Source organism: Topomyia yanbarensis, chromosome 3, assembly GCF_030247195.1.
Source record: "Topomyia yanbarensis strain Yona2022 chromosome 3, ASM3024719v1, whole genome shotgun sequence".
NCBI classification, from domain to species: Eukaryota; Metazoa; Arthropoda; class Insecta; order Diptera; family Culicidae; genus Topomyia; species Topomyia yanbarensis.
Window position 1 is genome coordinate 262,312,951 of NC_080672.1, and position 288,358 is coordinate 262,601,308.

The window sequence follows — 288,358 nt, forward strand, 5'->3', positions numbered from 1 at the left end:
GATGTTGTTTGTACAGTCGTTACTGGATTTTCAGTAGATTATTATTAACTGGATATGTTGAAGTCTACGTATTGATGTTAATTGCAATGAAGGCTTTTCTTTTAGATTATAATTTATTGATGCGATTTGGCGATACTATTGTTAAACATAGTGCTCGAAGTTACGATACGAGAAGCACGTTTGCAAATGAATGGGGCTACCATGAACGGATCGATGGAGTTGATCGCAAAGTTTGTGCCATTTAAAAGAAATACTTGCTAGCAACTATCAACAGACAAGACATCATGGCTGATAAAGAATGCAGTACGATACGAAGTTAGCGACCGGTTCTTATATCTTAAACCACTAGTAACGATAACTATGTTATCTGCTAGGTAAAAAGGCTTGTTTCAAACAGAATTTTCTACGTTTCGTCAAATATTCGGTATTTTTGAGTGAATAATTCTAATCGCATATCTTTTATTCGTTCATTTCAAAAACGTCAATACCTCGCATATTGGAGGTGGAAGCATCGAAATTTTGCTCGCGCATCACAAAACCTTAGACTGCTCGCACACCGTGCTAGCGAAATCGTTAAAAGTTGCCAAATCAGTTGTCACCAATGTAATAAAGCTAGGGGAACGCCAGGAAGCCTGGATTGGGGGAAAATCGAAAGCCGCAGGTCGCAGAGACGACAAAAAAGTGCCCAGCGGAACCCCTGTTCGTGATGTTGCAGATAAGCTGGAAGTATCGTCTATAACAGTGTTAAAAAAGGATCCAGATTGTCTACTCATAAGATGATAGTTAGTCCACATCGCGAGCAAAACAAAAATAAAAGGCCAAAACGTGATCCAATAAACTACACGACGATGCTGATAAATACGAGCTAACAGCTTCTTGGGCAGGATACGTTTAATACGCAACCAGAAGGGGATAGGTGACATACATTTTCAAACATGTAAAACTGTTAAAGTTAGATAAGAAAGATTTGGTTTGGCAATTTGGCTGTACCTGTGGCTTAAACAGCGATATTCTCGGGCGTTTCGTGCAAACTTACATACAACGGTGATTCATGCATGTGAACCTGTAAGCGATGGTGATTTTCAAAGTATTTTCATTTGAATGTTTACACAGGTTTTTCAGGAAAGCTTGCTTATATGTCTTTTATACTTGAAAATCTGTGAACAAGTTCGTGTAGCATTCTTCCTAATAAAGCCAACACAAGCTAATTACCCTATGTAGCCGATTGCTCCGCTTTAAACCAACGAAAAGCCATAGGAGGGTAGGGCCCAATCTAAAGCGAAATAAATGTCGATAAATATTACAACTTATGTGGTTTCCGACATAAAAACATGTAAAACGCAGTGCTCATCCAGGCTACCATTTGTTCGCCATTTGGTAGTTTATTTGACTTGGCAACTTTAAATTCGCGTGCGGGATACAGCAATATGCTGTTATCCGATCACTACGAGAATAAAACAAAAATTGAATAATAATGAGTCAAAACTGACGTACTTTTCCACACTACCAGACTGTTTCCGACTCGCACCATTTAAAGATGTATCCCCCACGATGACAACAAAACGTAACTGAATATATTAATTGAGTCATCGTGTGTGCAATTACAAATACAACGCACTTCATGCTCGAGTAAATGTTAGCCTTTGTTTACAAGATGTACAGACCTAATGATCGGTTGAAAGCTCGTACCAATCAAACTATACTCGCGAATCTTGCGACAGATAGTAATTGAATCCACTAAACTAAGTTCCGGATATCTGCGCAGGCTCAACTAACCACGTTTACTTCACCAAACAGACGCTTGACCGCCTACGAAAATACACAACTTGTTAGCTCTACATGATAATATTGATTATGCAACATTGTTACGGTATTTCTTACCAGTTTTGTTTGTTTGTTTTTCGTTTTTCTTTTATTATATTGGCACAACCGCAGCGAAGTCCTCCAAACAGGGATAGCTACTCACCTACGCCACAAACCCCGCATGCTTCGCACTATTCCAGTAATCACCGCAGTTCTTATCACCAATATGACGTAAGAGCACTTATTTTATTTACTATGTTATTTTATTGTTTCTAAAGGCATACTGATTTAAAGTATATTACATCATTGGGTCATTGTCGACTCTGACCTCCCTAATCGATACACATCTACTTCATATTATATAATTCTGCTTTCTGATATAATCCTTTCTTTCGATTTTATTCAACCAGAGATCGCCAGGTTCCGAGGATAGTCCAGTATCAGGTTACAGAGAAAGAGTACCGATAGCTCCAAGCATTTCGACACATTCAATGAAAGTAAGTGCTATACAATATATAAAAATAATGAAGTCGATTTTCCGATCCGGCCTTTTTATACATTATAAACGTATCTTATTCTACTATCTGTGAGTGTCATTCCAAAATCAATCGATGTAACGTTTTTGTATCAGTATTGTAAATACTCGTTTTTATGTTATTGATTGGTTGATTTACGATGTTTTAGTACCAGTCACTGGGAATAATGAAATTACGCTAAAGATTTTTTTTTGCAAAAGGCCGGTTCGGAAAGAACAACTGTTTCACCCTAATTTATTTCCATATCGCATGACAATTATCAAAACATGACCCATCTGTTAGTTGGTGCTATTATAATATCGCCATAGTCATCTTCGAAACAATTTGCTCCACATTTTTCTCCCTTTCTGTTGATTGTTGTCTCAGGAATACTACCAATCCGACTATCAACGACAGAATCCGCCTGCCCACTATCGTCACAGCCAACTGGATCTAACAGAGTGGGACGAGAGTAGTCAGAATCCGCACCACATGAACAATAACAATGGCCATTCATCGAATAATGTGAACAATTACCACCACCAGCCACATCATGCTGTCGGTCATCAGAATCGTCGAAGTATCGGTGGAAACAGTGAACGGGATCTGTATCAATATCGCAATGGTAATGGTAAGGGTCCCGATTCCCGAGATGAATGGGAAGAAGTTGATCGGCGGAGAAATGAAAACAGGTATGGTTGAAAATAGAATTTACTATTTGCATTAACTGAACAAGTATTATTTTTATTCTAGAAGGCCAGATTCTAAATTTAACGACAGTGCCAGTGTAATATCGAATGCCGTTTTGAATCACTTTGCTGGAGTTCACAGGAGGCCGGTTAATAGGGTAAATAATAGCCATCTAGCGTGGCAAAACGAAGCCTGTATTCGTTAATATATTTCAGAATTCAAACCTGCTATCTGCCACTTTATGTTTGGTCAAGGAATTGGACTATCCCAGCCTGGAGGTAGTCGAGCATGCAGTTCGATGTCGCATCGATGAATTGGCAGAGTAGAGTGGAACTGGATGGAGATTATTATTTACACTGTTACGATATTAATGGTACTTTCAGATAATTCTTCTTTAATATTCGACAATGCAGCATGAGCAAATTTCGTTAAGAAGCTTTATTTTTATTGAGAGATTCTAATGGTCCGCTTAATCGTCTAAATACGTAATGCTAAAATCTCATCTGTTAGAATTCATACATTCGTTGGTTGTTAATATCAGTTAATTGTTATCTTTTTAATTGTATTATTTTTTGCAAACATTTTCTTACAGCGAAAACAAGTAACTTAACTGATTTGTGATTCACAAGAATTGAGTAAAGACTAAAACACATACACCAGCATGTATGAAAATGATAATGAATAACCGGATAAATTAAATCGAGATGACAACAATTAGTAGAACAACAACAATCTGCCAATTATGTTATACAATAATCAAAACCCATGTGTACATGGGTAGCTAATTTAAGACAAATTTAATGAAAGCACTAGATTATACTGAGTTCGTTGCGTTTTCAATTCTGGCATCTGCAGCGTTAGAAAAAATACATAGTGCTTTCTAGAAATAGTTTGCAAAAACAGTCCAATATCAGTACAAAAAAGCCAGAAGCAGGAAAAATGGGTCTCAAAAGGCATGTAGCTAGTTGTAGCAGCACTAAAACTTGGCTCTAGTACTTGAAAAATATGAGCGTGTTCTGCAGAGGTAAGACAAACGAGAAAAATGTATGCAAGTTTGCTTTCAAGTTAGTTTTATACGCAGACAAAGTGCTTTATAGCGACATCTGTTCCTCGAGTTGTGCAATTAAAATCTGTCATTTGCGAATTCGTCCAGAGAAGATTTTTGTTTCAGCAGCATGATCCTATTTAGTATCCGTTATCGAGATGGTTAGATGGAAGACGTTTTAAACGTTGAATAATGCAATAGGTACGCAGCATAAATGCTAAACAATGTAATACAATAATTTAATAGATAAACAACTACTTACAGCAAAGCTTTTTATTTTTGTAATATCACATTCATCATGCAGTCCACATTCGCAAGTCAGTCGCATGTGGATGAGGAATTTCATTTGACATGGATTAAACTTTCGATTATGGACAGTGCACTATCCACTGCTTCAATCTTGCATTATTACTTGTGTGGCGTTATTCTCATAGTCACATCATCCATTGACTAGAAGAAAATTTACTTCTAGTAACTAGCTGGCGTGACTACTGTGAATTATTATAGGGTCCGTGGTTTATTCGAACGAATGTGAATGCTCAATAATAATGGACATGAATACCTACTCAATAAAGAAAGGAAAATCGAACGGAATACGGATTCGTTTTAACTATATTCTGTCAAAAAATCAAACGTTTGTTCTGTAGAATAAAACTGTAGGTACTGGTAATACTTTTTTATTATTCTGGAATTTATTTCAAGATTCTCAAATCGACTCTTTTGAGCTGAAATCTAAAAAAATACTAAAAAATTGACGTATGCATCAAACCACGTATGGATTGTGAATAGACAAATCTGTAGTTTTGTTTAAAAACAGATTATTTCAACGGAAAGGTGAATATTCAAAGTCGTATAACCGTCATTCCATTTTTTTGCATTAGTACAGAAAAATGCTCGAATTTTTTCATTTTTTATATTAGAAACAAAAGCTCACGATTGTTTGTTCATTACAAAGTAATACGGCCCTTTTTAAAGTTTGAAACGATACCGATTTAAATTGAGGAAATACGACTATTTGAAATTTAACCCTTAAATGCATACTGTTGCCATTTGGCACCATACCGGATACCGTGATATAAAGCCTTAACAAGAGGTATAGATTGCATCCAACCAAAAAATGAGTACCAAGGAAAAATGAGTTCCAAGCATTTGAGGGTTAAGCATGTAAAAGTCTAAAGGGTCTGGTAGTACAAAACCGTACATCAACAATTAGCGTCACGAAGTCAGAGAAATAAGCTTCGCGAAGGTTTTAAATCATTTTTGGCAATTCTATAATCAAGATGCTTCAATAAACGCTCACATAACAAATCACATAAACCATACAGAGAAATTTATTTATTTGTTTTCGGCAATTAGTTGATCAATATTGCTCACACCTAATTAATTCCCAGAAGTACAAGTCTTTTAGCGTGGTTCAATATATCAAATATGAATATTATAACAGAATATTAGAAAATTCGAGAAATTATGTTGTGTTAATCGTTCGTGTTTTTTAAATTGCTGCTTTTTCTTGTTAGCTGTCCAATCTTCGCGGTATATCTGACTGCTTAGGTCTGCTGCAAATATTGCCACCTATTGAGATACATACCGATCCGGAAGTGTCGACCATAATGATTTACATCTCTACAACCCCCTTCGTATGGTTTCTTACCCTTCTTTGCACTACTCGTTCCGGTGTATCTGCTAGCTGAGCATAATAGTTCTGCGGCGGTATTTCTCCCGATAACCGATGCCCTTTTTCGCGAGCAATTTAGCTGTCAGCCACTTCAACAGAGAGATTAGCGTCGGTAAAATGTCTCCAGACTACGATATCCAGATTTCCTCCACTTCGTGTTCATCCTGCTTAACTCCTGCTGACCAACACTGCTGTGTAATTAGTCTACTCACAGTTGTTGCTAATATCGAAACGTGAACCAGTCCAGTGAAGCCGACCAACTTGGTTTACAACCCTTTCCAGCTACCCTCGCATGGTTTCTTCCTTGATGTCTTCAACGACTTGTTTCTAGAGTGACGGAACTCAAATGACATTTTATGTGTCAACCCAGCTCGCAGTATATTTTTTTTCTTAAACAGGAGTTAATACATTTTTAAAAATAATTCAAAACCCTTATGGGAGGTGTTTGAACCCCTAAAACTCCCCTTGTGCACGTGCCTGATACGCGCAAATATTAATCTTTGGAACCATTCATAACCCACCTAAACCGAAATTTTATATTTTTTGAAACCTTTTAGGAGGGGGGGTTATTAAGCCTACTAAGGGGGGGCTTCCCGCTAGTACACTTAAGTAGACTTTTACTAAACACCCCTCCTCCTCCCCCGACCCCCTCCAAAAGTCTGCGTAGGCTTTTAGATTTTTTTATTTGTGAAAAATGTAAAAACATCGATCAATAATGCTTTTTGCATTGGTTTTCTGGCTACGACTGCTCAAATCTATTAGTATCAATTCAAGGGAATACTATTAGTTGGACTTATGCATGGGGACACCGTGTAGTTTGATTGCTTTCAAGTATTGGTATAGCGTAATACTTCTTTTCCAAGCAAGAATATTTTAAAACATATATTGCTATAACTAATTCAAGTTTAACCGAAATGCCACCTTCACCAACATTGCAGAATTTCTGAGCTAGCAAACACTTTTTGAGGGTTGTATACCATTCCCCCAGAAAGGTATTCCCCAGACTTCCGTCCCCATTCCCTAGAAACACATTCCGCAGAATGTACCATTCCCTATCTAAAATACCCCATTCCCCAGATGCCCCATTCCCCAGAATGTCTCTCATTCCCTAGAAAGTTAATTTTTTTAATTCATTTTTTTGTGGTGAAGCCAAAGGTTTGCGCATTACCTAATTCAAGGAACTGATGCGGTGTAAAGTTGCTGAGAATGTACGGTCGACAGCGGCAGTCATTCGCAGGCTAACCTGTTATCCACTCGTATAACCGGTTTGCTCGAACATAGGGATTGGTTCCTTTTTTTCAAATTTAAGCAGTTCTTTGAATTTGCGTGACAAATAACTCTTGAGCATGAGCATGAGAATGATGACCGTACAATTCGTAGTTGCTACTGCGTGGTTGGCAAGAACAAGCGAAATTGCACAGAGAAACAATGAATGGGGTCTGGGAGTAGCTATTCATCATCAATGTGTACGTTTAGAGAGTTCTATTCCTTTAAATGGCAATAACGACGCCGGCTACGTCCTTACAGTCATCGGGGAAGGGAAGGAATGTTAGTGTAACAAACGTTGTTATAGAGACTGTGTATTAGGGTGGGACAAAAATTAGATTCCAGCTCCGAGCAACTTTTTGGGTTACATTTGGGTCCTAGAACTACTGTGCAAATTCTAAGCTCGATTGGTGAAACTATATTTTTGCGCCCATGGTTTAAAGTTTATATGGGAATATCGACTTTTACAAAATAGTTCATCCATCAGTCGCCCAGTGCTTCCTAAAAATAAATCGATGTAAAATTTCTATTGGAAATTTATCAAGAAAACAAAGTCTCGAAGACAGCAAAACGATTTGACGATTGTGGAAAAAGTTATTAAGCAAAAATCGACTGATGCTCTGACGATTGGAAAAATATTCATTTTTTCTAGCACCACTGCATTTGGCTGTCCAATTATATATAATTTTGTTTTGACTCTCTTTTACTGTTCTAAATCAACGATCTGAACTGTTTGGTCACTTCCCAAGAGTTTTGAGGGTAAATTGAGGCTTCTTTTGTACAAAATTGGAGAAAATTAAAAATTCTGTATATAATTCGACCGTCAGCAGCAGTGGTGCTATGAAAATTGAAATTTTCATCAATTTTCAGAACATTAGCTGATTTTTGTTTAATAACTTTTTCCACAATCGTCAAATCGTTTTTCAGTCTTCGAGACTTTGTTTCCTTGATAAATTTGCTATAAAAATTTTACATTGATTTATTTTTAGGAAGCACTGGGCGACTGTTGGATGAATTATTTCGTAAAAGTCGATTTCCCCATGCGAAATCCCATGTAAACTTTAAACGATGGGCGCAAAAATATAGTTTCACCAATCGAGCTTAGAATTTGCACAGTTATTCTAGGACCCAAATGGAACCCAAAAAGTTACTCGGAGCGAAATTTAATTTTTTTCATATAACCATGTCCCACTCTACTGTGTTAACCTCTGCGTCTCCATGTTTGCCACGGGAAGGAGTTTTTGTTAGTAGGATGAGGTAAGAGTTACAAAAATCTGGATTCACCTTGATGAGTGATACTTTAGCCCCGGACAGCCGAAAGTCAGGAGTGTGGCATATGTTTAATTGAATCAAACGGTATGTGAACAATTTTATTATTCTTTGCTTCATTCCGACGAAACACTGCAATCCTAATACAAAACAATATAATGAAAAACGATTACTTTTAGTGTCTTGAGACATTTGTCGCTGCGGCATCCGGTTTTCGATGTTCTCCAATCCAGACCTTTTGATTATTAACAAAATCCTTTTTGCAAATAAAAACTCACAAATAAAAACTTTCTCACAAGGTTATGCTATCACTCTGAACACTGTCAACCTAATCCCGACCAATTTTTTGACTAATATAGTGTTAGATCTAGATAAGTTTTTATACCAGCGTTTCTGCGCTGTCAAAAATCATAACACCGATAACGGTGTAGCCTATCATAAAACAACCAAATAGACGAGAGCAGGTCTCTTTTACAAACGAACTGCCTACGAGTAAAGTTGGGGTTAAAACATACCGAAAACCTTTAAAGTGTTCGCTCCGCGCTAAGTCCGCTTTATCAATTCCGCCTTGTGATATATAGTTTAGTGGCGACGAGGAAAAAGGTGCGCGTGTGAAGAAAAAAAAACGTTCCGCGAGTGTAGTGAGAATAAAAGCAATAGAAAGTTGCTGCAGGCATTCACAGGACGCTTGGCTGGACGCCATCTTCGACGCTCCCGGACGAGGGAAAATCACCCCAGGATTCATCGCAGATTGGACCGTCGGTACGCAACTGCCGGCAAAGGAATTGCTTTTTGCCAGTGGATTCGCTGGAGCGGCAGGTATTTTTCGGAAACGGAGGTTTATTTGAGGAATTTTGTTTACTCGAATTTCTGTTCGGATTTGCAAAATTCCTTGCAGCAAACGTAAGTACACTGAACGAGAAAAAGTGCAAATTAAATAAAAATCAAGTTTGGAAAAAAAAAGTTAAATTATTTCGCTAACCATTTTGGTTCGTAGCGTCGGTTTTTTTTTCTACGGTAATGCACATATTTTGAACTAAGTGTTTTTATGCAAAAAATTTAAGAAAATAAGTTATTCCAACAATGTGATATTGATTCATTGTGTGTTACTTTAGGATGTTGGATTAAATTTTCTAGGGTAGTGCGCATATTTCGGATCAAGTGTTTTTTTTTTGGGAAAATTTTTAAAGCAAAACCAAATTGTTTCAAGAGTGGTAACAAATTGTTGGTTGATTATTTCTAGGGTAGTACACGTATTTCGGACCATGTGTTTTTCATTGAAATTTTTTTAAAAAAAACAACCAATTTTTTCAAGAGTGATATTGATTCTGATTAACGAATTGTTGGTTGAATTTTTTCTAGGGTGGTGCACATATTTCGGACCAAGTGTTTTTTTCCCCTTCATGAAATATTTCAATAGTGTGATATTCATTTATGGTTACAAAATTGTAGGGTACTGGACCCATTTCTAGTAGAAATATTTTTTTGACAATTGTACTAAGAGTGTTCTTTTGTTTAATTAACAGGATTTTCGTGGCTGATTGGCTGACGAGGAAAACGTGGTACTGCTGATTGCTGGTGCTGAAAGTAAGCTGGGTCGCTATTGTTGGCGCCGTTGAAAAGTTTTATTGGTGAGTTACATTATTCCTATTTTTACTGTTGTTTGCATTGTTCACGTTTTTTTAGAATTTTCTTTGTGATAATTTTTGTGCAAATTCAAAATGGCGCAGATGAATATGGCAGCCATGATTGAACCATATCGCAGGGGTTCTTCTTTCGCTAACTGGGTTGAACGATTGGGATACTTTTTTGACATGAACAATGTGAAAGAGCACGCAAAAAAAGCTCATTTTATTACCTTGAGTGGGCCAATTGTATTTTCCGAATTGAAGCTGCTGTTTCCCACGACTAATTTGTCGGATGTATCCTATGAGACAATGATTGATAAACTTAAATCTCGCTTTGATAAGACGGAATCTGAACTGATTCAAAGGTACAAGTTTAATAATAGAAAGCAAAACCCGGGAGAATCTGCTGAAGATTTTGTTCTGGCAGTAAAGCTCCAGGCAGAATTCTGTAATTTTGGGACCTTTAAAGAGGCAGCATCCCGAGAGCGTATTGTAGCTGGGTTACGGGATGTACAATTGCAAAAAACATTACTAAATGAGTCAAAATTGACATTAGATTCCGCTGAAAAAATAATAGCGACTTGGGAATTAGCTGGGAATAATGCGAAAACTCTGGGTATTGGTGCTGGTGATGAACAAATTGCTGCACTAAAGCAATCGGAAAGCAGGAAATGTGGGTCTGCTTTAGAAAAACTTGCTGTTACATATGACAGAGCTAGAAATCTGAACCAGAGCCCTCAAGCAGGGGGAAGCAGAGGTTCCATAAAAAGCCGTTTAGGGTACAAGCCCTATAATACCCATAGTCATGCTGGGCCGAGAGAAGGCAGATATTGGGAAAAGCATGTGCGATTCCAACCAGCTGACTATAGAAGAAGTCGAGATGAGCAGCGGTATGAAACCCGTTCTTGCGATTTTTGTGGAAAAAGAGGACATCTTAAGCGCAAATGTTTTAAATTAAAAAGTCTTAGGAAAGATGCAGTAAACTCTGTGATTTCAGCGGGGCCAGAAGTGAACAGCCTGGGTGATCTTTTTCACAGGATGAGGACGGAGACAGACAGCGACGACGAGAAGGACTTTTCAGGTGAACTTCAATGCATGCATGTTTCTTCTATTAACAATATTAGCAATCCTTGTTTAATTGAAATGGAAGTGGAAGGTAAACCACTGACAATGGAAGTAGATTGTGGGTCTTCCGTTACAGTTATAGGGAAAGAACAATATTTGTCGTCTTTTAGTATTCCCTTATTAAATTCTTCCAAACAGTTGATTGTTGTCAATGGGGCCAAGCTGAAGATTGAGGGTGAAGCAAATGTTAAAGTTAAATTGAGGGAAAAAGAAGCAATTTTAAAGCTGTTAGTACTAAATTGTACTAATGCGTTCATTCCTTTGCTCGGACGCCCATGGTTGGATGTGTTTTTCCCAGACTGGAGGCAGTTTTTCTCGAGTAAATTTTCAATTAATAATGTTTTTTTCTGATGACGAACGCAAAGGAATGATAGTTCAAGAGGTCAAAAAGAAGTTCGCCAATGTTTTTAAGAAAGATTTTACTACTCCGATTATCGGTTATGAAGCCGATTTGATTTTGAAAGAGGGTATTCCTATTTTTAAAAAGACTTATGACGTTCCTTATAGATTAAGGGAAAAAGTTTTAAATTATCTTGACAAATTGGAGAAAGAAAAGGTTATTACTCCAGTGAAAACAAGTGAATGGGCCTCTCCTATAGTAATTGTAATAAAAAAAAATAATGATATAAGGCTAGTTATTGATTGCAAAGTCTCAATCAATAAATGTATCATTCCGAATACTTATCCATTACCGGTCGCACAAGATTTATTCGCTAGTTTATCAGGTTGCAAAATATTTTGCGCTTTAGATCTAGAAGGAGCTTATACACAATTATCGTTGTCAACAAGGTCTAGAAAGTTTATGGTCATTAACACCATTAAAGGGTTATATACTTACAATAGATTACCCCAAGGAGCTTCTTCTAGTGCAGCTATATTTCAGCAGGTAATGGATCAAGTTTTAGAAGGAATAGATAATGTGTTTTGCTATTTGGATGATGTTTTGATTGCTGTAACTGATATGAATGACTGTATCAGGAAACTTCATTTGGTTTTGGAAAGATTAGAAAAAGCAAACATTAAAGTAAACATAGACAAATGCAAATTTTTTGTAACAGAACTAAATTATCTTGGACACTTAATCAGTGAGAAGGGTCTTTCGCCATGCCCGGACAAAGTTTTGACAATTCAGAATGCTAAAATACCTACAAATGTTACAGAACTTAAATCATTTTTAGGGTTGATAAATTATTATAACAAATTCATTCCACATTTGTCTTCTAAGTTGTATTACTTGTACAATCTTTTGAAAGATGGAGTACAGTTTATGTGGGATGATAACTGTGACAAAGCTTTCATAGAAAGTAAAAAGGCTCTTTTGGCGACAGATTTCTTGGAGTTCTATGACCCAAGAAAACCCTTGATTGTTGTGTCTGATGCTTCTGGTTACGGTTTAGGTGGCGTAATTGCTCATACAGTGGAAGGTGTGGAAAAACCCATTTGCTTTACATCTTTTTCTTTAAACAATGCTCAAAAATCATACCCTATTCTTCATTTAGAAGCTTTAGCTTTAGTGTGCACAATCAAAAAGTTTCACAAATATCTATATGGACAAAAATTTAGTGTATTTACTGATCACAAACCACTAGTAGGGATTTTCGGAAAGGAAGGGAAAAATGCAATTTTTGTAACAAGACTTCAACGCTATATTTTGGAGTTATCTATTTATGAATTTGATATACAGTATAGGCCTTCTGCAAAAATGGGTAACGCTGATTTTTGTTCGCGATTGCCTTTGGAGCAGGCGGTACCAAATGAGCTGGACGCTGATTTGATTAAAAGTATCAATTACAGCCAAGAATTTCCAATGGATTTCGTCAAGATAGCTAATGAGACAAAGAATGATCAATTTCTACAGAATATAATTGTATTCATGCGCAATGGTTGGCCTAAAAGAATTGACAAGCGTCTTGTTGATGTTTTTTCAAATCAACAGGATTTAGAGATTGTCGACGAATGTTTGTTGTATAAAGACAGAGTAATAATACCGCAAAAATTGCAAGGAGGAACTTTTACATGCCAACCATGCAGGTATAATCAAAATGAAACAATTAGCCAGACGGACAGTATATTGGTTTGGAATAAATAAGAATATTGAACAATATGCAGCTAACTGTGATGCTTGTAATGGCATGGCTGTAGTTCCTAAACAGAACATAACTTCCAAATGGATACCTACTACTAGACCATTTAGTAGAATACATATTGATTTCTTTCATTTTTCTCATCATACCTTTCTGCTAATGGTTGACAGTTATTCTAAATGGCTAGAAGTTGAATGGATGAAAAGAGGTACTGATTGCAATAAAGTCTTAAAGAAACTGGTAGCATTTTTTGCACGATTCGGGTTACCAGATGTATTAGTATCTGATGGAGGTCCACCATTCAACTCTTATGCTTTTGTAAATTTTCTTGAAAGACAAGGAATAAAAGTTATGAAAAGCCCACCATATAATCCTGCTAGTAATGGTCAGGCTGAAAGATTGGTAAGAACAGCAAAGGATATACTAAAAAAATATTTACTGGACCAAGAAATTAAAGAGTTGGATTTAGAAGACCAAATAAGCTTATTTTTAATTAATTATAGAAATTATTGTGCGACAACAGATGGACATTTTCCGTCTGAGAGAATATTTGCATATAAACCAAAAACATTGATAGATTTGATTAATCCAAAAAAGCAATATAAAAAACAACTAATGATTCCTTCCACTAACACTCATACTACACCTACTTCAAATGAGGACACTGGGCAGCCAATTAATGTTGGTTGTCTTCCGAAGGTGTCGGTTGACCCTTTGGATAGTCTGATTGAGGGTGAGGAAGTGTGGTATAAAAATCACAACCCCCACAATCAGGCTAGATGGTTAAAAGCGACATTCACTAAAAAGTACTCTCACAATACATTTCAGATACATGTTGGAAGCGTAGAGGTCATGGCACATCGAAGCCAACTTCGAACTTCTAGGAAGGAGAGGGAGTTTGTTCGGCCTAACGTGGTTATTTCTACGGAGGTAACGAATCGGAACACGGGACTTCGTACTGAAGAAAGCGAAGATGAATTTTACGGATTTCCACCGGAGGATCAAAGGATGAATTGGAAAAGGAAACATGTCGCAGAGGGGAACTCTACTCCACCAGATTTGCGGCGATCAAAAAGAATCCGTTCAAATAATTTGAAAAGTGATTATGTTTATTTAAAAAAATAGTTATATAAAGAATTACTGTTCTTTCAGATAGTATTAAATAATGAATTTGAAATTATATAAATGTAATAATTGTAAAAAAATTGATTACTGTCGATTTTTAAATGGAATGAGCTCAAGCTCAATCGGAAGGAGAAGAGCTGTTAGATCTAGATAAGTTTTTATACCAGCGTTTCTGCGCTGTCAAAAATCATAACACCGATAACGGTGTAGCCTATCATAAAACAACCAAATAGACGAGAGCAGGTCTCTTTTACAAACGAACTGCCTACGAGTAAAGTTGTGGTTAAAACATACCGAAAACCTTTAAAGTGTTCGCTCCGCGCTAAGTCCGCTTTATCAATTCCGCCTTGTGATATATAGTTTATATAGATTTTCTGTATTTTAACAGTGGCGTAGCTAGGAATATGCGGCAAGGGGAAACACCTCTGCCCCCAACCACACATCACATACCACCCTAAACCCCCATCAAGACCACCTCCACCCTCGAATAAAATTTCACAGTTCCTCCAGAATAAACCTTCCTAGTGGGTCTGAAATTTCGATTTTAACGTAATACGAAATAGCTGCATTTAATAAAAACCAGTGAACCATTTGGTTTGAAATGTTTTTGAGTTTGAAACTACTTTAAAATTGAAACTAATTTAAAATTCAAATTTATTAACAAGTTGAATTTTTTTGGCGGGGTCCGGACACCCCGAACCCTCCTCCTGGATCCGCCGCTGGTTTAAAGTATTTCAGCGTCGATACATAGCATTTCAAGTTCGTGGCTCTCGATCTGTTATATGTATGTGAAAATCGTACTGAATATGTATTAGACATTTCCGCTATTATATTAAACGTAACCAGCCATAGAATCGTAGTTTAGACCAATGAGAAACACACAACTGCACCAGGTGGATTAAAGAGGTTTACCAAGGACTTACCAAGTTTTTACTTACGCTTTTCTAAATTCCGAACTACTCACACCCTAAGTTAGCGAGATCGTTGTACGTGTCCATTTCAACGTTCATCAACTTAATAGAAGTGTTTTAGGAATGTTGATTATAGCCAATAGGTCTGGATTGGGGAAAAGCCGAGACCCGGAAGCCGTAACAATGGTAAAAAGGATAGTCAGCGGTTTCAAGCGGAACACCAACCGCTCCCACTGGGAACAGAATTATATTTTCTTTGTAGCCGGGCCTGTCAGCCAGGAACGTCTTCATTGATATGGCCGTCATATGAATTCGATCAATGAAACGCATTAAATAAGAAACTTTGATCCTAGTCACTATCTCGAAAGACTCTAGATGAACATTGCGTAACTTCAAAAGTGCATCAAAAAAAATGTTTCAAAAAATTAAACTCAAAAGAAGGAAAGGGAAACTCTTTTAGAAAATGTATTCATATGAGAAGTAATTAGTACTAACAGTGTAACATAACACTTTAAAAATTGTCCCAACTTCTGAACAAGATTACAACATAAAGCCATTTGGCATAAGACATTAAGTCGCCATTTGGCATAACAGTCGGGAAGTATAAGTACCTTTTTAGGTCCTTTGGGTCTTCGTTCTCTACACTGTAAATATAACTGAGAAGCAGCCTATGAAAGTTCTAAAAACCGACTTCCGAGTAACTAAACTGGGGCGACATTATGGAACCATTTCGAATCGATTTTTTCATACAAGCTTGCATACATTAAATCTTTCGTTTCGAGATGCGCAATGTCACCCCTGGATCAAGCGATATATTATCACTGAGAACTGACATACAAGTAAAGTTTTCAACTTGTGTAAGAAATAAAACTGTCGCTTTGAAATGACAACAGCAAGTAGCAACTTGCCACTTGGCGGCGCTTCGATCGGCCAGCAATCGCTATACGGGACTTGTGTGCAAACTTGGATACAATGGTGACTCATGCATGCGAACCTCTATGCGATGCATTGCATTCAAGTCGTCGTTACAGTTCGGTCGCGTTTCCATTTGCGTCGTTTAAAGCTTAACCGTGCGTGTTTTAATTTGTATTGTTTTCATTTATCATTGCTGCGTAAGTAAAACATGCCGTGCGCGATTAATAATTGTACAGTGAGTGACGACAAACATGTGTGGTACTGCCATGGATCATGCGGGAAAAAATCCCACGCTGCATGCGTTGGTGCTCAGAGGAATCATGAGCAAAGAATACTAACATACATGCTGCCAATATGCTACGAGTGCCAGAAGCGTCTCGTGATGGAGTTAAATTTCGATAAACTGTACAGACAACAACAAGAAGCCATCAACCTCAACAAGCTAGTTATGGAGTCGAATCACAAACTCACATCCACATTTAGCAACTTCAATGTCCGAGATGGATTTGAATGTATCGAAATGCTCTAAAACGAGTTGAAAGGCGAAATTAAAACAACTGCAGCTAATCATAATAACGCGGTTGCACACATAGCCAAAACCTCGGAGTTGTGGAATGAGCTTGCTGCTTCCAACAAAACTGGCAAAACTGATGTCGTTGCCACAAAAAATCACTTAACATCATTATTCGACATATCGATGAAAGCTACGAAAAACAACATCGCAGCCTATGTCAATAAACTGACCACCGATATGACACGCGAGTTGAAACAAATTTGTTCAGAAATTGAAAAGGTCAGCAGCGTGATAACTGACATGGCTAACAACTGTTCGGCTTAGAATATGAGTTATGTAAACCCAATATTTACGGATGATATTATCGATGAGTTAAAGCAAATTTCTAGTGCAGTAAACTCACTGGAACAAAAGACTGCTGCTTCACCCGCAACAGATTCCTCCCCTAGTTTAGAGGCTGAGATGTCCGTCGAGGCAGCCAGTAACCCAGGCTGGCGTTTCCTTGGCAACTCTAAGGTATGGAAGGCTGATTGGTCCGAATACGACGCACGTAAATTGCGTCGTCTCAATCAACAAAAAGTCGTCTCAATCAAGAATAAAGAAGAAACGTAATAAACAGAGGCCCGCTAATGCACTTGACACCACCCGTAATAATAATACTAAGCGTCGCAAGAATCACAGTTACAAGCACCACACAATTTTCGACAAAAATAACGGATGTAATTACAACCACAGCAGATTTGCGTACCACGATAACAAACGCCGCGACATCGACAATCTTCCGTTGGATAGAGAGCTACTGGCTGAGGCAAAGAAACGTTTTTCGAGGCCACCTTCAACTTCGTTCAGACCTACCATTGCATTCCAGAGAGGCGATGTTTTAAACCCGTGCCCTACCGACCAACCTAGCACCTCACATCGAACAGCTGCTGCCACACGTATGTACCCCTCCGGAATTGGCGCCTGTCAGTGTTTTTGCCGCTATCGACGCGCTCATTAGAGCAAGATAATAATGAATTGACAAATCATATTGCGATTCAAGATTTAGAAGAGGTAGAGCTAGGTCTAATTAATTCCCATTCAACTAACACTTCTCCAAGAGAATCTCAGTCAAGAACAGAAATCTTGGTCTATTGCCAAAACTTTAACCGCATGAAAAGTGCAGCTAAGATGAATGTGATTCAAAACAAAATATTAGGTTGTCATTATTCCGTAATTTTAGCAACTGAGACTAGTTGGGACGAAACAGTGAGAAGTGAAGAAGCTTTCGGGAGCAATTACAATGTATTTAGGGATGACCGTGATTGTCATGTATCTGGTAAGAAGTCAGGAGGGGGCGCTTTGATTGCGATTTCAGCAAAACTAAATGCAGAAGTTATCAAAACTATAAAATCAAAAGAATTCGAGCATGTGTGGGTGAAGTACATGTTAAAGACGAAACTCACGTTTTCGCTTCGGTGTATTTTCCTCCAAATTTTGCTCGAAAAACGACTTACGAAAAGTTTTATCATGCTGCTGAATGCATTATTAATAGTCTTTCCCCGCACGTAAAAGTTCACATATATGGCGATTTCAATCAACGCGGTATTGATTTCATACCAGATGCTGATAATGAGAGCATCCTACTTCCTGTTGTAGGGGAAAATGAAACTTTGCAGTTCATTTGCGATAAATCTGCCAGTTTAGGACTTAATCAAATAAATCACATAAGAAATCAGCGACATTGCTATTTAGATTTATTAATGACGAATATAGACGAAGACTTCTGTGTAACGGAATCACTTACTCCCTTATGGAAGAATGAAGCTTATCATACAGCCATTGAGTTTTCTATATTCTTGCATGTTAACGACAGACCTGGTGATAGTGAATTTGAGGAGGTATTTGATTACGAGTCCGCTAACTATGAAAGCTTGAGGCAAAAAATTAATGCAATAAACTGGCAAATGATTTTAAGAAATGAAGAAAATGTTGAAGCTGCCGTAGACATCTTCTACAAAATATTATTTGAAGTCATTCACGAAGATATACCATTGAAAAGAAGAAGGCGTCACTATAACTCAAAACATCCCATCTGGTTTAATAGAGAAATCAAAAATTTAAAAAATCGTAAGCAGAAAGCACACAATATCTACAAAAAATACAACAGCGAAGATAACTTAACAAACTATTTAAATCGATGCGATCAATTGAACCTTGCCATTGATATCGCGTTTGAAGAGTACAATGCAAGAACAGAACGCAATATAAAAACTTGCCCAAAAAACTTCTTTAATTACGTAAAAACTAAAATAAAATCGGATTATTTCCCAACAGAAATGCATCTTGATGGAAAGGTAGGCGATAACTCAGAGGAAATCTGCAATCTTTTTGCAACATTCTTCCAGGAAGTTTACACTACATTTTCAGAGAAGGATCGAGAGCGTGAATACTTTTTATTCCTCCCAGAACTTTCAAGAGATATTAACATTAAACAGATAAAAGTACATACAATCATGGATGCCTTAGAAAACTTGTATAGCTCTAAAAGCCCTGGACCTGATGGCGTTCCACCGGTGTTTTTAAAAACTTTGTCAATAGAACTAACCGCTCCTTTATTTTGGCTTTTTAACATGTCTCTAGAATCAGGTTGTTTTCCTAAAACATGGAAAAGCTCTTTCCTAGTTCCAATTTTTAAAAATGGTAAAAAATCCGATGTGCGTAACTATCGTGGAATAGCTATGATCTCATGCATTCCCAAGTTTTTCGAGGCGATTGTAAATGAAAATTTATTCCACCAAATCAAGAACAGAATTACCCATGTGCAACATGGTTTTTTCAAAGGGCGTTCTACAAGTACAAATCTACTCGAATTCATTAACTACACATTAACAGCAATGGATAACGGAAACCACGTTAAAGTCTTTATACAGATTTTAGCAAAGCATTTGATCGCATCGACATACCCATGCTACTTTTTAAATTAGAAAAAATGGGGTTTGAGCCAGAACTTCTTACATGGGTACAATCATATCTTACAAATCGTGAACAAGCTGTTAGATTTAAAGGGATAAAATCAATCCCAATTCAAGTTACATCAGGAGTCCCTCAAGGGTCTCATTTGGGCCCGCTATTCTTTATTTTATTTGTTAACGACATTTCCTTCATTCTAAAAAATGTAAAAGTTCTTATATATGCTGATGATATGAAATTAATTCTAGAAATAAGAAATGGTGAAGACTTTCAGACATTTCAAAACGAAGTAAATATATTTTATACATGGTGTAATAAAAGCCTGCTGAAACTGAATGTAAAAAAAATGTAATTCCATAACATTGAGTAGAAAGAATAATATACAGAACAATAGAATCTTATTGGGAAATCAACAAGTAGAAAAGTGTGACAGAATAAGAGATCTAGGAGTTATTATAGATTCCAAAATAACATTCATAGATCATTATAACACAATAATTAACAAAGCAAACAGCACACTAGGTTTTATTAAACGCTTCAGCTATAATTTCCAAGATCCCTACACAATAAAAACATTATATGTAGCCTATGTGCGTTCAACACTAGAATATTGTAGTATAGTTTGGTCGCCTTTTTCAGCAACACATGCAAACCGGATAGAATCAGTACAAAAGCAGTTTTTGATGTTCGCTCTTCGTAGACTAGGTTGGACTGGACTACATTTGCCATCTTATGAAGCACGGTGCATACTAATTGACATTCAAACCTTGAAAAATTGTCGTGAATTTTCTATGGTATCATTTGTAAACGACATTGTATCACATCGTATTGATTCAATCGAACTTGTATCGAAACTAAATTTTTATGCTCCTTCTCGACAACTACGTAACCGCAGCATCTTTTGTACAATTCGCCATCGCACCAATTATGCCAAATGATGAATATTTACAACAAACATTGCGAAAGCATTGACTTCACTATGTCGAAAACAAAACTTAAGCAGCAGTTTAAAGTAAACCAAAATTTTAACTAGTGTTAAGTTAGTTTAATAATTATTGTAAGAAACCGGTCTACATCTGATTGACGACTTGAAATAAATAGATGGTGATTTTCAACGTATTTTCATTTAAATGTTTACACAGGTTTTTCGGGAAAGTTTGTTCCAGCTTATATGTCTGTTCTCTGTGATATTATGTATCAAAACGGCTGGCAATATTCATATTTTCTCGGAACAGGAAGTTTTTAAAATGACTTCAAAATCTTTTTGAGGGGTTTATGATTTCTGGAGGCGCAATTGAGTTTGGTGTTTAATTTGTACTTGAATGTAGGTTGAAACTGCATTTTTCAATTGTATCTATTGCATACGGAAATCAGGAATTTTTCAATATTATTTTCTAAAATAATAATTTTGCTGTAAAAATCTAGGTCCAAACAAGCAGTTTATTTCTATGTTATTATTACCCAATAGTATGGTTAGACATTATGCCGTTTATTGTCTCAATGTCATTGCATTTCAGCGTTGTATTTGCTAGTGTACATTTTCAATCTCTACATAACAGATATCTGATAATAGAAGGATTATTATAATTTACCTTACCGACGTGTTAAATAGTTGCATAAACATACAGTACACGAAAGTTTATTAATCTGTTACATTTTTAGGTTGTCTGATGAGAACAATCGAAATTACGGCGAAATTCGTTTATCACCTTGGTTGTTGTAGGTCGTCATTTGGCATTTGCTGTTAATCAGCTCGCAGCTTTTTATTTGTGTTAGAGACTGTGAAATTCAACTCTGTTCGGCTTAACAACATACAAATTTATTATTTCAATTCTTTCTTACTTTCGAACTATTCGTACTTTTCTTTATAGCTTGCTTTATTATTATTTATTGTCTTTTGCAGCAGCTTATTCATTCTTTGAATTTGATGATTCAATAGGTGGTATTTTCTACCAAATTGATTTTGTGGTTGATGTTACTGGCTCAAATGTATAAGAATGCACCTATGTACAGATATATGTAGTTATTTAGATTTTTCGAACTAAAACACTACTTCCTGTCGATTTTTGAAAACAACTCAAACAGTCTCATCATAGAATTTATACTAAAAAATTGACTTTTGATAGAGATGTCTCTATTCGAATGGAGTTCATTTCGTTCAATTTTCGACCGGAAATTGAAAGATAATTAATAATCAACCAATACTGTGAGGACACATTGTAACTAACCAATTCTAGTTGAATGAAGTCATGAATGAAGGATATCTTCATACTTTATACACTACTGCGAAAGATTTCCCTTGAAATGACATTTGTTTGGAAGCCCTTTGTTTTTTGTGTTGTAATTTTGTATTTTATTAAAATAAACCATAAATGATTGTAACTTTCAAATCAAATGGAACAACACATTAATAAACAATGATAAGAAAACATGCAGTGTTGTTTCCTTTCGATATGTTTTGATTTAAATTTACTACTCCTGATCTTCATCGTCAATAACGAGAACAAATTTATAACTTACCGATTATGTTAATTAAAATAGTGTTATCGTAATCCTAAACAATTATTCAGAATAGCATTTATCCACAATCCTAAACAAAAGGAGGTAAATCACAATTGCATAATGTCCCGCCTTCACCCATTTTACACCAAATCGTGCACAGATCATCCCAATTCGGCGTTGTTGTTTTGATGTCGGGATCTGTGGTCGAATTTGAAAAATGTTCTCCAGTGCATTGACTGCATCCGTTCAGTTGAATTTTAGCAGTCGCACAAAATGCATTGCACACACCATCATGATCGTGGGCGATATGTGGGGGCAGCTTTGGCGCACAGCCACATTTTCGCAAACCTATGGTAAAAAATGAGTTATTAGAGCTTTTTGTTTAGTAAGTAGTTTGGTACTACGTCTATATCAATTAAAACGAATTGGATGACACATGATGCCGACATAACTTAAGGTTGGACAGAGAATGCGCAAAATTCGCAAGCGAAAAAAGCAGTTTTTTCCACACCGATCTTCATAAAAATTAATCAGCAGTACTGTAACAACATTCTACATACGCTGATTGATTTTTATGAAGATCTGACATAAGGTGTGGAAAAAACTGCTTTTTTCGTTTGCGAATTTTGCGCATTCTCTGTCCAACCTTAAAGAGCTGTCAAGTGTCCAGATGAGATCTTTAAAAATATCTATATAAAAATAATTATTCTATTTTAAAGATACACTTACCGAGCCCATTTACACAAAGTGTTGAACAAACTTCGTTCCGTGCTACTGTTGTTAGTTTGATTCTGTTGGCTCCGTTGGTAGCATTCTGTTGCAGGCAGGACAGCCCACAGGCTGGTCCTCCGTAGCCTTCACTGAAAATGGAAGAAAAAGCTAGCAAATCAGTATCGTCGGCAAATATTTGGTTTGGAGAAGTCGTGAGTGAATTCAACATAAAAAAATTAAGAACAATATTCCAACAGTAATTCAATAGTCAACTTAGAACAAGAATATTTTGTAAACTCAAAGCATTTATCTAGATTAGCCATTAGGCCCTTTTAAGAGAAAATGCAGTTTTAAAATTTTCTGCTCCAATTAAGAAAGAAAAATACAAAAAAAACATAATATTATGTATTTTAAATAAAAATATAGTCTTGAATATGTTACACTCCAAAAGATTATTTTACAGAAAAAACATCGCTTATCTATAGTTTTTCGAAGAGACTTTAGAAAGCTGTTACAAGGCTTCTTGGTTACTTGGGCTTCTTCAAAGTATAATATGAATCACAAAAGTTTAAATTTTGACATATTGTAGATACAAACAAATTTATTAAACGAGGCACCTTTAAACCCAAGCAAAAATCAATTATTTATTATATTACTTTGTATATTACAAAGTATATTTATAATATTATTGTGAAATATTATATATTACTTTGTGAAACTGTACCGCCATTTTTGTGTATGCAATTTTAAGCATACAAGGCAATTACCAGTCTAATATTACGATGCTACTGACCACTTACTATCCTTCCTAGTTGGGGCTTAAGCTACAATTAAAATCATTATACTTGCGAAGGGTAAATCTCAAGGCAAACGTAAGTTTCTGCCGCTGCCAAAAACAGTGGCTATTGGTTGAATGTAGGGGAACATGGGGAGACTTGACCAAGCGCAAAATTCTATCATTAGCTATGACGTGTTCTCAGAGGCGACGCGTCGGTACGTTCAACCTGTTCATTGAACAGGTAAGCAAAATCTGACGACCCGAAACCCATTTTCAGTTAAAATAAATATACAGCAGCACCACACAAATTAATTTAACCGTTATGTATCCGACGCGGTACCCGGGTACCTTTTTAGGTTTCAATTGATTAAATTCCTATGCTGTATCCATAGTTGGAAATTGAAACTTTATGACATCTTAGAACTTCACTAAGTCAAGCTTTTGGGTTAATAATATTGTTGATATAGTAAGGAGGGAGATAGGAGGGATTCCTGAATTTTTTTACTACGTAACAGGCTGACGTGGATACCCGGGTACCCACCAAACTGAAATGGGTATCAAAATTCTTGGAATTGCATCAGTAGGCTGTATCTCGTGGTTTTGGAACCATTTAGTGATTTGACCCCGGAACGGACATTCCGGAGCAGGTTCCCGTGGGGCCGTGAGTGGCCATTTCATTCCAATTCCATTTTTTAAATTGCCATAGGGTCCGGTAACAATAAATAACTGACTTCCCAGACAATTTGAAGAGTTTTGATACTCATATTACTAGGATATTATTAAAATTTACAAGTAATACCCTAGTACAGGAACATTACCCCGGAAAATACGGATTACCAAGCACCAGATACATTCATCCGGTTCAATTTTACAAATCAAAAAGTGGTCGAGCTCCTGAATCCAAAAAATCTAAAAGTGTCCAAATCGGATAAAGGAAGCCGTAGTTATGAGCATTTCAGTTTGTGGGTACCCGGGTACCCACGTTGGCTTGTTAAAAGTGTTTTTTGTTGGACACATAACATTTAAATGAAAGTACTAATCTTCAAACCTTGAAGTTTGATAATTTGATCCGAACGATAAACTAACCTAGCATACCAAGCGGGTGAATTTCAAAAAATTTCCGTCTTCCCATGACCGGTTCAAAATCAAACATGCAGGCATCTCGTTCTCTCACCGCATGCTCTGGATAGAGCAACTGTATGAGCGACGGCTTGAACAGCAGCGTGAGTGTCATGAGCAACGACTTTTTCTATTTCATTTTGCACCGGTTGAAGTCAATCACGGGAAACTCACGGGCTGTCAACTATGCTAAGCTTCTTTTTGCACCGGTTCAAGTCAAATATTGGACCAGTGTGCCTCGGTGCGATATCCATATGGGCGTTAGAGTTTTGTGCAAACGAGAGTGATTTATAATTTTTGAGCGCTTGTCGCCGTACGTTCATAATAGTCGGTCGAACGCTTGTTTTTTTGGCTGCCTGAACAAATGTTACTGTACTTTGGGCAGATTGGTTTTAGGTGCGTATGTTGGTTCAATGATAATAATGAACCGTCTACTTTTGCTTCAAAGAAATTGTTTGCTCTTTGCATTAACATGTTGAAAACTTGTCTACTGATAGTGTAAAATGGACATCAATTCAAATCAGGGGTTGTTCGAATGATCTCCCGTTCTATTGTAATAATGAACGGGTTGATGTTGTATTGAGATACTATGCTTATATGAAAAAATAAAATTTTGCCGAGCAATTTTTTGGGTACCATTCAGGCTCTATAACAACTGTGCAATTTCTAGGTCGATCGGTGAAACTATATTTTTGCGCCCACCGTTTAAAGTTTGCATGGGATTTCGTATGGGGAAACTGACTTTCACAAAGTAATTGCTCCGGGAGTCGCCCATAACCTCTAAAAATAAATCGATATGTTGTTTTCATAGCAAATTTTTCAAGGAAACAAAGTCTCGAAGATCGTAAAACGATCTGACGCTTGTGGAAAAAGATATTAATCAAAACCCAATTGATGCTCTGACTGAAGATTGATGAAAATTTCAATTATCATAGCATCACTGCTGCTGACGATCGAATTATATACAACATTTTTTAACTCTCTCTTATTGTGTACCAAAAACCTCATTTTATACCTCAAAACTCTTGTGGTGGGACCAAACAACTCAGATTATTGTATTTGAACCCAATAAGAGCAAGCAAAAAAAGTTTCATTTAAATTGAGATCCACCAGCAGTGTTGCTAGAAAAATGAATATTTTATCAATCGTCAGAACATCAATCGGTTTCTGCCTTATAACTTTTTCCACAAGCATCAGATTGTTTCGTGGTCTTCGAAAATTTGTTTCTTTATTAAATTTGCTATGAAAACCACATATCGGTTTATGTGTGTGCATGTGCAAATATATTATCAAAATGTCCACATCGGTTTCTCGGAGATGTCTTAACCGATTTTCACAAACTTTGTTGCAAATGAAAGGTATAGCGTTCCAGTCGCCTGCTAATTTCTCCGATTTCCGGTTCCGAATAACTCAACAAATCAACGACCAATTATCAGGATTGCTGCAGAGAGGAATTCATCTGGTGGCGCTCTGTAGCTCAACACTATGACGGAAAAACTCGTCTTTCTAACTTTATTTTCCATACCTGACGAATCGGAGACTCCTTCTGTGTCAGGTAAAGCCAAGGAGGGGATATGTCCTTCCGAAGCAATTATAGATTCTGCCCACCCTCAAAACAAATCTCAATTGCAGTCTGTCGACAAACACAATTCGTTTGATTCTACCATCATTGCAAACCATTAACCAACTAAATGAAGGTGCACTTTGTTCATCGCTGCCATCACCCGGATGCCCGTTATACAGTACTACGGAAGCTCCCGAGCGCTCCAATGCAGTCGCGCTACCAGCCAGCGATCAGCTTAGTCGTCCCGGTCCTGCGTTTGAAGGTCATGAGGAGGTCTTCCGAACTCCCTTCTCAGGCGAGTATTTTGCTTTACATGACAGCTCGCTTTCTGAAAACCTCTTGGTTTATAGCATGCCGTTGGGTACAACACCTGATTTCCTGTTCGTCTACTACCAGAACGTTCGTGTAATGAGAACAAAAACGCAGGCTTTCTTGCTTGCGCTCACTTCCTGCGACTACGACATTATCGTTCTCATCGAAACCTGGTTACGTGATGATATATTAAACAGCGAGCTAACAACGAACTACGCAATCTACCGATGCGATCGCAACTTTTCTACCAGTCATCTATGTCGCGGAGGTGGTGTTCTCATAGCGATAAAGAAACATCCAACTGTGACTATACTAAAAATGCCTGGATGTGAATGTTTGGAGCAAGTTGTCGTATACGTTTCACCACAGAGAACAGACTTATAAGCAAGAACAAACTTTCCCGAAAACCCTGTGTAAATATTCAAATGAAAATACGTTGAAAGTCACCATCGCATACAGGTTTGCACGCGTGAGTCACCTTTGTTTCCATGTTTGCACACAAGTCCCGTATAGCGATTGCTGGACGATCGAAGCGCCGGCCAGTGGCAAGTTGCTACTTGCTGTTGTCATTTCAAAGCGACAGTTTTATTTCTTACACAAGTTGAAAACTTTACTTGTATGTCAGTTCTCAGTGGTTTCACTGCCAGGTCGATCGTTATATATTTGTTGTATTTATCTAAGACCGAACAGTGATCGTGACTTGTACAACGTTGACTCCTCTGTAGTTCAAAGCATCCTGGGCAAATGTAATAGGTGCGACAATGTACTTGTTGTAGGTGATTATAAATTATAATCTTCCTAATCTTCGGTGGATTTTTGATGACGATTATAAGTGCTACCTTCCTGAAAATGCAATCGCGGAACAAAAGACGGCCATCACAGAAACGTTGGTCGCTGGAGGCTTGTATCAAATCTGCTCTCTTAGCAACGTGAATGGACGGACCCTCGATTTAGCTTTCGTTAATGACACGGACGTGTTCGAACTGATTGAGCCTCCCATCTATACTGAAGGTTGACCCTCACCATAAACCCTTCGTTTTAAGATTTGATATGCGTTCTGATGACGGTGAAGCTTTTGATACAATTAACGACGACTTCAACTTTTACTTTACTTTACGTTCTATGATGCCATATATGAGATTCTTCGCCGTAATGTCCCTAAAAACGTGTCAGCAGAAAAGCAGAATATAAATTTCCGTGGTGGAACGCTGAGCTTGGTCGCCTACGCAACTTACTCCGGAAACAACGAAAGCAATAATTACATCATAGGACCGACGACAACAAAACTATTCTTCGGCAAACTGAACTGCAATATGAAACAGCCCGGAACAGTGCATTCGGTGAATATCTGAACCAAGTTCAGCGCAGCCTTCGAAATAATCCTTCGACAATCTGGACATTTATAAACAGCACGATACGTTCCGTGGGTATACCAGAAAATGTATATCTTCGCGACAAAAATTAACAGTCCGCTGCCGAGTCGGTTAACCTTTTTGCAGATCACTTCCGAGATGTATTTATAAGCCCTCCTGTCTATCCATCACAACAGTACCTTAAAACCTTGCCAACGCATAATATCAACCTTCCTCTTCCTAACGTAAATTATTCTGATGTAGCGAGAGCTCTGTTCAGCGTTGATCCTTTGAAAGGGCCTGGTCCGGATTGCCTGCCTACTGTGTTTATAAAGCATTGTGCCCGAGCACTTTCTGCACCAATAAGTATTATTTTTCAGCGTTCAATCTCGAAAAATATTTTCCCAATTGCACGGAAAGAAGCTGCTATAGTTTCTATTCATGAGACTGGAGATAGGCACAATGTTGAAAACTACAGAGGGATCTCGCTGCTGAACTGCCAAGCCAAAGTTCTGGAAAAGTTTGTGTACAATGCGATGTACGCTGCTTCTTCCAACATAATCGACGAACGACAACACGGATTTATGAAAAAACGCTCCGCCACTTCGAACTTGATGACGTACACGAGCTTTCTAGTTCCAGCTGTAGAGAAGCGTCAACAAGTGGACGCTATATATTTTGGTTTCGCAAAAGCATTCGACAAGGTGCCCCACAACATTGCTGTTTTGAAGCTGGAGCGACTAGGTTTTCCTGAGTAGGTTACCAGATGGCTGCATTTTTACCTCTCACAACGATCCGCCTTCGTTAGAATTGGCCCTACACGCTAGAGATGATCGGGTTTCAATTTGTTCGAACCCGAATGCTTTTTGTTTCAATTCACCCGAGCTGGACCTTTGACTCATCTAAGAATAGTAGAATCACTCGAATCTGAAGTAGCACCATACGCATTGAGTTATATCTGCATATTGCAAAACAAATCACTGCCGAGTACAATCCGCATTTATATTTACTATTATTGAACGTCAAATTTGTAACGTTCTGAGAAACTTATAAATCGTTGATATCTTAACCGGAAATTAAGTTAAATCGGCGGCAAACTCATTGGGAAACAGAAAGCTTAATGGTCACAGTTTCCAACAACCTTGCCCGTCGTACTTAACCAAAATTTCTGATTTTTTATCAGAAACCATTCCTGCAAGGCAGTTCAGTATAATTTATTATATGTATTAAATTAAGCTATGGCAATTGGCAATTCGTATTCGACAGTTTACATGACGTCACCCACGTTACTAGTTGGAACGATCAAACCTGTATCGAAGGGTATCAATCATTTTCTGACGTGTTCTTGATGTCCCATCATTAGCGTTAGGACGATCTATGATTGGGTATCTAAGTTATTTTATTCTTCAGATTATACGGTAAGCGCACCAATAGAGATGCTTCGTCATCTCCAATGGAGCTCTCGGAACGACTCCAACATTTTAAAAATCCGTTAATGGCTTCAACAGAACACACCAAATTTTTGCGATCAATTCGTTAAGTTCATGGAAATTCATGTATTTTCATGAAGGAATCCGGATCATGCAACAGCTCAGCCCGGGAACAATCTGACAGAAAGTGTACCACTCATTTGATAGTGGTGCTATTATCCCATCACCATATGAGTGTCATGAACAACGAAACCTGGCGGAAGTGAAGCTAGGTTTAGGTTAAATGGAACAAAGGTAGGCTCTAGAAAGTAAATTTGGCCTAAACTATCTGCTTTTATAAAAATAATGTACCCTTTTTAAATTTGAACCACCATAATGACATCAAAGTTCCACCAAATTTATGAAGGCAGGTACAACCTATTTGTTTAATTTGACCAATTTAACAGTGCTTGTTTAAAGTTTGTTTGTGGTACAAATGTACCCCACAAAACCGTTTGCGTTATTGTTTTGTCATGTGTGCATAATTCAAAAAAATTATTATATCATTATTTAAAAGTAAAATATCGATACATAGTAAGCCAGAAACTTGTGTAAAATTGTATAAGTTGTTTCATCTCTGTTACTGCATATTGCTGTATTTTTAACGTTTGTATTGGCGTTTGGTTTTCAAAAAAGCATCAGAATAAATATACTTTTTGACCGGTTTTTTGGAAAAATTGTTCAAAAGGAAATTTAATAAACTTTACAACGTCGTATAAATGGCCAAAATCGATTTGAAACTACCGGAGTTATAGCAATATGAAGAAAAAAGGGAACTTTGACGTATTTTCAAAACTTGTTCTATACAAAATGAAATATTACATAATTAAATAGCCAAAACATATATTTTAAACAGGTTTTTTTTGCGAATGATTTTAGAATAAAACTATCCAATTTAATAAAAATTAGACATACCATAGCGATTTTAGTTCTGGGGTACGAATGTACCCCACAAAACCGTTTACGTAGAGAAAAGATCGCCGCGGCCTGAGTATCGGTTTTAAAGTACCTGTCGAAATTTATATTCCATTATAGAAAGTTGAACCGATATTTTCCGATAAATTCCTGTTGACTTGGTTTATTACTAATTATCATGAAAAATAAATCGCAAAGAGATTTTAGATGTGAAACACGTATTGTTGAATGCTCTTTCGTGAATGTTCGTTTAAAAAAATTATATAATTCAGGGAGTTTGCGAATCCGAAGAGACGGAATTTTATGCAAGAATGAAGAAATACAATATTGGAGCACCAGAAAATACGACGAATTCTAGCGATTCAGAGGTGCTAACATTTGGTATGGTTATATGTGTCATCCATTCGTATTACGAAGTATAATTCACTATTGCAAAAAGACTGCGTTTTGTGTGTGTACATATGAAATATTGAACTATTGAATTTGTTTTATCCAGTGTTTCAAAAACAACTCCCATCAGGGACTATGCAAATGACCTTGAGCATTGGGGGAAGCTTGTCTATATGACACTCGATCTAAATCCCATCGAGCTTCTTTGGAATTCATTGGATTGTGATGTAGGAAAATTTCGACCACGCAACCACAAGTCATGTAGTGACAGAATTCCAAACTAATATGTTCACTATATTTAAAGAACAACATTACCGAAGAGAGCAAATATGTAGATAGTAAAGATTTCGAGATACAGAATCATTAATTACCCTTTACTAGACTAAACTTTTCGTAGAGTGTTGCACTATTCAATATGGGTGTTGCAATACTTAACGATGCGATTCCAAACTTTTGATGGGTAGCGTAAAAGAGGGGGAACGAGCTTTTAATAAAAAAAATCACAGCTATCTTATAACTAAGAATACAATTTGGTATAGAATATGGGGAACAAATTAAACTAGGAATACATAATACAATTTTGATTTTTGTGACGGAGGTTTATGGTTGGTCAAGATATTCAGAGGGGGTAGATGTCAATGTTAGTTTAGATGCCAAATTCCACATCATGTAATCAATTTTTGTCCCCGGCCCTCTTCGATTAAAGTTTTGCCATTGCCATTGCAATGCATCGCCGGATATAGGAAAAGTATATTAAAAAATACGACAAATGCATTATTTAATAAATATAATGGAAAAATACTTTAAAAAATGTATACCTTTTTTAAAAAAAACAACCATACTTCTTGATTGGATATATGTTCATTTGTTGAAAATTACAGGAAGTAGGGGTTCTTGATATTTTGTCCCCTAACCTTTTAATATAAATTCTATACTAATCAGTCGAAAAAATGTTCACCGATTTATTTATTTAAACCTAAAACTAGTTCGCAGTCCATAACTATCAACGGGGTAGAAAAGCAATGTGAATAAATAATAGTTATTTCATTAACAGTGCGCTACTGATCAATGAAAGTATTGAACAGGTCAATGAACCTGTAGAAATAATACAGTCGATTGCAAATTACTGTAAATTTGATGAATTAGACTCAATCACTTATCAACAGTTGAAGGATATTTGTTTTCATAAGGAAACTCGGGTGGTATCGATAATGTCAACGAAAAAGTAATACCAGCTCTGGCTGTTGTTCTCGGCGAAAGTTTAAAAACTTAAATCGGATTGAGCCGAATTAGTCTTTATTCTCGTGAGAGTGAGGAATACTTTCGTATTGTCTATATTCTCTGTGTTGTTATGTTAGTTATCACTAACTTGCCACTTTCCCAATCCATTCCATCAGGGAAATGATAAAAAAATGATGTTGGTCAAAATAACAGCAAGAATTAGAATTTATTTAAACCTAAAACTAGTTCGCAGTCCATAACTTTTAACGGGGTAGAAGATCAACATGTATAAATAATAGTTAAAAAATTGTTCAGTTATTTCATTAACAGTGCTAGTGATCAATCAAAGTATTGAACATGACAGTTGTAGAAATAACATAGTCGATTAAAAATTACTGTAAATTTCAAAAATTACACTGAATCACTTATGAACAGTTGAAGGATTATTGTTTTCTGCTGGACCTTGTAAATGAATCGCCGACATTGTGGAAGGAATCACTTATGGTTTATATTCCCAAGGTTACTGGGACGGATAAAGTTGAAGGGCATCAGCTTATTTACATGTTGCAAACATTAGAGGAAAATTAGTGCTTGTTGTTACCGAGTAACCGAGATACCAAGAGAGTCACTGTTGCGAAACCGCTTTTGTTCTAGATCTAGAATGAAAAGAGAAAATCGAACTTGAGGAGAGAGTTTAGCTGTATTTTTTTTTTTATCTAAAGCGCATTTTTGAAAAAGATCTAGACTCTTACTGAAGCAAACTTTAGAACAATTTGGTATCAAAGCGATATCATTTGTATGATAGAACCTAGAAAGCTGATTTTAACGATTTGTAGCTAGTTCTCACAACAATCCACTTGGTGTGCCGCAAGGCAGTGTGTTAGGTTCTATTGTATTCACTACGTATATAAATGACATGAGCTGGTTTTACGATTTTATGAGCATGATTACCGTACAATTCGTAGTTGCTACTCCGTGATTGACTAGAACAAGCGAAATTGCACAAAGAATCAACGAATGGGGCCTTAGAGCAGCTATCCAGTTCTATACGTTCAAATGCATATAACGGCGCCGGCTACGTCCTTACAGTCATCGGGGAAGGAAAGGAATGTTAGTGTAGCAAACGTTGTTATGGAGACCGTGTATACCTCTGCATCTCCACGTTTGTCACGGGAAGGAGTTTTGCTAGTATGATGGGGTAAAGAGTTACGTAAACCTGGGTTCATTTTGATAAGTGATACGATCAATGCAACTCTCAGAAGTGTTATCATGTGTTTATTGCTCTGGGCAGCCGGCTGCCGAGAATTTGATGGAGTTATCGTTTGTTGAATTAATTTGTAAACGCCAGGTTTGCCAAAAAGCTAGTTAAACTCCGGACTGCCGACAGTCGGGAGTGTTGCTTATGTTTAATAGAATCAGACGGTATGTGAACAATGTTATTATTCCTTGTTTCTTTATTCCGGCGAAACACGATCTTCCAAAAAGAATTCAATATTATAAAGAGTGATTACCTTCAGCGTCTCAAGGAATCTGTCGAAATAAATGCGATAATACCTATGTAATTGAAGACTTCACAAAACAAGAACTATTTCTCGTATATAATATATGGTGTAGACATATAAAATGACAATTTCATTCTCCGCGAATAATTAAATAAGATACCGAATGTTATTCGCGCGCGTTGTTTTTCCTCCGGAGATCGCGTAAACGGCTCACTGAACTAAAGGCTGATAGTACTTAAAGACGGTATAAAATAAGCACTACCGAAATACCTGTAACGACCAGTTTTTTATGTCGAATATATAATTGATGACGCTAATTTTTACAATAAATACTAGAACAAGATTGAAAACAATAATAACAAAAAGAAACTAACCTGTTACCGTTTATGTCAATAGAATATTTCTATACTCATGAAGAAATATGGTTAACATGAGAATCAATAATATATGCACTACTTCAAAGCAAATGAAAGTATTCAATATAACGAGAACAATTAATTTGACTTAACTTAATTGATTTATTGGACTAAAAGTAAGCCAATGAATATGACAATGAAGCATATATTCTTCGTGCTGATATGACTGCAAATTGGTAACTGGCTTCTGATTCACTGTCAATTCTCAACCCTCATATATGATTCAACAGTCATCATTTCACTCAGGCAAGATCATGCGTATTCCTCACGCACAATGCCCAGTAGAATAGTTTCCTGGTTGGTCAAATAAACACTGAACAAACAAAGAAATTAGTTTGATCAGTCCAAAGAAATGTCGGCTCGATTGGCATCAACCGGCGGATACGTGTTCCCTTACAATGCCATCAAATCAAAGAACATTTAAAATTACATACGACAGAATATGAGCAATTCTGAATATAATAAAATAAAGACTACTTAATTATTTGCAATAAAATTAGATCGGAAAAATTAGTTGCATAACCAAGGTGGTTCATTTTCAAAGATTGCACTGTTGATGAACCACCTTATAAAATAGGCGACAAGGGCCGCGGACGAAAATAGCTGACCACTGCCTTGACATGAGCTGGTTTTACGATTTTATGACAAAAATCCCATTGCTGACCACAGGCTCCCTGGGGTAAACGTTACTGATCTAGCTAGCGTCAATGAATTGAAATATTTAGGAATAAATGATGACAATATGGCCCAAAAATTTTGGTAAGCTGATGAGCCTATTTTCGCTCTGTTTTGAGCATAAAAATACGTTGGATGAGTTGCTTTCGGTATGCGGTGTCCCCGCGGACGGGGTGATCAAAGCAGACGTCACACCTTGCTTCTGTCGTTGTGCAGAATAAGTGCTCTGACATACTAAACGCTATGACCAGGGCCGCCGAGAGGGGGGGGGGGACCGGGGTGTTTCCCCCCGGGCCCGGAGTTTTGAAGGGGGCCCGGATTTTTAATAGAAAATAAAATTTTGACAAATACTTTTTCGACAAAAAATTATTTGAGAATACAATTAAAAATCCAATATCTTGTGTATGAGGTAACTAGAATAGCGAAAATTCTAAACTACTGCATATTTTATATCAACTATGTTTATACAAACCTAATTCTCGTATCTAAACAAGATCAGACTCGAGCGGGCATAGCGGAATTTGTACATTGAATGTCATGTACACACCTGGGTTCGAATCCCAACCCCGCACACAGGAATAGAGATTTGTTATAGGAAAATTCTTAACCTGAATGAAGAAGCGAATGACCTTAAGGTTAAAATGTCTATAATCGAAACAAAAATATGATCAGACTTGTAAGGGTTAAACAATTAAATGGTTTGATTAGAAGTCATGAGGTTGTCTTCAAATTTCGCCAATCTAAAATCGATTTTTTTGATTTATTAAATTTCCAATCTTCGAAAGCGCTGGATTAGTATCGAAAGTAATTATTGAGAGAAAAAAACCCTGCTTAGGGTTGCCACGCCGGTTTTCGGAGGCGAATTCCTTCGTTCAGGTAAATCCGAATTCGCCCGGAAGAATCCATTGGATTATTTTGCAATTTTGCGTGCAGGCCCTAATTGTTAAGGAGGGCCCCTCTTGGCGTTGACAAATATTTTAAAAGAGCCATTTGGGTTTACTTTACCCCATTGAACTTTCGCTTCAATGGATTAGTGTTCCTCACAAAGATTCTCGAAAGAAACTGAAGTGTGATTTCACACCCCGTGTTTGTTTATTGAGGAACAGAGCAAAGCTCGGGTTATCCTTCACAGCGAGAGTGGATGGTGCTTTTGGATTCTTTGTGAATATCCGAGAAAGCCAATCACTACATCCAACTAAATCAAAAAAAAATATAAACAAATGCAAAAACATACAACTAAATGTGAACAGCACAGAAAGGTGGAGTGCTTTATCAAAACATTACACTCTACGGTGAATGTGAAGAAAATAAGATATTTTTCCTCCTAGTGCTACGAGCTACATAAGAAATAAAACAGTGCATATTTATTTGTTTTTAAGCGTTTCATACAATAAAAAGCAATAGAAGCGCTCCAAAATTCTGTCGAGTGATCACTTTAATTCGAAATTCTAATTGATTTCAACGCATACCCATGTGTCTTTTGAAGTCTATCCCCTGCTCAGTAAAATTCCGCTGGTCAAAGTACCACTAGAGGCGGTAACCCTGCCTTTATTTGAGAGCTCAATTGGCGAAATGAGTCATCGAAAACTCTTGATATACCAAAAGAATTCGAAATTAATCCAAACATTTAAATTTAAAATTTAATATATTTGGTTTGCCATTCATTGATACACAATCTATAAAAAATCATATTCAGATACGAGATGATACCGAAACATTTTTGTAAAAGGGTCATACTCAAATGACGTAGCTTTTTTCGGCTATTTTCGACTACTAACTCCCCCTAGCAAAGAGGCCAGGGATGGAAAAAATAAATACGTTTTGCAATTCTTTCAAATACGGCCTTTTATCAACATTTTCATTATAACAGCAAATTGCGTACACAACAAGCCCCTTTCGTGACGAGTATAGTGTTAATAGTTTTGTTTTAAATTTTATATGTCATGGAGCATGAAGAGAAGATCTCTTAGTTCACAATCCTGCAGCTGCCAATGATTCTAAGAAGCATACCTTCAACTAAATTGCTAAATTGTGTTTGATTGATTTCGAAGAGATAATTTAACTCTGTTATCAAACGAAATCTACTAGTTAGCAGGATTACTGTAGCAAGTTAAATCCGCATACAAAATCTTTTCGTTTCGGAGGAGTGAGCGTGAGATTTTGAACGTCGCTTCCTGAACGTAACGATTTTATTTTTATTTTTGAACTATTTTCTAGAAAACATTCTTGTAAAATATTTTATGGAGTGCTAACACACCAACACAAATAAAAGAACAATTCATGTTTTTGTAGGATTATGAATGTTTTCGAAACCAGCATAGCGTAAAATCCAACCACAACCCTTATTTGAAATTTGATCCATGTTACTGATTTTTTTCATTTTTTTATTCCTACATTTATATTTTTATTTTGTTAAAATTTCATTGATCTATTTTTTCAAGTTGTGGATTTTATTTGTATTTCTACAATTGTAAGATTCTGCCTTTTTTATCTATTTGCATACTTTTATTTTATCCATCTTTTAACGTTCCTTACTTTTACTTTTTTTCTATTGCTATCACTATCGCTTACTTTAATTTAAAGTTTTTTCTCTGTTATTTAATTTTATTCGCAATTTTTCGAGAAAATTCTGCATTCTTTATTCTTTTACTTATTGTTTCATATTTTAATACCCTGCTTTTTTATTTGTTTCTCTTGTCATTTCATTTAATTTTTAGAATTTGTGTATTTACTATATTTATTCTTGCCATAGCCTTTTTCTATTTCCTATTTTTTTCATATTTTTTGCATTTCCAAAAGTAATTTTACTTATTCAAATTCATTCCAATTGTACTTATTGTTTAATTTTTTGCCTTTTTCTTCTATTTTCCTTCTCATTTTATAGTTTTTAGCTTTCCGTTTATCGCAGTTTTATTTTTTCCCATTGTTCATTTAATATAATTTTATTTATTTTTATACCTTTTTCTTAAGATTTAATTCGTTATTGTTATTTCTTCATGTTTTCCATTTAACCTACTTGGAAAGTACTTCTTCTATTGACCATCTTCCTATACGTTAACATTGGATTTTTTCTTTATTTTCCTAAAAAAAACCATTTGATTTATTTTCTTATCACTATGCGCACTTTTTCTTAATTTTACATTTAGTTGGTTGTTTGAATTTATTTCAAATTTCATTTCCAGTGGTTTTTTCTATTCTTTAAATAATATCCATTTTATTAACTTTTTTCGTGTTAATATCTTCATTTTTGTGTTTCTATAGTATACCACGTTGGCTTCTTCTACTATTTTTTGTTTTCCATTTTGTCTGTTTGCTCCGTTTTTGTTCAATACCTCCAATTTCCTTTACTTTTTCGTCTTTTTATCATTTCAATTTTCCAGTTTTTCAAAATTTTCTAGTTCGACCATTTTTTTTTAAATTTCTCTATAGTTATTTTATTCTTGTCTTTTATTTATAGGGGGACCCGGGGTTATTAAGACAGTGGGGGTAATTCGGACCCTCTCAGAAAATAGCAAGACTATCAGACTGTCGTACAAATAAAAGTGAAAAAATAAAAGATAAGTGTTTTGGAAAGCTTGAGGCCCCTATTTTATGGAATAACTTTTGTTTGAGTGAAAACACAAAAATTTTCGAGCCGCTCACCACTTTTGTGCGATATGAACGTACGGGGCTATTCGGACCCTTTATTCCGTCAACCACAGCGGCTTGCGGCTGCGTATACCATTGCACACGCCACAGCAAAGAAAATACATGGGCTGCCAATCGACAGTTGTGACATACCAGATTAAGTTTTTGTAAAGCATTTTTTTTGCTTCTTAAGGAGTGTCTCTTGTATCTAATTCACAGGTAAAATTAATTCCATTGTAAAAAAAATAAAGAAAAATGATGGTCTGAATTGCCCCGTAGGGAGGTCCGAATTACCCCTACATTGTAAAAGGATGAAAAAACGTAGAGGTTTGCAAATCGTCGACTAGCGCTGACATTGAGTGGTGAAAATGAACCTTTTATGGCACCAAAATGTAGCTGAGGTTTCAAACTAACAATTAGAACTTTTGACCGGTAACTTTTTTCACATCTATCCACCTAAAAGGGCGATTTGCTTAAGTAGGTCCGAATAGCCCCGGGTTCCCCTACTCCTCTAGTTTTATGCATTCTTAGCGTTTTATTTATTTTTTATATTCCATATGTTTTGTTTTTAATGTTAAATAAATTGTATTATTTTTTATTTATCGAGTTTTCAGTTTTATGCATTTTTTAATGTTTTTTATATTATTATTCTTTTTAGTAGTTTTTATTCATTTTCATTGATTCTAAAAAAATTTTCTACATTCTTATCGATTTTTTACTATTTTCACCATTTGTTCAATAATGTTTGACTTTTTTAATTTTCGCCATTTGTTTTTCTAGTTTCCTGCTTTCCTTTATCAATTTTTTATAGTTTGTTTTGGTTTTTCTCGATTAAACATTTTTTGACAATTGACATTAATTTGTTTATTTGGATGATTTTGTTGTTTTTAGCTCTTTTGTACATTCTTTTAATATTTAGTTTTCCTATTGTTTTTTACCTTTTGTCGTTGATCGCCGCTTAGATATTTTTAATTTTTTTGATTACTACATCTTTAATCTTGCCATTTCCTTACTTTTATAATCACTATTAACAAAAATGGCGCTTTTCAAAGTCACCAAAACTGTCGAAGAGGCATTAAAAACTCCCAAAGTATAAAAAACTCTACGTTTTTTTCCTTCATTGGCACTACAAACAACTAGAGCAAAAAAATGGTATATAAATATAAAATTTCAGTGTACTATACATAATATCAGTGAACTCCAATGGATTTCAAACATTGACTTTTTTGTAGGCCATGGAAAATCACACTGCTGAGAGTGTTGTTTCCAGACTTAAAAACTTTAAACTGAGTCACTTTCAGGCTGATAGTGGATTGGCCGACGGCTACAGTTACAGCGTGATATCGGGGATATCGCGAAATCTGAAGTAAAAACGAACTAGTTTACCCACAAATGATTTAACAGCCAATAAAAGACGTCTTCTTGGAGACCATACAAATGTAGTGATAGTGGTGGATTGCTACGGTCAGGTCGATATCGCACAGCCAAAACTCATACTCATTTTGGTCAAACAAAATTCAACCCAAAGTGCCGAAATAACTGAACGCGGCATACGAATGGAATTCGCCCCGGTACGGTTAGCAGTAAAAGAAGTGTTCTTCAAGGAAAACGGATATGCGATTATACGATGTGACACGTAATCGGTGGCTCAAAAGCTTCTCAAGCTGACAAAGTCTTCTCTTCATGACAACTAGAGGGTTTACTCCAATTGCATCACGGAAAAAAACGCTGTAGAAAATAACCCATTGGGTATTTTCTATTGAAAATTTGGGTGGAAATAGTTTAGAGTGTATTGTTTACCCTCTGTATTTTTATCGCTGTCAGTTTTTGGAAAATTGTAAAAAAATGATGTCACCCGAAAAGCAAAGTTGCGAATTGATTTTGCGCAAGCACCTGAAATTTCCTCAACTCTCTCATCGGGACATCGGAAAACAACTCGGAATCATGCTGTCAACGGTGGGTCGTGTGATTAACCGTTACTACCAAACTCTGAGCATCGAACGGAAGGAGAAATGTGGTCACAATGGATGTTCTATTAGTGATCAGGATCACAAGCGTGTAGTGAAAGCGTTTAAGCGGGCTCTCACGGCTTCCATTCAGGGATGTGACCGAAAAGTTGAATTTGTTCATGTCTTTCGTTCAGAGAGCCGCGGAACGAGAGGGACTACATATGGTCAAGGCTCCGAAAATGGCAACCACAGGCGAAATTATTTTTTATCAAATTTCGCGTCAAACTGTTTGTTTTCCGTATGTATATAACCTCTAATATTAAAAAATATGAATGGTGATTCCAGAAAAAAATTTCATGTCTGTCATGTATGAAAGTTTGTTGATGCTACTTGCATGACCTGAAAGTGACTAAAAGATCGTAAGGAGATACAAAGGTAAACAAAATCCATATTTTCAACTTTTTGTTTGCAACCACATTTTTCTATCGTAGTCTAATTTAAATTTGATGATATTGCTTGAAAAATTTTGATGAATGTGGATTATTGCTTATTTTCAATTGGGAAGTAATGGAAACCAAATAACTTGTAACGTGACAGATCAAAAATTCATAAAAGTTTTGTGAACCACAACAACAGCATGCATACAATGTCTAACCTGCATTTTTTCTTACTACTTTGAGTCTACTTTTTGAAACTGTATTGTGAAAACTTTTAAGTTTTATTAATTTTTAAGAAAACACAGTTTATATTATGTAACGTGACAGATTTTTTCTGCTGTAAAGCAATTCTATCAAGTTTGATTCAATTGCGTCAATATTGGTGACCATCTTTGATTCCGATGAAACCTTTTACGTTTCATGTATATGGGAAACTAAGTATTTTTCAATATTAAACAAACAATTTTTATTCAAGAGTAATATTTTTCGAAAATCGCCATTTGTGCAGCAAAACTATTTGATAGCGAATTCTAGGGAAATAATTGTTCTGTGTGAATATTTTTTGGTGAAATTTTTCAAAAAAAAAACAAAAAATGTGTTAAAAATAGAAATATATTGTTAAAAAAACAAAAAAAAATGAAAATACAATTACAGAAAAACAATTTTTTTGTTTACGAAAGCCTGTAAACTGATGAAACTATAATTGCACTATTAGGAAGTTATTAGTAAGAAAACATTTTTAACTTCAAATATTCTTCTAAATTTCTTAGTATTTGCCAGTCATAAATATAATTTTCTTATACAATATTAATACTAACTATTATTTCGAAGCAAAATGCTCTTAAGAAAAAAATTTCGAAGCATTCTGATTTTTTTCAACAAAAATATCTAGTAGTGAAAATACACCCTTTTAAAAAATTACTCACAAACACCAAGCGCAAAAAACATAACACGTTTAACATTTAATTGCAAATAAAAAAGCTTTAAAATATAATTGCATCGTAGAGAAAATAACAATAAAAAGTTTTTCATTCGTTTTCGAGCTCTCCATCGAGACAGAGGTTGTTTTTTCTAGTCCGTAGTGCTGTGTGAGGCGATAAAGAATAGTTTTAATCCGCATTCAAGGTTATTTTGCCAGTTCGGTTCGGTCCTCAGTCTTTTGTTCGCGTGTGAGGATTAAACAATAGCCAGCTGTATAAGCTGGATCGGTTCGTCGTTGGACACCAGTTCAAAGCTAAGTGGTTTTTGTCTTTTGTAACACATTTATTGCTTTCTTCCGTCTGCGCGGGCGCTGACCCCGTGCGTTGACGTTTTCTATGGTTCCCTCTCCGGATGGTCAAATGGAAGTTGAATCGGGTTCAACTTCTAAGGCTCCCCCCCGGCCCAAATGCTATCCAGAACTCTCAACTGGTCCATTTGTGGTCTTCTTTCGGCCCAAGACTAAATCACTGAATCTTCTTCAGATTTCTAGAGACCTGACGGAACGGTTCTCGGCTGTGACCGAAATTTCAAAGGTCCGCTCGGACAAGATAAGGGTGTTGCTAGCCAACTCAAAGCAGGCAAACGATATTGCTTGCTGTGAGCACTTTACGCGGGATTATAACGTGTATATTCCGGCTGTAAGAGTACAATCCGAAGGCGTCGTAACCGATGAGAGTTTGACGTGCGAGGATCTGCTGAAGTACGGGGTTGGCCGATTCAGAGACCGCTTACTTCAGCCAGTTAAAATACTTGAGTGCAAACGTTTGCACTCAGTAGTAGTTGCGGGGGATGGTTCAAAAACGTACCCCCAATCAAACTCTTATCGGGTGACCTTCGCTGGTACCGCTTTGCCAAATTTCGTCCTTTTGCACAAGGTTCGTTTGCCTGTGCGTCTGTTTGTGCCGCGGGTCATGAATTGCACAAAGTGTAAACAACTGGGTCACACAGCCACCCATTGTAGCAACAAGGCCCGCTGTGGAAAATGCGGGGAGAATCATCTAGATGATTCGTGCAGTAAGCAAGCCGAAAAGTGTCCTTACTGTGCGGAGAGTCTGCATGATATCTCGGCATGTCCCGCGTACAAACTACGCGGGGATAAACTGAAACGTTCCCTTGCGGGACGATCCAAACATTCTTTCGCAGAAATGTTAAAGAATGCTACGCCACCATCCTCAGCAAACATCTATACTCACTTGCCTCCTGACGAGGGCGAGGCTGGTAACCCACAAGAGGGAACATCTACTAGGGTGCCTAGAATTTATAGGAAGAGGAGGAACACTTCCTCTCGTAAAGTTCCTTGTAAAGGCCAGAAGGTGTCCCTTGAGGGGGCTCCGAAAGTCACATCTATTGGAAGTGTTGCAACCAAACCGAAGCAATTAGCTCCTGGTCTCGGAGGATTAAGCTCAGAGAAGGAGTTCCCAGCACTTCCAGGAACATCAAAAATCCCAAGTGTTCCTTTGTTTCAGTTCGAGAGTAATCACAGCACTGGAATTATAAAACTCTCGGACATAGTGGACTGGATAATAAAAACTTTCAATATTACTGATCCTATTAAAAGTCTTATGTTAGCTTTTCTCCCTACAGTGAGAACATTTTTGAAGCAGTTGACTGCTAAATGGCCCCTCCTCTCAGCGATTGTATCCTTCGATGGCTAACTCATCGAACGAGGTCACGGATTTGATCACTGTTCTACAGTGGAATTGCAGAAGTATCATCCCGAAAATCGATTCCTTCAAAATTTTAATAAATAATTTGAGTTGCGATGCATTTGCATTATGTGAAACTTGGTTAACTTCCGACATAGAACTCAACTTCCACGACTTTAATATTATTCGCCTGGATCGAGACACCCCCTATGGAGGAGTGCTTTTGGGGATCAAAAAGTGCTATTCCTTCTACAGAATTAACCTTCCCTCGATAACAGGTATTGAAGTTGTCGCTTGTCAAGTAACAACCAAAGGCAAAAGCCTTTGCATAGCTTCCATATATATTCCCCCCAACACCGCGGTTGGGCACCGACGGCTACAAGACATCTTAGAATACCTGCCAGCACCGCGACTAGTTTTAGGAGACTTTAACTCTCACGGTACAGCATGGGGTTGCCTCTATGATGATAACCGGTCTTCCTTAATTCAGGATCTTTGCGATAACTTCAATTTGACAATTTTAAACACGGGTGAAATGACACGGATTCCTGCTCCTCCAGCGCGCCCGAGCGCCTTAGACTTGTCCCTTTGCTCAACATCGCTGCGGTTAAATTGCACGTGGAAGGTAATTCCTGATCCCCACGGCAGCGACCATCTGCCGATTGTAGTCTCAATCAATAACGGTTCAAGGCCATTGAAATCAATCAATATTTCGTATGACCTCACACGAAATATCGATTGGAAGAGCTATGCTGCCGCGATATCCGACAACATCGAATCTACCCAAGAACTTCCTCCGGAGGAAGAGTACAGCTTTTTGGCTGGCTTGATTCTCGACAGCGCGAATCAAGCTCAGACTAGGCCAGTACCCGGCGCGAACATACAAAAACGTTCTCCCAATCCCTGGTGGGATAAAGAGTGCTCAGACGTGTACGCAGAGAAGGCCGCCGCGTTTAAGACCTTCCGGAACGACGGGTTACCCGCCAGTTTTCGACAGTACGCGACGTTAGAAAAGCGAATGAAGAGTTTGATAAAAGCCAAAAAACGCGATTATTGGCGCCGGTTCGTCGACGGATTAACGAGAGAAACATCGATGAGCACTCTTTGGGGAACAGCCCGACGTATGCGAAATCGAAACAGTACTAATGAGAGCGTGGAATATTCAAACCGTTGGATATTCGATTTCGCCAAGAAGGTTTGTCCGGATTCCGCCCCGGCACAGAAGATTTACCGCGCCGCGTCTCCTCACGATAGCGCGAACGAAACACCTTTTTCGATGGTGGAGTTCTCACTTGCTCTCTTGTCGTGTAACAATAAAGCTCCGGGGCCAGACAGAATCAAATTCAACTTGTTGAAGAATCTGCCTGACTCTGCCAAGAGACGCTTGTTGAACTTATTTAATAAGTTTTTCGAGGCTAACATTGTCCCACTCGATTGGAGACAAGTGAAGGTCATCGCCATCCAAAAACCAGGAAAACCAGCCTCCGACCACAATTCGTACCGTCCGATCGCAATGCTATCCTGTATCCGGAAGTTGTTCGAGAAAATGATCCTATCCCGCCTCGACAATTGGGTCGAAGCAAATGGCTTACTGTCAGATACACAATTTGGCTTTCGCAAAGGCAAAGGGACGAACGATTGTCTTGCGTTGCTCTCAACTGAAATTCAAATGGCCTATGCTAGCAAAGAGCAGATGGCATCAGTGTTCCTAGATATTAAGGGGGCTTTTGATTCAGTTTCGATCAACATTCTTTCAGAGAAGCTGCACCAGCATGGTCTTTCAGCGACTTTAAACAACTTTTTACTAAACTTGTTGTCGGAAAAGCACATGCATTTTTCGCATGGTGACTTATCGACATCACGATTTAGCTACATGGGCCTTCCCCAGGGCTCATGTCTAAGCCCCCTGTTATACAATTTCTACGTCAACGACATTGATGAATGTCTTGACAATTCCTGCACGTTAAGACAACTTGCAGACGATGGCGTGGTGTCTGTTACGGGACCCAAAGCTGTCGATCTACAAGGACCATTACAGAATACCATGGACAATTTGTCTGCATGGGCTATTAAGCTGGGTATCGAATTCTCCACGGAGAAAACTGAGCTAGTTGTATTTTCTAGGAAGCGTGAACCAGCACAACTACAGCTTCTATTAATGGGTCAAACTATAGCTCAGGTCTTCACAGTAAAATATCTAGGGGTCTGGTTCGACTCGAAAGGTACTTGGGGATGCCATATTCGGTATCTGAAACAGAAATGCCAGCAAAGGATCAACTTTCTTCGTACAATAACCGGAACGTGGTGGGGTGCCCACCCAGGAGACCTAATTAGGTTGTATCAAACAACGATACTGTCGGTAATGGAATACGGATGCTTCTGCTTTCGCTCCGCCGCGAACATACATTTCATCAAACTCGAAAGAATTCAGTATCGTTGTTTGCGTATCGCCTTAGGGTGCATGCAGTCGACCCATACGATGAGTCTCGAAGTGCTGTCGGGCGTTCTCCCGTTGAAAAATCGATTTTGGGAACTCTCATATCGATTGCTCATTCGATGCGATATCTTGAACCCGGTCGTGATTGAAAATTTCGAAAGGCTTGTTGAGCTCAATTCTCAGACCCGTTTCATGTCCCTGTACTTTGACTACATGGCGCAGAATATTAACCCTTCTTCTTACAATCCCAACCGTGTGCATTTCATAAATACTTCTGAATCTACTGTTTTCTTCGACACATCCATGAAAGACGAGATTAGTGGAATTCCGGACCACATACGCCCACAAGTGGTTCCAAACATTTTTTATAATAAATTCCGAGAAGTCGACTGTTCTAAAATGTTTTATACTGACGGATCAAACCTCGAAGGATCCACTGGCTTCGGTATTTTCAATCAAAACTTCACCGCCTCCTACAAACTCAGTGACCCTGCTTCAGTTTACGCCGCAGAACTAGCTGCCATTCAGTATACCCTTGGAGTCATTGAAACATTACCCGCAGACCATTACTTCATCGTTTCGGATAGCCTCAGTTCCATTAACGCTATTCGCTCGATTAAACAAGGCAAGCACTCCTCGTATTTTTTGGGGAAAATACGGGAGCTACTGAGTGCTTTATCTGACAACTCTTTCCAGATTACCTTGGTATGGGTCCCTTCTCATTGCTCCATTCCGGGCAATGAGAAGGCAGACTCCTTAGCTAAGGTGGGTGCCTTAGAAGGAGACGTTTACGAAAGACCAATTTGCTTCAGCGAATTTTTCAGTATTACTCATCAGAGAACCCTCGAAAGTTGGCAAACTTCGTGGAGCAGTGGAGAGCTGGGAAGGTGGCTACATTCGATAATCCCTAAGGTATCGACGAAACCTTGGTTCAAGGGGATGGATGTGGGTCGTGACTTCATTCGTGTGATGTCCCGACTCATGGCAAACCATTACACGCTGGATGCACATCTCCGGCGTATTGGGCTCGTGGATAGTGGTATCTGCGCTTGTGGCGACGGCTATCACGACATCGAGCACATTGTCTGGGCGTGCACCGAGTACAGTTCCGCTAGGTCTCGGCTAATGGATACCCTCCGGGCCCGAGGAAGACCAACCAACGTCCCGGTTCGAGATGTGCTGGCAAGCCGCGATGTTCTCTATATGTCCCTTATATACACCTTTGTGAAAACCATCAATATACAAGTCTAACTGCCCCTTGTTATCTCCTTATCATTCTCAGAACGCTCTTCCACCTGTATCAAACCATCTGTATCGAATGAGCCAACAAACACGGGACCTACGGCACGAACATAACACGCTTAACTCGAAATGTAGCCGATCCACATCTGAGCCGTACTACGAAATCGTCTGGAAAAACCCCTGCCATCTTGAGGAGGACCACCCGGTGTCCCAGTACATGATTCCCCTGATGAAGGCCACCCGAGTTTGTAATCCATCCGTTGATCTCACGATGCCTGAAACTGAAATAATTTTCTCTCCCTGCCATCTTTGTCTACCCTCCCTCCCCTGACTCTTATACCCAGAAGTAACAGCCCTACCCCCCCCCCCCCCCCCCCCCAATATCATCACGAAGCATTTAGCTCTTCTTGTCTCTTCTAGTTTTAACTATTATATTATATAATCTCGTTGAAATTGCCCAACTCTACTACCCACAAAAATAACTATAATTACGAATCTTTACAAAATTCAATCATGCCCTCTAGTTATTCCTAGTTTTAAGTTAGTCGTAAAAAAATGTCCCCCTTAATTAAACATTATTTGCTCCGATAATCTCACTGATAAAAATGTCAAACCATATTGCCACAAAAACTAAATGACCCCCCTAATCTTACGAAAACAATATTATCCCCTTGTGTAGATATATAAGATAGCAATAAAATCGCATTAGTTTCATTTTAAAAAAATCAATATGTAATCCCCTAGTTTTAAGCAATTTAAAATGTAAAACAAAACAAAATTGGCACCTTTAAGCTAACGCAACGTGCCTTATCAAATAAACGATTTGAATAAAAAAAAAAAAATAAAAAGTTTTAACACATTTCAATAGTTCTTTTAATTTTTATTTAATTTTTTTCTCTTTAAATAATTTAGTTATAGAATGTATTTCAAAATGGGTTTTCAATTCAATCTGCCCACGAAAAATTATCCTTCAAAATGCAGATGTTTTCAAGTTATTTTGGATTTTCTTTGGACATAATATGTTACTTCGTGAAATTACGACTTTTTCAAAAGTTTTTCACGTTTGTTCATCAAAACCAATATGTTTTTCGAAATAAACATGAAATTTCCCGTTAATACTCAGTTCCTAGATTAAGGATGATTTGTGTACGATTGTCTTGATATCCTTGCTTCAATGAAAATGCAGAACTGTAACGTGACAGATTCTGGTTGTAACGTGACAGATCATTGAGAATACTCCATAAAATCGAAAACAAAGTTTTTCTTCAGGAAAACTATATTTCAAACTCTTCCTTGCTTTCTAAGCTTCAACTTAAAACTGTTTTCATGCAAATTTGGGGGTCAACGGAACAGACTTTTTCTATTTAGTCGGGCAACCTCCAAACTAACTGCGAAAATTGTGTAACGTGACAGACGTATCAAAATGACAATAAAGTGAAAACGGTTCATGATAGAAAAACACTTTCTGTAGAAAGAATGTGCGGTTTAGTGACCACACTTTTGTTTTTGGCTCAAAACATTACTCCAATTGAACATTATATGGAAATAAGCATACCAATGGAAAGCTAGAACCTTAGCTAATAACTTTTGAAAGAATTTAATATATTCTGTCAACTTGAAAAAATTTATTAACAATTTAGTAAAATGCTATTTTTTTACCATTTTGAAAAATGCGATCGGTTGTCGGCACCCTAAGAAAATTGACTAAAAATGGAAAAATATGAATAATAATCATCAAGTTTCAAAGGGAAAAGGAAATTAATTCATTTCATCAACCATCAAAGGCATTATGAACATCATTCTTCACCAGAACCACAATATGTGTATGTGAAAAACTAGTGCGAATATTACGCACTGGTAATGTACTGACGAATCGTATTTACTGCAATGGAGTTAGTTTCAGGCAGTCCATTTTTTTACCAAAGCTTCAGATAGATCAGATAAAAGTCAGCCAAAGGGAGAGGAGGGTACTGGGTAACCCCCCCAACAAGTTGTCTGGCCGTGACAATTTGGTGTATACAGTACTACCTAGCGGTGAAAACACGACCAGGTGAGCTTTCTTCATGTAAATGTAAAACGCTAAACCGGAAGTCGCCTTCCTTGTTTTCAGAATGGTGCCAAAGATCGATCTCTGGTATCTATTTGTAAAGCCCGTTACAAAATACCCATATTGATTAGGTTATTGAGAGCATTTGCCACAAAAAATGGGGTGGCAACAACCGACCATGTTTGAGTGCCGACAACCGAATTTAACATCCTTTTTGAAAACAGATCAAAAAAATTTGTAGCGAACATTTCAGTGCCATTCAATGTTGAATCACAAAATAGAATAAATTCACATCGTAAATATTCAATGCGCATACGTTTTTGATCGATTTACTTCTTTGTATAACACTAAGCAAATCATCAAAAAAAACTTTTAAGTAGAGTTTCACTTGTCTGGTTTCTGTCAAAAGCTACATAGGGGTACCGACAACCGACCAGTGCCGGCAACCGAACACTTTCCCCTATACCAAAAGCTTACTAATGGGTTATATTTTACTGTCTGAAAGTTTGTACACTGGCTAATTTTCTTAAGCGTTTTTTCCATGATGCAAACTGATGTAGGACACTCTTTACGACGTCGAAATTCAGACTGCGCAGAACTCCAGGTCAAATATATTTTTTCTAGCGATATTAATGAGGAAAACTTAATTCAAACACTCAGAATGCAAAATAACTTACTTGAGACTGCTGAGCTAAAAATTATTCGATTGCTAGAACATCAGAAGCGGGACGAAACTTTAAGGGCGGTGATTGTTGAACCGACGCCAGAACATGTGAGATACTGATGAGAGTACAGCGTGTTAATCTTGACTGGGAAATATGCAGAGTGTACGAGCATATAAACGTGCTCGACTATGATCGTTGTTGCGAGTACGGCCACATTGTAGCTACTTGCACGAAACCATTACATTGTTCTTCATATGCGGAAAAACATGATGGAAGTGAATGTACTTGGGAATCCGCACAAAATGTGTGAACTGCTGTAACGCGAACATCGACAGGAACACATCTAAAAACAATCAGATCGCCAGTAACCGTTCTTCGTGGAGTTTAGACTGTCCGATTTATCTGAAAAGGCTGAAGAAATATCGACAACTAATCGACTATACTGCACAGCAATCAGCCCATCATGTAATGGCTACCAATTTTTGGACTGGAAGAGCTGGTCGATACTCCTCCTCCGTTAAGTATATATTAACAGTATATGTCCTCCTAAAGCTAGGATTGGTATGTACCGTACTGTAGTCAAATCGAATTACAGATTAATGATGAATTATATAACATCGCAGACTTGGATGACTTCACAGGAATAAAAAAGCTGCCTGCTCCGCCAGGTAAAATTAAAGACAGTATATGGTCGGTGATAAATCAGACCGGACTAAGTGACAAAATATTGATTTCCAGAAAAACGGGTTTAAAGTTTGAATCGCAGCATCCTCTGCGTTATAATTGGAAATTATTTTTTGCCATAATTCTTGTTTATGGTTACATATTTCAAATCTGGCAAAAGTTGAATGTAGCTGAAGAAATTCTTTATCCAGTGTTGGCATTATCTCATTTTTTATGTTTTGCGACTTAGTCCGGTATAACTTACTGACCATATGCCATTCTGAAGCTAGGACTGATTCCACACCGCACTACAGTTGAATTGTATCTCAGACCCGGAATATAGCACAATAGGCTTGGATAACTGCACCAGATTAAAGGAGTTGGCACATTTTCTGCTTTGTCAGGTAAAGCCAGGGAGGGTATATGTCTCACCGATGATACGCAAGGTACTGTACCCCATAAAAATGAACTCCACTAGCGGACAATCGATGGATACAATATGCTTGATTCCTCCAACATTTATGTAAATAGTCAACCCGAAGAATGTGGTAGTTCAATTTCGGTTTACTCAGATAAAAATAAAGAGTGTTATACATGTTGATGCTTCACCCATTAAAACGCCATCTCCCCCGCAAGTTTATACCACCATTGCCAGCAATCACCCTCAACGTACACGTCAGATATGTGTGATCAATGAAACGTGGTTGAATGATCAAATCAGTTCGATTCAGTTGTTGGGACTAAGTAACACCATCTACCGCACCGATCGTAACCCATCAAATACTGGAGAAACGCGAGGTAGTGGTGTTCTAACCGGCTATCGTCAAAACGAAACACAACTAATAACAACGGTATTGAGCAACTGTGGGTAAATATATGCATCCAAGATGCTATGTATAGGTGTTGTGTATCTTTATCCGATCTCTGCTGATGACGCTAATGTTATTCAAGTGCATTCCACACAGCGCCTAATATCACTAATTCCCTGGCACTGAACGTACTTAATTTACTGTTCAGTGTTTGGTGATTGTAGTCAGCCTGGGCTTATCCGGAACATCGTTTATTCTGAGATGTTTATACGAGAAATGTCACAAATGTGAACAGTTACTAGCCAATGGCATCGATCCGTAGCTGTGCTATTTTGAAATGAGGAAACTTAAAACAACTGCTATATCTCTGACGCAGACGATCTGCTGGTCGATATTGATTTACCCCCCCCCCCCCCCCCCACACACACACGCAGTAACACAGGTCTGCTCTTAGCGGATTTCTTGTGATGAAATTTTTGAATACCGGAGGTTAAATTTTTCAAAAGCCGATTTTCTTGATTTTAGCAACTCACTACAGACTGGTGGACCCCACTAAATCACTAAATAGACGTTGCCCTTAGATAGATTTATACTGACCTTAAACGATTTGTTCAGAATACATACATGCACGTAGTCCTCGCAATGAATCGCCCTATTCAAATCAGCGCCTTCAACAGCTTGAACGTTGAAAGGAGCAGCACCGGCATTATACAAGTCGACAAAACTCATTCACGAAGCAAGAGTTATATAACGCCAGCAGCAATTAAAAATCATACACCACCGGTGTTTTTCACTCCCAGACATGTATAGAAAACTTTATCTAATCTTAAAAGAAATCCAAAAAGCTTTTGGTCTCTTGTAAATGGAAAGCGTAAGGAGAATGGACTTCCTTCCAGTATGCTTCTGGCAGACTAATCTGTAAATACACCTCGAGGCATTTGTGATCTGTATGCGAAGCATTTTTCTAGTGTATTTCAAATAGCTTCGGCTTGTCAAATCGAAATTGAAAGCTGTCTTTGTGATGTGCCCTGTGTGTGGTAGCGAAGATTGAGCAGCTTGATGCGTCTCGAAACTTCACTAAGTGGTTCAAGTCATATCGCGTTAATCGATCAATCAGGTAACCGTGAGCCATATAGCTTTATCGACATGTCGGGAGTCCCCCAAGGAAGCAATCTCGACCATTATTTTTTCTTGCACTTCAATTATTTTGCTTTATCTTACCACCGGGATCAAAATTAATCTACGCTGACGATCTCAAACTATTTCTCATCACACGTTTCATAGAAGATTGCATCGTACCACAGCGACACTTAAATGTTTTCTATTATTGGTGTACCCATAACCTTTAACTCTCAATGTGTCCAAATGCCCTGTGATTTCATTCACCTGCAGAAAAATCCAATCTCTTTGAGTTGCACGATTTCAGAACAATCATTCGAAATAGTGTCAATTGTAAGGGACCATGGCACATTGCTGGATTCACAGTTGACTTTCAAAGATCATTATTCGAATATCATATCTCCAGCATACAGAAACCTTGGATTCATCATTAGAATCGCAAATGATATAGACATATTATCATAGGTTAATGTTAATGTGCCCCCTAGATATTTGAGATTGCGGGACGTTTTAAAACTTGACTTTCAGCGTACTCAATTTGGCCAGAATGTGCAACTTTGAGTATACCAAAAGATAGTAAGGTTTTTACGCGCATTTGAAGATCCATCTTCAACTGGGCTGTTCCTACTCCAAAATTTCATTAAAATCACTCCACCCATTTGAATTAATTAATGAAATAGTGCAACACCTTCCCTAATAGGGTCAAAATAGGTACTTTACCCTATATTATGTCATTTAGAAAGTTTTACTGATTAATTAGCAAGTAGTAGTAAAATTTTGTTAAATAAATCTATTATTTCATTTGCATTCTGTTATAATCTTGTTATTTCATTCTGGTCGGCATGCGACTAACTTTAGCTGTAACAAGAGATTTTCTCTTATAGATAGATTATGCAATCAGTCTTCTGAATCATTCTCTTTGATGAAGTAAGTTTGAACGAAGATTGTTGGCTTGTGACGTAGTTTTGAATTCCTGAACCATGTTTTTTGTTTCAAAGGCCAATATTGTCGATATCCTGCATTATAAAAAGAAATTCTCCGCCATTGACGCAGGTTCTGGTCAAGTCTGAAATAATTCAATGTTGTGGGGACATCACTAAGGACCAACTATACGAACTAGTTAAAAAGTTTCAATAAGCTCTCATTCAAGTCAGTAGCAGTCGTATTGAAAAAACTTTCCATCTGATCCCATAACTCATTTATTTAAAATAAATCTACATTGCGTTATCACAAAAAACGTATCACATCCTGTATCGTCTGGCACGAACAAAAAGTCCCATTAATCACCAACATCATATTCAAACGTCATTATCACACATGCTAAAAAGCCAAACGAAAGCTACGCTTCAGAGAATCCAACTTTTCTAATTAAGATTGCATGAGCTTCGTGGCACCATTTGTCACTCACAGCCACTAAAACAAATGTCCCAGCTAACCATTGTTCTAATTTCCAACGAGTAGATGCTAAATTGCTGGAGCCCAAAAACACACAACTTGCACACAGATATTCCATAAAGCGTTGTTTCACCAAAGGACGGAACTTACCTGCAGAGTTGTTGGCAGGTCAGCTTCCAGTTCACTACTACGCTTTTTCCAGTGAGATCATCACTTTTACTAGCTGAAACCGTCGATGACGGTGATGATGCTATCAATTGCCCTAGTATAGGTGCTACATCCGAATCCTGCGCCGGAACATCTCGACCCAAGGCATGCGCAGTTATTATCAGCATAAGGATTTCCCACAGCATTCCGATTGGCGACGAGGTGACCTAGGAGATGGAATGAGAATATCACCGAGGTAAATAGTGCTAGCTGCTGTGAATGAGAGGGCGTGGATAATTTAATTTAATTAGGCCACGTGGGATGGGAAATAGAAGAATTCAAGATTTCTGGCAACAATATGTAAAATAAAGAAGTTTTATCGATCAAAATATTCTATAGTTTTCAAAGCATATAATAAAAATTGTGTCGTAAAAATTGCAGGATATCGATTATATTATCTCCGAATATGTACACTTAATGCAATATTTCTAGCCATTTTTCTAAAATGTATACTCATAGTGCACCATTTTTTACAGTTAAGGGGTTACACCACTGTAGAACACGAAAAAATAGGCATATTACGGGATTTTTCTAGATGCAAAAAGAGGTGAATCGGAATCTTGTAAAATTGGATTTATACCACTAGTTGTGAAGTACAACACATATGTTTTTCAAATGATTTTGTCACAAGATGACGGCTGTGCAGCATTTTTCCGCAGGCATCTCTTTTTGGAAAGGGTCCTCGGCCGGAAATCTATCTTCCGTAATTTTTAACCTAGAGCTTAAAGCTAAAGCTTTTGCGATTAACTATTCGACAATATGATCTGGTTACAGTGTAATATGCCCCACAACAAGAAGATGGTATCCCCCACAGCAATCGGTGAGTATGCCCCACAACAATGGGTGGGGCGTTTTAGCCGGTGATGAACTGTTGTGAATGCTCAAAGTTACCCATAATGATAGGATACACATACAATACAATTGAAGTTTTAATGTTATATCCCTAAAATAACCATGTGTCCCCTCCTGTCCGTCTTACCCACAGTTCCCCTATATCGATCAAATTAGCATGGGACAACGTCTTTGCGAGAAATGTCGAAAGTTAAATCAAAATAAAAGTAAAACGAAAAAAAATCCCTTTAAAATAGGCTGACAATCCACTCTATCGATCTTTTCGGAAAGTGACCTCATAGTGAGCAACATATTTCGACTCACAATGGTTAAAAAAATGATTTTGATTTGAGCTATCATCACTAATCCTAATGCCTAAGTCTTTGATAATATTTACACAAGTGCTTTGTAATATTCACAACCTTATCAATAAAAGTGGAATTTATAAAAGAATCTATTTTTTATTCATTTGCCTAAAATATGCATTAGGGGCCTAAAAGTAATATGTCCAAATATGGAAGGCAGCAATAGCATATGAACATTCAAATTTTAAATTTTGCTGCACTGCTTGTTCTGTATACGCTGAGTGTTCTAATAACTTTGTGTTTTTCTCTAAACCACATTTTTTTCGGTGGCCGACAACATAACTCAATCAAATATTTTTTATCGTTCTGGAATTTTCACAGTGTTTTGGAAATTGCTTTCTCCAGCGACGTACGTAGGATTTCATTTTTTATTGTAATTTTTGTAAATAAGCAGTTTTGTATCCATTTTTATGACATGTTCAGTAGACTGGTTCAATTTTTGACTTTTAACTCCACCAGGCTCTATTGATTCCTTTTATGGCCCTTAGTAATTGTGCAAATTTTAGTACCGATCGGTTGTGTCTACGGACCTTCAAAAATTTCAAAGTTTTTATGGAAATTAGTATGGAAAATCGGTTAGAATTGAAAATAAATTCTTAAAAAATTACATCATCAATCAATTCATGAGAACACTATATATTTCTAAAGGTATTCTTCTACTGAACACATTCGTGGAACATTGTAAGTTTGTGAAAATTCGCTGAGAAAAGTTATTAACTAAAGAAGCAGCATGAGTTCAAAACAAGTGGTTTTTATTATAAATCATAGCAACCCTGTTTGAATAGCTGGTCATAAAAGGAATCAGTAGAGCCAGGTGGAGCTAAAAGTCAAAAATTGAACCAGTCTAATGTTCAGTGTTGCCATTTTGCGAAAAATCAAAATATGGTCGCTTTCTATCGTTCTTACGAATCGAAAAAACTTTTGTTTTTGGCTCTAGGTCAAAAATTACGGAAGATAGATTTCCGGCAGTGGACTTTTTCCAAAAGAACTCTCGACAAACATATGATTACGGCCTAAAAGCCAACCAATTCCGGACAAACCGTTACTAGCTGAACACATTTCACGACAGTTTATGAAAGAGAAAACTTTTCTCTTTCGTTTGCTACCAACATCTGTGATTGGCATGTAACGGTTTGTCCGGAATTTCCATTCAAAGTGGATTTTGACAGTTGGCTTTTAGGCCATAATCATATGTTTGTCGAGAACTAGTCTGTGGAAAAATGTTGTCCAGCTGCAATCTTGTGTTGAAAACACTTGACACTTTTAGTTTTTTTTTATCAAAACTAGTATTATAACTCGGATCTCGATTCATCTTTATACTGCATCAAGTAAAATTTGTGAAATATTCCTATGTTTTCGTGCTCTACAGTGGTGTAACCCCCTAATTCATTCATGGCCATGTTGTTTGTGGACAACAACGTTTTTAAGCAGCTATAACTTTTAGTTTAGGCAAGAATTGCTCCTAAAAACAAGTAAGGCTAATAAATATGACTGTTACCTTTCATTTGAGCACTAAAAAAAATACAAGTATTAGCTCTAAAACTGAAGTTATTACGATTATCCTGATTGGATTTCGATGGAGCAGTGCCGCCAGGGACAGTTTACGTTGACGATGAAAAATGAAATTTTGATATATCTTCGTTATTTTGCAATACCATTGAAAACTGATAAAACCTTTCAATTTAGACCGTCTTTTTCCAAGCAATTGGACTATTGTAAAAATTCTAGGAAAATTGTAAGAAGCATTGGAAGGTAAAACTTGAGCAGCTTCTAGCACTGCGATGGAAGCATCTATCTATATGTAAAAAGGTTTTTCGTGTTTCTTGTCCCGACAATTTTCAAGGAAAAATAGTTTTGGATCCATGCACAAGAAAAATGTTGGGCATGAAAGGATTAATAAAATTTTGCAATCTTGTTTCGAGACAATAATACAATTTTCTAATCTTTGTCGATCCTCTACATATATAAACCTTTAACGAGGTGACCTGCTATACAAGATCGAAAAATCGAGTTTTTTTACTTATGGCGATAGATAAAACGAAGAATATATCATAATAATATATGTATTTTTTTTTTTAAGATTCTAACAAACATTTTAATCATTTGTGTGGCACGTTAGTATCAAAAATTCATGTCAATGAATGTAATTTCTAGAAGAATGCGGAAAAAACGGGTACATAAAATCAAACAGAAGGTATACTTATATAAATTGGAAATTTTGCTGTTTCATTGATTTCATCCATAACTACCTGCTACTTTTCCAGTCAGAAAATATTCCTTTACTTCGCCATATTGTGAAGTTTTCCAAGGATAATTTTTATTTTAACTTCACAAATGTGTGTACGAGTATACATGAATTTTCAAAAGGCTGGAAAGTTTCTTTCTCTTTCAAAAATTACGAAAACAAGCCTCTTTTTGTCTCCCAAAGCAGTCCACCCCCTTAATTGTACCCATTAATTTAGGACACTTTTTAAACGTAATCTACCTAAACAAATGAACGAATGGGAGAAGGTTCGCCTAATTTTGAAACAAACTGTGATATTATTCGTTTAACAAACTACCAAAAATGGTGTAGTTGGTGTAGTTCGATGCAATAGAAAAAAGGTATCCTCTAATAGACAGTTTTCGAAGAAGTTTTTTGTGGATGAGTTTATAATGACTTTGTTACTATGTTTCAATTGCCATAGGGTTCCACTGTATCGATTTTGTTGGCTATTTTCGGCAAATTTAAAACTAAGAGACAACGAAAGCAATGAAATTGAAAGACGGATAGGTATTCTAGAGTGAATCAGTTATAAACTTAGAACGGAAAACTAGGACTAGGCAGGCTCTAATGTCTTCTGATAAGTAGGAGTTGGGCGTTGAACCCAAGTCTACCGCATGGTCAATGGTAGAACAACCATGCGATCATTATTTTCTTCTTCTGCTGGCATCAAGCCGTGCCGTATGCATTCAATCGACACCAAGCTATCGGTGTCGCACCGATCCTATTGTGATTAAACTACTTTTTGATTTTTTCGTTCTGCATTTCACGACAACTTAAAATTGTTTGGTGCACAATCCAAGCGGTGATAGGTAGAAAATGTAGTACAAAAATCTTTTTCCGTTTCATCGAAATAAAATTCGGCGGATCATTATTATATTGAACGATAAATGACATGCTATAACTTTTAAAGCATACAAGACAGATATTTGGTGTCTTCAGCAAAGTTGTTCGCAAAAGAAAGAGCTATAAATTTGCAGAAGACATCATCTAATTATAATCACTTAAAAGAAAATAAGTGAAAATATCTCACTTATAGGGGGATTAATTAGTGAAAACATAATGTCAAACGAAAGAGCATATTAAATGCAATAACTGCTATGAATACACTATTGGCCTTAACTTAGCCGTTTTGGCGGTAACAGTCAATTTCATGTTTTTGGTCTCATTTCTGGATATTGGGAAATGGCAAGAATCAGTTATCCGAATTTAATGATAAATATTTCCTTAGCTAATAGCCCGATTTCAACAAATTATAGGTCGTTCGAAAGGTATTCGTATAAGCTGTCTGAAGATGTGTAAAGTGTTCATTTATGTTGTTAATTTCGACAGTAATTTCAAAAAAAACTGCAAAATGTGGCTTTTTGGACATTCAAACATCCATATCATAGGAACTAAACATCAGAATCAAAAAAAAATTAATAGCTGTGAGGCCTTTCATTTGCAATTGGTTTGGATAAGATCGGTTCAGCCATTGTTGAGAAACACGAATGAGAGTTTCTCCGTTACATACACACACAGACACACACACGTACACACAGACATTGTGCCAAATCGTCGAGCTGAGTCGATTGATATAGGAGCACTTGAAGCTTATTTTGAAAAAAGTTCTTACTTGCAGCCTTGCAACATTCCATTAGCGCGGCATGAAACAATTGTAAAATTTATTCCCAAAGAGGACCGTGGTTCCTATCCCAAGTAACAATTTAAGTTTTATAGCACACTAGAAGTGCAGTCTAAGTTTTAAGAGAGACTTCAAGAGTACCGCAAAACCACAATTGTTACTAGGGATAGCACTAAAAAAAATACAAGTATTAGCTCTAAAACTGAAGTTATTACGATTATCCTGATTGGATTTCGATGGAGCAGTGCCGCCAGGGACAGTTTACGTTGACGATGAAAAATGAAATTTTGATATATCTTCGTTATTTTGCAATACCATTGAAAACTGATAAAACCTTTCAATTTAGACCGTCTTTTTCCAAGCAATTGGACTATTGTAAAAATTCTAGGAAAATTGTAAGAAGCATTGGAAGGTAAAACTTGAGCAGCTTCTAGCACTGCGATGGAAGCATCTATCTATATGTAAAAAGGTTTTTCGTGTTTCTTGTCCCGACAATTTTCAAGGAAAAATAGTTTTGGATCCATGCACAAGAAAAATGTTGGGCATGAAAGGATTAATAAAATTTTGCAATCTTGTTTCGAGACAATAATACAATTTTCTAATCTTTGTCGATCCTCTACATATATAAACCTTTAACGAGGTGACCTGCTATACAAGATCGAAAAATCGAGTTTTTTTACTTATGGCGATAGATAAAACGAAGAATATATCATAATAATATATGTATTTTTTTTTTTAAGATTCTAACAAACATTTTAATCATTTGTGTGGCACGTTAGTATCAAAAATTCATGTCAATGAATGTAATTTCTAGAAGAATGCGGAAAAAACGGGTACATAAAATCAAACAGAAGGTATACTTATATAAATTGGAAATTTTGCTGTTTCATTGATTTCATCCATAACTACCTGCTACTTTTCCAGTCAGAAAATATTCCTTTACTTCGCCATATTGTGAAGTTTTCCAAGGATAATTTTTATTTTAACTTCACAAATGTGTGTACGAGTATACATGAATTTTCAAAAGGCTGGAAAGTTTCTTTCTCTTTCAAAAATTACGAAAACAAGCCTCTTTTTGTCTCCCAAAGCAGTCCACCCCCTTAATTGTACCCATTAATTTAGGACACTTTTTAAACGTAATCTACCTAAACAAATGAACGAATGGGAGAAGGTTCGCCTAATTTTGAAACAAACTGTGATATTATTCGTTTAACAAACTACCAAAAATGGTGTAGTTGGTGTAGTTCGATGCAATAGAAAAAAGGTATCCTCTAATAGACAGTTTTCGAAGAAGTTTTTTGTGGATGAGTTTATAATGACTTTGTTACTATGTTTCAATTGCCATAGGGTTCCACTGTATCGATTTTGTTGGCTATTTTCGGCAAATTTAAAACTAAGAGACAACGAAAGCAATGAAATTGAAAGACGGATAGGTATTCTAGAGTGAATCAGTTATAAACTTAGAACGGAAAACTAGGACTAGGCAGGCTCTAATGTCTTCTGATAAGTAGGAGTTGGGCGTTGAACCCAAGTCTACCGCATGGTCAATGGTAGAACAACCATGCGATCATTATTTTCTTCTTCTGCTGGCATCAAGCCGTGCCGTATGCATTCAATCGACACCAAGCTATCGGTGTCGCACCGATCCTATTGTGATTAAACTACTTTTTGATTTTTTCGTTCTGCATTTCACGACAACTTAAAATTGTTTGGTGCACAATCCAAGCGGTGATAGGTAGAAAATGTAGTACAAAAATCTTTTTCCGTTTCATCGAAATAAAATTCGGCGGATCATTATTATATTGAACGATAAATGACATGCTATAACTTTTAAAGCATACAAGACAGATATTTGGTGTCTTCAGCAAAGTTGTTCGCAAAAGAAAGAGCTATAAATTTGCAGAAGACATCATCTAATTATAATCACTTAAAAGAAAATAAGTGAAAATATCTCACTTATAGGGGGATTAATTAGTGAAAACATAATGTCAAACGAAAGAGCATATTAAATGCAATAACTGCTATGAATACACTATTGGCCTTAACTTAGCCGTTTTGGCGGTAACAGTCAATTTCATGTTTTTGGTCTCATTTCTGGATATTGGGAAATGGCAAGAATCAGTTATCCGAATTTAATGATAAATATTTCCTTAGCTAATAGCCCGATTTCAACAAATTATAGGTCGTTCGAAAGGTATTCGTATAAGCTGTCTGAAGATGTGTAAAGTGTTCATTTATGTTGTTAATTTCGACAGTAATTTCAAAAAAAACTGCAAAATGTGGCTTTTTGGACATTCAAACATCCATATCATAGGAACTAAACATCAGAATCAAAAAAAAATTAATAGCTGTGAGGCCTTTCATTTGCAATTGGTTTGGATAAGATCGGTTCAGCCATTGTTGAGAAACACGAATGAGAGTTTCTCCGTTACATACACACACAGACACACACACGTACACACAGACATTGTGCCAAATCGTCGAGCTGAGTCGATTGATATAGGAGCACTTGAAGCTTATTTTGAAAAAAGTTCTTACTTGCAGCCTTGCAACATTCCATTAGCGCGGCATGAAACAATTGTAAAATTTATTCCCAAAGAGGACCGTGGTTCCTATCCCAAGTAACAATTTAAGTTTTATAGCACACTAGAAGTGCAGTCTAAGTTTTAAGAGAGACTTCAAGAGTACCGCAAAACCACAATTGTTACTAGGGATGTGGAGGCAAAGAGCCTTAGAGTGATAATTCTGACTTCCTTCATTCTTAAATTAGTGGAACCTTTAATCTACCACTACATTCGTAATGTTAGCTTGGGTGAGCACTCGTTTCATTCAATGCAACTTGCATGATATTATCATCGGGGAATTCTATTACCGCTCTGTCTACAACATTGGAAAAGTTGTTTGACAACGTTTCATTCGAATCCATTTTGGAAACCGCATGAAATCATGGAATAGCTTTTTACATCATGAGCTGGATATAGACAAGGCTTATTAACCGATGTTTGTGTTCATTGTTAAGATAAACAGATATTAAGAAGCTGAGTGTCTGCGGATGGCCTTAAGGTTGTGTGCTGTTATTATACTTATGGAACCTTGTCGCCGATGACTTATAGAGGAAACTTAACGGGCTTCTGATACTGCTGGAGAAGCACATTAAAACAGGTCCATGTGTTTGACCCCAATAGTCTTAAGGATGAATAGTTTTGGAATCCTATATGGGCAAGAAAAAACAGGGGCATAAAAGGGTTAACAAGAATAAAGTTGATAATTTTAAAAATATTAGAAAAGGCGCGCTTTCTGTTACACGTGCGGGTAAAGTAGGAATGGGGCAGTATTCAGAATCTGACCCAGTGTCGTAGAGATCAAGGCATTAAACAAACAGGCAAAAAGTTCGAAAATTTGTTCAGCGGTTTGAGAGTGTCCGTAATTTCAGCCTTATTCAGCCGTAATCTTATGAGATTATAAACATATCTCGATACGAAACTTTTGAAACAAACATTGATAAAATCAAACCCATCATAAAAAGTTAAAAAATATAAAGGTGATGGTTGAATTTTGAACATTTCGAATTCACTTTAAAAATATTCAACAAATGTTTTGAATTTGCATTCCCAGTAACGATTGAAGTTTTATGGCACTCTCGAAGCCCCTCCTAAAACTTAGAATGCACTTGCAGTGTGCCTTAAAACTAAATTTGCTACCTGGAATACATTTCCGAAAGATGCAAAAATAGATATGTTATTTCTATTTCTAAGTCAAATAAAACTCTAATAGAAGCACCGAGTTATTGATCATGTAATTTACAATCTTCTACTAGTAAATTATTTGAAAATATAATTCTAATTATAATGGTGTCTCTTATCAATAAAAGTTCTATATTATCTGAGCAATTTGGATTATGTATTGGACATCCAACTACTCATCAACTTGTTACAGCGATTAATATGACATGGCCATTCATATACCATGTGGACAATTTAGGAGAGGGTAGTGGTCACCAGAAAGTCCATGCTTGTCCATGGTGAAGGGGTGGGGGCGTGCGAAATGTCCACTTGGACTTTTTGTTAAATTGTTGTCTTTAAAAAAATGAAACAAATTTGTATCGTCATTGATGTGATTGATTTCTTCAAGGTTTAAAAATAGTCAAAGTGCTTATAACAGCATAGTGTATGAGTGTGCATCTGTGAAAATTGAAAACATCAAAGCAAATCAGAGGGAATCGTACGAAATAATATCCGAGAAAAAAATTCTGCCTGAATCACTTGATTCGGTCCTCTGTACGATGGTCAAATTCCACTAATTTTGGAATTGAAAGCTTCTGATTGAAATAAAGAGTCAATTCAAGAATCCATAGATTACTTCAATTTTGTGTTATTATGATGAATCTTTAAAACGTCAATATAAACGATCATAATGTCGTTCAGAAATGATATGTTTCAATGGAAATTTCACAAGAGACTAAAGAAGTGTATTACATTCTGTGGTTAAAATTTGAACGATTTTCATCTTAAACATCACAGTAGTCTAACACATTGGAAAGTTTTCTAGCTTCGATGTAGCTAGATCTTGCAAAATAGAACACGCGGCATGAAAGAGCAGATTGTTGGCAACATCTCTATTTTTTTTAATTGTATTTGATGCATTGTCTCCATTTTTAAAGACAAACATATGAGACGCGGAAACCCGCCAACTCACCCCGGCCCCGGGGTAAGTTGGCGGTGTGTAAGGATTGGCCAAAAACTAAGCAATCAAACGGAGATGCAATTACTTCAAGGGTCCTTTTGGAACGTGCTGAATGTGTTTTCGAGAAAACTGCATATTAATCGTCATTTGCTATTACATTTCAGTTTCAATACCACTTCATTTTGACTTTGACGCGTACTACCTATTCAAAAGCAAATTTTTAAAATTCTTCGTGCAATTGGCCGTAATGAATGTCTCCTACATTCCCGAGATACACAAGAAAAAGATTTTCTTACTTTGGAGTGAATTGCAGAAATAAAAAAATTTGATGACATTTTTGCATTGTAAATTGTACCGCCAACTTGCCCCGCGTGCAGCACCGCCAATTTACACCAACTGCATATTTTATTAAAAACTATTTTAAAAAAAAACTTTTGTTTGTGGATAGATGTAATATCTATACGGATACTGAAAGCTTTTTTCACGCGCTATCGAAAAATATAATCATTCGGGAAATAGATTGAAAATCACGCCAAATAACGCAAAGTATTTAAAATTAAGAAAATTTGCTTGGTATGCTCAAAACACAATATCACCCACAACTTCCACCAAACAAATCAATTTGCAACAAAAACGCATTGGATAACGGGTTTCATATAGCTTGAGGTACACAAGAAGAGGCAGCACTATATGTCTAATAGAAACAGAGAAAAAGGGATTCCGCCAACTTACCTCAACCGCCAACTAGCCCCGGGCTCCCCTATTCCACATTACATTTGAAATTTGTGTGGATATTAGTACGAGAAATCCTATTTTTTACATTTTCATTTCCATAAATCAATGTGTTTCTTTAACTATACAACTTATTGATTAAAGTCCATTAAGCAACTAAGAAATTTGCCGACTGTGCTAGAAAGTGGAAGCTGTTTAAAATTCGATGGTTCGAATTAGATGACGAATCGTTTTTTTTCTGTCACCACTCAACAAGATAAATATAATAAATAGTTTTTAACTTTTCTTCAAGCAATAAAATTAATCAATGCTTTTGAATCATTATTCTGAACATAGCAAATCAAAAGTACTACAAGGAAGTGTACAACTAAAATGGCGAGTGAAATATTTCATTCGCTTAAGTGAATATAATCTAATTGATTTCAAATATACCATGGATTGAGATTAAAACTAAGGACCTTTGAAGTAAAATTAAGGACGTTTTCCCAAATCATCAAAATTCAGGACATGCCCTTTAAAATAAGGACGGTTGGTAACCCTAAGAAACAACCTGAAAAAATTAGAAAGCCCACGTGGACGTCGTAGGGAGGGGGATAGAGGTGCAGGAAATGTCCACGCTTGTCCACGGAAAAGAAGGATGGGGTCCAAAACGAAGGTTTTTTGTCCACATGGTATATGAACGGCCCGTGAAGTCAAATATCTCTGAAGGCCATTCCACTAGATTTCCTCTTAGAGTAGTCTTACATGATATCTTTTTCTTACTGCTCTATCTCGATGTCCAGTTCAAACACAGCTTAATCGAGCAGCATCGATTGAGGATACAGAAAAGAAATGCTTGATTTATATTATTCAACTATATGTATATAACTTCACCCTATTTGATTGAATACGTTAGTTAGATGCCCCATATTGGCGACTTTGCCAGAGATAGTTGGACTTTTGAATAAAGTTTCACACTCTCCGCAATCTTTTCATTTTAACCTATTTTTCAATAGTATGCTATCGAATCTAAAACAATATAGCAATAAATCTTAATATTCGATTCGCTCCGAATTGTTTGGTGGTAAGATGACGCACAACCATCGATAAATAACAGAGCTAAAAGCGTTCAAAATCGTGACGCCAAATCGTGACATCGATAGATTTTCGATTTTAGAATGACGTGTGGCCCCAGAGAATGTTGAGTGACATTTTTAATGTCAAACATAATTAGATTCGATCCTCGAAATATGATACCTAACTAATGTCTCTCGATCCTTTTTTCAAAAAGACATCCAACAATGAGAGACTCTCATTGTTTATTTTCTTTTCTACTAGTAAATCGTTTTATAACTGGCGTCTTTCGATCTGTTCTGTAAAATTAGTGAAAAGTTCTATAGTGACACCGTAAGAATCGAAAGAAAATGTAAACAAAGAAAGTTTCTCATTGTTAGATATGACGGTTTGAATCAAAGCTCTAGATTTATCGTTACCTCTAAAACTGTCCTTAGCCTTTATTCTAGTTGGCCTTAAATTAGTTTTCCTTGTCCTGTTACGAATGTATGTTTACGGCTCTACCTTGTCTAGGAATTCTACATATACTCATATCAAGCATCAAATTTTAAGAATTCTCAGTGCTATCCTCGCAGTCTAATGCTTGGTATGATTATGTGTAGAATGCGTTGTATGGCCATAAACATATATTCAATTAGGATAAGAATTTTGATTATCCTGCCTGAGCCCAACACACTTTTTTTAAATAAAGTTCCAAATTTTAACTTACCCCCTGCAGTGTTGGTAATGAATGGGTATCCCAAATCAATAATCAACTAGACAAGTATCACAGTTGTTTTTAATGATCAACCAAGTATGTTCGTTTCTCTTATAATACACATGCACTATGCGGTAGCATAAGATCAGCGAATATTCCACTACTTTTCTGCTATCTTCAATACTCCCAAACCACACTCAAATTCAATTTTTTCCGAAATCTTTCGATCTTATATCTCCCGTTCTTGTTACGCTGATGTCAACTGAACTAGGCTTACCGTTCTCATCGTGATTTTGTACAGTGACTGGATTATCGCAGTACTATTCCACCTAAGATACGATACGAGCTCATATCTGGTCCACAGCAGAGTCATACATTCGTACCAGACCGTGATATGTGTTTGATAATGCCCATAGTGGGTACGAATACAATACTCCCAACGATTGAGATAGCAGAAGAAAAAGAGCGAAAAAAGCGAAAAGGCTTATTCGCGTGCAGTAAAATAACCAATCGCCTGATTTTTACTACAGATCGATATACTTATTACCCGCAATTAAAGCACCATCTGTCGTGAGCTGAGTGCTTGCATTTCCGAAAGTGATAATGATAAAGCTATTACCATACAATCATAGTAGTATATTGCTCTGAGAACAACAAAACGTATGGCAGCTGTCTTTCGCGTTCTCGCTTCCAGAATTATATTAATCAATCTGAGATTAAAAACCGTTTGTTTTGTTCATAATTCTGAAACATTTGAACTTGAGCAAAATTGTTAGTATCGATTTAGGGGAATTATGGTTAAAACCGACACCTTAAGCTTAACACTTTTTCTAAGTTGCCACAAAACCAATAAAATTATAATTTTTATGCAGAATTCTTCTTCAGAAAATTCTTAACAAGACTTAATTTTTTAAGCGCTTCAAAAAATTAATTTCATTAAAAAATATTGGTTGTAAAACTTGGAAAACAAAGTGACTTTTTGTAAGCACTGCGGGTAAAACCGACACCCCATAGGGGTAAGATCGACACCACCTTTAATTTATTTTCTCTCCACTTTATTAAAATCTTTATCTTTATTAAAAATGAGATATATGCGTGATTAATAAAGTGTGAGTATGTATGATGCAAATATGTGCTTTTTATTGCTTCATCATGTAGTGAGGGGAAGAAAGTTCGAAAGCGTAGTACTATAAATAAGAGTATTTTATGCTATAGCATTATTTATTGATATGAGTATTTCCAAATAATCCTTGCGCACATCATTGCAACCTCCAGTGTTATTTTATTTCATAAGAGAAGATTTTCAAGCGTTCTACGTTCTGCTAATTGGATTCATTCACTTATAAGTGACACACACACTTCTTAGTAAAACTATCTTTTTCAGATTTGATTTTTCGGACTCTGATTATCAACGATCTATTGGGGTATACATAATATCATTGTCTCATTGTGATAAAATTCGTCTCTGACAAACCAAGAGAACATTAGAAATTCGGTTTGATGACCTTTTTGCAGAAATAGCAAAAGCTTCGTTAGAATCAGATAAGCAAAAATTCCAATTTTTGATTTTTAAAGACACAGACAGAAATAAACACAATAAAAGTATTTCTGTGTATTTCTGCTAATACTATAGTGTTCTAATAGGCTAATTGAAGTGTCACAAAGATCCCCAGTATTTTGAAATGAATCGCAACTATACACAACCATCTTAACAGGGCGTCGGTTTTACCCTAACCATAGGGTGTCGGTTTTACCCCAACAGCGCACATTTTTTTATAAAAGCAATTAAAAATATTGAATTTTTCAAACTCGTCTTCAATGCACCTAGTTGATCATAGGACAGGCCGATAATAATAGGTACTGAAAAATGGGGTGATTTGAAAAGCTTTCGTTCGGTTAAAACCTTAAAATCTACCAACGAAATTTTACATCCAGACGAGTATGAACGCTGCTGTCGAATGTTTTGTTAATTTTTATGACATTCGGCGCACTAACGTAAAGCCAATTTTTCTTCAAATGCTCAAAATAAACGTACTAATAATATTGTATCATTATGAAATGTATAAAAATTTGATTTCTAGGAAAAGTTGTGGGGTGTCGGTTTTACCCACAGTGTCGGTTTTTCCCACAATTCCCCTACTTCTTATGAAATGGAATGGATGGATTTTGTGTGTTTGTCTAAAGTGTTGTAAATAGGCAGCAATATAAAATGCTCGGTTTTATCCCTTTCCATGGAATGGTGGTGTTATGTATATAACTTGAACGCGTGGGTGGCTTTTCCACTTCATTGGCCCTTTATATATTGAGCGTCTGCACTGAATGAGCTAGGATATGAAGCCTATGTGCAATCATGTTTTGTATTTAAGCATTCTCACAGCCAACAATTTATTTGCGTCACACAATTGCTGGCATTTTCCAGTTTTTAGGAATTACAACAAGCTCTTAGAATTTAGTTATATTTTTTGCTTAGAATTTAATTATTTCAAAATGATTATGTTTTGTAAAGTAATTTGTTGTGTCGAAATATATCCAAAAGATTTTCTAAGCGTAATGTAGAACAAATTATGTAACATTGAAATATAATAAAAAGTTTTGTTTTGTGCACTGATATCAATCAAATGTATTGTAGAGCGCCAGTAGATATAGTGACAAAGGTAATAGACATTAAATTTACACTATACATAAAATATGAAAGCAGCATACAGAATCAATTTTTTATATTACTGTTTTAAAACCATATTTGCGTTCACACAATTAAACATTGATGGAAACGCATGGTGCAGTCAATCTGCGTATTATAAAAATCTATTGCAATAGGCGAGAAGAATGAAATACCGACGGAGCGTGTATGCTTCTGGATGGGTTTGCCATGCAAGATTATTGGATGCGATTCTTTATAACATGTGTTGTAAACACGATTACGCGAACGTTCCATTTTTGTAGATATGAGGGACCGAAAATAAACCCGCTTCAAAAATAATTGAATATCAAAAACCGGATATAAACTTCAAGTAGAAAAATCAGACTGGACTGGAATCCTTTGCAAGAGTTGGATAAAAAAGTTTTCTGTGTAAAATCCGGAAAAAGCCAATTCTTACAGTGTAGTTTTTAGCCGACTTTTAATCTTGAACATCACGATATACGTATGCCATTGCGCACAATTAATTTGTTTTTGACCGGTTTTTATACTGGAGATTCAACCTTACCGAGTTTTACTGTTGAGAACTTTTTAAGCGATTCTTATGCTGAAGGATATGTCCGATTTTTACGCTTGATGTTTATTTCCGATGTTTATATTCTAATTTATTGGAAAAGGGTATTACGAAGCATGTTCTGTCCTTGCGATTTTAATTTTCAGTCACCCCTATTTGTTTTACTTAATATTGGAGCCTGATGTTCGAGTAAAAAGTAGGTGGCTTCAACGTGAATGACAGAAAAGTATTGGTAAAATACGCCTAAACTCCGATTATTGCCCGTTATTTCGTATGATTGCCTCATATATGTAGGAAATCCCATGGAGCATGGGACAAATATACGTATAACGGATGTGAATCCATATGCATACACCCACGGTTAAGTTTTGTTACATTTTATTCAAGTTCTTTGTCATCCCGAACACCTAGTTTCCTTTTTCCCACAGCTTTTTGTACAACAGCCATACCGATTTGTTTAACCACCTTCATTTTTTTTTTAATTTAAAGTTCGTTTTGAATTTTTGCCAAGGGCTACTTGTATATTTAGTTTGTTTATTTAACACGGCACGTCGCATTAGCTTGCTGATACCAATTTATATAGAATACAAAGCTTTTAAATTCTTAGGATTTATTTATCGTGTTTCATTCGTTCGATTCACACCTCGTAATCTCCCATGGAAGGACCTACCAAGGCTCTCAACATACTCTAATCGCTGCAAGTTCATCGTTCTCGATATTCTACCCGTTCGCTGGGATGTTTCCAAAGCAACTTTCATCGCCGATCTACGTCAATCACGAATTGACTGCTCTGATCTTCTGTGGTCCATTTTTCCATCTTCCTATTTCCAGAATAAGTTACGTCCAAAACGAGCCCTTTCCCAGCATTTGACGTTTATTTTATCGTTGCTCCGACGCTCTTGAATATTATTTTTACCATAATCATTATTAAGAGATTGTTAATTTCTTGTCAAGTTAGCTTTTGTTCCAATGTTATTAATAATGTACCATTACTCTGCCCATAAAAGCATAAGAATCCCGTATTGAAAACCAGCAAGTCGAGATAAACGCTGTTCATTTCCATTGAGCCTTATGGATGGGACAACCATGTTTTGATATTTTTTCAATATTCACTAAACGAACTTGGTAATCTTATTTGTGCATTGTGGTTCAATGGTGGAACAGAATACAATCCAACAGAAAACTCATTTTCGACAAAAATCCATATGGGACTCTTATGCTTTTATGGGCAGTTAACTATAGTTGTAGTGTTTAGGTTAGTTGTAGGAATAGGCTGAGAAATGTATCATTTTGATGTTTGTAATCTGTTGGTACAAAAGATAGCTCCGGTTTTCCATGATCTTCAATAAAACAAATAAAGCAATCTTTAATCTAGGGGATTACAATTTGAAACTATTTTAAAATCTAAAATTATTACCTTTATCCCCTTAAGGTAAGGGTAAGGGTTTCAGTGTAATAAACAACATTTTTTTGCGATTTTTTTAGAACTTTGCGTAAAGCGAATCGATCAAAACTTTTGTACATTATAGTGTATCATTTCAATAACATTCTGTAATTTTTCTATACCAAAATAACGACAACGTCAGAACGTCTCTGAAAAAACCTGGTTTGCGGTGTAACCTGCCATTCAAAAACTACTTAACCAATTTGTTTAAAACTTTGCATACACAATACACAGTCTATATAAAGAATACCTAACCCCTACGATGAGTTTTCGAGATAATTTTTCAATTGACTGTTGGTGTGACTCTGAGCATCAAAAAGAAGGAGAAATGCGGTCAGCATGGATGTTCTATAAATGGTCAAGATCACAAACGTGTAGTGAAATCGGTTAAGCCGAATTCCAATGCTTCGGTGAGAGGTTTGTACAACACGTTGTATCTGTACAAGTATTTCGTTCAGAGAGCGAAGGACCGGGAGGGTCCGCATACGGACAAAGTGCAGAAGGCCCCAAATCGTGACGAACTGTCTAAAACGGTGGGAAAGTCACGGACTCGGAAATTGTACACCCAGATGCTGACGAAGTTTCACTGTCTCATTATGGATGATGATACTTACGTCAAGGGGACCTTTCAGCAGCTTCCGTGGCTACTGTTGTTCACCGACCAGCACAAGTTTTATATTCCAAATAAAAGATACAGTAATGCCATTGACTGCTGCTAAATTTCATTCGGTTCTGACTCTTGGTTCCGGAATTACAGGTTGGGTAGTAAGTTTTTGGAATTTCCGATATAACCTCGTAGCCTCTGAGGTGCTAAAAACTATTGAAATGGTCATAAAATTACTTCGATTCGCACGTCTAGATCACTGATTGCCAATCAAACGTTCTTTGAATATATTGCCCATTATCGACGATTGTGGAAGTCCCGGATTCCGGGAATATTTCACAATTAAAGTCACATCGGTTCTTCGGTGATGACTGAACCGATTTTCTCAAACCAAGTCTCAAATGGAATGCCAACTATGCAGTTCAATATTGCGTCACCACCCCCTCCCCTTGCCCTTGCACCACCATCTTTTATCACCCCCCCCCCCCCCCCCTGGACCACTATCACACCCGCATTCCCTTCATCATTCCCGTATACCGAAATAAAATGAAGGATTTCTTACGCATCCTGCTTTCTCACTGTGCTAACCCTCCGCACCCTCGCTTTCCAAATCAATTCCCACACCATTTCAAAATATGATAACATAAAAATAACATTAAAAATAACGTTAAACTAATGCTGATTAAGCTAATTAAATATTATATCTTTTTGTTTAAAGTGTGTCAGCGTCGACTACTACGAAAGTTGACACTGACACACTTTGAATGTAATAGACATTTCCACAATTATATTGAATATAACCAGCAAATGAATCCTACTTTGGAAAAATGAGAAAAATACAATCGCGCTACTAGATGGACTAAAACAGGTTTTTCAATTTAATATTACCGTGGCTGTTTCGAAAAATTTTCGCAAACAATTTTTGATGTCAAAACCATTTGAGCATAAAGTATACTTCCTACACATGGTGCGAACATTACTCTTCCTCTTCCAGCAGCTGATCAAGACGACCAAACTAAGTCTAAAACCGATTACTGGTTCTGATGGTTCAATTTTTCAATTAGACTCTTTTTCTATTACAAAGTTTTAGAACTGGAATATTGATTTCTTTTCTTGTATATAGTTGTCTTGTCATGTATATTAACCATCAAAAAGGCAAGCTAAAATTGTATTTTCAAGAAGCATCGCTCCTAAGACTCAATTTAATTAAAAGCCTCTTTTTTGTCATTTTATGAATAATAATCGAAAGCCCGAAAACGCTAGATCAGTCGTATTTCAAATTACAAGTTCATTGAAACTAGAGACCTGTAACTAGCTGGGCCTCTGAGACTCCTTGCGTTTTGAGGGTTAAAAATGTAACATTTGAAAGTTTACAATGAATATGAACAAAGACACAATCCTAGTGTTCATGATTGAGAAAGGCACAATTACACCACTAAGTGGATTAAAACAAGTTTTTTGTTTTGCTTTAATTTTTTACGAAAAAATAATTTTTGATATTTTCAGAATCTAATTGACTAATTTCAAGGTAATCGCGATAAGCTAAGAAAAAAGGTTTTTTCTACATTAATTTTGAGTCGCTGCATACGAAAACAAGCACCATTTTTTCCAAGAAGCATTTTCGAGGTTTCTTTGAAAAAGTTTTTTTTTGACACTTTGTTAGTTATTTGTCAATATCTTGTTCAAAAAGGAACAAACAACTCACAGCTCGTATTTATGTGCCCTTGCGAAAATGTATAATATGCGTAGATCAAATGCACATTTATTATGATTACAAGCGACCAACATAAAAAAGTCTAATTTTCGACCTTTTCTAAAAAATGCACATTTCTAGTTAATTTTTTATAACAAATCAAGGACAGAAGAAAATTCTTTTAGACTTTTAATGAGATGCAAAATCTTTTTACATACATTTTAGGCCAATAGTTACAAAAATCGGATGAAAAATGTAGATGGTATGAAGCACTGAATGAAAATTGTAACTTTGCATTTTTCACACAATTATACTTTGGGCTTAAATAATCTTCTATACTTGATAGTCATCGTTTGTGTTGGGTACAGTCCTCTCGAGCTTGCATCACCTACCATGTCCACATCCCAAAAACTCTGATGCATTTCATTAACTGCTGGACCCTAATGGAAATTAGCTTTTACAATATTTAGGAATTCCACGAAGATTCCGATAAAACTTTACAGGTTCAACTGGCATGGAGGACTCAACATTTTCCACAGTCAATAAGATTATTTTGACTCAAGCGTAATTTTTTAAAAGGGTGTAAACGTTTCTGCGTGCAACAATTTCAATTTTTTTTGTTCGAATGCACTATTTTATACAGTAAAACTAGCTGAGAAAGAGTTACAGGTAATGAATACTTCTGCACGAAAAAATATACACTGAAAAAAATGTGTAATTTTTCACAAAAACAAAAATTTATGATAAAAATTTAAATCACAAAAAAACCATTTTTTCTATTTTTTTATATTTTGTGAACAAAAATCTAAAGAGAAAGGAAATATTTTGAATGTGGTTTCATGATGGAGAAATTATCAGCGAAAAAGTTTTTCTAACAATAACTTTATACATGTTTTTAAATATCATACTAATTGACACACAAAACTGTAATTTTATTACAGAATATAATTCTAAGTATCATTTTAAATCAAAATGCATTTAACAAATAGCTTCCAATATGCGACAGTTTTCGAAATATTTGGAATTTTGCTCCAACAAAAACAATTAATTCATGTTATTGTGTCCTTTTTAAAAGTTATTCGCGTTACCCCCATCACAAATTGTCAAAAGTCTAATGTTTATCGTTTTAAAGACATAAAAAGCATTTTCAGTGTATTTGGATCTTGGAGAAACTTTTAATAAAAAAAAGTTTTCCTTACAACAACTTGACAATTTTTTTTAATTCATATTATTTGCAATCAGAAGTACGATTTTATTTTTGAATATGGTTCTAAACGCCATTTTAAATCAAAATGCTTATAACAAAAAATTTCTGAAATGTAGTAGTTCTCGAGATATTTTAAATTTTGTTTTAACAACACAATTATTTTGTCTTTTACGACCTTTTCAGAAGTTATTCGCGTTTCGCCATCGACAACATTTAATTTTTCGTAAGGCCCATAACATTTCCTATAACTTTCCCATTGACATCAAGGCGATATTATAGACATTCTATTACATTCTTAATATACTTTTCACCTACACACGCTTTCCAGCCACGGATCTGATGTCCACCTAGCGGTGCAATTGTGCCTTTCTCATTTCTTGAAACTATGACTCCATGACCGATTATGTTCAATATAATTGTGGAAATGTCTATTACATACTTAATACACTTTTCATCTACACACCAGGCACGTAGCCAGAGGGGGGGCTAAGGGGCTAAAGCCCCTCCCCCGAAATTTTTCAAAAATAAATTTAAGAAGCAACATGTTTTTCGGTAACTTGTAAAAAATTGTATCTCGTTTGGTTTCAACAAATTAATGGGAGAATGGTCAGGAAGATTGCTATTTCGAACTACCGAAGACATCGGTCACGATGTCTACTCAGTATGCCGAGTCTGATAACACACTTCCTTTCATATTGTGTGACTCGTCGGAAGAACAAAAGAAACTGTTACTTTAATTCTTGCTGGGGTGATCCGTCGGATGATTGAATCGCAGAAGCAAGAAGTGGTGCTCCAACCAAACCTGGAGGCTATTTACTTCCGGAATTTTTGCATAAGACCGAATATTCATGCTGGGAACTATTTGCTGAAGGTGAAAATAGAGCTTATGCTTACGAACTTCGCCTTTAACGTGTTCTACCTTGTCAGGCATTCAGTACTTATGTTATTTAACAAATTAGCCCAGGCGAAACCAGTCAGTGTGCATTACAACATGTAACACGTGGTTGATTCTCATCTATATGGATGATGAGAAAATCAATGTTCGGCTACAAGATCCACTTACTTGAACCGCGGGCGAACGACCAAGAGGTTAAAGCCCCAATAAACAAACTTAGCTTACTTGAACCGTGGCCATTAAAAGATTCCTGTCACATTTGGAAAAAAATGGAATTTATTATAAAGGACACATCTAGGAATAAGACGGGCAGGGTCAGCTAGGATTTCGTCCTAGCTGACCCTGCACGTACAAAACGCAATGCGATAGTATCATTATACACGTTACATCTTTGCACATCCATAGTCTCCAATACTATTACCTGAAAAACAAACAATTGCCAAATTTGTGGCTGCTGTTCATATAATATTGACGGCAAAAACTGCGCCTAGTATATCAAAATTAACAGTTAGCATCATCATTGAGGAAGTCGACACTGGTGGCCCGTAAGGGGACAAAACAAAGGTGAAATCAGATATTTGCGAACATGGACATGGCAGTTACCACGATAATAATACGGAAGTGTACGAGATGAAATGAACGACCACCAAGACGCGTTTGGTTATGAAAAATATTTCTCACCAGTAAACAGGTCAATCGCACGAGATCTGTTGGACAACCATTAACGTTTTATCATTTTCATTGTTTACATCGTGGAATATATTAAAGACTCAAGGCTTCATTTAGCTAATGCATTGAGCCGACTCGAATAAACGAATTATATAATAAAAATTTAGAAGTTTCATAGAAAACTGAGTACAAAAACTGTCCCAAAATTAACATTTATCGCTAGTGATTGCATCTAACAAAACTCATGTTATGCTAGATATTGGCCTGAATAAAGAAAGTTAGTTAAATCATACGGAAATTGGATTTCTGTAATAGATTAGAGCACTCTACGCTTAATATAAACGTCAGGCATCTCACTCAAGCGCGCTAAACAAAAATAATTCAGTTAGCTGATGACATAGTTGTAGCCGAGACGACAGTTTTTTTTTATTTTCGCATCATTTTAATGCAATAGTATTTCTATTGACACTCAATTTCATTTTATGTGGGGAATGCGGTCCGTATTAAAACACTGTTAGTCTGGAAAATCGAACAATAAGCAAGAAAAACGTGAAAAAGTAAACAAGCCAAAAAGTGGTAAACCGGCGGTTTTCCGGAGGTGTTCATCAACCCACGAATCGTATATTACTAATTTTGTTGATATACAGAAACGTACACAGTAGCGGTAGGACTACCTGACGTGATTTTACACTTACTTTCCTTCGGATGTCAATTGATCAATTGATGCTAAACCACATAATGTTGCAACCACCAGCAGCATTTCAATCGCTTTCGATGGTTTCTAATTAATGCCTATGTAAGTTTGAAAACGACGTGTCGATAGATTGATCAGACATCAGTAGGTTATCACGGAGAGCGACTAAAACGTTGTAACTAGTTGAGTCTATAAGTCAATAAGGTGGGATTATTGTATCGATTTCATGTTTTCAGTATATGACAGTCTTTCGTTTTATTTTTGGTCTTTATGGAATAAGATGATAAGACATCATGCAGAAAAAAAGCAAAAAGGGATCAATAAATTGAAATCGAGGGGAAGTAAGTGCGATGTATTCCCTTTCATGTGTCGAAATTAAGAGATGCTGAAATTATTGAGCTTGTTCACATTTATAGTTTCTAGTTATGTTGTTGGTGTCAGCAATGAAGCATTTAGTAAAATTTTACGTAAATTAGATGATAGTAGTAATCAGTGTTAAGTGATTTTCATTCGATTTGTGGATAATTTTCTTGAATAGATTAAATTCCGGGCAGTTACCTTTAGTTGATTAAATCATTGAAATACATAAGTCATTGCACGTCAGATTTACAACCAAAATTTCAATACCTTCCAAAATGTTTTCTTACATTCTTTAGCTAATAATAATTGACGCGTATTTTTTGTTTTGACTAAATATTATATTTTTTTTTTTCAAGTTATTAGCTTTTGAACTTTTGAAGTCAATAAAATTGAACATTTTTCAATCACTGATAACTCGGAAACGACTAGCTATATGAAAAAAATATTAAATAAAAAAAGTTACGTTTTCAAATAAGCTTAACAAAAAAAATCACATCACATCACCAAAGATCCTCCTCCATTTTTTGTTATATAACTTATGAAATTTGCAATTACTTGAAACAAATTGAATTTTTTAAAAGTTGGATCATATTTTTTATTTATTATTTTCTTTAAGTATTAAAAATCATGTTAAAAAGATTGTGTAAAAATTTGGCAGTGAAATTCTTTGCGAGATATTACAATTGTAAACATAAAACAAGGCAATTTTACACTAAACGCCCAGTGATAGGTCTGTTACAACTGAAATATCTCGAGAAACACTTCGAGTTCCATTCTGAAATTTTCACATAATCTTCTTAATATAGTTATGTAATCAAAATAAATTTGTTTTTGGGGGACTTTAAAAAAATATTTGCTTTTAACATTTGAATACCCCCAAAAAAGTCTTAAATTTGCAGAATGCGAGTCTTTCCACGATTTACAACTATAATTTTAGTTCCCTCAAATGTTTTTTGCATTTTTAGCTGAAAATTATAGACACGATTTTTTTAGTTTGGCTGAATTTGATATTTTTTTCAAGTTATGAGTTTTTTAACTCTATAAAATACTAGCTAGTACCCATCGCGCGTTTTGTTCCGAAGCGCCATCTTGTAGGCAGATAATCCCCAACCAATAGCACAAAAAACACGCTCCATAACAAATTCCAACTATGTATAAATTTATACGGCAATTGGTTAAGCCGTTTGGGAGTCCATAAATCATATGCATGCAACTATCGACTTTTAATAATATTTTTAAAAGTTTTATAACTTTAATAAAATTGGACATTAAATTAAGACATTAAGCATTAAATAATAAAAGCTGCGTTTTCGGATGATCTCGCCGGATTTTTTTTGTAATATTTGTTTTTGTTATATAATTGATGAATTATGCAAATATTAGTAACAAATAATTTTTTTCAGGATAGAACCAAAAAAATATTTTTAGCATTTTCAAATAATTTATAATTATATCGAGAAGATTGTGTACAAATTTCAGAAGGAATTCGAAGTATTTTACGAGATATTTCATTTACAATAGACCTATCACTGTAAAATTGCTTTGTTTTAAGTTTATAATTGTAATATCTCGCAAAGTATTTTGATATGCACTCCCAAAGTTTTGCACAATTATTTTAACATGATACTTAATAATAAGTAAAAAAATTGGCACAACTTTAAAAAAATTCAATTTGTTTCAAACAATTGCAAATTTCATAAGTTATATAACAAAAAGAAATTGCAATTTTTTTCAGTTAGCTCGTTAGAGAACACAACTTTTTTATTTGATATTTTTTTCCATATATCCAATCGTTTCCGAGTGATTGAAAAATGATCAATGTTATAAACTTCAAAAGTTTAAAAACTAATAACTTGAAAATAAATCATATTCAGCCAAAATAAAAAAATACGTGTCAATTATTTATAGCTAATGAATGCAAGAAAAAAAATTGGAAGGAATTAATATTTTGGTTGTAAATCTGACGTGGAATGACCCATATATTTTGATCCTATTGATCAAAATCCTCCTTCCTAACTGGGGTTCTGACTAGGGGCAGATCACTCTAGAAATGTATAACAAACTTGCATCAAAAAATTCATTTAATTTCCATTTTTGCATCAACTTTGCACTTCCTCGCAGAAAAGTTTGTTTAACAAACGTCCTACGTTGATTCACTTTGTTCGACGTTTTGTTGAATGTAGGGCTAGTTTGTGTAGGGCTTTGACGTCTTACACGCAACGCAAAATACATTATGAATTTCTATTTTGATGGAAAGAAATGCATTTAATTTAGGCGATTTTTAAAAATGCATCACAAGTGATCTGCCCCTAGGGTTCTGATCTGCTAGGCCAAGGCCAGTCTCAAAAATAGTTTCATTTAAATAGAATATGCCAAAAAATTATGTTGGCATGATGCATTAGAACTGGTAATAGTTACAGGACGCCAGATCAAGAAAATTGAAGTTGAACCATCTACAATTCGCTTGCTAAATCAGAAGATTTTGTGCAAATTTCGACATTCTCTTCGATCGAACATTTTATGGATATATTTCTACTCATTTCGATTTAGCGTCTTCTACAACTTTTAAACGTGCAGCTTAAAACACCTTGCGTTTTCCAGCACCGTCAAGGATTGTCATATTCGGTTAGCGCATAAATACTGAGAACTCTAGAATATCCATTGTTGCAACGAGAGTAAATTGTAACTTGTAAATAAATGATAAATATCATATTAAACATCAATAATTCGTTGTAAGAACATGGATTGTCTTAGATTTGGCATTGTTTTCAATAAGAACTTTTCAAAATTTCATTTAGCTTCTAGTGACAATATCAAGTCATTAGAACTAAAAGCTTTATGCAGGGGGCGGGTAAAGCGTAGTTGGTAAATCAATTGCCTTGTACGCAGCTCATCAGGGTTCGTTTATCAACCCCGCACATATAGGGTTAGAAATTTTTCTAAAGAAATTTTCTAACACGAAAAAAGGCGAATAACCATAAGGTTAAAACCTCTATAATCGAAATAAAAAAGCTTTATGCAATAATTTTTTAAGCCCCTCCCGAAATAAACTCCTGGCTACGGGCCTGCTACACACGCTCGCCAGCCACGGACCTGATGTCCTCCTTACTTCTCTAGCTACGCTCCTGTAAAATCCATAAATCCTATGTCAGTCGAATGAAAATTAGGTTGACGATTTTCTGAGTGATTGCATAACCTTTCTATATGAGAAAAGCAAAGGCAAAAATTTGCCAAAGTACAAAAAATCAATCTTAGTCATTTTTTTTCGAGATTTCATCAAATTTCGACGTTTCATGCATTTTAAAGACATTTAGCATCAAAAATATAAATTCGACTTTTAAATTTTCCTATTAAGTTCCTACTTCTATGGCGCACACCAAAAAAGTTTATCGTTGACGTAATTGCAAGCATGACAGAATTTAACAAACCGTATTTCACGAAATGACAAAATATAACCGTGCTCCGTTTAATTTTATATGAAACATATACATTACATGCGCAATGACATAAAATTACACTTACTGCCATTCAGAACAAACGCTATATGTGGAGTAAAATTACGTGATTTACGTAATTCAGCGTCATGTAGAATTGAAATCAAACTTTAAGTAAGTCATTTTTGATGCTCGTATATGTCAAGGTCAGGAGACGTAAATTTACACGATTTTTTCTAGGTGTGTGGCCAATGTCAAAGCGACCCCTCAAAAACAGTAATTAGCCGGGCTTCTGAGATCCATTGCCTTTTTGAGGGTTAAAGCCATAACTCCAGAAACAGATTCAGATCGACATAAAATTCAATAGTAGCCGAAAATGTTTTCGACATAACATAAAAACCAGTAGTTTCATGCATTTTGGAGATTTTTGGCATCGAATGTACGAATTCGATTTCTGAAATTTCATGTGGTCCCCTTAAGAAAAAAATGTTCCGGCTTATGTGGGAATTTCATATGTGACCGGAAGGTTTGGTCTATATTTCCGGAACCATATAACCGATCCGTACGGGCCACCGGATCCGACGATGGTGGCCAATGTGGCCTAGGAGACTTTGAATGACTGTTAGTGACCTAGAACAATAAATCCAAGCAGTTGTGGTCGCATTTTTAAAAACATCACCTTTATACATTCATCACAGTATCCGTTGAAATCGGGATTTTCTGTGAAACTGAATTCATTTTCCAAACAGGTAAGCTCAACGGGTATCCAGAGCAAACCATCCAATCAATAATTAATAAAAAATCTAGATTACTTCATAAGCAAAACCTCACAACCTTAACTCCAACAACTGAAAATTTAAAAACGATAGCAGTAGATTTCAACCCGAATACGGCTTATCTACTTAGGAAAAAATAAAGAAAGTTTGGTGTAGATCTAGTTTTCAGTAGTAAAAATTACCAGTTAAAATCAATTTTAGGATCCACAAAGGATTCGATAGAAACACTGAGCAAATCGGGGATATACAAAATATCATGTTCACATTGTGATAAAGTTTATATTGGACAAACCAGGAGAACATTACAAATTCGATTCAAAGATCATATTGCGGAAATAGCAAAAGCTTCTAGAGAATCTGATAAAGATTTGCCATTCCACTTCAAATCCAAGGTAGCGGAACACGCTTTTTCAGAAAAACATAACTTAACTATAGAAGATATTAAAATTCAGCGTCAAGTCTCTAATCCTTGGAAATTAGACGTAGCTGAAAGCCTGGAAATTTTCAAACATTCGTCTCCTTCCTTATTAAATCGAGTCCAAGGTAACGGATATTCATGGCTCTTCGAAATTTTACCTACATGCAAAAAACGGTCAGCTTCATGCATCTAGGTACCCACCGACCCCAGCCTACCCGGCTCCCTAGATAAAACCTTACAATCCCGTAATTTCCTATATACTGCTACAAACACTGAAGAAGATTACAAGTAGTAATCGAAATACCGATATATGTTAAATAGTGAAGTGCAAGTGCATTTAACTATAAAAACATAGCGGAATTAAATGGAAGAAAACCTGTGAAACATTACGTACATTCCACTAAGATTTCCGTTCGCGTATATATCGTTCTAGAAAATACGTTTTTCTCGCAGCTTCATTTTTCTTGTAAACTTGTGTAATCCAACCAAGCTGTTCACGGATGCGTTCAACTGATCGTTACTGGACTGTAAACGAACAATCTCCTCATCGCGTTTCTTTCACGTTATGGTTGAAATGATTCTAAAGATGAAATAGTACTACGAAATCTTGGATTTTTCAACACGTCGCGGAACCTATCGCATATCCAGAAAACCTTTGAGTTAATGCATGCTTCAATTTCGTCTTTAGATAAATCAGTACATTTCTTGTGGAACACGCGCCAACCATCGCAAAAACACTTCCCAAAATTAATTTCCATCTTTCAATGCTATATTACTCCATAATGAGAAAATTGATTTATATATTATAAAAAAACGCGAATTTCAGTAAAATTTTATATAAACTTAGCTAACTTCGACAACTTGTCGTAGTTTTGAACGTTCTAAAACTTTGCTGAAGACACCAAATCTCTAGGATGCGAAATAAAAAGTTAATATAGCAGCATCACCTATGCGGTGAAAATCCAAACTAATTTACATCACCAAAATAATGCGCATATAAAACCAAGATACTTCGACATAGATCTTTCATTAGGGCTTAAATCGCAAATGTAAACAAACTGCGTTTTCGCTATTATGACATTATGCGACAAAAATACTACAAGATTGAGATGAAAATTAGTTAAAACGGTGTTCGATTTTGTAACCGCTCGGTTACAAATAATACATATTTCTAAGTTAAGATGCAATTTTGTTTAATCTGGTGGAAGGTTTAATACCGATGTAAATAATAATGTATAAAAAAAATAAAACCAAACCCTATCAGCCTTGTGGGTACAACTTCAGTGGGCGGAATTTGGGAAATCTGGCAGGAGTCAGCTACGAGGGTGGTTGGCTGCATTGGGATGGGTTGGTACAAGAAGGAACAGAAGGAAATTGGAATGAGGAGGTTCGTAGTAGCTGCACGACGGGAAGCCGGTCTCTTGGGTTTCAACCACGGAAGCGAGTGGATCAAAAAAAAAAGTTATTCAAGTGATTGTTGTTAACCAGAAGTGGTGAAACCGGCTTGCTTAGCCCTGGTCGCTGGTCTGACTGAAGTCGCCGGCTAATTATCAAGGACCAGCGAAGAGTTTGCCTGTCTCGCCCTGATCAGTGCTACTGCTGATACGGCTAACCGTAAAAGAGATAGCAGGCCGTCGTCGCGGGTTTCATCGACCGTGTATATTTAATCGCTCCTCCCGCTAAACGTCAAGGACGACCGCGTGGCTCGAGGGCCCGCCGCAGCAGAAAGATTGACGCCAGGGACGATCTGCCCTATCGCCATCACCAGAGATTACCGCCAGTGCACCACCACGCCCTACCCTGCCCATCCGCCCGCCGCCACAAATTTGGAAGCTGAACAAATTGATAGAGTAAGTTAATAAATCTAGAAAAAATTAAATTCAATTCACACCCGTCGACCAGATCCGAAAACCCTCCCACAACAATATACGACCCTGGGGCCCGAGGACCAAAAAGAGGCCTTCCGTGCCCACCCCGGAACGTCCATACCAGGCGTTGGGGCTTAAGCGGGTTCCCTTCAGGAACAGCAACGTCCATCCTCGGGGGCTGAGAGCAGCCGCGATCCCGTAAACGGTTACATTTGGCGCCCAACGTGGGGCCTTCGTGATGCGAACGAAGTGGAAAACCTCATCCCGATTAAGTCGGTGGAGTTTAACGCTCCAGCAATATGACTTGACGGAAGCATTTTTGCAAATCCCCCTGGCTCAAACCTCGCGAAAATACTGTGCGTTCAGTGTGCAAGGAAAGGGTATGTTTCAATTCACCCGTCTTCCCTTCGGTCTCATCAACAGCCCAGCAACTCTGGCCAGGTTGATGAATCGAGTTCTGGGACAGGGTGTTTTGGAACCAAACGTCTTTGTGTACTTGGACGATATTGTCATAGTCACAGAGACGTTTGAAGAACACGTTCGTCTGCTCAAAGAGGTCGCGAGACGTCTACGAGAGGCTAACCTATCCATCAAATTGGAGAAGTCACATTTCTGTCTCTCAGAAATCCCATTTTTAGGTTATATTCTGTCTTTTCGCGGATTGCACACCAACCCGGAAAAGATCAGACCTATTGTGGAGTATGAGCCGCCCACAACTGTCACAAAGTTACGCCGTTTCATGGGTATGGCCAATTATTATCGGAGATTTATTTCTGATTTTAGTAATATCACCGCCCCCCTTTCAGAGCTTTTGAAAACCCAATCAAAAACTCTGAAATGGACTCTAGCTGCGGAAGAATCATTCCAAGCAATTAAATCCAGGCTCATTACTGCTCCCATTTTAAATTCGCCTAATTTTGATTTCGAGTTCATTATTCACACCGATGCCAGCGACCATGCAATTGCAGGAGTCCTAACTCAGAAAATTGATGGCCGCGAGCAGGTAATAGAATACTACTCAAAAAAATTAACAACACCCGAACGTAACTATCACGCCACCGAGAAAGAAGGTTTAGCTGCCCTTCTTTCGATCGAACACTTTCGTGGTTACGTGGAAGGTAGCCACTTTACGCTGGTAACCGATTCGTCCGCGTTAACCTTCGTGATGCGAACGAAGTGGAAAACCTCATCCCGATTAAGTCGGTGGAGTTTAACGCTCCAGCAATATGACTTGACCTTGCAGCATCGACGGGGGAAGGACAATGTGGTTCCGGACGCGCTTTCCCGAAGTGTGGCAACCATAGACGCAAAAACGGAGTCGGCTTGGTACAATGACCTAATAAAAAAAATTGAAGATACACCGGAAAGTTATCCCGACTTTCGAATTAAAGATAATCGTCTAATGAAATTCGTCTTTTCAAACGATCCTACGGACCCCCGGTTCGATTGGAAAACGGTTCCAAGTCCAGAAGCCCGTAAACTAATCATTTCCGCTGCACATGATGATTCAATGCACATAGGCACTGATAAAACCATTGCCAAGGTGCGCCAACAATATTTCTGGCCTAAAATGACTAGCGAAATACGGTCCTATGTGCAGAAATGTCAGGTATGCAAAGAAATTAAACCAGCAAACATACCAACCACCCCCTTGATGGGTGATATGCGAGTGGCTAGCCAACCGTGGCAAATCATTGCGCTCGATTATATCGGGCCATTACCAAGAACCAGATCTGGAAAACAGTATGTCTTGGTAATTATGGACTTATTCAGTAAATGGACACAGCTGCATGCATTCCCTGCTATATCGGTTGGATCCCTTAAGACAGTACTGCGAGATCAATGGTTCTTCAGGAACTCTGTTCCATCCATTCTTCTCACTGATAATGCTAGCACATTCCTATCCAAAGACTTCGGCACATTATTGGAAATGTATGGAGTAAAGCACTGGCTCACATCCAGATATCACTCGCAGGCTAATCCAGTCGAGCGCGTGAATCGGTCAATAAACACGGCTATCAGATCGTACGCTAGAAACGATCAACGGTCCTGGGACACACGACTGTCCGAAATAGAACTGGTGATCAACTCCACCGTTCACAGTTCTACCGGTTTTAGTCCGTTTTTCGTTACCCGTTGCGAAGAAGTAGTCTTAAAAGGTACGGACTATAATCTTATTCAGGATGAAGACGAAATGTCAGTCGAGTCACGGGTAGCCCGCATAAAAGAGAACTCACCTAAAATTTTCGAAATTGTGACTAACAACCTAATTAAAGCACATAAAACATCCTCCCATAATTATAATCTGCGCCACCGCCGTGTAGCCAAACAGTTTGAGGTGGGAGAGACTGTCTACAAGCGCAATACCAGGTTGTCAAACGCGAATGATCATTATAACGCTAAATTAGGCCCACAATATGTACAGTGATCGCCCGACACGGTTCATCCTCATATGAACTGACTGACTCGGCTGACCGAAACTTGGGCATATGGCCTGCCAATCTATCAAAGCCTGCATAGTTTGCGTTCCCAGTCTCTGGAGGCTAAAGCTAAAAGAAAAACATAAATTAAAGATAAGACAATAGACTCATGATCGTTGCTCACATAAAACTATAGCTATCGAGAAACTCACCGTCAGATCTGATCCTCAGCTGCCAGGTCCTGTAAGCACAACCGCGGAGTTTGGGATAGGGTAGATATGTTGGAAAGTGTAATAGACACGTGCAGGTCTCATAGTAGACGCGTTAACTTGTGAGGAACAAAACCGCGTTACCGTAATATTGCTTAGTCAATCAAGCTCACGCGGACTCGCATCCATAATGACCAAATGGTAATTTGGAACTATTCTCGGTTAAAACTCCGATCTAAATCGAATGATTCGCGAATCAAAATTTGACCCGATGTAAGAAAACATCGCAGACCCGAATAAAGGGGAAATAATACGATTGTACTACCAATAGAACAAATCTTAGTTGCTTTGTTGTAGGCGAACTACCACAACAACGACTTTCGGTTCAGTGTAAGGCTGAATGTATGCGCTTCGTTGGTTGATCGGTCGCTGCCAAACACGAATAGATCACGCGTAGGATAGGATAAGAGAAGATTGATTAGCTCCGACAGTCGTCGTATGACTCTTCGCTGGAGTGTTTCTGCCAGTTTATGGCAATTTTACTCGCGACGCGCGCGATTAGGGTGTCGGGCAAGGAAAAGCCATGGTGTGAAAGAAGGTCGATATTTATTTAATATTAGTGTTCATTATAAGTGTCTCAAGTTTTTGTTATTTCTCATTATAAGTGCATGGAATTTTGATTAGATTCGGTGTAAATCCGCTGTTGTTGGAGTTTGAGGTTGTCGTGATGAGTGTTCATAGGAGAATTCACTGTCGTCGTTGTTAAACCATTTAATGTTCTTTAATGAACCAGTTAGAAGAATGGTTGCACCAGTTATATTACTAACTAAGAGTAAGTGTAAATTTTAAAAAAAATCGTTCAATTTTTTTCAACCAACCACGGGCGGATTGTAACCGCTCGGTTACAAATAATACATATTTCTAAGTTAAGATGCAATTTTGTTTAATCTGGTGGAAGGTTTAATACCGATGTAAATAATAATATATAAAAAAAATTAAAGGGTTGTGTACAGGACACGACCACGGTGACATTAAAAATATAGCTTTTTTATCTATCACACATATCGACACACGTTCTTGTTCACTCGCCTGTTTTCATATGTTACAATTTGCTATATACCCTCCCCATTAAAACATAATTTATTGAAGGTCTTTTAACGGTAATCTATTAATTAATCAAGTATCTCACTAGGTGATTGGCAATATTTGGCTGATCCATCTAGTAAAAATAGGCTGGTCTGTCCAGAAAATATATTCAAAAGAAAAGTTCCATATTGAGAGCTGTGATGAGGAAACCCACGCCCGCCAACGGAAATATACAGATTCTCCATAAAATATGAAATTTCATTTTCCATTTAAATTTTCAATAATGTACTAATGAACTTAAGTAAACAATCTTAAGTGTAAGTATTTCTTGATCGATTAGTGGTGGAAAAATGAAATTATTTCATAAATTACATTGTTATGCAACGTTCGCACTACCAGTTAAAACGGGTTTTTATGCTATCTTGGTGACATTTTTCTTGTTGCTAATTATTAAAACGTGTTATAACTCTGTAGTGTAAACATTGTATTATTAAACCAATTCTGCAGCGTTTTATGTTATATAGGTGTTTTATGTGGTAATAGGACTGACATAATTATATCTTCAGTACAGCGGTTTGTTTCATAATTTAAAACAGATTTATTTTAAAATTTAAATTAGTATACCCAACCGTATTTGTTGTATACCTTAAAACGCAATTAGAACTGTGTTTTAAATACATAGGGTAGGACAGATATTCTGACTGGTTAAACTGGGAAAACAATTTTAAGTCCAGTAACGCTTAAGACATGGCTTGAATTTGAATCGAAAAAGAACACCCGCTTCAACTGCTGCTGGGACGGTAAGTTCTGTTTTAAAATTTTCCGTTGTGTGCAGTACGAAACAAAAGTGTTTGAAATTAGAAAACAAAAAGTTCTGCTGGGAATGTGATTGTTTCCGATGCAATTACACTCAGATTTTTCACGCAGGGGATACAGGCCGTGTAAATGAAAACCGCGTAAATTTAAAAAAAAACGCGTTAATGAAAACCGCGTAAATTTCAAAATCCGCGTAAAAAACCTGAGTGTACTCTCCTATATAAAATACTACGCTGCTGAACAGTGCAATAACTACAGAAGCACGTTGTCAGATGCCTTACTGATAAAAAACATATAACCGAAATATGAAACATGAAAACCAATAGGCTCTTTACCCTACGCAGCTACAAAGCACCGTAAACATGGATTAACAAGTTACAACGCAAACGCATGCATAAAAATAAATATATTTTTTTCAAACGCAACACTCTTAAGCAGCACACACCGTATTGAAATCCAAACCACCCCGCCCACCCACTTTGCAAATCATTCTGTGACACCATGCTGGTACCCGACAAATCCGCACACGGCCACCGCTGCCGAAAATGCATAGCGTCTACCGCTTATTGTAGTGCCCAGACGCTGCAGCCATGATCTTACCCGTTCGACATAAGAACAAAAACTGATTCAAACGGGTACGCGTCACCTCTATTTATAAACTAACCGTATATGGTTTAGTCACTTAGGTGGGAGTGTGTGCAAATGCCAACGTTACCGAAAATCGATAGCGCTTATTGCATCGCCCAGAGACGACGATGCTCGTGTGGGATAAGAGCAACGACTGATTTAAACGGACATGCGTTGCTTCTATTTATGACTTTTCGTGTTTCATTGAGCCACTAACCTACCCTCTAATGACGGCTGTGTCTGAGAAATCTGCCTCACGAATGGTAATTTTCCCGTTTTTCGTGAACTTCTTAATTTTACCAATTTCCAAAAGTCTACTTTTATTGGGGAGATATTAAATTATTATCAATATTTAAGTTAGGTGTTTCTGAATCGGTTGGTGTATGAATGATTAAAATCCATCTAGTAATATCGGAGTTATAAGCGTGCAAACCTTACATAGTTTCGTTACATGGGAGATAGTTTAGATTTTAGAATGACACCTAGCCCCAGATAGTGGAGTAAGACATTTTTAATGTCAAAAATAAAACCAAACCCTATCAGCCTTGTGGGTACAACTTCAGTGGGCGGAATTTGGGAAATCTGGCAGGAGTCAGCTACGAGGGTGGTTGGCTGCATTGGGATGGGTTGGTACAAGAAGGAACAGAAGGAAATTGGAATGAGGAGGTTCGTAGTAGCTGCACGACGGGAAGCCGGTCTCTTGGGTTTCAACCACGGAAGCGAGTGGATCAAAAAAAAAAGTTATTCAAGTGATTGTTGTTAACCAGAAGTGGTGAAACCGGCTTGCTTAGCCCTGGTCGCCGGTCTGACTGAAGTCGCCGGCTAATTATCAAGGACCAGCGAAGAGTTTGCCTGTCTCGCCCTGATCAGTGCTACTGCTGATACGGCTAACCGTAAAAGAGATAGCAGGCCGTCGTCGCGGGTTTCATCGACCGTGTATCGTTAATCGCTCCTCCCGCTAAACGCCAAGGACGACCGCGTGGCTCGAGGGCCCGCCGCAGCAGAAAGATTGACGCCAGGGACGATCTGCCCTATCGCCATCACCAGAGATTACCGCCAGTGCACCACCACGCCCTACCCTGCCCATCCGCCCGCCGCCACAAATTTGGAAGCTGAACAAATTGATAGAGTAAGTTAATAAATCTAGAAAAAATTAAATTCAATTCACACCCGTCGACCAGATCCGAAAACCCTCCCACAACAATATACGACCCTGGGACCCGAGGACCAAAAAGAGGCCTTCCGAGCCCACCCCGGAACGTCCATACCAGGCGTTGGGGCTTAAGCGGGTTCCCTTCAGGAACAGCAACGTCCATCCTCGGGGGCTGAGAGCAGCCGCGATCCCGTAAACGGTAACAATTTATAATTAATTATAATTAAAGAAATCAAAACAGCGAAACATGCATTTTCTTCGAGATTTCGACTTAGGCTAAACTTACATTTTTAGACAGAACCGGGGCGTACGGTTATTATTCACAAAATGATTCTTGAAACGGCTGTTCTATTATATAGATGATAAGCAATATCTACTATGATCATGTCTACTCGATAGTTGTTGCACATACACATTCGAATATTTCGATATTTTCATGAAATTTGAAGAAAAGATGCACGCGCCCTTTCATTTACTTTGGGTTTCTATGGGCGTACCATTTGCTGAGCCCTATTAAAAAGTATACTGTCAAGCTCACCCATTTACCCAGCCCTACCCAGCAAGACAGAGTCAGTTTAGCCCATTTAGCGCCCTTCTGAAAATTAAGTTTACGGTTTAGCCCTTTCGCAAATGGTGGTTGCTGAAGGGCGAAATCACGACTGGAATGCAAATTGGGCGTAAGCATTTTTTTAGTTTCTACCCACGAAAAGCACATAGGAATTAAATTCTTTGTTATATTGTCATAAGGTTCAACCAAATATGCTTTAGGAAAAACATGGTCATAAAGTAATTTATACCTACAATAAAAACTACATTTAGAAAAGCATCGCCGAATATTGAAACTGATATTTCTCCATTTGAGTACATTGCGACTTAGGCCCTAATGAAAGATCTGTGTCGACTTTGCTGTACACGCAGAAAAAAATTAGTAAAAATAAACAAATTTTGGTTTTAAATAACAATTTTCCCGTTTGATATAGTGACAAACAAGATTCAGGTTTGCTTCAATCAATACTGTTGGTTGAAATTACAAACTAATTTATTTGTTGGCTTTTCAGTAGTTTCAACAAATATTTCGTTTGAAACAACAAAATCATGATAAGTTTAACCGAACAAACAAGTTTGAAGAAACGAAAATAAATCGTTTGTATTAACCAAAGGAGAGAACAACTCAAATTTAGTTGAAATTAAACAAAGATTCTGTTGGTTTTTAAAAAAAGGATCAGTTAGATCTAACAAATTTTATTTTGATTTAACAATGTTTCTATTTAAAATGTAAACAGAAGTATTTGTTGAACTAAACCAAATACATGCTTTCGAAAAACGCCCATTTCAGTTTGAAACAGTCATTCGCCACGTTTTCAATTCAACTAAACGTTTTGTTGATTCAAAAAGGCCTGATTCTTCTACGTGTACATAGCAACTAAAAAAATGCACTCCCACAGTGCTAGAGGTTTTGTCTTGATAATTTTCAGTCCTACCCACTGAATTGGCTCTCACTATGATCATAGGAGAAATATCAATACGCATAGGATCATTCCTTTGCGAATTGATATTTTCTTAGAACTATTGGTTAATTGGTTAACGATCACACAAGCATAAACAACAATCAATAGCATCATGAACAGTATTAACAAAAATTCCACCTTGGAAAAGTATCATACTTTCATATTGCAAATTAATAGTGATGTTCCATGAGATCATAGTGGTGTAAAAAAAATCTCGTCTTACACAGAATAGGCTGAAACGTAAAACTTCACCAATTTAATTTATACTGTTTGCAACCATGTAACCCACTCATCGTTTAATCAAATCCCCCGAGAAGCCTCCACAATCCGCCCACACAAAGTAAACACCTAAGTTAGGATGTACATAAAATATTCAGCAACTTTCCCCTCAAAATATACAATCGCATAAGCCCCGCCTATGCATGATGGCGCCTTTCGTTAACGTTATTTCCTGCTTGTATTCGCTATCTGACACCAACCACCCACTGTTATCCTTGCTCTACGTTTCATCCTGCAGCTGTTGCGCCTTCTACGGTGAAAATTCAAACGATGACGTAACAACTCGCGTATCATGTGGCTTTCAGTACATGGTAACACACACAAGTGTGTATTCGTTTTGATGCTGGAAGCTGCTGAATTCTCCTACAGTGTGCTGGTTCGATTTTTCTCATGATCTGGAAACGAAAGCTTCCCTGTCGTGAAATCCTCAGCTTTTTCGCATAGCTTGTGAGAACGTCAGACAGCACGGTTTGAATCGAAAGATCTTTGTTTGCACTGTCCGTCCGAGATCAGTGTGGTGGACTGGTGAAAATTCTAAGATTGAAGAAAATTAAAAAGTTGTTACCAAAAAGACGGGATCTAATCTCGCAAACACATATTATACAATACGGAATTGTTCAGTTAATTGCATTGTGATACATAGAAAATTTTAAGTAGAATAAGTGTGTTAGAGCTGTTACGTAACTATCAGAGTTTCAAATTTTCCTTCGTGGTGTAGCAATAGTGAAAACGCCTTTCACTCGCTGGAAAACTTCTATTAAGAAAAATAAGTGAGATAATAGAAAGGAAAGTGAATTTTAGCTGATCGCGCCTAATTTAGTTGCAGATAAAGATGACTTCGATCAACGTAGACAAATATAAACTGTCTGACAAAACAGCCAGGCTCACAGCAAAAGGTAAGTGTTACGTAATGTCCTTATGTAATCAAAATGGCGCCTTCGGAAAATTTTTAAATCAATGAAGCAATAATATATTATCTATTTGAAATTACACATATTTGATTTAAAATTCAAAAACAAGTTTGAAACTTCCAATCTATAAGAAATTATAATTATGCATAGTCTCTTATAAATAGAAATTTCTCACTTGAATTCTAATAACCAGTTTACTCAAGCCATTGATTTTACTAATCTGTTAACGAGCGAAATAGGATTATTGTACAACTTTCACAGCAACTACATAGATTCAGATTAAGCTTTTTGTGCTTATTATTGAATGTATTAATTGAACTCATAAAGACATAAATATAGGCAGTTGGAACAGTTGATCGATTTTTCCGAGATAGGAGTTTGCAAAATACAACTTCTTGTTTCAACGAACTGCGCAAGCGCAATGTATCAATATACACTCTAGGTATATAATGGGGAGAATTTCTTACTAGGTCTATCACATGATCAGCTGTGACGTCACCATTTTCGAAAATGTAAACCGAATTTACGGATTGTCTGAAAAGCCTTTGTGATTTCATATAAGCTCAGCTTAGATGAAGCAACATAAAATCATCTCAAAACAGGTATATTCCCTGATTTAAAAACGATTATGCCATCAATGGCTCAATACGTTAGTTTAACGGATCCGTATACTTCTATTTATCCGTTGTATCCTGCGCACGCAATGTGCCAATGCCATTATGGTCGGTTTTTGTACATGTCGCCCAAAAATATTTTCTCTTCTTTCGTACTTTTTAGGTCTTTCTAATTATTTTGATCGTATTAAATAACTTAAAATAAATCAACATCATTTATAGACCTAAATGTGAATATTACAATAATGATTAAATCAGTATAATTTTATCATTTCGTAATTTTTACAGCTTTAGGTTATATTTAGAAAAAATCAAGACCATTTATGACAAGGGCTTGAATTTACATACTAAAATATTTTCCTGATGTTCAATGGAAATATTATTCTAATCGATCAATAAATAAAAAATCTGTGCGGGACTTATCGAAACACACGTTCCAAAATAAATTTTAATCTAGGGCAAACTGGGGTTTAAAAGATTCAATTTTAAATTCTACATTTTTTCACCAAGCATAACAAAATTCCAAATATCTCGAAAACTATCGCATTTTGAAAGATTTTTATTAAATACATTAAAATTACAGTTTTGTATGTCAATTAGCATGTAATTTTAAAACTTGTATAAAGTTATTGTTAGAAAAACTTTTTTACCGATAAGTTCTCCATCAATCACATTCAAAATATTTCTTTTCTCTTTAGGCTTTTGTTTCTAACCTAGAAAAAATTAGAAAAAAATGGTTTTTTTGCAATTTATATTTTTAACTTTTTCTAAATTTTTGTTTTTGTGAAAAATGACACATTTTTTTCAGTGTATATTTTTTTCGCACATAAATATTCATTCCCTGAAACTCGTCCCCAGAAAGTTTTGCTGTATCAAATACAGTAATCGAACAAAAAAAATTAAATTAATGCACGTACAAATGTTTACGCTCCTTTGAAAAATTGCTCTTGTATCAAAATATTGCAATTGTCAGAGAAAATATTGGAGATTCATAAACCGAACACAACTTCAAAGTTTCGTTCGAATCGACGATGGCCATATTTTGTGGTCGGCCGGTTTCTCATGGAATCCCTCTTGTGCAACTGTATCGAAGACACCGTCCTTCTAACAAATCACTCACTACCCAAGTAACAATTTTAGCACAGACAAACAGACGTAACACGAGATGAATTTTCATCGCCCACAGAAAAAACGGTCGATTTGAATTATGAAAAATGCGCCACCTCACCGAGCGTGGCGCTTGTGAAGCGATTTTGACACATAGCCATAATGCGTCACTTCGTTACCGCAAGCACCCGAAAACCAAGATGAAGGGAAAGAAAGGTGGGAGCATTCGTCACTTTTGAATGTATTAGCACAGAGAACAGACATCCATGATCGAACAAAAATATTTAAAAAACGTGTGTAAACATTTGAATTAATATACGAAAAACACTAGCGCCGCCACACCAACCTATCCCAACTATCCGTCAAATCGATTCCGGAACCGGTTCGAAATCCTGAATGAATTCAGCATGGTTCCGGACTAGTTTGACTGGGTAGAGAAATAACCGCTGTCAATACTGTCGCAAATAAATAAACATAAAGATCCGAACAAGCATCCTGATTCTTTTGCGCACGTTGAAAAGAAAGAATAGACTGAACTTCACCACGGATCTTCCGATTCGAACGCTTAGTGATACTTTTTTATCTCTTTTATCTACCGATAAAAATAATGATGACTGAACCGAATTAAAACCTCTGGCCACAGAAAAGCCCAACACGTTATTTGTTTAAGTTTTTCTCCTTCAATTTCGTTTGTTTTATCGGAGAAAAATGACAACAATTATCCAGAAATGTGAAATGTATTCCTGTCGAAGTGTCCAATGCAAGAATTGTTCAAAAACATCTCGTAGTTTCCTGCACGATGTCGATCGGTGAGCAGATACATTTTAAGATCTTGCAAATTCAACTGGTTCGGTGAGTAGATACAGAACACTAGATTAGGATTGTCGCTGGCATCAGTAGTAGGAACATCATTGTTTTGATTCCGGGATATACCTGTCAAATGGGCCAAATAAGAAAAGCAAAAAAATAATCCTCTATCGTCGTTTCATAGCGACTAATCATTTTTGTTTCTTTTAGCCAGCAAATCAATGGCCATTCTTGGCTAATGTATTTTCACTAATTAGAATACACAAATTGTCTAAACTTGTACTGAATTTTGATAAATTTTAATTTCCTTGTGCGGTATACACAAACTCTTTCATTTCATATCAATAACAGTCGAAAATTTACACCGAGAAAATTCGTTATATTGAATATATTGATTTCACACATATTTTTTGCAATTTGTAGTAGCAGATAAAAATTACCTGTCACGCATAGATATCATGGGAAAAGTAATTAAATTATAATAGTATGCCACATAGAAATTTGTTACATAGCACATATCACATCATTTTTCTGTTTGCCTCTCGTTTATTCTGTTGCATTGGACGTTTCGGTCTTGAATGCATAAACATCACAGCAGAATAAACGAGACTGAAATGAAAAATAGGCAAACTCAATTTGAAGTTCAACTAAACGGTTTGTGGTTAAAGGCAGGCCATATTTTTCTGCGTGTACCAAAAGCGCGGACCAAAGACTTTTACTAGAGAGACTTTCGATACCTTGACAGATATATATATATATATATATATATATATATATATATATATATATATATATATATATATATATATATATATATATATATATATATATATATATATATATATATATATATATATATATATATATATATATATATATATATATATATATATATATATATATATATATATCGAAAGCAAAACAAACATGTTCCGAGACGAAAACAATGGGAACACCAGCGACAATCCTAATCTAGTGTTCTGTATCTACTGTTCGGTGTAACGAAACTACCCGGATGTATGCGAAATATTCGAATTTGTCGGTCCCCGGAACTAACGGAGAATTTCAACGTTGGCGGGGTGCAGGAGCTATAGAAACTAATGATACGCTGAGACCATATTCAATCTAGATATATTTAATGATCAGTCGCAACCCAACAAGTGATAAAACATCAAGTCATGGGATTATTATGAATGATAATAACTACATATTTAGGTTCCGTACAAGACCAACACATCGAGCATAGTTTGCACTTAATAGAAAGATCAAAGATTTCGTTGAAAGGGAAAGTAGTGTCATGTACTCATATGCAGAATCATCGTGGCGAACCATCAGTTTAGAATTTTATAAAATTAAATTCTCCCATAGCCTACATAGTGAGTTTTCATTTACGGAAAACTAAAAATAAAATCGTTGATGCGAATTGATCTTGATATTGGCAAGGAAAGTTTAGGGATAGTGTTTGCGATCTTGATCCAATGACCTCGATAACATAGTTTTTAAAAATAGGCTACATAGCCTTGCTTTTATAGTAAAAGTAAACGCCAGTTTGAAAAATAAAAATAAAGAGTTCCTTATGTCTCCGGGATTCCAAAAGAGCGACGGCAAAGAAAAGTAAATAGAGACAAAAATCAATCATACGACTAATTAACGGTAAGAATTGATTTCTTCACACGAAAAGAAAAACAATTTTGGTGTTGCCTAATTTCCCGTAACAATAAATGGTTGAGTTGGATTTTAAAAATGCAGACGTAGCTCTGCATTCTTTAAATTTGTCAATTGTAATTATTATGCTATGGAAATTAAGTACGTGACATAGGCGATTTGTCTCTTTCGCTCTTCAAATTTAACAACTGCAACAATGTTCCTACCATTCATCTACTATCTTGCAGTTGACAAGCGGTGTAAGCATTGTTGCCAGGACTTCGGTTGAAAAAAATTATTTCCCATGGTTGCCAGAATCACATTTTGTGTAATGTGTTCAACAGATGTCGCTAGTATAACATGGGCGATGATTTTTTTAGAATTTTCTTCGAGCTGTTACGTCTGTTTGTCTGTGATTTTAGTTTTATCATAAACTTAACGCAGTTATTAAAGCTTTAACAATAAAGCCATTAACAAGACTAGAATGTTCAGAATACCTCTTCAGGAGTCTGTTAAAACCATTACTAGTGCAGGTGGGCCCATTCTATAAACGCGTTTCAGTCTATTTTTATAAATGCCTATTGGTTTTAATGCACAATAGCGTACGATGTCCTAGAGATTTGGATAAAACCATTTTTAAAACCCTGGAGCAACCCGAAATGTGTTGTACCCGCCATAAAACAGTTTTATATGAATATCTAGTAGGTTAAATAAGTTATATCTTTATTCTTTTTCCTCTGCAAAATTGCCGGTTCGCTTTATAAAATAACTTGACAAAACTCAATACGTACCAATGTTATAAATATTTATCGAGTGGAAAACTAAAATCGAAAATGAAAAATTATGGATTCAATGCTCCTGTTAACATGCGGATCAATATTTATGGTAAATATCAATTGGATAGGTCGAAAAAATATAACGCGCTGTTGAATTAATTGAAAATATTAATATAAATAAAATATATAAAAAAATGTATGTTAGTACTATATATCACCCCGAACCCCAAAACACATGGATCAGTTAAAAAATGCTCTGAGCATCTTAAAACATTTTTCTAGCAATGTTTTGTAAAATAATCTAAGGAATTTCTACATTTGAATTGTGAAAAAAAATGCAATTCAAACATGGTCTCTACGATTTCATTGCATTTTGGAACACATAAAGCATTTAAAACCTTTAACTCCGCAAAAGTGCTTTCTAAAGATGATATCACTTTAATACTACCCGTTAAAAACATACCCACAGTCCATTAGGCTCAATAGAAAGCCTATAACTCTGACTGATAGCTAACTAGTTTTATGACAGCACTGTCTCAGAGTAACAACCATTTTGTGTGAGCGATAGTTTGACAGATCGTAACAAACTCAAAAAAACAGTACTCTCTAGCAAGGTATATTTCACCTAGAATCTTACGGTTGTAGTTTGATTAACGACTGTTTAATATCCCTAAGAATTTGCTATAAATTAAGTGAAATTGCCTACGGTCAAAGATCAGTAATAAACTATATATTTTAAGTGTGTTGTATACTATTTCCAGAGAGTAATCTCCCACTGAAAAATCAATTTATCGGACACTTTCATTTTCAGTTTTGGTAGAAATTTGATTGCATTATTTCCATGAGATGCTGTGTAGATTTCATTGGGCAGCGGACGGCGGAAAATGTTCAATGTTAGGAATTTTGAGCAGGTTCGTTTTAACCATACTTTTAAAACCACCAAATTTATTAACGTCTCAATATAGCAATTTAAAAGCACTAAAGGTTTGGCATAAAACCATGCAGTTTTTTCTAACACAAAATGATTATATCGTACACTACTTGTACTGCTTAATAAATACCTTCTTATTGCTGTCTTGTATTGAGGTTTTACTATGATCTCAAAGGCTCTCTTAAAATTTGTTTAGAACCTTGCAGCACAGATAAAATATCAACTTTATTTTTAGGCTGAAGAAAGTACTGAAAACTGCTTCAAAACACCTGGTAAACTTAATCTTATCGGGTATATTCAGCACCCAAATAAAGCCATATGGTACATGTGCTGCGGTTATAAAACTTCTATAAAACTTAAATAAGATTTAGAGGCCTTGAAAATGTTACTTGGGTAGCGCCACTTAGTGGCAGGATGTCCAACTATTTTGCATATTACCTTGTAGGTTTTGATCTCCAGAGCAACATTGTTGAAGACCAAAGGCGTTCGCAGCCTTTTCCATTAAGGGGGCTAACGGTTTAAAAACATTCAGTTATGTTAAGCCTTCATTATCAGTTAGATTTCTGGTAAAGCTTCAATTGTAAAACAGTTATTTTATTTTGTTATTAGAACTCACGTTGTTTCATTTATTTCTTAAATGTAGAAACTGGTTTCTCAAAAACGATAACCAAAGTATTTCTGTATCTTATTACCATCTCATTTTAAATAGACTTTAAAATTAACATTAATCATTTTCAACTTCCTCGAAAACAATTTCTCGTGGTCTTTGACGCAATACAATTCTCACGTTTTTTGCAATGTGATTTTTTGAAGTTAATAAAATTGACCATGTTTCAGTCCAACATAACTCTTGTAAACTATTGATGCATGGAATTTTTTTTACGAATAATTAAAGTTGTGATTTCGTATGAGTTGACTGGATTTTTTTTTAAATATTTTTTATAACATTTGCCTTATGTATCCTGCAATAAGCAAAGCCAATTTGACGCTTTCAATTGAAAGTATGCTTTAGCATAAAACGTTATTAGAAGAAAATAATGCGTATTTTTTGTAGTTTAAAGATACATTGCACAGTCCCCCCATAGTACAATAACACAAAAAAAACCAGCAAAAGCGTGTTTTATCTCGCGATTATATGATTATGGATATATGTTTCATAGTTTCAAACTTAATTTTGCAAATAATGAACTTATTTTTTAGTATATAGATGAATTCATAGAATGGTTCGTTATTTACCGATAAGTTAAATATTATTGATAATTGATTGCTCGTCTGATTTTTTTGTCGAATTATCAGGCAACGCTACTAATAGCTGTGTATTGATCGATAATTATCAGATTTTGGTGAATATGGAGTGCAGAAAGATGAGTATTAGAGTGGCTCGAATATGGCATTTTTCAGCACAGCACTTTTTGAGTTCCTTTTGTGGTCCCAAATGCCTGTGCAAAGCTCGGTTGCTTCCCGGGTTTGCGCATTGCGTTCAAAGTTTGTATGGGATTTTATATATAAAAATTAATTATATAGCATTTACGTTAATAAAGATCGCTATTTCATTCACCATAAAAAACCAGATTTATAAAACTACAGTTCAAATCTTGGTTAAAAACTTTGTCGAAGACGGTAACTAGCTACGAGTTTTCAAAAAATAATCATAACGATTTTAAAACTTATGGTTCAAACCAAATGCAGAAATTCATTATTTCTTCCAACACTGTCAGTACACCACGACACCGATTCTTTAAACTTAAATAAATGAGAATATAGGCATCGCAGAGACTTGGTACCTTTGAATGAAATATTCAGAATGAACTGCTGAATAACATAGACGTAGTCAGAAAATTAAAAGAAGAGGCGGTGTGGCTTGTGTACTCCCCAGTTCCCTTTTTAGATAGTTTAGTATAACGTAAGGAGTACATCTTCAACGCAGGTTTATACCACCGAATTAAAAATTATTCTTACATGTTTGAGTGCTACTATTTAAGGGCTCTACTGTTATCTCATTTAAAGTGGTACAATAGTTTTTAAGTTTTGCATATTTTAAAACACTATTTCTTAGCCGTTCAGAGTCAGATTTAAAAAAAATGCATATCCTTAGATTCCTTGAAATCTCGGAATTGTTTCTATTGAAGTTTTCGTTTGAGAATCTAGGAACGAAAGCAGGATAGTTACTTCAAACAAGCGTTTTTTGATGAAATTGAGTTAGGTTCACGCAAAACAGAGGTGATGTTGGTGAACCAAAAATATACTTCAGGTTAGAACCCAACGCGATTTCCAGACCTGAACTAGTTTTTGCCTCAAGCCAAAACAACACATAAATTTGTAAGTGTAAATCCTAATTATTGTAAATGTTATTTCCCACAACAAATATTGTAGTATGATTCATATTTGAGTCTATCAAAATATTAAGGAAGTTTGCAAAATAATTGATTTCCCCATAAAAAATCCCATGCAAACTTTGATCGCAATGCGCAAACCCGGGAAGCAACCAACCGCTACCAAATTTTGCACAGGCATTTGGGACCACAAAAGGAACTCTAAAAGTGCTGTGCCCGCTAGTTTAAATCATTTTGAAGTTTTCCCATGCAACCGCAAGCCACTCTAATGAGTATGTTTGTATATGTATTCGAACAATTTAACTAAAAACTTTGAATTTGGGTTTTCCCTCGATATCCCTCACGAATTTTTCTTTAACTCTTTGATGCCCAACTTTTGAAAACGGTGGGGTCAAGAGACACGAAAAACTTTTTTCATAAAGATAGGTGCTGCCCTCGCAGAGCTAGAAGCTGCGTTTGTTAGCCTTACTTGTTTTTGTGAGCAAATCTTGCCCCAATCAAAAGTTATAGCTGTTTAAATACGTTGTTGTCCACAAACAACATGGGCATGAATGGGTTAAAATGGTCTTTAGACTATTTAGTTCCACTTAAACTAGGCTTCAGCTGCGCAAGTCTGCGCTAAGAATGCCTGGAGATTCTAAGATGTTGTACATGTTTGACGAGTTAATGCAAGACGAAAAAATTTCACATTTTAAAATTATATTATTTATTTATTGAAATTATATAACTTAATTATTATTATTGTCGGAATGGAATATTCGATGTACAGCTCACTCTACTTCGTACCACAACGATGTTCTCGAATACGGATTTTTTGAGAAAGCCCGTTGCGATTCATACCATATCCGTAGTTCCAATTCACAAATAAACTTGAAGTCATGAACTGTTGCTCTGTTTTAAAATTATTGGTACCATACTGAGTGTATTTTTATTTATGCGAAAACGTTATGCTTACGGAGGCTAAAACACTGTATTCTTAAAAAAAATTAGGGAGCATTCATTATAATCACGAACATCATTCCAAAATTTAAGGTTGGTCTGTAATTTGGTTCACGAAATATCATGCTCACTGGAAACGATATCAAAATATTGGTATTCAAGCACAAAAGCTGCAGTTTCGAGAATTTTGAATGAAAAATCAAGGGTTTTTGCAAGCACATCAAAACATGTACTATATGATACTCTAAAAAATGTTAGAGCAAAAAATAATTGTAATTAAATATGAACGATTAGTGTAATAAGAAATGTCATATCACACTGTTAGGTGGCTACAATCAAATTTTCAATGTGAAATTCGGATTCAGCGACCCAAAATTTACTAAAGAAACAAGTTTAGTAACGATATTTGCATTGCACATATTTATGACGACTGTGCATTGTGGGTTTTGCGGTTTTTATTCGTCTCGAATGAAAATTTGAACTTTGGGCTTGATACCTGTCTTTAATTTTTGCACAAGCTACTGGTCAACACCTCTGGCTGCTTTTTTCCAGTATCTGGTCATTGAAATAGCATCCTTAGCCATGTTTCCATTTTATATATTTATATTCGATATGGATTGGTTGGAATTCCGGGCAGTTTGGGGAGCTTCTATTCTCAATGACGTTGACATAATTATCCCGGTACTGCTATTGCGCATTCTTACTGTAGTGGCTACTAACCAAATCTGGAAAAAATTTTGGAGGGCCCCGGGGAGACCTAATTTTGAACTAGACGATTTAAAGACAATCGTAGATGTATAACTAGGTTCATATTGTAAGCAGGGTTCGCAGTACCGACCCTTTTTGCCGAGAACCGATACTACGGTACTGAAGTGGTAAAGTGCCGGTACTCGAATATTTAAAAAAAATCGAAAAATGCTTCAAAGTAAAATTGAATGCTCAAACTGATGACCTTATTCTCAGATGATTGATTTTTGCTGATCAAAAAAACATGTTTATTGTTTTGAATTGCTTCGGAATGGAATGACTCATTTCACAGAAGATATTTTCGTATGCAGCACCTTCTTTTATTTCGAAATCTAGGCCACTTTGAAATCAATTACTGCTAAGCATAAGTTAATCAAAGCGGGGATGACAGTAAATCCGAGCAGGTTGCTCGCATTTCCTCTCTTGCTTTTCTGTAAATTTTCGACCTTTATGTCGTTTGCCTACTATTCTCTAATACATACCAAGGCTCCTTGCTGTCCTGTACACTAGAGAGTTTTGATGAATTTTCCTATCACCAATAATTACAAATCGCCCCATTTGAAGCAGTTCACCAAGTCTAGAATTGTTAGCTACTAAATCGCTGTTCGTTCTTTTATAGATAAAGGTTCAAGACCAAACCAAATACAGACATGACTTAGACCATAGTCTTGTGACTCACCACCCAGTGAATAATGGAAACCAATCAGAATGTCGCTAATAAAAAAATCATAGCAAATTTTTACGTCTCTTACGCTAGACGTGAATATTTTGAAATTTAGTGCAAGATCGTTAAAATTTAATTTTGACAAAATAGTAAACATACCGTTCAGTAATGTTTAACTTCTAGAATCATTATGATGATAGCCCCACCTCATTCCGCCACAAAGGTGTTGGCTCAACGATTTATGTAGAAGGTAAATAATATAATTAAAACTCATCTTGCAGACCGATATTTTGAAACAGTTCCCCTAGAGAGTTCCAATATTTTTCGTTAAAAAATTGTATGGTACCGAAAATACCGGTACTGGATTTTGTTCAGTACCGGTATTACGGTACGGTATTCCCGGGATTTTCGGTACTGGTATTACCCTAACTGTAGGTTGAAATGAAAATCGGAGTTTTGTGGCGATAACTGCAAATTTACTGCTAGATCATACACTTTTTCCGGCAAACTTGTCTGCAACAAAAATTTTATACTTCTTGGAAACATGTGATATTTGGCAACATAAAACTTTTGTTCCGGAAGCTATTTAAAGTCAAGTTTTCATTACCCTTTCAGATGCATTTTTTTGAATTTGTTAAGATCCTGATCATACATCTCTCTGACCCGCGATTTTGACCATAACGTTTTGCTTTTTTACGACCAGCTCGATTGCTTGATAGCCCTATATTTGAAGAAAACGACGACACAATGGCACCTTCAGGACAGCAGACAAACATTACGTGAAATCTGTTGTACTGCACATATAAATGTTTGGTCATCGTTTATCATCATACTCGAGTTTTAATCTTTTGTGCAGAATAAATTCTCTCTTTTTTCAATCGCGTGAGAATTTATGACTGTTTTCAAAATTTTTGCACATTATAAGCAAATTGCACTCAAAACTTTCCAGAACCGACCGCAAAGAGCTCATAACGATTCTACATTCATAGAGTTTCAAATGTTTCCAACTTGTATTTTTTTTAAATTTTTTTGAATGTACACACCTAGAAAAAATCGTGTAAATTTACGTCTCCTGACCCTGACATATACGAGTATCAAAAATGGTTTAGTTTTAAGTTTGATTTTAATTTGACATGACATAGAATTTCGTAAATCATGTAATTTTACTCCACATATGGCGTTTGTTTTGAATGGCAGTACGAGTAATTTTATGCCATTGCGCATGTAAAGTATATGTTTCAGATGGTTCGGCCGATTTTCAAAAACTTATTTTCAAACGTAAAGAATATTATACCTATAGACTGCTATGAAATTTCTTACGGATCGGTTGTAAGGTTCCGGAAATATAGAGTTTTTGATGCCAAATGTCCTTAAAATCATGAAACGTCGAGATTTTGTTTTTCAAAAAAAATGAGAAAAATAGACTTTTTGGGAGTTCTGACTTCGCACATTTTTGCTATTCTCATAGAGAAAGGCTAAGCAATTGAGCGAGAATTTCGACCTTTTAAACGAGGCCCGCAAGGTCGAGTTTCTTACACCATTCGATTCAGTTGATCGAGGTCGAAAAGTGGCTGGCTGAACCAACTTGCACAAACTTAGTTTCAAATGAACGGTATAACGCTCCCAGAAGCTGCTATTAAATTTAGTTGATCCGACTTCCGGTTCCGGAGTTACGGGTTGAAGAGTACAGTCACACAGCAAATTCCCTTATAAACTGGTAACACCATGGTGTCCGAACGATACACATTCTGATAGGTTCAACATTATTTGAATCTACGGGTCTAGATCACTAATGACTAATCAAAGTAGCTTTGACCACATTGACCTTCTATGACGGTTCTTGAGGCCCCCGAGAAACTCGCCAAGTTCCTAAGCTAATGTCACACCTATTTTCCAGCGAACTCTTAACCGATTTTTACAAATTTAATTTCAAATGAAAGATATAATACTTCCAATGACTGCTATTGAACTTTATTCAGTACTGACTTTTGGTTTCAGAGTTACAGGGAGGTTATTACGGTCACTTGGGAATTTTTCATATAAGCAGGTACAATTGAATTACCTCATAGATTAAAAATCTATTGATATGAACATCAAATTACTTCTCTGACCTAGATCACTGATGGTAAATCAAAGATTCTTGAAATAAATTGTCCCCTACCCCGCATGTCCAAATATGCTAACATGAAGATAATATTGAACTCACGCTGATTAAGCTAATTAAATATTATGTATTTGTTTGTTTCAAGTGTGTCAGCGTCGAAATGTTTCTCATCAGGTTCGTGGCAGACGTACACCCATATATACTTACCAAGTATAATAAGAATGCGAAAGATATTTCCACAATGTTATTTTGAACGTAACCAGCTATGAAACCATAGCTTTGATAAAAGAGAAAGGCACAATTGCAGGTTTTACTATTTTAATTCGACTAATATGTAGTCAAATTTTCAGTTTTACATTTTAAAGATGTTTGTTTTATTAGAAAACTATAACTAATTTATGCTCAGACCATACTTTCCCCTAAAGAGGAAGGGAATTCCTTCAAAACGTTGGACTATGGGGAGAAATGTAACAAAAGTCGAAAACTACAACAACTCCAATTTGATTCAATTCTATACTGAAAGTTTGTTATAATTTGGTATCTTAAATATCCTAAATAGATATTCTGGTAGTTTCTTTTCATGGTAATGCTTTGTATAGGATTCATTAACACATATCTCCGGAACGAGAAATCCGAACGAAAGAGTTCACAAGCTATAACGATGACTGGAAAGACTGTAATCGACTGAATGCACGGCTTTTGTGCTATCGACAATGAATTAATCGCCAACATAGCCTAGACACTTCACACTCCCTTTTATTTACTTCAATATAAATTAATACTACCTGTCCCATTCACGAATCGCATGCTCTCTCCGTCGCTTTCTGTTTAAGGCGCTTGAAAGCACAGTTGACTTTATATCAATGTTCTATTTCCAATTACAAATTAAAATTCTGGGCCTGAAAAATTCTATTCTATTGTAATCCAAGACTACCTTAAGGGGTTATTGGTGAACGCTCTCCAAGCCGAACCGCTCAATTGAAATCAAAAAAATAAAAAGATTATTGAAGAAAAATGTATTCTGGTGTACTTGAACGAAACGCTTTCCCAAAAAAAAATTCCTGCAAAAATCATGTTAACCAAAAAATTGACTATGCTATATTTCACCCTAAGGAGGAAAATTTGGTAAAAACCAAAATTTCTCACTAGGGTGAAAATTTGTTGGTAAAACCAGTCTTTGTACAAGAGGGCACAAATCCTTATTTCATACTCAGTTGCTCGAACGGGACATCACGTTTGATCAGTCGTTCGATTGAAACACAAAGTGTGTTTTGTTTTAAGGGATTTGCGTCAAGCCGGCGCTAATCTATTCCGACAATAAGTTAGTGTCGGTTTCTGATGAGGCGAAGCCGAAGCGCAACTGAGTATGAACAAAAAATTGAGTTTTGTGGTGTTCAAAATTTTAAACAAAAATTCATGGCAAAGAATCAAAAAATTTTGGATAAAAAGAACTGTTCAAGTACACAAGAATGTAAATTCAAACAAATCATAAAAAAATATGAAAATCGGATGAATAGTTTTTGCGATATCACGTTCACCGCAACGATGCTTTTCAAACAACTAAGTCCGAGATAATTGCGTTTAAAGTTTTGTGTTAACTATATACGCGGAAGAACCAGCGCGCTGCAAACGGCTGTAGTTTGAAATGTAATGCTCCTATCGGGATGAAATTTCGCACAGACATTTTCAAAAGTATGTACTTTCAGATTATTCAATAAATTTTTTATCGATTTTTTGAGTTCCAACTTTGTATATAACCCCTTAATACCTTTACGGCAATAAGAAATAATATGCGTTAATAGCAAGACGTTTAATATTAAAAAAGTCCTAAGAAAACACTCCCTAAACGGCAATATTAACACATTCAAACCTTCTATGTGTTCCACTCATGTGGAATATGATATCATTCGGGTTTCATCAACTCTTATATTATACATATAAACACTTCGGATTTTCTTAAAGTATGTAGCTTTTCGCTTGTCAGTGTATTGCGCATTATTCAAAGCGAACATAATGTGGAGAAATATGGGTTTCGTTTTTTCACTACACGACGCGTTTTCGTATTTGCTCACACTTAAACAGCTTTAAAACACAATCAAACGAAAAACCAAGTCAAAATAGTGGTGGGGTACTTTGTGCCGTGTTTAGTTGAAATCGCTTGTGACACATTCCAGCGTTAGGGGACAACGTTTGACGCATCATGCAACTGTTAACAGCTCGTCGTTTGAAAAATCCTACGATGTACGCTCAAAAAACTTAATTGAATACTTTAATAGCGGTAAGCTTGAAGCTAGTTGGTACCGCCGCACGGTACTATCTTTGATTTTAGGCCTCAGTTTAGTCCGGTCTAAGACGTTAGTACCTGTCATCGCAGAAATGGCTGCATCCTGAAGCCAAATGAAAACAGTGTAAAGGGGCGCCATATTCCTCTTGCATACATCTCAATAATTTGAATCAACTTTTCGACCTTTATGTGCAATATTATGGCCCATGTTGCACACAAACCATATGAGGGCAAGTAAGCAAGGTTTATCCCGTACGAAAAACAGGTATAATCGAGTTTTAAATGTCATTTTTTTGATATTCTTTATCGTCCTATCCATAAGGTGCTGCACGCTCATTTGAAAATGCCATGTCGAAGAGTTATATTGCAGGTTAGCAGAAGTCGAATCATTTTGAAACAAACCGTAGAACGAAAATTTAAAATTGGATGCAAAGCTGCATTAAATAAAAATTGTTTTCGTTTGTTAGTTTACTTATGGCTATCAAAATGAGTGAAGCTGTTTAATATACCCACAATTTTTTAGTTAGTTTATCTAGAGGAAAAGAAAAGAATATATAATCAATAACACAATAAGCAAGTGGAAGTTTTCTTATAATTTACTGCTTCCGAAAGAATCCAAACTAAGATTAAATAAAAGATTGTAAATAAAGCCATGCCATACAACATAAGTAACACTATGACGGCAAACAATCTGCTACAAATATTCTCATTTTGATCGTTATTTAAATAACATCGAAGATTGCTTATATTGTTTCACTATTTATAATTTTCCATCAGATCTTGGACGATTTGCATTTCCACTGTAGAACAATTTGTCGTTTAATTCTTAGTGATAGAACAGAAATGCAAAGGGTTTGAAATTAGTTGTGAAAGCTGAGACTGGACAAATGACTTGGAAAAATGACACAAAAAGTTGAATGCGGAAGAATCGCCTAAATCGTGTCGAAGCTTAAGGGGGTTGTGTAAAGTATTATCGGCAAAAAATTGGATTCCTTAATTTTTTTTCGATGCAAAGATTGTCTATTCAGTCAGGTGGCACGTCGAAAACTGGTTTTGCGGTGTACACCATAACTCAAAATCTGCAGGACCAATCGTTGATACATTTGCATAGTTGTTTTTAACATCACTCCACAAGTAACTAATTTCTTGGTCGATTTTCGAACTTTTCGTAGCACTTTGAAGCCAAAGTCCGATTATTGCTAAAACACGATGAAAATGCTAATGGAAAAATAATAATATCAAGCATTTTGCAAAAAGCTTTTGTAGTTACCTGGGCAATGATGTGAAGAATAAAAACTGTGCAAAATTCAGTACGATTTGTCCAGGAAATTTTGAGTTACGGTTTACACCGCATTTTGTCGAGGTGCCTCCTGAAAATTCACTGTCTGCATCAAGTATCAGGTTCAATTTGTTAAGTTATATCTGTCAATTGATTATCAGACAGATTGTAGGCTATAGGAAGTAATTAATTGTAATTTATTATACAAGATGTTGAAAGCTCAGCAATTTGGATTTAACCCATTTGACAGATTTACGTCGTTGAAAATCAGCTTTTGAAGTTGTCAAATTCTCAGCTCAATTACTGAACTTTTGGTATTTCAGGATTGATTAGGTAATCGTGCTAATAATTTGAATTACTTCATTTTCAGCAAAGTAGGTCTGCCAAATTCTATATGCATAGTTAGTGGAGTAGTTGGGTAGGATGGTATAATAAACCCCACCAGTATAAAATGTCAGATTTCTTTTCCAATGACCACATAATTATCAAATTATGTGCAAATAAATAATTGTTTTTGGCTTTTTCATGTGCTGCAGAACAGCAACTAATACAAACGATTCTAAAAAAGGCAAGCTTCCATTATTGTTCTATAAGCATTTGATTTAATTTGAAATAGTCAGATTTGGCTGAACTGTCTGACTACTAAATTTAATGTTAGAGAAGCTTTTTCAATCCTTGGAGTGGCTAGAGACTACCAATACAATTCTGTAACGTTAACGATAGTATACACCATTATTAGCGAAATAACGTTGTATACCATGTTCACACTACAGAGTTAAAACATGTTTTAATAATTAGCAACAATAAAAATGTCATCGAGATAGCGTTAAAACACGTTTTTACTTGTTGTGTGAACGTAGTATTAGCCATTTGAATCTTAAATAATTCTAATGTTACTTTGTTTAAGCTAAATTGAGGATTCCAAAATTATTTTAAAAATATAAATACATCAGACTATTAAATAGCATAAACAGTGAATTTTCTATTAACCTCATTGTACGGTTTTTAACATTGCCGTGTATTGCCGACCAGAACGCAGTAATGCAAATGGCAGCATCATGTTACCGGAAAAAGACAAAAATATGACATGCTTCTCTTGCGCATACTTCGTTATTTTCAATCCTCTCTTCGGCTTTCTTCTGGATCAATATGGCTCTCTTTGCTCGCAATAAAACCAGTTTTAACAGGTAGGAAAGACAAGCACCGTCGAACTATATTTACCTAGAACACTCTATTCAGAGTGTGGCCAAGAGGCCATGACGTATCCAAACGAACATGAAATTTGACGTATTCACAATAGAAATACGTCAGATTTCTGCTCGTTTGGATACGTCAAACGCGTCTTGGGCGCACTCTAACTAGAGTGCTCTATATTTACCTGTATTTTTTATTTCTCTCCTCTTTCCTTCTCTCTACACGCTTGATTCCAATTGCTCATCGAAGAGTTACAGGAGAGTATTTGGATAAATCGAATCCATTATTGCATATTCAGATCAAAGTTGTTTTTGCGAATTAGAATCAAAACTGCAATAAGAATTGCTTTGATTATTTTCTTTTACATATCGCTGTGAAAATAAGTGGGATCATTTTATTCCGTAATATAAATCAATAACATGTTATCACGAATTATTGCACATATATCTGACGTTCACACATCAAAGAAAGTGAATAACGAAAAAAATAGTTTTTCTTTATTGGATAGATCCAAATAAATGACAATCGGATGTAGATCGTAAAATGCACTATTTTATAAATTTTCTTATTTTCACTACCAGTTCTCAAATTGAATCAGAATGTCAATTTGCTTACAAAGTAACTCCATAAATACCCTAAGCAAAGATTAAATAAAAGATTTTAATTATACGCATTTTTCCTATATGAATAAACTCACATAAAACATCCAAATAAAAATATTTTAAAATTGATTGCGAACGCAACGGCGACCAATATATTTGTTCGTAAAAATATATTGCTAGGATGCTCAAAACTTTCATTACTGTTTATTTATAAAATCGTAGAAATTTTTTTAGCAAATAAAATCGTTCCAATCTGCATTGGTGCATTATAGAAATAGGCAATCAACAATATGAAATATAACACTTGTGAATTTAAAATGATCATTCTGTCAATTTTTTGTTTGACCTTTGTTTACTTTTTATTTAAGCTTCGCTGAAAAAAACGTGTACAATTTTAATTCGCAGAGTGTGATCTAACCTTTATTTATAATTAATATTTATTCCAAACTTGTGGAAATTAGCTCGAAGTGAATATAAATATTCTCCCCCCCGTGTCGACAGGTATCGTGTTCAATTAGAATGATATTCACAGTTCATTTTGAATTCAAATTGAAATATTTCACGATGGTTCAACCACTTCAAACTTATTTTCTTTTGTGCATTAAATATTATGTCACTACAAAATGCTGTACATCATCGGCCAACTATAAACTATCCACCAAGTTAAAGTTCTAAGTTCAGAAACATATCAGTTACATGTTGACAAAATTGTTCTCACACGCTATGGAACGAGACATATGACGAAGAAAAGCTATTTTACTGCAAGAAAATGTCGGCATGAAAAACAATTCTCCATGTTGTCTAATTTACTCATTTTCTTTAACATGAATTTGTTGTTTTTTAACATTGTCGTGTATCGCAGATCAGAACGCAGCCATATAAATGACAGCATTGTTGGGTTAAAGCTTACCAAATAGTTTAGGCCGGTTTAAAAGTTAGTCCAGTTTAAAAATAGTTAGTACGCGTTTGAGCTTACGGCTATAAAAGTCCTAACACATTTGAGTCAGTCTGTTTCCAGCCACCAACGACACTGGTCACGTTCAAAGCAGCTCCCCGTCGCGTTCGGTTCGTGCACGCTAAGCTATTGAAACCCTATAGAAATAAAGGACCGTTATTGTTAAAGTTAGTATTGTACGCATTTTGTCGATCGAAATGTCTCAGCCTGAGTACGATGAGTTCACATTGAAGCGTTGTTTCACAGCGGTCATTGACTTCAAGGCATGTGGTTTTCGCCTGCCCGTGCGGGAAGTGGAACGTTTGTTACAAGAAAAAATGTGCATCGGCAGATATGATGCTAGACTCGTTCAATTCCATCATGTTCGTAATGTGGTACAGGTGCAGTTCAGTGCTCGTGTCTCACTAGATCAATTTGTCTATAGCAACAACATGTGTCACTTCATAGAACATGATAACGTTAAGGTCAAGGTCCCCGTCTATAAGAAGGACAATGCAGTCGACGTTAAACTGCATGATTTGTCTCCTGGCACACCTGATAGTGCAATTCGCAGATTCGTGTAGAAATATGGCGAAGTGGTTTCTATTAAGACTGACGTTTAGAGGAATTTCTTCCCCGGCATTCCCAATGGTGTTCGGGTGGTAAGAATGCGACTAAAACGCCCCATACCTTCCTTTGTGACCCTGGAACATGGCATCCTCTATGCACAGTCCACCCTGTGCACCTATGACCATCAAACTGCCACGTGTCAGTTTTGTGAACAATCTGCACATTGTGGGAAACCCATAAGAAGAAAACATCACCTACAACCAACAAAACCATCCAGACTTCAACGCCCACAACTAAAACACAATCAATTGTCCAACCAGTAGTGACGGTTGAACAACAAACAAATATTCCATCCACAACGACTACATCTAGTACTCCAGTACCAACAAACATCACCGCCAATCAAAAAGCAATCAACAAGGATGAAATCTCCACGACCGCAGCCAGCAATGCGAAGAAGCATAACAAAACTATCGACCGAAACCTTCAAGACAGCAGCAACGATGATACTATGGACGAAAGCGACGATCAAGGTAGCACAATGAATGACCCTCAGGTGTTGTCAGGCGACATACTCCACCGCCTAGGAAACGAATTTCCGCTCGCAAAGGGGAATAGCGTGCGAAGGATTCAGTGGAATCACATTAAAATGTTATTTTTTATTATTTATTTTATTGTAAATATATAAAAGACCCACGGCTCCTTTAAGCTCACGTAACGAGCCTTGTCAAATAAACGAATTAAAAAAAGTCCTAATACAACAGTAATGTTATGGGTTTGATGTTTTTCAGGTTGTCCTTTCATTCTGAGAGGTGAAAATGTCGCGTTAGGAGACAACCGAGCAAAATATTGGTTTTCCAACCTACACTTGTATTCATCAAAAAACCTGCTCTATCTTAAACTTTAGAACATCCATGTGTATTAGGAATTTGATCATCGATAGTCATAAAATAATACTGTATACTTAGATTTTCGAGTTTTCATGAAATTTTTTTTACGACCGTTGCAAGCGCTGCGTTAGGGGACAACACCAAAATGAACTCAAACGGTCGCATATGAAGTGTTGTCCCCTAACGCGACTGAAGTGTTTGTTGAAGCTCAAACAAAGCGATGTATATTACCTCTAAAACTGTAAATAACTCAAAATAAAGATTTGAAATGCCAAACTAGATGTATTTCTAGTTTCACCTTCATGTATATTTGACAAATGATATTTAGAAATCAAATTAATATGGATTGAGAACAGAACACACTGCATACCACAGTGTGGCCCGGTATAGAAGAGATTGCAGACCACAATGCCACTTTCTGCTGGTTCGAAAAAGGTGGTTTCAAGTGGTTTTGGTAAGTTGAATACATTATTGACATCGGAAAAAATATGAAATAAAATTAACTATTTGTTAGGGTGACTCAAAAAATTTTAATATTGTTAACCAAATAAAATTTTTTCAAGTAATTTTGGTGCACTGACTTTGTTTTTTGACATCTACAAGTTACTTTACGCTTGTCCGGACATGCCGTAGACTCAGGTGATTCGCATTTCTAATGCCAAAAGACCCTGACTCCTACGGTAGCAGACAAAAAGTTAAGTCGCCGGTGAGCTCTAAGCTTGCATATATGATCCTTTCACGCTTTTCTTAACTTTCTCCCTTCAACACCTTGCTCTTCCTTGAGTACTATGGCTCTAAATATTGAAAAATATACTTCACCTTTCAGTCCCTTGCTAATTAAATGCCGTAAAAACTGAAAGAATGTTTGATTCTTCCGTGCGCTCTCATACTTATTTGGTATTCTAAAGCTTTCCATTCTATATTTTTGAAATCACTTCGAATTCTGTTCTGAAATTGTTGATTTATCCTTAGATAGTTTGTCTACTGATAGATGCAATAAAAAACTTGATTGTTTTTCGATATTATAAGGTAGGCTCTTCCTTAATGGTAACCCCCCCCCCCCCTTTGCAGCCCCTAAGGCCCCTCATACCATATATCTTTTATGTCTATATACTGTTTTGTAGGTTCTCAAAGTAAATCTGCAGAAGGATTTATCGTACTGTAACGGAAAGCGTTAGGTGGCAACACTTCAGTGCACCCCTGTGGAAGAACGATTTCAAAGTTTGTTATATACAAATAGCACATTTTTAGAAAGGTTTTGATGAGTACTAATAGGTTCTGAAAAGATTTCATAGAAAGCGTGCTTTGTTGTCGGGAAAGATTAAAAAAAAACATGATTTTTGCGTTAGGGGACAACGCAAAAATGGCCAATTTTTGCCCCCCCCCCCCTTTATCCGAAGATCCATTCACTCAAAAAATCTGCGTCCAGAGATGAAATCTTTGTACAATATGTGAAAAATAAAATAACATTTATAATTACTCCAAATTAATTTTATCACAAACCTGTCGGTCTGGTACGGAAAAATCAATTCAATTATTAAAACGAGTCATAAATGTAATACTTGTTTTTATCGACGACCGTCATAAAATTCTTTTAAAAAATGCCCATATATCTATGATTTGGGAGCCTTAAACCTATACCAACATATTTCAGAACAACTTTTACTTATATTAGCAGTTTTATTTTCATGATACAAGTGCGTCGAATGTGTCTTTTACACGCGGACCAGGTAGCGAATACACAAAATATAAACAGTGCTTCCCGTCCTGTACGGGAAGCAAGACCTATGGTTTGGATCCACGTATCCGAAGCGAGGGTTCGGATTCAGACACTTGTCTGGATCTAAACCCAGATCTAGGTCATGCTCAGGGGCGGACCTGGTACGGTGAAATGGATGGGTTAGGTCCGGAAACTAGAATAGAGTAGAATGTTTATTAAGTAGGGAGAATTTTTGGGAAAAAAGGCCCCAACACTCCAGCTTCCCCTACTACTTTAGTTGAAATACTAAGATGTTTTTCTTTACAGAAAGGTATGAACGTAATTTTCCGAGTGCTACTTTAAAAGTTATGGCGTTTAATATATTTTTGCTCATTTTTCCCATAGTTCCAATGTTAAAAACTTCAAATGAAACGAGATTTAAAAAATGAGTGTTTTTGCAATGCCATCACTGCTAGGTGCATTAAGTCGGTTTTTACATTCAGTTTCAGGATGTTTTTATTACATAATGTTTAAAATATATTTACTTCATTTTAAAATGTTTGAAAGGTTTCACCATTTCTCATTTTCTTTATTCATCTGTTAAGACGAAAAATAGCACAGATTGTCATTTAGAATTCTCAAATAAATATCTTTTTGGGCTATTAAATAGATCGTTAGGCACATAGAATTATTTTGCACACATTTTAAGATAACAAGAGCATAGGAGTTGAAAAGGATAGGCTTGTGTGAGATGCACATTAACGAAAAAATAGGAAAATAATCCAAGTAGTATGTATGCCAGTGATGGGCCATAAATTTACGAAAGCTGAATATATATAATGTTCAAAATTCCGACAGCCAAGAAAGCGAATTAGCCCCAGCCACCTTCATCAAAAACTGGATGTCCGTTGTTCATTCCAGTAGCGAAGATAATCCATACCTAAGCTCAAACGGAGGGGAAAAACCAATTTTCTTTGAGATGAATGCCAGATACAATGCGGAAAAATCAAAAACATGTCACCGGTGTCGCACGACTGACTTCAATTCAGACTGCAGTTAACGATCCGTTAAAGTGTAGATAATCGGGTTATGCGTGACTAGATGTACAAACAGCATATGTCAGGAGCGCGGGATTTCTGAATCAAACTAAAACTCAATCTTTGCAACGATGTTAATGTTAGCATAAAATCTTTTCAGTGAAATATAGTTTTGTTCAGTTTGCAACAATTCTTAAAAAAGATTCTTCAACTCCAACCTAATAATGCGTGTTTGTACTTTTAGTAAAATTTAATAACGAACCACATTCTTAGAATACTTTTGAAGCATTCTTCCCCGTCCGTTAAGGAACGGAATGATAAATGCAATGTTAAATTAAAAATTACCCTCACTGGGTTGTTTCTCCTGCTGCTGTACACAACATTGTGTTAAGTTAGGCTAGCATATTTGTGCACAATCATACCAAATAGGGGCAGTTTTGATCATGTTTGGCAGACACCCACTCTTAAGGAGAACCAGACGCAGCATCCGTCATATGCCACTGAAGAGAGCAACCCTCCTTTTCTCCATCGTTTTGTGCAGGCAGCTAAACGAGTGAAGAGTAAATATTTCAATATCAGAAACATGCTGTTGTTTGTCAGCGGTACACAATCTGGTAACGATTGGCGACACTTGTTACAGACATTTGGATATTCATTAAACTATGGACAAACAAAAATAATTTGCCGTAATAGGGAGAAGGTAAAGAACAGCTTGTGAAGGCCATGGCCGTGGTGTTTTACATTGTAGTTCAATGTTTGACTCAAATAAATATTATATATTCACTTACTATTTTTTATTTTAAAAAACCAAAATCTTCGAAAGAAAAAAGCTTTTTTTAGTTGAAAACAATTCTTTGCCAAAATCGGGTGGGTTGAAAACGACCTTTTATAACGTTTGAGAGTTAATTTTAAGCATTTTGTTTTATTTATGGTGTGTTATAATCAATTCCACGAATTTTTTTGTCGATGGTACCTGAAAAGTTCTAAAAAAGTTAACTAATCCCGGGCAAACAAACTCTCCTACAAACGAAAACAAGAAATATAAGCTGTTTCTTCTATTAAAATTCCAAACTTAACCACTAACACAAGTCATTTGAAAATATTGCGATTTTGACAGTTTCACCGATTTAACAATGTTTTATTTCAGTATAATATTTGTTGTAATTGCTGTTAATTGCATTGAGTATTATTTATTAAAACTTTTTTCGTGCTAACTTAGTTTGTAATAATCAGCACAATGGTCAAAAACACCGAAATGGCAATTTATTAACATTTTTGTATTTCTAACAAAAGAAAATTTATGTGTTAAAACAGTAAAAAAACGACTTTTTGATCAATATTCATCGATATGCGTCATTCCGGAGGTAAAATTTCTTCAAGGATGGATTATTAATACACCCAAAAAATAATAATATTCAGCAAAAACACATTCAACTTTATACTCTCACTGTTGGTAATTTATTTGTTAGAAAACAAAAATGTGCTCACCCAAATAAAGATTTTTCTCCCTAAGGAAAAAATAGGTAAAAACTGATTTTCTCCACTATGAAGGATTAAGGGCACAAAACCCGTAGCTAAATTAGTTAGGGAAGTTGCATTTCGATTTTATCTCATCAGAACTTAGCGTCAGGACTATGCTAGCATCGCACAGAGGAGTAACTAGAACAAAATCATGGCCAAAAACCAAAATAATTTTTTTCGATTTTTTTGTTTCGTTACATTTTTTTACATACCTAAGAACTTACTGCATAACGTGGCAAAATTAGGAGTATATCAAAAATTGTTAAAGAATTTTTGCATGTATGCCCAATGGTGATATTTTAAGAGATGTTTTAATCGTTTTCGTAATATATTCAGCAAAATCGCTTTCTAGTGATGATGACTGTATTAAATAAGACAATATTATTACAAACGTAGTTCAACACAGCCGTTTGTTTAACTTCAGCTTAAAACTAACTAAAAAAGTAGACTTGCTGTGTATTGCACCAATTTTAAAAAATACCTTTTTTAAACATTTTATTCCAAATTTTAACGATAAAAAAGTTACATTATACGGCTAGATCCGGCAAAGTTGCTGGAGCAGTATTACAAAACAAGATTTCAGCTATACAAAAAATATTCGAACTCTTCCGATCTTGTCCGATCCACCAATCCCAAGCGATTTGAAAATATTGAATTTTTTACTAATTTGAGGTACACCGAAATGCTGTAAGGCCAAATATTATGTTTGCCAAAATGTATCTCTATGAAAATATGCACAGGCGTCCCTTTTCTTCTCCCTTTCCCACTGATCAAATGTCTATGCAACTGGAAAAACAAATGTATTCACAAAGATCACCTAGAAATTACTAGTATTCGAAAGGATTAGATTTTTAGTTCATATTAAGGCATAATAACAACAATTGCAGCAGCAATTAATTTTGGCCAGGATTCGACCCCAATTACTCCTCTGTGCACCGGATTTACGCAAGCTTTAAAAACAGAGACACAACTTGTGCTTCTGAGCAAATTCCATAATTGATTTTGTTATAGGTTTTGTGCTCTTAACGCGCAAAAGCGGCTTAATCAAATTTTTTTCATAGTGGAAAAAATTGGTTTCTACCTAAATTTTTCTTCTTATTCCATAACTGATTTAGGTTTTGTGTCCTTAACGTACAAAAGTGGTTTTACCTAATATTCTGTTCAGTAGAGAAAAAATGGGTTTACCTAAATTCTCTTTCTTAGGGAGACTGCTGTGCATCATGCATAAGCCGAACTATGTTTCAGTTTCATTAGTTCTCACCAGCTGAACAGCAGGACTTTTTTTTGCGGGAAATCACGATTAATTTGGAGTTTGCTCAGGTACACAAATTGTGTCATCGTTTTCGGAGCTGGCGTTAATCCGACGATAGCTTAGTCCTGGCACTAAGTTAGTGTCGGATTCTGAAGAGAAGAAATCGAAGCGCAAATTTCATAACTAATTTTGTTATAGGCTTTGTGCCCTTAACGTGCAAAAGTGGCTTAACCCAATTTTATCCATAGTGTACAAAAATTGTGTTTTGCGTAAAATTTTCTCCTTAGGGAGAAATATAGCATAGTGTCTCTTGCATGGGCTTGCTAAGACGTACCAAGTTTTTTCTCGCGGGACATCACGCTTGATTAAAGTTTTGCTCAGGATACTAGGATACACTAATTGTGTCTCCGTTTTCGGAGCCAGCGACAATTTGGCACTAGCTTAGTCCTGGCGCCAAGTTAGTGTCGGATGTTGATAAGACGAAGTCGAACGTTGGTTGCTGTTGTTGTAATCTGGCGACTTACCTGATATACATGATCTGTAGGTTGTGTGGCTTATATGTCTCGTCACGAGTAGCCACATGCACGATAAAATTCGTTTGATATCCGTAACTTCTGGGTTCTTAACACTACACACCTAGAAAAAATAGTGTAAATTTACGTCTCCTGACCATGACATATACGAGCATCAAAAATGAATTAGTTTTACGTTTGATTTTAATTTTACATGACGTTTAATTTCGTAAATCATGTAATTTTACTCCACATACAGCGTTTTTTTTGAATGGTAGGAAGTGTAATTTTAAGTCATTGCGCATGTAAAGTATATGTTTCATGTAAAATTAAATGGAACACGGTAATGTTCTGTCATTTCGTAAATTACGGTTTGTTGAATTGTGTCATGTTTGCAATTACGTCAACGATAAAATTCAGATTTTTTTAGTGTGTAGTTCTTTGTTCCGAAGTCTATTCAGTACCTGGGCTCTTACGAATCATTCGTGCGCCATTTAGCTCCCCACTTCGTCCCGAGCTCGATCTAGTCCCCGGCGGTAGCCTACTGAAAGGGTCAGCCAATGGATGCCGAAATCTGTTCAGGGTGGAGCGTAACTTCAGGTTTACTGGCACCCCAACGACTGCTGGCTGTTCGACGCGGTGTGCTCGATCTAGTCCCCGGCGGTGGACTAGCCTACTCACGAGCTACCCGTTAAGATATCGAGGTCGGTGCGGCAATTCTGGTGGATCCTGGGGTCCAGTTCGCTGGCGCCCCGATGACCTGAACCCATTGCTGCGTCGCATACCACTCAACTAGTCCCCGACGGTGGATCTAGTCATCTCCGGCGGAGGGTTCCTCTGCGGCGGAATTTTGTCCGAATCCGATTTGTAGAAAATGTCATAATTGAGCGCAATATAACTTTGTAAGAACGTGGACTAACTTACCCAGCACATAACCGCTTTCGCCTCGCAAACATAAATGAGAATGTGTGTGTGACATCCGCTCAAAGCAAGCCACTACCGTCGATGCCTCCATTATCCTTCCGCAATCAATTTGAAGCGTTTGAGAAGGTAAGACGTTCTTCCATGTAATCACCGAACATTCACAGTTATGTTCCAAACATTACCCAATACCGCCCCAGCCTTTTAGGCATTCTCCCCGAAAAGCCATGAGCCACATTAAAAATATACGAAAATCATAACAGTTTTTGCAACCGACCGAGACGGTTGTGCCTCCAGGTGGAAGGATTTGTTCTCGAGAGAGTGACGGAGTGCGAGACGCTGTATGCGTTATTGTGGGAGAGAGAGAGAGACCAGTTTGTTAAGTGTGAGTCGACAGTTGATACGTCGGAGGCGTGGTCAACGGCATCCTCGACAAGTGGTGTTTTGACAGCAAACCGCGGGTAGACGAATTTGCCTACCGCGGTGGCAGAGATCGACAGTGATCGTGCCTGTACACACAGAAAAAAATATAGTGTATTGGTGTCGTCGGGCAATTCTAATCGACGAGAGGGAAGCGTCACAGGTAGACCCATTTGCTCTATTTGTCTACCGCAGAAGTGGTACGACGAATAAGGAAAACAAGTGGCACTGAAAAGTGCCGCATCGACAGTGGGATTTTCGCAGCAAGCCACAGGTAGCCACATTTGTCTACCGAGGTGGTGGAAACGGAGAGAGCGCGCTTGTGGTGGTGATACCGACGAGCAGCTTAATCGAAGAGAGTTTTGAAGTGTTGCAGGTAGGACTATTTCTCTACTGAAGAAGCAACGCGACGAAGAAGAACAGCAGGTGTCACATTGTCAAACAACGGGCACCGAGTTTACAACGTAACACATGAGGTGTGTTCTACAGGTATAACAGGTATATTTTTCATTCCTTTTTGTGATAGTTTTTCTTGCTAGGTAAAATGGATGAAGAGATGGGAGAACGAGTAACAGACCCTCCCCCTAAGCCTTATGCTGAAAATGTAAATCCGACTAGAATTAAAATTTACCCAGAGTCGTCAACGGGACCATGGATTGTATTTATTAGGCGTAAAGTAAAGGCGCTAAATATTATTCAAATTTCTAAAGATTTGACTTCGCGATTCTCGGATGTAAAAGAGATCGTCAAAGTCAATAAAGATAAAATACGCATTGTCGTTGGTAGTTTCAAACAAGCCAATGCAATTGCTTCTTGCGAGCTTTTTACGCGTGAGTATAGAGCGTATATTCCTTCAAAGGAAATTGAAATTGATGGGGTCATCACAGAATCGAGTTTGACTGTTGATGACTTAGTTAAGCATGGGGTTGGTCGTTTCAAAGACACCATACTTAAAGACGTAAAAATACTTGAATGCAAGCAATTGCATTCAGTATCACACGAAGGAGATAAAAAAGTTTATCGACTGTCTGACTCATTTCGAGTGACTTTCGCTGGGTCTGCGCTGCCCAACTATGTCATTATCGATAAGATTCGTCTCCCTGTTCGCCTTTTTATCCCTCGTGTAATGAATTGCCTTAATTGCAAACAGCTTGGCCACACAGCCACTTACTGTTCCAATAAGGCACGGTGTGGCAAATGTGGGGGTTCTCATCAAGAGGATACATGTAATGAAAATTCAGAAAAATGTTTAATGTGCGGAGAAAACTCACATGAGGTCCCTGCATGCCCCATTTATAAATTGCGTGAGGATAAAATTAAACGATCCTTGAAGGAGAGGTCTAAGCGCTCCTATGCAGAAATGTTGAAAAATGCTACCCCTAAACCCATCTTCTTAGAAAACACTTACACATCTCTATTTTCGGAACAGTCTGACTCTGACGGAGCGTGCGAAGGTACATCATTTGTTTTACCCGGAAATTCCAGAAAAAGAAAACAGTCTTCTTTTCCCAAGCTGCCAAGCAAGGGCCTTAAAATTTCTCCACCAATAGATAAACTGCGCCCAAAACCGAAAAATTCCGATTCAAAACCGAAATCAATTCCGCCCGGTTTTGGGAACGTACAATCCAAACAGAACACCATTACTGGAAATAATAAAATTTCGACTTCCTCTGAGCCTCAGCCGGGGGTAGGATTATTGAAATTTTCTGAAATTGTTGATTGGATTTTTAAAGCATTCAATATTTCTGAACCACTAAAGAGTATACTTTCAGCTTTCCTCCCAACAATTAGAACATTTTTAGAGCAGCTGATTGCTCAATGGCCCATCCTTGCAGCGATTGTATCTTTCAATGGGTAATTCACCTCCTCCAATGAAAGATTCCATCACTGTTTTACAGTGGAATTGCAGAAGTATCATACCTAAAATTGATTCCTTAAAAATTTTACTGCATAATTTAAAATGCGATGCTTTTGCTCTATGTGAAACATGGCTTACCTCAAACATTAATTTCAACTTAAATGATTTCAACATTATTCGCCTAGACCGAGACACCCCGTATGGAGGAGTGCTTCTAGGAATTAAAAAGTGCTATTCTTTCTATAGAATTAACATCCCCTTGTTTGCGGGCATTGAGGCTGTAGCTGTCCAAACGAACATTAAAGGCAAAGACATGTCTATCGCTTCTATATATATACCTCCCAAAGTTCAAATTGGACAACGTCAAATTTTTGAGGTAGTGGAATCCATGGCTGCTCCGCGTCTGATACTGGGAGACTTCAACTCGCACGGAGTATTGTGGGGTTCCCTCTACAATGATAATCGATCCTCTTTGATTTACAATGTTTGTGACGAATTTAATATGACAGTTTTAAATACTGGTGAAACAACACGCATCCCCAGACCTCCTGCACGTCCAAGTGCATTAGATCTATCTCTGTGCTCGACATCACTTCGGTTAGACTGCACGTGGAAGGTTGTACCTGATCCTCACGGTAGCGATCATTTGCCAATCGTTGTTTCAATTAACAGTGAATTAGGCCTTACGAATTCAATCAATGTTCCTTATGACTTAACACGAAATATTGATTGGAAAACATACGAAACATTAATTTCCACTTCTCTTGCTTCGACAGAAGAGCTACCCCCTACCGAAGAATATGAATTCCTAGCGGGTTTAATTATTGAAGCAGCAGAACAAGCCCAAACGAAATGCAATCCTGGAATGACAATAAATAGACGGCCCCCTAATCCTTGGTGGGACAAAGAGTGCTCTGATGCATATGAAGCTAAACAAGTTGCCTACAAAGAAATTATGAAACAGAAAGGGGGTATACGTGAGAACTTTGAAAATTATTTCATTTTGCAAAACAAATTTGACAGTATACGTCGTGCCAAAAAATCTAGTTATTGGAGACACTTCGTTAATGGCTTGTCAAGAGAAACATCAATGAGTACTCTTTGGAACACAGCCAGAAGAATGAGGAATCGAAACGTGACTAATGAAAGCGAAGATTTTTCGAATCGTTGGATATTTAATTTTGCCAAGAAAATTTGTCCCGATTCTGCTCCTGCGCAGAAAATCACTCGCGATGCTCCCACAAGTAACGATTTCATAGATTCGCCTTTGACAATGATGGAATTCTCAATTGCACTCCTCTCATGCAACAATAATGCTCCGGGACTAGACAGAATTAAATTCAACTTGGTGAAGAATCTGCCTGACCTAGCAAAAAGACGCTTGTTGAATTTATTCAATAAGCTTCTTGAGCAGAACATTGTCCCGCACGACTGGAGACAAGTGAGAGTTATCGCTATTCCAAAACCGGGAAAACCAGCCTCCGATCATAACTCGTATCGACCGATTGCAATGTTATCCTGCATCAGGAAATTGTTGGAAAAAATTATCCTACGACGTCTCGACAATTGGGTTGAGGCGAACGGCTTGCTATCAGATACCCAGTTTGGTTTTCGGAGGGGAAAGGGAACGAATGATTGTCTGGCGCTACTTTCGTCAGAAATCCAACTAGCTTATGCAAAAAAAGAACAAATGGCGTCTGTGTTCTTAGACATAAAAGGAGCATTCGACTCTGTTTCCATTGATGTTCTCTCAGAGAAACTACATCAATGTGGTCTTTCACCAATATTAAATAATTATTTATACAACTTATTGTCAGAAAAGCACATGCATTTTTCATATGGCGATTTGGCAACATTCAGAATAAGTTACATGGGCCTCCCACAAGGTTCTTGTTTAAGCCCCCTTCTCTACAATTTTTACGTGAATGATATTGATAATTGTATTGTCAGCCCATGCACTCTAAGACAACTTGCAGATGATGGCGTGGTTTCTGTTACAGGACCAAAAGCCTTAAATTTACAACAACCACTGCAAGATAGTTTGGATAATTTATCAAGTTGGGCTTTGAAGTTAGGCATCGATTTCTCTACGGAGAAAACAGAGTTGGTTGTTTTTTCAAGGAAGCGTGATCCAGCTCAGCTTCAGCTTCAGTTGGTTGGTAGAACGATAGCCCAAGTCCTGACTTTTAAATACCTTGGAATTTGGTTCGATTCTAAAGGCACATGGGGAGGCCACATTAGGTATCTAATAACGAAATGCCAACAAAGGATAAATTTTCTGCGAACAATAACTGGATCATGGTGGGGTTCTCATCCAAGTGACATGATAAGATTGTATCAAACAACAATACTTTCAGTAATGGAATATGGGTGCATCTGTTTCCGTTCAGCTGCGAACACTCACATTATTAAACTGGAACGGATACAGTATCGCTGTTTACGAATTGCCTTAGGTTGCATGCAGTCGACCCATACGATGAGTCTTGAAGTACTAGCGGGAGTTCTTCCTTTAAAAGACCGATTCTGGGATCTTTCTTCTCGTTTACTTATTCGATGTGAGGTTATGAACCCACTGGTAATTGAAAATTTTGAAAGACTTGTCGAGCTTCAACCCCAAACCAGATTCATGACAGTGTATTTCAATCACATGTCACAAGAAATAACGCCTGCTAGGTATGTTCCCACATACGTCAATATACTAGATATTCCTGAATCCACTTTATTCTTCGACACGTCCATGCAAGCAGAGATTCGTGGAATTCCGGATCATCTACGCTCGCGGGAGATCCCTAAAATATTCACAAGTAAATATCAACACATAGACTGCCTTAAAATGTTTTACACTGATGGGTCACGAATCAGTGAGGCCACTGGTTTCGGTATTTTCAACAATAATTTTTCAATTTCTCTCAAACTTGCAGAACCCGCCTCTGTTTATATAGCGGAACTAGCAGCAGTTCACTATAGTTTGCAAATAATTAATACTTTACCCCCGAACCATTACTTTATCCTCACTGATAGTCTCAGCACAATTGCAGCTCTACGCTCAAAGAGGATTGATAATCACGATCCATTCTTTTTGGGGAAGATACGAGAATCTCTGAGTAACCTGACAAGAAAATGTTATAAATTTACCCTAGTGTGGCTCCCCGCCCATTGCTCTATTGCGGGCAATGAGAAAGCTGATAATTTAGCCAAGATTGGTGCACTAGATGGTGAAATATATGAAAGACCTATCGCTTACAATGAATTTTATAGCGCTTCTCGACAGAGGACACTTGCTAGTTGGCAAACATCTTGGGACAATGGAGATATGGGACGATGGCTACACTCAATTACCCCTAAAGTATCAACGAAGGCATGGTTCAAAGGATTGGATGTAAGTCGGGACTTCATCCGTGTGATGTCTAGGCTCATGTCCAATCATTATACTTTAGATGCGCATCTCCGTCGTATTGGGCTCGCTGAGGGTAATCATTGTGCTTGTGGAGAAGGTTACCATGACATTGAGCATGTTGTTTGGTCCTGCACTGAATATCGTGAAGCCAGATCACAATTAGTAGATTCTTTACAAGTCCGAGGAAGACCAATCCATGTTCCTGTTAGAGACATCCTGGCGTATCGCGATCCTCTATACATGGAACTTATCTATCATTTTCTAAAAACAGCATCTGTCAAAATTTAATTAAATTCATCTCCTCATACTCTCATCCAAGGCTAATCATTCACCAATTAAAGGAACCTAGAATATTTAGTTTTTAAATTTAGACAATAACAGAAAAAAAAGTAAATAAATACACCCGAAAATACTAGATCAGTATGAAATACAACAATGTAAGGAAAAAAGCAAACAATAAAGTGATTTCAGTGTTAGTTTTAGACAAAGTACTAGTATAGTTAAAATTAGTCTTAAGGATTTTTGTAACGTGCTATGTAAAAAAAGAAACTGGCGTAAAAAGCTATTGCAAATGCCGTGTCAAATAAACGTATGAAAAAAAAAAAAAAAAAAAAATATACGAAAATGATTACACCACTAAAAAGTTATATGGTTTATAGCAAAACATTTGACGTCTTTTCCGAACGTGATGCTGGAGGAATATGTAGAATTTCACGGATTATGCCACTGTACCAATTCACAAACGTGAATGTGAAGTTCTAGTAGCATAATATTGGTCACAAATGCGTCACAGTGGTTTTAGAGCAACGCTGATGCCTCCAGTTGATGATAGTATACGATCACACTAATCCTATACACTTTAAATAGCCCAGTGTTCTGCTGGGACAAGGTTGAATGGGAACCTGGAATTCTTAATGCAATATTCATTTCCTGCATCTGCCACCGTTGATATTGAAGCTTATTTTGCAATATGCTCGAAAACAATTTTTAAAGATTAGGCTATGATTTATCGACAAATAAAACGCAACGCATTTTTCCAGTTGCTACCCATTGAACAGAATAATAGTCTTATCTTCTCAATGATGTTCATTCTCATTGAAAGGCTTTTTCATATCGGAGGTAGAAAAAACATTTCCTTAGTTTCCTTAGGGAGTATGGGATTATACTTTGGCATTATTATAGAGTGGTGTTATTTATGAGTTTTCGATATACTGTCTAAGCTTGCGTTGTGCGACCTTGTTCCATTCATATATTTCAACGAACTGTGCGTAATGTACTGGATTTATAATGAATGATGAAGGCAGTGTGCGACGTGACCATTTTAACCACAAAAGCTCTTCTATCGAACGAGATTTTAAACTTCCCATTTTCACTACTGTCAAACTTATTCCTGTTCTAACAATAAAAATATTAGAAACAAATCTAAATTACCAATAATTAATTACTATTTACCAGGCAAATTACGCATGAAGAAAGTGCTTATACCACAGGTTCCCTATTTCGTCATGTGACCCTCACCATTTCAGAATGAATTCCCACTGCGTTATTTAACGTTTATAGCCGAAAATAGCAAAATAAATAGCATACTCCAGAGCTCAGAGGGTGGCTTCCATCAGTAAATCCCTTCAAAAACGAGCTGTTTTATTAAATCTATACACACGTCAAACTGGAGGGGAAGTTTAATTCGACTGGCGACCCTTCGAAGTGGAAGATACGCTCTATCTGCAAAGGAATTTTCTCGTTCATTGGAACGAATGACGGCAGCTTAAAAAACGGAGAGCTGAATGCCAAAATTGATTCTACCCTGGATGAGGTGTTACTTCAATTCGTCATATCCTAGGAACCTTTTCTTGAAGCAGAACATGATTTGCTCATAATATATATTACGTATTAAATTATACTTCGTTTCTATAACCAGTACTATTTCGTTTCGTGACTTCCGCTTTAAAGTTGTATGATGTTCATCAATAAAAATAATACGGGTGCCCGAAGGTTGAATCGTATCCACTGAACCACGGGTGTTTCTATAGCAGTGAAAAGGGTCACCCGCTGTGCTACTCACTACTCTTCGCAATATTTTGCCTGAACTTGGTGTATGCTATTTCGATGCTAGAATAATTGCTAATTGAGGATTTAGAGATAGCTTAAGTTGTCTCATCCTTAGGACGACTTAATATTTTCTCGTTTTGTGGAATCATTTTCAACAGAGATGTTCTGAAGCTGCTGATGTTAGAAACTAGAATTGTTGCAATAAGTTAGCTTTTGGGAAAAGGGTCATTCTAAAAAGATAATCATATTTGAACGTGTAGCAGGGCTAGGGACATTGTGGAGAAGAACTGGATGCGGTTAGGTGTTTTTTTAGTGAATCTAGGAAAATATCAGACACAGTAAATGTTTTTTTTATACTGCTACGACCATATAAAAATTTCATTATCTTAAAATTGTGCAAAACAAAAAACTAGCTTTCCGCTTACACGGTACTACAAAAAATCATTGAAAGAACTTTTCAAGTTACATAATATAAGATGTAGGTAATATACCCTTTAAATCTTGACTAATAACGTTGTCATTTTTCAGTCCATTTTCGATTTGTGACAGTTCTGGATAGAAGAATGCTGTTGTGTAAGAAATAGTAAGACAACTAAATGAAAATTGCTATTTTTGTGATTTTTTCATGCAAAATATGCCAATAGTTCAACATTTTTCCGAAGGCATGTCCTTGTTCGAATGATAATTCGAAAGAACATTTAATTTCGCGTTCACCGATATTTAAATCATCAAAATCAGTCGAATTAGGAATTGACTCCCATGGCGTTAAGTAGTTTATGTGGGATGCTACTATGATCAGAATTGCACTGGAGCGGTTATTTCCAAAATGAATTTTTCGCCTTTAAGAGTCAATGCGCGAGAATTCCTACTTTGGGAAGAATTGAAATACTCCTGTATTTTGACCGATTTCTATGATCAAAATGTCATTGGACCCTAAATTGGACGGATTTAAGTACTGTTTCGAGTTATCATTAGAGCAAAAACGAGCCATCGTAAAAATTTGCTGCATATTTTGCAAAACAAAATCTCAAAAAAATGGAACAGTGCTGATTTTTTGGTGCCGAAGCTCCGAGAAAGTGTTTTTGTTCCTCAAATCAAAATTTTGACGGTATACAACATTTTTCAAACGTGGTTTTGTGTTGCATTTAATGAGACCTACATCCTATCCTAGTTCACTTGAAAAGTTCAAAATAATGGTAGCACCGTGTTTTTTATAGCTGAAAAAGTGACTCGATCAGGGCTGAATAGCGGGACTATAGCAAGTGCCAAACTTGAAAAATTTCTTTTGTTGGCTTCTTCACCTGAAAATTAGGAGATTTCATTGTTTATTTGAATCATCAGTTAAATAAGATATTTATCGTGAAAACTATGGCTAGGCTCTCGGTCATCTATTGAAGCTGTCCTTTAATATCAGCTTTCTCTTTCTCTGAGCAACCAATATAATTCGTGTTGTATCGCTAATGATTGTTTCAACAGACACTAACACTACGGATAAATATAACCAGTAAACTCCAGTTGGACACAGTCTACACAGATCTTAAAGCCGCTTTCGACGCTGTTAACCACTGAATACGATTAGCAAATCTTAATAAACTAGGATTTACCGTGAAGTTCTATAACTGACTTTGATCCTATCGTGTCCACCGCGAGGTCGTTATTCGAATTGGTGACAACGTGTAAGAACCCTTTTCTAATAATTTCGGAGTTCCTCAAAGTATTACACTAGGTTCGCTACTGTTTTCATTATTCGTGAATGATGCGGTCTTCGTTCTAATGCGTTGAGGGAAACTGTTTTTCGCCAATGACTTGAGGGAAACTGTTTTTCGCCAATGACTTGAAAATATTTCGTTATAAGGTATGAAGCCGATTGTCGTGAGCTACAGTGTCTCATTGATACATTTTACAACTGATGTCAAAAAATGTCGATCCTTAGTGTTGCGAAATGTTTTATCATCAGTTTTCATCGTACAAGGCACATGTTTAATTTCTACTGCAACATTGCTGGATCTCAGCTGCAGCGCGTTGACCACATAAAAGATCTAAGCGTTATTCTTGATAAATAGCTAATTTATACCAATCACTTATCCCAACCAGGAGAAAATAACTGGCCAATAATCCCAGCATACTACTTTCTGGTATCATACCAAATCCTGGTATTAATTGATTATTAATACCTCATTGAGGTATTAGCAGGTATTGAAGAAACATTTTTCAATACCTGCTTAATACCTCAATGAGGTATAATACTTTATTTTGGTATTATTGCTATATTCCAGTGATTTTCGCAATTACCAAATCAATACCTTAGTGAATACCTCCATACAGTGAATTTTGTTATTGGAAGGTTGAAAAGGTTCTGTTATTATTCAGGTATTACAATAACTCGTTTCATTATCAACTAGCTATTCCTAGTACATGTCTCAGTTATTATTTCAGGTATTTTACATCTTATGCAAGGCTCCTTAATACCTTATTGTGGTGTTCAAGTATTGGGTACAGTATAACCGAATTTAGTATTGTGAAGTTATTTTCTTCTGCTCGGGATCAGCGATTATTGACAAATCAAATCGACTGCTGGGTTTTATATTCAAAATTTCCTATAAATTACGGGATCCTTTTTGCTTTAAGGCTTTATATTGCAGTTGGAATTCGTCTGGTGCCCTTATCATGCAAAGGAAAGTGAACAATGGAGCTGTCCAGTGTCCAGCGCAAATTCATGCAATTTGCATTACCTCAATTGCCTTGGAATGATCCGTTGAACCTGCAACCAAATGAGGACCATTATAGGTTATTAGGACTTCATACTTTGCAAGAACGTACACATGCTTCACAGGTTATTTTTATATCTAAGCTTATGTTGGCTGAGTACAATGTACCTGATCTCCTTGGACAAATCAACCTCTACACTCTATCCCGAATTCTTTGTCCGCGGTAATTGCTACACATCGAAATGCGTAACACTATCTACGCTGCCAGTAGTACGATTCTAGCGATGGTTCTTAGCTTCAACGATTTTATCGAGCGATTTCGTTATTAATTCACCACAGTTTCGTCACCGTTCGCTGTTATGTTAGGTTAATTATCTTTAATTTGGTACTTATGGTCAGATGGACACAAAGTTTCGAATATAAATTAATATAATAAATTAAGAAATTTAAAATGTAAAATACAAAAATTGGCACCTTCAAGCTGCCTTATCAAATAAACAGACTGAATAAAAAAAGTATATTCAGAAAACTGTGATAGATTTATATGTAATTCTGGCTGCTACTCCTTAAGAAACAATCCGATTGGCAATACTTTCCGAGTATGTTTGTCTCAACATTACCTCAACTTATAGACACTTGGGAATAAAGTTTTCACTGTCATTAGGAAGTTGAGGTCACATTAATATTGCTAAAGTTCTCCACTATGTTCAATTATTTGATAGTTGCTAATAAATACTAATCCTTTGAGTCTTAAACAATAACCTATTATATTATGTATTTTCTTTAATTATTTTCAGATATTATTCCGGTAGTTCAATCGTCGGATTCCGCCGAAACGCGCGAGTTTTTGCAAAAAGTAGCAGAACTCTTGATCGATTACGTTAATATCCAAAACGATAGAAATGAGAAAATTCTCGACTTCCATCACCCAGAGGATATGAAAAAGCTCCTTAAACTAGACGTGTCTGATGATCCAGTTACGCTACAACAGCTGATAAGAGATTGTGCCATTACACTCAAATATCAGGTGAAAACGGGTAAGTTACAAACATCCTTCAAACTCTCGGTGAAATGATAACGTCCGGCAACGGTCTGTGATGCTAATTGAAGTGTGATGATCTCGATGAGTAGGAAGACACTCCATGACTCGTTAGGGTGAGAAAATCCTCTTCACATAAACAGTCCTTGAAAACTGCATCGGGTTAGATGAATCAATCTCCCCTTCAATTTTGTGCCAACGGAAACAAAACAAAATGTTTCCTACTGCCTTACCTGCTCCACAAGACTGACGCTAAACGATATGGTACATGCGAAAAAGAGGGATTACATTGAAATAGCACAACAGACGTATATCCGGATCAGCTCGCACTTTTCATCTCAGTCTGTTCCGTGTAACAGAAGGTAATCCAAGGGTTGGCAAACAGCGGAAAAGCATTTCCCCGCTGTATGATATTGCAAACATTCGCCCTGCAGATTGTTCTTTTCTTTACTATAATCTAAGCGCACGTTTGCTGCTATTTTGTCACATCCCAATGGTTCAGTCCGTTTTGAGTAGGGTCGGCTGAAGAGCATTCTTCGATGTACTCCGGTGCGGTATATACAAGTATTCTCATTTGTGAAAGGTTGACTTAAAGCTGCTGGCATCTATCTTGGTTTTATCATTTTGATTAAGTGTCATTTATCACATGCGTCGGTAGCAGATTTCGATGGGGAAAGTCGAACAATTAAAAACGTATTAGAGAAACTATGGTTCAGATTTAAAGATTGCTTCAATGAAAGATGCATCAAGGCAGTGGTAAGCACAAACATATGCTCGATATCAATCATTATCTGGTCATCCAGCACAAAGTGCAAAAATTACACCAATACACAATAAGGAAAATTAAGGAAATGGAGACAAACATTTTTTTATTGAAACAAACCATTAGGAAACAAACGAATTAATTGATTTTACCGCGTTTATTTCTCCAATCTGCACACTACTATGTACTACAGTTGATCTGCTGCTGTTAGGCGGTAAGCTGGTGGCTTCTTCTCCTTCCGACCGGCTAATACCGATTCTGACCCAAAAGAGTCGGTAGCGGAATTACGGGTAAAACCGACACCCCACGACTTTTCCTATTAAACGTTAGTGCCGAACCCATGATGACTCCGAGATCCTTGGCGTGAGAGTGCCTTGGAATGCTTGAGTCGAAGAAATGGTAGTTAAACTGAATCGGATGGAATTTCCGCGTAAAACGAGACGATTGAGCATTTACTCGGTTTTAAAACCATTCTGTTTAGATTACACCATGTACTAAAGCTCTCCAGTTCACTCTAAAGAAACTCGGAACCGGTTTAATCCCGTTACCGAAAAATTTTCATGTCGTCGGCGAAAGAAAGGCGGGATTCTTGCAATTTAATATTGTACACGGTGTCTTTGTCGAACAACTTTATTCAAAAAAATTCAGCATCTGTAAAACTTCGGGATATTAAAGAATGGACTTTTCCCTTTTATTTGAAAATAAAATTAAAATATTTTGTGGGGGGTCTAGAACAACTTTGATTTTAAAGTTTTTTGATTGAAAACAGAAGTTTTTTTTTAATGAAATTAAATCGCATTTTTGCTACTAATTGGTACTATAGACATTCAAAAAATACTAAAAGTGAGAATCTGATGAACAATCCCATTGTGTACAACTTCGTAGAATGCTAGAAATCGATATAAAATCACCCGAGAAAGTTATTAAAATTTTATCAGTTTTTAGGTGTGCGCGGGGCCCATGGTTTAAGAAGTCGATAAACAAGGACTTACAAAAAAATGTTTGGTTTAAATGAACAGTAAATTCAGATAAATTTCAATGTATACAAAGTCCCATTCTCAGCAGAAAAAATATATTTTTTTCGATTTCTCCGGGTCTTGGGCGAAAATGACACTATATGAATAAGGAGGTGTGGAAAGGTGTTGACCAAATTATATCTTACATCTTGTTGATTAATGTAGTAACGGATTTTATCATGCCTTTTTCATTTCTTTTCTAGCTCTAGGAGATAGCTAATGTAAACTAGAATGACCCTTCTTCCTGATCCTATCCTGCCTGGTAAAATACAATTGACTTAAATTCAAAGCTCTATATTTGAATGAACTAAAGTAGACAGTTCGAGTCATTGTAATAAACGACGGATTTTATTGCAATTTTGGATTGAGAATCATGTTTGTCTTTATCAACATCAAAAGAAAGATGATTAAAAAAGAAAAAAGCTCTTCGAGTTTAGGATCCATGTTTGTTATCTTTTGGGGTAAATTTATTTCATCAGAATTTATAGATGCACATTTTTACTTGTACTCAAATTTTATTTCCAAATCGAACACACTTCACATAATCTAAGAAAAAAGAACAAAACCAAGTTTCATAATTTCCTTTAAGAAGAAATTTCGGAGTCGTTACTCGTTGAACACGGATCAGAACAGAAAACGAACAAGAAAATATAAGGCTGGACCATACATTCAGTAAATTCTAAAAGTAATACAAGTCTGTTTATTGAAGATTTCCCTCATAATATGGGATAAGAGCAAAGACAACATATCAAGAGGACAAAGTTGCCAGTTCAGTTCAGAATCTGGAGACCGTAACAACAACACGCCTTTCGGGTAAAGGTGATACTTTCTATATCTACTTTTATATTGAGATCGCTATCTTCGCACAATAGACAAAACCTTTATTTTGAAGGATTCCCCGCGGGTCCGAAGAACACCATCCGCCAATCCGACCTACTAGACTGAAGCGCTAATTTGTTTCGCTGATCTCCCGTTTGTCCGAAAGTTGCAAGTCACCATCTACGCCTTCTCTCCCCTGTCCTTGATACAACTGATTCTACACCGATTTTGGAAATAAGCCCACCTCTGAATTTCTTGACCAAGCATAAGCCTCCGATAACAAAACAAATTTGTATTCCATATTCCTAGTTTTAAGATAGTGTAATTTTACCTCTTTGTTAAAACTATTGTCCCCCATCTTGTAAATAGAATTGTATCCCTAGTTTTAAAACACCGGTGAAATTTTTCATAAATATTTGTTCCCCCTTTTGTGTACTAAACTGTATTGTTAGTTTTAAGATAACTGTAAATATTTCCTAAAAAACTATTACTATTGAATTCCTTGTTTTCAAATTTTTCATAAAAAAAATCTTTTGCCCCCTCTCTTGTATATAGAATCTTATTTCTAATCTTAAGATAGCTGTAAAATTTTTCTTTTATAAAAAAATATTTCAACATTGTAACCTCCTAGTTTTAAAATATCCAAAATGTAAAAACAAAAGAATTTGGCACCGCCAAGCTAACGCATTTGTGCCTATCAAATAAACGAAATGAATAAAAAAAACCTTTATTTCTCATTTACTATTGCGAGTTCTGTTCAATGTACAGCCATTTCCAAAAGTTAACAAACTTGAACATAAATCTCATCAAATTATTTTTCTATCCTTCATGAAACTGTCAATCCGGATTCTCAATCGAAATCAAATCAAATGACTAAATATCTAATCGAGTTTGATCAAATATAAAGTTAAAATTTAGGCCAAATATATCCCACAAGATGGTAACGAGCAAAAAGGTTGATTCACGATTACATCAAGCATACTCCAGAATGAGTGAATAAGAAAAACGAAGAAACAAATATATCTGTGACAGAAAAAAAACTGTTGCATTCTGCTGCATTACCCAGTTTCTTTCAAAAGAGTGTTAATTTCGTTCAAATTTTATCTACTCTTCTCTATATCTCCATGATCCTAAAATATCATAGGTGCGCATAAAACGGTGGAATCTGGAATTATGCTTTTTACGCTTAAAGGTGGGACTTTGCTAGCATTCAGGTTCTTCTGAGAACACTGTTAAAATAAGGCACATGTTGAAGTTTTAGCGATGCCGATTTTTTTCGAATAAAATTGTTCTACCAAACACACCGTGTGTAGTCATTAAAGTAGAGGAGTAATATTACTGGGCCGAGATAGCTTCCTTATGGGATGAGGGATGTAGCGGAGAATGGTGCAGACAGACAATTCTTAACCTTCTTTAGGTGTTGGGGTCAATAACCGAAAATGAATTTTCAAAATGCGAAAACTTTTTAAGTTTAGCACTTAAAAGTTTGGAATTTCTTGACTTTTCCTCTTTCACGGAGAGCAATATTCAATACAGTTCAAAATTTCCAGACATTCCTGAAGGCAATTCTATGCAGAAGCTATAATTTTATTAGTTTTGTGGTAGCTCAGAGAAAGGGTTAAGCTTAACGTGTCGGTTTTAACCATAATTCCCCTACTAGGAAACCTCATTTCCAGTACTAAATAGACTATTGTAACGGAATTTAATTGGCAAGGGACTGGAAGGTGAAGTATATTTTTCAATATTACAACAGTACTAAAATTACTTCACGTATTTTAAGTAAGAATGTGCTGAACTTAAAATCTCTACTGTAATTAAATTGCTGTAGAGAAATTTTCAAATAATGGCGGTACGTAATGGACTTAATAGTACTTAAAGTAACTAATTAAGTACCACTTTTGGCATTGCGTCGTTTAATTTCACAAAACATTGTATCGCGAGATCGGATAGAATAACAGTGTGAGGCACTCGAAGGGTTCCCAACTTCAGGCTGTTCGGGCAGCTATTATTACATTATTATTATCGCATTTGAAGGACATCTTCATTTGGGCTTTTTATCTTTCTAACAACACTTTAAGGAGACCAATACAGATGAAAAATTAAACTTCGTTTTATTCACCTAGTGGTGCTATTGTGCCTTTCTTATTTCTACCAACCACGATTGTATGGCTGGTTATGTTCATGATATTGAAGTGTGGAAATGTCTATTACATTGTTAGTACACTTTGCACCTATACACAATAGCGAGGGGCGGATACAGAAAAAAATCGAAGGGGGCCAAAATTTTAATTTTGAAATGTTCGTTTTACAATACGTAATATGTAATAACCTCATTTATCATAGATATATGGAACAATGGCAATACTCCTATATTTGTTAATGCAATTAGGAAAGATGTTCTTGATCTGACTTTATGTAGTCCATTGATATAACAAAGAATAAAGAACTTTTATCTATCGGAAGAAATCTCTCTTCTCGATCATATGCATATTTTATTTGAGTACGAAGCAAATGATATGCTAATAGAATCTTTCAGAGATTAGAGGAAAACTAATTGGGAGTTATATAACAAAAATTTAAATGTAGATATTGAAGGTACTATAATAACTAAACAGGGTCTCGAAGCAGCCTCAGCAGAATTGACTAGTAGAATTCAACATGCATTTGATTTTAGCTGTCCTTAAAACGGTTAACGCCCCACAAATGGAGATGTATCTTGGTAGAACAAAAGACTAGAACAACTTAGAAAGAAGACTCGTAAATTGTTTAACAGGGCAAAGCAAACATCAAAGTGGGAACAATATAGAGAATCTCTCACCGAATACAATAGAGAGATAAGGCGATCTAAACGTAAAGACTGGAGACGAACTTGTGAAAACATTGAACATACTCCAGAAGTTGCGAGATTACAGAAAGCTTTTCAAAGAAACACTCAAATGGACTCCAAACTCTAAAAATAGAAAATGGACGCTATACATCCACTGCTTCAGAAACATTGGAAGTTATGATTAAAGTTAATTTTCCAGACTTCGTGTCTCTTTTAAGTGAGGCAACTAACAAAACAAATATTAAATGTAGCCTCCCCAACAACACTAGTGAAAAGGAAATTTGGCTAATCAGATATTTGCAGAATCTAGGGTAGAATGGAGCATTAATTCGTTTGATCCATTAAAATCACCTGATAGAGACAGGGTATTTCCAGCACTTCTTCAAAGAAGTAAAGGAATTCTTTACGCTCCACTTATGAAACTGTTCAGAGCTAGCTTAACACTCGGATGCATCCCAACCAGTTGGCGATAGGTTAAAGTAGTATTTATTTCTAAGGCCAATAGAAGAGACATAAGCTCACCTAAATCATTTAGGCCTATAAGTCTCATCCATTATGCTGTAAACAATGGAGAAACTAACCAACGAATATATAAAATCAGCCACTTGTCTTTAGAATTGAAAAATCAATCAAAACAAAAGAAATTGCAATAGGTGCGTTGTATCATATGATTCAATGAAAACGTCCATGGTAAGACGTGACTTCAACAGATGCATCATCGAGTGGATTGGTTCGATGCTAGCTGATCGAGATTATCAGCAAATCTTGGAAGTTCGACGATTACAGTGAAGATCACAAAAGGGTGTCCATAAAGAGGAGCACTGTCACCCCTTCTGTGGTCTCTAGTGGTTGATGAACTTCTTACAAATCTGGAAGCATAAGGCTGCGAAGTTATTGGATTGGCGGATGATGTGGTAATACTTGTTTTAAGAACATTCGATAATGTTATAACTAACCGCATGCAAAGTGCTCTAAATTAAACGTTAGAATGGTGCTAACGAAAAGGGCTAAATATATATGCTTAACCCTTTCATGCCCAACTTTTTGCCTTTCTCAATAGAAAGGTATTGCAATTGCTCTGAAAACCGACTTTTTAACGGAGGCCCGGAGGGCCGAGTGACATATACCATTCGATTCAGTTCGTCGAGTTCGGCAAATGTCTGTGTGTGTGTATGTATGTGTGTATGTATGTATGTGTGTGTATGTGTGTGTGTATGTGACCAAAAATGTCACTCATTTTTCTCAGAGATGGCTGAACCGATTTTGACAAACTTAGTCTCAAATGAAAGATGCAACGTTCCCATAGGCTGCTATTGAATTTCTAATGGATCCGACTTCCGGTTCCGGAATTACAGGGTGATAAGTACGAACACGCAGAAAATGTCGATTTTAATAAATTCTGCAATGAATGTATAAAGGTGAAAAATTTTCCAAAATATGTCCACTACTGCTTCGATTTGTAGTATTAGGTCACTAACATCCATTCAAAGTCTATTTGGCCACATTGGCCACCATCCTCGGTTCCGGAAGCCCCGGCGGAAGTATCTAAATTCAGAATAACAGTCACATCGGTTTCTCGGAGATGGCTAGACCGATTCGACTAAACTTGGCCTCAAATGAAAGGTATTGCGTCCCCGTAAATGGCTATTTAATTTCATCCCGATCCGACTTCCGGTTCCGGAGTTACAGGTTGTGGCGTGCGATCACATAGCAAATTGTGATTCAAACCGATACTCCGATGAAAGCAAAAAAGGTAAAAATTTCGCTAAAATGTCTCTCAAACAACTTAAATTTGCTGTTCTAGGTCACCGACGGCCAACCAAACTTTCGTTGACTACATTGACCACCATAGACGGTTCCGGAAGTGCCCGGGAAAAGCGGCCATCTTTCAAAATTTACGAACTCACATCAGTTTTCCGGAAATGGCTGGGCCAATTTTCACAAACTTAGTCCCAAATGATAGCTATAATATCCCCATAGATATCTATAAAATTTCGTACGGATCGCTTATATGGTTCCGGAAATATAGACTAAACCGTCCGGTCACATATGAAATTCCCATATAAGCCGGAACTCAATTTTTTTTTTCAAAGGGGGGACCCCATGAAATTTCAGAAATCGAATTCGTATTTTTGATGCCAAACATCTTTAAAATGCATGAAACGTCGAGATTTTATGTTATCTCGAAAATTTTTTTTTTATAAAAATCGACTTTTTGGGACTTTGCCGATTTTGCACCTTTTTGCCTTTCTCAATAGAAAGGTATTGCAATTGCTCTGAAAACCGACTTTTTAACGGAGGCCCGGAGGGCCGAGTGACATATACCATTCGATTCAGTTCGTCGAGTTCGGCAAATGTCTGTGTGTGTATGTATGTGTGTATGTATGTATGTGTGTGTATGTGTGTGTGTATGTGACCAAAAATGTCACTCATTTTTCTCAGAGATGGCTGAACCGATTTTGACAAACTTAGTCTCAAATGAAAGGTGCAACGTTCCCATAGGCTGCTATTGAATTTCTAATGGATCCGACTTCCGATTCCGGAATTACAGGGTGATAAGTACGAACACGCAGAAAATGTCGATTTTAATAAATTCTGCAATGAATGTATAAAGGTGAAAAATTTTCCAAAATATGACCACTACTGCTTTGATTTGTAGTATTAGGTCACTAACATCCATTCAAAGTCTATTTGGCCACATTGGCCACCATCCTCGGTTCCGGAAGCCCCGGCGGAAGTATCTAAATTCAGAATAACAGTCACATCGGTTTCTCGGAGATGGCTAGACCGACTAAACTTGGCCTCAAATGAAAGGTATTGCGTCCCCGTAAATGGCTATTTAATTTCATCCCGATCCGACTTCCGGTTCCGGAGTTACAGGTTGTGGCGTGCGATCACATAGCAAATTGTGATTCAAACCGATACTCCGATGAAAGCAAAAAAGGTAAAAATTTCGCTAAAATGTCTCTCAAACAACTTAAATTTGCTGTTCTAGGTCACCGACGGCCAACCAAACTTTCGTTGACTACATTGACCACCATAGATGGTTCCGGAAGTGCCCGGGAAAAGCGGCCATCTTTCAAAATTTACGAACTCGCATCAGTTTCCCGGAAATGGTTAGGCCGATTTTCACAAACTTAGTCCCAAATGATAGCTATAATATCCCCACAGATGTCTATAAAATTTCGTACGGATCGCTTATATGGGTCCGGAAATATAGACTAAATCGTCCGGTCACATATGAAATTCCCATATAAGCCGGAACTCAAATTTTTTTTCAAAGGGGGGACCTCATGAAATTTCAGAAATCGAATTCGTATTTTTGATGGCAAACATCTTTAAAATGCATGAAACGTCGAGATTTTATGTTATCTCGAAAAAATTTTTTTTATAAAAATCGACTTTTGGGACTGCCGATTTTGCACCTTTTTGCCTTTCTCAATAGAAAGGTATTGCAATTGCTCTGAAAACCGACTTTTTAACGGAGGCCCGGAGGGCCGAGTGACATATACCATTCGATTCAGTTCGTCGAGTTCGGCAAATGTCTGTGTGTGTGTATGTATGTGTGTATGTATGTATGTGTGTGTGTATGTGTGTGTGTATGTGACCAAAAATGTCACTCATTTTTCTCAGAGATGGCTGAACCGATTTTGACAAACTTAGTCTCAAATGAAAGATGCAACGTTCCCATAGGCTGCTATTGAATTTCTAATGGATCCGACTTCCGGTTCCGGAATTACAGGGTGATAAGTACGAACACGCAGAAAATGTCGATTTTAATAAATTCTGCAATGAATGTATAAAGGTGAAAAATTTTCCAAAATATGTCCACTACTGCTTCGATTTGTAGTATTAGGTCACTAACATCCATTCAAAGTCTATTTGGCCACATTGGCCACCATCCTCGGTTCCGGAAGCCCCGGCGGAAGTATCTAAATTCAGAATAACAGTCACATCGGTTTCTCGGAGATGGCTAGACCGATTCGACTAAACTTGGCCTCAAATGAAAGGTATTGCGTCCCCGTAAATGGCTATTTAATTTCATCCCGATCCGACTTCCGGTTCCGGAGTTACAGGTTGTGGCGTGCGATCACATAGCAAATTGTGATTCAAACCGATACTCCGATGAAAGCAAAAAAGGTAAAAATTTCGCTAAAATGTCTCTCAAACAACTTAAATTTGCTGTTCTAGGTCACCGACGGCCAACCAAACTTTCGTTGACTACATTAACCACCATAGACGGTTCCGGAAGTGCCCGGGAAAAGCGGCCATCTTTCAAAATTTACGAACTCACATCAGTTTTCCGGAAATGGCTGGGCCAATTTTCACAAACTTAGTCCCAAATGATAGCTATAATATCCCCATAGATATCTATAAAATTTCGTACGGATCGCTTATATGGTTCCGGAAATATAGACTAAACCGTCCGGTCACATATGAAATTCCCATATAAGCCGGAACTCAATTTTTTTTTTCAAAGGGGGGACCCCATGAAATTTCAGAAATCGAATTCGTATTTTTGATGCCAAACATCTTTAAAATGCATGAAACGTCGAGATTTTATGTTATCTCGAAAAATTTTTTTTATAAAAATCGACTTTTTGGGACTTTGCCGATTTTGCACCTTTTTGCCTTTCTCAATAGAAAGGTATTGCAATTGCTCTGAAAACCGACTTTTTAACGGAGGCCCGGAGGGCCGAGTGACATATACCATTCGATTCAGTTCGTCGAGTTCGGCAAATGTCTGTGTGTGTATGTATGTGTGTATGTATGTATGTGTGTGTATGTGTGTGTGTATGTGACCAAAAATGTCACTCATTTTTCTCAGAGATGGCTGAACCGATTTTTACAAACTTAGTCTCAAATGAAAGATGCAACGTTCCCATAGGCTGCTATTGAATTTCTAATGGATCCGACTTCCGGTTCCGGAATTACAGGGTGATAAGTACGAACACGCAGAAAATGTCGATTTTAATAAATTCTGCAATGAATGTATAAAGGTGAAAAATTTTCCAAAATATGTCCACTACTGCTTCGATTTGTAGTATTAGGTCACTAACATCCATTCAAAGTCTATTTGGCCACATTGGCCACCATCCTCGGTTCCGGAAGCCCCGGCGGAAGTATCTAAATTCAGAATAACAGTCACATCGGTTTCTCGGAGATGGCTAGACCGATTCGACTAAACTTGGCCTCAAATGAAAGGTATTGCGTCCCCGTAAATGGCTATTTAATTTCATCCCGATCCGACTTCCGGTTCCGGAGTTACAGGTTGTGGCGTGCGATCACATAGCAAATTGTGATTCAAACCGATACTCCGATGAAAGCAAAAAAGGTAAAAATTTCGCTAAAATGTCTCTCAAACAACTTAAATTTGCTGTTCTAGGTCACCGACGGCCAACCAAACTTTCGTTGACTACATTAACCACCATAGACGGTTCCGGAAGTGCCCGGGAAAAGCGGCCATCTTTCAAAATTTACGAACTCACATCAGTTTTCCGGAAATGGCTGGGCCAATTTTCACAAACTTAGTCCCAAATGATAGCTATAATATCCCCATAGATATCTATAAAATTTCGTACGGATCGCTTATATGGTTCCGGAAATATAGACTAAACCGTCCGGTCACATATGAAATTCCCATATAAGCCGGAACTCAATTTTTTTTTTCAAAGGGGGGACCCCATGAAATTTCAGAAATCGAATTCGTATTTTTGATGCCAAACATCTTTAAAATGCATGAAACGTCGAGATTTTATGTTATCTCGAAAAATTTTTTTTATAAAAATCGACTTTTTGGGACTTTGCCGATTTTGCACCTTTTTGCCTTTCTCAATAGAAAGGTATTGCAATTGCTCTGAAAACCGACTTTTTAACGGAGGCCCGGAGGGCCGAGTGACATATACCATTCGATTCAGTTCGTCGAGTTCGGCAAATGTCTGTGTGTGTATGTATGTGTGTATGTATGTATGTGTGTGTATGTGTGTGTGTATGTGACCAAAAATGTCACTCATTTTTCTCAGAGATGGCTGAACCGATTTTTACAAACTTAGTCTCAAATGAAAGATGCAACGTTCCCATAGGCTGCTATTGAATTTCTAATGGATCCGACTTCCGGTTCCGGAATTACAGGGTGATAAGTACGAACACGCAGAAAATGTCGATTTTAATAAATTCTGCAATGAATGTATAAAGGTGAAAAATTTTCCAAAATATGTCCACTACTGCTTCGATTTGTAGTATTAGGTCACTAACATCCATTCAAAGTCTATTTGGCCACATTGGCCACCATCCTCGGTTCCGGAAGCCCCGGCGGAAGTATCTAAATTCAGAATAACAGTCACATCGGTTTCTCGGAGATGGCTAGACCGATTCGACTAAACTTGGCCTCAAATGAAAGGTATTGCGTCCCCGTAAATGGCTATTTAATTTCATCCCGATCCGACTTCCGGTTCCGGAGTTACAGGTTGTGGCGTGCGATCACATAGCAAATTGTGATTCAAACCGATACTCCGATGAAAGCAAAAAAGGTAAAAATTTCGCTAAAATGTCTCTCAAACAACTTAAATTTGCTGTTCTAGGTCACCGACGGCCAACCAAACTTTCGTTGACTACATTAACCACCATAGACGGTTCCGGAAGTGCCCGGGAAAAGCGGCCATCTTTCAAAATTTACGAACTCACATCAGTTTTCCGGAAATGGCTGGGCCAATTTTCACAAACTTAGTCCCAAATGATAGCTATAATATCCCCATAGATATCTATAAAATTTCGTACGGATCGCTTATATGGTTCCGGAAATATAGACTAAACCGTCCGGTCACATATGAAATTCCCATATAAGCCGGAACTCAATTTTTTTTTCAAAGGGGGGACCCCATGAAATTTCAGAAATCGAATTCGTATTTTTGATGCCAAACATCTTTAAAATGCATGAAACGTCGAGATTTTATGTTATCTCGAAAATTTTTTTTTTATAAAAATCGACTTTTTGGGACTTTGCCGATTTTGCACCTTTTTGCCTTTCTCAATAGAAAGGTATTGCAATTGCTCTGAAAACCGACTTTTTAACGGAGGCCCGGATGGCCGAGTGACATATACCATTCGATTCAGTTCGTCGAGTTCGGCAAATGTCTGTGTGTGTGTATGTATGTGTGTATGTATGTATGTGTGTGTGTATGTGTGTGTGTATGTGACCAAAAATGTCACTCATTTTTCTCAGAGATGGCTGAACCGATTTTGACAAACTTAGTCTCAAATGAAAGATGCAACGTTCCCATAGGCTGCTATTGAATTTCTAATGGATCCGACTTCCGGTTCCGGAATTACAGGGTGATAAGTACGAACACGCAGAAAATGTCGATTTTAATAAATTCTGCAATGAATGTATAAAGGTGAAAAATTTTCCAAAATATGTCCACTACTGCTTCGATTTGTAGTATTAGGTCACTAACATCCATTCAAAGTCTATTTGGCCACATTGGCCACCATCCTCGGTTCCGGAAGCCCCGGCGGAAGTATCTAAATTCAGAATAACAGTCACATCGGTTTCTCGGAGATGGCTAGACCGATTCGACTAAACTTGGCCTCAAATGAAAGGTATTGCGTCCCCGTAAATGGCTATTTAATTTCATCCCGATCCGACTTCCGGTTCCGGAGTTACAGGTTGTGGCGTGCGATCACATAGCAAATTGTGATTCAAACCGATACTCCGATGAAAGCAAAAAAGGTAAAAATTTCGCTAAAATGTCTCTCAAACAACTTAAATTTGCTGTTCTAGGTCACCGACGGCCAACCAAACTTTCGTTGACTACATTGACCACCATAGACGGTTCCGGAAGTGCCCGGGAAAAGCGGCCATCTTTCAAAATTTACGAACTCACATCAGTTTTCCGGAAATGGCTGGGCCAATTTTCACAAACTTAGTCCCAAATGATAGCTATAATATCCCCATAGATATCTATAAAATTTCGTACGGATCGCTTATATGGTTCCGGAAATATAGACTAAACCGTCCGGTCACATATGAAATTCCCATATAAGCCGGAACTCAATTTTTTTTTTCATGAAATTTCAGAAATCGAATTCGTATTTTTGATGCCAAACATCTTTAAAATGCATGAAACGTCGAGATTTTATGTTATCTCGAAAAAATTTTTTTTATAAAAATCGACTTTTTGGGACTTTGCCGATTTTGCACCTTTTTGCCTTTCTCAATAGAAAGGTATTGCAATTGCTCTGAAAACCGACTTTTTAACGGAGGCCCGGAGGGCCGAGTGACATATACCATTCGATTCAGTTCGTCGAGTTCGGCAAATGTCTGTGTGTGTATGTATGTGTGTATGTATGTATGTGTGTGTATGTGTGTGTGTATGTGACCAAAAATGTCACTCATTTTTCTCAGAGATGGCTGAACCGATTTTGACAAACTTAGTCTCAAATGAAAGGTGAAACGTTCCCATAGGCTGCTTTTGAATTTCTAATGGATCCGACTTCCGGTTCCGGAATTACAGGGTGATAAGTACGAACACGCAGAAAATGTCGATTTTAATAAATTCTGCAATGAATGTATAAAGGTGAAAAATTTTCCAAAATATGACCACTACTGCTTCGATTTGTAGTATTAGGTCACTAACATCCATTCAAAGTCTATTTGGCCACATTGGCCACCATCCTCGGTTCCGGAAGCCCCGGCGGAAGTATCTAAATTCAGAATAACAGTCACATCGGTTTCTCGGAGATGGCTAGACCGATTCGACTAAACTTGGCCTCAAATGAAAGGTATTGCGTCCCCGTAAATGGCTATTTAATTTCATCCCGATCCGACTTCCGGTTCCGGAGTTACAGGTTGTGGCGTGCGATCACATAGCAAATTGTGATTCAAACCGATACTCCGATGAAAGCAAAAAAGGTAAAAATTTCGCTAAAATGTCTCTCAAACAACTTAAATTTGCTGTTCTAGGTCACCGACGGCCAACCAAACTTTCGTTGACTACATTGACCACCATAGACGGTTCCGGAAGTGCCCGGGAAAAGCGGCCATCTTTCAAAATTTACGAACTCGCATCAGTTTCCCGGAAATGGTTAGGCCGATTTTCACAAACTTAGTCCCAAATGATAGCTATAATATCCCCACAGATGTCTATAAAATTTCGTACGGATCGCTTATATGGGTCCGGAAATATAGACTAAATCGTCCGGTCACATATGAAATTCCCATATAAGCCGGAACTCAAATTTTTTTTCAAAGGGGGGACCTCATGAAATTTCAGAAATCGAATTCGTATTTTTGATGGCAAACATCTTTAAAATGCATGAAACGTCGAGATTTTATGTTATCTCGAAAATTTTTTTTTTATAAAAATCGACTTTTTGGGACTGCCGATTTTGCACCTTTTTGCCTTTCTCAATAGAAAGGTATTGCAATTGCTCTGAAAACCGACTTTTTAACGGAGGCCCGGAGGGCCGAGTGACATATACCATTCGATTCAGTTCGTCGAGTTCGGCAAATGTCTGTGTGTGTATGTATGTGTGTATGTATGTATGTGTGTGTGTATGTGTGTGTGTATGTGACCAAAAATGTCACTCATTTTTCTCAGAGATGGCTGAACCGATTTTGACAAACTTAGTCTCAAATGAAAGATGCAACGTTCCCATAGGCTGCTATTGAATTTCTAATGGATCCGACTTCCGGTTCCGGAATTACAGGGTGATAAGTACGAACACGCAGAAAATGTCGATTTTAATAAATTCTGCAATGAATGTATAAAGGTGAAAAATTTTCCAAAATATGTCCACTACTGCTTCGATTTGTAGTATTAGGTCACTAACATCCATTCAAAGTCTATTTGGCCACATTGGCCACCATCCTCGGTTCCGGAAGCCCCGGCGGAAGTATCTAAATTCAGAATAACAGTCACATCGGTTTCTCGGAGATGGCTAGACCGATTCGACTAAACTTGGCCTCAAATGAAAGGTATTGCGTCCCCGTAAATGGCTATTTAATTTCATCCCGATCCGACTTCCGGTTCCGGAGTTACAGGTTGTGGCGTGCGATCACATAGCAAATTGTGATTCAAACCGATACTCCGATGAAAGCAAAAAAGGTAAAAATTTCGCTAAAATGTCTCTCAAACAACTTAAATTTGCTGTTCTAGGTCACCGACGGCCAACCAAACTTTCGTTGACTACATTAACCACCATAGACGGTTCCGGAAGTGCCCGGGAAAAGCGGCCATCTTTCAAAATTTACGAACTCACATCAGTTTTCCGGAAATGGCTGGGCCAATTTTCACAAACTTAGTCCCAAATGATAGCTATAATATCCCCATAGATATCTATAAAATTTCGTACGGATCGCTTATATGGTTCCGGAAATATAGACTAAACCGTCCGGTCACATATGAAATTCCCATATAAGCCGGAACTCAATTTTTTTTTCAAAGGGGGGACCCCATGAAATTTCAGAAATCGAATTCGTATTTTTGATGCCAAACATCTTTAAAATGCATGAAACGTCGAGATTTTATGTTATCTCGAAAAAAAATTTTTTATAAAAATCGACTTTTTGGGACTTTGCCGATTTTGCACCTTTTTTCAGTTCAATATTACCGTGGCTGTTTTTTTCTTTTTCAAAATTTTAGAACTCGAATAATGATTTATTTTCCTGTATATAGTTGTCATGTGATGTATAATAATAAAATGTAATATATGCATTTAAAAGCTTTCAATGAATATAAACAACGCACACATTCTCGTGATTCATGATTGAGAAAGGCACAATTGCACCGCTAGGTGGATTAAAATAGGTTTTTCTAGTTCATTTAGGGTTTCAAAACTATTTTTGGTTGGGTCAAGAAACGCGAAAAGCCTATTTTCATAAAGATAGGTGCTTTCATGGTAATGCTAGAAGCTGATCAATTTTTACCTTCTAATGCTCAATATAATTCTCCTAGAATAAGCGTCTTGAAAATTTCTGTGTTTTCATCCAAACAAAAATAATTCCATAAAAAAAGAGCCTCAAGCTTTCCAAAATACTAACTTGTTGTTTCTTTCAGTTTTATTTGTTACTTTAATCACGGTTTTACCATTATAGTGATTTTTGTTTTGAGGATGGCAAAAAAATTAAACAGGTTGTAACTTCTTTCTAAAAGAACCAAAAAATTAGATTCAGCTGTCAAAATTAATGTTCCACGAATATCTACAACAGTGAGAAAGTGCTACGATTTTCTGAGAAATCGAGTGGTACGGATTACCTCATTGTCTTAATAGCCCCGGGTCCCCCTAATATTTGAATATTACTGTAATTGATAAATCTCTTCTGCTGTGTATAAATAATAAAATTCACATTCTATTCAAGGTAGCTTCATTTATGTAACCTTCAACGAAGTTGATTAAAATGATTTTATCAACAACTTTTCTGAAGACACCAAGTCTCTTACTATTTTTGAAGAGTTTCTTCTCCAAAATTATTATATCAAAAGATGCGCTTTTTTGTGTTGCAAAGCTTATTTGAGGTTGTTAAACCTTCAAATGTGATAGTTTCCAAATTATCTTATCTTGACCGTTAGAAAAGTTTTGGAACATTTTTAATACTTTGTATTTGCATTCTTTGACTTCATCGACATATTATATAAGAAATTATAAAACACATCTGTGAGACTAATTTTTTTCTGAACTTTCACTAATTTATCAAACTTACATTAAATTAAAGCATTTTCAAAAAAATCGACGATTTTCATCAATCCAAGCCCCCCCCCCCCACAAACCAAATTTCTGGCTACAGCACTGCCTAACACCGACCAGTTATTCGCGTTACCCTATCATAAAATCTAATGTTTATCGTTTAAAAGACGTAAAAGAAACTTTTTCAGTGTATTTGGATTATGCAGAAGTTTTCAAAAAAAAAAGTTTTCCTAACAACAACTTTTGACATATTTTTGTAATTCATGTTTAATCGATACAAAAGTGTAGTTTTTTATTAACCCCACGCGCCCAAAATTGGTTCAAACTCGCGAAGGTCGATTACACGTAGCTAAGCGTGAACTGACCCATTGGAAATCACGAATTTATTTTTTAGCAGAAGTATGTATTGATTATTTTCATAGTCAACAAGATTTATCTCACAGCAGGATAACTCAAAACTAAGAACGGAAGAAAGCCCACCAAAATGCATTATTTCTACTCAGCCAACCAGAAAATAGTATCGGAAATTATCGTCCTTATCTACTTTATGTATGCCTTCGCCCTCTACATGTCATCATCACTATCATTATGCCGAGATAAATACATCAAATCTCGACGGGTACGGCGAAATATTTTTTTGAAGCGGATTCCTGTGAAAAGACACCAAAAACTCTAGACTGTTGCCTTATCTTCCCATAAAAGTCACATCCTGCCTTTGATGAATGACTGCAAAACGGGTGAAAGAATCTGTGCTGGAAATTGTTTTCCACCGCCCACCCCACATAGAACGGATACGATGCGCAACGAACATCACAAGTTAGGCGGGACACGTGACCGAGATTAGATCAATAAGTGGCAATAAATAGAAGGAAAAACCAACATTTCCTTCCCCTTGGAATTCAATCAAGCACACTTATTCTTTCGTCCCCACCAACTGCTCATCTGTATATGGGGAAGTTGGACAATTGCAAACTCCGAGCACCGCAAAACTGCCTGCTTGCTTACTATGAGCAGGTTAGGATTCCTAAGCAGCGATGCGTGTCGGGGAAACGTCACTGGCAGTCAGTGCAAAATGCTAATGTATTATGAATTAGGCTTAAATTTCAATGAAAATTTTACCCCTCCGCTTACGACGGGAATCTGGCCTGAGGGCTGCATTTTATTACCTCTAATTCTATTATATGCGGTGCGTAGTGATGCCACGTGACCTTTTCATCCCAATACTCACAGTGAGCAAAAAATTAGGATACTCTGACGAAGTCTAAAATATGCTAAAATAGGTTAGAAATTCCCCTTCCGATTTTTACCTATAGTATCACAAGATTATTACAGTGTGCTCCCGATTAAAACCAAAACCCCTTGAAAGGCGCTACTTTTTTAAGAACGTGCTGTTTAAATTAATGGTTTTGTTTATTGTGATCAAGTGATTGATTGTTTATTATTGTTTCCATGTTCACAGCATGAGATCATATAACGTGAAGAAACCACCAAATTAGAGATTTCACGAAATCGACTCAACTTTTTTTTTGAAAGCGTCTGAGATGAGAATGATCGAAAGAAAAATGTTTTTGTGTGAAATTAGTATTTTGGATATAGGTATATACTAACTAAATTAAAAAAAGAACCACAGACCTACCTGATATGACACTGACAACAATTCACTGAATAAAACATGATCGTTATTTCAAATTTAAATCCCCCACCATCTAGCAGAAATTCTTTGGATATCATTTGTTTGACACCATCAATTTGACATGGCGATAAATAGTTGTACGAAAGTGGTTGTTATGGAGAAATATGCTAACAACAAACAATAATTAAGCGGAAGAGACGGCCTAGACCATTTTTACTACACTTCTGAATACTATCTTCTAAAACATACCGTCACTGTTGTGCTATCTTATGACAAGTGTCATTTAGAACTTTTGATAGAAAATCGCTTTTTAAAGTTTAAGATTGAATATCTTGAAGTTTACAAATGGAAGAAAGAAAATTAAAGAAGAGAATTGATGCATCTATCTATTCTGTATTTACCTCTCTTATATTACGTAGATATAAATATAAACAAAAGTGACACTCACACGTATCATAAATGTGTATTGATGACAAATTATGTACGACGTGTCATAATTGTGCATGGAATTTTTTTTATGCAGCTGAAGCGTCACTTACTATCTTTTAGTCACATCTTCGACTTGATTTGGGTTAAAAACAATTGTAGAGATGCATTTAAGATTTTTTTTTTAGAAAAATAGCATTTTTTTCATACATTTTGAAGCTTCAGAATAACTTTAGCCCATCCCAAAATACAGTGATTTGAAGCAAAAAACGCACAATTTCTCATTACGTTTCTCGTTAGTATCTCAGTAGCCAAAAAGAATTTTAAAATTCTGAAAACATCTGACAAGTAAGAGAGAAGAGATTTTTCAGACAAGTAACGTTGCATATCTATCTCAGTTAACCCCAAAAGGGCGTTTGTCATAAGATAATACGACAGCGATGATATGCCATTTTGTATTGAAAAAACCTGTTTTAATCCACCTAGCGGTGCAATTGTGCCTTTCTCATTTCTCTAAACTATGGCACGGAGGCTTTTTATGTTCAACATAATTGTGGAAATGTCCTACGGTGTCGACGGTGAAACACTTGAAACAAAAAAATATCATACTCCATTAGCCTAATCAGCATTAGATCAATGTTATCTGCTTGCTAACTCATTTTGTCATGCGGGGATGGGTATGTGAGGAGGGCGAAAGTCCCATTAACGAACGACTCCCCAGCATAAATTGGTATGCTTGGTAATATAGTGGTGGTTTAAAGGTGATGGGGTTGAAAGGGAGGGGTATGAGGTGGTGGTCTGAGGGGTGATTTAAGGAGATTTTTAAAGGAGGGGAGTGAACAGTAGAGGGGGGGGGTGTAACCCCTCTCCGTAAACCATCAACTACGCCCTGTTAAAATCCAGAAACCTTATGCAAGTCGAAAAAAAAATTAGGTTGACGTTTTAGGTTGACGTTTTTCAGAGTGATTGCATAACCTTTCTATATGAGAAAGGCAAAAATGTGCAAAATCCAAAAAAGTGAATCTTCGTCAAATTTTTTTCGTGTTTGCATCAAATCTCGACGTTTTATGCACCTTGAATACATTTAGCATCAAAAATAAAAATTCTATTTTTAATTTTTCCTATAGTTTTTATGAGAAATTTCTGTGTGGTCGCACTCTGAAACCCGTAATTCCGGAACCAGAATTCCGATCGATCCAAAATTCAATAGCAGCCGATGGAAAGGTTACACCTTTCATTTGAGACTAAGTTTGGGCAAATCGGTCCAGCCATCTCTGAGAAAAATGAGTGACATTAGTTGACACATACGCACATACATACACACACATACACACACATACACACACATACATACACACATACACACACACACACACACATACAGACTTTTTCCGATCTCGACGAACTGAGTCGAATGGGACATGACACTCGGCCCTCCGGGCCGGGATTAGGTTGACGTTTTTCAGAGTGATTGCATAACCTTTCTATATGAGAAAGGCAAAACACCGAGGTCGTGAGTTGGACTTAGTTAGAACTTTCTAGATTCGTTATTTTTCCAGAAACTGCTCCGAAGACCTATAATTCCGAAGGCTTAATATAGAACATATTTTGTGTCCTCCAAAAAGAATTTTCCGTCAATATTTCTCCTATATGAGTATCAACAACTAGGGAGATTTCGAAATATTCGAAGTGTAAGCTTAACAGAGTCATGGATATCTTCGATTAACAGTGAACAAATAAAGAAAAAGCGACTTTTGTTTGTTTGTGCACTGTTCATCGAAGATATTAGTGGACTCTGTGATTTAGGCAGTTTTCCAGTTCGAAGATCTCTGTTCTTAGCATTGAACCAGAACGACGTTTCCAGTGCTGTCTAATAACAGCTGTGACTTTTCAACCAACGCTGAAGTTTGATAAACAGAATACGGAAGAGTATCCTATTGTCGGCATTGAGAATCGTGAAGCATCGATATTTATTAAGCTCGAATTTATGAACCTTCCTGTAGATGGGAGATATATCGATAACGATCAGAGTGGATGGACCCACGATTTCTCCATAATTATCAATTCTTATTCTGTTTGTGTACTCTCTATTTATTTGTCCGTGTTGTTGTCCGTGGTCTCGTGATTCAAAATCATACAGCCTCTTGAAAAGTCCATAAATATGGTCCAAACCAAATAAAATTCTGGGTGAAAACTTCACTCAGCTTGGAATTGAATTAATAAGGAAAGCTTTCAAACTGAATGCTGGTTGCGAAAATTTCGCATGAAATATGCATTTGAATTTGATGTTAGTCAATGTTCAAGCGTAATGAAAACGCCACTTCATGTTTGGCATGAACACTAGAGTGGGACATAGTTATATGAAAAAAATAAAATTTCGCTCCGAGTAACTTTTTGGGTCCCATTTAGACCCCAGAACAACTCTGCAAATTTTTAGCTCGATCGGTGAAACTATATTTTTGCGCCCACGGTTTAAAGTTTACATGGGATTTTATATGGGAAAATTGTCTTTTGCAAATTAATTCTTCCAAGAGTCGCCCGTTATCTCATAAAAATAAACAGATGTCTGATTTTTATAGAAAATTTGTCAAGGAAACAAAGTCTAGAAGACTGCAAAACGATCTGATGCTTGTAGAAAATGTTATTAAGCAAAAACCGATTGATGCCCTGTAGATTGATGAAAATTTCACTTTTCATAGAATCACTGCTTCTGACGGTATTATTATATACAAAAATTTTAACCTTCTCTTATTATGTACTCAATTTATCGCTCAAAACCTTGCGAAGTGGCCAAATAGTATAGTTTATCTATTTAGATACGTTAAGAGAGGATTAAAACAAAAGTGCGTATAATTGGACAACCAACAGCAGTGGTGCTAGAAAAAATGAATATTTTATCAATCGTCAGAGCATCAATGGGTTTCTGCTTAATAACTTTTTTCTCAAGCATCAGATCGTTTCGTGGTTTTCGAGACTGTTTTTCTTTGTTAAATTTCCTATACAAACCACATAAAGATTTATTTTTAGGAAGTAATGGGCGACTCCTGGAGGAATTATTTTGTAAAAGTTAACTTTCCCATACAAAATCCCATGTAAACTTTAAACAGTGAGCGCAAAAATATAGTTTCACCGATCGAGCTAAGAATTGGCACAGTTGTTCTGGGACCCAAATGCTACCTAAAAAGTTGCTCGGAGCTGGAATCTATTTTTTGTCCCACCCTAATGAACACATGCTTGTTGCTCAAAATTGACTAGTACCCCTTACGTTCTGACTTGCTCCTTTTTCACCATTTATTAGAAAAAGTAACATTTTGTCAATCCACATCCTCCACCTCGCAAAAGATCTTGTGATTTATGAATGGACCATATGCTAAGAATCTGCTTTGAAGTGTATCGAAATTTAAGGTAAGCTTCGAAACGGAATGTAGCATCCTAATGTATAACTTTTTGGTAGATTCAATACACAACGACAAAAATTCGTATTCTAAACGAATAAAGATATCTAAATCGATGAATAGAGCAGCACATAATTCGATTTCCAGTAACTTGGTCTGCGGGCGATAATATTATGTATATCCCTTAGAGATCACGTGTATTTGGTCATATTGGTATTTCAATAGAATCTAATCAAACACGTATTTTGGCTTTTTCTGTGGTAGGAATCCGGCGATAACAAAACATAAACCAAGTTCTCCCTGTCATGATGGTACATGGAACACAGTCGATAAAATTGAATCAAAATTTGCTCACACTTTCAACACGAAGCCTTTGAAAAAGAATGATAGATCGTCGAGGGGTGTCAGATGCAATATCAACACAAGGGTGGAAAATGTTTCCCTTGGTTGACCAAAGCCGAGAGATTCAAATACCTACTGATATATTTATCAATTCAATAGCTGGGTAGGGTTAAAACACTCACCCAAAGTTAAATCTCTTGTACAAACGGATGCTTACGTGGGAATGAACTTATAATAGATTTCTGGGATCGAAGGCATATGCTTAGCTATGATTGAGTGTTGATTGGATTTGCATAATTATACTGCGCAATGTGGTTAGTTTGTATCCTATATGTATTGCTTGCTTGAAACATAAATACAGTTGCTCATTTCTGCATAAACCCCTCAAATCTCTCGTGATGTTTCAATTTGCAGCAGCCAATATGTAGGTGCACTCAAACTCGAGTCCACCACTAGTATTTTACTGGATTATTACGCTACATTTCGTTCAATAAATGATTGTCTCATTGTCTCCCATAAGAGCGCACGTCAGGAGCTATCGAGTAAATCCCCTATATCCCCCCACTTCGAGATACGCAGTTTCACGTTGGTTTTCCTTCTCTTGCAATTTGCTAGCATAGTCAGCCGACAGCACGCCAAACCGTTTAGGTATATAAAACATGGAAAATAGGGGCCAAATGAGAGGATTTTCTCCAATAATTAATGATCAAGATTATGCTTAGTTATCTCAACCAAATGGTGCCTTCGTAAAGCCTTTCGATCCTTGTATTATGATGGATCGATAGCTCTCTCACAAAACCGCTTTGTTCACTTTTTATTTCAGGTCATCCGCACTTCTTCAACCAGCTCTCTTGTGGCTTAGACGTAGTCTCGATGGCAGGAGAGTGGCTTACGGCAACTGCCAACACCAACATGTTCACGTATGAGATTGCACCGGTGTTCATTCTGATGGAAAATGTGGTTTTGACCAAAATGCGGGAAATCATTGGATGGCAGGGTGGTGATTCGATTCTTGCTCCTGGAGGTTCCATTTCAAATTTGTACGCCTTCCTGGCCGCCCGGCATAAGATGTTTCCTCGATACAAAGAACATGGATCCCGTGGCCTACCCGGCGATTTGGTGATGTTTACGTCAGACCAGTGCCACTATTCCATAAAATCGTGTGCATCAGTTTGTGGCCTTGGAACGGAGAACTGTGTAATGGTACCGTCGGACGATCATGGAAGGATTATTCCAACTGAGCTGGAACGACTGATTCTGGAACGGAAGGCACGCGGCCAAATTCCATTCTTTGTCAATGCCACAGCAGGAACAACTGTGCTAGGTGCATTTGACCCAATCAACGCTATAGCCGACATATGTGAAAAGTACAACTGCTGGTTCCACATTGATGTAAGTCGAAAATTAAACCTGCGTTTGCATACGGTTGATTGATTTTTACTACCCTCTATTCATCATTCACAGGCTGCATGGGGTGGTGGCTTATTGTTGTCCAAGAAGTACCGCCATCCAAGATTATCCGGAGTTGAACGGTAAGTTTTTTATTCGCAATGATTAAACTCTTGAAACATAAAGAAGATTGATTCCCGGGTCGTCAAACGAGCATTCTGCCGACAAAACGAAAGTAACAGTGCTATTCAAATTCCAATCCGGGAAAACGCATGGCTGCGTCAAAACAATCTCAGCTGTTCCTTTAACCTTCGGGGATGGAACTTTAATCATTCATCTATTGTCGTCCCCCACCGGTTTGTGTTGCAAAGGGGGAACGGTCGGATAGGCGATATTTCAATTCGTCCGACTGACGCTGAGTTACAGGTTCTTTGCATGAGGGACTTTCTTCATACCGAGGATCACACGCTTTAAATTTGCCCAGCTGCGATTTGGAAACAATTTTTCATCTGGTTGTCAAATTTGTTGATGAAGATACTGATGGGGGTATCTTGTGTATCGTCAGCCTCAAGGCAAATTTTAAACAGCTAGTAAATTCGAACAATTTTTAAAGTAGTATGAGACGCGATACTTTGATATTTCACTTTTCATCTTTGAGTAGATATGAGGCAAATTTATGTTTTATCATCCTAAATAGTAGTACTTAATCTCAGAATTGAAAACGAAAGTCTGAAAATTAAGTTCAAATATCAGTGCAGCCCAACGGCAGGGGGACACTGTCCAACATGTACTTCGTAACCAACACCACCTGGACCGTATCCGATTATTAGTAATAAATAATGCAAGTATTGCCAACGTCCAGTACACGAGATATGTGCAACTGCTTACCCTATATTTTTTTTTGGAATGATTAGAAAACAGAGTTCAAAATGTTGGGTGCGCACAAAATGTATGTCGTTGGCAACTACAGTCCTATCCAATAGTGAAGAAGGGGTTTGGGTACAAAAACGCTTGTCAAAGAAAAATTACTTCCAATGAAAAAAATATATGCTCTGACGGTTATTACGTTGGGTCGGTCGCGCGGATTGCGCTGTTTTCGAGGATTTCGCGATTTTTTCGGATTTAGCGCGTTTTAGGTTCTCAATTTGAGGCATCGCGAAGATTTGGCACGAGTTCAATTTTCAACCATGTTTCATTTCAACAAAATATCTGCTAACATCAACAATCAATCCAATCACTGGGAATAAAAATCCCTTAAAATTATAAAAAATATTTTGAGACTCCGTTATGCCCATTTGGAACTATTTATGGTGATTACGAATAATATGAACAAGGTTCGAAATTAAAATTAATTTAAAGATGTGTAATGTTCTGAAACATTTCAAGAAACGTTTGTCTGTTTTCCGGAAGGTGCAATCATGGCGTCTTCATCTAGCGCACACTTTTTTCAGCCACGGTCTTGTTCCGCAGATTCCACCAATTCGTCAACCGACCATGTCGCCAGAGACTGTTCTCTTCATTTTCAGTTTCTGCTTCATATTGCGCACTTCCCACCAACCTGGACTCAGCACTTTCAAAGTGTGAGTGATCAAACTGCTACTGAAAAATGCGAGTTGTCAAAACACATGTATTTCAAGTGATAGAGATGGTACTTTCATAGACAGACCAGTCGAACTAACCAGTCTATGAGAAGAATTTAATAGAGGAATAGTAAGTGCGCAGTGCGGTTAGAATCCAGTTTTTAGTGCCACAAGCAATGATCGCCAAATACTTTGCTATCAAGTGGGGCTGGTGACAGTTTGGTGAGTTTTGCTCTTTTTGAAATAACTGGACTTCATTGTCTACCCAAAAGGGGACCGTTATCAAACTTAATGAAGTGTAATATCCGTTTGTTGAGTAATTTTCTTTACTTCCGAATTCATAGCGTTATCTGTCACGTAAACATATTTCTGTGACAGGAATTGCCAAATCATGATTTTTTTTCGCGGACTTATCAGCGAAAAATTTGAACCACGGAACTCTTATGAAAGCGATTATGGTATAAGTTTCATCGTCAATCAAACCACATCCATCGAGTTTCATCAGCACCTGGTCGAACAGCTTACGGACCTTGAATCTTGCCATTTTTTGTTACTTGATGCTTCGTGTGGGTTGTTTACTTGCTCGATGATATTTGTAACCTTTTCGAAGACGGTTTCGCCACAGAGTACAGCGATTAGCATTCTTTTTTAGCCTAATTATATCCGAACGACCTTGAACCGCAATTGACGATATCTATTCCGAGGCTTGGTTTGCACTTTGCTACATACATACTTTTACAAAATTACAAAAGTTAGTGGAGACCGTGGCTGGTTGGCTGAGTTTTGCTTTCGGAATTTCTGTACTCATTCTGGTTAGACTTTTTGAAAACCGGTTTGCACTGTCATGAAGATACAACCCTTGAGCACATATGTAATTTTTTCATTCATGAAAAAAAAAATTAGGGAAAAAGTTATTAGCAAACAAATGCGGAAAGAAAAATCGGCCAACCAACCCCAGGGCTGGGGTAGGTTGGCCGAGTTTGGTAAAATAAGTTAAACACGTCAAATGTAGCAGTGGAGAATTTTTAATAAAAAAATCGTTTTTTTCATATACAAGTAAGGAAAATAAAATTCACTCTTCACTTTTTAGTCTTTTTAACCTTTTTGGACTTATCTTTGGCTGCTTTAGTGAAATTTTTACCAGCTCTCGTTGATTTTTTTCCTCCGCCAACGAACACGTTTAATTCTCGACAAACATATGATTACGGCCTAAAAGCCAACTGTCAAAATCCACTTTGAATGGAAATTCCGGACAAAGCGTTATGCGCCAATCAGAGATGTTTATAGTAACCGAAAGAAAAATATTTTTTCTTTCATAAACTGTTGTGAACTGTGTTCGGCTAGTAACGGTTTGTCCGGAATTTCCATTCAAAGTGGATTTTGACAGTTGGCTTTTAGGCCGTAATCATATGTTTGTCGAGAATTCAATTTTTCTGCACCTCCAATACTGCTTTTATTGGGGAATCGGTCAAAATTTGAGACGATCGGTGTTTACGAACTTGCCACTTCTTCGAATCAGATCGAACACTGGCCTTGGAAAGAGTACGTCTTCAGAGAGGGTTACATCCAAGGATGCAAAATGCCTATCTTTTCTGCGGCTATTACTTTTCTGCCTACATTCTAATTTCTCTTTCGACGCTGCTGTCGTTCGCTAGTGCAGGACGCCCAGCGCTGTACGGCAGTCTGTAAGCAAAGCAGTAACATGACAAAAAATACTGCCCCCAGTACAGTCACCAGACGCGAGCGGTACAGCTTCTCTTTCCTTATTTTACACTTTTTAATATTTTTAATCTATTCAATATTTCTAATCACAAACGACGACAATGAATGCGGTTCGTTTACGCCACGACCGGCATTAACGCTTTCGTGTGCGGGTCTCTCCCTTTGACTATGCAGAGAAAAGTGTACACAGCAGGAGAAAAAACTTTACCACGCCACACTCTCACCGAGCAGTCGGAGTACAGCAGCATAACAAAAATGTATTCAACTGCTGTACGGGAAAATGTACTCGGTTTGGCTACCGTTCTGGCAAGAGCTGTAGTGATGCGTCGCTGTAGCGGGCTGTACGGCTTGCGCAAATGTAAATATACCGAAAAAATGTACTTTATCGGTACCGTTGGCATCCCTGGTTACATCTGTAGCAGATTCTATGCTAATGGACGAGTTTTGTTCGGGGTTGGGTCGAGCTGTGACAAATCCTGCCAGAAACTCCTCAGGAGGAAAAATTTCAGGATTGAAGCGGCACACGCCAGAGACTCTGAAACCTGCTTTAATTCATAAAATATCGGAATCAACTTTTTTATAAACAATTTCCGACTTTTTTTGGTAATTATTTTAAATAATTTTTATTACTTATTTCTCGTGTATATTTTTCCTTATAATCATCAATATTAGCATAATATCAAATTTTGCTTTGAAAAGGTTGGCATTTCACAAATATCAAAATGCACATTACTCTACACTAAATTTACAACTCGGCCAATCAGCCCCGCACAGAACTCGGCCAACCTACCCCAATGTATATTTTCGAGAACAATCACGATTTACACAAACAAATATAAGGGCATGTTCAGGAGCGTTTTATTTTGTATAGGAGTTTCAAAGTAGAACTGGAACTGAAACATTCACATCATAATTTCGAACAGTTTTGTTTTAAAGTTTAAAACTGTTATACGACGCCGTGCTGATTTTAAAACACGTTTAGAACTGTGTTTTAAATACATTCAAAGTTTTCAGCACAGACACTTAGACCCGATAGACTGGGGGAAAATAAATTTGAATGCAGTAATTCTGAAGACATTACGAGACATGAATTTTAAACTGAATAGAACACCCTATAAAACTGCTGCTGGGGACAGCAAGTTCTAGTTTTAAAATTTTCAGTTTTATATTATAGAATTGTCAAAATTATGAATCTAGAACTGAAACACTCCTGAACATACCCTAAGGTTACACTGGTAACCGTTATACCATTTTGTTGGGTTTTGAATACCCTTTTCAGCAGTACAAAGTTATTGGAAATCGGTTGTAAATTAATTCGCGTTACACATATTATTTTTCAGAAACAGAAATTTTCTCACCAGTGTCGAAAAAAGAACGACCGTGCTCCTGTACAAACGACACCACCAAAACACCTGAAATTAGATCGGTACATTGGTGATCTAACACCCCACAAAAATCACTATAGATGTCGCTACTGCGCATAATAGCCTTTTCATAAACGGCACTCGACCAACCTGCCCCTTCGGCCAACCAGCCTCGGTCACCCCTACAGCTATTCGTAACCTATAAAGCATTCATAGGCAGAAGTTAGCTAAAGTTGAATGTATGTTCTAGATGTATGTTATTATGTTTTTAATTGCCTCAAGGTTCTACTGTATCGATTTTGTTGGCTATTTTCGGCAAATTTGTGACTAAGAGAAACGAAAGCAATGAAATTGAAAGACGGATAGGTATTCTAGAGCGAATCAGTTATAAACTTAGAATGGAAAACTAGAACTAGGCAGGCTGATATGGATATGATCGAAAGGAAATGTGAAGAATTCTTTGCCTTCTGCAGAGTAGGAGTTGGGCGTTGCACCCAAGTCTACCGCCTGGTCTATGGTAGAACATAACTCATCATCATGTTTTACCGCCGACGCTCACAAAAAACGACAAGATTTTGTAAGTGGATTTAATTTGCTTCATTAGTTAGCTAGTCTTGCTAACTAGTAGACTTATTTTGCAACTGAATTAAACTGTCTTCGGATTTAACAAAAATAGTAATCTAGATGAAAGTATGTTTCTTGGCAGCTGCAGGGTTGTGAACTGAGAGAACTTTTCTCCATGCTCCACGACAAGCATGGAAAAAATCGCATTGAGAACCGTTCGTTCGCACTTCACAAGTAAGCTTTCTTTAGTTGTGATGCATTCTGTTAGCTTCGAAAATGATATCTAGCAACTACGGACACACACGAGCCAAAGCTATAACAATCAACAAAGAAGCACATCAGTTGCGTCTTTATTCTATCCTTCCCCAACATAGAGTCCATAACATATAAAATTCAAAACAAAACTATCAACACTATATTTGTAATGAAATGGGCTTATTTTGTCCGATATTTGCTGTTATAAGGAAAATGTTGATAAAAGTCTTCAAACATTTTGTAAGGATATGTATTTAAAAGAATTGTAAAACATGTCTAATTTTTTATTCCCCGATTCAGAGCTTTAAATTTTCAACGGGTAACTCTTCACATTTCCTTTCGATCATGTAAATATGAGTCTAGTCTTCGTTTTCCGTTCTAAGTTTATAGCTGATTCACTCTAGAATACCTATCCGTCTTTCAATTTCATTGCTTTCGTTTCGCTTAGTCTTAAATTTGCTGAAAATAGCCATCAAAATCGATACAGAAAAATGTAATTTATACAGGTGAGTTAAAACAGGTTTTTTTAAACATTTCACCACAAATTATTCACACAGGAGAATTATTTCCCTAGAACTTGCTAACATATAGTTTTGCTGTACGAATGGCAATTTTCGAACAATATATTTCGAAAGATCTCATACGCCCTTTTTAAATATTACTCTTAAATAAAAATTGGTTGTTAAACAATGCAAAATACTTAGTCTCCCATAAAGATAAAATGTTTCATCAAAATCGAACATGGTGTCCCATTTTTGACGTAATTCAATCAAACTTGATGGAATTGCTTTATAGCAGAAAACATCTGTCACGTTACATAAGATCCACTGTGTTTTCTCAAAAATGAATAAAACTTAAAGCTTTTTACAATCCAGTTTCAAAAAGTAGAGTCAAAGTAGTAAGAAAAACCTATTTTAATCCACCTAGCGGTGCAATTGTGCCTTTCGCAATCATGAATCACGAGAATTTGTGCGTTGTTTATATTCATTAAAAGCTTTTAAATGCATATATTACATTTTATTATTGTACATCACATGACAATTATATACAGGAAAATAAATCATTATTCGAGTTCTAAAATTTTGAAAAAGAAAAAACAGCCACGGTAATATTGAACTGAAAAAAGGTGCGAAATCGGCAAAGTCCCAAAAAGTCGATTTTTATAAAAATAAATTTTTCGAGATAACATAAAATCTCGACGTTTCATGCATTTTAAAGATGTTTGGCATCAAAAATACGAATTCGATTTCTGAAATTTCATGGGGTCCCCCTTTGAAAAAAAATTTGAGTTCCGGCTTATATGGGAATTTCATGTGTGACCGGACCGTTTAGTCTATATTTCCGGAATCATACAAGCGATCCGTGCGAAATTTTACAGACATCTGTGGGGATAATATAGCTATCATTTGCATAACTCTCCGAGCTCTCGATCGAAGCAGTTCGTTTTCTGGTGCTGTGCATAAAGTGAACAAGAATATATATTGTCAGTGAAGGTCAACCATTGTTTGAGGCAGTCTTTGTTCGCCGGTGCCCAGGCTAGTGAAGTGAATACCAGAATAGCCGGACACGCCGCTATATAAGCTAAGTATTATTTCTCTTTCTTTCATTTCCCTTTCCCCGATCGGTCTCTACTTTTCCCTTTCCCTGAATACAAGTTTCATCTCTCGTTTACACCACGTGCTATCCTCGTGCCTGGCCGAGGGCGAAGGAACAGGAGAATGATATTCCCATGGATTTACCGGATAAACCCGATATTACTCCCTCCCCTGATTCCCCCAGTCCTCCCCGTATTAAAACATACCCAGCCAGTTCAAATGGACCCTGGGTGGTGTATTTCCGGCCCAACACGAAATCGCCCAATATTCTAGAAATATCACGGGAGCTGACTGCTAACTACCCGGTCGTAGCTCAGATAACACGTGTTCGAGCTAATAAGATACGCGTTATAGTAAATGACCTCGATCAGGCAAACCAGATTGCTCGCAGCGAGCGTTTTACGAAACAATTCAGAGTGTATGTGCCTTGTAGGGCAGTGGAGATCGATGGAATAGTCGCCGAACCGGGTCTAAAGTGCGAAGACCTGTTGAAGTACGGGGTTGGCTGCTTTAAGGACCCTTCACTTCAAAAGGTGAAGATTCTGGAATGCAAGCAATTGTATTCCGCAAAAACAGAAAATGATAAGACAACGTATTCTCCGTCAGACTCGATTCGGGTGACTTTCTCCGGGTCTGCTCTTCCCAACTATGTCCTCCTGGATAGGGTTCGCTTACCCGTTCGCCTGTTTGTACCGCGGGTAATGAACTGCAGCAATTGCAAGCAACTGGGCCACACAGCCACTTATTGTGGCAATAAAAAACGGTGCGGCAAATGCGAGGGAGAGCATGAGGATGACGCTTGCGGTGGAGAAACTGAGAAGTGTATTTACTGCGGGGGCCCTCCGCATGCGCTTAAGTCATGCCCGGCGTACAAGCAGCGCGGGGATAAAATTAAGCGCTCCCTTAAGGATCGCTCGAGGCACTCTTATGCAGAAATGCTAAAGAATGCTTCGCCATCTGTCCCTTCCGAAAATTCCTTTGCTCTTTTGGCTGGCGTTGAGCAAGAATCTGACTACCCACAAGAGGGAACATCATTGGTTAACCCAGGGGAATCCAGGAAGAGGAGAAATCTAGCCTCACCTAAATTGCCTCGTAAGGGTGCCAAGGTGTCGTCCACTCAGAGTGCGCCATCTACAACCAATAAATCCAACGGAAGTGATGCACAGAAGCCGAAGCAATTTGCTCCAGGACTTGGAAATATTAATTCTAACAAGTAGTACCCACCACTTCCAGGGACACCAAAAACCCCAAGTGTCCCCGTTTTTCAAACAGATACTCAGTCCAGTAACGGACTAATGAAATTTTCTGACATAGTGGACTTAATTTTCACAGCTTTCAATGTTACTGATCCTCTTAAAAGCCTTCTGATACGTTTTCTTCCTATAGTGCAAACATTTTTGAAGCAGTTGACTACTAAATGGCCCCTCCTTGCAGCGATCGTATCCTTCGATGGCTAAGTCATCGAACGAGGTCACCGATTCGATTACTGTAGGAACAGCAGAAGTATCCTCCCGAAAATCGATTCCTTTAAATTTTTACGAAATAGTTTAAAATGTGATGCTTTCGCATTATGTGAAACTTGGTTAACTTCCGATATAAATCTCAACTTCCACGACTTTAATATAATTCGTCTGGATCGAGAAAACCCCTATGGAGGAGTACTTTTGGGGATCAAAAAGTGCTATTCTTTCAACCGAATTAACCTCCCTTCAACACCAGGCATTGAAATTGTCGCTTGTCAAGTTTTAATCAAAGGTAAAGACCTTTGCATTGCTTCCATCTACATTCCTCCTAGAGCCTCGGTAGGGCACCGAACGCTTTGTAATATCACGGAATCCTTACCGGCACCGCGGCTAGTTCTGGGAGACTTTAACTCGCACAGTATGGTATGGGGTTGTCTTCATGATGATAATAGATCAACATTAATCCAAGATCTTTGCGACAATTTCAACATGACCATCTTAAACACGGGAGAAATGACGCGGATTCCTACACCACCAGCACGCGCAAGCGCGTTGGATTTATCGCTTTGCTCGACATCGCTACAGTTAGATTGCATGTGGAAGGTGATCCCTGATCCCCACGGAAGCGATCATTTGCCTATCGTGATTTCAATTGCTAACGGTTCAAGCCCATCGAAAACAATCAATGCCTCGTATGACCTCACACGGAACATTGATTGGAAGAGTTACGCGACCGCGATATCCGTTAAAATCGAATCCACTCAAGAACTTCCTCCGGAAGCGCAGGTTTTTGGCTGGCTTGATTCTCGACAGTGCGAATCAAGCTCAGACTAAACCAGTACCCAGCGCGAATACCCATGGACGGTCTCCCACCCTGTGGTGGGATAAAGAGTGCTCAGAGCTGTACGCGGAGAAGTCTATTGCATATAAGGCCTTCCGGGAAGATGGGTTACCCGCTACCTATCAACAGTACGCGTCGTTAGAAAAGCGAATGAAGAGTCTAATGAAAGCCAAAAAACGCAGTTATTGGCGCCGGTTCGTCGACGGGTTAACGAGAGAAACAGTGATGAGCACTCTTTGGGGTACGGCTCGACGTATGCGTAACCGTAATAGTACCAACGAGAACGTGGAATATTCAAACCGTTGGATATTCGCTTTCGCCAAGAAGATCTGTCCGGACTCTGTCCCGGTACAGAAAACGTGCCGCGCCGCGTCTCCTCCCGATACCGCGAACGAAACACCGTTTTCGATGGTGGAGTTTTCACTTGCTCTCTTATCATGCAACAATAACGCCCCAGGGTTAGACTGAATCAAATTCAACTTGCTGAAGAATCTGCCTGACACTGCAAAAAGGCGCTTGCTGAACTTATTTAACAAGTTTCTTGAGGGTAACATTGTCCCTCATGACTGGAGGCAAGTGAAGGTCATCGCCATCCAAAAACCAGGAAAACCAGCCTCCGACCACAACTCGTATCGGCCGATTGCAATGCTGTCCTGTATTCGGAAGTTGTTCGAGAAAATGATCTTGTTTCGCCTCGACAATTGGGTTGAAGCAAATGGCTTACTGTCAGATACACAATTTGGCTTCCGCAAAGGCAAAGGGACGAACGATTGCCTTGCGTTGCTTTCTACAGAAATCCAAATGGCCTATGCTAACAAAGAGCAGATGGCATCAGTCTTCTTGGATATTAAGGGGGCTTTTGACTCAGTTTCTATCAACATTCTGTCAGAGAAGCTGCACCAGCATGGTCTTTCACCAATTTTAAATAACTTTTTGCTAAACCTGTTGTCTGAAAAGCACATGCACTTTTCGCATGGCGATTTAACAACATCGCGATTTAGCTACATGGGTCTTCCCCAGGGCTCATGTCTAAGTCCCCTGCTCTACAATTTTTACGTGAATGACATTGACGATTGTCTTGCCAATTCATGCACGCTAAGGCAACTTGCAGACGACGGGGTGGTCTCTGTTACAGGGCCCAAAGCTGCCGACTTGCAAGGACCATTACAAAATACCTTGGACAATTTGTCTGCTTGGGCTCTTCAGCTGGGTATTGAGTTCTCCACGGAGAAAACTGAGTTGGTTGTTTTTTCTAGGAAGCGTAAGCCGGCGCAACTCCAGCTTCTATTAATGGGTGCAACGATCAACCAGGTTTTCACATTTAAATATCTCGGGGTCTGGTTCGACTCTAAAGGTACCTGCGGATGTCACATTAGGTATCTGAAACAGAAATGCCAACAAAGGATCAATTTTCTCCGAACAATAACTGGAACATGGTGGGGTGCTCACCCAGGAGACCTGATCAGGTTGTACAAAACAACGATATTGTCGGTGATGGAGTACGGGTGTTTCTGTTTCCGCTCCGCTGCGAACATACACTTCATCAAACTGGAGAGAATCCAGTATCGTTGCTTGCGCATTGCCTTGGGTTGCGTGCATTCGACCCATACGATGAGTCTCGAAGTGCTGGCGGGCGTTCTTCCGCTAAAAAATCGATTTTGGGAACTCTCATATCGATTGCTCATCCGATGCGACATTCTGAACCCGTTGGTGATTGAAAACTTCGAGAGGCTCGTCGAGCTTAATTCTCAAACCAGATTTATGTCCTTGTACTTCGACTACATGGCACAGAGCATTAATCCTTCTACGTATACTCCCAACCGTATTCGTTTCCTAGATACTTCTGATTCTACTGTATTCTTCGACACATCCATGAAGGAAGAGATTCGTGGAATCCCGGACCATATACGCCCTCAAGTGATCCCCAATATATTTTATAATAAATTCCGAGAAGTCGACTGTGATAAAATGTTCTACACTGACGGATCAAATCTCGATGGGTCCACTGGCTTCGGTATCTTCAACAATACTATCACCGCTTCATTCAAGCTCAATGATCCCGCTTCAGTTTACGTCGCAGAGTTAGCTGCAATTCAGTACACCCTTGGGATCATCGACATTCTGCCCACAGATCACTACTTCATCATTTCGGACAGCCTCAGCTCTATCGAGGCTCTTCGTGCGGTGAAGCCTAAAAAGCAATTCCCGTATTTTCTGGGGAAGATACAGGAGTCCTTGTGTACGTTATCTGAAAAATCTTATCAGATTACCTTTGTTTGGGTCCCCTCTCATTGTTCTATCCCGGGCAATGTAAAGGCCGACTCATTAGCAAAGGTGGGCGCATTAAATGGTGACATATACGAAAGACCAATCTGCTTCAACGAATTTTTTAGTATTTGTCGTCAGAGGACACTCAACAGTTGGCAAACCTCGTGGAGCAATGGTGAACTTGGACGATGGCTACATTCGATTATCCCAAAGGTATCAACGAAGCCTTGGTTCAGGGGGATGGATGTGGGTCGGGATTTTATTCGTGTAATGTGCCGACTTATGTCCAACCACTACACCTTAGATGCACATTTGCGGCGTATTGGGCTTGCGGAGAGTAGTCTGTGCGCTTGTGACGAGGGCTATCACGACATCGAGCACGTTGTCTGGGTATGCGCCGGGTATTTGGACGCCAGGTCTCTGTTAAAGGATTCCCTTCGGGCCCGAGGTAGACCACCCAATGTCCCAGTCCGAGATATGCTGGCAAATCGTGATTTCCCCTATATGTCCCTTATTTATACTTTCATAAAAACGATAAATATCCCAATTTAGCCCCTCTCTTTTTATTTCTCGTTTTTAGAAGTTTCCTCTTGCCGTGTGGAACCGATAAGCTTCAGATTGCCACTATGTAACCGCCGTCGCCCTTATCACTACGGAATCTGAAGCGAGAGCGACTCGAGGTTCGAAGGATTCCCTTTGAAGGATTCCCCGCGGGTCCGAAGAATACCATCCGCCAATCCGACCTACTAGACTGAGGCGCAAATTTGTTTCGCTGATCTCCCGTTTGCCCGAAAGTTGCAAGTTTTGCTCTTCTCTACCGGTCACCATCTACGCCTTCTCTCCCCTGTCCTTGATACAACTACTTCTACACCGATTTTGGAAATGACCAAGCATAAGTCTCCGGTAAAAAAGTTTAAATTTGTATTCCGTATTCCTAGTTTTAAGATAGTTGTAATTTTACCTTTTTGTTAAAATTATTGTCCCCCATCTTGTAAATAGAATTGTATCCCTAGTTTTAAAACATCTGTGAAATTTTTCATAAATATTTGTTCCCCCTTTTGTGTACCAAACTATATTGTTAGTTTTAAGATAACTGTAAATATTTCCTAAAAAACTATTACTATTGAATTCCTTGTTTTAAAATTTTTCATAAAAAAAAATCTTTTGCCCCCACTCTTATATATAGAATTTTTTTTTTCTAGTCTTAAGATAGCTGTAAATTTTTTCTCTTTAATAAAAAAATATTTCAACATAGTAACCTCCTAGTTTTAAGATATTCAAAATGTAAAAACAAAAGAATTCGGCACCGCCAAGCTAACGCATTTGTGCCTATCAAATAAACGAAATGAATAAAAAAAATAGCTATCATTTGGGACTAAGTTTGTGAAAATCGGCCCAACCATTTCCGAAAACTGATATGAGTTTGCTAGTTATGAAAGATAGCCGCTTTTCCCGGGCACTTCCGGAACCGTCTATGGTGGTCAATGTAGTCAACGAAAGTTTGTTTGGCCGTCGGTGACCTAGAACTGCAAAGTTAAGTTATTTGAGAGACATTTTAGCGAAATTTTTCTTCCATTGGAGTATCGGTTTGAATTACAATTTGCTATGTGATCGCACGCCACAACCCGTAACTCCGGAACCGGAAGTCGGTTGGGGATGAAATTTAATAGCCATTTACGGGGACGCAACATCTTTCATTTGAGACTAAGTTTGGTTGATTCGGTCTAGCCATATCCGAGAAACCGATGTGACTGTTAGTCTGAATTTGGATACTTCCGCCGGGGCTTCCGGAACCGATGATGGTGGCCAATGTGACCAAAGAGACTTTGAATGGCTGTTAATGACTTAGTACTACAAATCGAAGCAGTTGTGGTCACATTTTGGAAAAATTTTCACCATTATACATTCATTGCAGAATTTCTTAAAATCGACATTTTCTGCGTGATCGTACTCATCACCCTGTAATTCCGGAACCGGAAGTCGGATCCATTAGAAATTCAATAGCAGCCTATGGGAACGTTGCACCTTTCATTTGGGACTAAGTTTGTAAAAATCGGTTCATCCATCTCTGAGAAAAGTGAGTGAGATTGTGTTCGCGTACACACACAGACGCACATACACACACATACATACACACACAGACATTTGCCGAACTCGACGAACTGAATCAAATGGTATATGTCACTCGGCCCTCCGGGCCTCCGTTAAAAAGTCGGTTTTCAGAGCAATTGCAATACCTTTCTATTGAGAAAGGCAAAAATGTAGGTTAGACACTGTATGCAAGCTGTTGGTGTGGTCCAAGTTCTGCTCTGTCACGTTACAAGTTTGTGTTTCATTTCTTCACAATTAAAAATAAGCATTAATCCATGTTTATCTCAAATTTTCAAGCAATATCATCAAATTTAAATTAGACTCTGATGGAAAAATGTGGATCCAGGCAAAAAGTTGAAAACATGGTCTTTCAGTCATTGCTAGGTCATGCAAGAAGTATCAAAAAAACTTTTATAACTGACAGACATGGATTTTTTTCCTGGGCTCACCATTCATTTTGTTTAATATTAGAGGTTGCATACATACGGAAAAACAACAGTTTGATGCAAAATTTGACAAAAAAAATTTCGCCTGTGGTTGCCATTTTTGGAGCCTTGACCATAGGTACGTATCTATATATGCATGAGTATGAGTATATGAGTATGCATATATTTAAATGAGTATGTTTACATGTGCAGATAAATTGCTATACACGTATACACATCCACCCTATATCATATACATATCTAGGCGTGATTAAATCGAAACATTACTGTATTTGCTAAAAGCTTATAATGTGCTCAGTTGTTGTGCTACAGCAATATGTATATCCCGTTCACGTGTTAAGATTATCCTTTACCACAGAGTCATCCACAGCTAATACATAATTAATCAAGCCGCGTAGGTAATGCGGCACGACAAAGTGCCGAAAATTGACGATTCACTTAAAACTGGCTTTAAACAGTTTCGTTACCACAATGCTATTATGCTAAAAGCATTTCCATTATCCGATAGCGCCCCGTCCAAAGCTATTTTGTGTTTAAATTTTGGGTGAGAGAGCCAATGAATTTGAATCTCACTATAATCCCAGCAACATGCCACAATCAATTTAGGAAATTGTTGACGATAGAAAAAAATTCAAATCAATTTCCCCAATGGGAAATTAACGTTTGTAATTAATTACATTGCCAGTAAAATTTCACATATTATTCTGTAGGTGCAATTTGTGTTAAACAAAAACACTGCTGTGACTGTGTATGATATTTTTTAATTGTGATTAATAAATCTCGGCAAATGAACGGTGCACAGCTGCAAAGTAGCTTCACTTAATCCCAGTGACCCTTGTTTATACCAACACCAAATCCCTACGTTCCTCACCCTGTTTGCTTGCGTATTACGTGTTCTTTACAACAGACGATACACAGTAAATGCATTACGATTGCTCAATCTAGTTGTTTTGAGGGACGATGTATCAGCTCACTCAACATAGGAAACATGCACTCTATTACGGTAGGGAACTGACTTTGTAATCCGTGAAAGTGAATGTGAACACCTGTGCTTTGACAAAACAGATAAAAGTATTTTAAAGATATAAAAATGCACTCAAGCTAAAACCAACCTAAACTTTTGCAATCAATAGTGTCCAGTACAGATAAAATATCGATTGTGCTTAGATAATTATATCCTATGTTAAATAATTGGAACACACTTGTTTCTTTTTGCTTGCAACCTCAAATGCTTAAGGATAGAATATTGATACAAATTGAATAGAAATTGTAAACCCTTACAAAGGAAAAGGAAAAACAGGCAGTCCTTTCAGTTCTATTGTATTTTATTTATTCTTATTTTTATTTACACTGACAAGTTTACTTTGTATTGCTTTGAAGTATTTCCTCGACCCTTAGCGAGATCAATTATGTGCTAACTTCTTTTAACAAAGCCGGATTGCAGTCTTCAACAAAGTTGTAGACAATTAAATTTTCTTTCTTACTTTCCCTTACAGTGATAATACGATGCATACAGTGCCATCTAGCGGGGAAAATGCGAGCTAGTGGTTTTTCTCCATGTAAATTGTCTAAAAATCCCGTACAAACTTTAGGCACGTTGGGCCTGTAGCTAGACTTGTCCGATTTGCTTCAAATTTAGTGCAAGTACTCCTGGTGGGACTAGGAATCGACTCAGGGGTGGGCCGACAGTGGTCATGTTTTTCTTGTCACTCTAATGTGCAGCGAATTAAATTCGTTTTTATTAACATTGCACTGTCGCCTATTTCAGAATGAGCGAATAATTCGGGGCCCGGCCGGTCTGTTTATGGCTCTTCTAGAAGTCGCGCTAGTGCACTGAATGCACGCTGCTCTGAAAATCTAGCGAAATCGTCTTAGTACACCAGCGGTTCCTCGTTCAGTGAGCCATTGACACGACTTCCGAAGGGTTAAGAAAATAGAAAACGAAAAATATATCTGCTTTTTTCCGACTGCAAGTAAAATGGACAGATGGGGCGGGGGTCGATATAACTGTAGGTTGGGGATATGATTATCAGAACATAAAATATCACAATTTACTTTTGCTATCGAATGTTTTTGAATAGGATGTGAGTTTACTTAATATATGTCCATTCAAAAGGCGGAAAATGGTGTTTCGGGGTCAAATTCATAGTTAAAACATGTTATGTATTGTCTAATATCGTTTTTGCCGTTGTCATGAAGATAGCTACAATCACTTCCAACGATGTATTGGTAACATCAGTTTGTCATAGGCTCGATTTATCATCTCTTTTGAATAATCTTCGTCATTATTGTGGCCGTGACCGAATAATCCGAGTGTTCTAAATCATGAACGAATATTCTGCAGGTCGGTTCCTCGATTGCACACAGTCAGAGTGCGAGACCTGACCGAAGTGATTTTTTTGCGTTTCAACTTCGTCTCATCAGAATCTGACACTAACTTAGTGACAGGACTAAGCTAGCGCTGGAACACAAATTCCATAACTAATTTAGTTATAAATTTTGCGCCCTTTACGCGCAAATGTGGTTTTAAACAATTTTCTCATAAATGGAGAAACATAAGTATTTACCCAGATTTTTCTCCACGAAGGAAAAATATAACATAGTGCATTTTGCATTAGCTTGCTAAGCCAAACCAAATGTTTAGATTGCATTAGTTCTCATGAGCTTAAAAATGAACTCCTTTTCTTGCGGGACATCACGCTTGACTAGGGATTTGCTCAGGAACACAATTAGAGTCTTCGTTTTTGAAGCTAACGTCAATCTGGTTGGCGCTGGCCAAGTCCGTTAGTGTAAGTTAGTGTTGGATTCTGAAGAGACGCAACTTCGGAACGTCAAGATTAGTTACACGCAGTTAAATGGAAGCATTCACATACAACATCACCGGCACGGAACGTTTAGAGGTACGGCACGATTAAAGGGGTACAAGAGAATAGTATTAAACTTATCCTGACGGAACGGTGACATTCCGTTGACGTTGACGGAAGCTTATGTATCGTCTGAATCGTCCTTAATTCGAGGACGGCTCAATATTTACATTCTTATCGAAGTAATACTCATCTATAATTGAATTTTCCCAGTTTTTAACAGTGGTCATATGAGTGTTTATGGATAATCTGTCACCTTTGCACCACACTGCAGTTAAATTGAAAGTATATTGCAATCTATCTCTGATTACTTTTTAATAATTCCCACGAACAATAATAATTAATATGCCGTGTGCAAAACCATACATATTTTAAATCCGTTTGCCTCCAGCTGTGGTAATAGTCCATCAACTACTACTCTACTATCGACTTACTCTTGCTATGATTGTTGAACTTTCATGACTAATTTCTATGTTCAGAAACTACATACTATTTCCAATGTGATTTCGAAAATTGTGCAAGTTCAGCGAGACCAACAAGGAAATTATTCAATATCTGATGGACCAATTCGAACAACAAAAACTTAAAACCCATCATGTGCAGTTTCCCTTTCACTACGAAGTCAAATATTTAAATTATTTTCAATCCAGTCCCACTGAACAAACAGAGATAAGCGGATTTGCATTGCCACAATACTCATCTTTTTCTCACTTTACACAACAGACTGACTGTCACTTCCTGCATAGAGAAGTCCCCGTTTTTTGTACAGTAAGTGTCCCTGTTGCTAGCACCGTGTCCTGATCCTACAAATAACGGAGGGGTGAAATAATAAAATGTGTGTTCAAAATTAATTCTCAAACACTCCTCCGGGTATCACTATGCGGGAAAATTTGCTGCCACATCAAACAATCGGCCATGGGGTGGTTGTTCCCGAGGATGACACGTGACAGCCTAGCATAGAAGGGGAGGAAAGAGAAGGAAAACCCTTCTGGTTTTGGACCGGCAGTCGACTGCTGCCGTAACAGATTGTTTATATGACACAACACAAGAACGGACCAGATTCCGCAACGTGATGCATCTCATGAAACTCTCTAGTAACGACCTTTTACTTCTGTGCATTTTCAGGGCGGACTCTGTAACGTGGAATCCTCACAAACTGATGGGTGCATTACTTCAGTGTTCATCGATCCATTTCAAGGAGGATGTAAGTATTGAATCTAACAAAATTGTTTTTTTTTAACAGGAGAATGTTAGCTTCGCCAATATTTGGCATATTTGGATGTAGATCTACTACAAATATTTTTGAACGATAATACACCTTCCCGCTCAATAGAATTTTGAAGATATAAGCTATTTTTAAATTAAAAATTCAAACGGAACCACTTCCACAAGCCACTTGAAAATATTTCGTGTTTCAAAGTTTCAGTGAATTAAAAAAGGTTTGCCTTAATCGAACATATCAAACCATATAGTTATTGTTAATAGCATTGAATATGTCGTATTTTTACTTTTTTCATATGCGTCAAAAGTCAAACAGACCAGTTTATGGGCTTTCACTAAAAAAAAATCTGAATAAAACCCTCATTATTTTACTTAATAACATAAATACAACGAAGACCCGTTTTTACTAGCCTCTTTGTTTATATTAGGCTTACAGAATGGGGCTATTGACAAAATCGTTTCTTGTAATTAACCGAAACTATAAAAATATTCTTCCTATAGTCCCTAGATGTAGCCCCATAACCCTTTCTGGTTATTTTGTATAATATTCCCTTAAGGGGGTATTCCAATGCAAAATATGAAATAAATGAGTTTTTTTTTTATTTTTGCATATTTTGCATCTTTAGGACAAGAAAAGTATGCTCCAGAAAGGGTTTACATGAATTTTACTACGTTCATCGGCTAGAACTCATAAATTATTTTTTTTCATGGGAAACTTACAAAATCGGATCAAAAAGCAAATAAAATCGGGGGTAGACAAAATCACGTCAATATCTATTAAGAGACACAAACAATGACAATTTTGGAGGTTAGACTTCCTCGAAAATAGATCCTTTATAAACCCAAAAAATATCTATTCAACTCCAAATAAAGAATGTTGAACAATTTCTTCCCAAGAATTGCATTGGTTTATAATTTGTTTATGACCAAATCGGATTTACAACCAAAATTTCACTCACCTCCAAAAACTTTTCTTCCATTCTTTAGCTATAAATAAAAAAAATCTATTTTTTGTTTTGGCTGAATATGATATAACATTTGATATAACATATAATTTTAACAATTTGATCATTTTTCAATTAATGTATAAGTTATGTATGCTGTATTTATTATAAACACATTGTTTTTCTTTAAATTGGTCCAATCTTTTTACTTTTGACGATGAAAATATTTAACTCCACCATCTGGAGGTAGGTGTCATTTTAAAATCTAAAATATCTCCTATGTAACGAAACTATATAAGATTTGCACGCCTAAAATGTTGCTATTACTAGATGAATATTGATTTATACAACAGCCGATTCAGAAATGCCTATCTTGGTAATAATTTAATATCTGTGCAATAAAAGTAGTCTATTGAAAATCGGTAAAATTGAAAAGTTCACGCAAAAAGGGAAAAAATCAGCCAAAGCCGCAAATAGAAAGCATCTTGGTTCAATCAAACGCGAAAAGTTATAAATAGAGGTTCGGCAGCGGTGGCATCACACACAGTTAAACCGTGTACGAATTTTTCGGGTGCTAGCACACAGTGGCACGACTTAGAACAAAAGGTGGACTAAAGTCCAAACTTTACCGTATCGGTTCAAATAGGACGTTTTTATGTAATTTAGGTACGCTGAATTCGTTTTTGATATTAAAACCTTTTAAAAATAAACATTTACCATTCATTAGGGTGTCTCAAAAATATTATTTTTTTCGAAATCGTTCTTAAAATTTGTGTATATTAATTTTCGTGTGCTAAATCATTTTTTATATTAAAACTTGTAAAAAAATTCATTATAAATTAGGGTGGCTCAAAAATTGTTATCTTGTTGTGAAGGTTTAAAAAAATTTTAAAGAAATTTTTGTGCGCTATTTTGTTTATAAAAATAGAAATTAACTTTACTACTTATTAAGGTGGCTCAAAAGTAAGTATTTTGTCTTTTATAATGTTAATTTTGGAATTTAGTTTCCATATTGAAGCGAATTGATTGAAATTTCATTATGGGGTTTCAGAAATGACTATTTTGTTTTTAAGAATCAAATAAGATGTGTTAGATTAATTTTGGAACGTTTAATTCATTATTGGGTTACTTGACATGAAAACTACATTTTCTTTCATTTTCGAAACAAACAGCGTCTTAGTGGAATGTTGATTTACATTCACTAATCAACAAGATTTTTCTTTTGCACGTGTGTTTTACTTAGATTGCTTATTTCATATCTTAAATAAAAATAAATCCAAATCCCTTTTTTCGCGTACATTTAAAAATGGTCTTATTTTATATGGATAATATCACATACGTTTAATCTATATCAGTGCTATGCAAACTCGGATTAAAATAGTCTCACCAAATGATTAGAACTCAACTGTGTTCACTCAATTTCACAGTTATTGCATAAGTTAGCAAAAATAGTTCCAGAAATATTTTATGACATATTTCAGATGGTTGAAAATATTTACTGATTTTTAAACATTCTTTACCACCTACAAAACCATACTTCCCACTCGGTTTCTTATTCTTGATCACTAGTAAAACCCTTGTAGATCATGCTCTCAATGCTATTTGAAAGTTGTGCATATATTAATGTCATTATTCTAGCTATAAAGTGATTATTCAAATTCAATATCACGAATAACCATGCGTCTCCATTGACAGTTTTTATAAATTTTGATTGCTTATCGCAAGTTTTCGCAAAACTAGCATAGACTCATTTTAAAGAGAAAATTAAAAGCTTTCGAATGATAGTGTGATCGCGGGCATTCACGGGCGTCGTTGTTGTTATCGCATTAGAAGTTCGAATTCAATAAAAACTAATGACAAACAGTTATCTAAACACTAAATAAACCTAGTGACTTATTTTTGGCGATTTTACGATGTAATTTTATCACACGGATAATTTTGGTGAAGTAATGCAATGCATAAAATCAACCGTTTCTTTGAAAAACGAAAATAATCGTATGTAGTTTCTATGGTCAAATAATGCAAAAAAACACCTTCAAAAAGCTGTCAAAAATTCATTTTGCGTTCAAATCACCTAAAATCTCGTGCAAATGTCTCTGATGGTTCAGCTGATACGAGAAAAATACTAGTAAGAATATCGCATAACCTTCACATATGGACTTAAGTCCGGGCTCGTCCCACTGTGTAGCAGGGTGACATTATGAATTTCAAAGTGGATGGGTGAAGTGGTTTTGGATTGAGTTCAATACTGCCGTGTGCGACGCGCGTGTGCTGCTTGAGAGTTTGTGTTTGAAAAACTATTTATTTTGATGCTTGTTTGTGTGTGACGTCAATCCATGCTTTCGGCGGTTTGTAGGTACTTAGGGTAATGAGCATATTGGCGTACACGTTTCATATTTCGCATATAAGTCATACGTTTTTTATCACTAAGGCGTTTGACAACATGCTTCTGTAGTTATTTCTAAAGAACGGGTGAATTAAACTGGTTTTACGTCTACAGAAAGGCGGGGGTTAGTTGGGGGTTTTATCGGAGCGAGGAGACTGCGTTATGTTAGAGCAGTTTTACTTTTTATTTGTTTTCAGAAAGTTGCGAGATAATCTTTAGCGATTCTTGGTAGTCAACCCAAAAGTAATGGCATCTGACCAAGAGAAAGCACTGATTGGTTTTTATAATAGGTTTGCATTGTTATTTAATATCGATCGAATTCCTTAGGACATGTTTAGCAGCGAAGTATTTCATATAGGATTTTCAAAGGGCACTTGCAACGGAAACAATTATATTCCCAGCAGAGCTTTTAGATTTATTTTTTCGAACAGTTTTGTTTCGAAGTGTATAACTATATACGCTGCCGTTCTCTTTGTTGCTTCATTTAAAATACGTTTGGAACTGTTTTGAATATATAAAGAGTATTCAGTACATACACTCATGTTTGATAGATTGGGGAAAGTAATTTCGAGTCAAGTAACGTTCTAAGGAGTGTTTCAGTTCTTGCATAACCACTAAAACACACACATTACACTTTTGTCATTCTTCTTCCTCGCGGAAGTACATAAAAGTATTACTTTGTGGGGGGGCTGTCGGTGTCTCATTGTGCTTTCATTGCACCACTTTCTTTTACTCGCGAATTTTATCGGAGCCCCACTTGATCCATGCAATGGCTCTATCTTTGATCCACTTAGATCTCGACTCATCTCTTGCTTTTCGTCTCCATGTATTACGTGGCTATTTACCTCTCGTCTCAGTTAGCCGTTTAGCTGTTGATTCCATCAGTCATTTGGCTCCTGTTTCTATGAGTCCTTCAGCTCCCAACCTTATCACAATATACTTGGATAGTCTCCGGAGGTGAACTCACCCCACCCCGACTAAGAGTTCCCTGACGGAGGAATTTCTCCAGACACTGATATCCACTTTCTTGAGCCATGTAATTATTCCCAGCTATATCAAGATCTTACTCGACGGTAAAACTACCCTACTCAACGGACAGGTGCCAAAGTCTATCCAGCGACTCCGTGTGGAGCGTAGCATCTGGTTTACTGGCACCCCAAGTATCCGCTGATGGCTGTTCGATGCGACATACTCGATCTAGTCCCCGATGGGTGAGCTAACCTACTCAGGAGCTACCCGATAGGATGCCGAGGTCGGTCCGGCAATTTCGGTGGAGCCTGGCATCTGAAACAACAACGCCACCGACAAAAAAGCCGCCGTGAAACAACAAATCGAAGCACTGGGTTCGGATCATCGGGACGCCAGCGAACCAGATGACAGGCTCCACCGAAATTGCCCTGAGAAACCTTGGAAATCGAAAAAAAAACATTTTTTTCTCACACCGTTGAAAAAAACTTTACGAAACTGAATCAATGTATTCGGGGCATTGATACAGTACTATTGATTGATTTTCATGAGGTTTTTCCAACGGTGTGAGAAAAAACTGCTTATTTCGTTTACCAAGATGGCCGCTTTTCCATTTTTTCTCAGTTCAACCTTAAGCTAATTTTATTATATATTTTTCTGTTTTGCCAAGTGTTTTTCCAATTTATCAATTAAGCAAGCTTTAGAAAGGCACAATTTCACTCCTAGGTAGATTAAAACAGTTTTTTTTTTGTTCCGACACGTAGTCGTCAATACTAGTTTTACTAAAGCATTGCAATGCAATTGCCATGGGGAAGCACATCGATTACACTTGTTCAAGTGTAAAAGAGTGAATGAAACCCCGAGAAAAAAATCCTGCGCTACTGGCATCCTGGTATCCTTCGACGCTATCGCACATCTGCTACAGCGCATGGAATAGAACTGGTACTGAACATTTTAAATTTTGATTGCCGAATATCAGCAAAATTTTGCCTTGCTGAAATATCAGCAATACTTCCAGCAAAAAATATTTCGCTGAAATTACAGCAATTCAAAACTGTCAAAACTCGCTTAACTGCCAGCAAAATTGCCATTCTTTCACTGATTGTTTCAGCAATCAAATTCTGATTTTCGTTAAAATAATGGGCTTTACTAAAAATCAGTGAAACAAAAATTGCAAAGCTGAACTCTTAGCAAATCCAGTATACAAAAAATTGGTGTGTGGAACCTCTCAGATGTCCAAATCTAATTTGCGTACTATGGATCTTACTAATAAAAATATTTCATATATTCCAGTCCTTTGCTAATTAAATATCATTAAAACATAAAAAAGGAAAAAAATGACTCAGTCATAGTTGTTAAAAGGGAAAAAAATCATACCATCGGTTTTAAGTTGCATAGCACTTTTGAAACGTATCTAGAAACCACAAAAATTGTCAATGTTTCTAATTTTCTTTCATCAAAATTTTCGGATAAATAAGTTTAATATTTGATTCATAAATTTTTCGACAGGGACTTTTGATCAGCTGTAATCAAATGTCGGCCGAATATCTGTTCATGACCGACAAACTGTACGACATCAGCTACGACACTGGAGACAAAGTTATTCAATGCGGGCGACACAACGACATCTTCAAACTGTGGCTTCAGTGGAGATCAAAGGGAACCGATGGCTTCGAGAAGCAAATGGATCACCTAATGGAACTGACGGAGTACGAAGTTAGACGGATCAAGGAACAATCAGATAAGTTCTATCTGATCATGGAACCGGAGTGTGTAAACGTGTCCTTCTGGTATATTCCGAAGCGACTACGCGGTGTTCCTCACAACGCCAAAAGAGAGCAAGAATTGGGGAAAATCTGCCCCATTATCAAATCTCGCATGATGCAGTCTGGCACGCTGATGGTCGGCTATCAGCCTGACGATCGACGTCCAAATTTTTTCCGATCAATAATTTCTTCGATAGCGGTTACCAAAGCCGATGTCGATTTCATGCTTAACGAAATTGACCGTCTGGGTCAGGATCTGTAAATTGTTGGATACGTAAATTAGAGAAAAAAACAACGCAAAGATAATTTTAACTGCCTAGGCAATCCGTTTGGCCGGAAGTTTGTTGGGAGAGCATTTAACAACCAAGGAGTATCAGTTGTAATGACATATCAATGAATATTACAGTATTTAAAAAAATATCATTTGCTAAACTAAGTATAACTTTTGCCATGTTACCATCAAATCTTATTGTTTCCACTCAAAGAGAGAAGTATATTTGTGAACAATTAAATGCTGTTAAGTTTAAATCACCTTGAAAAAAGATGTGGAAGATGTAATATTTGCAATTCAAATACTACCTGTTATATTTGTGCAATAGTTATGTTATCTATTAACTTAAATTCCGAATTGCCATCAATCTTCATCAAATTCAAAGCAGTAGTTTTAAACATTTGTTCAAAATAAAAAAAAAACATGGGAAACGAAATTCACGAAACAGATTACAATTAAATATAATAAAAGATATTTACTGAAATGGATTGTTTCAAATCGTTGATTGCAGAAAGGATTATATATACAAAATATGTATACATATACAAAATATGCATTCTCCCATCATATATATACATGTTCATCCTGTTTCACAATTGAGTACTGGTGACAGAAATAAATGTACCTTACAAATACCTATTACGTTAATTTAATAAGATTCGCAACGTATAACTTCAGTTACCAATAGTTTCCACACTAGTCCATTTAGGAAAATTAGCAAATGAACATTTTGTCAATGTGTAGTGTGCAATAAAATACCATTAGAAACCGATGATTACCATAGTCATTAGTTGACGTGAGTATAGCTGTATCATAAGATAGTTTAATATATTTTTGTTCAATGTTACTTTGCCTATGCTCAAGGTTACGTTGTGAGATATGTATATATACGCACCTTAAAAATACACGAACAGATTGCTTTAATCCATTGTCTTCCAATATCCGAGAAGATTTGGAAAACAAACGCGACTGACTGAATGACTAAAATTACGTCAGCAACTCCCAAGATAGGCTCAAGCATTAAGTTTCAAACAATGAAACAAATACTAATGAGCTTGTTTTAAACGAGTTTTACCAAAGTTCCCTTGCTTTCTAGTTACTATTCGGAAATTACTACTTAGTTTAGATTAAATTTTGTTATCCTTAGAGAAAAGAGCCTAGTGACTGACACAAAGTGTGATTCATTCTAGATTTAATAAAGCAAAAGTGCTTGAATATTTACATTTTCCACAGTTATGTTGGATCTTGCAGAGGATCTATTGGACAGCTGGTACTTTATTTTCCTATGCGCTTACATCGATACACATGAGCTAGTAAAGTTAAAAATAACAAGAACATAAAAGAAAGCGACAAATTCACAAAGTCTTCCTTCGAACAAAATGTTAATTAATACATGATTCGCGATCACTCTCAGATACCGTTGATCTTGGTGGATTAGAGTCATGTTAATCAATCCGCCCGATAGTTTCGTCAAGTGCTATTGAAATAGTTCTGGTTCACCATTATGTATATTTCATCTGGAGAGTGACGGGAATCCGCATAAATCACGTATTTTACGAACACAGTAAGAGAAAATCACATACATTAGTTGCTTGATTTGTTGACTAGACAAAATAATTTTCTTGGTAACGGAACCACTGAGATCGATTATCAATTATACTTAAAGACAAAGATGTAATCTAATCATTAATCATAATCCTAACGAAAGCGTCTCCCAAACATATGTAAACTGCATGGCGAAAGCATACGCTAATTTTAGCAACTTGAAGACACATCATGAAAACAAACGAGAAATCAAACGTAAATTATGTATATGAAACCTTTGTCATGATGCAGAAGTCGAAAACTAACATGAAACTATTGGAAGACTCAATAATATAGACTATTATATAAACTGAACACAATGTATGTTATGTGTTGTTACAGTGACCGAAAATTATAGAAAGCAAATTTAAATCTGAAAAAATAAAAATATATATGTAATCAAAATAAATGCTTTTTCATTTGCAAGATAAAAGAAACTTCTCGAAAAATACAATGAGAGCACGCCAAAATTGGTAAGAAATTATTCAGTTTTCAGAAGAGTTTTTGAAAGCTTACTGTTCACTAGACTGGTTCAATTTTTGACTTTTAGCTCCACCAGACTCTACTGATTCCTTTTATGGCCCTTAGTAATTGTGCAAATTTTGGTACCGATCGGTTGTGTCTACTGACCCTCCAAAAATTTCAAAGTTTATATGGAAATTAGTATGAACAACCGGTTAAAATTGAAAATAAATTCTTAAAAAATCATCCCCTCAATCAATTCATGAGAACATTATATATTTCTAAAGGTATTCTTCTGCTGAACACATTCGTGCAACATTGTAAGTTCGTGAAAATTCGCTGAAAAAAGTTCTTAACTAAAGAAGCAACATAACTTCAAAACATGCGGATTTTATTATTAATCATAGCAACCCTGTTTGAATAGCTCCATCCTTATACAAATGTAAACCAGGCTTACCACCCACCGCTTCCGTATGGCAGATGCAGCCATTCAAACAGGGTTGCTATGATTAATTTATTATTAATCCACTTGTTTTGAAGTCATGCTGCTTCTTTAGTTAATAACTTTTTTCAGCTAATTTTCACAAACTTACAATGTTCCACGAATGTGTTCAGCAGAAAAATACCTTTAAAAATATATAGTGTTCTCATGAATTGATTGATGAGGTGATTTTGAACGAATTTATTTTTAATTTTAACCTATTTTTCATGCCAATTTCCATATAAACTTTGGAATTTTTGGAGGGTCCGTAGACACAACCAATCGGTACCAAAATTTGCACAATTGCTAAGGGCTATAAAAGAAATCAGTAGAGCCTGGTGGAGCTAAAAGTCAAAAATTGAACCAGTCTACTGTTCACGTTTCGTTAAGTTTGATTTGAGCCACTTAAGGCCTTTGTTTTCTATGTCATATACTTTCAATTTGAAGAGTAATAAAGGTATATCAATACGGTCGAATGCTTCACTAGAGTCTGTATAAAGGATTTCCGCATGGTTGCTATTGTCCATTGCATTTACGGTAAACATTACAAATTCTAAAAGGCTTGGTGTTGTTAAGCAGTCTTTATGAATGCTGCTTATTTATCATTTGATTTGCTGAAATGTTTTTTTCATTTAGAAGTTTTTCGAATATTTTGGAATGCATGAGGTAATGGCAATCTCACTATAATTTCAGTTGTCCGATGTAGCGCCTAATTAAAAAATTAGTACTAAAAAGGATGATTCCCACATTTCTGAGAATGTTCCATTTTTCAGTGATATGTTAAAAATACGTAATGATAGTAGAGTGAATTCTACTAGTGCATTTAAAAAAAACTGGTGCATTTCCGACAGGTCCTTGTCCGCTTGATGTGTTTAGGCTTTTAAATGCAGTAGTAATTTCGAGTTCTGATAGTTCGCGGACGAAAATGTCTTTTGAAACTTCAGGTATAAATGAAAAATAGTCGCGGTCGTGGTATGCTTCGGAATATTATTTGCCACATGTCCACCAAAATGAATTTGGGATGGAAAATCACTACTATTCAAATTAGTTTTCACGTAATTGAAAAAGTTCTTTGGACATGTTTTGATTTAATTTTCGATTTTCCATTTATATTTTTCATGTGCAATGTTAATGGCCATGTCGAGTTGGAAGCGAATGTCCAAATAGTTTTGCCGATGTGTAATGCTGTATTCTTTCTGGTACATTATATGTTCATTTTGTTTTTTTTTTTTTTTTTTCTGATTTTTTCAGTTGTTGAAGCACACAGGCAGTTTTTGGTCTTTCATTTCAGTTTTTCTTCAAAACTGGGTATCTATAATCAAGAGTATAAGTATAAGAGGTTGAGCATAATATTGGAGCGTAATTCTGTTGCAGAAAATATATAGCTACGGCTAACGGAGTACGAGTTATTGAAGTTTTTGTTAAACAACAATAGCACATTTAGCTATTCACCAAATATAATAGTGTTTCACAAAACAAAACACCTTGAGTCTGCTAAGACTGTATATTGTCGGATAATAGAAGAAAAAGTATAAAAAAAACCTGTTTTAATCCACCTAGTGGTGTAATTGTGCCTTTCTCATTTATCCAAACTATGATTCCTTAGCTTTTTTTTCTTTTTTTTATTAACGACTTATAGTGAGTCAATATTTTTCCTTATTTATATTGTAACGATATTTAAATAGCAAGGGACTGGAAGGTGTGAAATATTTTTTCAATATTAGGAGCCATAGTACTCATGGAAGAGCGAGGAGTTGTAGGAAGAAAGTTTATAAAAGCGTGGAATATGGTCATATGAGCAAGCTTAGAGTTTCCCGGTTCTGACAGCATAAGTCATTAAGTGACTTTACGCTTGTCTGGGCATGCCGCAGACTCAAGTGATTCGCATTTAATGGCAAAATATCCTTACCCCTGCGTTGCAGAAGACAAAAGGTTAAATCGCCGGAAAATTCTAAGCTTACCCATACGACCCTATTCCACGCTTTTCTAAACTTTCTTCCTTCAACTCATTGCTCTTCCTTGAGTACTATAGCTCTTAATATTGAAAAATATTTCACACCTTCCAGTCCCTTGCTAATTCCAGCTGGGATTGTTCAATATAATTGTGAAATTGTCTATTACATTCTTATTATACGTAGCATGTATCCCGCTACTACCACGACAGTTGACGCCAAATCACTTTAAACAAAAAAGTATAATATTTAATTGTCTTTATCAGCCTGAGTTCAATGTTGTATTCATGCAATCAGATTTTGAAATGTTGGGTGAATGGGTTTGGAAGTGGAGGGGGCGGGGTTTAGTGGCTTAAGAATGGAGGATGCCTCAGAAACCCTTCATCTTATTTCAGTATACGGGGTGGATGAAGGGAATGCAGGTGTGAGGGTGGTCTAGGGAGAGAGGATGATCAAGGGGGAAGGTGTAAGCAACGAGGTTGGTGTAAGGGTAAGGGGAAGGGGACGATGCTACATCCAACTGCATATTATATCTTCCATTTGAGACTTGGTTTGAGAAAATCGGTTCAGTCATCATCTAAGAATCGATGTGACTGTGTGGAATGTGCTTGGAATCCGGAACTTCCAGAATTGTCGATAATGGACAATATGTTTAAAGAATATTTGACTGACAATCAGTGATGTAGACCTGCGAGTCTAAGTAATTTGGTGACCGTTTCAATAAATTTTTAGCCTCTGCGGTGTTACGATTGTACCGATTTATATGGGAAATTCCAGAGTAACCTTAGTAACCAACCTGTAACTCCAAAACCAAGAGTCAGAACCGAATGAAATTCAACAGCAGTCAATCAATGGCATTACTACATCTTTCATTTGAAATCAAGTTTGTAAAAATCGGTAGAGAATTCGCTGGGTAATATGTGTGATATTAGCTTAGGAACTTGGCGAGTTCCCCGGAGGCATCGTGAACCGTCATAGGTGGCCAATGTGGTCAAAGCTGCTGTGATTTATCATTAGTCATCCAGACTCGCAAAATAGAGTAATGTTGAACCCTTTTTAATATATTTTACGTCATTTGGACATCATGGTTGTACCAGTTTATATGGGAATTTGCTGTGTGACCACACTCTTTAACCTAACTTTAACGTAACTCCAGAACCAGAAGTCGGATTAACTAAAAATTCAATAGCAGCGTTATACCTTTCAGATGAAACTAAGTTTGTGAAAATCGATTCAGCCATCTCTGAGAAAATTGTGTGAGTTTAAATGACACACACATGTACATACACACTAGACTAGTTCAATTTTTGACTTTTAGCTCCACCAGGCTTTACTGATTCCTTTTATGGCCCTTAGTAATTGTGCAAATTTTGGTACCGATCGGTTGTGTCTACGGACTGTCCAAAAATTCCAAAGTTTATATGGAAATTAGTATGGAAAATCGGTGAAAATTAAAAATAAATTCTTAAAAAATCACCTCATCAATCAATTCATGAGAAAACAATATATTTCTAAAGGTATTCTTCTACTGAACACATTCGTGGAACGTTGTAAGTTTGTGAAAATTCGCTGAGAAAAGTTATTAACCCATTATAACCCAGGGGTTTCAAAAAGTGAGCCAAATGCAGTGATATCTTCAATTCCACCAAAAAATGTATCAAAGATTATGGGAAAAATAAAATCACCGCTTAAAATGGTTTTGAGAATGAAAATATCTCGTGCAAAAAAATTCGTACACTTAAATAAAAACGACAAATTTTAAGTTGTGTGACATATTTCTTCGGATTTTCTGATAGACAACACTTCTTTTACATCTGTAGGAACGTTTTGTCACATAATGGATTTTTTTTTTTTATTCATTTCGTTTATTTGATAGGCAGACAAATGCGTTAGCTTGGCGGTGCCAAATGCTTATGTTTTTACATTTTGGATATCTTAAAACTAGGAGGTTACAATGTTGAAATATTTTTTTACAAAGGAAAAAAAAATTTACAGCTATCTTAAGACTAGAAATAAGATTCAATATACAAGAGAGAGCCAAAAGATTTTTTTATGAAAAAATTTAAAACAAGGGATTCACTTTGATATACAAGAGGGGGAGTAATAGTATTTTACGAAATATTTTACGGTTATCTTAAAACTAACAATTTAGTTTAGTACACAAAAGGGGGAACAAATATTTATGAGAAACTTCACAGAAATCTTAAAACTAGGGATTCAATTCTATTTACAAGATGGAGGACAAGAGTTTCAACAAAGAGTAAAAATTATAGCTATCTTAAAACTAGGAATACAGAATACTAATTTGAATTTTTTAACTAAAACTTATGCTTGGTCAAGATATTCAGAGGGTGGCTTATTTCCGCATCAGTGTAGCAGCAGTTGTATCAAGAACAGGGGAGAGACAGGGAAAGAAGAGCAAAACTTGCAACTTTCGCTCGAACGGGGTGGGGGGGGGGGGGGAGAAGGGGGATCAGCGAAACAAATTTGCGCCTCAGCCTAGTAAGTCGTCGAGTACCGGATTGGCGGATGGTATTCTTCGGACCCGCGGGGAATCCTTCAAAAGTCATCGGACCTCGAGACGCTCTCGCTTCAGTTTCCTTCTATGCAGGCGTAGTGATAAGGGCGACGGCGGTTACATAGTGGCACTCTGGAGCTGATCGGTTCCACAAGGCAGGAGGAAACTCTAAAAACGAGAAATAAAAGAGAGAGGCTAAATTGGGATATTTATCGTTTTTATGAAAGTATAAATAAGGGACATATAGGGGAAATCACGAGTTGCCAGCATATCTCGGACTGGGACATTGGGTGGTCTACCTCGGGCTCGAAGGGATTCCTTTAACTGAGACCTGGCGTCACAATACCCGGCGCATACCCAGACAACGTGTTCGATGTCGTGATAGCCCTCGTCACAAGCGCACAGACTACTCTCCGCAAGCCCAATACGCCGCAAATGCGCATCCATGGTGTAGTGATTGGACATAAGTCGGGACATTACACGAATAAAATCCCGACCCACATCCATCCCCCCGAACCAAGGCTTCGTTGATACCTTTGGGATAATCGAATGTAGCCATCGTCCAAGTTCCCCGTTACTCCACGAGGTTTGCCAACTGTTAAGCGTCCTCTGACGACAAATACTAAAAAATTCGTTGAAGCAGATTGGTCTTTCGTATATGTCACCATTTAATGCGCCCGCCTTTGCTAATGAGTCGGCCTTTTCATTGCCCGGGATAGAACAATGAGAGGGGACCCAAACAAAGGTAATCTGATAAGATTTTTCAGATAACGTACACAAGGACTCCTGTATCATCCCCAGAAAATACGGGAGTTGCTTTTTAGGCTTCACCGCACGAAGTAGTGATCTGTGGGCAGAGTGTCGATGATCCCAAGGGTGTACTGAATTGCAGCTAACTCTGCGACGTAAACTGAAGCGGGATCATTGAGCTTGAATGAAGCGGTGATAGTATTGTTGAAGATACCGAAGCCAGTGGACCCATCGAGATTTGATCCGTCAGTGTAAAACATTTTGTCGCAGTCGACTTCTCGGAATTTATTATAAAATATATTGGGGATCACTTGCGGGCGTATATGGTCCGGGATTCCACGAATCTCTTCCTTCATGGATGTGTCGAAGAATACAGTAGAATCAGAAGTATCTAGGAAACGAATACGGTTAGGAGTATACGTAGAAGGATTAATGCTCTGTGCCATGTAGTCGAAGTACAAGGACATAAATCTGGTTTGAGAATTAAGCTCGACGAGCCTCTCGAAGTTTTCAATCACCAACGGGTTCAGAATGTCGCATCGGATGAGCAATCGATATGAGAGTTCCCAAAATCGATTTTTTAGCGGAAGAACGCCCGCCAGCACTTCGAGACTCATCGTATGGGTCGAGTGCATGCAACCCAAGGCAATGCGCAAGCAACGATACTGGATTCTCTCCAGTTTGATGAAGTGTATGTTCGCAGCGGAGCGGAAACAGAAACACCCGTACTCCATCACTGACAATATCGTTGTTTGGTACAACCTGATCAGGTCTCCTGGGTGAGCACCTTACCATGTTCCAGTTATTGTTCGGAGAAAATTGATCCTTTGTTGGCATTTCTGTTTCAGATACCTAATGTGACATCCCCAGGTACCTTTAGAGTCGAACCAGACCCCGAGATATTTAAATGTGAAAACCTGGTTGATCGTTGCACCCATTAATAAAAGCTGGAGTTGCGCCGGCTCACGCTTCCTAGAAAAAACAACCAACTCAGTTTTCTCCGTGGAGAACTCAATACCCAGCTGAAGAGCCCAAGCAGACAAATTGTCCAAGGTATTTTGTAATGGTCCTTGCAAGTCGGCAGCTTTGGGCCCTGTAACAGAGACCACCCCGTCGTCTGCAAGTTGCCTTAGCGTGCATGAATTGGCAAGACAATCGTCAATGTCATTCACGTAGAAATTGTAGAGCAGGGGACTTAGACATGAGCCCTGGGGAAGACCCATGTAGCTAAATCGCGATGTTGTTAAATCGCCATGCGAAAAGTGCATGTGCTTTTCAGACAACAGGTTTAGCAAAAAGTTATTTAAAATTGGCGAAAGACCATGCTGGTGCAGCTTCTCTGACAGAATGTTGATAGAAACTGAGTCAAAAGCCCCCTTAATATCCAAGAAGACTGATGCCATCTGCTCTTTGTTAGCATAGGCCATTTGGATTTCTGTAGAAAGCAAAGCAAGGCAATCGTTCGTCCCTTTGCCTTTGCGGAAGCCAAATTGTGTATCTGACAGTAAGCCATTTGCTTCAACCCAATTGTCGAGGCGAAACAAGATCATTTTCTCGAATAACTTCCGAATACAGGACAGCATTGCAATCGGCCGATACGAGTTGTGGTCGGAGGCTGGTTTTCCTGGTTTTTGGATGGCGATGACCTTCACTTGCCTCCATTCATAAGGGACAATGTTACCCTCAAGAAACTTGTTAAATAAATTCAACAAGCGCCTTTTTGCTGTGTCAGGCAGATTCTTCAGCAAGTTGAATTTGATTCTGTCTAACCCTGGGGCGTTATTGTTGCACGATAAGAGAGCAAGTGAGAACTCCACCATCGAAAACGGTGTTTCGTTCGCGGTATCGTGAGGAGACGCGGCGCGGCACGTTTTCTGTACCGGGACAGAGTCCGGACAGATCTTCTTGGCGAAAGCGAATATCCAACGGTTTGAATATTCCACGTTCTCGTTGGTACTATTACGGTTACGCATACGTCGAGCCGTACCCCAAAGAGTGCTCATCGCTGTTTCTCTCGTTAACCCGTCGACGAACCGGCGCCAATAACTGCGTTTTTTGGCTTTCATTAGACTCTTCATTCGCCTTTCTAACGACGCGTACTGTTGATAGCTAGCGGGTAACCCGTCTTCCCGGAAGGCCTTATATGCACTGGACTTTTCCGCGTACAGCTCTGAGCACTCTTTATCCCACCACAGGGTGGGAGACCGTCCATGGGTATTCGAGCTGGGTACTGGTTTAGTCTGAGCTTGATTCGCACTGTCGAGAATCAAGCCAGCCAAAAACCTGTACTCTTCCTCCGGAGGAAGTTCTTGAGTGGATTCGATTTTAACGGATATCGCGGTCGCGTAACTCTTCCAATCAATGTTCCGTGTGAGGTCATATGAGACATTGATTGTTTCCGATGGTCTTGAACCGTTAGCAATTGAAATCACGATAGGCAAATGATCGCTACCGTGGGGATCAGGGATCACCTTCCACATGCAATCTAACTGTAGCGATGTCGAGCAAAGCGACAAATCCAACGCGCTTGCGCGTGCTGGTGGTGTAGGAATCCGCGTCATTTCTCCCGTGTTTAAGATGGTCATGTTGAAATTATCGCAAAGATCTTGGATTAATGTTGATCTATTATCATCATGAAGACAGCCCCATACCGTACCGTGCGAGTTAAAGTCTCCCAGAACTAGCCGCGGTGCCGGTAAGGATTCCGTGATATTACAAAGCGTTCGGTGCCCTACCGAGGCTCTAGGAGGAATGTAGATGGAAGCAATGCAAAGGTCTTTACCTTTGATTAAAACTTGACAAGCGACAATTTCAATGCCTGGTGTCGAAGGGAGGTTAATTCGGTTGAAAGAATAGCACTTTTTGATCCCCAAAAGTACTCCTCCATAGGGGTTTTCTCGATCCAGACGAATTATATTAAAGTCGTGGAAGTTGAGTTTTATATCGGAAGTTAACCAAGTTTCACATAATGCGAAAGCATCACATTTTAAACTATTTAGTAAAAATTTAAAGGAATCGATTTTCGGGAGGATACTTCTGCTGTTCCACTGTAGAACAGTGATCGAATCGGTGACCTCGTTCGATGACTTAGCCATCGAAGGATACGATCGCTGCAAGGAGGGGCCATTTAGTAGTCAACTGCTTCAAAAATGTTTGCACTATAGGGAGAAAACGTATCAGAAGGCTTTTAAGAGGATCAGTAACATTGAAAGCTGTGAAAATTAAGTCCACTATGTCAGAAAATTTCATTAGTCCGCTACTGGACTGAGTATCTGTTTGAAAAAAGGGGACACTTGGGGTTTTGGATGTCCCTGGAAGTGGTGGGTACTCCTTGTTAGAATTAATATTTCCAAGTCCTGGAGCAAATTGCTTCGGCTTTTGTACATCACTTCCGTTGGATTTATTGGTTGTAGATGGCGCACTCTGAGTGGACGACACCTTGGCACCCTTACGAGGCAATGTAGGGGAGGCTGGATTTCTCCTCTTCCTGGATTCCCCTGGGTTAACCAAAGATGTTCCCTCTCGTGGGTCGTCAGATTCTTGCTCAACGTTAGCCAAACCAGCATAGGGATTTTCGGACAGGACAGATGGCGAAGCATTCTTTAGCATTTCTGCATAAGAACGCCTTGAGCGTTCCTTAAGGGAGCGCTTTATTTTATCCCCGCGCTGCTTGTACGCAGGACATGATTTAAGAGCATGTGAAGGGCCCCCGCAGCAAATACACTTTTCAGTTTCTTTGTCGCAAGAGTCATCCTCATGCTCTCCTTCGCATTTGCCGCATCGTTTCTTATTTCCACAATATGTGGCTGTGTGGCCCAACTGCTTGCAATTGCTGCAGTTCATGACCCGCGGTACGAACAGGCGAACTGGTAGGCGAACCCTGTCAAGGAGGATGTAGTTGGGAAGAGAGGACCCGGCGAATCTCACCCGAATCGAGCCTGATAGAGAGTAGGTAGTCTTACCTCCCTCGGTGTTTGCGGTATACAATTGTTTGCATTCCAAGATCTTAATCTGTTCAAGTGAGGGGTCCTTAAAGCAGCCAACCCCGTGCTCCAACAGTTCTTCGCATTTCAGGCCCGGTTCGGACACTACCCCATCGATTTCACAGGCCACACAAGGCACGTACGCTTTAAATTCCCGCGTAAAGCGCTCACAGCAAGCAATCGCGTTTGCCTGGCCGAGATCACTCACTAGAACACGTATCTTGTTTGCCCGAACACGTGTTATCTGAGTTACGGCCGGGTAATTAGCAGTCAGATCTCGAGAAAGTTTTAATATATTAACCGGTTTCTCTCCGGTCCGAAAATATACCACCCATGGCCCAGAGGAACCTTCTGGGTACTGCTTTATACGGGGAGCAATGCGAGTATTAGGGGGATCAGGGACTTCCATGATTACATCAGATGGTATTTCGCCCTCGGCCATTTAAGCACGAGGGCAGAGCGTTATATAAACGGGAATGTGTCTTATTATTTGATTATAAGGTAGAGTAAAAGTAGGGAAAAGGAAAGAAAGCAAACGAGGAAAAAAAATAAAGCAAAACTTATCTGCAAACAACGTCGATTGTTCCGCACCAGCGAAAACAATGTACTGGATTTACTGCCGGCACCAGCAGAATGGTAGCTAACGAACGAACAAAGGATGACCTTGAATCACTGAAATTTACACACCGAACACTACTGTGAAATATAACGATCCGTTCCGTTCAAAGGTTGGGAGACGTATGTCACATAATGGAATTATTAGCACGAATTCCAACAATAAAATTGAATTAAATGTATTGCTTACTTTTCAGCCGCCATTTGCCCCAACTATACACGGTTCAAAAATGTAAACAAAATTATAAAAATGGCAGTTGTCTTGTTTCACAATGAAATATGAGGTGCAATGATCCCATTAGTGCAATAATAAAGCAGTTAGATGCCAAAATTCTGCAGTAAATACGCGTTAAACGATTGATAGTTCTGCGTATGAAATTTCATACGCTAGGATATAATGGGTCAACTAAAGAAGCAGCATGGCTTCAAAACAAGTGGATTTTATTATTAATCATAGCAACCCTGTTTGAATAACTTCATCGTTATACAAGTGGAAACTAGGCTCCCGTATGGCAGATGCAGCCATTCAAACAGGGTTGCTATGATTAATAATAAAATCCACTTATTTTGAAGTCATGCTGCTTCTTTAGTTAATAACTTTTCTCAGCGAATTTTCACAAACTTACAATGTTCCACGAATGTGTTCAATAGAAGAATACGTTTAGAAATATATAGTGTTCTCATGAATTGATTGATGAGATGATTTTTTAAGAATTTATTTTCAATTTTAACCGATTTTCCATACTAATTTCCATACAAACTTTTAAATTTTTGCAGGGTTCGTAGACACAACCGATCGGTACCAGAATTTGCACAATTACTAAGGGCCATAAAAGGAATCAGTAAAGCCTGGTGGATCCAAAAGTCAAAAATTGAACCAGTCTAATACACACACAGACATTTGCCGATCTCGACGAACTGAATCGAATGGTATATGACACTCGGCCCTCCGGGCCTCGGTTGAAAAGTCGATTTTTTCAGTGATTGCTTTATATGAGAAAGGCAAAATGTCGTTTTCTGTGAATCTCTAGTACGTTAAGTTTGGTTTTAACCCTCTAGTGCCCAAATTTTTGATTGGCTTTAAAAAGCTTTTGGTGGGCCTCGTGATGAGAAAAACGAAAATAATGTTGAAAATTCTTGGAAGTAATGGATTTTTCATTGAGGCCTTAAAATAAGTAGGCCGCCTAGAGGCGGTATTGGGCACCTGGGCGAATAAAAAACAAAAACTTTTTTTTCTTCTAGTTACTTCGACATAAGCGAATACAGTTGGTTTCTTATATTTTGGACTCCATCAAAACGCAAAATACCTAAACTGTAAGGAGTATTTCTCTAGTGCTTTGGTTGTTTAATTATTGACTTCTAATTTATAGTAGGGGAATCCAGGGTCTGCTGGCGATGGTTTCACTTATCATATTTTATGTTTTTAATTTAAGAAGATCGTGTAAAAGTGAATGCGTTGCATTAAAGAGCGGACTGTTGGATGCATTACAGAATTTTAAATATGTGACGTGGAATTCTCGCCAATTTACGACTATACGCACAATGATGCCACCTGGCAACTTGTGATGATAAAGTTTGGATCGCGTGAGATGTTTTTTGAATAAAACTCAAAATCAATGATACTTGTTATTACTTTTCAGCCTCAATGCTCCTGCATTTTAATTTCGGCGCACACTTTGTATTCAAAAGCTAAATTTTCGAAATTCCGAAGTAAACAAACAAAAAAACATTTTACTTGTGGTTAAGTATAATACATATACGGCCAAGGAAAGTTCTGTTCGCGCGCTATCGAAAAATCTAGTCATTCGTGGAATAGCTTTGAACTCGCCCTAAATAACAAAAATGCTGAAATTTAAAAACTTTACTTAGGGTAATTAGCCTATTTTCGTCCTAACCATGTAAAACCGTTGGTTAGAGTGGCGTTAGCCATCTTTGTTCAACGTATTGGTTCAAACGGCGATTTTTGATATCATAATGGTTCATAAGAAGAAAGAAAAGATATTGATGCCAATTCATACGCATTGCATCAATTGTATTCCGAGTAATTAATAAAATGGTGAGGCACCCTTCCTAATACGAATAAAATAGGCTCTTCACTCTAATACGCTCGAAAACTCAATATCCTTAAAACGTGTACGAAACAGAATTTAATGCAACATAAACACATTGGAGAATGGATTAAACAGTACTTGAAGTGCAGAACTAGAGAAAGCGCCATATGTCTAATTCAAAAGGACTCCCCTAAATATTATTAAATGATAAGAATATCGAAATTCTAACTGCAACATTCACCCAAAGATTTTAAAACATACTTTTTTCAGCTAAAATTGCACATAATGCTAGTTTCGGTACGATAAGTAATCACTAAAGACTGAAATTTTGTTTCGCTCTAGGCGGGCAAAGTATTTCACCAAAAAAAACATAAACTTCCGAATTATTCCACTAAACCAATTCACATCTACAGTAAAATGCTAGTAATAGGCTACTCAAAAATATTTTTTTTAGTTATTGAAATTTTCAAAAACAGTTAAAATTTGTTTAATGAAGATTACCACTAAACACAAAATAGTTTTTTTCCACGTTTTCCTCGAATTTTCAACTTTGAGCTTCAAATGCCTTTGACAGAAAGCTACGAATATTCAAATAATGTGTGTGTATGAAGGGTGTGAACGTTGGGAAGAAATGCTAGTGCGGATGACAACATACAATCATGTTTTAGTAGTTTTATTTAGATTTTTATAGAGACCGCCTAGAGGCGGTGTTGGAAACTAGAGGGTTAATAAGCTTTTAATGTTTTTTTTAAATATCAAATATAAAAATAGCGCCCACTTTGTTAATGACACCAAGTTTCTAATTATTTTTTGATGAGTTAAGTCTTCATTATTACTTCTAGGAAGATTATTCACCAAAATTATTGTGCGCTCTATTCCGTTGTAAAACTGATTTTAACCGTAATTAACAGTTTTTCAACATTAACTTCATTCTGCTTTACTTTTCTTCACTTTAGATGTTCATAACATGAAAATGATAATATTTTTGCGCAAATAATTCACCAGTCAAATGTAGGCCATATATTGCCATAAACTTGACATATTTTTTTTAATATTACTACTTTTCAATCTAGGGGTGTTACTTTTAGAATCTATCATTTTGAATAAAGTTGATGTTATGTTGATTAAAGTCGCCAAAAATGGGCAGTTCAGGTTTCCTGTTTGACATGATAGATTTTACGGTTTACAAAATAGCTCCAATGTTTTATGTGAGGAGATTCAGGTGGAAAATACACATAGGTGAAAATGTGCACTTCTCCATATATAACTGCTTCCTTCTGAAATAAAGTCTACGTTTATGGCTATGAGAACTTCACTTCTAGACTTTATCTTACAAAGAGACAAATTGCGGTCGTGTCAAAATATGTGAAATTGATTTCCAAACATTGTTTCCATTCCATTGTTTCCAAACATTTCTTCGCTTCTTACGCTTTCATCCCAGTTAATTTCTGTTTCAAAAAGTATATCAAACGAAGATGATACAATTTTTCGTTAGTTTGCTTTCATTTTGGGCCATTTTTGGGTGGGTTTTTCATTCGATTAAAATTTTGGCAACAGATTGACGTATTCTTAGTTGGTCATATTTCTTCAACGCAAATAGATGGTAGTTAGTCCTTCATATATGCCAGCTATAGACGTAAAATGCTCATCATTTTTGATTCGCGTCTGGCTGTGTTTGAATGTTGAAATTGGAGGTGTGCACCGCGCCGCCGATTTTAGGGTAAAAATTGTTGGCAACGTGTTTACATTATTTTCATCGACGGTTGGTGCCCTTCTAATTCTGTAAGGGAAAATTGTGTATCCTTTTTGAAAATGTATGAATGCAGGTGGAAGTTCACAAAATTGAATACGTGCTGCTACCAATAGGTTCTTTTCTGAAAGTTATTTGGCGATTTGGCTGTTATTCTGACAATTGTTGTACGTAATTCATGTTACTGTTGTTTGCGTTGTTGTTACTGTTGTTGTTATGCTGTCATTCCAATTATATCTCTCCCCTCTAAATGATTCAGCCGAGAAAAATGCGATTAAAGTTTAAAATCTATTGTCTAAGACAAAACTATACTGAAAAAGTATAATTCTTTCTCCAGAAGGTGGGCTGCCGTTAAAAGTAGAGAGAATTTGTTAATTATTTCGTCACTATGTGACTTGTTGATACCTTAACTGTATATTATGATAGTTAATATAACAAAGTGATGATGTTTGTTATCAATATTCACAATTGCCCATCGATTCGAGTGTGTATCTTCGTCGCGAGCGGTTGACTCTTGTAGAGCTCCCTTCGAGTCGGTTAATTTTCATTATTTTCGGCGCAGTTTACTGCCTCCCGGTTATCGAAAATGTCAATAAGGGTGCAATTTAACGATTATACAAGGTGAAGTGGCTTATAAAAGCATTTTCGGCATATTTTTGAGTGACGCGAGTGGTGACAGTTTGTGAAAATCGAATTCTGGCAAATGAAAAAATATCTTTTCCTCGCATTACGGGCCGTCGATTCCCGATGCAAGGACAATAAAAGTGCACAGAAAACATCTAGAAACACAGTGTATATTCGAAAAATAGTGCAAAATGGTTTTTCAGAGAAAAAAATTCAATCCGAAAAGTGAAAAAAGATACGGCAATAAGAAAAACTAGCATATTCAAATAATTGGCGTTTCACCAGCGACTAGTGACTACCAGGTGTCGCCCCAAAATTCTTCGCCCGAAAAATAGGTGGCAAACCAGCCAGTCGGTGCTCAGCTAATTTCGTCTGCGTCCCTTGTCACCTATTTTTTTTATTTATTGGGTGTTTCATAGGCGTCATTCATCTTTGGAGCCGCCTTGGATATTCAACTGTTTTTTTTACTTTCTTATTTTTTTGCGAATGAGTAGAGGTTTTGATTCTTTAATATTCGGGATTGAAGATGTTTTGTCGCATGTAAATTTTGGGTGTTCGTTGATGTGATGGCACTGGTTTGTTTTACCAACGGGGAACTAATCCAATGCATTCAGTGCATTGGGAGAACACATGGCCTTGTTTGAGTGGAATGATGACTTCGATCATGTATGAGGTTTGAGAATTGACAATTCACGAGAGGAATCGGCGACCGGTAAGCAATTACCTTCAGTTATGTCAGCACGAAGAATAAGTGTTTTGCTGTCATATTCATTGGTTAGCTTTCAATTCTATCTCATGCCTCCACGCGAGTCTATGTTTATTAATGGCATTTGGTCGTTAGACCGGCGACGACTGAGTTCTATCAGCCTTCTGCCAATAGTGAGCAGAATGCAGCAGAATGAGAGGGTGCGAACAGATCTAGCGGAGAAAACAATACCGTAAAAATGAATAGTTGTTAGGAAATCAGCCCCAATAAGACTTTAATTTGACTAGTATCGATGATCGCGGGTCAATACGTACTGAAAATTCGCCGCGTCGGTTTTAATCTAATTTCAAGTTCCGTTATTGGTGGCAAGCCCGTGCATCAGGTTAACGATCCTCTGTATTTCCCTTTAATGTTCGATAAAATTGTTCGTATACGTGTATTTCGCAAACAATCCGATATTAGAAATAGGAAATACTTTCGTTGATTTATAACATCGCGAGCTATCATAACTCTTTGTGTGTATAACGTGTTATCACTCGGTAGTTTGCAACCCAAAAAATATATTGAGGAGAAGGTATAGCGAAATTAGTCTAAATAATGTCGCAATAAATAGTGATCCGGCCTATTATGCAGATAAGATTAGCTTTTCTAGGCAATACTCCCACGATCGGCTGTGTGGAGTTGAAATTGCTTTTGTTTAGAAAACAGGATACTCTCGGTAGCCGGCTACCCAGAGTTTAAAAAGAACCAAAAACTAAACAAGATCTTCTTTTTCGAGCGATCGTGTTCTCGAAAACTTACTAAACTACTACCTAATAAACTATGTACAGGTCGCATCGCTTGCATGGAGCGAATCCTAGTCTGATGAACCTTCTGTATAAGATTCCTCATTTTATTCAAACGATCGCCGGGTAAAATCAGCACCGACACGATAGAAACCACGAAAAAATTCGTCGCGTTATTGAATATTATTAAGAAATATAAGCAGTGCTCCCTATCTCCGGCTTTCCGGAGTTCAAGTTGCTTATTTTGCTAATCGTATTAATACAACAAATGATAAATTTCCCAAATTCTCGGCAGCCGGCTGCCCAGAGCAATTATTACATGATAACGCTATTGGCACACTTACTAACAACTTTCCCATTCCCGTGATACATGTGGAGATGCAGAGGATTCCTCGGTCTCTAGTAGCAACATGTATCGGACTAACATTCCTTCCTTTCCCAGAAGATCTGCATTCGGACGTGGCCGGCGTCGGTATTGATCAGCATGCAAGGATCAGAATAGATTGTACAATGTGGCTCATCATGTTATTCCCAAACATGTTGTTCCAATGAACATTTTGCAACCTAATTTGGTTCTGGTCAATAACGGAGTAGCAACTACGGGCGATCTCTTATGCTTATGCTTATGCTATGCTTATTGTCTAAGACAAAACTATACTATCAGCATCCAGTTTGTCATTGTATTTCAATTATTGGGACTTGTTGCTGATGCCTAATCATCGTGAACGACACTTTTTGTCATTGTGATATCCCTTTTTACGTTGAAATTGTTCATGGGGACAATTTTGCTTGGATTTATTAAATTATTATTATTATGTAACCGTAAAGAGCACTCGTAAGAAGGACAATAGGATAAAAGGAATAAAAAAATGATAAATAATCTGGTGAGATCCACCCAATACAACATCTTAATTTATAAAAATCAAATAAATACACTAAACACATCTCGATTTCTTACCTTCCGTAAGGAATCGAAAGTCTTTTATGATGTTTAAATGTTTAAATGTTTGATGGAACGATGACTTTGGAACACGGTTTTCCCTGTATACGAAATGGGTCATCGGAATTCAATCGAACTAACACCTACCCAAATTCTGCAACTTATATATTTGAATTATTAAATACATGGAAATATCTTTGTTCTGTTAACCGCTTCTAGCCAGTGGGAGCACACACACTCAAATTTAGTCAAATCAAAGCATGCTTGTCCCTGTGTGGTATGCGCATCTGTCTATAGGTCGGTGGACATGCGTCCGATGATTCAGATGTAGCATATAACACTTGTTGATTTTGAAAACATTTGAAATGAATTTATTAAAAAATATAACATCATTATTTTATTTTAAACCACGCTCTTTTCGATTTCTTCTTTTCGCTCAAGTACTAAATAATACTTGTTTTTGACCAATCCATAATCCTTTATACTTGGCTTCGGCTGCTGATGAAGATTGTAGGGCACCTGGTTCTAGAAAATAGTCGTCATATGTTCGGGACACTATCTGATATGATTCATATGACGTTATCATTTGACAACCCAGAAACGAAAACAGGTTATTACTTCAGACAAACGATTTCAGTAGAATTAAGTTGGGTTCACGCAAATCAGCGTTGGTAAAACCAAACCTGATTTACTTTTCGGGTTAGAACCCAACCCGGCTTTCAGGTCAAGGTTCGAAATTAGCTTTGAACAATCCATTTGATAGCACTTAATTTTAAAACTTCAATTGCTGTTGATGTTGGTTTTGGTTGGTCTAGAGCAGTGGTTTTAAACCGGGGGTGAATTCACCCCCAGGGGTAAATTGGACGACAAATTTTAACTTGTTAACCAAACATTCCCGCCGGGTATTTGCCTTTATATATTGTTTCAGTATGTCAAGAATTGAGATGCTTACTGAGAGTGCCCTGGAACGGTTTTCTTATTGTAAAATTGTGGCATTCATCCAATTGAAAAACTTTTTTACAGGGTAATAGGGTAAGGTTTTCACCCGGAAATTTTTACTTACCTGGGATAGGTTTTTATAGAATCACTTTGAACCTATCTGAGTTTAAATTAGATAAGTATAAACTTTTTCATTCTTTTTGTAACTCGTCGAAGTATCAATCACCAAAATTTACTCACATTGATCGTTTGTTGTTTTGTTTTGGCAAACCATGATGCACATCACTACTTTGAGCTTTTCTTATTAGCTGTAAATTTATCGCGTTCGTAAACCGTATTGTCCACTTAGATCGGTGTGAAATTTCACTTCCCTGGCTAACGACAAAAATCCAAAAGCGCCGGCCACTCACGCTGTGGAGGAGTAGTCGAACAACCATTACTCTCTACCACAGGTAAGTACCGTGAAACAGGCAGGAAAGCGGTAGCATCTGTGAAGCACACTGCGGTGTCTTCCGAAATTTTTGCTGGGTACAAAATATTCGGTTATTCGTCATCACAGTCGCTAGGAAGGTTCCAACGAAGTAGCAAATCTTTTCTACCTGGCCAACAGTTAAGGTCCGCTTCTGGAGCAGTCAACATTAACACCGGAGGAACTCATTTGAACATATTGAGTTGAAATTATTCATCGTATTACTATACTCGGAGAAATAGATGCAAAACCCGGAGGCAATGAGATCCTCTCCAAAAACTGGAGGGGTAGCAACCCTACAGGGTAATGATGCTAAACAATTTTTAGAAAGGGGTACATCATGGTGATCAATATTCGGAAAGGGGTACATGGAACGAAAAAGGTTGAAAACCACTTGTCTAGAGTCATTCACGAGCATGATTACTACGTAATGGCATTTCTGGAATTGTATGAGAATTCCTTTATTACTGGTCCTAAACGATCATTAAAAGTAGCATTACTGCTCCGTAATGACATTACTAACACCTCGTGTAAATGACCCATTTGGCTCCAGTCGCATTTGCATATTTGTTTGGTTCCAATGAAACGCCAGCCAAACGCAGGTTTTTAGCAGGGTTGCTACTATTTTCAAAGAAAATCTGACAGCTATCTCGCAAAATCTATCTCTTGACAACGATCTCAAAGACATCGAAATTTGAGAACATTTTAGACTTCATAAGTTAATATTACCAAAATATACAAAATTTTGATGCAGCCACTTCCATAATTTAAAAATCTGACAGAATGAAAAATTCGTCTTTTTTGCCTGGAAGCTACAAAAAAAACTCTGGCTGTTCCAGATAAATCTGGCATAATAGTATCCCTGGTTCTGAATTGATTTTGGTAGATTATTGCTTCATCTCGTTTAAAAATTCTATCACTGCGATGCTACATGACGATTGGGTACTTCTCATTTCTTCTATAAGTCCGATCCATTATGTCATTTTTTAACTGCAGGTACCTTAAGGCTCAAGTTACCTCAAGGCTTGGTAGTATGCGTAAGAAAAATTGTGTTCAGCTTTGCCACCAGATTATCCATTTAAACCTTTTCAAAACTCTAAAATAAGAATATCAGTCGAGCTTAGCTGAATGGTCCTTTGAAAAAGTGGCTGTGGTTTTTTCATTGCGCAGTTGTGTTGCGTATCCCAGCACGGTGTGGTAGTGTGACAAAAAATCACAGCCACTTTTTCAAAAGCACCATTCAGCTAAGCCGATGGTTTTTCCAGCAGGTAATTGGCATTAATTGAATCGTGATGATCTAATAAATCGACTGATATTCTTATTTTAGAGTTTTGAAAAGGTTTAAATGAATAATCCGGTGGCAAAGCTGAACACAATTTTTCCTACCCATACTACCCAGCGTTCAAATCTAAGGGTGCTTACAGAGTGGCGGCGAGAAGCTGAGCTGGCGCTGGAACTGACATTAGAATGCGAGATGCGAGAAACCTGCTTGCTGCAAACCAAATGGGTGATGTCAGAGTGAAAGCCGAGCGGATCGGCGCCGACTGCCCGCTTTCACTCTGACAGGCTTTATTTAATATGCTGCAAGCAGGTTTCTCGCATCTCGCACTCTAATGTCAGTACCAGCCCCAGCTCAGCTTCTTGCCGCCACTCTGTAAGCACCCTAACAGATGCTCAAAAAAGGTAACTTGAACCTTAAAGTTTTTTAAAGGCGTCAATCAGCGCTTTTTGCCAATTGCCGATTCGCCTTGTTGATGTCCGCCTAGAGAGAGTCATTGTCATGCTCGTTTAAAAGTGATGACATGTGAGTGATTATTTTAGTAGCAGAGTTGCAGATCGTAATGTTGGAGCTTTTCATGTCAGCCTTCGGTCCAGCAAGCAAAGATGTAAGAAGGCACAGTTTTAAGTGAAATCACTGAAAACGCCCAAAACGTAAAAAATATAAATACACACTAGTTCAAAATCTACAGATCTGACTTTATGCCAAAGCGGCTACATTCACGCAGAAAAAAGATTTGTAGGTTCAATAAACATATAGATTGAAATCAATAAATAAAATTATTGATCGGGAGACAATAAATTTATTTAGTGAATTCAATAAAAAAAATTTATCGTTTCAACAAAAAAAATATTGTTCCCTTTTTTTAATAATTATTTTATTGAAATTAAAAGAAAAATTATTGAAATTAAAACTGTTTTTATTGAAAGCAAAAGTTTATTGTTGTTCTATTGAAAAGATTTTTCAGACTAATACGTCTGTTGGTTAAAGTAATAAACAATAAATGATTGGATTCAATAACACATATTTTTGGTTTAAATATGCTTAATTTTTCTGCGTGTTGCTATAGAGGCCATTTCTGTGCCTAGTGTATACTCCATGCTTTCGGCATATACCTAACTATCTGTTCAAATAATTGTCGATTGTTTCAAATGCTTGTATTAGTTTGAACCTAGCTTTAAATATTGCGACAAATAAATTCATTTCAATAAAATCAAATATCTTTGAAATACGCGGGATTATTTTAAGGGGTTACAGCTCTGTAGAATACGAAATATAAACATATTTCGAAAAATTTTCTTCACGCAATAAAGAAGTAAACCGAGACCTTGTGAAAAAGGTTTTATAATACTAGTTGAGAAGCACAAAAAAAAATCCGTGTAATTTTGTCAAAAGATGGCGGCTGTACTGCATGCTCCCATAGGCGCGTTTTTTAGAAAGCGTCCGCGGCCGGAAATCTATCTCCCGCAATTTTTAGCTTAGATTGCTGAGAGATGAGCTTAATTTTTTTTCGATATCTTATTACCATAGCAAGCGACGTACGTAGGATATTTTTGATAGCAAGATTCTTCGCGAAATGGCGCTCTTTTTGGTACACACGCTGAAAATATCATAAAAAAACGACACAAAATTGATTACAAATATTATCAACAACAACAAACAACAAAAAATATTCTGCGTACGTCGCTGGAGAAATCAATTTTGAATATGCTGTGAAAATTTCAAAACGATCAAATATCATTTGTTTGAGTTATGTTTTCGACCAGCTAAAATGTGGTTTCGAGAAAAACCCGGGTAAATTTTAGAATTGAAAATTGGAACATTTAACAATTAAAGTCGCCTTCGATTTTTGGTACATTATTATCAAGTCTCAAGTCACATCTTAGACCAATAAAAATATATCGATTTATTTAAAATTCTAGTGGTGTAACCCCTTAACGTAGAAATATTCGAATAACATTGCTTGTGGTTGAGTTTTACGTCATTTATGAAACGATTATGGATCTTCCAGCATTAATTAGATTATAAACAAAAGTTTAGCTTTTTCAGAAAGTCTCGAACTGTACAGTAACTAGAAACAAACAATATGTTTAACATATTTTAAAATTGGTGTTTCGCAAAAAAGCATTTTTTGACCTACTTTGCGCCACAATATAATTGTAAACACTGATGTTGTTAATTTAGCGTTGAAATGACACTGTTCAATAACTCTTTACAATGGTATGGCTGGCAATACAACTCCACTGCATGTTCCAAAACCGATTCTAATATCATCGTTGCAGCAAAAACCACGTACAACGACTTCATCATTATCCTGCAGAAATTTCCTAGATTCTCCACCAAGAAGACTGATCGCCTTGGTGCCCTTCCAACTCAGTTCCAGCATGGATCCAAACGAGTCTGCCGTGTCTCCACTAATCGTTCCCGATGCCATAAGGTCGCCCGGATTCAGATTGCATCCGGTTACAGTGTGATGAGCAATTTGCTGCAACGCTGTCCAATATAGGTTGCGATAGTTGGAGCGACATACCGTCGTAGCGACGCCTTTAGCAGCTTTGAAATAATATTGAAAGCGAGAAATGAAGAAATTTAAAATACTTGTCCCACACCGCCCGGCTGTAAACCGGTTTGTCGCCAAGCTTTAAAACCAGATAAATAAAATGCTTACGTTTAATATCTACTTCTAGTTTGATGTCGAAGTTAAAGTTCTGCTCATGGTTCAGATAGGGAAAAGGTTTCGGTTCCTGTGGGAAATTATCCACTTTGAATGGCTCCAAGGCAGCGACGGGAACAACCCATGGAGAAATTGTTGTTCCGAGATTCTTTGCAGTAAACGGTCCCAGTGGAACGTATTCCCATTTTTGAATATCTCGAGCACTCCAATCATTCATCAGAACAAACCCAAATACGCGTTTGGCAGCGTCATTGACGGTCACTCGATCTCCAAGTTGGGTTGGTGGTCCACCGATAAAAAATGCCATCTCAAGTTCGAAATCAAATAAACGACATGGGCCGAACACCGGATCAGCTCCATCTACGGGCAGTGTCTGGCCTAGTGGGCGTCGGATAGGAGTTCCGGATACGACCACCGAGCTAGCTCTACCGTGATAACCAACCGGGAGATGCCTCCAGTTGGGCATTAATGCATTGTCTTTACCTCGAAACATGACTCCAACGTTGGTTGCGTGGTGAATAGATGAGTAAAAGTCGGTATAGTCACCAATGTTGGCTGGAAGATGCATCTGAACTGTCCTCAGCGGTATCAACGCCATTTGCTGAAGGATCGTGTCACCATGCAGTGCAGAACCTTCCAAAAGAAGATTCTGTGTAATTCGTCGAACTTCTTCCCAGGCATCGTAACCAAGGCTCATCAGTGGATTGAGGACGTTTGAAATGAGTGCATCCTTGAAAGAAATATTAATTTTACAAAAATTCCATATTGCGGTGAACCTCATTGTTAATAAGTTTCAATAACAAATCACATTCATTTGCATATTGTACAATAATCTTTCATACGCGTAGCAACAGATCATGCAAATTTCAAATTATAGAATAATGAGCAGCAAGTCATTACGGCAAATATTGATTTTTGACAAATCTTGTCCTGATATGAATATCAATACTGTACAAGACACATATGTTAACACTTACGTGATACTTTTCCGGGTAGAATTGTTTGACGGCACTAAGGTCGAGAACGTGTTCCCCGATGGCCACTCCTAGGCGATGTTCAGACTAAAACGATATTGGCTACTATTAAAGTATGTACATATCAACATTTTTACTGTTCGATTCTACCTTTTCCTTTGTGAAAAAAACTCCGTAGGGTAGATTCTGGATAGGAAAGTCACTATTTTCAGGAACAACTACAAACGATTTCATGTTGGAACAATTGATAATCAATTTAATTGTATGATAGAAGAAACCCGCGGCGTTTTCGGTAGCACAATTGCAGCCGAGCAGAATAGCAACGAAACAAACGAGATAAGTTAAAACGATATGATGTTGCGCGCTACGAGTTCTGCGGGGGACTGAAATGATTCGAATATTTAACTTGGCTTATCGCTAGCAACAGGTTGTTTTCGCAGTGGTTTCTTTCGACGGGTCTTCGTTTGTTTAAACCGGCTGCCATTTGCAGTGGTATACGTACGAATGTATTCTGGTAGGTGTTGGTGGGCATGCAAATTTACATGCAGTAATTACGATGTTGAAGAAAGTATTTAATAATTTATATTAAAAAGTCATTCCATCATTATTCCAATAATCATATCGACGTAGTAAATATTTGATGCCATCTTTCATTTGGATTTTCAATATTTAAAAGTTCGTCTACAACAATTTAACTGTTATACACTTGAATTCACAATTCTTTGCCTCGGATTGGAATCTGTTGCTAATTTGAGCGACAAAAAGAGTCGCAGGATCAGAAATCCTACGGAAGAGGATTTTTGAGTAACGCACCTCAGTGTGATTTTTACATTTGAAGCTTATTATCGATGTTTACATTCGAATATCTTTCAATCGGGTTTTACGAAACATGTTCATTATCCCCATCATTAACTCTCATTTTTAACCTTTTTGCCTTTCTCATATAAAGAAAGGCTATGCAATGACTGTAAAAATCGACTTTTCAACCGAGGCCCGGAGGGCCGAGCGTCATACACCATTCGATTCAGTTCGTCAAGATCGGCAAATGTCTGTGTGTGTATGTATGTGTGTGTCATTTAAACTCACACAATTTTCTCTGATATGGCTGAACCGATATTCGCAAACTTAATTTCATCTGAAAGGTATAACGCTCCCATAAGCTGCTATTGAGTTTTTAGTTGATCCGACTTCCGGTTCCGGAGTTACGGGTTGAAGAGTGCGGTCACACAGTAAATTCCCATATAAACTGGTACCACCATGATGTTCAAATGATGTAAAACATATTAAAATTGATGTAACATTACACTAGTTTGCGGGTCTGGATCACTTATGATCAATCAAAGCAGCTTTGTCCACATTGGCCACCTATGACGGTTCATGACGCCCCCGGGGAACCCGCCAAGTTCCTAAGCTAATATCACACTCATTCCCCAACGAATTCTCTACCGATTTTTACAAACTTGATTTCAAATGAAAGATACAGTAATACCATTGACTTTTGCTGAATTTCATTCGGTTTTGACTCTTGCTTGCGGAGTTACAGGGGTGTTAGTAAGCATACACTGGAATTTCCCAGATAAATCGGTCCAATCGTAATACCTCAGAGGCTAAAAACTATTGAAATGGTCACCAAATTACTTCTAATTGCAGATCTAGATCACTGATTGCCAATCAAACATTCTTTGAATATATTGTCCACTATCGACGATTCCGGAAGTCCGGAGTTCCGGGCATATTCCACAATTAAAGTCACATCGGTTGTTCGGTGATGACTGAATCGATTTTCTCAAACCAAGTCTCAAATAGAAGGCAAAATATGCAGTTGAGCATTGCGTCGCCGCAATGTGATGTAGTTTTCGGTTTTTGGTCATATAACTCTCCTTACGTTTCGAATGAATAGCCCCGCATCTTAAGAGGAAAGCAGGGAAAACTATTCATAGGGAAATAGAAGACAAAAATAGGTTTGTTTTCTTTACCCTGAATAAATACATCGCAAGATTAAATTAGCTTGGATGCTAACAAATATTTCAGATTAGTTGAAGATCTTATGACACATCTTAGAAATGGATTTGAAAATATCAGGATAGATCTGAGTCGTGACAGCTGCCCCGAATATGATTGATGAGAGATCGTGGCTGGGCAGGGGCGACAAGTGAGGAATGGTAAATGATGGTTAGTGCTGACATTATTTTTGTATAGAGGGTGAAATTTTGATACCTTACATCTTTATTATACCTAATGCATAATTTTACGCCATAATAGACCTTTCTCGTCCGACCTAACCCCCTTTTTTCTTATTTTTATTCAAAAGACTACACATTTTTAAGAATATTTCCGCTGAAATGAGACTTTTTAGAGCTATCGTGATTTTTTAATGATTTTTTTAAATTTGAAAAATGCAAGAATGTTGAGTATTTTTTTCACCTTTGCAAGAATGGTGGGACTCAAAATATGTGTTTGGGCAGCACTGTTTTGTATATTTTTGCTTGGCTTCCTGGCAACGCGGCAAATGAAGTGGTGAGTCGCGGTACAAAGTTCATTGGATATGTAAACAAACTAAAGTGAACCTCTCGGTGGAGAACGTTGCATGGTAATGTTTAACCTCACTTTTTTGACAGTTCAAAGAGATTGTTTACATGATCTTGGAATTTTTGTTGATTCGATCATAGTATGAGAAACTTGGTTTGGTTCGCTGCCAAATGTTAACACTTTCCCAATAAGGTCGCTCAGCTGATGTATGATGTCGGCATCATACATTGTTCCGTTAAATTTAACATTTTTACTTTTCTTGTACATGATTCATTGAAGAAGCAAGGAATTTCCAGCTAAACATTTGAAAAAGGCCTATAAAATGATTATAAAGGATTATTGTAACTGATTCCAAAAGGATTATAAAGGCAGTGAAATACGTACTCAATGAATTAAGGGGTGTGTCTGATGTAAACAAGATGCGCAATCAAACTAAATAAAACAGTATTCAATTTTTAAATAGAATTATAATGAATTCGACCAAAACTTCTTTTGCCTTTTTCTCATTTTCAAATGTTTGGGTAGAATTTAGATTATTTTATCGTTGTTGCGATCAATTTCGTTTGGTTTGTTTTGTTCACAATGTTCACGCAGAGCATTTTGGTGATCTATGGCAATTGATGACCTTTACACCCCATACTAGGTCCGCTCCTGTTGCAGCTGTTTCGCCCTGTCCGGCACCGAGTCAACCGATGGTCCAACTTGCGCCGCACTCGTCTGTCGCTATGTCAATGGCAGGGACTTGGATTAAAGGCCAAAATTTCAGCTACGGTTGGTGCAATCGGTTTGCCTTCGGCCACGTTGGACATTCGGCTAACGGGAATATTCAGCGATTCCGATTCGAAGGAAGCAGCGCCAGTAGCAGACTGCTTCGGTTCAGCAATACGCTCCGGTATCGGACGAAGCTAACACTCCGACAGGACGAAGGTTTCAACGAGGGGCTCAGGCATAAGTAGCAGAGTCCTTGCACTTCCTGCTTGTCGAGTGAAGAATTCCGACGAAACCACTGCCGCTCTCGCCAAGTTAGATCACCGTAATAAGTGCGACGTCAGCGGTATAGTGCCAGGATTAGTCGAGAACAGTGCCAGGACTGACTTGCCAAGAGCTACAAGATTAAATAGCAATGCGTTTTTAAAGTGACCATAGTATAAGGTAGAGGCTTTGGCCAGATGATTTATTCAGCAGAATAAGATACCAAAATTACCCAAAACATAAGACCTGGCTGCCGAAGTGAATCCACACACATCATCACCTACAGAGGCAAGCAATATTGGAACGCAGCGAAATTCCTCACAATGAATTGATCTCGTTAGGTGAAATTCCAGGAAGTACAATTTTCATAGCACAATTTAGTCGACCGAAATTGTAGTCCTCAGTCGAGAGAGAGAGACTGATAGAGTAGCAGCACCTAGGAATTTTCTTACGAAAGCTAGCAGCGGTTTCGCGTATCCTACGCTAAGTAGAGAGCGTTAAGACAGATCTCCGAAACATGTCAAGTGCTATCAGATGAGAAAAAACGTCGCATTTATGACCAGTGCGACAAGGACGGTCTGCTGACCAACGGTTCCGTCCGGTACCACCATAACACACGGCACCGGCGACACATATATATTCACAACATACTAATTACTTATCCTTCCGAAAAAGTAAATAAATTGACTATGCAATTTATCATTCGCTGCCTAGTTATTTCCTGCCAATTTGAACAAGACAGCAGTTGCAGAAAGCTTTATTGCGGTGCAAAAATGATGGCAACTCGTGATATAATATAAATTTACATATAATTTCTCCTCCCTCCAGAATGTATAATGCTCTGCATTCTTATCACTCCTATCAAATCCTTCTTACTCCTTAATGTCAATGCCGAGCACTGTTTTGCATTTGCCGGCTAAATCAACGACAATGCGATAATCGTCAATCGACGAAACTTTTGCTGCAATGGAACTTGAACACGAATAATAAATAATTGTTCCATTCGAAAGCGATAACCTTGTTGTCCTCATGTTTGCAGCTATCATACGCTGGTAGGCATTCTGACCAATGGAAACTTTTTTCGGTATGGGTATTGAACGATCATTTCAACAACTTATCATCGACCGAATTCGTTACCTATAAAGTTCAGGTAAACTTCACCACCTAAAAATGAGTAATAAATCGGATCATCTTGTTAGGACTTAACCCACGAGCAAACAAACAAATGTGTACAAATCCTTATCCATCATCCAGAAAGCAATCGTTTTATAGCCCAATGCTTGATCTTACGATTCAGCATATGCCACCGGGTTTTGCATCCAGCGCCGATTGGTCAATGTATGAACCAGGGGTGACATTACTCATCTCGAAACGAAAGGTTTATTGTATTCAAGCTTGTGTGAAAAGGTCGATTCGAATTGGTTGCATAATGTGGCACCAGGTTCCCATTGCTCCAATCCTCATCCCTCTTGAGTTGATAGGCTTTCAAAGAGCATCGAAAGTATTCAAGTAATGTAAATTTTAAAAGTCCATGTAAACAAGTCTTAGGTAAACAAGCACACTGAACTGTCAGAAAAGTGAGGTTATACATTTTCATGCAATGCTCTATGTTTTTGACAGGTATATGAATGAATCATTTTAGCATCAGTGATGCCAGGTCTATTTAAACAATAGCCTGCAGTGAAAATATAAAAGTCTGCAGATTGCTACAAAAATCTTCAATAAATTTGACATAGAAATGTAGTATGTATATATTTTAAATGATCAAAAATGTTGAAGGCTTGTGTATAAATTGGCTGGCATAGGCTTTGCTCTGCTAAATATTTGTAATCTGCAAAACATCTGCAGTGAAAATGCAAAATCTGCAGATTTACTAATATATATGCAGATCTGGCATCCTTTTAGTATTCCCCACAGGAAATTCATCCAAATGGTGTAAAAATACGGGGAAACAAGGCAAGATAGGTATTCAGAATATGGGGTTAAATGAGCAGCTTGCACTATTTTTGATTTTTTCAATAGTTAGAGGTACCAAATCAACGCGGCAATCGGCAGTAACGAATTGGGGAATAAAAAGGAAGCATCCTATCATATAAAATTTTTTGACGAGAAAGGTCTATTAGTATAAACTTTCACTAGAATTTTCTTATTCAAAAACACAGTTGCTCTCGGTGATGCAACGAGTGTAATATGAATATGAATTGTGTTGGAAATCTATTTTCTCACTTATAGGTTGATTACTTGGTGATCTATGCATTCATATTCCATCCAACGTCTATCTCACGACTGGACGCAATGCTTAATCCAACGGATGAATGCATCAACTCTTGGCAAATTTTCACTTTGAACTGAATTTACACATTGTTTTGTCTTAGAAGTAAACTTGCGTATTAATTTTTGAGAAATAGTTAATTAATTATTAAGTACATTCACAAAATTTTTTAGAATCGAATTCCTTGGATCACGTTTCCATATTTCACCCGATATTCAAAATCGGTTTAGTTTAGCCCCTAAAGCATCAGTAAAGCAATACTACAAATTGGTAAGCGAGGAACAAAAATGCAAAATGTTTAATATCTCCGCCGTTTGTGAACAGATTTTGACAACCTATAGCTTGTTCGAAAGGTATTTTTACAAGCTTCCTAATTATGTGCGCACTGCATTGATTTGTTTGAGAGTTATTTGCATTAAATACTTTGTATTTTGACAAAATCATTCATATCTCAGTAAGATAGCAATATATCGAAAAACATTGGGCCTTTCATTTGAAACTAGTTTCGTGAAGATCGATTCAGCGGTTGCTGAGATAATTACATGACCTTAGTGAACACACACACAGGGGGCAGCAGGGACAGGAAGGCCAGGAGTCTAGTCTAGGGGCTTAACGAAGCCCCACCCCCACCCCGCTGCGAGTTGCGGGGTTTTGCTAGGATATGGTGGGGTTTGGATTGGGTTCTACTAAAAAAGCCATAATACCGAAAGCCCTCTAAAAAAGCCATAATACCGAAAGCAGCTCCGACGAAGCGAGTCTGTGCCGCTTCTGCTAAGATCCTAAGATTCCAATAATCGAAGATCTTAGCAATAAAAGCACCCTAGCCCAACCGGAATGCCAACCGGCCCATCAGGATCGACGCCAGTAACATCCTGATTATTGCATACTGGCCATGGCGAACGACAACGGACAGGACACGGATTTCGAATAGGACGGCGACTTTGGGTTGACAGGCGTGCTGTTCTACTCCCTGAGTAAGGAAGGTCATCCGACCTGAAATGGGGATTGGGCTAACAGCATGACTGCCTCCGTCCCAATAAAACCCTGGCAGGTCTTCGAGTACGTTCGAAAGTCGCTATCATTTGGTTGGTGGTACTAGGTTCGGTTGGAGCATTCCCGATTTACGCCGATCTGGCTCTGAACACTACTCCCCATGAAGGATAATGTCAACCCTTGCAGGACCTCCCTGCTGCCTTTTGGCAGTATAGATAATCATGGGATCACGAGAGGCGACTATGTGCAGCGAGTGGAGATAGTGGCCCGGAGTTGGGAGAATAAAATGGAGAATAAACAAGTAACTAACATAAACGGAGCAGGCACGGCGAATCCGTTCGCCAGAGGCAGGTTAGTGAGGTCACCTCACTGCCACTCAACTGAACTCATTCAGCAAGAGCAGAAGGTGGAGAAGCAGCAGCCGCAACAACAGCCAGAGCAGAGCGGGATGAACTACACTCCACAGAAGCCAAAAGTAGTGGCAGCGAAGCACTTGGTGGAAGAGCTCCACAAGTTTGTGGATGCGAGAAAAAATGTCCATAAGGACATTAAAGAAATGATCATCAGAATCCGAAAGGTACTACTGTCTGCCGCAGGGGTTCCAACAGTACAGCCTTGCGACAGTATTTCAGAGGCTGTCGTCTTCTTTTCGCTTCGACAGTTTGATGACCGATTCAAGCACGACAGCTCTCAGTAAAACTGTTATGCGACTTGCAACGTTGCCATCTTGTACCGCACAAGACAGTTTGCGTATACGTCTACAACTATAGTTAATGTGCGATGACAGCCTCAGTTGGTTTTGCGTAACATTTCTATCGTTCTTGGTGGTAGAACCGACACGTCGATGCAATCAAAGAACTTTTTTTTCTGTGAAAGTCGTGCTCTGTACATTAGTGAAGGCCAGTACGGTGCGGAATATAGAATGAGTTAGAATGAATGCTGCAAGGTTTTCGTATTTTTTAGAATGAATGCTGCATGCAAGGTTTTCGGGTCTAGATGAGATAACGACCATCGAAGAACAGAAGCATGCACTGATCGAGCAATGCAAACTGGATGTACCAGCGACGATCCGGATTTGGAAATCGTATGGAGGAACGCAAACGGCGGCGATTCGACTACCGGTGGCCGCTGCCGGCGGAGACCGGCAAGATAAAAGTAGGATGGTCGGTGTGTTCGCTGAGTCACTCCGCGAGTTTTCAAGCAGATGGAGCGATGCTTTGACCTCGGACACCTGGCGAGGAACTGCAAGGGCCAGGACAGGTCTGCATTGTGCAGAAAATGCGGAGAAAAGTGGCACGTTACTAGAGAGTGCACGAAGCAACCAAGGTGCTTGATCTGCAAACCGGAAGACGGAATCGACCACATGACGGGAGGCTTCAAATGCCCTGCGTACTTAAAGGCGAAGGCAGGCCAACGATGATGATGATGGAGATAACCCAGTTTAATCTCAATCATTGCGACATTGCATAGCAACTGTTGCAATTATTGCAGAGCCGTATCGTGTTCCCCACGATAGCCTGTACGCTGGACGCGGTCAGAGAAGAGTGTAAAGTAACATTCCGGGAGGCCAGGGCTGATTTTAAACGCGATATAGCGCTAAGCAAGTCCACCTGCTACAAGGAACTGTGCAGAGAAGTAGACGCTAACCCCTGGGGCAATGCATATCGTGTCGTTATGGCCAGGATCAAGGGTCCAATGACGCCAGCCGAAATGTGCGCTGACAAACTAAAAATTATCCTGGAGGGTCTTTTCCCGAAGCACGACCCAACCGTATGGCCGCCTACACCGTACGTTGATGCAGACGGTGGAAATACTGGTGGCAATGAAGTTGACGAGCTACTTATTGCGGCAAAAGGGCTGAAAGCGAAGAAAGCTCCCGGACCGGATGGTATTCCCAACGTGGCACTGAAGACTGCGATCCTGGCGTTTCCGGACATGTTCAGGATAGTCCTACAGAAATGCCTGGACGAAGGCTGCTTCCCAGATAGATGGAAGATCCAGAAGCTGGTGTTGCTGTCAAAACCGGGAAACCACCAGGAGACCCAGCATCGTATCGGCCTATATGCCCGCTGGATACTCTTGGTAAACTTCTGGAAAGGGTCATCCTCAACAGGCTGACGACCTACGCTGAAAGTGAGAACGGACTATCGCAGAGGCAGTTCGGGTTCCGGAAAGGGATATCGACGGTGGACGCCATCCGCACAGTCATCGAGAGCGCGGAGCAAGCGTTGGAGCATAGCAAAAGAGAAGGGGAAACCGCTACTGCGCCGTGGTCACGATCGACGTAAAGAACGCGTTCAACAGTGCTAGCGGGGGGCCATCGCCGCAGCGCTGCACAGAATGCGGGTTCCGGACTATCTGTGCAAGATTCTGGAAAGTTACTTCCAGAACCGAGTACTGGTCTACGAAACAAACATCGGAAAGAGGTCGATTAGGGTCACGGCGGAAGTACCTCAGGGCTCCATACTCGGCCCAACGCTCTGGAATATAATGTACAACGGAGTGTTACCACTGGAACCGGCGGCGTGATAACTGCTGAATAGGGGTTGAGAACACTTTGAAGCAATATCTGATGTTGCTCCAAATGTATGTGAACCAAGACTGACTTGGATAGTTCCACCGAGCCTAGCTTGCACAACTTACATAACTAGACTATTTATGTTTCTGAATCGGCTGGTGTATAAATGATTATAATCCATCTAGCAATAACGGAGATATAAGCATGCAAACCTTACATAGTTTCGTTACATAGACATTTTTAGATTCTCGAATGGCACCTAGCCCCAGATAGTGGAGTAAAACATTGTCAATGTCTAAAAGGACTTATCTTTTCAACATAATTACTCAGTTCTTCGAGTAGATACAGAACACAAGATTTAGATCACGTTTTGGTCCATTTCGCTCTCACAGCGCCATATAATTTGACATCAATGCTCCCGCCAGTGATAGAAGCGACAGTCCTAGTCTAGTGTTATGAGTCTACTGCATTTCGCTCTTTAATACGAGAAACTTTATTATTAATTAAAATTAACATTAATGAAACGTGGACTTAGTTACTATCAGCCTTATTCCGCATTACGGCGGATCACTTCTTCGAACCATGGTGATTTGCCTTCATAGCACCAAAATTAAATCATTATCAACGTAATCGCATTCAAAAAAACAAAATCAACCGATTGCAATGCAAAATAAGTATGCATTTCCTTCAGCTTGGTGATACTCTTGTACCATTTTATACATATTCTTCCTGACAATTAGGAAGAATTATCAGATTTTGTTTTTTTGCTTCCAAACAATTTGATTGCTGCATCTGCGTAAACTTGATGAATTATTTTAGGCATACCAGGTTGAAGTACTTCACGTTTAATAGCATACAATTTTGATTTTATTCCTGGTAGTGATAGATGCTGTAGATTGGTACATCGAAGTGCAGCATGCAAACGATAATAATTAACAAAACCATCTGGATGTTGAAAGTTTATTGCTAATGTTAGTAGCTTTTTTACCGTCGCCGGAGGATAAGCTGGACCTCTCTTGTGATTTGAAGAATGTTTTGGACGTTGTATATCAGTTTCATATTCAGTTTCATACACATCCTCATTTTTACATGGGACCTCTAAAAAGACAGGTTCTTGTACTTCAGCGAGTTTATCTTCCATTTCATCCTCATTTGCCTCAGCATCATCTTCATTTGCATGAGCAAATAAACTTAAAGCGGCATTAATGAAAATTTTATCTTTTATTTTTGGCATTCCTGGTTCTTGAACTCTTTGTTTTATTGCAAACAATTTTGACTTTACGGCAGACGGCGAATAGTGCGATAGTTCTGGTATTTTTGCTAGTGCTTTCTGTAATTCAGAATAGTTGAATTTCCCATTGGGTCCCATATAATTTTTAGCGATTAAGAGGAATGTGTTCAAATGTGATTCATTCCAGCTTGGTCCACGACCCGATCGTCTTTTTCTGATTTCTGAATTGTTGGCTTTATTAGAACAAGGAACTTGTTCATCTTCAGATTCACCATGGTCACCATTTTCACAGTTCAAGTCCAAATAAACCAAACTCTGATCTTTCACATTAGTTTTAATAGTATCTGCCAATGAAGTAGAATCCATATTTTGATCATCAGGATCTGTTTTGAAATCATTGCTATCAAAAATCGTATCTTTTGATTCAAAACAAATACTATCCTCAAATTCAGGTTCAGAATCTTCATTTGCGTTACCAAACAAACTTAAAGCGGCTCTAGTGAAAATTCTATCTTTTATCTTTGGCATTCCTGGTTCATGAACTCTTTGTTTTATTGCAAACAATTTTGACTTTACAGCGGACGTTGAATAATGTGATAGTTCTGGTATTTCTGCTAGAGCTTTCTGTAATTCAGAATAGTTGAATTTCCCATTGGGTCCCATATAATTTTTAGCGATTAAAAGGAACGTGTTCAAATGTGATTCATTCCAGCTTGGTCCACGACCCGATCGTCCTTTTCTGATTTCTGAATTGTTGGCTTTATTAGAACAAGGAACTTGTTCATCTTCAGATTCAACATGGTCATCATTTTCACAATCAAAATTCTGACTTTTCACGTTGGTTTCAGTAGTATCTGCCAATGAATTGGAATCCATATTTGGATCATCAGGTTCTGTTTTGAAATCATTGCTGTCTAAAATTGTTTCTTTTGATTCAACGCAAATACTTTCTTCTGTTTCTGATTCTGAATCGGTTTCTATTTGTGGAACAAAATCATCTTCCATAGAATTTGATGCTTTCCCATCAGCAGCAGATTCCATTACCGTAAACCTTGATCGAAACATTTCGTTCGATTCTTGACACTGATGACTAAACACCTTAATGTTTTCTATAAACTTAGCGCATCTAGCACAAACTTTTGTACTAACGTTGTCCAGTTTAGGAAGCTAGATTGAAAGATACAAAAATAAAACAAAAAAGCGTTTGCAGTACAAAATATCAATAATATTATTACCTCCAGAAATAATAAGCTCATCAGGATCGCAGCATAATTTTGACCCTCGTAACAATCATCAAACAAATCTACTCCACCTACTATTTGTGGAGACCGGCAGCAGCGACATAACCCATTCTCTCGGACCTTTGATTGTTTAGAATGCTTCAGATTTTTTTCAACTACCATATTCCGTTGACAGTTAACTTTCTGTCCTTTACCGTAGATCTCCAGAGCCAAATCAAAATAGATACGTTTTGTGATCATCCCAGACGGTGCACCGCTCAAATATCGTCTTATCGCCCGTTTTATTTGAAACAGTTTCATTTTCAAACACATTTGACTGTATACCGATAGAACTGGATCTGAACGCAACGACCGATACAGGTTGGACACCATACTCGATGGTTGATGTAGAGTGCCCACGTAAGACTGCTTGATGTACTGCAAGATCTGTAGGACATGAGTCTCGTTCCATCTGACCCGCTGGCAGGATCTAGATACGTGTTTATGCATTTTCCCACAACTATCTACTTGTATTTACCAATGTAATGAAACTTTACTAACTTTAATAAAATCTGAAAATTGTTTTCCGGTGAAATCCGTACAATTGCAATGCAGTGACTGCGATATGGACCTTGAACGGTCTTAGCCGTCAAACTCAGTCAGCTGCAGCTCACTTGACACAGCAAAGGAAAAAAAGGGACTAAGACCAATGTTTGGATTGAAACTCGTCGAAAACTGGAATATTAAAAGCGCGGCTGGATCAGCGATGCCAGATTTATGGCGATTTCGCTTGAACCTGAAAGAGTCAGGTTCTAACCCCAACCGCTGTCAGTTCATACATTTTGACAGCAGTTGGGGTTAGGAACTGACTCAGTTTCGCCTCAAACGAAAACCACATTAGAGACATATCTGTATTTTACAGACTTTTGGTGTCTCCTACAGACGTAGCCAGAGATCTACAGACTTTTAAAAGGGTAATAGTGTTTAGTAAAATTGCACTAGAATAACTGTTTTCGAATACGAGAGATTCCTTCACAATAGAATTCTCGACAAACATATGATTACGGCCTAAAAGCCAACTGTCAAAATCCACTTTGAATGGAAATTCCGGACAAATTCTACTTTCACTAAAAATCTGGGACGGGACCTGCGGAAAGGAAAAAAACGCGTGTCAAATTGATCCAGCACGCAAATGTCAGATTGAACCGGCTGTCCTCAGAGTGATTAATATGGGGAGTATTCTATTTGAAATGAAGTAAATGCTAACTTTTTTTACAAATATTTCAATAAATTAATCATTAGATCAATAATGATAGTGGAGATGATAGTGCTTTCATTAATTTCGAGATCGTCAATTCTTGTGAACTTCTCCCACTGTTCTCACAAATCGGGATTCACCGGAAAATGGTGAAAGGTCATCTCCGGATTTTTCGCTTTACTACGACCGCAATTTTTGACCTTGCACTTCATGATAATGGATTCACAAAAAAATTTGAAAGTTCAATTCTTGTTTGTTCTTTAAAAAAGTCATGTCATTTCTTGAACTACACCAAGTATTAGTGTGTGTGAATCGAAGAAGTAAGATATAACAAACACAAAGAAAGAATAAGAAAACACGAATGCGCAGGTCCCGTCCCAGATAAAAATCAGGGGTAGGCTGTGGTTGTCAAATCACATATATTTTGCGCGTACCCAACATCTCGCCTCCAGATCAGCACTTTGGACCCGGTTTTTGGTTACTTCACCCCAAAAAGAGGATATAGGGTAAGCGGTTTTGCATATCTCGTGTACTAGTCGTTGACATATTTGTAAAAGGTATTATTTATTGCTGTTTAACCATGATAATCAGGTCCGGTCCAGCTGATGTTGGGTACGAAATACTTGCTAGATAGCGTCCCCCTGATAAAAATGTAGAAAAAAAAAGGTGACCACTTTTGTTTATTTGAATTTTCTAGTATTTTACTTCTAAAATGAAATAATTTTTTTCTAACAAACCCGCCCATAATGAAGACTTGCACAACACCATGATCGCCATTTTATTTTTTAATAGGTTACCTTTATCTTTTCACATTTGTGACAGCTATAAAAATCATAAGGCGCTGCAATGAAAATTATTTTTACTTCATTAATAAATCCTGTTGTTCGATTACGAAAACCGTAAAAATCGTATGAAAAGTATAAGCACAGATAACAGACGTTTAGGCTAGAACGAAATTTCTTCAAAAACCTGTGTAAACTTTCAAATTGGTAAACGTTGGAAATCCGTGTTTGACTATTGCCATCTGCACAACTGTTTGCTACACGTGTTTGACCGCTGCATGCAGCATTTTATTTATGCATCGATAGCATACTTTTCTATCTGCCTCTCGTTTCTTCTGCTGTAAATTTTGTGGATTGGACATATTCGGTCTATCCACTCATTGAATGCTTGTTAGAAGCAAATACAAATTTGTATTTGTTAGAAGTTTATGCATGAAAATGCATAAAAATCACAGCAGAAGAAAAGAGACGGGAATAGAAAGTATGCTAGCTAGGCATATTTTTGTTTCTCAGTGTGCACTCTAACTGCAGTATATCGATCACTGTGCCACCTACAAACGTTTGCTAATCGTGTTTCGTGGCCTAGAGACCATGACGTATCCAAACGAACATGAAATTTGACGTATTTCTATTGTGTATACGTCAAATTCCATGTTCGTTTGGATACGTCATGGCCTCTTGGCTACACTCTAACTAGAGTGCTCTATTCAAATTCAAAACTTATGAAATCGTGCTTTTGTATTTTTTTATGGTTTCATAAGGCAAATATAATGGATTTTGCTAGTCAATTTGCCTGAGTTTATAGCGCATCTCGAATAATAGGGCCCATGTTGTCAATTGATAGTTCGACGAGTTTTGATTCGAGCAAATAATAAGAGCCTTGATGTCACTACATTCGACGAGTTTTGATTCGAGTATACAACATCAAGCTCGGCAACCCCGCTGTTCCCCACACAAGTGTAATATTTACGTTGCATTGAAAAATCACGACAGATTGTTTTGTTCTTCGGAAAAATTGCAGCGATTTAGTATTTACAAAAACTAATTTAAAGATTAATAATTAATTAATCTTTTCACTATGGGTAAAAAGAAAGACAATTATTCGGAACGTGGAGGTAAGGGAAGAAGCAATTGATTGAATATATTTTTTCTGTTCTAGACACAGTTTATACTACTAAAAATCTTCGCGAGAATTTTTTTAGTGATAAACGTCTCAATCAAAGTGAAAACTATTAATGAATTTGTGGTTACTAATTCTATTTCCACAGAAGACTCTTCACAAGGATTTTCACACAAAAAGCATAAAAAACATAAGAAGCACAAAAAAAGTAAATCTCAGCTGCAAAAATACGACACATACGACTTTGTGACAGATGAGGTCGAGCAAACTGTTGAAGTTATGGAAGAGGTTGAATATATGGAAGCTGACCCGGAGCCGGAAATCATTACCGAGCTGGGAGCACAAGAACCTACTTCGCCCAGCACATCGCTGACCGTTCCTACTATTGCTAGTACCCCTTCATCCGGGCTTACGGGATCAAAAACAACGTCACAAGGGAAAAGCGCTTCGGTTGGAAAATCCGCAAAGAAAAAGAAAGGTAATAGAAGAGATAGTGGCACATCTAGCGAAGAAGAACGATGGCTAGATGCAATCGAATCAGGCAAACTAGAAGAGGTTGATGATGAGTTGAAAAAAATCAAGCCAAAAGATCCCAAACTAATGACCGCTCGTCAAAGGGCTATGTACGAAAGAAATACCGACAAAGATACTGTCACTCCAGGAGGTGAAATGTTAATGGCATTGCCGACTGGCTACAAGGAGAAAGTCTTGACTGCAGAAGCCATACAGAAGGCGCAGTTAAAATCCCAGAAACGCAAACAAATGGCAGATGAGAAGAGAGAAAAAGATAAAAGAAAAACAATGGAACGTTTGTTAAAAAAACAAGATTCTAAATCGGTAAAGGCAATCAAGAATCGACCGGTAAAGGTTCAGCTGCCAATGATAACTTACATCAATACCGTTCACGGTGCAACAATTTCACTGCCACCAAATGTGGATTTTCCCTTGCAGCCGCTAACAGAAAAGGAACCCCCCAAACCTATATTGTGCGGAATTCCAAACTGTACCAACGTAAAACGCTACAACTGTTCAAAGACGAACATCCCTCTCTGCAGCTATCGATGCTATAAAACGAATGTTGATTCAATAAAGCAAATCATTTGCTAGAGTTCCAAAGAGTATTTTGTTTATATAATTATGTTCAGATATAAGAAAAGCATCAGCGATACGTTTTCCAAACTCATTCCATGGATTGGTATTTAATGTTTTTAAAGGTTCCATGTTGTCAAACGAGTAATTCTGAAGCCAGTTTAAACTTTTCTTTATCAGATATATAAGAGAGAACAAATTGAAAATTACCCGGGATAATTCTGATCGTTCAAGCCTTACGTTAAACACCCAACCAACTCGAAAATAACACAAATTTATCGATGTAGCAGAAACAAGATACTACAAATACCTTCAATTATCCTCGTTTTTAACACCTCATGAAAACTAGAACTATTATTTCTGGAGAAGATTTGGAATAGGACATAAATAGCATTGAGAGCCTCTTTGTTTTCTTTCTCTTTCGATTATTACGACGACACTATAACACTTTGCATTAATTTTTCAGTACATATCGAAAGCCGACAGTTTTTACTAGAATATTATGCAAATGTTAAATGTTGAAACGATAGAGTAATGAACTGAAGAGAAAGACCCCAAAGAAAATCTCATTGCTACATACGTCCTATTGTAAATTTTCTCTAGATTTATTAGATATATTAGGAGGATATTAAAGCAATCTGTATTTTTTTGTAAACTTAGAACTTTCAATATAAACACAAATACTGCTCAATTGATAAAATAACAAGAATCTACGAAGAATGTTAATCAGTCCTGCCTAAAAAATAACAATCAGCAGTATGTAGTCATTTATTATAAAATTACATTGCGTTTTGCATTTTCGCAATGAATCTAGAACAGTTTAATAAACGTAGCATCCATACACTTTGAACACACGTAATCATCTGGGTCATCCACACCCGCACATCGCATATGCATGGTTTCTCCACCGCATGCTTTACATCCCACTAAATTTGTGAGTTTTGCACTTATCTTCACACCATTCTTAACCATACAATCCTTTTCAGCGGTACACCGTGATCCTTGAATATCCTTATACGCATTTGGTTCTAATTCCCAGGTTGCATCTCTCATGGGTACAAAGATACCATGCAATTTTGCATGTTCACTAAAATTTTTTGATTCGTAACAGTTAGGACATTTGAAGTAGTACCCGGATTCCGACGCATACCGTTGCATACACTTTCGGTGATACCAAGTATATTCTAGAGATTGTTTCTTAGATGACTCTTGTGGTGGACAACTCGAACAGAAGCTTGAAACTGGATTATACGGTGACATGTTTTCCCAACATATCCAGCATAGCGTATCTTCACCGTGGAGCTTCTCGTGACGAATTGGAAGATGCTCATGGCAGTATGAAGAATATTCATTGATGAACTGAGTCAAACAGTTGTTGTTGTAGCCGCAAATGTAATGAAATCTACGCTCACATTTCTCTGCATTGCATTTAATGGGAGCTGAAGAGCAATTGCAGTAATTACATATCTTATCCCGGTACTTTGGAAATGACGCGTAAATATCATTAACAAGGAAACCTAAAATACCAGCTTTGTCTGTCTGCCCTCCCTGGTAGATGTAAGTTCCTGATAGAAGGCAGAAGTAATGACAACGTAATACTTTTCCTTTTAGTTGTTTCTCAATAAAATCGCCGAATTTTAAATGGTGTTTGGCGGTCAGCAAGCAAATGTCGCATGGAAAATCTGAGTCTGCGCTAAGAAGTTTGAGTTTGAAGCGAGGGTCTGCTGCGATGCATAAGTTATCGTTGGGTTCGTAAGTAGACATGTTCGCCTGAGCATCCAAATGAGCTGAAAATTTTAATGAATCAATTTTAATTACAAATTGGAATAACTTAGAAAAAAAAAATGTTTGTACCATCACAATCTATTTCGTTGCCTTCCGAAACATTGCTGTCCGTCTGCATATCCTCATCTACTAAAGCCAGTTCATAGTACAAACGAATTTCTGCTACCTTAGCTTTAATCGTTTCAGCAATTTCTTGCTGACCCCAATATCTTCTATTGGTTAGACGATGAACGATTGGAAATAAATTCTGCAGCGTTTCCACATCAACCAGCATTTGTGAACGCAGCAAATTAGCAACAGTGACTGTGTCCACGGTTGTTTCCATTGTTATCAGCAATCGATCGAGGCGGGCAAACTTCCGATAAAAAGGGTTTGAATATTTGAAACCTTTAAAAAGCTCCAGTAGATCCACATTGCAATAAACTCTGTTTTTAACGAATGGGTAACATTTTCGTAACTGCTCTAATGGAAGGCACTCGACGCAGGATTTGACCTAGTTAACATTTTAATCAGTTGGGCGACTCACGAATCAGAAATTTTACTCATTGAGCAGTTATCCCAAGTGACTTACCGTTTCGGAAACAAGCTGAATATCTTCAACGGTCTGAGGTAAGTGGAATAGAAATGCCGAAAATCCAGTACAGCTATCACATGAAATAAACCTTAAACGATCGAAACCAACGTACAAATAGTCATGTTCGTCTAGAATGTCTTCACTGAGGTCCATTTTATGTATTTTTGATAAATTTCTTGAAACAGCCCAACGAATAAGAACCCTTACACTGTAAGTTCACTCTAATGTTTACCAAGGACATAGAGGATAAAGTCTCGCCAATTCTATCGTTTATGTTTACCATGTATCTGTCAGTGGATGAGGCCGACTGGAGGGCGTCTATTATTGGCTCGATACAAAACTCGTCGAAATATCAATTGACGAAAGGTTTATGGCTGGATGTTGTTAGAACGAATCAAATTTCGTCGAAAGTAAACAAAGTTGATTCCGTAGCGTCAAACTGGCGCTCAGGTGGCGAAATCGTTAGAGTTCAACTGAGATATCTGACGTTCAAAATACGCACACAGAGATCTCGCATTTTTATACTACAGCCAAATACAAATATTTGCTACAGCCCTCCTTGTAAGCCCAGATTTGTTTTCCTTCCAATTCAAACGTCAAAACGGCTGGCTTAGCTGAACTAGTGCGAGCTCGGTTTCGCGGTAGCTTTCAGCTGAGAAAATCGAGTAGGACGAGTAGAAGCAGATTTGAATTTAATTCAGGAACTTAGCCACTTTCCCGAAGCTTCCGGTTCCAAAGCGGTCAATGTGGATTCAGTGAGCTGAAACTAGAAATCCAAGTAATTTACACATTTATGAAGTTTTGCTTGTTTAGATAATATGCTGATACCGATTTTTATGGAAATTTCATGCGCGACCGCACTCTTCAACCCGTAACTCCGGAACCATAAGTCAAATCAGAATGAAATTCAAGAGTATCCTATGGGAATATTGTACCTTATTTGTAACGTTATTTGAGACTAAGTTTGATTACAGATAATACGTTTAAGCTCCAGCTACAGAAATTCCGAATAAATTAGACGTCTGAAACACGTTTGCAGATGGCGCAGTGATCGATACAATGCAGTTAGAGTGTAGCTGTCAAACACGTGTAGCAAACAGTTGCGCAGATGGCAATAGCGAAACACGGATTTCCAACGTTTATCAATTTGAAAGTTTACACAGGTTTTTGAAGAAATTTTGTTCTTACCTAAACGTCTGTTATCTGTGGTTTGATAAAATAGATTCAGCCATCACCGAGTAACCAATATGCATCTGTTGGTCATATACATACATGCACACATACGCATACACAAACATTCGGTGGGGCAGCAGGAACTGGAAGACAGAAGACCAGGGGCTTAACGTTTCCTCCCGGACCTACTGCGAGTTGGGGAGTCTTGCTAGGATATGGTGGGGCAAGGCAATGTTGGGCGCTGCTAAACCATATAAATCCGAAATCCGTCGAAGCGAGTCGGTGCTGTTTTCGCTAAGGTTTTATCAAATACAAATTATTTAAATATTTGTATTTGGGTTTTATCCAAGGCTTTAGCACAAAGCCCCCTCACCCAACTGGAGTGCCAACCGAAACATTAGGATCGACGGCATACTGGCGACAGATCACAGATGTGAATGAGGATCTCATCGAAATTATCCACGGACCGACAGCCACGCCATTCCACTACTCTAGTAGTCCCAATAAAGCTTTGATAGGTCTCCAAGTACGTCCGAAACCCAGCGCATTAGCCGATGGAAGTAGACTCAGTTGAAAGCTCCTGACTAGCGCCGTTCCGGCTCTGAACGCGGTAACCTATGAAGGACCGCATCAACTCTTGCATAAAATTATATGAGGCGACTACTTATTAAGGGCGTAGATAGCGACTTGGAGTTGGGTCCCAAAAAGTATGGAAGAAGACAAGAATTAAAAAAATTGTGGTGAACTCGTTCGCCGAAGGTGGTGAACTCGTTCACCGGAGGTGGTGAACTCGATCGCCGAAGATGGACTAGCGAGGTCGCCGACCCAGTATAACGAACAAATGCAACAGCAAGTTCAACCGGCAGCAGCAGCGAGAGCAGCCCAGGGAGGCTATACCGAGGATGAGCGGCGACAAACCAACTGGACGCCAAGAAAAGGTAGGGTTTCAGGTGCGAACGCCGAAACCAAGCATTACATAAGCAAATCAGCAGTCTGGGTTACCTAAGGTGACGAAGTTGAGGCAAAAAATCGAAGAACTCTATGAATACGTTAAAAACAAGGGTAACGTGCACGGACAGATCAAGGATCTAGTGATTAGCATCAAATCCGCCGTAGCAACAGCCGAATGTGAACAAATGGCGTTACTAGAGCGAGCTGAAATGCCGAAGACCGCGGAGATAGCGAAAGCAGAAGCCTATGAGACGCAGAAGGTTGGCCGGTCTTCTCGTTCAGTGAAACGAGTAAGGGAACACCAGAAGAGGAGGAGGAACCGAAGAAGCCCAAGAACGTCGGTAAAAGACAGCGAAACAATCGACAATTGCAGAGTGAAACCGCAGAAGAGAGGAGGAAAAACAGAAAGAAAAAAGGATAAGAAGAAAACCTTCAGCTGCGCCAGGAGAAGCATAGGGGAGTCGGTCTAGTCGTCAAAGCAAAAGACCGAGTGACGTACGCTGCAATTCTTAAAAGGATGAGAGAGGATCCCAAGCTGAAGGAGCTGGGGGAAAACGTTATTAGAACCAGGCGTACTCAGAAAGGCGAAATGCTTTTTCGAGCTGATGAGAGATCCAATGACCAAGAGCTCAGTCTATCGGGAACTCGCGACAGAAGCGGTGGGCCCAAAAGCGAATGTGAGAGCTTTAGTTCAGGAAGCAGTAGTCGAGTGCAGGAATCTGGACGAAATCACAACGGAAGACGAAGTGAGTAGCGCGCTAATAGAGCAATGTAAGCTGGAGAAAGAGCAGATATCAATCGGATTGAGGAAACCATACAGTGGCACACAGACAGCAGTGATATGCTTGTCGCCAACCACCAATAATCTTCGACCGGTAAGATCAAAATCGGATGGTCGGTGTACTCGTTACGATTGATCCTTAGAGCCACTAAATAAATGGAGAGGTGTTTCAGGTGCCTGGGTTTCGGCCATCAGGCAAGAAATTGTAGAGGCCCAGAGAGATGTGATCTGTGCAGCAAATGTGAGGTGAAGGGAAAGGGACACATTGCTAGAGACTGCACAAAGCATCTGAAGTGCTTGCTCTGCCCAAATGAGGGCGGAAAAGACCACATGGCGGGAGGCTTCTTATGCCCAGAGCATAAAAAGGCGAAGGCAAGCAAATGATGATGGGGATAATCCAGCTTAAACTCTTGAGACATTTCACAGCATCTGTTGTGGCAATCAATAACAGGAACGAAGTGAGACGTGGCAATTATTGCAGAGCCTTATCGTGTTCCTCCCGGTAACAGTAGCCGGGAGGTGGATAGTGCAGGGATAGCGGCAATCTAAGTGATGGGCGGTTTCCCTGTTCAAGAGCTGGTGGATGGCACCAGGCTTGCGAAATGTACCGGAGAACGACACGAATGAGCAGACAATCATACAACGCAACTGGCGGCAGCTGCCGACTGCCCAGTACTGCAACAGCAGCGACTGGAAATGTCATGGATCTCATAACATTTCCATTCGGGAATGTTATGTTCGTTCTGTTCTGTAAGCTGTCTTTTTCTCCCGAGTCCGAGATAGACCCGTTGTGGTAAACAGCTACTCTTTTCCCATGCTGTCACCAATGAGCCCGACAGTTTAGTTTACGCTATGCTTTGGGATTAGTTTTGCCTATCGGCGCTCACCAAATAATAACACACACATGCTACATCATCGCTTCGCTGTGCTGCGGAAATTTTCGTTTCTTTTATTTTCGCTTTCTGTCTCTGGAGCTCATGTAAGCAAAACAGTACTTTAGTAACCTGTTCACTTGGCTTATCAGTGTTACTTTGGATGTTGCTAAGACCAGATTACCGAATGTTTATGGGTGTTCAATCATGTGATTACTGATATATTAAAAGGGGGAGGGAGAGAAAATTTGATTTTAAAACTTTACGATTTATTTGCAAGTGCACCTACCAAGAACCGCTTTATTGTATCTAATAGTGAGATGGGATCTTTCAATTATCTTCGAATGGATTAAAATGCCGAAAGTAACGTTAAATTTCACCACGAATTTTTCCGAAAATGTTCAATCAGTAAAATTTTCAAAATAACTTTTAAACATCAGCAAGGACTGTTACATCACACGGTAGTTAGTTTCGACTTGTAACTTGCACGACATTACATAAATAAACTAACCCAGTGGTGAAAGAGTTCGGAACTATGTTACATATCTTTTTTATATTGATTGAATTGAAAAAAAAAATCAATTTGAAAGTACACCGAGAATATATTTTAAAAATTTCATGGAGGTCCGACAAAAGATTTTCGCATTTCGCTTACCATGAGCAGCGATTACTTGAAACATTAAACTGGATTTTCTCGAAATGTTTTTTCTCCTAAATATTTTTTACATGATTACGATTGCCATAAAATTAGGTAACCGATCTTCATTTTTCCACAATTGTTCGTAATTAGTTATTCTCGTACTTTAGCGAATCTTTTTAATGCATAAGTTTTTATTTTGAGAATAATAATTTTTTGAATCAAATTTTACAGCTCAAACATTTAGGAAAAAGTTCCCTAATGCAGAAATTTTGATTGAAAATATCAAAATATTTATTTATTTAAGCGCTAAGGTACTCCTATACTAATAAGTTTTTTGAGTTTTAGAATTTTAGTTCATATGGTTGATTTTCATCGTGATCATAGCAAATCTGTTAAAAAATGTTTTGAGGAAAAAGGCATAGCTCTACCACAGATAACAGACGTTTAGGCTCGATTTGAATCGTGTGTAAATACCCGCTACTGAAATTCCGAATAAATCAGACGTCTGAAACACGTTTGGCAAACGTTTACAGATGGTGCAGTGATCGATACAATACAGTTAGAGTGCAGCTGTCAAACATGTGAAGCAAACAGTTGCGCAGATGGCAATAGTGAAACACGGATTTCAAACGTTTATCAATTTGAAAGTTTACACAGGTTTTTGAAGAAATTTTATTCTAGCCTAAACGTCTGTTATCTGTGGCTCTACCAATTACCAATAAGTTTTATAAACCTTCCTTTGTTTTTTTACTACGAAAAATGTACTATCAAAAAACTATACCTTAGATATAATAAAATCATTGCTTTATCAATCTTTATCACCTTTGGAATTCAAATTTTTCTCGCTTTTTCATCGTAAAAAAGGTTACATCCTTATTGGATTACTAAAAACATCTTGCGTTTAAAATGAACACTCCGTGATCTCTCATGATTTTATCATGTTTTGAATAATAAAAAAATAATATTCTAGTACTGAAATGAATTTCAGTCTTCTCCAGATATCGATATGCATGAAATTGGGAGATTTTATCTATTAGAAACACGTTTTTCACTGCTGGTCTCAACGCAATAATATTTTTGTATCTCTAAAGATGGGATCAACGTCTTTTGTCAATGATTTTTTATCTTTGTGGTAATGGTACCCAAATTTCCAAGAGAAGATACCAGTATTCAAATATTTGCAATTTCTCAGATAGTCAAGCAGCACTAAATGCCCTAAGGGCTCCTACATGTCGCTCAAAACTAATATGGGAGTGCATCCTTGCACTCCGACAACTGGCGGAGAAAAATCATGTCAATCTATACTGGGTTCCAGGAAATTGTGGAGTTGCAGGGAATGAAAAAGCCGAGGAGTTAGTAAGAAGAGGGTCTTCCACTAATTTTATCGGACCAGAACAATTCTGTGGATTCTCATCGAGTGCCCTCAAAATGGAGCTGAAGAAGTGGGAGATCACAGCTATAAACAACAATTGGGGTACCGTAACTGGACTGCTACAATTAAAGAAATTGATTTCACCTAACGATAAAAAAGCCTGGAGTTAATTATGATTAAGGGGTAAGGGTTTCAGCGTGAAAAAACACTTTTTGCGATTTTTTTAGAACTTTGCGTGAAGCGAATTGATCAAAACTTTTTTTTTTAGAACTTTGCGTGAAGCGAATTGATCAAAACTTTTGTACATTATAATGTATCATTTCAATAGCAATAACAAGCGCCATAAAAAATCATACATAGGCATTTGTTGTGGAGCGTGTTTGTGTGCTATTGAATGGGGATTGTCTGCGCGCCAGATGACGCTTCGGAACAAATTGTGTTTTCCTCCTATTTCGTTGAAAGTTGCAGCAACGCGCGATGGGTATTAGCTAGTTTTAAATAAAAATTTCTATTTTTGACGAAAAATTCCGCCTTTTTATGATTAAACACCCCCTTAATCAAAAAATAGCTTAAAAACTCAACGTAGGGTTTAGGTATTTTTTACCTAGAATGTGTTTGAAAGAAATCGCTTAAGTAGTTTTTGAATGGAAAGTAAAAACGCAAATCATGTTTTTTCAAGAGACGTTCTACAAAAAGCTTCATCACCGCGTCGTTTGTCGATATTACAAAAGTTTTGATCAATTCGCTTCACGAAAAGTTCTAAAAAACTTTTGCAAAAAGTGTTTTTTCTTCATGCTGAACCCCTTACCCCAACATACAATGGCAATGTTTGTGGAAATTGAATAGAAATAACATAGCACGTAACATAATGCTAGCCAATCTAGTCAACTTACACGAAACAATTTTCGTATCAATTAACGATCAGGAATTCGTATAGATTGGTATTCATCCCTTTACTTATTTCATAAGAAAGATATAAGTAACAAAAGTGGCTTGTTAATTATCGAATGAATGTGTTTAAGCGAAATGGTAACTTGAACGCGCACCCCATTTGAGATAATAAGGGAAACAAAGATGATAAGCAACGGTTTCAAATGGGTAAAGTTTAGATGAGAATATACTGAGAATGGGTTCACCACTCCATGTGTATAACTGATTTAACTCTCATCTCAATATAAGAAACAGAGCAATCATACGATAGAAAAATAAATAGAAACCCTTAACTGTAATTTATACAAAATAGTGCGAAAAGATTACAGCAACATTGCTCAGCTGTGAACAAAGTAGATGAAAATTTAAATCATTCCTCAAATTCACACGACTTGGAGACGATTCATAAATTACAAAAGGCAAAAATTGCCCAAAATTGACGCCCCCTCTCTCCCCCCGGAAGCATGTTCCAGTTCTGGGATACTATTTGTGAATTTCAATGGAATGCTGGCAATATGGGTATCAAAATTCATGGAATGTATGCTGTATCCCGTGGATTTGGAACCATTTGGTGATTTGACCCTGGAACGGACATTCCGCAGCAGGTTCCCGTGGAGCAGTGTGTGGCGATTCTGAGGTCAAATTGCTATATGGTCCTCTAACAATAAATAACAGACTTCCGAGACAATTTGAAGAGTTTTGATACTCCTATTGCTAGGACATTATCAAAATTTACAAATCATACTCTAGCACTAGAACATTACTCCGGAAAATCCGGATTACCAAGAACCAGGTTCATTCATCCGGTTAAATTTTACTGAATAAAAAAGTGGACGAGTTCCTCAATCCAAAACATCTAAAAGTGTCCAAATCGGTTAAAGAAAGCCATAGTTATGAGCATTTCAATTTGTGGGTACCCGGGTACCCTCGTCGGCCTGTTGAAGGAGTTTTTTGTTGGACACATATCGGTTAAGAAAATAATCTTAGATTATTTTCAATCTTCTTAAACAATCAAATTGTGCATCGTCAACAAAAAATAAATAATAGCTGACCATTCTCCCACTCTATTTTGGCACACTTCCTCTTTCTATATTGCCCAATACATTCCCTCCCAGCTGTCGGGAGAAAAATGTTATGACATCACGGTAATGGATAGCAAAACAGTTCAGATATGCTGCTGTCACAACATATCGAACTCGTAACATTCCCGAAGCACCTAACTTTACCCTCTGAGCATATTACTGTACATCGCCACTCAGAAACAACCAAACCTTCGGCTTCTGTACATGAGTGCTACGAAATGACTGTACCCTAATTCGCTTGCGTGTGTCATACCTCTCACGGTAACACACAGCACTCATTCAGACACTGAACGGCTATAGCAGCGCTCGGCAGCTGGGCTCGCCGCTGGCTGTGACTGTGTTGTCTTAGGTGCCAGCCAAAATAAATGTTAGCAGTTCGCAAGCCTGGATGGCACACACGAAGGCTTCCTGGTCGCCAGGATGAACGACGTATTCGTATGTAACTGTTATGCTACTCCACGGTGGGAACCAGAGGAGTACAACCGGATGCTGGACCCACTAACTGACTCGCTGGTCGGGCGAACGTCGGTTGTTATAGGAGGTAATTTTAACGCTTGGGCTGTGGAGTGGGGTAACAGGCTGGTCAACAGAAGCTGTTACAATCTATTGGAAGCACTGACGAAGCTGGACGTAAGGCTGTGTAACGAAGGTTTCCCTAACACATTCCGTAAAGACGGCCGGGAACCCATCATAGACTTAACATTCTGCAGTGCGTCGTTGATGGATAACATGAATTGTGCGAGTTAGTGAACAGTATACCAGTTAGTGAACCAAGCAATCCACTACTGCATTGGTCGGCGAAATTGTGCGGTTACGCCGAGAGTAATGACTGGTGAGCGGAAGAGGAAAACAGGACTTCGAGAAGGATCTTTTTGTGGAAGCACTTCGTGCTGACATCGTCACTCCCATTCCGAGTGCCGATGAGCTGTCGGAAGCAGTAGCTAGGGCATGTGATGTAATAATGTCTAGGAAAATGGAGCCGATGAACTACCGGCGTCCGGCGTAATTGTGGAACGAAAGGCCCGGCATCTCCCGGGCTGCCTACCTAAAAACCAGAAGAATTAAACGCGAGATAATGCTAAGCAAGTCCACTAACTACAAGGAGCTGTGCAGAGAAGCAGACGCTAACCCCTGGGGCAATGCTTACCGTGTCATTATGGCCAGGATCAAGGGTCCAATGAAGCTAGTCGAAATGTGCGCCGACAAACTGAAAATGATCGTGGAGGACCATTTCCCGAAGCACGACCCAACCGCAAGGCCGCCTACACCGCACATTGATGCAGGCGGTAGAAATGCAGGTGACAATTGAGTTTCCAACGACAAGCTCCTTATAGCGGCAAAAGGGCTGCAAGCGAAGAAAGCTCCCGGACCGGATGGTATCCCCAACGGCACTGGCACCGAAGACTGCGATCCTGGCCTTTCCGGACATGTACAGGATAGACCTACAGAAATGCCTGGACGATGGCTACTTCCCGGATAGATGAAAAATCCAGAAGGTGGTGTTGCTGCCAAAACCATGGAAACCACTAGAAGATCCAGCATCTTATCGACCTATATGCCTGCTGGATACTCTTGGCAAGATCCTGGAAAGGGTCATTCTCAACAGGCTACGCTACACTGAAAGTGAGAACGGACTATCCCAGAGACAGTACGGGTTCCGCAAATGCAAATCGATGGTGGACACCATCCGCACAGTCATCGCAAGCGCGGAGAAAGCATTGAAGCAAAAGAGGAGTAATCGCTACTGCGCCATGATAACGGTAGACGTGAAGAACGCATTGAACAGTGCTAGCTGGAGCGCGACATACGTGCGCTAGGATTTAACTCAGCGCTGGTAGACAAAAATCGAGCGAACACCACCTGAGCACAGGAAACTTGATGCATTCATCTTGAGATTTGCTACAAGAAAGGCAGCGTTATCGACGCAAGTTCGATTGATGCTTCGTCTTAGAGAAGAAGTGAGATTGGCAACAGCAGTTTCTTGTTGTGTAAGATGCTCATCGAAAAATTTGTCGGAGAACAGTTGACAGATTTCCTTAGTGTCGGTGCCTAAAACTCCATTTAAAGACATACAAGTTGGTAAACCGGATTCTTTTCGCTATTCATTCACATACTTTCAGATCGATTTGGGCTTAGCAGTTTTTAGTCGTCTAAAGACTAGGGAGGGTGCTGATTGTTGCTAATTGTTCGTTTTGCAACATGACGATCGATTTAATTAAAAAAAACAATCTCTGCATCGCTCACGCCCTCGTTGTTAAGATTTCCGTCCTAGTCCTACGATGCTGTCGTAGTGAGCGTTGGTCATTCACCCACAACGAAAGTAAATTTTAATTTTTTTTATTATCAATATTTTATTTCGTGAACATTTAATAGCTCCTATATTACCTGTTTTATCGTTAAAGGTTAGTTTCATGGATAAAACCAGTCTCACATCAATTTAAATAATTAATAAATTGTAATTTTTAAACGAAAAACTATTTGCCAGAACAATCAATTTTGTTTCTTGCAACACACAATACAGTATAGAACACAATATGAATACGTTTTACATTTTTATTGGACCTATTTTTGAGACAGCAGCCAGTTGTATTCTATTTAATGTCTAATTTGAGTGGTTGAAAAATTCTTCACTTGAAACCACAATTCTATTGTATGCTTTATGTCTCATCCATCAGATATATGTTGTCCGAAACAATAGTGAATTTTCATGTTTATTGTTCACATTTTTTTAAATTGTGAACTTAAAAAATGAAAAAAGTGGAACTTACTGATGACTGCGATTTGTCAGCAAAATAACAAAAAATTCTCATCTGTTGCACTCAACTAATTGCATACACCGCTTCAGTTTCTCTTTGGCAACAACTTCTCTCTTAGTGCTAGTTGATGTGTAAATCATGTAGGATTATTCTGCTTGTTGGAACGCAATCTGGCCAGCCCGGTACGTTCTTCTTCTTCGTCACTAGTGTAGGAGGAAATGCCACCAACGGCCCCTCGCAGCGATGTTGCCTGCATAAGTTCTTGATCCGGTGCGTTTTTATTCTCGTACAACAGAATGTTCAATGTTTCTTCGAAAATGCGTGCCTCGGGAAATTCAACCTTGGTATGTTTCTTGTCAGTAGCGTACACTATCGAAGTGCAACATACCTCTGCCACCTTCTTGCCATTGCCATAAAATGACCAGCAGCATATTTCGCTGGACCCGATCACATCCTTAATGAAGAAAACGCGACCACTGAACCGCAATGAAAGCTTATCAAATAATTCAATATTCTTTAAGAGATTATCATCCGAAGTATTTGTGTAGCTGTATTTGTTATTGTGGCGATTGATCAACAACTTTACAACTGGTTTAGTAGCAGTGGTAATTAAATATTGCTCCTCTTTTTGGGACGTAATCAGCGGAACCCGACAGATCGGCTCCGACTCACGTGAATCGCGTTCCTTCTTTGCAAGAATCTTTTCACATGCCTCGACTAGTTCTTCAATGCAGTAATACTTGGATTCGGCAAGCAGCTCGGCAATACCTTTGGTGGTCTCCGGAAGCGCTACACTACCATCACGCAGAAAGTTCAGAATCGTTCCAAAGTGGCCGCCACATCGGTCTATAAGAATCCAACCTGTCACATACAAAGATCATGTTAATATCAGGCTATTTAAAAAAAAATTGAATAAATTTAGTTAAGGTGATAGTTAAAGTGAAAACTGGGTACTTAAACTGATTACGGGAAATATGGATGAATTCAATTGGAACGACATTCGCTGTTCATAAATTTATGTTGAATAACTGTAGGTATTTTCTGGTAAAATTTCTAGACGTTTTGTATGCTTTCACAGAGCAGTCTACCAACTTTGAACAAATGGACCCATATTTACAGTTTGGTATGTTTATTTGGAACAACCTGTTGGCATAAGCTTAAGGAAATATTACTTGATGAGAAATGTATTTAGAATATGAAATAAATGAAATCGCGGATGATTCATATACAAGTTGAAAAAAAAATAAAATTGTGCTAGTTATTTATCAGTATTGATTCATACGATTTCTGCAAATTATATCCCGTAAGTGTACAACTACCGTTCAGTTAAACAAATGTTATGTGAACTGAACAAGTGGAACTGAAAACGGCGATAACCGCTCCTCAGCTTTATCAAGCGTCGTTTTATTAGATGAAAAGCAGATTGCAAAAAATGGACATAAAATCTCTGAATGAAATGAAGTGGAATTAGAAAAAAAAAGTGGTGAACGTCACGGGGGAAACGAAATTGAAAACACCTTACCTTCGGAATCGGTGAGCACTTCCATGCGGCCACTGAACATAGCACGAAGCATAGTATCCTGTTTACAAAGCGTTCCGATTGTAGTATAATGAAGCGATCCACCCACATTTAACTTCACGTACTGCGAAGGATTGCCCTTGATGAGGGTTTTCTGATCACCAGACATCCTGGCAGTTTCTCCCTGGGTCTCAATTTTGAATGCAGTTAGGAAAACTTTGCAGCTCAAATTGATTTCGAAATATAACAAATGACAAGCTTGTGGTTTCTAAACTGATTTCGGATTGCTAAATTTTCATTACTTTTTGTCTGCCTTTGCACCATCACCTCCCCAAGGAAAAAGAAGATTGAAAAACAACGAATCGACATGCACCATAGTACTGTCAACACTAATGTCAGAACTTAATTTTACAGTAGATTCCATGGATTAAGGTACTCTATATGAAATTGTACAAATTGCATATAAACTGGGGGTTTAAACCGAGAAGTTGAACTTATATGAACATACTATGAAATATGAATGTCGACTAATACGTTGCTTAGTTACAAAATTAACAAACTATTGAATAATTATTTTTGTGTAAAGCTGGAAGTGTTCAAATGAATGACGAATTTGGTAAATCTGGGCTTTATATTGATGATCTTTACACCCTACGAGTTATCGATCCGGAAGTGGCGCATGAAACCAACGATCTGAAAGACGAATGTGGAATATTCACAAATAGTAAGTGGTCACATGTGTCGGATACCTGCAGATACTTTACCCACAGCTTGCAATGTGTTGTTTAATTCAGCCAAAGAAATTGATAAAAAGTTCTGACGTGCTCCGGTGGCTTCATATTAATTTATAAGTTATTTCTTTGGTTATTTCATACTCAAACACAATAACCCAACACCAAAGAATTCAGCCTTAGCGCCATCCTATACAAACAGAGTGCAGTCTTGCCCAGCTGCTAGCGGCCCGTCGTAGGTTGCAGAGGGTTGGAGCAGCAGATATAAGAAAACTATTAAGATCTCGAACGTCGTAATTTATTTGATAGTGTTCAGTGTGATGTACGGAAAGAAAGCAAAACTGCGCTGGGTCAAAACACCTTACGAATTGCAGCGTAGTTTAGATCAGTGTATTTAAATAGATAGTACGTAAATTCAAAAAGTCTTACGTGTTTTGTGAACGCCTAAACAAATAGCGGATCCTGGATAATGTTTCGGGAAGCAATAGGTTTGTTCCTGGATAGGTGAGAAACTTGAAGTACTCCGGAGCAAGTCTTCCCTTTTGACTTCTTTTGGTAGCAAACCGGAGTGAAAAGGAGCAAGAATTTTTGCTCCGGAGCAACAGGGAGTAACTTCCATGTACTGGAACAAACTTAATAACAGACGCTTTGGTTTGCCGATAAGAAAGCAAAATCGGAATCTTGTTTTTGACATGCGAATTAAACAACTGGCACAATGTAAAAATCCTCACTTAAAGAATTCGGATGAAACTAAATTTGTACATGTAGCGCGCTATTGGGGGACCCGGGCCTTTTTGACTGTCGTAAAAAAATTCGAGGAAGCGCCATTATAAAACATGAATTTTGACAGATGAATTACATTCTGCAGGTTTTTTAGAAATGAAATACAACGTGTTTCATTTTTTTTGCCATCAAAATAAAAAACAATGGCAAAATCATAATTAAAGTAGCAAATAAAGGAGAAAAAAATAACAGGTAAGTATTTTGGAAAGCTTGAGATTTCTATTTTATGGAACACAGCTGTCACCAGATTATTTTTTACATTTTTTCGCTTCTTAAGGAGTTTCTGCAATAAAGATTTCATAGATAAACATAATTCCATGGCACAAAAAATAAAAAAACGGTCTGAATTGCCCCGTAGAGAGGTCCGAATTATCCCTATGTTGTAAATGGGCCAACCGGTGGAAAAATGTAGCTTTGCAAATCGTCGCCTAGCGCTGCCATGGAATGGCGCAAATGAATTTTTATGGCTCCAAAGTGTAGCTGAGCCAGAGCTGCAAATTTTCAACATGTTGTTTTGAACTTGAAGGAAAAACAAATCTCAAATCATGCCCTACTATGTTCAATTCGCAGTTCATGGTTTGCATCATTCATTAAAACAGCCGACTTGCTCAATCATTTTCCATTCATTTTTCATTTCATTGACCCTGTGAATATCTTTCTACTGGGGTATTGACTAGGTTTTTCAAGCAAAACTACTCTGAACATACTTCTTACTATTTATGTAAGCTTGAAAACGCAACACATGTCAACATTTAACTTAAACTGGCCTCTACAGAGTAGATGACAGCTTTTGTTGATGAATGAAAAAGCATCAATTTGAAATGAAGACGTACGATTAAGTCATGAAAATTCTGCCAACTTGAAAGTGAATGATTGAGGAAGGCTTTGAATTTGAATCATGGTTGGGTTTGATTGAACCGAAAGTTGGCATTTGAAAATGAAAATTTGCACCACTGAGCTGAGCTATCAAACTAACAATTGGGACCTTGACCGAAAAATTATTTCGCATCTATCCTCCTAAGAAGGCGATATGCTTAGATAGGTCCGATTGGCCCCGGGTTCCCCTAGCTAACTTAAATCAGTCTCCGTCTTGGCAACAAGATAGACGATAACTCCTAAAAATTGCATCTTGTGTGAAGGCCCAAACAGCTTGCTGTGGTGATTTATCATTTCGTTTAATATTTGTTTCCTTTAGCTAGAAACTTTGCATAGTTTTTTTCTTGCTGGGATGGCCCACCTCACACCCATACACATTAGACTGGTTCAATTTTTGACTTTTAGCTCCACCAGGCTCTACTGATTCCTTTTATGGCCCTTAGTAATTGTGCAAATTTTGGTACCGTGCGGTTGTGTCTACGGACCCTCCAAAAATTTCAAAGTTTATATGGTAATTAGTATCGGTTAAAATTGAAAATAAATTCTTAAAAAAATCACCTCATCAATCAATTCATGACAACACTATATATTACTAGAGGTATTCTTCTACTGAATACATTCGTAGAACATTGTAAGTTTGTGAAAATTCGCTGAGAAAAGTTATAAACTGAAGAAGTAGCATGACTTCAAAACAGTGGAGTGTATTTTATTATTAATCATAGCAACCCTGTTTGAAAAGCTGCATCTACGATACGCAAGCGGTGGGTGGCAAGTCTAGTTTACACTTGTACTTGTATAACGATGGAGCTGTTCAAACAGGGTTGCTATGATTAATAATAAAATCCACTTGTTTTGAAGACATGCTGCTTCTTTAGTTAATAACTTTTCTCAGCGATTTTTCATAAACTTACAATGTTCCCCGAATGTGTTCAGTAGATGAATACCTTTAAAAATAAATATTGTTCTGATTAATTGATTGATGGGGTGATTTTTTGAGAATTTATTTTCAATGTTAACCGATTTTCCATACAAACTTCCATGCAAACTTTGAAATTTTTGGAAGGTCCGTAGACACAACCGATCGGTACCAAAATTTGCACAATTACTAAGGGCCATAAAAGGATTCAGTAGAGCCTGGTGGAGCTAAAAGTCAAAAATTGAACCAGTCTAATACACATCTTTTGTAGTGTGGAAGGTTTACGAGCAGATATCTTTCTATAATAGTTTTCACTCATGAGAGATTCCTTTAATCTTACTTTACTTCCGTGTATGCCCATCCTTCTCTCTTATAAATGCAATGGCCTCTGCTTCACGAATATCTTGCAGGCCTGCTTAAATTCTCTTATGTTATTAGTCCGCTTGGCGTATTTTGGTAATGCGTTGAACAAATTATAGCCTTTATAAAATAAAGAGTTCTGCGTACAAGATTTCTTGGTGCTCTCTTCCGGACACAATAGTGCTACACAGGTACTGCGGCGTCATTCCATTTAAAACTACGAAGATGAAAACAATTGTGTTATATACAATACGTTGCTGAACTGACATCCATTGTAAACAATAGGGATCTTTAATTTGGAAAAATTGTGCCAGTTTTTCATATGTTTTGGTAGCGGGTGTCCTTACGAGTACACTCATATCATTCTTAAACCTTAATTATTCTTTTATGATTTTTAAATTTATAAAAACCAAATTAAACTCAACCAGCAAACTGACAGTTGTCCTACTAAATGACGTATCTGCAAATATCTCGTTCGCCTCATTGTTAACCGGGACAGCACCCCACACAGCATGATCTGGTACTTTGTCAATCCGCTAGCAACCTGCCATCCCAAGTTTCATCTGCAAACTATGGTAGATCTGATAAGGCAACCTATAGGGTCGTGCAAGTCGCATGGGTTTGGATGTGTTATTGTCCTAAAAGGAAACAAACTAAAAAATGTTTTTTTCAATAGTTTCGGGCCAAAAAATTGAAAAAGGACTGAGATATTAACTCACGGTACTAATCTGCATCAGAATATGCCTTAACCCGCACACCCCTAAAGATCCCTATTGAGCATCAAATGTCGCGGAGTTAGTCTGTCATATCGTAGTAACAGTTGCATCACCTTGAGGCACAGTAATCAAAATGGGGAGCTATTATGGTCTTGTAAACAGTTATCTTCGAGTCAAATGTGAGAAACCTATTAATCCTACAAAGAACGCCAAACTTTCTGGCAGCCTTCCGGATTGTATAGTTCACGTGCTCATTAAAATTTAGTTTTTCGTCCAATGTGACCCCAAGATATTTGATAGTTGCAAGTCGTTCAACTATCTTTCCATCTATTTCAACTGTTTCAGTACTTTCATTCATCTGTCGCGTAGTTACAATCATATATTTGGTCTTGGAAATGTTCAGTTTGAGTTTTTTTCCACTTCAACCAATCATTAAACTTCATCAGCTCAAGGTTCATTAGCCTGATGCACTCATCGAAACTATTACCGATGACAAACAAAACTGTGTCATCGGCAAACAAGTTTATTTCCGCATTTTCCAAAATGTTTCTCATGTCGTTAATGTATAGGATAAACAAAAGTGGTCCTAGTACGCTACCCTGTAGTACACCAAGGTTAATTTCGGCTTCCGATGATGTAGCGCGGTTGTACCTTGTAACTTGCGTACGTCTTTCAGTAACTGCGAAACCACTCAAGAGCATTTCCTTTTACACCATATTTCTCCAAAACGCTAATCAGTTTACGGCGATCAATTGTTTCAAATACTCGTTTCAAGTCAACAAAATCTGCCAAGACAATTTTTCCATTCTCAATGGCCTGCTTCCATTTCAACAATAAAAGATTAAGCGCTGTTTCACACGAATGATTTTTCCGAAATCCTGATTGTTCACACAACAGTATACCAGCGCTATCTACATAGCCCATCAATTGTTCTTTGACGACCGTTTCTAAAACTTTCTCATAGATCGGTAGCATATTTATTGGCCTGTGATCCTCTGCTCGTGATGTATTTGGAACTTTTGGAACTGGAATTACGACCGTCTTCTTCCACGCTTCCGGAAAAACACCTTGCCGGAGTGACTCATTAACAACTGTTAACAGTCTCAGCAATTATGTCAAACGCATCCACCAGCACCCGCTTAGTAACATTGTCCGTTCCCGAACAATTTTTATGGTCCAAGACAATTTCTTTAAGTTTAAGCATATTGATAGGCTTGAAAACACAAAACTGATCTTCGGTTACCTCGCTTTCTTCCACTAGTCGTCCTGTAGGTGGTGGAATGGCTTCGTGAATCTCTTCAACGCTTTTGATAAAAAACTTATTAAGTTTTTCTGTCGTAACTTCGTCAGAATACACCTCGGCCGAACCATCAAAAATAACCTTTGAATTTTTACCATCTCCAGGTTTGATAAGGGACCATTCATAAATTACGTAACGCTTTTAGGGGGGGAGGGGGTGCAACAAGTTGTGACATGTTGTGACATAGGGGGGAGGGGGAGTTAGCTAGATCGTTACGTAACATGTTTTCACCGAAGAAAAAAATATTTTTTCTTGGAATTTGTTACGTAATAGGGGAGGGGGGGATGGAGAAATGTGTGACAATTTGTTACATGGGGGGAGGGGGGAGTCAATTTTGGGCAATTTTTGCGTTACGTAATTTATGAATGGTCCCTAAGAGCTTTTAAACATTTCCAGAGCCTTTTGGAGTCGCCAGCACATTCATTTATTTCATGCTGAACTGATAGGTTTTTTGCTAAACGAAGTTCACGCACATAGTTGTTGCGGAGGATTTTATAAGCCTGCCAGCTTTCTGAGGTTTTTGTTTCTTTAAATAATCTATACGCACTATCTCTTTGGGATTTTATCGATGCCAAACGAGGTCCAAACCATTTATTTGGTCTGGAGGTATTATTTACACGAACTTCGGTTAATTGAGCTACTGCACTTGTCAGAGCGGAACTAAGAACTTGGGCTTTTCCCTCCACTGATGCTGTCATTCAAAAGCGTTCTGTCGCTACTGAGAATGCTTTGTAGCTTTTGTCTAGAGTACATTTTCCATGAAACATGTGTGCTATTACGATCTGGCAAGTACAACTTTAGAGAACCAATAAAAGCTACTCCGATTGTCTCATGGTCAGTGATTTTCCACTTCTCAAAAAAATTTTGCTTCGCACTTCTCAATATTGGAGAAAACCAAGACAATCAAACTGCTGCTCCTGAGGCAAACACGGGTATCTTCCGAAACTTTTTGCTTCATTCCTACGGCATCTACTATTGTTTCAGTTCTCGAGAATAACCACGTTCACCCCACTGAATATTTAAATCTCCACCAACGATATTTATCTTCTCCTCCGAAATAATTTCCTGTAACCAATCTTCAAACGCTTCCAGGAAATCTCGGTGGCTTCCACTTGGTGAATGGTGAACTCTTCCATAGATACCCGGAAAACTAGAAAGCTTAATTTCTACTGCCAAAAACCAGTTATCGCCGACCGTTTTGTTGGAAATTGTTTCAAATTCTAGACAATCAACTATGTACATCAAAACCCCTCCAGTATGCACCGATCTGGAAAAACAACTCACCATTTTATACCCTGAGATAGAAAACTCATCCATATCTCGGGTTTGAGTCAAATGGGTCTCTGTCAAAACGACTAGCTTTGGTTTCACACGGCCAATAAGAAGCTTTAGCTCATCAAAGTGTGAGGGAACCCCAGCAATGTTCAAAAATAAAAATTTCATAGTGCTGCTCTAATTGCTATGTAGAAAAATCAACTCGCTCAGTTCGTCGCTGGCGCTGCCGGAGATACACTGGGCATTGGTTGCTCCATGCGGTGTGGTTTATATCAATATTTAATTTCTGCTCGCTTCTAACTTTCTGGCAGTTTGCACATTTATGTTCTCCAGATTTACAGTTTTTCACCGGATGATTGCCACTACAAATTGGACATGTCATACATTCGGCTTTACATTCAGCAATTTTATGATTAAACCCACAACACGTATAACATCGTGTATCAAGATCTCATTTTCACGCTCACATAAATTGCAACAATCGGATGACTTTTTGTATTTAGTGTCTAACTGGTTGTCAAGCGGCGACCGTTACTGATAAGATTAATTCGAAACACAAACTTATTTGTTTAAAGGTTATGTGTTCGACAAGGATACTCTTCTCATGCTTCAATCGATGAAAATCTTATGTTCCTTCTATAGCTGGAAATCGATAGTCACACCTTAAAGCACCACTACGCATTTCTTTTGGTAGGATAAAATTGACAAAACAGTAATGAGGGGTTCCTGGATATTTTTATCCTCTGACAGACAGAGTAGCCGAGTACCCGCCAAGCTGAAATGCATATAACTGACAATTTTTAACCGAAGTAACTACGGCATATTCCAGTACTGCGATACTTTTTGAAAATTTCAATCCAGCTGTTTACGTGCCATAATGGCGGTTAAATGATTTAGTTTGTAATACGTTTAATTGCCCTTTTTTGACAATAATCGTTTACGCCAGCTTGACAGCAACGCCCAGTTAAGGCTGTCGGGCGTTCATTGAATAAACATCCAACGCATTGGACTAACGTAGGATGACTTCCTCTTGTTGGGCGCTTGACGTAAACGATTATTGTCAAAAAGGGCAATAAAACGTATTACGAACTAAACAATTTAACCGCCATTGTGGCGCGTAAAAAGCTGGATAGTATTCTATGTCTGAGCCTCAATTAGGGCAGATTCATAGTAGACAGTGGCATCGTAGCACTAATTATGTAATTGTTCTGTGCACTACGAATCGACCGTGATATCTGTCAAATCAGAAAGCCGAGTTCCGCAACGGAATGTAGTACACAAAACTTTAAGCGTGTTAGAATTCTAATAAAATTCAATTACATTTATTATGCTTTCAGACAATCAGATTTATGGGAGCTAGTTGTACTCTATCGCTTCTTTCTATTGAATGTGACGTGTCTGAATCCTAAACAAATCGTTAAATTTGTTAAACATTGCCATAGTTATGAGCATTGCGATTTCGCGGGTACCTTGTTGGTCTACCTGCAATGTATTTTTGTTGGACGCATAACCACAGAGAGCAGACGCCCATCACTATTTTTAGAAAGTTGTCGTACTGGAGCTGTAGAGCTATGGTCTCGGAGACACCCCGTCAGAATCATTCACTACAATTGCATACGAGACTGGAAATGTCACCATCTAAATACTGCTTAAGGCCAATTGCAGCGGGCCGTGAATGTGATATTCATTGTATCGCCTGTGCGTTTATATGTCGCGTGTGCTAGAGTATATGTAACTTCGCGTCTATAAATTCGATTTTATAGTTGTGTCCATTCTTGTGTTATTGGATGATCGCTCTCTGACCGTGAATATGATATGATATTTTCGGTGTATCGCTCAGATGCTAGAAGAGAGGGTTCATCCATATCATCATAGTTCTCGATCATGTAACCATGAAACGTGTTCTCTAGTGGATATGAGCACCATTTTTCATTGGTCCGACTAAAGGCATGAACCTAGGCTACTAGGGCCGAGAGTAGGAACTTCCAGACGTAATCGGTTCATGATCACGTGAACATTGGCGTTTGTAGGTTTACTCTTGAGACTCAGTAGAGATTTTCGGACAAGAGGACCTAGATCTAGGGGCAGATCACTCTAGAAGTGTATAACAAATATGTATCAAATTGGAAAAAAATGCAGGTGGTGGATTTTGAGTGGAACGAGACAGAAATTGGAATCAAGCACTTTAATCGCTTTTTATTACCACGTTAAAATAAAACTGTAAATTTTTCACGCTTGAGAACAGTTTTATCGGTTTAATATGGTGTAGTATTTCACTTCCCCGACTAAGTGCCAAGAATACAAAAGCACCAGCTACTCTCACTGTGGAGGTCGAACGAGCATTGCTCTCCTCCACAACTAACAGGAGAAGGAGAGCAAAGGAGGCAGAGCTGCGACATCACACCATGTGGTGTCGGTTATTCGTCACCAACAAATTTTAATTTCGCAACAAAGGGGCAAAATTCACCTCCCTAGTCCAGTTAAGGATCGCTGCTGGAGTAGCAATAACACCGCAAGAACTCGTTTGATGTTGACCTAGTCAGTTGGATTAGAACAAATCTGCCAGACCTTAGTGCAGCTGGTGATAAGCATCACTAAGAGTGAAATGGTTTGGTAAAATTGCAGTAAAATACCTTTTTTACACCATTTTGAGCGACTTAGTGGAATGCAACATTTCAATTGTAGCACATAGCGAAATATTACTTAACCCTCCGGAAGTCGCGCATATGGCTTACCGAACGAGCAGCCGCTGGTCCCCTAAGATGATTTCGCTAGATTTTCAGAGCAGCGTGCACTCAGTGCACTAGCGCGACTTCCGGAAGGTTAATTTGTAGTAAATTTTATTTGTTTTTCATTTTCATTGCTTTGTGAAAGAAATTAGCAATATTTGGTGAACTCTTCGCCATCTTGAAACGAAGAGTTAGTCGGGAAAAATAAATCTGAACCAGAGTAATAGTTAATTTAGACTTTTTAAATATTTTGTAAAGAATCAATTAATTCCAAAAAAATTTAACCTATATGCTTCTTCCCACCAAACCCGGAGAAATTTATGTAAAACCCGGAGACCCGGAGATCGCTCTCGAAAACCGGAGTCTCCGGGTCAAACCCGGAGGGGTGGTAACCCTAATCACAAGTGATCTGCCCCTAGACCAAGATACTGTATCCTACCTACCCATCCTTTATAACCTACATTGTGATCTCAAAGAAGAGGTGAAAGAGGCGGGTATAGCGTAGTTGGTAAATCGATTGCCTTGTACGCAGCTCACCTGGGTTCGATTCCAAACCCCGCACATAGGGTTAGAGATTTTTCCAAAGAGATTTTTCTAACCCGTATGACCCTAAGGTTGAAACGTCTATAGACGAAATAAAAAAGAAAAGAAGAAGCTGACACTGCATAGCAAAGCACCAGGAATATATTATCATTGTCTAATAGCATTTTTGTATTCTCATTAGCTCCTATACCACAATACAAATTCGCCTTTCTTAATATACAATATATGAAAACAATTAAACGCTACACTATATACTTTTCTGTTTACTTATTTTCTAGAGCTTGATGAATTCCGACAGATTATAGAACAGTTTGTTGGCATAGTGGAAAGCTTCTCCACAGAAGTGGACCAGGAAAAGATGCGAGCAATAGGAATACAAAATCTACAAAAAACATTCTCCAAGCAAAAAGAATCAGAACAACAGCAGATACAGGTTAGCATGATCATTATTTACATTGTATCGTGTTCTTGCCATTAGGACAATTAGGCAATCCATTAGACGTTTGTTTGGCAATTCAGCGGTGGGTTCTGTCAACAAGTCTACTCCTGCGAACAGAAAAACTCGTCCGATAAACAACTTTGTTAGTCCGATCCGTTTGATGTTGGATCGAATCAACGATATTGTCGGACGTCGCACCCCTCGGAGTAACGTCAGAATAAGTAAACAAGAAATAATCAGCTGATCAGAAACGTCTCATGGATTGCCTAATTGGATGGAATAGGAAAGTGTATTAGCTTAAATTTGCCATATCTAGCAAGATAACATGTGATTGATTTGCTTATTTTTCACGAAAATCTATTGTTATGCACTCAAACTAAAAAAAACCTTCTCTTTTCAGAGTGAGATTATAGAAAAGATGGTAGAGCTGGATAAACTGAAAATCGAGTATCAGTACTTGCAACGAATTGAATCTGAGCAACAGGAGATCATCGATAATTTTTATCAAAATCAATAATTGAATAAACAATGAAAATTTCTTTACGTAAAGTAACTTTGATTCGTTCGAAAGTTTTTAAATCTGATATCCAATTTACTTTTGGCTCCGAATTCAAAAGAGAGATAAGAACGTTGCAACCTTTATCAGATGTTGCAAATGTTCTCAGAGCTCAGATCCCTGGTCAAACCATTCGGAATTTGATTCGAAATCCTGAATGGAGTCAGTATGGATTCCAAATCAAATGCAACAACCGCTTCTGAAACCGATTGAGTCGGAATCGGTTGTTGCATTTGATTTGAAATCCATAATGACTCCATTAAGACATCCGAACCGGTTCCGGAATGAGTTTAACTGGGGAGCTGTGCATAAGTTTGGAACGCCTAAATCGCATTTTAATTAATCCTATAAATTATGTTCTTTCACGTAGAGCACTCTAGTTAGAGTGTGGCCAAGAGATCATGACGTATCCAAACGAACATGAAATTTGACGCATTTCTATTGTGTATACGTCAAATTCCATGTTCGTTTGGATACGTCATGGCCTCTTGGCCACACCAACTAGAGTGCTCTACTTTCACGTGGTCTTTTGCGTGGACTAATTTCGCCAAATGTCTAGCGTAAATTGCACTTTTTTTCATTTCGATTATAGAGGTTTTAACCTAAGAGTCATTCGCCTTACTGAATTTCTTTAGAAAAATCTCTAACCATATGTGCGGGGTGTGGATACGAACCCACGTTAGTTGCCTACTAATCTTCGTGATCGGATCTGATTATCCACCCTACCAATGTAACTTAATGAATCTTTGTAGTTTCATTCTAATTGAATTGAAATCTGAAAGTTTAAGTTTTCATTGAGTTTTTTAACAATGTATATAACGTACACAACTAATCTAATCGGAGCTAGGATAGATTGATTGATGATGGCCCCATCTCATACCACTACAAAGATGTGAGCTGAACGATTTATTTAGATTTTTTACCATTTGTACACATGACTAAACCAGAGAGCAAAAGTAATACTAATCCGTTACATCACAGATAACAGACGTTTAGGCTAGAACAAAATTTCTTCAAAAATCTGTATAAACTTTCAAATTGATAAACATTGGAAATCCGTGTTTCACTATTGCCATCTGCGCAACTGTTTGCTACACGTGTTTGACAGCTGCACTCTAACTGCATTGTATCGATCACTGCGCCATTTGCAAACGTTTGCCAAACGTGTTTCAGACGTCTAATTTATTCGGAATTTCAGTAGCGGGTATTACACACGATTCAAATCGAGCTAAAACATCTGTTATCTGTGGTTACATGTTCAGACATGATTTCCTTCAAATGACCGCAATTAAATGTTTCGAATATTTCACAAACATCCAGGGTCCATCTAGAAAATTTCCATCCTGGGAAGATGCTTGATGAAATCAGGAATTGCACCCAATATTCGACAATAACAAGCTAGGCTCCTTGCGCCTGACCAAGTCATACACTCAAAAAAAAAAAAGTAAACGTTATGCCTATTGATTTTACACATAGATTTTTGCAATTAACCGAGGCATATAGACACTATTTGCTGGCACATAAACCTAATGTGTGTATTTACAAGAAAAATTAATCTTACATTCACATTTCATAACTATTAGGCACATAAAACCCCGTTCTATAACAATATGCACATATAACTTATGTGTGTGCATACATAGTTTATACAGTTGACACATAGAAGGTATGTGTGCGCATAATAACAATAGCATTTCTTCTTCACATCAATTTTAAGCGGTTTGAAGCAAATAGAATTAACGTTTGAATTTTTTTCAGTGTAGCTACTACCACATACAACAATGCGAATCCAGAATGACAAAAATATTTGTGACTAAACTATTGGGTCAAGAGTTTTTCTGCCCTCGAAACAAATAATAATGTGTAAACAGATTCATCTTTTGAGATGGGTGACCCTAATTTCTTATACGATCTAAAAAATTATTTTCGAAATAAGATGAGATAGCGTAGGGGAACTGGGGGGAAGCCCGACACCCTGGGTAAGCCCGACACCCCACGACTTTTCCCAGATATCAAATTTTAAATCATACAATAATGACAGGATATTATTAGCACCATTATTTTTGGCATTTCGATACATATCGATGCCATATGGGTTCATAAACGTCAACAAAATAAACAAAACAAGCGAAAGCAAAGTTGATGCGCTTTTGGATGTTATTTATAGTTGATACATTTTAAGGTTTTAATAACACAAAAGCTTTGAAAATGAACAGTTTTTTTGTCACACATTCTATTCTACTCTCCATATCGTTATTTGTATGTATTGAAGATAAGTTTGAGTATTTCAATACTGTTAATTGAGCATTTAACAAAAATGGGCGCTGTTGGGGTAAGACTGACAGTTTTTGGGTGGGGTAAGACCGACACGGTGTTTAGATAAGACCGACACGGTGTTTAGATATACTATAATTACGTCATGTTAATAATTGAAATACACGGAAACCATGTTTTTTGCATTTATTTATCAGTATTGTCTCGAGCCGACCAAAAAAATTAAAAATTAATTGAACATGATTCATAATAATATTACAAAAAGAAACGAAAAGTATACTCTAATATGAGATTTTGAAATGATATTGATGAAAAAATTTCATTGACCGTTGGATTGTTGATCAACAATGTTCCGAAAAATCACAACACGAACCGGATAGCTTACTACGAAGCGTGCGTCACTTCTAAGTGAATGAGTCCTAGTAACAGCGTATATAATCAGCTTGCAGAATAGCTCTTCCTCGTTAGAATGGCTACACAAGTGGCAATAAAGCTCGAAAGAATTACTTGAGAAAACCTGTACCATAATATAAACCATGCGTTAAACATTATTTATTCATAACACCACGCATTCGAATGCTCTTCCTCTTGCTACGCGGTGAAACTACAGAAAGTATGCGTTTGCATCACACATACTCATATACACATAATTGCACGTTATCACACATACACAAAAAAAAATTGAAAAAATTGGACAAAAAGAAAGTTCAATAGGGGGTCGCTCTTGCCCCTTTGGGGTGTCGGTCTTACCCGCAGCGTTTTTAAAATGACATTTTTCTCCATTTTTTGGCAACCAATAATTTTTAATGAACTCAATTTTTTGAAATGCTGAAAAAATTATATTTTGTTAAGAATCACCTAAACAAGGATTATGCACAGAATATAAAATTTTAGGAACTTTGTGGAATTTTAGAAAAATTATTGCGCTTAAGGTGTCGGACTTGCCCCGCGTTCCCCTAATCAAATGTTCAGCAAAATTGTAGTGTTTATCGCGTCTTTGAATTCGATTTCGTAACCGTGTGGCCATTCACATATTCGCGTGCGTTCTTGGATGGTCAGGCGGACCATCATTCCGATATTTAGTTTCTGGTAGGGAGCAAGTTATCCCATATCACTAGACTTCCCGATCATGTCGCTATGTGTTGTCCAATGGATATGAGAGCTTTCTTTTTTTTAATTTTTTTTTTCTCTTTTTTCCTTGGTTCAATTGATGGCTTGGACCTACACTGCTGGTACCAAGGTTAGACTTCCGGAAGTGATCGATTCATGTAGGAGCGCGGGAGTTTTTAGCTTCTCGCTTGGGACTGTGTTTGAAAGTTTTTTTTATATTATTGAATGAGACGTTCACCTTATCACAGGGATGTTATCATGTTTGCGAGATCGTAGTGTAGGTTGCGTGGCTTGTCGCGAAGGGCTCAAGCATTTGTAATCTAAAATGTTTGTCGCGTGTGACTTCCTAAATTCATAAACGTGTATAAATTCGATTTTATAAGAATGTGGCCATTCGCCTATTCGCGTGTACATGTGTATTTGGAATGCAATTTAAATAATTAATGAAAGTAATTATAGCTGCTTCTGTTGTACTTATTATGATACTTAATACACGCAAAATAATTGTCAATGTTTGATTCTAAAAATAATTTCTTTATTTTTAGTCGAGAAATTCCTTTATTTTGAACTAAGGAATTTATTGAACTAAACTGAATTTTTAGGTTGGATCAATTAAAATATTTGAAACAATCTTACAAGTTTTATTTGTAATTTTCTAAAATCGATAAAATTATTGTTTGAACAAAACAAATCAGTAATTGAAACTAAAGTATGCTTTTTATTGAATCAAACTTAGACGACGTCAAGATCGTTCATCAGGATATTAAAGCGTATTGGTGCATTTACTGCGATCTTTCGTCTGGAAAAGCTGAGACTCTGAAACACCACGTTATGGCACATATCTACTGGGGAAGAAAACCAAACGACTGTCACCCGTACCGGGCAAACTATCCGTTCAATCAATGGTACTATTCGGCTGGATAAGTTATAATTCATTGTCTAAGACTCTATTGTTACATAATGTGTGCCAAGTAAGTGTAAGTAAGTTATTCGTATGCTCAGCAATAAATACAATTTCATTCTCGCTAAAATAACACATTTGACGCGTTATTTGAATTGAACCAACATTTACTTTCAGGAAAAGTTCCGGACAATCCGTTATTCGCTAAGTACGGATGTTACTAATTAATTGAAAGACAAAAATCTTCTACTGATGTGATCTGTTGTCGGTGAGTATAGGTTTGTCCGAATTTTTTCCTCATAGTAGCTGACTTTTGAGCTCTATTCAAAACACACGAGATTATTATAAACAAAATGGGCTATACTCCAATATTCACAATGTATTTTTTCAAATATTTATTACACTTAAAACAATAAAAAATACGAATTCAAATAACAGAATTGTTTTTTGATTCAACATCGGGCGTCCATAGATTTAAATCTTTTATGCGTTTAATACAACAAAACGAAAACATTGAAACAACTATGTTGTTTTTTGTTTAGATTGCTGTTATGATAAACTTAATAAAATATTTTTTTGATTCGTTTTTTCCACGTTTGATCCAATAAATTCTTTAGAGCTATTTCAACACATTTTTTATTTATATCAACAAGTAATACACTTTGTCCTTATAGTTTCCCTTATAGTACATTTTTGGTGTAGATCCGGTCTGATCGGCATTTCTGCTATAAGCCAAAAATGCGTGCCCCCCTCAACCCAAATTTTAAACTAGGACGAATTAGCGCATGGGTGCCATTTAAACACATTTTTCAATATAAAGAATGTCATTTGGTATTATTTGGTATCATTATTATTATCATTGGTTCTTTCATTCTTACCTTTCCGTTTCCTTAATTTACCTTTACGCTAATATTTACCGCCTATTTTTTTATCATCATTCCTTGTTCTTTTGAGAGTATGGATGCTATTTTAGATTTCACCTTCTTTCTCTGTAAGGTACGAATGGATTAGCACATTTGATATTACCTTAATCCCCGTTATGTCGGCGTCATGGGCCAGTTGGTACTTTCCCTTCGTTCTTTCTTCTTTCGTAGTCCTTTTTTGTTAGTAAGCTCATTGTGTCCACGATTTCATGGGTTATTTTTTCTTATCCTTTGTACTCTACTCTTTTTTTGTTTGTTTCAGTGCATTCAGGAGTCTCCGGCGTTAGTGCACTTGTATATTTCTTTTCCTTTGTTTTTGATTATATTCGTGTGTGCATATATGTATGTGTTCCTTGGTTGCATTAAATGTTTCCGAATCTCTCAGTATAAAAGAGATATCAGCAGATCTTTCTTACTTAGCCTTCCGGTGGGTGCGTTGAATTGTGCGACATTAACAAGCAGTAAATATTAGATATTTTTAGAGCTTATTTCACAGCATTGTGGAATCGAATGTTGCTTGAGGTGCCAGTATTATGCGTACATATGGTTGTAGATGCTCGATCAGCGATATACTGAGAGCTATCATCTTTTTGTTCACTCTTGATAATCCTATGCATGAGTTTTTGCACATCATTAAGCTATAGTAAATCTTGTCCGCTTCTCCAGAGAAGAAAAAAAAATAACTAAAACGATACAGAAACGAAAAAGGTGAGTGTTACGAATAAATAAATTTATGTTGGCCCCTCAGAATGGTTCAACGGACATGAAACAGGAACATGGTTATTCATATTTTGTGATAAATACACTGCGTTTAAATATATTATATTATAGTTTAGTGACCCAAATTGTTGGCGAATTGTAACTATGTAAACTGAACCGATTTTAATGACGTACATGTTTCCATTTCTAAGTCTTCGATTGATCCCTGACAGTAATTGCAATCGGCTCAGGCTCTTTTGTGCGTCATGCATTCACTAGGTTTGTTCCAGTACATGGAAGTTACTCCCTGTTGCTCCGGAGCAAAAAAAATCTTGCTCCTTTTCACTCCGGTTTGCCACCAGAAGAAAAAAAAAGAGAAGAAGATAGTGCAGGAACGATTTTCTCCCTGTTTGCTCCGGAGTACTTCCAGTTTCTCCTGGTACTGGAACAAACCTACTGACTCACAATCGAATTGTGCCTCGACCAACCTGACACAACGCGCCCATTCCCCTTACTGAGCAAAAGGGCAGGGTATATCAACAAGTAATACACTTTGTCAAAACAAATAGTTTTGCTTTGATTTCAACACGAAAAATGTGTTGAATCAACTTTTCTTAGTTATAGACGTCTCGTTCTGTCAAAAATGCTAACAACATTAATTTGTTTTGTAACTAATAAAAATAATTGTTGTTTCAATAAGAAATCTGCATAAGCCCTAGAACAAACTAATTAATTGTTGTTAATAATACACATTTTCTTTAAATTCACAGTACTTTTTTCTGCGTGTACAGTTTCCACAAAAAATCTGCGAAAATGGGTCTGGGCATAAAGTCATTTGGCATAAGGCCATTTAGCATAACGGTTATTTGGCATAATGGTTCGAGGGGCAAGCACTAGCAGGTTTGAGTGCGTCGTATTGAAAACACCAAGGTATTTTGAATATAATTAAAGTAAATAAGGCCATTGCAAATCTTTTTTAAAAATTATGTCACCCCCCCCCCCCCCCCCCCTTCAAAATCGCTGAAAAAAATCAGGGGGCAAATAATTTTTTTATAATAATCAAAATTCAAAAAATTGTCACGTTTTATAGAGCAACAATAGCTGCCATAGAGTTTTGCTTTTCGTAACTGAAAACTATTATGGTAGTTTTAGAAATTACCATCCCATGATAATTTTTATTTTGACCATTCTCGGGTAAATGTGAATTTTAAATGAGATCATCGATCCAGTCCAACATCAAATGAAACGTTTGCTGGTCGCGGAAGGAAGGACCCATCTGTGTATTATCAAACGAAAATCTCATGGCAAGGCTAATACAGACCGACTTCTGAATCGATTTCATTTTAAACGCAACAGTCGATAGAGACATAATCGATCGTTGCATTCGAAAATAATTTCGATAAGGAAACAATCTGAATTCAAATCAGACTCCTGGCGATTTATATGTGGTTCAATATTCAGTATACATGAGCTTTACCGAAAAGTTTTTGTCAATTAAAGATTTCATATGGGATCGTAGTGTTCATACCGTATTTCCGCAGCCATATGTGCGATTCTTATGAACTTGATCAGGTCAAAATCTGCTACCAAACCTTCCATTTAAGGCTAAGCTTGAAAATCGAATAAGTCGTTTTCCAAGAAGCCGAAGAGACATTAATTCTGAAATATTCCAAGAACCAGAAACGTGCGAAATTTTCGAGATAGACGCTGGAATCAAAAGAACTTTGTCTGGCCATCAGCGATCAAGAATGCTCTAGCAAAGCTAAATATAGATCTTACAAATAATGGTATCATCGGCACTTACCGCAGGGGGAACCGGCAATCCATTATCGATGTCAATTTTTGTAGCCTTGGAGTAACCGGAAAGATGGACTGAAAAGTGTGCGAGGATATATCCACAGCGACCACCAAGCGATCTGGTACAGCATTGATAACAGGACTATGAACCAAACATGAATTTGAATATGTGGGAGATATATAAACGAGTGAAGATGGAAAACAGCGATTTTTCACAGGAACGTGTCCGTCGAAGAACTTGAATTTGAAGGTATCCTCTTCAACCTAAATGCGAACGAGTTCACGGCACTACTAACAAGGGCGTGTAATGCGACCATACCAAGGGATGGGAAACCGAGAAACGGTCGCCGGGTGCAATACGACGATTATCGATCTACGTATAAGTTGCCTCCGAGCTTGGAGAAGAAGTCGGAGATCACTTCGGTTTCTCATCTCGCTCAGTTCAGAAGCTAGAAATCGCTCCGCTGCAATAGCAGGGCAAATAATCAAATTTACCCGCGCGACGCTTGGTCTATTTGCAAAGAAAAAATTGATTCCTTCTGCCTAGTGTGTGAAACGTGAACAAACAATGAGTGACAATGCAAAGCAAAAGTATATCACGATGCGGGCAAACTGTGTTACTGTTGACTACACGAAATATCCGGTAATACCATCAATTCATGAAGGGGAGCAAATTTTGAAGGTGAACTTGAAGTTCAACGTAGCTTGCGGTACTTTATGCGGTGCAATTTCACCATTTACGTCATGCGGTACTGAATATGTTAAAAAAAACATTAGTCAAGCAGAATCATTCGCTTCCCAGAACAACATGAAACACGTCATCGAATGTAATGACATTTTATACAGTATCCCAACGTATATAGATGTTGACAGTATTGAAATAAAGATACATGACCTGGTACCACGTACTAGTTCCTTCGCTATCAAACAAATCCTGTCAAAATACGGAGAGGTGAATAGTGTTAAGGAAGATACTTGGAGGAACTTCTTCCCAAGACTCCGCAACGGCGTTCGTGTGGTGAGAATGCGTCCGACAAAACTCATTCCCTCTCACTTGATTTTCACATGCAAATTACTTCATGGTGTTGAATATTCTCAACGAACACTAGTCACAAACCTGTCATTATTGTGATCATCCGCTACACCACGGGAAACCTTGCGCAGAGACTGCTAAAGAAATTCCACCTGATACGACCAAAGTCGGTATACAATCATCGTATGTTAAACCACAACCAGTTGGTAAACCAACGACTGCAGACCGGGCATTCACAAACACCAGCTTAACAACGATCGGCCCCAGTACCACTAAACCAACTGCCATTACCAACATCGAAGTAACAACGATTACAGCAAATGTTTCTAAACCAACAACACCAATAAGGAATCTAATACCGATGAAGAAGGATTTACAATAGCGACCCGTAAGCACAAACAACAAATAAGAACACCCGACGATGAGCAAGATGAATGCAGTACCGATGATGACATGGACGTAAACGAAAACGCGAGAGAAGACGGAGCAAATGACCCCATAAGGTGCGCTCCACGGCTCAGTTGTGCTAACGCATTGAACCGTGTCAAATATATTTAAAATTAAAACAGATGTCAGAAAGCTCAAGGGAAGCGAGCTGCAAGAACCGCTCTCAACAAAGCAGTCAAGCTGTACAAGAAAGCCTTGCCACAAAGCCAACGCGAATTTCCTTAGGAGAGACCTACAAAGTTGGCATAACAAAGATAAAAGGCTCAGCTGCACCACCTGAAAGGTGCCCGGAAAAGATGGAGGTCACCATCGAAAGGTTTTCCCCACAACATGAATCTATTTTCGCCGTACAGTGAGGAGGTTGATCACAAAGGTGAAGATCGATTTACCAACAAACAGCTTATCGAGATGGCGAAAGCCATAAAAGTGAAGTGATACATGAGAGCCCGGATATATTCAAAACGATCCGATAATTGGAAGCGACAAAAGCTGATGTTGCTTCCGATGCCGGGACAACATGGAGATCTTTCAGCGTAGTCAATATATCCCTTGGTAATGTTAGAGAAAAGGAGTAATCCTGAACAAGCTAACGAAGTACGCGGACCGTGAGAACGGCATCTCATGTAATTCGGCTTCCTTATAGGCAGGTCTACAGTGAAATCCATCCAAACGGTTGTGGGAGCTTTGGAGACAGCAGAGATAAGGATATCGTTTTTGCGTGGTGGTTCCCTTAGACGTGAAGAATGCTTCAATAGTACTGGCTGGGAAGCAATCGCCCATTCGCTGTACAGCATGAGTAACTCTGCAGGATATTATAGAGCTACTTTCAGTACCGAACATTACGAGACAGACAAGGGAGAATCACAACTACAACTGACGTTCCTCGACTCGACGCTGTGGAACGCAGTGTACGATGGAGTATTGAAGCTGAACCTTCCCAGAGATATAACGATTTTCGGCTTCACGGATGATGTGGTGTTCCAAGTAATCGGACAATCGCTAGAAGAGGAGACACTCGACACGGAGACGATTGCCCATCATAAAACAGAGTTGGTGATGACTAGCAGCCGAAAGACAGCGCGGTGGGAAAATATATCATCGATTTGAACTTTTAAAGTTACGATGATTATGTTAAGGGGAAGGCTGTGAGAGCAACCACAGCTTTGCTTGAGGCGCCAGTGTACTGGGCATTACGAACCAGCTGGAATCGCCGGACCGAAGCATGTGAGCAGACTAGTTTCACCGTCAGGGACAAGATCGAGTAGGTCGAGTGAAGCACCAGCGGTGGGTCCTCGAGTTTTCAACGAACCGGAAGCAGCGAACCAGAAGCTACGCTCCATCCGGTATCGCCGAACCGTCCTCTCCAAGTACTGGTTGGCCCTTTGAGCAGGATTTATGGACTATGCGAGAAGATTGCGACAAAACTGCGAGCTAATTGACTCACGCAACAGGCATCGGTATCGGGAGAACTTCCGACGAGGAATTGAGATGGCTCGCGAAAACAGGAACTAAATGGTTCACAGAAACGGGAGCCAAACGGCTAACGGAAGTTCACCACTGCGATTAGCCGGATATGTGTTCGGAGCTAAACCGCTCTAATGTATCATTTTGTCTTAAGACTGAATCAGCCTCCCCACGATATAAGGCTTCGATGCAGTCTCGTGGAACAAAAGGAAGGAAGAGAAGTAAGGACTATTAGTAGCGGTTACGCACAAAAGTGAATCCCACCTAGAGCCAATGCACTTTTGAAGCTATTTAACCATACTATAAAACATACAGACATTTTCAGATATCGACGAACTGAATCTAGTGGTATATGACACTCGACACTCCGGTTGTAGCTTAAAAAGTCGAATTTCAGAGTGATTGCACAGTCTTCCTTATATGAAAAAGGCAAAAAATGAACTGATGATTGCTATACATTTCATAAATCCGTACGACTATCAAATGAATTTATCTGATTTGGCTACCTACTGCGCAACAAGATGGAGAAAAATGCAAAGATTTCGAAGATGTACATGGAACCGAGCCGAATTACTATCATGTACCAAACAAACAAATCTACAAGTCTTCAATCACAAGCGATAAACCAAAGCTGATGTTTCCACTAGAGTTTGAAAAAGTATAGTATGCACAGGATGTACGTTCGCCAGGCTACTGTATACGAAATACGCAATAGAAAAAATATCAGAGAAAACCATATCTGAGATGAATAATTCCATTGACGCACACTTTACCTTTGGATTCATTCCAGAATGTTTTCCAAAAGTCCATAAGTGAAATGTTGCAATCCTGTTTCTGTACATTGTTATCAAGCAGGTTTCCCTTTGACCGATTTTCATGCCTTGTGTGTACAGTCGGTCCATCTGCCGCCACAACGGAACGAAATCTATTCAAGCAACCAAAAGTTAATACCTTAAAGTACTCTTAAATGTTTACATTAAGTTCCTAGAGAACTTTCAAGCTTTTATTGGTAATTTAGAAATTGCACTGTTGGGAAAATTATTTAAAACGAAAACTTTAGCATCCCTTTCCTATGTGAACTTTTGATTGATTCAGTAATGTTTGCTTGAATTTTTCTAGTAAAACAAATAGCTCAACCCCGCTATACGAAATCACCCTGCGGAAACGTCCACGAGAACAATCGAAAGAAAATGCAAAAAGATAAAAAAAATTGTGTTTATTAAAATAAATATTTATTTTTTGTTTGCCCCCCCCCTTCAGAAAAAAATTTACACTTGGACATAATTTTTAAAAAAGACTTGTAATGGCCTAATGAAAGTATTTAAAAATACTTCTGTTGTACTTAATAAGGTACTTAATGTAATTACTGTCGGTGTGTACGTACTTAAAGAATTTAAAGTACATCTTGACGGTAATTAAAATATTTTGCGTATTTAAAGTACGAAGGTGCTGCACTTAAAATCGTTTCAGTAACTAAAGTATAACGAACTTGACGCATATTTTTTTAAATCTTTGCGATACTTAATGTACTTTATGGTACTTAATTATGTCAGACTTTTGGCACTGCGTTGTATTGAAGATATAGTGCTTGCCCCTCGTAATGGTCATTTGGCATAATTTTGAGAATTGATCACCCTGAAGGTCATTTGGTATAACGGACATTTGGCATAATTTTGAGAAGTGATCACACGGAAGGTCATTTGCCATTAGTGATGTCTGATTTTTGTAAATAATCGATTATCTGTTAATCAAGTAATTTTCTAAAGCTTGATTAACTGATTCGATTAATCGGCCAAGATATAGATTAAGATTAATACGTACGTTCATATTTAACGTTTGCACAGCCTTCATGAATTATGCTGTCGATTAATTGATATCAGCTAATCGATTTTCTCGATTATGCCGAAAGCTTCTAATCGATTATTGATTTTTCGCTTGTTTTAGATTACACGATTATTTGTGTTAATCGATTAAAAAATAAATCATGGGCCCTATTCTCACAGTCACGTCACCTACTGACTAGAGGAAAATTTCCTTCTAGTCACCAAGTGACGTGACTGTGAGAATAGGGCCCCATTTGTATTTTTTTCAACTACAGGGAAACACATAAGGGGCCATGCATAAATGACGTAGCATTTTAGGGGGTAGGGAGGGTATACCTAATTTGTGACGAAGTGTGACGTGGATGAGGGTAGGGTCAGGAGTTGTGCGACGTAGCATCAAGTTTAAATTTTTTCAAGAGTAGAAAAAACAATTTAATGTTCCTCCATTCCCAACAGAAATAAATTTAAATTCACACAAGTGAAAAGTAAGCGTTTTTTAATGTGGTTAATTTTACGATTCCCGGAATTACAAGCTCGCAAAAAAAACAACGAAACATTTTGTATGCGGAATCAACTTACTACATTAGTTAGCTTATGTTACTAACTGGTAGACTTAGTTTGGTAGCTAAATTAAATTTTCTCTTCGGATTCAACCAAACAAAATTTAGTAATTTAGATGAACGAATGCTTCATATAATCAGGATTTTCAACCGAGAGAACTTCTTTTCATGCCCACATATAAAATTCAAAACAAAACTGTAAACACTATATTTGTGATGAAATGGGCTTATTTTGTACGCAATTTGCTGTTATAATGAAAATGCTGATAAAAGCCGTCAAACATGTTGTAAGGACATGTATTTAAAAGAATTGAAAAACATATGTAATTTTTTTCATCCCCCGGCAGCGTTGCGCAAGGAGGGGGGGGGGGTAGGAAAATGCTACGTTATTTACAAGGGGGAGGTTTGAGTTTTGTGACCAAATGCTACGAGGGGGGAGGAAGGGTTTCGAAAATCGTCGAAGAAAAGCTACGTCATTTGTGTACGGCCCCTAATTTAAGACTGTGCGAGAAATCAGGCGATTCGGCATAATTTTCCGTACAAATATGTTTATGTTAAGGAAAACACTAATTTAGCATAAAGGTCGTTTGGCATCGGTATATGTAGTGATAGTTATTGATTACCAGGATGTTTTTTGAATATATCCTCTCTTATATGTATTTTTTTTTATCTTAAATACGTTTATTTAGGCCCAAATGCTTTAGCTTAACGAGGCCGATAATTCATTTTTTTTAATTACATGTCACATGTTAGTGGGGGAAAGGAAAGCCGTATTTAGGGGCGGCTTGCTCCCCTCTTATGTAAGTAAAGGAAAAAGGTAGGAAGTGGGATACATATTGTGTAATTGACATCGTCGTTTGCTGATTGATCATTGTGGCGGATATGCACACTTCGTTGTAGTGTTGTAGTTTCCAGCCTGTAATCGCAGGGGCGAGGGGAGGGTCGATATTTCGGATAATTATTGGCACTCTGATACTGTCATGATGTTCTCTATATCATCTGCATGTGAGGTATGTCATGATGTTCTGGGTAGACGGTTATCAAGAAGGGTATGCACCGAAGACTCGTGAAGCAATGCCATATTGTAGATACAGGGATAGGTTGGTGAGATTCTACTGTGAATGAGAGAGGGGAAAATGTATTAAACTTGGACATCAATGGTTTTCAAAAAGATATAGATAAGAAAAATATAGGGGTGGTCACGGCTTGCCAGGACGTCCCGGACTGGCACATAGGGTGATCTACCTCGGGCCCGAAGGGAATCTATTAGTTGGGACCTGGCAACACAGTACTCTGCGCACAGCCAAACAACATGCTCGATGTCGTGGTAGCCGTTCTCACAAACACAATGATTACTTTCAGCAAGCCCTATACGACGGAGATGCGCGTCAAACGAGTAATGGTTGGACATGATCCTTGACATCGTACGAATAAAGTCCCGGTTCACATCCAACCCCTTAAACCAAGCATTCGTTGATACCTTCGGGATAATGGAATGTAGCCACCGTCCCAGATGCCCATTGCTCCATGCGGTTTGCCAACTATCGAGCGTCCTCTGACGAGAGATACTGAAAAATTCGTTGAAGCAAATTGGTCTTTCGTAAGTGTCGCCTTCTAATGCGCCCACCTTGGCTAAAGAGTCCGCCTTCTCATTGCCCGCAATAGAACAATGTGACGGGACCCAAACCAAGGTAATCTGGTAAGATTTTTCAGATAAAGCACTCAGATATTCCCGTATTTTCCCCAGGAAATACGGTGAGTGCTTTCCAGGCTTCGCCGCACGGATGGCCTCAATGGAGCTGAGACTATCCGAAACGATGAAGTAATGGTCTGAGGGCAGGGTGTCAATGATCCCGAGAGTATACTGAATGGCAGCTAATTCTGCGACGTAAATTGAAGCAGGATCATTGAGTTTGAATGAGGCAGCAAGATTTTCGTTGAAGATACCGAAGCCTGTGGACCCGTTGAGAATTGATCCGTCAGTGTAGAACATTTTGGCGCAGTCGACTTGATGGTATTTGTTATAGAAAATATTTGGGACCACTTGTGGGCGAATATGATCCGGAATTCCACAAATCTCTTCCTTCATGGATGTATCGAAAAATACAGTGTGATCAGAAGTATCTAAGAGATGAGCACGGTTGACGTTATACGTAGAGGAATTGATGTTCTGTGCCATGTAATCGAAGTACAAGGACATGAATCGGGTCTGAGAATTAAGCTCGACAAGCCTTTCGCAATTTGCAATCACCAATGGGTTCAGAATATCGCATCGAATGAGTAATCGATATGAGAGGTCCCAAAATCGATTTTTCAGAGGAAGAACGCCCGCCAGCACTTCGAGACTCATCGTATGGGTCGAGTGCATGCAACCCAAAGCAATACGCAAGCAACGATACTGGATTCGCTCCAGTTGGATGAAATGTATGTTCGCAGCGGAGCGAAAGCAGAAACATCCGTACTCCAACACTGATAATATCGTTGTTTGGTACAGCCTGATTAGGTCTCCTGGATGGGCACCCCACCATGTTCCAGTTATTGTACGGAAAAAGTTGATCCTTTGTTGGCACTTCTGTTTCAGATACCTAATGTGACATCCCCAGGTACCTTTAGAGTCGAACCATACCCCGAGATATTTGAATGTTGAAGCCTGAGCAATAGTTTGATCCATTAATTGAAGCTGTAGTTGCGCTGGTTCACGCTTTCTAGAAAATACGACTAGCTCAGTTTTCTCCGTGGAGAACTCGATACCCAGCTGGAGAGCCCAAGCAGACAAATTGTCCAAGGTATCTTGCAGTGGTCCTTGCAAGTCGACGGTTTTAGGACCTGTAATAGAGACCACACCGTCATCTGCAAGCTGTCTTAGCGTGCAGGAATTGACAAGACATTCGTCAATGTCATTCACGTAAAAATTGTAGAGGAGAGGGCTTAGACATGAGCCCTGGGGAAGGCCCATGTAGCTAAATCGTGATGTCGATAAATCGCCATGCGAGAAATGCATTTGTTTTTCAGACAACAAGTTTAGCAAAAAGTTATTTAAAATTGGCGAGAGACCATGCTGGTGCAACTTCTCATAAAGAATGTTGATCGAAACTAAATCGAAAGCCCCCTTAATATCCAAGAATACTGATGCCATCTGCTCTTTGTTAGCATATGCCATTTGAATTTCTGTTGAGAGCAACGCAAGGCAATCGTTCGTCCCTTTGCCTTTGCGGAAGCCAAATTGTGTATCTGACAGTAAGCCATTTGTTTCGACCCAATTATCGAGGCGAAACAAGATCATTTTTTCGAATAACTTCCGGATACAGGACAGCATTGCAATCGGACGATACGAATTATGGTCGGAGGCTGGTTTTCCTGGTTTTTGGATGGCGATGACCCTCACCTGTCTCCAGTCATGTGGGACAATGTTACCCTCAAGAAATCTATTAAATAAATTCAACAAGCGTCTTTTGGCAGAGTCTGGCAGATTCTTCAACAAGTTGAATTTGATTCTATCTGGCCCCGGGGCTTTATTGTTACATGATAAGAGAGCAAGTGAGAACTCCACCATCGTAAACGGTGTTTCGTTCGCGGTATTGTAAGGCGACGCGGCGCGGTAGATTTTCTGTGCCGGGGCGGAATCCGGGCAAACTTTCTTGGCGAAATCGAATATCCAACGGTTTGAATATTCCACGCTCTCGTTAGTACTGTTTCGCATACGTCGGGCCGTGCCCCAAAGAGTGCTCATCGATGTTTCTCTTGTTAACCCGTCGACAAACCGGCGCCAGTAACTGCGTTTCTTAGCTTTCATTCGCTTTTCTAATATCGCGTACACTCGATAACTAGCAACTAACCCGTCGTTCCGGAAGGTTTTATACGCGGCAGCTTTCTCCGCGTACACGTTTGAGCACTCTTTGTCCCACCACGGGTTGGGAGAACGTTTTTGGGTGTTCACGTCGGGTACTCGTTTCGTCTGAGTTTGAAACGCGCTATCGAGAATCGAGTTGGACAAAAACTTATATTCTTCCTCCGGGGGAAGTACCTGTGTTGAATCGATAGTTTTGGATATCGCAGCAGCGTAGCTCTTCCAATCAATGTTTCGTGTGAGGTCATAGGGAACATTGATTGGTGCCGATGGTCTTGAACCAGTGGTGATTGCAATTACAATTGGTAAGTGGTCACTACCGTGGGGATCAGATATTACCTTCCACTTGCAATCTAACCGTAGTGATGTCGAGCATAAAGATATGTCCAGTGCACTTGCTTGCGCAGGTGGTCTAGGGATCCGTGTCATTTCCCCTGTGTTCAGAATTGTCATATTGAAGTTGTCACAAAGGTCTTGAATTGTCGAAGATCGATTATCGTCGCATAGACAGCCCCACCAGAGACTAATCGAGACTCCCAACTCCCGAAGAAATCCCTGAAAACTTATGGTTCACAGTGTAATAGAATGAGTTACTTTGGTCCCTCGATATGTCACTTCACTCACCTCACTCAGTCCTTGGCACAACAAGCTTTTAATAATTTTAATCTAGTGTTCGATGGTATTTAGAGTTATTGTTTATTACTGACGCAACGAATTCCTGAGAGTAGCAGTTAAAGTACTGAAAAATCTCCGTTGTTTTCGAACGAACCGAAGTCGAAGTCAACCGTATGACGAACTTATCCTATTTTGCGTCTTGATTCTCATTCCTCTATTTTCAAAGGAATACGACGACGTTTTATCAAGCGGATTAATTAAGTAATCAAGAGTTTTCGCCTTCATTTTTTCCATAAAGTGGTAGTTTTGTGATATTTGAAGTGTCGCGCATTCGTCTCTGTTGGGGTAGCAGTAATTCCAATTAGAATCGTTAGCGTGTTGGTCATCGTTATCACTGCAGACGTCCGTGGAGCCTGTGGTTTTGAGGAACCACCCAGTAAGACAAAGAAGACAACCAAACAAGCGAAAAAGGTTGAAGCAGAAATTGGATGGATCTGCTGTGACTCGTGCCTAAAGTGTTTTCATACACTTTAGGCACGAGTTACAGAACGGTTTGCTGTTTTGAACAGCAAACCGTTCTGTAACCAATTCATTAAAGCAATTTGGTTACCGAACTCTCCGCAAACCGTTCTATCCAACATATATACATCTTTAAAGGCAATCTGTCTTCGTTAAAAAGGGCTGATTGTATTTTGAGTCTCAATAATGTTCTTAAGTTCTGGTATAGTATATTGTTGAATAAACGAAATATACAATGATGCAGAATCTATTGTCATCATGAATTTGATATTGGGAAATGTAAATATATTTCTTTGGTTTACCCATTTTAATGCAAAAACAATATTGTGGGTTCTGCACCAGTCCATTTAGAACAGTCCGGATATAGTGTAAAATGCTTCACCGGTCATAAAGGTGTTAGGCCTAGCAAAAGTTACTTTCAGAGGAATTTGTCCTTATAGATTTCTCTATAATATGGTCCAAATATGATGAAGAGCTGTGTCAAAAGAGATTATAACTACTAGAGGTCGCATGTCACTGTTAACACTGATAATTTATCATCTCGCTCTTACATATGCTAGACACATATTGTCCCGGATACACACATGTAAAACTAATGGGATACAATATGTTAGAGCGAGACTCCATGTTTCAGTCCGTGAATACATTGAGACAGTAGCACTTTGCTCCCTCTAGTAGTTATACTCTTTTGCTGTCATCTGGCCAAATCCGTAAGAGGCTTTCGAGTGAAAGATTTAATTGTCAGTTTGAATGCTTTTTGTTCTGCTTCCGGCACAGCTTAATTGCGGAAGTTTTGGCCACCGATTACAAGTTTTAGTATGAATAGTGTCGTCCTTAGTGCGGGGTCCCTGGCCATCGCTAAGGGCACCCATGCATAAAATCGATACTGCATTCACCGTGTAAAATTTTTCACTAATTAAGAAACACCGCTTCGTCGGCTAAAATGAAGTTCAAAATTAATATTCTTCTGTATTTGATCCTGACAATATGTGAAGCATTTGGTGCAGAAACTTTTTACTTGCCTGACCTCTTTATTATTGTTTAATGTTACTATAGTCACGCGAAGACGATTGCCTATATCAAAGGCATACTATGATAACGTAAGGGAATGAGTGCTGAGTACCGATCTTTCTTTGACATTTCGGGGGACCGTGCTAGTACTACTTGAACCATGGGAAATCCTTGAGTCCTCCGTCTCAATTAGTCTCTGGTTAAAGTCTCCAAGAAGCAGGAGGGGCGAGGGAAGGTGTTCAATCACGTTGGAGAATCTTCGATATCCCATCATGGCCCTAGGAGGAATGTAAATAGAAGCAATGCAAAGATCTTTGCCTTTGATTGTTGTTTGACAAGCGACAACTTCAATGCCTGGCGTCGAAGGGAGGTTGATTCGATTGAAGGAGTAGCACTTTTTGATCCCTAAAAGTACCCCCCCATATGAGTCTTCTCGATCCAAGCGGATAATGTTAAAATCGTGAAAGTTGAGGTTTATATTAGAAGTTAGCCATGTTTCACATAGGGAAAATGCATCACAATGATTGTAATTTAGCAAGTGTTTTAATGAATCGATTTTGGGAATAATACTTCTGCAGTTCCACTGTAAAACAGTGATCAGATCCCTGATTCCGTCTAATAAGTTAGCCATCGAAGGATACGATCGCTGTAAGGAGGGGCCACTGTTCAGTCAACTGTTTTAAAAATGTTCTTACTGTTGGTAGAATAGCAACCAGCAAGCTTTTCATAGGATCGGTAATGTTGAAAGCTGTGAATATCCAGTCCACAATGTCAGAAAATTTAAGGAATCCCGTTTTAGGGTGAGTTTCTGACTGTAAAATTGGAGCACTTGGGATTTTTGGTGCCCCGGGGAGTGCTGGGAACTCCTGGTTGTATCTCAATTTCCCAAAACAAGGAGGTATTATCTTCGGATTTGTACCAGCACTTCCAGTTGATGAATTATTTTTATTTTGTACCCTTGTTTGGGACAACCTAGGACCCTTACGAGGAAGTTCAGGTGAGTTTTGATTAGGTCTTTTCCTAGAGTTTCCAAGCGGAGCCAAAGAATGCCCCTCGCAAGGGTCGTTAGAGGCGTTATCGTCAGTTGGCAAGAGAGCGAATGGGTTTTCGGAGATAAGTGGAACAGCTCTTTTAAGCATTTCTGCGTAAGAGCGTCTGGAGCGATCTTTGGCGGATCGCTTCAGTTTATCCGCGCGAAGTTTGTACGTTGGGCATGTCAAAAGTGCATGCGGATTCTCCCCACAGTAAACACACTTCTCAGCGGGCCTACTGCAAGTATCATCCGCATGGCGTTCCCCACATTTACCGCACCGTTGCTTGTTGCTACAGTAGGTGGCCGTGTGACCTAGCTGCTTGCAATTGGAACAATTCATGACCCGCGGTACAAACAGGCGTACAGGTAGACGAGCTCCTCCCACTTCAACGTAGCTCGGAAGTGCAGATCCGGCGAAGGTTACGCGAAACGAGTCTGATGGATAGTAATTACCATCTTCGATGGACTTTGAGTGCAATTGCTTGCACTCCAAAATCTTAACTGATTGAAGGTTAGGGTCCTTAAAGCGGCCAGCCCCATCATTCATCAGATCATCGACAGTTAGACCCGCATCACTTACCACACCGTCGATCTCCACATCACGAGAAGGGATGTAGACGCGATACTCCAGCGTAAAGAGGCTATTGCTAACGATATCATTGGCCTGTTTCAAGTCAGTAACGACTACGCGCAGTTTATCTGACTGAACCTTTTTAATCTCGGTTACGGCCGAGTAACGTTTTGTCAGCTCCCGTGCAACAGTTATGCTGTTTAACGGTTTATTTTTGGGCCGAAAGTATACCACCCAAGGACCAGCGGATCCATCCTGGTAAACCTTGACTCGGGGGGGCTGTGAGACATTGGGGGGAAGTGGATCGATCATAACATTATCTGTCTCAGTATCAGATATATGTTCTTCTTCCCCATAATATTCGTCTTCGGAGGGTGATCCTTCTGTTTGTTCCATTTTGTTGCGGGAGCAACACGCTCGACCGCACTGTTTAACTTAAATCAAAATAAAAAATCAAAAGCAATAAAAAGAAAAAAAAATCGATAAGAAAAGTAAAAAACAAAACACTTCACCAGTTGGTTCCTGACCAGGGTTGTTAATGCGATACATTTTTCACGATAATTTATCGGCGTTACTCGTTAACGATAATGTATCGTCATCGGAAACTCCGTTAACGATAATGTATCGTCGCCTTCATCGTCATCGTCGATAATTGTATCGTCGCTTTCATCGTCATCGTCGGTTCATCGGTTATCGCGATACATTTTGCGTTACTTTCCCGTTTATTGCAGTTGAAGTTGATGCGGTTAACTTTCAATTGTTTAGAAATAAATACCTATTGAAGGACATGTTGTTGGCAGTTGAAAATCAATAGTTTTGGACATTTTCTATGCACAGCGGGGTCTGACGATGCGTCAAAATGAAATCATTTCAAATTTTCGGGAAAATGTATTATGATGAAGGGAAAGTTGTTGGCAATTGAAAATCAATAATTTTGGACATTTCAATACGCAGAAGGCTCCGACGATGTGTCAAAATTGAATTTTTTCAACTTTTCTAGTAAGTTGGTGCACAGAAGAGTCCCAGGTGCACAGTGTTTCCAAGCGGCAAAAAGGTGACCAAAATTGTGTTGACCATGAAGAAAACAAATTTTGAGCTATTGTGCAATTAGTAATTTTTAGCACGCAAAAACATATATTGAAAAAACTAATAAACCACTATTATTAGGCCATTCACAAATTACACTAATTTAAGTCGTGGGGTGATTAACAGATTTTATTATAATTTCAATTTAAACCAGAAGATTTCGGATTTTAAAAAGGAGAATATACATACATATTTCCAACGTTTGTTTTCTTTTCTAGTTAGGAAGCATTTAGCCCCCTCCTCCGTTTCTTCTCTCCACTATGTAACAAGATGCTTCATGCTTCCTTCTTTTACCCTTAAATATGTAGTGTAATTTATGTACGGCGTCATAATAGAGTTTTATTCGTTTTTTGAATACAGTGAAGACCCGTTTTTATCAGCCCCTTGGCGAATTATAGGCTGATAAAACGATGACATTGACAAAATCGGCACATATTTTTTCTGGTTCTGAAGAGACGAAGTCGAAATGCAAACACCTGGACTAACATTTTTTTTCTTTCTTTTTAATAAACCGGAGCGGTTAAAATATTTTTCTTTAGTTCCTCGACAAAGCCTCATAACCCGTTCTGATCATTTAGTAAAAATTTCCCTTAAGGAGGTCTTACAGTACAGTATTATTATTTTTGTATATTTTGCATCTCTAAGATAAGAAAAATATGCTAAAGAAGGAATTTACTCGAATTTGACTTGAACGTAAACTAGAGCCCGCCAAACGATTTTGATAGTGTTTGTTTTACAGATTCGTATTGGTATTCGTCTGCGGAAATTTGCGGCTTCCGCACCAAAATATTGCTTTTTGGGCATTAAAAATTAAAAATTTGGGCATTAAAAATTCTGTATTTTCTTATGCTGAACAACATCTTGGCACATTTTGAAATTCTACAAAATTACCAGGAAAAGTATTCTGAAAAAAGCAATTTTCAGGGGTATATCAAAGAAATCTCCACAAATGTAAATTACAATCGATAGATAGACACATATTCTCTTCAGCGAAGTTAATACTTAAGATATTCTCAACAACTTTACCAAAGAATTTTTTTTTAATTTTCATAAACATAAGCAAAAAACTTTCCTCTCAGCTTTAGAGGGATTAATCACCCAACTAATACTTTTTAAAGGCAAAAAAATATAAATAAACTTTGCTGAAGACACTATAACTCAAAATGTTTTTCGTGGTTCAAAGAATTTCTTTCACTTTTTGCCAATTTGGATCCTCGTGTGAATTGAAAATGTCCAAAACTATCGATTTTCAACTGCCAACAACCTGCCCTTCAATATAAAAAGTTCGCGAAAAGTTGAAAAAAATTCTATTTTGATGCACCGACGGTACATTGAAAATACCCAAAACTATTGATTTTCACTTACCAATAACTTCTTCAATATAACAAACTTTCCTCAAAAGTTGAAAAAATTCATTTTGACACATCGTCGAACCCCCTGTGTATTGAAAATGTCCAAAACTATTGATTGTCAACTGCCAATAACTTGCCCTTCAATATAAAACTCTCCCGAAAAGTTGACAAAAAATTCCATTTTGACACATCGTCGGACCCCCCCCCCCCCCCCCCCCTGTGCATAGAAAATGTCCAAAACTATTGATTTTCAACTGCCAACAACATGTCCTTCAATAGTTATTTATTTCTAAACAATTGAAAGTTAACCGCATCAACTTCAACCCCAATAAACGGGAAAGTAACGCAAAATGTATCGCGATAACCGATGAACCGACGATGACGATGAAAACGAAGATACAATTATCGACGATGACGATGAGGGCGCCGATAAATTATCGTTAACGGAGTTTCCGATGACGTTGACGGGTGGTTAACGTTATCGACGATGACGATTAATTATCGATTAACAACCCTGTTCCTGACGAGCTGGTAGGTGAATTGATCCTTCGTTTGTTTTATCCGTCACCCGCGTGACCTTCACACAATAGAGCTGATATAGCTCGTCTAAACAAAGCCGTCTTTCAGGCAAGAAAACTGTTTAGTAACTTCACTGCACCGATATCGCAGGTAATAACTATCACTCGCGGGACTGTTTATTACTAATGCTTTACTGCAGCCTCTGCCACAGCAAGCACCTTCGTACCACCGAAAAAACTAAACCACACCGGAGAGAACAAAAAGCACTTGTTTCCCGGTACAAAGTTGGGTTACGAATGATTATATGTATTTTGATTGTATCTTGACAATAACGTTCATCGTTCGACGGAAAAAAAAGTTATGCAGTTGTAAGCAGCTGGCATGTAGCTCAACTGTTTGAGCATAACGGGAACTACCTAAATAATTAAATGACTTTAAATGAGTTTGTTTACAAATAGTACTAAAATTGAACTTGAGCCAAAATAATTTGATTATTCCTCTTTACCAATTAATAAAAAATGTTTACGACTAATGTGGCTACGCCACATCGCTTCAGGTCGCGTGCTGTCCAACATCGCTGTCGCTCCGTCGGACTTAAACTAATTTATAGCACCTATGTTTGAGTAATCCGGACAAACGAGTGGATCACAGGTTTGCTTGCGAAGGGCCGCCGCTTCATACGGCGGGTCGGCGGCCACCTCGCCCAGCGGATCCGCAGCGGCTTAAATTCTAAAGTCAAAACATGTACCTTCAAACTGAAAAATAAAAAGTCAACATCTATTCAGTAGATACTTTGCAATTTATTCCTAAAATTCAAATCAATTTCGAATCTGGAGTAGAGGACCATCTTAGGAGTACATCATTGCATGTTTTATATCCTGTAATGCGGTTCTAAAGCCGTCGAAACGATCTCCCCGTGAACGATTTGATTGTCATGCCTTGTGACTACAGGTGATGTGATATAATATTAGAACTGACCCTAGAACACCTAGATTAGAACACTTTATTGCCCTTTTTCAAATACACTACAATTTTAATGAAGCGCTTATAGCAGGGGCAGAACATACTTTGAATTCCTGTCTACCATTACGGTTTGTTGTTAAATTAGTTCCAACTTTTCGACGACATGCTACGACACAATTTTTGCATCCCAGTGTAACCAAGAACCGTTCAAGTAATATTTACAAGAGCTGGGAAAATTTACTCGAGCCGTTGGTCTACACGTAATATTTACTACAGATGCGTGCTGTTTATTTTTATGTTATCGGCTCTACACTGCTTATTCAATGTTGTAAAATTTTGTCCTTTTGACTTCACAAACAAATAGAGTTCAGATTATTTGATCGCCAGCATTAATACAATTACTTAAAAATTGCTAACCAACCAATACGCGTGCTATTCACGTGATTTTTTCAGTTGGTAGTTGTATGATTAAAATAAAATAGAATCTGCAATACCTACATAGTTTTTGAAAATTTTGGTACCTACTTTTCCAAATACTGAACATAAGCAATAATAGTGTTCGTTAAGTGTGTGTGAATGTATCTTACTACAATTACTCATATTCTATATTCCAATATTAATCTTACACGTTACTACACATGGGTATGTTTAACAGTGAACAATTTAGAATTGACAAACTTTTCTTGAAAGAAGAATTAATGGGCAATGTGATGACACAATGAGATAGCTCATTCCTAAATGAATGAGTAGAAACAGAACGTACGAACTATGTTTCAATTCAAAATAAATGGAGAAAAGGTTATGGAAACGGATCAACTAACTGGGATTGTGAAAAAACGAAGAGATGAAATTGTCAGTGTGTATGTACGAGTTACGGATTCACGTCGATGACGAAGCTGTATTATCGCTGCTGTCCATTGGTGAGCTAGATTCGATAGAAGCTACCGCAGCGGCTGCTTCCTTTTCGTCGAAACTGCTTGTGGTTGTTGTCTTACAGCTGCTTCCCTTTCCGCCGGTTGTTGAACTGGCTCCCGCTTCTGTTTTTGCTTTCTTACAATCTTCAGTGATCTCTGATTCTGTCGAAGCAGCTCGTTTCCTCGAAGCCGAACCAGTAAAGTTTGGCTTGAATTGAACGATGATCGCTGTCATATTGTCGCAGCCGGTCCCATCACCCTTCGTATGCGGTGCTAAGCAGTAATCAAACATCTAATGCAAGAGAAAAGTGGAAACACGCTGTGTTGAAATGAATAAGAAACAAATGATATTACATCTCACTTCTTCGCAGATTTCAGACAATTTCTTCGTAGGGTCCCGGATTCGTTCTTGTACGAATTCAACGACATCATCGCTTGTCATAAAGTTCCAAATCCCGTCGCAGGCCAATACCATGAAGTCGTCTGTTGGTCCAATGGTAATTTGTTTGATATCTGGCAAGGCAGAGATCATCTGCTCCTCTGGCGGCAGCTTCTTATTCTGTGGGTGAGAAAGGTGGATATTAATTTCTCAAATGATTACAGATGGAAGTTACACAACCATAGTACAGCAAGTAAAGGAGTAAAGCTTATTTTAATCCATCTGCGTGACCTGCTTTAATTTCGCGCAGCGTATGATACCGTATTTCTCTGAATGTTGTGAATATGCCAATGTCATTTTTCGCACGGCTTGTTACGCGACAATCATGTAATTAATCCCGTATTTGATATACTGCATGCCGTGACTGGAGTTTTTGCATCTGCTCGCATCCATTTTTCTACCAAAAACTAGGTTGTCTGTCACAACAACCAAGGCCTGCTTACCTAAAATCGTTCTTCCATTTGATTTTATTGCATCAAGACAAAAACAGGATAGAGGTTGAGGAGATTTGTACGAATAGCGAATACAATTATTTATTACGCTAAAAGTTCAATCTTGATTTAATATTTTATTTATACTGGCTCGTATCCTACACTGGATATTTTATATTTTAACATCACATCGTTTCACAAATCCGGCAAAAAATCTTGCAAAAATAGAAAGACACAATATTGTATTATACACTATTCGTTTTATGGAGTTCCAATTTTGTTTGGAATTATTAAGTTAATTAAACCAGTAGTAAAACGTATCACGTAACGTATGTCTAGGGTGTTTCTGTAGAGGTATCCCGAGTAAAGTCGAACATAAAAAGTACAACAAGCAGAAATCATATTTTGATATCATCAAATTGAAATTTTATTTTGCTATTAGTTTTAGATTTTTTAAATATGACACCAAATTTTGATTTCATTTTGCAATCCTTGATTCTTAGAAGAATTTTCTGTTTATATTTCTTTGGCGAAACATCAAAGTGAATACATATTTTTTTATCAAAAAAAATCAACATCTCAAAGAGCTTTCAATTTACTCTCACTGATAGCAGAATTAGTTTTCTGTTTGATGTCATAGGACGATTTTGCTGCTCTCCATTTTAATCTTTTAACCGACCAAAAAGACAACAACCTGAGTAATCATTTGCCGAACATCAAGTTAAGTTTTCAATTTTTTGTCAGACTGCTCGAGATGCCAACATTTGGAGAAATGTCGACCGTTTGCCCTGATTGCAATCTAATAGACAAACAGTCGGATTTAGAAGTATTCAAACCAACAGCGCAAATTGACCTAGATTTGTTCAGCCAACAAAAAAATATCACAGAAACCCCTTCCTATACATACCATCTTGTAACCATGATCACCGATTGCGCGAGATAAATTCAGTCCACCATTAACGCGACCGTCCAACGTTACTCGACCGCCAGCTTTCTGTATCCGATCAAACTCAATTTGATCTTCCGGTTTATGATCAAAGCTCATTTCCAGAGCTTTCCCATCGCGACAAACAACACATCTTGAATCACCTGCAATGAGAATATTAATCCTGAAACACTTAGCACGAAAGAACTGCCCAACTTACCGGCATTAGCCACAAACAATTCTTTATCGTGAAGAAGTGCGACAACAGCAGTGCAACCGCTATCCTTGCCCGGTTCGTCGGTGATATTGTTCATGAAGGCTTCATCCGCTTCGTTCATGTACTCCTCTTCATCTTCATTATACTCGAGATCATCATCTTCCTCATCCTCTTCGCTTGCTTCCTCACTAAAAACAAAGCCATCCATTTATTAATTATGTTAAAGCATAAAAGTTAAATGTCATGCTTTTATTAACAGCATGTCACACTATGTACAAATAAAACGCTTACCAATAGGGATCTTCTTCGCCATCTTCAGTGCTCGAAGTCTCGTTGGCGTCGGCTACTGGGGGAAATTCTTCATCTGTATCAGTATCATCTTCTTCGGAGTCATCATCCACCGCGTTTGGGCCATTACTGGCGACGGCGGGAGACGATGTTGATGATCCTGGTGAAGAGCTAACTACCTTTGCTCCACTCTTGCTTGCAGCTGATGAACCTGCAATATCGGAATTACCACTGCTGCCGGCGCTTGTATTGCTTGAAACGACTCCGTTTTCCTGATTTGCAGCTGAAGACGATGAAACTGTAGATTTATTTCCTGACTCGGCAGGATCGCCGTTGACGGTAGGTGTTGAAGATTTCACTTGTTCAACGTTCGGCTTGGCCTCTTCGTCTGGTTTCGACGAAGATGAACTATCAGGAGCGCATTCCTCTTTAGTTATTTTGACAGGCACAATACCATCAGTATCACTGATCTCATCATCTTGCTCTGCTACCGTTGCATCAGATGTAGATGATGATTCTGGTTTCTGCAAAGTCTCATCGGTTTTATTGCTTGAGCTACTAACAGTGGAATCAGCTGCATCTGGAATGCCAGTTTTCTTGTCGCTGCTCACATCGGCTTCTGCAGAGGATGATCCAGATGGGGAGGCATCGGCATTACTAGAGCTAGGTCCCGCCTCGTCACTGGCTTCCTCAGAAAGTAATCCTTTTCGCTTACCCTTTAGAAATGGTGACAACGGCTTAGAACAGTTGCCCTCCTTGATTTTGTTGAGTGCTGGATTTTTTTTATCCTTTTTATACATCTGTAGAACCTCGTTAAGTGGCATACAAGCCTCCTTGCACAGATCGTCAACATTATCGTCTTCCTCTTCATCCTCATCGTCATCGACTGCTTCCTCCCCGTTGGTTTTGTCCGACAACTTCTTTAGTTCCTCAATTATTTTGTCTTCCAACAAAGTTGCATCAAACCCAATAAAAGCATCCTTGAGAGCTTGCTCAAAGTTCTTTGATTTGTACGAGCTCAGCGTTTTCAGAAAGGTTGGTAGGTGCATGCTGCAGTATTGTGCAACTTCCGAACCACCATGCCCATCGTACACAGCGAAAAATGATGTATTCTCATCGAAGTTCAGTATACAGTTATGAGCGTCCTGCGAAATAGAAAATAATGATTTTCATAAATTCAGCGATATAAGCTAGTATTAACAGTACTAAAAAGACGCTGAATATTATCGGATTTGGTTATGCGTCGAGTTAAAAACTACTGTTTTTACGCGCTACACTGCTGCTAGAAGCATAACTGTCATACATACATACACATGGGACAATTATGCTTCTAGCGGCAGTACAGGTAGAATCCAAAACACTTCATTTAAACGCGGTTTAGATATTTTTGTTATTGTTATTTGTTATTTATCTGTGAGCAATCGGGCTGTCTTAACAACCAATTTCTGTAACCTATGTGCATTAACTGTTCACCTACCGTCTCACCGTTCGTTTGTCATTGTGTGAAGTGCTTTATGGTCACACCTATGACAGCGCACCCGGTTTCCCATGAGCGTTTTGGCGGCTCATAGGCTGTCCTTCCATGTTGCTCAGGGATACATTGCTCTTATACACATCCATGCATACAGGCATACATACGAACTTACATTCACACATTCATATCTAGTGTTTGGCATAAGTTTGTTGCAGAGAGCGTGTAATGTCGTGTCATCTAGCCTGTTCAATTCTATGGGAAATCATTCTACCAACGCCTTGGAGTCTACGTCATATTAGAAAATTTTGCATTGTGTCCGCTTCTGTCTCCTGCTAATCTCCTGTTTGTCTCCTAGGTCAGAAGTGAATCAATCCAGTTTTAATGGATACGGTAAACATACTAGCAGTATTAGTCCTTACTCGCGAATATCTTTTCCTAGAACTACTGTTTAACCTTCATCTTATAACAGAATACGATTATCCCTGTTCTAGACCATCAAGTATTCATTACGATATGGATCAGGCAAATCCTTTTTTTACTATTGCCATTATGCTGAGAAGGTAGAAGAGTGAAGCGATTTTAGGGTTTCACGAAAAGAATCTCTGCCATTAAGGATAATAAATATTTATCCACGATTCCCCATAAAGTTTTGCTCGAGCCGGAGGTCCATCTGGTTCGACTCGAACAGACCACACCGACCTGAAAGGGTTGCCTATCATTTCTAAGAGTCGGTCGAGTTAAACAACCATAAAAATAAGTCCTGAATAATTCCATATTAAATTTGCAAAAGGGCGAATAAGATTTGTAATTTTTTTTTATTTTGATGGTTTCTCTTAATTTACTATAATTTCAAAGCAGAAAACAATTGAAATTACTTCTACGAAGGGTAAAAATTTTCATTAACGCATATTTTCCAACTCCACTCTGCAGCAGACTAGTGAGCGAAACAAGTTTGTTTACAAAAAACACTTTCGCCCTTTTGACGAATTAATACTGAATTAGCTATCTCTTAGGTGTCAGTCCTGAACTAACCCATACTCAAGAGTCAACAACTAGCACGATCCACATGTCCCCCACCTAAGCGAATTGATATATCCACTTGTAAGTAAAGGCACACGTTTACCAACCAGCCATGAAGATGTTCTGACCGATGAGAATGGACCATGCCAACTGTGTGAAGCGAAATATATAACTTTATACATATTCTCTAATCTTATAATCAATACAGGCTGTCTACCGATTTTAATGCAGAAACGCTAACGATGTGCCCATCAAGAATACGTCATACAACCTGAATTGACCCCCTTCGACACCAGTTTGGCCTTACCTGACCGTAACGTGGGTGGCGCCGTGAAAACTGCCGAATGGGGGGTTGAGAACAGCTTGAAGCATTATCAGATGTTGCTCCAAATGTATGTGATCCAAAACTGACTTGGATAGTTCCATCAAGCCTAATTTGCGTACCTACAAAACAGCCCGGGGACAACTTGACAGCTCCCATATATTGAACTCATAAGTAAATTTTGTGGTGATTTGGTGATGTCATGGCGGCTCGAATGGAACAAAATTTAAAAAAGGCGCATCCCATCTATTATTTTCTATAGCTGTAAAAAATGAACAATTTAAGCATTTCTATCACCAAATTTATTTCGCTGTTCAAATTAAACACTGTCCTTACCTTAACAGAAACATAGATTCCATTTTGGATCTAAAAATCCAAGCAAAATAAATCGATTTTCAGAAATACAAGAAGATGGCTTTCAAAATCGAGCCACTTCCACTTATATTGAAATTTCCGAAAATCTTCGAGATCGAAACAACAAGAAATCCTTCGGTAGACGTCGTTCAATTAGTTTTCTGTCGGGCTGGAGCTGAGTAATATGCGAAATGAATTCTGAAGGAATCCGTACCAAAACAATCGCAAAATCTTTTGGACAGAATTATTGCAAAAGTCGAATAAAACTCTGGTAAGAGTCGAACATAATTGTATATGGGGCCGTACACAAATGACGTAGCTTTTTTCGGCGATTTTTGACCCCTCCCTCCCCCCTCGTTGCATTTGGTCACAAAATTCTAACCTCCCCCTCGTCCCATGCAAAGCGCCCGGGTGATGAAAAAAAATTACATGGTTTTCAATTATTTTAAATACATGTCCTTTCAAAATGTTTGACGACTTTTATCAACATTTTCATTATAACAGCAAATTTCGTGCAAAATCAGCCCATTTCATCACAAATATAGTGTTGATTGTTTTGTTTGGAATTTTATATGTCAAGGGTAGCATAAAGAGAAGTTCTCTCAGTTCACAATCCTGCGGCTGCCAATGATTCTAAGAAGCATACGTTCATCTAAATTACTAAATTTTGTTTGGTTGAATCCGAAGTGAAAATTTAATTCAGCTTCCAAACTAAGCCTAATAGTTAGCAACATTAACTAACTAATGTAGCAAGTTAAATCCGCATAAAAAATCTTTTCGTATTTTTGCGAACTTGTAATTCCGCGAACCGTAAATTTTACCTCATGAAAAACCGCATCAAAAGTAACTTGTTTGAATTTAAATTTATTTCTCTTGGGAATAATGGTGGATCATTAAATTGTTTCCTCTAAACAATGGGTTTTAAACCTAATGCTACGTCGCACAACTTCTGACCCTACCCTCCCCCTCGTCACACTTCGTCACAAATTTGGAATACCCTCCCTACCCCCCCCCCCCAAAATGCTACGTTATTTATGCATGGCCCCTATTCCTGGCAGCATTCTAAAACCGGGCACTACCGGTTTGCTGCCAGAATTCTGGTAAAAGCGCACAAATTCTATCCAAAACCAATTTTGCTAACTGTGTAGAAAATCCTACATATTTCGTTTATATTCCCAATCAAAATTCTAGAATTCTTGACGTTCTTAATTAATTTGAAACAAGATGTCATATGTTCACGAATTTTAGGCTTGGTGATTTACTTTCATTGGCCAAAATGATTTTCATTCATATTTTCGGGCAAAAAGCACAAATGATTTACCGATTACACACTTCACACAACAATAAAACAAACAAAACAGTTAAATTATTAATAAGATTTATGTACCTTGCTGACAGTTTCCAGTTAGGGAAAAAATTATTCTCTAATAATTGTTTTCTATATCCACATTTTGGAATACGCTTTTTCTAAATGTTGTTCTTGCTGCATTGACGGCGTTCATAACACACGTAACGAAACACGCTTTTCTCTTGAAACTATTTCGTTTCGTTGTTCGTGGTACTCGTACGGAGAAGGCATACTAGCGCCACCATCAAATTAGTGGTACATATATGAAACAAGCACTATCTGTCAAGTTGTCCCCGGGCTGCTACAAAACTAGACTCAATATCTCCATTCACCTACAGAACCAGCCCGCATTCCGGCTGAACTCAACTGGGTCTTATTCCATATTATATTATATTGTTAATATTGAACAAGGAATTAGAGCTTAAAATTGACATCCCCGCGTGAGCTTGCAAGAGAATCGAAATTTAATTCATGCCCGCCGCGATGAATGAAATGTTTTGCTCGTGTCGTTCTTTCGATACAGCGTATTCATATTCACATATGTTCGGTTTAAACGCGATTTTAATATTTGTATTATAAAATATGGATTGGGGACTTTCGTGTTAACGTTAATATGCACTATAGGTTATTGTTTTTTCTCAGTGTACAATCGGGCTGCCTCAACTGCACATCTACATTCTAATCGTTGCACTTCTCAGTGTGTGTAGTGCTTTATGATTACACCTATGACCGCTTCCCTTGAGCGTAATGTCGGGTCCTCCAATCTGTCCAATCTTTTTTCAACTTCTCCTGCCGTCGCGTTTGAGTCGTCACAACTAAATAATATTTCGCATTGAACCCAATTTTGTCCTAGTTATGGCCTTCTTTTTCGTCTTCTATATCTGAAGCGGATCAATCGACTATTAATGAAAACTTTTAAAATACTAGGCAAATCTCCAAAGAGCATGTACAAGTATATCTACATCGGAAGCTGGGTCGGAAATATAGATTTGTAGATCGTCAGCATACATGTGGTAGTTGCATTTCAGAGTCGAGAGTAGACAATTTATGTACCAACTGAATAGTAGTGCATTGAGGCACGATCCTTGACCATCGGGGACATCATGCATTTCCTAGGCGAACTGACAGCTTTCTACAATCCAGGAATGATCATACCAGGTCGCATGTCGTCTGAAAGAAGAGGAACTCGTTCCGAAACTTGGCACTCAGAGTTAGGTGTTTTACGCAGTTGAAGGCGAGGGAGAATTCCACAAGAACCATGACAGTACAGAAGTTGTTGGTCAAGATTTGTGTACACATCATGTACTACCTTAGTAAGATCGGCTATTGTACTGTCTTTTCCTGTATTCAGATCGGTCCCTTGCTAGCAACGATCGATTGATCATCTAGATGTCTTGTGATTCGAGAAAGCCAGCCCTCTGGCAACCCTATACCATCATATGGAGTTTGACAGCGACCTACATGTATGGGGCGTTATAGATATAAAGCTCCAAACAAAGAATTATGTTCGGCACTATGCTCGATATTCAAGCATTCCACATGACGTTTTGCATCTTGTGGGATGATTTAATATCATTTCATTTAGAAAATCGACACTTTGTAACTAAATACAACTTCTAATCATTCGGTTCAAAATCAATGTTTTGCCTTTCATGGCAGTGATGCTGGCTGTACAGAGACCTCGTCCTTGACAGGGAGCTGGAGAAAGCAGTATTTTTCGAGTACTTTTGAAATGGACGGTAGAACACTGATTGGTTGGAAAAATTTGGGTCAAGTGAGATTAGACTGTTTTGGTTTAGGGGTGATACTCGTGTTCTTCCAGTTTAGAGGGAAGGATTTAGTTTAGATTATTTAATTGAACAGGGGTGAAAGTGGTAGCAGGATGACCAGACAGTGGTTTAATAAATAAAATGGGGATCTTGTCCTAACCAGTAGCGTTCGCATGAATGTCACAGAATTTCCGACAAATTTCTTCGCTAGTTGTGTGGCGGAAGTTGAATTCGGTTGCATTTATGTTGACTTCACACATTGAAGGGGTTCCGCCCAGTGATGCCACAAGTACAGATTTATATAGAAAGGTACAGATTTTTTAAGTCTTTTTGGTACAAACAAAATTACGGCGAGAAACTGAGCTGGAGCTGTCGACATTAGGATGGGAGATTATGAGGAATCCGTTTGCAGCAAATCAAATGATGCTTGCCATAGTAAAAGCAAACATTCCGCGCAAATCTGCTCGGTCTTCATTCAGACAGCATTCCTTTGATTCGCTACAAGCAGGTTTCTCACATTCCACATCTTAATGTCAGTTCCAGCTCGTCAATCCGAATTGAAAATGTGTACATCGAATGATATTTTCTTCAAATAACCTTGTTATTGTTTTGGTACAGAATCCAGTACAGATTTTTCTATATAAAAGTTTAGATTGAAAAGATTTTCCAACTTCTGGTACAGATTTAATTGTAGCAACACTGCCGCGTCGATTCCTACCGAAGGTGCGTTCTTTTTCGTACTGTAATGGACACAATTTTTTTTGTCGAAACACTGTGATCAAAATGTTTTTCAACGTAGCGGTTTTTGGGATGAAAATGAGGCAGTTTGCTCTATCTCGCTTTCGAACGTAGTCCAATTACTGAGTGCTTCCATAGTTTTTTTTGGATTGCGTGAATGAAGTATGTAGGCCAAGTGCCTTATCGCAACAGCCTACTTGATGCTACTTAATAATTTCATTTCAGTAGTAGTATCTCCTTCACCTTTTTAAAACTCAGGCAACTGCAGCTTACCGCTGTTTCCAGCATTTCGATACCGTCAGTCGATCGTTTCATAGAATCGAAATCATTGTCATCGGATCCGCCTTTTCCTTCGGAACTGGCAAACGAAACGCTCAAAGGGCCCTACTTGCGCGAATACCAAGAATCTAAAGCGAAAAAGATATTGTACATATGTCCTAATCTTATGATCAACAAATGTTGTCTACCGATTCTAATGCGCTAATGATGTGCATCAAGAATACGTAAGACAAACTTAGTCGACAACCTTGGACACCAGTTTGCCCTTACCAAGCCGTAATGCGGGTGGCGGCGTGAAAACTGTCGAATAGTGGTTGAGAACAACTTGAAGCAACATCTGATGTTAAATCCAAATTTCCCGATCAGAATGAAATAACATTATAAGAGAATGCAATTTTTGTAGTAAATCGTGCTATAAATTGTGGTCGTTAAAGTAACAGAAAATTATAACAAGTAACAGTGCGAGATATAGTTTTGAAATGTTTCTATTGTGTTTCTGATCGGGATACTGTATATAATTAGACTCACTGCTCTTCATTCATCCACAATATGTACAATATGTGTTGTATTGCGAATCTTTTCTTAAATCCACATTGCGATTTTTCAGCCATGCGCCACCGGCCGTGCGTTGAGTTACGCGCCCATCCAGTTTGTTCACTTTTGCAACATAAGCCGGTCGCCCGTTCATAGCTAGCTTGTAATTTACGAACACTATTTTCTTCGACATCGAAGATATCTATTATATAGTGTTATAAGAATTATAAACATTCTCTTGCACGAAGATTTATCGTAGCAATCGATTGTTTACCTGTGTAATTGTTTGTTGAGGGCTTCAACCAAATAGCCATTTGCCCGTATGAGATGGTTAGTCTAATATAATATTCGCATGGCAAGTCTCTTCTCAAACAACAATGCTCCGCTAAACGCACCACGAATGACAGTTCAACAACCATCACAAGGCATGCGAGCATTTTTTCACAATATTTTTTTGGTATTCTATGTTCGAACATCCCAATCAAGATGCCGGAACATAGCAATGTCGGGACGCTAAACGATCAGATACCTAAATATGTTCTGGCCACTTACCTCCTGACTAATTCTCCAGCCTTGCATCGAGCTGGAACCGGTCCCTAGAACGTCATTTGCCTCGTCACTAGAGTCCTTTGTCGTGAGCGGTTCCGAAAGATACGCGCCCATTTTGGCTTACAGCAATAATTGAGAAATAACAAATTTCCTGATCCAACCTAGTTCCAATGCTGGATAAAGTAACAAATATCTGCAATCCAACACCTGAAACTTCCGGTTGATGATGCACTTCAAAAGAGAAAACTATCCCGTTTCTCGGTGGCGTACATTCAGCAAATTCAGCGGGTTTACTTTTTCGCAAATTTCCACGACGGCGGCGATGGCAGAAAACACTGCTGCTAGCTTCGCGTCCAATTTCAGCGCCCGTCCTCTTTACACTACCGCAAACACGCGGAGTGACTCGTCGATCGTTTCTTTTACTCACACATGCAGATTATTGGTTTCTCGCGAAGTAACACAGAACGGACCCCTTGCAAGCAGCCGGTGCAATTTTCAAAAATTAGAGCACAATAAGTCAAATTTTGATTAATCCATGCAATTCATTAACTGATTTACTCAACCCAATTTTATAGCAACAATAGATATGTGTATAGATAACAATTCACTTTTTAAAATAAACCGAAGTGCATTAGAAATGGTTTTCACGCGGCTATAACCACATTGATTTTACGAAAGTGACGAGTACTGATAACACTGAACGTGCTCTGTTATAAGCCATGAATGCCAGACAGGGTGGCCAGATAGAATTCCTTAATATCGGTAGGGTCACTAAAAGTTTATCGGTACTTATCGGTAGACAAACGTAGTGTTGACATCGTTGACATAGAATTCTCGACAAACATATGATTACGGCTTAAAAGTCAACTGTCAAAATTTTCTTTAAAGGGAAATTTCAGACAAACCGTTACTGTCCAAACACAGTTCACAGTACTAAATGCTAGAGAAAACTTTTTTCTTTTGTTTACTACTAACATCTGTGACTGGCGTGAGACCGTTTGTCCGGAATTTTCGTTGAAAGTGAATATTGACAGTTGGCTTTTAAGCCGTAATCATATGTTTGTCGAGAATTGTAAAACACTGAAAACACAGATCTCAGACCAAATCCAACCCAAAGGAAAGTTGAGTAGGATGTGTCCAAAATCAATAAAAATCGGTAGTTGTCGGTAGGTATAACAAAATATCGCTAGTTTTGCCTTGGTCGTCTATGAATCGGTAGGGAAAACAAAAATTCTTACGACTACCGATAAATCGGTAGGTCTGGCCACCCTGATGCCAAATACTTTTTTCGAAGGTATATTAGGTCTGTTCCAGTACCAGGAGAAACTGGAAGTACTCCGGAGAAAATCGTTCCTGTACTCTCTTCTTCTCTTTTTTCTTCTTCTGGTAGCAAACCGGAGTAAAAAGGAGCAAAGATTTTTTGCTCCTGTTTACTCCGGAGTGACTTCTGTGTACTGGAACAAACCTATTGTCTATCTCAAGATGATTTAGCATTTCGCCGAAATGTTGCTATATGGGAATCACTCGAGTGAGATCAGGTGCGATCGAAACAAAAACAAACGTCATTTTTCTTTTTCTCACTAGCACTGATGCAAATTAAATGGGCGCGTAATTGGGTCATTAAGCTATATATAGTTTTCCGTTATATTCGATAAATTTTAAAATAAAATTTTTAAATTTATTTTTTAAATCCAATATACATAATAAAACATTATTTCAAAATAAATTTCGTTGTAATACGTAAAAACGATTTTTTTGTTTTTTAAAATAAATCTTATGTAAACTTGGCAACCATACATAGGAAAACTGCGGTTGTTTACATCTGGCCCAAAGAGAATAGGAAAAGAGACGAATAGTGTGAAGCCAAAAATACCTTATTGAGCAAACCAATCGTGCAATGTAAATAAACATTACTCATGCCTGAGTTGGAGGAGATAAGTATTGTAAATATATCAAAAAAAAAAAAAAATTTGAATTTTCGTCAGAATTTAGTGCAATCGTGATTGTAAGGTGCATTCTAGAGTCTATGTATGAGTAAAAACAAGTTTTAGAATTATTTCATCTCTTTGTTTCGAAATGCACATCGTTTGATAAACAAATCCAACGATCGACAAAAGGTTTGTTTTCAAAATATAATAGGAGTCATTTAAAGTGCTACCTTTGGAAACGGTTGCCAAATTCTAGTGTTGAAATCATCGTAAAGGGAGTGTTGCCGTTTTGACTGATTTTCACTCTGCGTCTCTTTCACTATTCTCTTTGATCTGGCCTATCAGGACAACACCCAAAATGAAAAACTATATGCAATGGATGGTGCACAGAAAAAAAAATATTGGTAAAAGTAAGAGTGTTCCGCTCTTAGCAAAAAACAACCAACGCCAACTTTTAGGTTGAAAGTAAAACTTTTAAATTAATCAAGAATAATAATCAAAGTAAAAGTTTTCCTTTTAAGCAAATGAAGAATAATTTTTAAACTAAGAGTATGCGTTGGTTTTTTTTTTTTTTTTATCTTAAAATACGTTTATTTAGGCCCAAATGCTGTAGCTTAACGAGGCCGATAATTCATTTTTTTTTATATTACATGTCACATGTTAGTGGGGGAAGGGAAAGCCGTATTTAGGGGCGGCTTGCTCCCCTCTTATGTAAGTAAAGGACAAAGGTAGGAAGTGGGATACATATTGTGTAATTGACATCGTCGTTTGCTGATTGATCATTGTGGCGGATATGCACACTTTGTTGTAGTGTTGTAGTTTCCAGCCTGTAATCGCAGGGGCGAGGGGAGGGTCGATATTTCGGATAATTATTGGCACTCTATATCATCTGCATGTGCGGTATGTCATGATGTTCTGGATAGACGGTTATCAAGAAGAGTGTGCACCGAAGACTCGTGAAGCAATGCCATATTGTAGATACAGGGATAGGTTGGTGAGATTCTACTGTGAATGAGAGAGGGTAAAATGTATTAAACTTGGACATCAATGGTTTTCAAAAAGATATAGATAAGAAAAATATAGGGGTGGTCACGGCTTGCCAGGACGTCCCGGACTGGCACATAGGGTGATCTACCTCGGGCCCGAAGGGAATCTATTAGTTGGGACCTGGCAACACAGTACTCTGCGCACAGCCAAACAACATGCTCGATGTCGTGATAGCCGTTCTCACAAACACAATGATTATTTTCAGCAAGCCCTATACGACGGAGATGCGCGTCAAACGAGTAATGGTTGGACATGATCCTTGACATCGTACGAATAAAGTCCCGGTTCACATCCAACCCCTTAAACCAAGCATTCGTTGATACCTTCGGGATAATGGAATGTAGCCACCGTCCCAGATGCCCATTGCTCCATGAGGTTTGCCAACTATCGAGCGTCCTCTGACGAGAGATACTGAAAAATTCGTTGAAGCAAATTGGTCTTTCGTAAGTGTCGCCTTCTAATGCGCCCACCTTGGCTAAAGAGTCCGCCTTCTCATTGCCCGCAATAGAACAATGTGACGGGACCCAAACCAAGGTAATCTGGTAAGATTTTTCAGATAAAGCACTCAGATATTCCCGTATTTTCCCCAGGAAATACGGTGAGTGCTTTCCAGGCTTCGCCGCACGGATGGCCTCAATGGAGCTGAGACTATCCGAAACGATGAAGTAATGGTCTGAGGGCAGGGTGTCAATGATCCCGAGAGTATACTGAATGGCAGCTAATTCTGCGACGTAAATTGAAGCAGGATCATTGAGTTTGAATGAGGCAGCAAGATTTTCGTTGAAGATACCGAAGCCTGTGGATCCGTCGAGAATTGATCCGTCAGTGTAGAACATTTTGGCGCAGTCGACTTGATGGTATTTGTTATAGAAAATATTTGGGACCACTTGTGGGCGAATATGATCCGGAATTCCACAAATCTCTTCCTTCATGGATGTATCGAAAAATACAGTTGGATCAGAAGTATCTAAGAGATGAGCACGGTTGACGTTATATGTAGATGAATTGATGTTCTGTGCCATGTAATCGAAGTACAAGGACATGAATCGGGTCTGAGAATTAAGCTCGACAAGCCTTTCGCAATTTGCAATCACCAATGGGTTCAGAATATCGCATCGAATGAGCAATCGATATGAGAGGTCCCAGAATCGATTTTTCAGCGGAAGAACGCCCGCCAGCACTTCGAGACTCATCGTATGGGTCGAGTGCATGCAACCCAAGGCAATACGCAAGCAACGATACTGGATTCGCTCCAGTTTGATGAAGTGTATGTTCGCAGCGGAGCGAAAGCAGAAACATCCGTACTCCAACACTGATAATATCGTTGTTTGGTACAACCTGATTAGGTCTCCTGGATGGGCACCCCACCATGTTCCAGTTATTGTACGGAAAAAGTTGATCCTTTGTTGGCACTTCTGTTTCAGATACCTAATGTGACATCCCCAGGTACCTTTAGAGTCGAACCATACCCCGAGATATTTGAATGTTGAAGCCTGAGCAATAGTTTGATCCATTAATTGAAGCTGTAGTTGCGCTGGTTCACGCTTTCTAGAAAATACGACTAGCTCAGTTTTCTCCGTGGAGAACTCGATACCCAGTTGGAGAGCCCATGCAGACAAATTGTCCAAGGTATCTTGCAGTGGTCCTTGCAAGTCGACGGCTTTAGGACCTGTAATAGAGACCACACCGTCATCTGCAAGCTGCCTTAGCGTGCAGGAATTGACAAGACATTCGTCAATGTCGTTCACGTAAAAATTGTAGAGGAGAGGGCTTAGACATGAGCCCTGGGGAAGGCCCATGTAGCTAAATCGTGATGTCGATAAATCGCCATGCGAGAAATGCATTTGTTTTTCAGACAACAGGTTTAGCAAAAAGTTATTTAAAATTGGCGAAAGACCATGCTGGTGCAACTTCTCATAAAGAATGTTGATCGAAACTGAATCGAAAGCCCCCTTAATATCCAAGAATACTGATGCCATCTGCTCTTTGTTAGCATATGCCATTTGAATTTCTGTTGAGAGCAACGCAAGGCAATCGTTCGTCCCTTTGCCTTTGCGGAAGCCAAATTGTGTATCTGACAGTAAGCCATTTGTTTCGACCCAATTGTCGAGCCGAAACAGGATC

The 288,358-nt window shown here is 37.8% G+C and overlaps 11 protein-coding genes across 18 annotated transcripts in view; 5 read left to right on the forward strand and 6 right to left on the reverse strand.

Annotated features, from left to right (window-relative positions):
* LOC131686711 (uncharacterized protein F09G8.5) overlaps positions 1-4,315 on the forward strand; it is a 67,711-nt gene extending 63,396 nt beyond the window's left edge. For 2 of the 5 annotated variants that reach the window (XM_058970635.1, XM_058970632.1), the window contains 5 exons: positions 1,936-2,034; positions 2,214-2,300; positions 2,706-3,010; positions 3,072-3,165; positions 3,224-4,315. In XM_058970635.1, the coding sequence (XP_058826618.1) occupies positions 1,936-2,034; positions 2,214-2,300; positions 2,706-3,010; positions 3,072-3,165; positions 3,224-3,334 (696 nt within the window). In that variant the 3' untranslated portion in view covers positions 3,335-4,315. The remainder of the gene's footprint in view (positions 1-1,935; positions 2,035-2,213; positions 2,301-2,705; positions 3,011-3,071; positions 3,166-3,223) is intronic. The other 3 variants (XM_058970634.1, XM_058970636.1, XM_058970633.1) reach the window with 2 other exon arrangements.
* A 4,308-nt stretch (positions 4,316-8,623) lies between these two features.
* On the forward strand, positions 8,624-14,543 carry LOC131691339 (uncharacterized). 2 transcript variants are annotated; one of them, XM_058977652.1, is made up of 4 exons: positions 8,624-9,082; positions 9,790-9,894; positions 9,950-10,972; positions 13,929-14,543. In XM_058977652.1, the coding sequence occupies exons 3-4, from the start codon at positions 9,985-9,987 to the stop codon at positions 13,982-13,984; spliced, it is 1,044 nt and encodes a 347-aa protein (XP_058833635.1). In that variant the 5' UTR covers positions 8,624-9,082; positions 9,790-9,894; positions 9,950-9,984; the 3' UTR covers positions 13,985-14,543. The 2 variants fall into 2 exon arrangements, with proteins under 2 accessions (XP_058833635.1, XP_058833634.1); XM_058977651.1 differs by lacking the exon at positions 13,929-14,543 and having other exon boundaries at positions 9,950-12,717.
* Positions 14,544-20,937: 6,394 nt separating this feature from the next.
* LOC131689003 (uncharacterized) lies at positions 20,938-91,185 on the reverse strand. 2 transcript variants are annotated; one of them, XM_058973724.1, is made up of 4 exons: positions 91,165-91,185; positions 53,611-53,834; positions 22,749-22,879; positions 20,938-22,367 (listed from the first exon to the last, which is right to left on the reverse strand). In XM_058973724.1, exons 1-4 carry the CDS (start codon positions 91,168-91,170, stop codon positions 22,108-22,110), a joined length of 621 nt encoding a protein of 206 aa, XP_058829707.1. In that variant the 5' UTR covers positions 91,171-91,185; the 3' UTR covers positions 20,938-22,107. The 2 variants fall into 2 exon arrangements, with proteins under 2 accessions (XP_058829707.1, XP_058829706.1); XM_058973723.1 differs by lacking the exon at positions 91,165-91,185 and adding an exon at positions 66,193-66,216.
* Positions 91,186-91,715: 530 nt separating this feature from the next.
* On the forward strand, positions 91,716-181,925 carry LOC131693788 (glutamate decarboxylase). Its single transcript, XM_058981926.1, has 6 exons — positions 91,716-92,183; positions 130,789-131,028; positions 154,760-155,328; positions 155,401-155,468; positions 173,504-173,582; positions 179,405-181,925. Exons 1-6 carry the CDS (start codon positions 92,120-92,122, stop codon positions 179,921-179,923), a joined length of 1,539 nt encoding a protein of 512 aa, XP_058837909.1. The 5' UTR covers positions 91,716-92,119; the 3' UTR covers positions 179,924-181,925.
* Positions 181,926-203,535: 21,610 nt separating this feature from the next.
* On the reverse strand, positions 203,536-205,949 carry LOC131694031 (fumarylacetoacetase). Of its 2 annotated transcripts, XR_009306381.1 has the most exons (5): positions 205,619-205,949; positions 205,472-205,555; positions 204,489-205,224; positions 203,961-204,373; positions 203,536-203,891 (listed from the first exon to the last, which is right to left on the reverse strand). XR_009306381.1 is itself a non-coding variant. In XM_058982370.1 (4 exons), exons 1-4 carry the CDS (start codon positions 205,700-205,702, stop codon positions 204,033-204,035), a joined length of 1,245 nt encoding a protein of 414 aa, XP_058838353.1. In that variant the 5' UTR covers positions 205,703-205,948; the 3' UTR covers positions 203,536-204,032. The 2 variants fall into 2 exon arrangements, 1 of the variants encoding a protein (XP_058838353.1); XM_058982370.1 differs by having other exon boundaries at positions 203,536-204,373; positions 205,619-205,948.
* Positions 205,950-215,221: 9,272 nt separating this feature from the next.
* On the reverse strand, positions 215,222-217,878 carry LOC131694029 (uncharacterized). Its single transcript, XM_058982368.1, has 2 exons — positions 217,219-217,878; positions 215,222-217,150 (listed from the first exon to the last, which is right to left on the reverse strand). Exons 1-2 carry the CDS (start codon positions 217,711-217,713, stop codon positions 215,489-215,491), a joined length of 2,157 nt encoding a protein of 718 aa, XP_058838351.1. The 5' UTR covers positions 217,714-217,878; the 3' UTR covers positions 215,222-215,488.
* A 2,319-nt stretch (positions 217,879-220,197) lies between these two features.
* LOC131694032 (INO80 complex subunit B) lies at positions 220,198-221,481 on the forward strand. Its single transcript, XM_058982371.1, has 2 exons — positions 220,198-220,358; positions 220,512-221,481. The coding sequence occupies exons 1-2, from the start codon at positions 220,322-220,324 to the stop codon at positions 221,468-221,470; spliced, it is 996 nt and encodes a 331-aa protein (XP_058838354.1). The 5' UTR covers positions 220,198-220,321; the 3' UTR covers positions 221,471-221,481.
* A 721-nt stretch (positions 221,482-222,202) lies between these two features.
* Positions 222,203-224,067, reverse strand: LOC131694030 (PHD finger protein 7-like). Its single transcript, XM_058982369.1, has 3 exons — positions 223,809-224,067; positions 223,307-223,730; positions 222,203-223,239 (listed from the first exon to the last, which is right to left on the reverse strand). Exons 1-3 carry the CDS (start codon positions 223,962-223,964, stop codon positions 222,263-222,265), a joined length of 1,557 nt encoding a protein of 518 aa, XP_058838352.1. The 5' UTR covers positions 223,965-224,067; the 3' UTR covers positions 222,203-222,262.
* Positions 224,068-233,933: 9,866 nt separating this feature from the next.
* LOC131694033 (BTB/POZ domain-containing adapter for CUL3-mediated RhoA degradation protein 3) lies at positions 233,934-236,269 on the reverse strand. The gene is made up of 2 exons (XM_058982372.1): positions 235,891-236,269; positions 233,934-235,229 (listed from the first exon to the last, which is right to left on the reverse strand). Exons 1-2 carry the CDS (start codon positions 236,054-236,056, stop codon positions 234,505-234,507), a joined length of 891 nt encoding a protein of 296 aa, XP_058838355.1. The 5' UTR covers positions 236,057-236,269; the 3' UTR covers positions 233,934-234,504.
* A 180-nt stretch (positions 236,270-236,449) lies between these two features.
* Positions 236,450-247,082, forward strand: LOC131694034 (intraflagellar transport protein 20 homolog). The gene is made up of 3 exons (XM_058982373.1): positions 236,450-236,611; positions 246,395-246,549; positions 246,956-247,082. Exons 1-3 carry the CDS (start codon positions 236,488-236,490, stop codon positions 247,070-247,072), a joined length of 396 nt encoding a protein of 131 aa, XP_058838356.1. The 5' UTR covers positions 236,450-236,487; the 3' UTR covers positions 247,073-247,082.
* Positions 247,083-271,684: 24,602 nt separating this feature from the next.
* LOC131689442 (probable protein phosphatase CG10417) lies at positions 271,685-283,952 on the reverse strand. Its single transcript, XM_058974528.1, has 6 exons — positions 283,263-283,952; positions 274,876-276,017; positions 274,588-274,772; positions 274,350-274,531; positions 272,934-273,131; positions 271,685-272,864 (listed from the first exon to the last, which is right to left on the reverse strand). The coding sequence occupies exons 1-6, from the start codon at positions 283,371-283,373 to the stop codon at positions 272,538-272,540; spliced, it is 2,145 nt and encodes a 714-aa protein (XP_058830511.1). The 5' UTR covers positions 283,374-283,952; the 3' UTR covers positions 271,685-272,537.
* Between the last annotated feature and the right edge of the window lie 4,406 nt (positions 283,953-288,358).

Excerpts from the sequence above, each read along its gene's own strand:
- LOC131691339 (XM_058977651.1), top strand. The coding sequence starts at position 9,985 with ATGGCGCAGATGAATATGGCAGCCATGATTGAACCATATCGCAGGGGT.
- LOC131689003 (XM_058973723.1), bottom strand. Across the intron at positions 22,880-53,610 it reads ACCTGCCAACAACTCTGCAG|TGAAGGCTACGGAGGACCAG; the intron begins GTAAGTTCCGTC and ends TTCCATTTTCAG. Across the intron at positions 22,368-22,748 it reads ACTTTGTGTAAATGGGCTCG|GTTTGCGAAAATGTGGCTGT; the intron begins GTAAGTGTATCT and ends TTTTTACCATAG.
- LOC131693788 (XM_058981926.1), top strand. The coding sequence starts at position 92,120 with ATGACTTCGATCAACGTAGACAAATATAAACTGTCTGACAAAACAGCC. Across the intron at positions 155,469-173,503 it reads AGATTATCCGGAGTTGAACG|GGCGGACTCTGTAACGTGGA; the intron begins GTAAGTTTTTTA and ends GTGCATTTTCAG. Across the intron at positions 173,583-179,404 it reads CGATCCATTTCAAGGAGGAT|GGACTTTTGATCAGCTGTAA; the intron begins GTAAGTATTGAA and ends ATTTTTCGACAG.
- LOC131694031 (XM_058982370.1), bottom strand. The coding sequence starts at position 205,702 with ATGAAATCGTTTGTAGTTGTTCCTGAAAATAGTGACTTTCCTATCCAG. Across the intron at positions 205,556-205,618 it reads TTTTTTTCACAAAGGAAAAG|TCTGAACATCGCCTAGGAGT; the intron begins GTAGAATCGAAC and ends ATATCGTTTTAG. Across the intron at positions 204,374-204,488 it reads ACTAGAAGTAGATATTAAAC|CTGCTAAAGGCGTCGCTACG; the intron begins GTAAGCATTTTA and ends ATTATTTCAAAG.
- LOC131694029 (XM_058982368.1), bottom strand. The coding sequence starts at position 217,713 with ATGCATAAACACGTATCTAGATCCTGCCAGCGGGTCAGATGGAACGAG. Across the intron at positions 217,151-217,218 it reads TGAGCTTATTATTTCTGGAG|CTTCCTAAACTGGACAACGT; the intron begins GTAATAATATTA and ends CTTTCAATCTAG.
- LOC131694032 (XM_058982371.1), top strand. The coding sequence starts at position 220,322 with ATGGGTAAAAAGAAAGACAATTATTCGGAACGTGGAG. Across the intron at positions 220,359-220,511 it reads CAATTATTCGGAACGTGGAG|AAGACTCTTCACAAGGATTT; the intron begins GTAAGGGAAGAA and ends CTATTTCCACAG.
- LOC131694030 (XM_058982369.1), bottom strand. The coding sequence starts at position 223,964 with ATGGACCTCAGTGAAGACATTCTAGACGAACATGACTATTTGTACGTT. Across the intron at positions 223,731-223,808 it reads TTCAGCTTGTTTCCGAAACG|GTCAAATCCTGCGTCGAGTG; the intron begins GTAAGTCACTTG and ends AATGTTAACTAG. Across the intron at positions 223,240-223,306 it reads CAACGAAATAGATTGTGATG|CTCATTTGGATGCTCAGGCG; the intron begins GTACAAACATTT and ends TAAAATTTTCAG.
- LOC131694033 (XM_058982372.1), bottom strand. The coding sequence starts at position 236,056 with ATGTCTGGTGATCAGAAAACCCTCATCAAGGGCAATCCTTCGCAGTAC. Across the intron at positions 235,230-235,890 it reads AGTGCTCACCGATTCCGAAG|GTTGGATTCTTATAGACCGA; the intron begins GTAAGGTGTTTT and ends TGTATGTGACAG.
- LOC131694034 (XM_058982373.1), top strand. The coding sequence starts at position 236,488 with ATGAATGACGAATTTGGTAAATCTGGGCTTTATATTGATGATCTTTAC. Across the intron at positions 236,612-246,394 it reads ATGTGGAATATTCACAAATA|AGCTTGATGAATTCCGACAG; the intron begins GTAAGTGGTCAC and ends CTTATTTTCTAG. Across the intron at positions 246,550-246,955 it reads CAGAACAACAGCAGATACAG|AGTGAGATTATAGAAAAGAT; the intron begins GTTAGCATGATC and ends TTCTCTTTTCAG.
- LOC131689442 (XM_058974528.1), bottom strand. The coding sequence starts at position 283,373 with ATGGGCGCGTATCTTTCGGAACCGCTCACGACAAAGGACTCTAGTGAC. Across the intron at positions 274,532-274,587 it reads ATTGTTTGTGGCTAATGCCG|GTGATTCAAGATGTGTTGTT; the intron begins GTAAGTTGGGCA and ends TTCTCATTGCAG. Across the intron at positions 273,132-274,349 it reads GTGATCATGGTTACAAGATG|AATAAGAAGCTGCCGCCAGA; the intron begins GTATGTATAGGA and ends TCTCACCCACAG.